At 42.5% G+C, this 288,358-nt stretch overlaps 1 protein-coding gene and 1 long non-coding RNA gene across 11 annotated transcripts; one reads left to right on the forward strand and one right to left on the reverse strand.

The window, feature by feature from the left end:
- The first annotated feature begins 40,476 nt into the window (after positions 1-40,476).
- On the forward strand, positions 40,477-72,362 carry LOC128346068 (uncharacterized). Its single transcript, XR_008316763.1, has 3 exons — positions 40,477-40,549; positions 65,294-65,546; positions 72,317-72,362. It is a non-coding gene; the product is annotated as an uncharacterized LOC128346068 (long non-coding RNA).
- On the reverse strand, positions 55,718-225,658 carry SIPA1L2 (signal induced proliferation associated 1 like 2). Of its 10 annotated transcripts, none has more exons than XM_053298828.1 (24): positions 225,400-225,658; positions 190,229-190,278; positions 156,632-158,320; positions 149,586-149,719; positions 133,634-133,822; positions 129,301-129,475; positions 125,731-125,834; positions 120,877-120,954; positions 116,751-116,908; positions 115,284-115,860; positions 109,268-109,542; positions 100,244-100,501; positions 97,047-97,130; positions 96,413-96,516; positions 94,689-94,792; positions 91,483-91,868; positions 85,580-85,804; positions 81,944-82,058; positions 80,389-80,608; positions 78,996-79,127; positions 73,058-73,111; positions 72,047-72,170; positions 60,615-60,696; positions 55,718-56,941 (listed from the first exon to the last, which is right to left on the reverse strand). In XM_053298828.1, the coding sequence occupies exons 3-24, from the start codon at positions 158,091-158,093 to the stop codon at positions 56,795-56,797; spliced, it is 5,187 nt and encodes a 1,728-aa protein (XP_053154803.1). In that variant the 5' UTR covers positions 158,094-158,320; positions 190,229-190,278; positions 225,400-225,658; the 3' UTR covers positions 55,718-56,794. The 10 variants fall into 10 exon arrangements, with proteins under 10 accessions (XP_053154803.1, XP_053154759.1, XP_053154776.1 ...); XM_053298784.1 differs by having other exon boundaries at positions 81,944-82,091; positions 225,400-225,657; XM_053298801.1 differs by lacking the exon at positions 225,400-225,658 and adding an exon at positions 224,984-225,104 and having other exon boundaries at positions 81,944-82,091.
- Between the last annotated feature and the right edge of the window lie 62,700 nt (positions 225,659-288,358).

The following is a 288,358-nucleotide window of genomic DNA, read 5'->3' on the forward strand; positions in this document are numbered from 1 at the left end:
TTTTACGTTGTTTACATAGTTTACATAGCAACATCCAAAACAGTTCTTCAACTAGTTTACTTAGTAACAATGGTTCTCTGTCCCCAAAACCGTCACATTTTGAAAAAGAAAATACCACCATCACAAAGGAGACACCAGCATCAGCCATTGGAGGGATTCTATCTTGGGCTGAATAGGCTCAGCCCAGGTTAAATATGAGAGTGCCTCTTTGCCCAGTTAGTAGAGGAATTATGCCACATCACCAAAACTGAACTGAAAATCTCTCTGTGTGTGTGTGTGTATGTGTGGTGGGCAGGGAGGTAAAGCCAGAATAAGCTATTTTCTACTATACCTGATTTGGCCTGTGATCTCCTCTCTCTCTCCCAGTCCTGGACATCCCCATTTGTGGGTTTTGCTCTAGGCCACTCCATTCCCCTGAAGCCCTCTGCCCTTGGAATGACTGCGACAGGGAAGATATGTGTGGAATCTCCAACAGTAGCTGCTGTGCCAGCACAGCCTTGCAGCTTAAAAATACTCCAGCACATGAACTGGTTTCAGATGCATGTGCGTGTGCAATTGTGCATACATCCATATGCAGATATATGTGTATATGCGTGCATAATTTCTATTTAAACCAGAGCATAAGTACATGCAGCTGTAGATAGTGATGGTTGTGTTGAGGCGATTTAAAAATGATTTCACATGCTCAACTTCAGAGTCAAAAGAATAAGGTTGGTTATGCTCAGTGTTGGGTCTTGTTTCTTATCCAGTGATGGAAGAACATGAACATTAATCCATCATCTTAGAAAAGATTGTAATTCTATTATACAAATGCACTTAAAGAATGATTAATTAGAAAGTGTGGCTTTTGGTTTATGCCCTAATTTTTGCTGCTGTCTAAAGACCTGGAAAATAAATGAAAGCCCCAATATGGAGTCTCTTGGGCAAAAAAAATGAGTTAAGTACTCTCTGTGAACTGAAACAGGATATAGTTATGATTTCATAATAATTGCAATGACATTACCATATGTGCTGCTCTCAAGCTATATCCAGAAACTGCTGGGAGAAGTTTGTAGAGTAAATGCTGGTCAACAGCAAACCACTCTAGGGGCACCCTGAAGAACTAGCACAGAAGAATGCTGAATCCCTGCACGGAGGGATAGGCTGATGCAGGTGAACTTGTGTGGATCCTGCTCAAGTAAAGCTACACCTAAGAAGTGGTTACTTTCTAATTGTGTGTACTCATTTATTATATTTGTACCCTGCTCTTTCTGCAAAGAGCTGAAGGTGGTTCACATCCCCTGCTAACTGAATCCCCTGGGAGTTATTCACTCATGGCTTCATGCTGCTGGGTAAATTTTGAGTGAAGCCACTTCGAATCACACTTGTGGCATTGAGGGAAGCAGCCCCTCCCCTCTGCTTTCAGGTTTAGTTTTGATGCAAGTTCACATGACATACCTCTGTGTTTTCCTTCTAGCCAATTGGCAGGGTGGGGGAGAGCTTTCGAAAGAGCTATATCTGCACTTCTAAAAAGAGTACCCCTCTTATCATGCTAATGATTTTATGTCAGTGCCTCTCCCTATTGGCTCCAGCATTTTCAGAAAAGGTAGCTTAAAACCAGCATTTTAAAAACCCGGAAATACACCGAGAGAAGTTAGAACTCACAAGACAAAGCCTGATTTGTGTGTGGAGTGGGTCCAAGGATCTCGAAGGGAATGCGGGGTAGGTTTGGCTGGTGTGTGAACGCACACACACTCTCTTCCGAAGGAGATCTGGGGTAACAGCCCTGTCTGTAAAGCCTCATGCTAACTGAGCAAAGAGGCACCTTTTAAAAGCAGTGATTCTATTTATTTAGCAGGGGGAGAGAAACTGGCCATATCAGTCCCCAGCACAGTATCCCTCCAGTGGCTGTCGTGGTGTCTGTCTTATGTTTCTTTTTTAGACTGTGAGCCCTTTGGAAACAGCAGGCCACTGTATGTATGTATGTACGTATGTATATAAACTGCTTTGGGTACTTTTGTTGAAAAGCGGTCTATAAATATTTGTCTTCGTCATATATGGTCCCCAGGTGGTCTCATAGGAACATAGGGAGCTGCCTTATACCAGATCAGATGATCTAATTCAGTGCTGTCTGCACTTACTGCAGTAGCACCGGGCGCCGGAGGCCAAGGCCACGCTGCCGCCCCGCACAGGATTCCGGGCAAAGCACACAGCTGCTTGAGGCAGCTTCTTGCAGGTGCTGCCCTAATGCTGGTAAGCACCTGTTGGTTGACTTTTAAAGGTGCCTCTTGCTGCCTCCTCTCCCCTGGAGCTGGAGCTTCCTTCACTGGCCGCTACTGACTGACTGGCAGCAGCTCTCCAAAATTTCATGCAAGAGCCTTTCCCAGACTGACCTGGAGATGCCAGGGATTGAACCTGGGACCTTCTGCATGCAAAGCAGATGCTCTACCACTGAGCTATGGTTCCACCCTATCCAAGCAGCCAACAGGGTCAGGCAAGCTTAATTTCAACCATGGTTCTGCATCACGTGCTTCTGCCTATTCTGTGAACCCTTTCAAGCTATCTGATCCTAGGCATTTCAAAGAAAGCCTTTGAGATCTCTTGGGCAGAGATCATCTGCTAATTTTTAAGTGGGTGTTCCATTTCCCTATCTCTTTTATTTTCTCCATCACTCTCCTCTAGCAGCCCCTACATCTGGCTTATATTATAAACAATGGCAACTATTTTGTCCTGCGCACTATGCTGTATTGTGGTAAGCTGCATGGAAAAGATGGCCCATCACTACATACACACCACTTCTTTCTCATCACCCCAAATAGCTGGGGATGGAGGCATAGCTCAGTGGTAGAGTGTCTGCTTTGCATGCAGAAAGTCCTAGGTTCAATCCCTGGCATCTCCAGATAGGGCTGGGAAAACCTGAATTACTGCTGCTAGTTAAAGGAGACAATAGTGAGCTAGAAGGACCAATGGTCTGACTCAGTATAGGTTGGCTTCTTAAGTACCTAGTTTTCAGTCTCACCACACTGGCTGACGTGGCAGCACCACACATGCATACAGCTTCTGCCCCAGTCAAGAGCCTGTCCTCATAAGGTGTGCATAATTGCCACTCTGGTTTCGCAGGCTCAGATTGGCCTTAAGAGAGCCTTGCGGGCATTAGTAGAATACTGTGAGACACAAGACCTTACTTTAAACTATGATAAAACGAAAATCATGGTATTTTCAAACAGACCTAAAATCTTTTCTTGGACTCTTAATGGCCACAAATTAGAACAGGTTATGCAATTTAAATATCTTGGTACAGTCCTTCAGGCAAATAAGACCAATAATGCCCACAGAGATGATATAACGCAAAACGCCCCAAAAGTAGCTTCGGCACTCTATTCCTTGCATCTCAGGAAACGAGCACAATCAGTACAGGTGGTTTTTGAACTGTTTAGGGTTAAGGCCCTTGTCCTGTTGCTGGTTGGGACACAGTTGGGCCCTTATGCGGACATACGGAAGGTAGAAGCGGTTCAATCTAAATTCCTTAGGGGTATGTTGAGGGTAGCTTGTTCGGCTCCCAATGCTTGTCTTAGATTAGAAGTGGGGTGGCTTCCTGTCGAAGCCAGAATCTGGAAAGCCATTTTTGGCTATTGGCTTAAATTGGTTTTTCCCCCAGCTGGCCTCGCCCCACTGGTTCTGCTGGATGATTGTAAGACTAGATGGAAAAGTGCAATTGACAAGAAATTAAGCTGGTTGGGGTACACTATAAACCAGCGTATAAGTGACACAGCCAGACAGAGCGATATTAGTAAAGTGGGGTATGGAGTACGGATAGGAACCCAAATAAATAGACAATGTTTGGCACGATACTTACGAAAGATCACTTATGTGGAGCATCATAGGGCCTTAACAGCGGCTAGGCTGAATGTGTTGCAGTCGGCTGTGATGGAAGGGCGATTTCATAAGGTTCCCTATAACCAGAGATTATGTCCATGTTTGGCAGGAGAAGTGGAATCTACCGAGCATATATTGTTGAAATGTCGTTTCTATAGGGATCTCAGAGAAGAGTTAATTACCCCTGTATTAAGTCAGTGTGGGTCAGCTTCAGAGCAAGTGAAAGTAGATTTTTTATTGGCGGATTTGAACGATTCTATTTCCTTGGGAGTAGAGTAGCAAAGTCATGATTTATAGCAGGCAAACTACGGCAGCGGAGGGTCGAAAGGAGTGATGCAGGGTTTGAGTAGCAGAAATTTGGTGACGGTTTACTGCATTAGTATTTGCTTTCTTTTTGTTTTATCGTATTATTATCTGCTTTTATTCTGTAATCTGATTGTATTATTCTGTAGTTGTTTTATTCTATTTGGCCATTGGCCGTAATAAAGTGGATGATGGTATGATAATTGCTGGTGTGCCACCACCACCACCAATATTCCCAATGGCAGTGGGGGCATAGTAACTATTATTATGCACCCCTGAGTGTGTGTGCAACAGTCCCCACCAACGCTCACAGAGAGGACAGGGTCTCACCATCTGTGAATCATGGAAAAGCCAGAGAAAGTGAAAAACAAAGAACATGATCTAGCACAGAGGTAGGCAACCTTGACTCTCCAGCTGTTGCTGAACTACAATGCCCATCATCCCCAGCCACAATAAATCACAGCTGGAGGTGATGAGAGTTGTAGTCCAGCATCAGCTGGAGCACCAAAGTTGCCTACCTCTGATCTAGCTTCCATTGCTAGATGGAAGTCATGGGACACTAAAATGCTTATGTTTGGCTGGCTGATACCGGAGGGGATCATCGTCAACAAGATTCATGAACTGTAACCTTGGGGGTGCCTCAAGATGCAGGACTGGAAGGCTGGGGATCATAAGAACCCAGCCTGTTTCCTTACTCAGTGTAATGGTGTGAATGTATCAAAGCCCACATCAATAATATATACATAGAACAACACCTTTATTGTTTTATCAGCTGCACTGAGCCATATTTGGCAACCAAGAGGAAGACGGCAGTTGTAGAACATTAGATGATTCATATTACATCTTCAACGGTCTTATTCCTTTAGGAGATGTTAAGCTGTGAATACAGAATGTCTATCACTCTGTCTCTCTCTTTGTCTAATAATAGGTTGTCAATTTTTTAAAAAATTAAAGGGGCTTCTCATTTTGTTATTTGCCATGTTATCTTTAAACACAGAATTTAAGTCTTGTATTCCTGGCAATCCAGTTTTGTCATTGTATGCATATTGCCTTGTTTCCCCCCTTCTTACATACTTTCTTGCTGGTAATCACACAATTTCTGTCCTTGCATCTCAAGAAAATCAGTTTTCCAGGTGTATTACCATGCAGCAATGGTAGCCTTCTGATCTAGAAACTGGAAGGAGATTAGCCCATCACTGAAATCTGTTTTGAGTTCTGTATTACAAAGAAAGGAAAGCAGCCAGAGGGCTTCTTTACTGTATATGATCAGTTATGAGATAACATCCCCTTGTGCAGCTGAGTTTCTGATCAAGAAGTTAATCTGAAGTTGAAGAAAATTAAAACAAAGATTCAGGATAACCAGAAGTTAATGCAGTATCATGGCCATTATCTCAGATAAAGTTCAGATTGCATTGTAAGCACATAGTACTCTCAGCAGGTGTGACTAAAAAGAGCCCCTGGTGGCGCAGTGGTAAAACTGCTGCCCTGTAACCAGAAGGTTACAAGTTCAATCCTGACCAGGGGCTCAAGGTTGACTCAGCCTTCCATCCTTCCGAGGTCGGTAAAATGAGTACCCAGAATGTTGGGGGCAATATGCTAAATCATTGTAAACCGCTTAGAGAGCTCCGGCTATAGAGCGGTATATAAATGTAAGTGCTATTGCTATTGCTAAAAGCCTGGGATTCCCTGCCCATGTAAATTAACAACCCAGGGCATTCATAAACATCTGAACACACCCATGGGAGCATCAGAATATTCAGAATATCTGAATGCAACCAAAGCCAGCTTCGGGGGTTGACATTATCAGGCAGCTACTGAAGGTCCAGAACCTCAGAAGAATCAATTGTCAATCCTCAAGGCCTCCTCTGTGCCTGTAGCCTTTGTGCAGTGGTGGTGGGGTGACCCTTTTGGCCAAGATGGTTGCTTCATTTTGCCACCTATTTGCTCTCATCGCATCCACCAAGATAACTTCCACCAAAATATGTAGGCTACTCAAGCAGGAGGAGGCCCATGAAGGGCAGTTTCCTGGGGGGTCCCCCAATATCTGAAATCAGGTCTGGATACAACAGCTTGAATGCTTCTCAATTTACCTCTGCATCATTTTTTTAAAAAGCATTTCCCCACTGTGCTCATGACAACCATAACTTGAGGATCTGAACCAATTACTGCCAGTGCAAACTTTTTACCACTTCAGTCATTAAGTCTTTCTCTGCATCGTGTTCTGCTGGGGCAGACTGGAAGTGACTCTTCAGCCATGTGTACAGGGTACCTTCACTCATGCTCTGATGCAGGGGGTGGGAGCAGGGGCAGAGAAAAGTATTAAAATTTGATCTCTTTTGTCATGTTTGGAAAAAAGACAGAGAGAGGTGTAAGCCAAGAAGAACAGTCCATATGCAAATGGCAAGCATTCAGAAAGTGGATGCAGAGGATGCTTAATAGGAATAGGAAGTGAAGAAGAATGGACTTGTAACAGACTGTTGCAGTATTATATCCCCGGTGTGCAAGTGTTACCTGAGTCTGCAAATGAAAATGGTGAAAAACTCAAACATTATAACAAAGACAGGAGCGCCTGCTCTAACATGGGTCTTCCTTCATATGCAGCTTTCCCCAACCCCCACCCCCAGTTTATGGGGGAGGGGCAGGTGCTCTGTCCCAGTTCCTTTTCAAAGCCCTTGCCTCTGGAAACACCAATGGCTGGTGAGAAAACAAGAGTTTACACACCCTTCAATATCAGAAGCAGTAGGGGGCATGACTGTCTTGAAGGAGTGTTCTTCAAACTGATAAATTTCCAACTCTTTTTGATCAAGGTCTTCCCCACACCCACTGCCTTCTCCACAGAGTTCCATTATTTCACCCACCTACTTGTCTGTTAACTCCTAAGAGTCTGAGCTCATGAACATTCTGTCACATTGACATGGGTGTAGTTTGCGGGGAGGGGGGCGGGTTTCCTCCCTTTCCCCTATTTTTGAACATTGACATATCTGCAGGTCACCCTGAGTCTGCTGATACCTTCAGCTTGCCTGTAGGCTCTCCAGTTCTCCATAGGAGTCCCAAATTTCTGGCATTTTCTGAAATAGTATATAGATACCAAGGTGATTTAAATGAATCAGGAGATGTAAGAGAAGGGGTCCCCCCTCCACGCCCATAGTTTGGTTCAGCAGTTGTTGCTTACAGCAAGCCTCTTATTTCTGGTAGCACTGGCAGTTAGCTTTTATAAGATCTCTGTCATTTCCCACCCACCACCCACCCCCATTCTGAATGCCCTATATGAACATTATACAAGGAAGTAGTAAAGCCATTTGGAAGAAAGTAGGAAGCCACCACTCCTGGCCATTAAATTCAGGAGGAAAGCCTGGATTTGTTCTGAGGAAATGAGCTGGGTTTTGTTCCAGTTTGTGGGATTTGTGAGTCTGCATTAAAATAAAATAAAAAACTTCACCATGTATTCTGTATAACAGAAACAGTTTATGTTATATTTAAAACCATCTCCTGAAATATGAACAGTATCTTATGAGACAAGTTATGGCAAGTCTTTCTTTTTTTCCTCATGAAAGTGTAATGAATGAATAGTGGTATATTCATGGAGTATTTTCCTATTCACCAGGAAGCCTAGGATGTAGTAAATCAGCTAGATATTGGTTTTAATAACTCTCAAGCATAAAGCAATTTAATAGCTGCCAATACTCTTGAAGCTTTTTGTTCAGAAGCAGCAGCTCAGCACAACAGAGACAAATGGAGTTTTACATCTTATATTCACTCATCAAGATATGATCCCTGGATTAGCCCCAAATGGGGATCAGTTACCAAAAAAAAAAAAAAAAGATAGCACCAAGCATGGATGTAGACAACAGTAGACAATGCACATAAACTTAAATGATCCAAGATAATATTCATCATAGCAAAATAAGGACTCCAGTTTTTTGATGCATGTTAACTCTGGGCAAGAGACGTTAGGTGAACAGCAAGTGATTAAAAGTAATCACTTTATTAAGTAATCATCTTATTGATTGATTGATTGATTCATTCATTCATTCCTCTGTGTATGATGCCCTGAGCCATTTTTGGAAGGGTGGTATAGAACTCAATCAATCAATCAATCAATCAACTACTCCTAAAATGTGTAGAGTATATGTAACTGATTGATGGTTGCTTAAGTGCCGTCAAGTCGGTATCAACTCTTAGCGACCACATAGATAGATTCTCTCCAAGATAATCTGTCTTCAGCTTGTTCTTTAAGGTCTCTCAGTGGTGCATTCATTGCTGTCGTAATTGAGTCCATCCACCTTGTTGCTGGTCGTCCTCTTCTTCTCTTTCCTTCAACTTTCCCCAGCATTATGGACTTCTCCGGGGAGCTGGGTCTTTGCATAATATGTCCAAAGTATGATAGTTTGAGCCTTGTCATTTGTGCCTCAAGTGAAAATTCTGGATGGACTTGTTCTATGATCCATTTGTAACTACATACGTAATATATGGGTTGCAGTAACTAAATGTGGGGTTATCAGAACATGAGAAACAGTGGCCAAGCCATCTCCAGCTAAGTAAGGTTGCAGTTGATGTATCAGCCAAAGCTGATTAAAAGTCTTCAAGCCACAGGGGCCACTTGAGTCTCTGTTGACAACACTGGTTCAATGAACACTCCCAGACTACAAACCTGATCCTTTAGGGGAGAGTAGCCTCAACATGAAAAAGCTGAATGCAAATTACCTTAAGAACCACCAATAAACAGTACTCCTGTCTTGTCTGGATTGAGTATCAGTTTGTACACCTTCATCTAGTCCATTATTGCTCCCAACATAGAAACATAGGAAGCTGGGACCTTCTGCATGCAAGCAGATGCTCTACCACTGAGCCATCTCCTATAGCAAATATCTTGCAGCAGACAGTGCTCAAAAGTAGCCATCCATTCACATCTGCCAGATTCAATTTGACCTCAAACCTGACTCCCTCAAATCAGTCCAGAGTTGAGTTGAGTCAATTCGGGTTTGATTTGAACTCAAATCGATTTGGGGGGAATTAAAACTACTCTGTGGAGAATTAAAACTACTTAAAACTACTCTGGCTTGCACTCAGCAAGCCAACGCTGGCTGGGAATGTACTCCGGAGGGCTTATGTTGCCCTTTTGTGGTTCATGGCCGGATTCTTTGAGCCCATCCGCTAAAGTGTGTCTCTGCCCCAGCTAGAACTCACTTTCAACAAAAAAGCAAAAAGATCCACCAAAAACATGTGAAAGTAGTCACAGATAATGATTTGGTAGTCAGCATTATTCAAACCATCTAATGGTGCCACGGAGAAATGACTTGCCTAGTGAGGAAGAGGTTGCTGGTTTGAATCTCCGCTGGTATGTTTCCCAGAATATGGGAAATACCTATATTGGGCAGCAGCAATACAGGAAGGTGCTGAAAGGCATCATCATCTCATACAGCGCGGGAGATGGCAATGGTAAACCCCTTCTTTATTCTACCAAAGAAAACCGCAGGGGTCTGTGGTCGCCAGGAGTCAACACCGACTTGAGGGCACAACTTTACTTTACTTTATCATTCAAAACAGACCATGGAATAAGAATGAAGACTATCTCATTCTAATAACCATTCAAATATATAAATATCCCAATTATAATATGAATACATATCTAAATTTTATCCACACATGGATAAAATGGTTCTTCAATAAATCCACATTAGGAATCCAGTGTACAACTGTTTTGAAATATAAAATATTTTTGAAGTGCATGAAATACTTATAGATTACAAAAGAATTAAAAAATCAAATGTCCAAGGAGCACATATAAGCATGTTGTGTGTGGTTTGTTTGTTTTTTAACTGAGTAGATATGGGTATTCCAATTCCAAAAAGTCAATTTGGTAGCAATGCTTCAAAATATCCTCATGGGAGCATACAATCCCTTTCATTTTTCATTTTCATTTTCATTTTTTTAGAAAATGAAAATCTCTTGGTCTTCTAAGTCAAAAGGCTTTAATTGGTGCAATGCTTCAAAGTGTCCTCACGTGCAGATTTTTAATTTGAAGCCATTGCTTCAAGGAGGGTTTTTGTGAGAGGCTGGGATGAAGTAGATAGGGGGAAGGCCATTCTATGATGCATGGGCTGGATCTTTGAAAAGTGATATAACCTGCTGCTGTGCCTTCAGAAATTTATTTATTATTATTTATTTATTAAAACATGTTTATACCACCCAAAACTTACATCTCTGGGCGGTTTACAACAAAATAAAAACAAAGTAAAACATTCGTTAAGACAAAACACACATTACAACAATTTAAAAATTTTAAAATAATATTTTAAAACAGCATTAAAACCATTAAAACAACATTAATTAAATGCCTGGGTGAAGAGATGTGTTTTTAAAGACTTTTAAAAAGCTGTCAGAGATGGGGAGGCTCTTATTTCACTAGGGAGCGCATTCCAAAGCTTCGGGGCAGCAGCGGAGAAGGCCCATCCCTGAGTGGCCACCAGATGAGCCAGTGGCAGCTGCAGATGGACCTCTCCTGATGTTCTCAGTGGGCGGTGGGGTTCATACCGAAGAAGGTGTTCTCTTAAATACCCAGGGCCCAAACTGTTTAGGGCTTTATAGGTTATAACCAGCACCTTGTATTTTGCCCGGAAACATATCGGAAATGCCTTTAGGAATGCTCAACCTGCATTTTTGTGTAGACAAACCACAGGTTACAAAGAAATTAGAAATCTGCAATGACTCTCCTTCCAAGGGAAACCAGCATCCAAGGTGTGTGACAAATCCCTGGAACATCTCCCTGAACAGGGAATTGGGGCAACTGAAGCAGCATAAAAGGACCTTTGGAGAAAACTGTAACTTGTCACTATGATCAGGCTCTGTACCAGAGGACTGGGAAGTATGTAACTCCGATTTTCAAAAAGAGATTCAGGGGGGATCTGGGAAATCACAGTTAAGCTGGTTAGCTTAATGTCTGTGCTGGGTAAATTGATGGAACACATACACAAGGAAAAAATTGTTAGACTACAGGCCCTGCTGAAGGAGAACCAGCATGGCTTCTGCAAGGGCAAGTCTTGCCTCATTAACCTTTTGGAGTTCTTTGAGAGTGCTAACAGGCATGCGGATAAAGCTGATCCAGTTGACATAGTATACTTGGACTTCAAAAAAGCTTTTGACAAAGTTCCCTACCAAAGGTCTTTACATAAGGGGAATAACAAAAACATCTTTGAATATATCAGAAGCAGAAAACCTGCCAAGGAGACAGTTGGCCCCTTAGATGATGAGGGCGCGAAAGGGATTATTAAGGAGGAGGAGGAGGAGGAAATTGAATGAGATTGAATGAAGAAACTGAATGAGTTATTTACATCTGTCTTCATGGTGGAGGATACTGACCATATACATGCTCTGGAACTGAACTTCTCAGACTTGGAGGCTGAAGAACTGGGCCAATTTGAGGTGATGAAAGAAGATGTTCTAAACTGTCTTTAAAAACTAAAAACCGCCAGGGCCAGATGGCATCCACCCAAGAATTCTGAAGGAACTCAAATGTGGAGTTGCTGATCTCCTAGCAAAAATATGCAACTTGTCCCTACAATCAGGCTCTGTACCAGAGGACTGTAAAGTAGCTAATGTAACTCCAATTCTCAAAAAGGGATCCAGGGGGGATCCAGGAAACTACAGGCTGGGGAGCTTAGCTTCTGTGCTGGGTAAACTGATGGAAAGCTTACTTAAGGACAAAATTGTTAAACATATAGATGAACAGGCCTTGCTGAAGGTAAACCAGCATGGCTTCTGCAAGCCTCACTAACCTTTTGAAATTCTTTCAGAGTTTCAACAGGCATGTGGATAAAAGTAATCGAGCTGACATAGTATATTTGGACTTCCAACCAGCTTTTGACCAAGTTCCCCACCAAAGGCTCTTGAATAAACTTAGCAGTCATGGGATAAAGGGACAGATTCATGTGTAGATTGGTAACTGGCTGAAGGACAGGAAACAGAGGGTAGGAATAAATGGACAGTCTTTACAGTGGAGGGAAATAAGAAGTGAGATCCCTCAGGAATCTGTCCTGGTCAAGGCTCTTTAACTTGTTCAAAAATGATCTAGAAGTTGGGGTAAGCAATGAAGTGGCCAAATTTGCAGATTACACCAAACTATTTAGCGTAGTGAAACCCAAAACAGATTGTGAGGACAGAGTTCCAAAAGGATCTCTGCAAACTGCGGGAGAGGGTTACCCCTGCTAACTGAGCAAAGAGGCACCTTTTTAAAAGTGGTGATTCTCTTTATTTAGCAGGGGGAGAGCAACTGGCCCTAATTCCTTTTTTGATTGTGAGCCCTTTGGGGACAGGGTGCCATCTTTATTTATTTATTTATTTATTTATTTATTTATTTATATGTAAACCGCTTTGGGAACTTTGGTTGAAGAGCAGTATATAAATATTTATAGTAGTAGTAGTAGGTGGCGGCGGCAACAAAATGGCAAATATGGTTCAATGTAAGCAAGTGTAAAGTGATGTATATTGGGGCAAAAAACCCTAACTTCACATATATACTGCTGGGGTCTAAGCTGTCAGTGACTGACCAGGAGAGAGATCTAGGGGCCGTGGTGAACAGCTCATTGAAATTATTGACCCAGTGGGTAGAAGCTGTAAAAAAGGAAGGAATCATTAGGAAGGAGATTGAAAATAAAAATGTGAATATTACAATGCCCTTATAAAAATTGATGGTGTGGCCAAATTTGAAATACTGCATACAGTTATGGTCACCGTATCTTAAGAAGGACATTTTAGAACTGAAAGGGTACAAAAGAGGGCAAACAAGATGATCAGGGGCCTGGAGCACCTTCCTTATGAGGCTAGGATACAGCATCTGGGGCTCTTTAGTCTGGAAAAGAGGCAACTATGGGGAGACAGGATAGATGTGTGTAAAATTATGCATAGAGTAGGAAGAGTGGACAGAGAGAAAATTTTCACCCTCTATCACAACACTAGAACCAGGGGTCATCCCTTGAAACTGATGGCCAGAAAATCTAGGACTTAGAAGAGGAAGTACTTTTTCACACAGCTGATAATTAATCTATGGAATTCTGTGCCGTGGGATGTGGTGATGGCCACCCGCTTGGATGGCTTTAAAAAGGGCTTAGACATATTCATAGAGGACAGGTCTATCAATGGCTACTAGTCTGGTGGCTATAGGCCACCTCCAGCCTCAGAGACAAAATGCCTCAGAATACCAGTTGCAGGGCAGCAGCAGCAAGAGAGAGGGCATGCCCTCACCTTTTGCCTGTAGACTTCTCAGAGGTAACTGAGACTGTGGATCATGGTCCACCATCATCTGGGGACCCAAGGTTGGGAACTGCTATAATTAAAGTGTTGTTCAGTTGAAGTTTCCCCCCACTCTTCACCTCCTTTAAGAATGATCTAATTTAAAAGCAAACAATCTGAGGAGCAGGTATATGCAGCATGGATAGGGCAGCAGTTGCTTTCTGCAGCATCCAAAGTTCCTGAGTAAGGTGGGGTGGAGAAGGTGACAAATGCATTAAATATGAAGGGAATCCAGCCCTTATTGCTGCTGCTTCTGTAAGCGGAAATGTTCCCTAGCTTGGGGAGGTAAGGGTGGAAGAAAGAGATGCAGTCCAGATGGGCTTCTGTTTCTTTAAGATGCCTCTGAACCAGTATATCCTATGATCCCAGCAAATGACTAGGAAAATAACAGGATCCACATCAACAATGCTCTGCTTAATTAATAGTAAATGACACCTGAAAAAAACATTTGGTAGAGCACCATCTGCTCAAAGCTGTGGCAGTTCTGGAGCATGGGGAGGATCACAGCAGAAATGTCACTGAGTAAGCTGAAACTCTCCCATTGCAGCTTCAGCCAGGTGCTCTTTAGCTTGAAAAAGGGTATCTTTGAAGGATATAAGCATTTCCTCATTAAAATGATAGTTCCACTCCATTATGCTACTGAAGCAAATTTTTATTACCGCAACCATAGTGAAAATGATGTGCAGGAGCATGGCATTTAGCAGAAGGTCGCTATTTACATTTCAGAGAGCAAAGCCCCATGGCAGCAGCGGCAGCAGCAGCAGCAATACTGCGAGTATAATGCCATGTTTCTCCCTGAAGTCTTCAATGGACAAATGTAGTCCATGGAACAATCTCGCCAATCACAACAGAAAGACCACAGCATCATTTTTGGTCATATGGCACACCAATTCCCTTGTGTCGATAGAGCCGGATTCCCCACTGGATTACAGATTAACTGCCTGAAGTCCAGTTCGAGATATGTATTCAGGACCACAGAAACAGAGACTCGGGGCTGCTTCTCAGTAATATGGATTTTCTTAAGGAATATCAGTTCTGTGCAGGAAAAATGGTGTATTCACTATCTTTTGTACCAAGAAACTCAATGAACAGGAGAAAGAAGGGGAAAGGGAAAAGGAAAGGTTGTGCCGTTGAGTCGGTGTCAACTCCTGGTGACCACAGAGCCATGTGGTTTTCTTGGTAGAATACAGGAGGGGTTTAACATTGCCATATCCCCATGCAGTTTGAGATGATGCATTTCAGCACCTTCCTATATCACTGCTGGCTGATACAGGAGTTTCCCATATTCTGGGAAACACACCAGTGGGGATTCGAACCAACAGCCTCCTGCTCTCTAGGCAAGTTACTTCCCCACTGCGCTGTTAGGTGGCTGTGAAAGAAGACGAGCAGGTATTAAACAGTTTTGAGTTGCACAAGTGATTTCCTCATTATGAGGAATGGCCATAGTCAGAGGATGCATGATACAGCACCTTTACAGAAGCCAAGCAGGTCTGGTCCTAGTTAACAATGGCTATGAACCCTATGTATGTACACCACTTTGAGTTCAGTAATGGATGAAAGGAGGGATATACATGCAAATATTGAATGGTAAAGGCCTAGGTGATTTGGAGAGTTGGTTTGGTTCACCTAGAGTTGCACTTCATAAGGCAGTGTCATAGACTAGATCAGGATTTTAGGAAATAATGACAGATCGTTTTTTGATTTTTCCTTAAGATTTCCAGCAGAATGTGAGAATGTTTGCCTCATAAGTCCAGATTTATATTCCTACCAAGAAAATTCATTTATACAGAGAGTCTAGTTTGGCAGATCCTTAAGGGAAAGTGAATGTATGGCAAACTCAAATGTGTCTATTTTGCCTCATGTACATACAGCAGTAGGTGTGATACTGATAATGAAACTTGGGAGAGCAGCCTGGCTGGAATGTGGTGCTAGAACCTTAAATGAGAAGCACAGAGGGGGAAAGGAGTGACCCAGGGGTCCCAGCAAGGTCCAGAAAGGTTATGATGTTGTAGGAATGAGAGGGTGAAAGAGAGGGTGAAAGACTGAGAGGGTGACCAAGAAGCTCATACAAAGTCAAGTATGAAGAGAAGAGCAGTGCCGTTTCCAAGATTTGTGGAGTTCCTTATGCCTGGAAGCAGTGTGTGCACAAATCAATAGTTCTTTCGCACTGTCCATGCTAAGTGAGAAATGCAGTGCTGTTGGGACAGTGGGATATGCCTGACCTCACCATTTGCCTAAGAGAATAGCACAAAACGTGTTCTTTCAAAACAAGTCTTTGTTTACTTACACCTATACTGATTCTTCCTCTCCCTTTTTCCCCAGAGCTTCAGATCACTAGAGCATGTGACCCTTTTATGTTTGTTTCCTTTCAAGCAGGATAGGTGGCCTGTTCCACAGTTGTCATGGCCTACATACACTTCCTCTTGCATGTCTGGTATTGGCCATTGCCGAAAACATCATTGTGCCAGAATGGCAATCATTCTCCCTCCATCGCCATAACATTTATTTATTTATTTGATTTGATTTATATACCACCCTTCCAAAAATGGCTCAGAGTGGTTTACATCAAAACCAAAAATAATTAAAATCAAAACTAAATTAAACAATTAACATCATTTAAACATTAAAATCATTTAAAATGTAAAACCTTAAAAATGTAAAACCATAAATCTAATTAAAAGCCTGGGTGAATAAATGTGTCTTCAGTGCCTTTTTAAAAGTTGCCAGAGATGGGTCTAATATCTGAGACAACTTACTTGTGTCCTGATATCAAGAGCCTTTTACATACATACGAAGCTGCCATACTGAGTCAGACCATTGGTCCATCTAGTTCTGTACTGTCTGTTCTGAATGGCAGCAGCTTTCCAGGGTTTCAGAAGGGCATTTCCCAGCCCTGTCTGAGGATGCCAGGGATTAAACCTGAGACCTTCTACAAGCAAAGCAGATGCTCTTCCATGGAGCCTACATCCTTCTTCGGCAATCTTCACACATCCAATGAACTTGGGTAAGACAGGGATGCAGCACCACAATGGAAGGCTCCATCCCTAAGCATGCACATTCATTTTAAGGTCTGAAAAGAGCCCCACATGTACAACTGTATGTGCACCCCCTGTGTATCCCCTGCTAACTTGGCAAAGAGGCACCTTTTAACGTGGTGATTCTCTTTATTTAGCAGGGGGAGAGTAACTGGCCCTATTCACCTCCAGTGACTGTTGCTGGTGTCTATCTTATGTTTCTTTTAGATTGTGAGCCCTTTGGGGACATGGAACCATCTTATTTATTTGTTATTTCTCTGTGTAAACTGCCCTGAGCCATTTTTGGAAGGGCGGTATAGAAATTGAATAAATACAAATACATACATACACAGGGCTGTCTCTGTACAATCAGGGTCCCAGTCATGCAGAGTGAGCCCTCTATGACTACCGACACGAATATGATGAAAATTTATTTACTGCTTTTCAACCAAAGTCCCCAAAGCAGTTTACATAGATATAAAAATAAATAGATAGATAGATAGATAGATAGATAGGCTCCCTGTCCCCCAAAGGGCTCACAATCTAAAAAGGAAATATAAGATAGACACCAGCAATCGCCACTGGAGGCGATTTATTTATTTGTTTGTTTGTTTGTTTGTTTGTTTTTGCATTTTTATACCGCCTTTCATTAAAAAATAACCCCAAGGCGGTTTACAAAAGTTAAAAACATACAATAAAAGCACAATAAAAACATCATGCTAGAAGTATAAAAACATATAAAGACAGGCATAAAACAATACAACAGATAAAAACACCCACAGCAGCAGTAAAAACGATTATGTAAAAGCCTGGGGAAAAAGCCAAGTCTTTAAAAGCTTTCTAAAAGCCGTGATGGAGTCTGAGGAACGAATGGCCACTGGGAGAGCATTCTAGAGTCTGGGGGCAGCAACAGAGAAGGCCCCGTCCCGAGTGCACGACAGCCGGGCCTCTCTCATTGTCAGCACCCAGAGCAGGGCCCCCTCAGATGTCCTCGTCAAGCAGGCAGCAACCCTTGGGAGCAGGCGGTCCCTCAAATACCCCGGGCCCAAACCGTTTAGGGCTTTAAAGGTCAAAACCAGCACCTTGAATTGGACCCGGAAACGAACCGGCAGCCAGTGCAGCTCTTTCAAAATGGGGGTGATATGTTCCCAACGGGCAGCTCCGGATAAAACCCTCGCTGCCGCGTTTTGCACTAGCTGCAGTTTCCGGATATTCTTCAAGGGCAGCCCCACGTAGAGCGCATTACAGTAATCCAGCCGCGACGTGACTAAGGCGTGGGTAACCGTGGCCAGATCTGCCTTCTCGAGAAAGGGACGCAGCTGGTGCACCAGCCGAAGCCGTGCAAAGGCACCCCTGGCCACCGCCTTCACCTGAGCTTCCAAAAGCAGAGCCGGGTCCAGTAGTACCCCCAAGATGCATTGTACTGGGGATAGATTGGGCCAGCTGTTTCCCCCCTGCTAAATGTAAGAGAATTGCCACTTTTAAAAGGTGCCTCTTTGCTCTTTTAGCAGGGGTAAAATGCAGGTCTCTAAGTTCCCTGCTAACTGAGCAAAGAGGCACCTTTTACCGTGGTGATTCTCTTTATTTAGCAGGGGGAGAGTAACTGGCCCTATCCACCCCCAGCACAGTACTCCCAGCGACGGCTGCTGCTGTCTATCTTGTGTTATTTTTTAGAATGTGAGCCCTTTGGGGACAGGGAGCCATCTTATTTATTTATTATTTCTCTGTGTAAACTGCCCTGAGCCATTTTTGGAAGGGCGGTATAGAAATTGAATGAAGAAGAAGAAGAAGAAGAAGAAGAAGAAGAAGAAGAAGAAGAAGAAGAAGAAGAAGAAGAAGAAGAAGAAGGAGGAGGTCTCTCAGGGGTAAAAAACCACTGAAAGACCTTAAAGGCCAAGTTGAAGACAGATCATCCTGGAGATAATCTATCTATGCGTTCGCTAAGAGTCGACACCAACTTGACGGCACTTAATCAATCAATCAAAATGCAGGTCCCTTTCCAAACCTTGCACTGAATATGCTGGGTGTAATGTGTTTAGGATGGAACCTGTCACCACGATGCAAGACCCCACACATGCACGCATGTTGAACACAAGAAGACTGTCTGAAAAGAGCTAATGTATTCTGTTTCCGCCCCCCCCCTCCTCAAGCAGACAGTAATGTGGGGTGAGGTGGGAAAATATGCAATGCTAAGATGTCAAATCCGAGGAAATCAGCAATAAGGATTACAAAGGAATAGGAGGGAATTAAATGCACGGTTGTCATTTTATGCAGTAGCCATATTTTTAATTGATGTCATTTGGGCCTTAGGTTATATTATTATCGTTTCATACATTTAGACTAAGTTTTTGTCTAGGAGTTACTTACTGCAGCCAGTGTTAGAAGGATCATAGACTAGCTCTGTGAACAACAAAAATGGTGGTCAGTATGAAAAAAAAGATGTTGCTCCAAGGAATTACAAATGGTATTTTATGTCAAAAGCAGAAATATAAGATGCTGAGAAGATGAAATAATGCAGGAAGGAAAAATGCTAGCCAATACGGTATCAATGTATAAAGCACACATGCAAGGAGTAAATGAAGATTTATGATGCAATAAGATGAGAAAGAATTAGAAAATACAGCAAATGGACACTGTAGAAAGAGCAGGCTGAAATAACTGAATATAGGAAATGTCGGAGATGCAGAGAGATTATAATGTGACAGAATGGGAACCTAGAAGACAGAATGATAAAATGAGTAACTAAACATTTCATATAATGTGATACAGAAATAGGAAGTAACGGTGTTATATCAAAAGCAGATGGTGGAGAAATAGACACTATTAAAGTGAAGCAAAAGCAAAGATAATGTACAACCAAACTGATGATGTATCACACAATGAGAGAGGAAAAAACATAACATACATAGGCAATTAGTATGACCTCGGACAGCACAAGGTGGAAACGCCAAAAGTCATCAGCAGCATCAGCTGAGGCATAATAACAAAGAACCATTTCCTAATAGCTATGCTTGCTTCAATTTTTGCGAAATGTGTTCCTATGTACTGGAAACCACATTTGACTAAAAGGCCTGACAACCCCTCAAGTCTGTGATGAATGGGCTCCCTCACACAGTATTCCCCCCCCCCTTACAGTCAACATTTCTTTAACAAGCCTCTGGAAAACGGCTATTTAAATAATCAGATATTCTGATATGATCTAAGATGATTAAGGGCTTTGGATATTTTTTTTTGTTTATTATCAAATTTGTATACTGCCCCATACTTTCATCTCTGGGTGGCTTATAACAACATAAAAGAAGTTAAAACACAGAAAATGAATGAATGAATAAGTGTGTTAAATATATGGAAAACATGGACAAAAAGGAAAGAAGCCTTCTTCTGCCATGAATACCTTTTTTGAAAGACAGAGGGGACTGGAAAAAGAGAGGGCACCAGAGAGCCACTGCTTTAGGTCTCACTGCTTCAGTCCCCCCCTCCCCCACCCCCACACTTTCCCTTGGTATCTTAATCTGTAGAGAGAGGATGGACCTTTGGTGGGGGGGGTGTCTAAGAGGATGTAGGAGGTTCCTAAAAATGCCCCCGATAAACAATAGTCCTTTTCAAAGTATACGTGCATTTAAACAACCATTGTCAGATTTGTTGCTTGATAAAGGGATTGATGAAAGATTTATTTCCCCCTCAGCTGTTGGCATTTACAAGAAATATGATGGGCAAACTCCCTCTAGCTTGATTTGGAATTGGCTTGGTTATGACCTGTCTTGGCAAGTATTCAGGAAAAGCTTGCATGTCTCCTGAGATTTCACTCCCTGCAGGCTTTTAATTTCACTTCTGTTATTGTGAAAAGACACCTCAAATTTTTATCTGCCCCTGGCTTGGGGGAACATATGGTTATGCTGTTTTAGAGCAAAATGTGTCAGAGACCCATGACAAGTGAACATAGATGAAAAGGATATCGATATCTATATCTATATATCTGAATAATTCCATGACAGACACCTCCTTCCTTAGTCTTGCAGAATATATATATGAGAATAATTCCATGACAGACACTTCCTTCCTTAGTCTTGCAGAATAAGAAATCAGAACTAACCAGACAGAGGTGCTGCATGTAAAGCCCCTCTGCAGCATTTAGTAGTCCAGAGTCCCATTGTGCAAGCAGTGTTCTCTTTAATTTTTTTCATCTGTATGCAGAATGAATTTTGTTCTGGGTAGCAGTATCAAGGCAGTGTGCATGCACATATATTCAGAATGGAGCCTTCGTGATTAAACCTGAGCGGGATCTAAAATTAACTGAGCAGACATCAAAAAACATGTATGCATGCGCAAATACACATGCCTTAGAGAGAACATTACACAAGAGTTGGAAGGGGCCATTTTCTCTAATCTCTCCTTCCCCTGGAAGTGCTCTTTTACACCTATACATATATATCCTGAGGATCACCATAAACGAATATGTCCTGAGGAGAGATTGGCAAAAATAGCACACCCTACACAGTGACATTCTGAATTTCTAAATGCTGTGGAGGCACTTTGCATGTGATGCCTCTGCATGCTTAGTGGGGATGTCGCCTTCTGTGTTTGTCACTTTGAGTCCACCTGCTGTGCAGCACACATTTAACAGGCCTCCGTCAAGATAACCATCCCATCAAACTCTCCTGTTCTGCCCTGCCATCTTGAAGCAGGTTGGGGGCAGCCCATCTGCTCACAAAAGTTTAGTTTTCAAGCCCCTTTCCCCCAATAAATATGCCTTCTACCATTCCAGGAATATTTATTTTCCTCTCCTTCCTGCTTGCCTTACAGTCCTTTGCCTTACCAAGTTCTCATGTTTTAAGCCTGCCTCTAAAGGTGTGATTCACACGCCAAGAAAACCATTACTCTGTGAAAAACATACCCTCTGGTCCTTGGCTCAGTTTGTCCTTCTTCAAAACATAGATTTTCTTCCAGTGTGTTGAGTACTTTCCAAGAACAAAGTTAAAAAATCCTGTTCACACCATAATAATATGAACAGTGTTCAATGCATTCTACAGTCTTAAGAAAAACAAGGAACTTCATATATATTGGGCTGGGGGGAAATGCAAGCTTAAACCTTTAAAACCCTACTTACATGCAGATAACTTTTGAACATTCAAGGGTCAGAACAGATTCTCTTATTACAAATCTACGCAGTTATCTTAAGATATGAAGTCAATTTAGAGAAATCAAAAGTAATAGGGATTAATATAAACATTGAGCAGATTAATTAAGAAGGCTTATTTTGCTCAGACTTAAATGGAGCAAACAGACAGTCTGATATAGCATATATTTAACAAAAGATAATAGACACCAATATAATAATAACTTTGAACTTTTAAATAAAGAAGATTAAGCAAGGTTTGTCTTTCTAGTCAGCCCTAAAGCTCTCATCTGTCTTATCAGTTAAGATGTCTGTTTTGCACAAACTGAACTCTTTATCAGCAATTAAGCTATATTACTTATGGAAAAGACATTGGAATGATGCCAGGAAGCTATTCATAATTTTAATCAGGATAATAAAAAAAGTGAGGGTGAATCTGAAGACAGTCCAAGATAAATGGAAGAAAGGGGTGGGGGCCTGTGGTGTTCCTAATTAATTTAGAAGTGGTGTCTTGTGACTTAGATTATCTGCCTGGATAGCTGAATGGTTGCAAGATGATGTGGGTCAAGCTGCACTTCCCAGTATTATTCCACACTCGCTCTCTGCTTGCCTGAGTGGTGAGAAGTTCCAGAAGTGTGGTGCATCTTAGGATCCAGCTTTAGAGAAGAGATCACTGGAGACGCATGGTGTCTTTGTTATATTTACAAATATATAAATTGACCATCAGATGGACTTGAAATAGTGGAGTACCCCTACAGATCAGCAGCTCTGCATCCCAAAGTGCTTTGCTCAGCAACTCCATTCCAGCCTCACAAAAACTCTCCCTGTGTCTTTCTCACCCAGAAACTGCCTGGAACTTCATTTATTTATTTACACACCGACCACTCAGACACCCCTGGTGCAAAAAGGAGAAGGGACAATGAGTCACTTCTTCCTCTCAGAATAGTCCTGCCCAGCAGGTGAAGGAAACATGGCTTCTTTTCATCTTGCAAGGTTCTTAATGATTTTCCACCTCCAAAGTGATCTCACCTGGGAGCTATGCAAACAAGGATTCATGCTGCGGGGTATCCAAAGAGTGAATCTGCTTCACAGCAGATACGCAGCTGTTTAATTTGGGTGATTAGATGGGCTGTTCACATAGGGTCGGTTCCTCTCCACATTCTTTTTCCTGTGGACGTTCCCACAGCTTGCTCCGGGTTTTTTCTCCAACCAATCATATCCTAGGAGGAGGCAAGAGTTGCCTCCCTTCATCATCGTCATAGTCATAGTCATAGTCATTATCATCGTCATCAGTTTGACAGCCAACATTCTGCCAGATTGATTAGTCAAAACAACAAAATGCTTAACCCGAACTGGCTGAATCTGACCCAAATATTTGCTGATTTTTATAATGAGTGACTGCCTTCATCACCTCATGTCCCCCACCCACCCACCCCAGACCATTTAAGAGGCCGTGGAAGTTTAAAGTTGAAATCATTGCTTTCTCTCTGTGATGAAGAAAAATGCAGCCTCATGGAATCAGCTCAGACAAAAAGGGCTCAGGTTACATCGAACCGGTAGTCTCCACCATAAACCATGAAAGTGTGAGTTTTGAAAAAGCTGCATTATTGACAATGGCCCCTCCACACATACACAAGTGTATTTTTAACCCTTTAAAAAAAGTTCCTGGAGTGGTCAATGCCAGGCTGGCACCTCCTAGGAATCAGACTGGCCGGGACAACTTGATTAGCAGGCTGTTCCAGTCAATCAGACCAAGGAAGGAAACAAAGGCAAGATGGAGGGGCTGGAGAAAGCTCTGTGTTCTGGAAGATTTGGTGACTGCTTGTTCTAGTACGTTTGAGTTTCCCTTGTAGCTTGTTTGTTTTGTTTGGTGGGTGAGAGAGCACAGCCTCTCCTGCCCTTACTGATGAGCCACTTCTGCCTTAAAGAAACATCAAATGATCTCCAGAACTATTACCCAGTGGTTTGGAGTCACCCCACCCCACCCCGGCAAGCAATTTGTGCACATACACACCAGTAACTTTAGTGTGGTAACCCAAAAAGGTGGGGGGAGACCTTGAAATGGTATTATGAAATAGCTACAGAAGTGCAACATTAATGCAACTTTCCCATTTCCTATCACTTTTAAATGCTCTTACTCATGTAGGCCGTTGCTTGCAAGTAGCCATTTACTCATTAACAGCCTAGTCTACTCCAAGCTTGGGGAGCACTTTGGGACATAGACCCAGCAGTCTCTGGCTTTACACCTCCTGGGTTGAATGCCAGAAAGAAACAGCCACCCAGTGTATCTGAGACTGGGCTGCTGCTTTTCCAGTTTGCCCATTAATGGAACCCTCCCATATCTTTCATGGTCTTCTCCTGGCATGGATCCTTCCCCAAGTGCCTAGGCCTTAGTCTCACCAGGATATTATCAATGAACATAGGGGAATGCTCAATATGAGGAGGTCAGGGCATGTTGCAACATTAAGGGGTTAATCCTTCTCTGCAGCAAGGTTTAGCAGTTACACTAAGACTAGAAGCAGGAGAAAGAAAGGTATTAACAGTTGCAGTGGGAGAGGTTTTGAGGTGAACACTTTGGAAAGGGAAAAAGACAGTAAAGTAGTGTTGGGAGGCCTCCTCTCTGAGCTCAGTTATAACAACAAAGGGTTTGTATAGCAATTGCCTGGTTAAATTTGTTTTAAAAGGCAACTGTTTTAAAGTGGGGGGGGGATACCTTCAGGTAAGTCATTCTTTTGGGACCTGAATTTGCAACAGGGTGGGAGTGGTCACAATCCCAATCCCACTCACCCCCATCACCATGCCAGAATCAAAGCATATTAATGGGGCTTAGAAGGATTTCGGATTTCTTGGAAAGGATGAAGGGCAGAACCAAACCTTAGGACATGCTTCATAATGTCATGGCCCAGATGATAAAAGCCCTGCAGCCAGTCAGGATGTTTTGCAACTCCCTCTTCTCTGTCGCCACAATCATGCAGGTGAAAGGGTGGTGAAAAATCATGAATTTTAGACATTAAAAACAAAACAAAAATGAGCCACAAAATGACTCAGATTCACAAAATGGCGGCTGGAAATGACCTCCACGGTCATTTCTGGCTGCCTCACATCCATGGATAAATGGATTTTACCCCCTTTTTGCTGGTTTTTCCTTGTGTATACTGAGGTTTGATGCCAATTACCCATTCGCAGATATGCGAAACCATAGATGCCAGATCCATGAGTAACAAGGTCCTCCTGTATCATTAAAATTGGTCATAGATAAGAATCTGTGACAGAATAAAATTGCAGCATAGGGGAACCCAGAACAGCAAACAATAGTACAGAAGCTTTTGTCATTGGTGTAATCTTTGCAAAATCCAGTTCTGTTTACATGTGATCAACAAACGTCACTATTTGACAGGTTCATTGTTCCATTTTCTTTTGTAGGTTGTTTCACCTTCTTGAAAGTGCTGGACTTGGTTATAATCCAAAAACAGGGCACTAAACTAGAGAAATTGTGGCTCTGATTTGAATTGATAATTCAAATCTGCTAATACTAGTCTCTGACAGCCTATCTATTTCTTACAGTAAGGGGTTTTCTTGCAGGAGAAGCAAACTCTTGCTCTCTAGCCTCATAGAGACTAGTGATGTATATAGAACTGGCTGGCCCGGTTCAGTTTGAGTCTGGACTGGACTCAATTACCTTATCCCATCAGGGGAGTTCCTGGAGGCAGCCGGGGGGGGGGGGGTTCTATGGAGGTTCCCCCTCCCCCTACAGCTTTCTATATGCCCCCCTCCAGCCAGTTCGACCGGCTCTTCAGCCGTTCAGCTGCTGCTCTTCGGCTGGTTTTCGGCCTTCCCTCCTCAGTGTGGTGGCCATTTTGGAGAGCGCGCGCCTGAGTGATTGGCCTCTGTGTGGCCTGGGCCACGCAGAGGCCAATTGTGCAGGCGTGTGTCCTCCAAAATGGCTGCCATGCCGAAGAGAGAAGGCCAAAAACCTGCCGAAGAGTGGCCGAAGAGCCGAAGAGGGGCATATAGAAAGCCAGTGGGGGGAGGGGAAACCTCTGTGTACCCCCTGCCTCCTCCAGGAATTCCCCCGGGCCATGTAGAGGCCAATTGCACAGGTGCACGACCTCCAAAATGGCAGCCGAGCAGGGAAGGCCGAAAACTGGCCGAAGAGCGGCCAAACAGCCGAAGAAGGGCATATAGAAAGTCAGTGGGGGGATACAGAACCTCTCCAGACCACACTCCCTGCTGCTTCCAGGAACTCCCCCAAGGGGACTAAGGTAAAAAAAAAACAAAAACAAAAAAAGGTCCGCAACTCCCCCACTCAAACACTCAGGGGGTGTTCGGTCCAGGGTCGGACTGAACAGGGGGTGGTTCGGTTCAATCCCGAGCCGTCAAACCAAACCATCTCGACATCGAACTGGCTTGACATCGAGCCGGTTTGCACATCCCTAATGGAGACCTAAGACTTGAATTTAGTCCAGCATGTTAAAGTTGCTGAGTGAGTGATATTCAGAGGCCTGGAGTCAAGCCAGGGCAACAGGTCTCAGCTACTTAACTACAGTCTCACAGAGACTTTGGAACAACCTCAAAAGGCAAAAAGAAGATGCTCCACTGACCACTTTGTTGACATGAGGCCTATTAAAAGAGGGAATTGTTCAAGCTCACTAAATCCAGTGCAACCAACCAGCATACAAGGATGCTGTGATAAAAGTTCTCAGAAAACCTTTGTCCCCATTTTATAACTAGGATATCTTCTTATCTTACAATGGGGTTTCTCCTTGACTTATTACAAATAAGTTTTTATTATGTGTTCCGGGTGGTTTCTGAGCCATGGACTGTATAGCATAATTGATACTTCAGTTCCTGGGAATTTCCAACTTAACCTTCTAATGCTATAATATGGCTGACCAGACCTTTGTTAGATTTCCAGTTATTTAACTTTTCCAGGACCAATTTTCCCCATCTGGAGGCTTTACACACAGGGTTTCCACCCCAAATCTACTTCAGAGGAGAGTGTGTGCATTCACACACTAGCCAAACTTACACCAAAGTCCCTTCAAGATTCTTGGACCCACTCTACACATGTCAGGCTTTGTCTTGCGAATCCTAGCTTATCTTGAGATATTTCCAGGTTTTAAAAATGCTAGTTTTAAGCTACTTTTTCTGAAAATGCCGGAGTAAATAGGGAGAGGCACTGATGTAGAATCATTAGCCTAATAAGGATACTCTCTTTACAAATGCAAATGTAGCTCTTCAGTACTCCCTCCCTCCCTCCCCACCATTGGCTAGAAGGAAAACACAAATGAAAACATGTGAACTTGCATCAAAAGCAACCCCCAAGAGCAGAGGGGAGGGGCTGCTTTCCTTAATGGCACAAGTGTACGTCGAAGTGGTTTCACTCAACATTTACCCCAAAGCATGAAGCCATGTGCAAATAACTCCAAGCCAGGGTTTATTTTTAAGCTGTGCCCTAGGTGAGTGGGCAACTTTTGCACTGAGATCCACCTGACCTGCCAAAATTGTGGGGCTCTACCTCCAGATCCTTCCAAAAAATGCTGGACTTGAGCCCTAAAAAAATGCTGGGTTCTACCAGGTAAGTTTGTTTTTAATTTCATTAGTTGGCAACCTTTCGCTAATTTGTACACCACTGTTCCCTGGAGAAGACTGAAATGTGAAGGAATGATGCATGTATCTAACAACACATATGATGGGCATGTGCCAGATTAACCATGCCTCCCTGATGCATGTGCACTGCAGGGTTAGACATTTGTTTCCCCCTCATACTTTTCACCTTTCACCATGACATACAAGCAGCTGCATTATACTAAGTAAGACCATTGGTCTATCTAGCCCAGATCTGTCTGTTCTGAGTGGCATAAACTCTTCAGGCTCTCAGGTGAAACCAGTTTTGCATACCTGCCATCATATATCTATATCTCACTGCCTAGATATGTATATCTATCTATCTATCTATCTATCTATCTATCTATCTATCTATCTATCTATCTATCTATCTATCTATCTCTCACCACCTAGAGATATACATATCAGGCAGTATAAAAATATGTTAAATAAATAAAATAAAATAAAATAAAATAAACATGTCCCTATTTTCCCATTCACCTGAATAGGAAACTAGGGACATGTTGGCAGGTATGTTTTTGCATATTTGGGGTAGAAACTGCCTATGCATTGAACTGATCATCTGGAGCTTATGACCTCACAAACCCACCTTTCCAGCAGCCATTTTCCAAACCTTTAAAAATTGACTGTCCTTTAAAATCCTAATAATTTTAAAAGATCCCAAACAAATGTTAAATTGGTTAAACTTGCAAATGTGCTTTAATTTGCTTAAAGGCAGACCAGCTACCCGAGGCATGGAGGGAGAGAGGAAGTACAAGACAGATTACAGAGTACTCCGCTTATGTTTGATGCACTGATCTGTAAAAAGCATTGTAAAGGTGAAGCAAAGGTGAATGCAGTGATTCTCTTCAAAGATATGTGTCTCACCCTCATACGATTTGCTGCCCCAAGCGCAGTGACTCAGCGGCACAACCAACCAACCAACCAAGAGCAGTGTTATCCCAAAGGAAATATTATTGGGCACCACATTACATCAACATCAAATTGATTTTAGTGACCCAAGATATAAGGCCGTTTTCTGCCATAAATTTTTGGGGCCCAAAAGTCAACTTGTATTAACGCTGAAGCAAACTTGTGATCTCAAAGAAGCACTTTTAATGTCTGGGGACTGTTAAGAAACAAGGTTGCCTTGAGACCTCCAGGCCTTCCTTCACCAACACCATGCATCACTGAAGAGTGAGTTCAAGGTGCTTGAGAAAAGTGCCATTCCTGCCGGAACCTATTAGTGAGGCGAGAGATTTTAACAGAAAACCCACAATTTTTCCCCTAGCAGAAATCCATACAATTTAAATGATTGTGCCACTATGCAGCTCGACTACTGCTGCACATCAGCTTCCTAGACTTAACTACTGCACATCAGCATGAATGATATAAACAGATGTGACTTGGTGCCAAGTTGATGCATTCGCCTCAAGGGGATCCACATAGGGGGTGGGGAGTAGGTTTTAAAAGCCAGAATAAAAAGCCAGTTCCCTGCAACTGAGCTCTGAATGGATGCTAGGCATGGGCATTTCACCAGAGGGAAAGTTAGGGGTGTGCATGGAACCGGCTGGTCTGGTTCAGTTTGAGTCTGGACTAGACCCGAACTGGACTGGGCCAGTTCGGTCCAACACCCCCTCGAATCCCCTCAGTTCAGTTTGGTCCAGGGCCAATTGCGCAGGTGCAGCAGCCTCCAAAATGGCCATCGCACCAGAGGGGGAAGTCCCAAACAGACCCAAGAAACAGTAGCGGCAAAAAGGGAGGCCAGCGGGGGGAGTGGGGACCTCCGTGGACCTCCCCCCCACACCATCTCCAACAACTTCCCCGAAGGGGGTCAGTAAATTAAAAAAAAACACTAAAAAAAAATTCTGCAAAACCCCCGAACAGTCGGAGGTGTGTATGTTTGGTCTGGGGTCGGAATGAACAGGGGATGGTTTGGTTCAACCCCAAACTGTCAAACTGAACAGGTTCAACATTGAACATGTTCATTGTCAAACCTGTTTGCACATCCCTAGGGAAAATGTGCAGGAGGACATGTAGTGCAGATAATGGCAGAGAGAGCTTTCCCCTTCTAAACTCAGAGGGAGGAAACAGGTATTGAGTAGTTTCAATAAGGCAGATTTGTGTGCAAGCTGTAGCCTTCATGTTTGTGAAATAATATTTGTTGATCTCATCTTGCTAGTTCAAAAGGTGGGATAGGAATGCTCAATTAAATAAATAATTCAAATACAAAGATGCAAAGATGCAAAACCGTGTTTAAGCCAGCCGTCAGAGGGCTAAAAATGAAAATAGTTCAATAAAGAATCTTAAGATAAACAGGCAATGATGTATAGTCTGCACCATACACAGAGAGAGAGGGAGGGAGGGAGGGAACGAGGAGAGAGAGAGAGAAGACTGGTGGCCTCCCTATGGGGTCCCATCAGCCTCCCAGGCTTCCTGCAGAATTCTGGGTGCCAGCAGCATCAACATTGGGTGTTTTAACAGGTATTTTGCCTTGCCTTCACTGCTTCCTCCAAATTGCCATCACTATGAGACGCCAGTCTGTTCTTATGTCTATGACATCTTATTCTTCACACTTTCCAATGGGAGAGTTTCCCCACATTTTCCAGGGCATTAATGAAGTTTTTCTGAGGTTTTGGATTTATTTATTTTTGTAGTAGTCTGGGAACCCCTTTCTTAGGTACCCACCTCCCCCCACCCCCGATTAGAGTTAGAGCTTAAATTAAAACCCCAGAGATGTCGGGGAGGGTGTGAAGAAGATCTAGGAGTAGACTGGCAGACAGAGGAAGGGGTGATGCTGGATGCGTTGAGGGTCAGCAACAGGGGCCTACTTGTGGGGGTTTGTGATTATTTAGCAAATCACCAAGGAAGCTACCACTCCAGTTACAGAGTGCAGAGTTTAGTTGTTGCAGCTATTTTAGTAACACGCATGGAGATCACTGTAGAGTCTAAACTAAATTGGGTGAAATACACCTGTAAACTAAAGGGGTAAAATACATTTGAGATAGGAAAGACTTATCCTATCTATCAGCTACATAATGAATAGGTAGGAGGAAAGGAAGAGGATTGACTCACTACAGGAAGTACCTGAGGAGTCAAGACAGGGGTTAGAGAGCAGAGGCAAGCAGGGACAGATAAGGAGACCCTCACAAGCTACTTCTGCTCCCCATGCCCCTATTGGTCATTAGGATAGTTGGTGCAAAGGCCGATGCATTGCAACTCCATCTCCAACACTACTCCCCAAGTCACCCCATACCCTGCTTTTTCGGCTGTGGCAGCAGTACAGCCAGTTTTGGTGGAGCAGGAGTTAGCGGGGAGAGCCTCCCCTGTCAGGGAAGAGCACCTTCCCATTACAGCTGTGGAGGAGGTGCAGACTGCTTCAGCTGCTAGCCGAGAGAGATTGGTCTCATCATCCTCCCCAATCCTCCTGGGCAGTGCAAACCCCCGGTCCGAGGCTGAGGAGGAACAGGATGAAGTCATCACGTTTCCCATTCCCGGACCTTCTCAGCCCCAGACCGATGGTGGTGGTGGTGACCCCCAGAAAGATCCAGCAGCCTCACCACCACCAAAGCGGCTCAGGGCCAGCAAGCATGGTGGCAGCATGGTGTGGGATCACTTTGAGTTCTATCTTGGTGACTCAACCCATGCTATCTGCACCCACTGCAGGGCATGGGTCAGCAGGGCAAAGAACCCCAAGCATTTTAGGATGACGGTGATGCTGTTGTACCTGTGATGGCGTCACATGGGGGTGCTCACTCCTGCCAACAGCAATAGGCCTAGTGTGCCCTCGACTAGCAGCAGCAAGGCAGCTGCTCCTGCTCCCAAGCAGGAAAAGGACTACAAGATCATGCATCACCTTCAGTAGCTGGGTGGTGCCCTCCCTTTACTGGGTGTGCTTGGAGGCTGTGTTGGGGCTGCTGCATTCAGAAGGGCCTGACACCAGTGTGCAATTCATTGCTGATCTGTGGACTAGCTGCAGCAGATTGCACACTGCTGTCCTGTCCCTAACTGTGAACTGGTGGGGGCAGGAGAGAGAGGGGACATCTGGCAGTGCAGGCATGGACATCGCCTTCCATGGAGTGAAGACCCATTGGGCAGTGCTGCATGTGGAGGCTATGGACACAGACTGCACCACAGATGAGTTGTCAAGGGCCATGGACCGGCAGGTGGAAGATTGGCTTTTCCAGGGAGCCAACCCTCCAGCGAGGCTTCATAGTCACTGACAATGCAGCTAACATAGCCAGGTCTGCCAAGCAGAGTCAATTTGTGCACATCCACTGTGCTGCACACACTTTGAACCTGGTTGTGCAAGATGCGCTAGGCCTCAAGGAGGTGATGGCCAGGGGCAATAGGGGGCTCCCACACACAGACCCTGCTGCTCCTATGGGTGCTCTTTTGAAGAAGTGCCACAAGATAGCTGGCCATTTCCACCAGAGTGAAATGGCAAGGTGCATGCTCAAGGAAAGGCAGCTTGTGCTGGGCCTGCCTGAACACCTGATCCCCCAGGATGTTCCTACCTGGTAAAACTCCACCTTTCTCCTGCTCTAGCACCTACAGGAGCAAGAGGTGGTCATCCACAGCCTTTCAAGGCAGCATGGCTTGGATGTGTGCAGCCTGTCCAACCAGGACTGGAAGCTCATTTCTGAGGTTGTCTTGACACTTGAGCTGTTCTTTGTTGCTACAGACCGCTTGTGTGCCGAGACAGTGACTCTGAGCCAGGCTTTGCTCGCTGCTCTTCTCCTTAAGAACATGATGGGTGAGCTCTAGTCCATGCTGACCACTGGGGAAGCAATCACCCTGGCCGGTCAGCTGAGAGGATTGGAGTGCTGGATCAACTCAGCAACCCCTTGGGTGCATTGGCAGAACATGTTATGTCATGTCTATGTGACCTAAGGATAAAGGGCAAAGCTGTCACTCATGACCAGCTGCCCAGGTGGAGGGACCTCCTGGTTGAACACGTTAGGAGAGCCGAGGAGAAGAGGCTGGGATGCAACAAGGAGGTGGGGGCTGGAGCGACTTGAAGTGTGCTGTCCACACCCAGAAGCACCATCACCACTACTACCAAGTCCAGCAGTGTGGATTCACTGGCAGCGGTGCCAGCAGAGATAGCAGTTATGCCTCTTTATTCTACCTGGTAGTTCACAGATGGCTTCCTTGGTATCTTGCCAGAGGCACAGGAGTTGCTGACCAAGCCTTGCCGCGGTGCTGAGCAGTCCATTCTGTGGTACCTGCAGGAGCCGGTGGCAGGCCAGGAGATGGAGCCAAGCCTGTTTTGGGCAACACGTCACCAAGTCTGTCTGGGTGATGGCAGCTGGATGGTTCCTCTCATGCCTGCCAACCAGTGTCCATAGTGAGAGATTGTTCTCTATGGCCGGGGATGTAGTGACACCTCACCGCTCATGGCTGGATGCTGAGTTGATCGAGCAGCTGGTCTTCCTGAAGGCCAACCTCCCCCTACTGGTCTATCCCGAGCTCACCGTGAAGAAGAGCAAGTGACTCATGGCCACCCCACCCACTGACAGCAATAACCACCACTGGTGGCTCACCCAGGCCCAATACCAGATATGTCACAGTTTGCCCATTTGTGCTGTTGACACACTCAGACACACACACACCCATCACCATCAGGCTGGGGATAATAGGCTAGTGTCTGGAGGCCCAGCACCAATCGGAGGCCATGGTGGAGCAGGCAGGAGGTTTGGATTTGTTCATTGTTGTTAATGCTTTCTTTGTTGTTGTTTGAAGTTATTATCCTAGATAGCACAGACACACATACACCCCTTCCATGACTGACCAGTGGTGAGGTGGACTTGTGCCCTGATGTGTCAGCCCATCAGGGCTGTTGGTCAAGGGCCCAGGCAATCTGAGGCCATGGTACGCTTTTATCCACTCACATGGCACACATGGATACATGCCACTGGAGTTCTTCTCCAGGAAGGTTTGGTTTGGGGGGTTTCTTTTTGCTGTGCTTGGGTGCCTCTCCTTACATCAGGACAGGCAGGGAGGTTTGATTTTGTGGTTCGTTACTGAGTGCAATGTTGTGCTATTGCTTGCAGTTGCAGCTTAAAGTATCTGGTTTTGCAGGATCTCAGATTGACAAAGGCAGAACTTGGATGCCTGCCTGGCTACCTTCCTAGGGCTGTGGTTTGGTGGTCTGTTGTTTGTGAGAAGGTGTTGTGGTGAGGAATGGACAGTGGCAGTGTCTGTGTAAGATTTCTTGGTGATTGCTGTTGAGCTCCATGCCTGGCCTTGACTTTGAGACTAACTTGTGCTTCACTCACTGCGTTCTGCTCTGCTTTGCAAGGTGTATTGACGCAGTCAGTGTGGCTGAAGATGTTCTGCAGTTGAGTTTTTTTGTCAGGGTCCTTTGAGGTCATTGACTCACTGACCCTAATAACATTAAATGTGGGGAGAGCAGGTCTACTAGTTGATTTGCTCAGAGAACTGGTCTACCCATTCAACCCAATCAGGGCTGGATTAACATAGTAGCAAATGTAGCATTTGCTATGGCCCCCGCGTTTTCTAGGGCCCCGCACGCCTGGCTTGAACGTCGGTCCCTTCTTTTGCTCTCTATTTGGTGCTCTCTGCTGACTCTCATTGCCTGCTGCTGCCCATTCTCTCGCCTCGCTGGAGGGCGTTTAAGAAAGGTCTTCATGGCACCATGGTGTTGATTGGGTTATCTATTATGTTAAGCAGCACGGGAGGGAGCAGTAAGAAGAACAATAGGAACAGATAGCTTGCAAAGGGGTCTCAAAGATAACTTAATCGCCAGAGAGTTGGTCTTTATTTGTTTAAACTGTAAGTTTTTTAAAAGATACACAGAGAGAGTAAAAGAAATAAAAGCAGTTTAGATTAAAAAACAACTAACTATTAATGCCGGGCGGAAGAAAGGAAGCTAAAGAAGATGCTAGTTGAATGTTGCCAGCGTTTTCCGACTGACTGGGAGAGGGTAAAGATAAACAATGAGAACGTGTACCTTTAAGAGGAAAAAGAAAGCCAGAAGTAACTCAGATGCACGGCAAGAGGAGTCTCAAAGTTTAGTGGATCAACTGAGGGGAGCTTATATCACGGTCTTGTTGGGTAAGGTCACTTATATCCTCCTTTAGTATCTAGTGCTGTTGGGAGGGAATTTGTGATCATTGCTTTTCAAGGAACTGCCAAATTTAAGGTGAGCTCCTTTCCTCTCCTCTAGAACTGAAATAACTACTGCTGCGTTGCCAACTTCATTAGCTTTACATTGGGATGCCCGTTGAAATTGTCCTAAACACACTTACTAGAGAGTAAGGCTCATTGAGTTCAGTGGGACTTACTTCTGAGTAAACATGCTTAGGGTTGCACTGAATGATTTGTGCATTTCCTCCTTTTAATATTAAGCATGTTAGTGTAATTTAGATTGAAAGAGCCTGTGCCTCCTGCCAAAAGATTGTCTTTTGGGTACTTCTGTTTTCATGGAAGTTGCTAATGCACCTCATCATAATATGTTGCTAATGCACCTCATCATAATCACATTCATTTGCAATGCATCAACTATTTTAAATATACATCTGCTTTCCCGTCAGGCTTGCACAAGAGGTTAAACATATATTCTTAATATTGTCAAATGGCTCTTTTAATGTGATGGCTGCTGGGATCCAACATGTTCTGCACACACTGGAATCAAACATCCACTGTTGTGTGCCAAAATTGCTAATAGGTTCAGATTTCTCAAAGTACAGAATTCCTGAGAACCTTTTAATTTAAACATTTGGAGTTTTGTTCCCCACCCCCTTTCTCTTTGTGAAAATAACTCCAAAGGAGAACCCACGGCCAGGAGTCACAAAAGTGTGTGTGTGAGGGGGGGCGGTATGTGTGTGTGTTTTGCAAAATTTGTTGACTGGCTGGCTCAGCTGAGTGGAGGCATGGGGTGGTTGGTGGGGGGGCACTAGGCAAATGAAAAAATTGAATTACTTTACTATGCAAATAAATAATTTGTGTTTTAATATTTATGTGCATTTTTTTTAATTTGGGGCCCCTTCATAACATATGCTACAGGCCCCACACTAGCTTAATCCGGCTCTGAACCCAATTGGTAGAAACAGCTTTCCCCAGAAAAACAGCCCTCAAAACTGCACTGTATTTCTGGGAAGATCTGGTCTATCAATTGGGTTGAATGGATAGACTAATCCTCTGAGAAAGCCAATTGGTAAACTTGCTCTCCACACATGCAATGTTATCTAGGTCAGTAGGTCAATGACCTGAATTGACCCTGACACAAAAAAACCTAAAACCCTTGAAAAGCACTTGATTGCCCAATCACACTGTGGGTTGGGTGATGGGGCATGGTCCTACCCAACACCCAGAGCAGTCAGGCAATCAGGAGATTTTAAAGGTATTTTTATTTCATTTCATTCATTTTATGTGTGGGGAGAGCAGGTCTACTATTAGGTTTTCTGGGAGGACTGGTCTACCCATTCAATCCAATAGGTAGACCAGCTCTCCTCAGAAAAACAGTGCAATTTGAGGACTATTTTTTCTTGGGAGAGGGTTGGTCTACCAACTGGGTTTAATGGGTAGACCAGTCGTCCCAGATAACCTATTGGTAGAACAAATATTTGCAGGGAGATCTGGTCTACCAATTGCTTTTCTCAGATGGCTGTTCTTCCCATTCAACCCAATTGGTAGACCAGCTCTCCCAAGAAAAATAGTCCTCAAATTGCAGTTTTTCTGGAGACAGCTAGTCTACCAGTTGGATTAAATGGGTAGACCTGCTCTCCACAGAAAACTCGAATCAATTCATTGATTCACGAATCAAATTGGCGAATTGGCTGGCAGGTGTCAGCTGATTCGACTTTGAATTAAATCGCAAAATCTGATTCATGCACACCCCTAATGCTTTCCAATGGGAGAATTTTTCCAAATTTTCTGGGAAAATAATTAATTTTTTCTTGGTTCTGGATAGGTATAGGTATAGGTATAGGTATAGGTATAGGTATAGATATAGATAGTACTATAGTACTATCTATAGATAGTATAGATACTGGAACCTACCTGTGAAAACAACATGCTTTTATCTTTTGTGGTTTGGTCTGGGAGTTTCATGTTAGTCATTCAGTCAGTGAAGCCCAAGCAGCTTTATATTATAGGTAAATTTTGTATTAAGGTAGTCCAAATTATTGGCTGAAAAAGCAGACTCCTGTGACCTGTATAAAATTAAGGAAGTGCTTTTTATTGCATTGCCTAATTTATTCCACTAATCACAAGGAGAGGGAAGGAGTGATTTAAGACAGCCAGTGAACACTCCTCACTGGGATTTCTGCTCAGCTCTTACCTTTTGGAATTTTCTGTGTAACTGAGCATTGTCTCTCATCTTGTCCAAGGTATACATACCTTTATATGTATGTCTGTGTTACGTCCTTGGGGCGGAGTAGGTCTTCAATTCTGTTGACTGGTTGTTTTATCAGTTCAGTTGGTTTTGTTCTCCCGTTCTTGCAGACATGACTGTAAACTAGTGTTAAGAAATAATAAATAATTAAGATGTTTCTGCAACTTAAGTTAACCTCTTGTTTAATTCCTTATAAATCAATGAATCCCTGTGCAACATTACCCTTTTTTCATAGCTTCTGCTCAGACCTTCCACCAAGCTCTATCCTATCTTTTCAGTCTTACAGGCTAAAATATTGCTTTTTTATTTTTAAGAAGAGAGCGAAGATTCCCAGGATGGAGAATTCTGCACACAGCAATAAATGTGCTATATGCAGTCAGTGTGTGACCATGAAATCACAGAATACAGAATCACAGTCCTGCCCATAGGCTGCTTAGCCAAACAATATGTCAGATATCCTGCATCAATAGCATATCCCATTTTCTTCCAGGAACCAAAGACCCCCTAGGCAGTTTGTCATATTATTGAATTACCATCTGTATGTGTAATTAATTATAATCCAACGGCTTTCCCCCAAATGTGCCGTTGGTGTGGTGGGTGTTTCCTCAAGTGTTGTTTTTATGAAGTTGTCTTCAAGGGAAACAGACCCATCTTGGCAGCTACTCTCCAAGGTTTTGCTCAGCTGTGCTTCATGTGCTTCAAACAAGAACTTTTACTTAATTAATTAATTGTACTGCCCTTCCAAAAATGGCTCAGGGCAGTTTACATCAAAACAAAAACAAAACAATTAAAATCAAAACTAATTTAAACAATTAAAATCATGTAAACAAACATTTAAACCATCATTAAAAATTTCAAACCATAAATCTAATTAAAAGCCTGGGTGAATAAATGTGTCTTCAGCGCCTTTTTAAACATTGCCAGAGATGGGGAGGTTCTTATTTCAACAGGGAGCGCATTCCGAAGTCCAGGGGCAGCAACGGAGAAGGCCCATTCCCGAGTAGCTGCCAATCGTGTTGGCGGCAACCGCAGACGAACCTCTCTGGTGATCTTAACCTCTCTAGATGATCTTAACAGGCAGTAGGGCTCATGGTGAAGATGTTTTCTTAAATACCCAGTACCTAAGCTATCTTATGCAGGTTCCCAGCATCCTGCCCCCCTTAAAATGCTCATATGAAGGCTATGGGGATATTCAGTATGGGGGAAAGGGGTGCTTAACTATATACCCCACTTACCAGTTCTTTCACACACATGCCCCCTGTCACCTTGAAAGGATTTTTGTTCCCCCTCCTCAGCTTGGCTCCAGACCCAGAAATTGACCCATCTGGGCAAAAGACAGTCTTGGGGATGCATTTGCAGGGGAGAATTAGCAGGCACAGGACAAGCCTTTGGTGCAGGGACAAAGCTATAAACAGGGAGGGAAATGTCCCTTGGGCCTGAAAGAAGAGCAGGGACTGCTGTTTGGGCAACAGCTTGCTCTTTGCTCTCCCCTTCCCGCCTTCCCAACTCACTGGCATGTGGTTGGCTACTGATCTGAGGCCTTGTCTCAGATTCAAGTGAGATGAGTCCTTTCTGAGAGGGGAGGGGAGGGGGAAGAGTGAAGAGGGGGAAGAGTCTCCCTCCTCCACTCCTGAATGGCTGACTAGTGCTTAGGTTCATTCCAACCCTCCCTTTCCTAACACTCTTCCCCCACTTCCCTCCTGAAGCTGAGAAATATCTGAAAAGATCTGCAATTAAAGGAACTTAAGGACCCATTTTGAATCCTAAAGTTGTGCCATCGAGTCGGTGATGACTCCTGGCAACCACAGAGCCATGGAGAGTTTTTTTGGTAGTATACAGGAGGGGTTTACCATTACCTCTTCCCCTGCAGTATGAGATGATGCCTTTCAGCATCTTCCTATATCGCTGCTGCCTGATATAGGTGATTCCCCTAGTCTGGGAAACATAACATACAAATTTAATAATAAATAAATAAAATAAATTCGAACCAGCAACCTCTTGCTCTCTAGGCATGTTACTTCCGTGCTGCGCCATTAGGAATCCTACTAATTTAAAAACCAACAGGGTAAACCATAATAGTCATTTGCTCTGTCCCCAACCCCAAGAAACACTGCTTACTAACTGGGTTCATTTTATCCCCAAATCCCGAAATCCAAACTATTGTGTGAACCATGCCAATGAAAGAGAGAGAACAGGTGAATAAGAAAGATAGAAGCATTGTTGATGTATGGATATAATAGATAGATAGAAAGATAGAAAGATAGATAGACTTTATTTGTTAGCCACCCCATAACTAACGGATCTGATTTTAGTAAATACATATGTTTTTTAAAAATTCTGAGCCAGAGGAATGCACATGTGCAAGTGTGTGTGTGTGTGTGTGTGTAACTGTATAGCAATAGCAATAGCAATAGCACTTACATTTATATACCGCTCTATAGCCGGAGCTCTCTAAGCGGTTTACAATGATTTTTAGCATATTGCCCCCAACATTCTGGGTACTCATTTTACCGACCTCGGAAGGATGGAAGGCTGAGTCAACCTTGAGCCCCTGGTGAGGATTGAACTTGTAACCTTCTGGTTACAGGGCGGTAGTTTTACCACTGCGCCACCAGGGGCTCAATCTGTATGCATTATTGTGTGATATTATTTGCATAGGAGAAAGGGCATGGTGAAAATTTTCCATTTGTCACCATGTCCTTACAGTTCTTCTGCAGCAATATATGTGTGGCGGGGGGAGAAGGCAGGGGTCCCAGGAGCCCATCATCACATCTTGTCCCAGAACCTACCACAACCTTGCTACACCCATGCTCTGGTGCTTGGCATGCATATACTGTGGGTTATGAAAATGGAAAGTGGGGATTCGGATAGTAAAACATTTATTATTACTGGGGTTTTTGTTGACTGTTTCTTTGCCTTAAAGCCCAATGGAGCTGTTAATGGGGGGAGGGAGGGAAGGAAGGAAAAATATTTAGATATTTACATTTGAATGACAGAAGCCCCAAAGCCAAGACCAAATATCAATGAATGATACTAAAAGAGGGTATAGATAGAATATACCATTAGTGATGGATATAAAACCTATAGAAAAAGCAAAGGTTGTAAAAGAAAAAGCACTGATTAAATGTCAAAGGCAGCACGTATCAAAAAACTTATGAATATATGTCTTTGTGTATATGATATGATCCATCTCTAATGGTATATTCTATCTATACCCTCTTTTAGTATCATTCATTGATATTTGGTCTTGGCTTTGGGGCTTCTGTCATTCAAATGTAAATATCTAAATATTTTTCCTTCCTTCCCTCCCTCCCCCCATTAACAGCTCCACTGGGTTTTAAGGCAAAGAAACAGTCAACAAAAAACCCAGTAATAATAAATGTTTTACTATCCGAATCCCCACTTTCCATTTTCATAACCCACTTTGTTTCATGTGGTAAATGAGTATAATTTTCACAGTCAACAATGGCTTTCAATTTATTTGATTTACATCTCATTGTTTCCTGGTTTCAGAGCAGATTCTCATCGTTTTTCCAAATGCAGATATTTCTGGCCCTAAGAGACTCTCAGTCTAAATAATTAAGTGGTTTAGAGAACAAGAAAGGACACATGAAATAAAAGTGGCATTTTACAGACACAAAATCTATTTTTAAAAAGGAAGAAAATGAGCCCAGCTCTGGGTATGGTGGTGATGGTGGGTTACTCCATGACTGAAAGAAGCTTTTGTTCACAGAAGGACCCCTTCCCTGAAGGTATCTCTCCTTTTATGAACAGAGTGAAGATTTATGTTGCAAGCCAGTGCATGACTAGCTCACTGATGAGCCCAGCTGAGGCAGCCAACTCGGGGTAGGCTGGTACAGGTGGTGGATTATCTCCTCTGTCTGACCCACTGCTTCTGGCCCTGAGCCCACTGCACCCCAAAACCTTTTCCAGCAGTGACAAGTAGGAATGTGAGGGCATTCAGCTACTGCTACCAGCACCATAATCACCACCAGGTAGAAATCAGTAAGTGGATGGAGTTTGGAAGAGAGTGTAGGCAAGGCGGAGAGGTTGCCAGCAACCTCCCTTCCTCACTCTGTGCTCCTTTCAAAACATGCAGTGGTCAGATTGGGAGTTCCTGGTCTGACGCAGGCTTTAAGGTGGGGGTGGATGGGAGAGAAGAATGGAAGGGAGAAGATTGCTGGCCGCTGTCAGCAGCCCTTTCTCCTCACCCCATGCCCCTTCCAAGGGGGATTGGGCTCTTCATTTGACTTTTGCAGGCTTTAATGGGAGGAGAGCTGATCTTGTGATAGCAAGCATGAATTGTCCCCTTAGCTAAGCAGGGTCCACCCTGGTTTGCATTTGAATGTGGGACTAGATGTGAGCACTGTAGATAAGGGCTGTGCACGGAAATGGCTGGTCCGGTTCAGTTTGAATTGGAACTGAACCCGGACTGGACCAGGCCAGTTTGGTCTGGCACTGCCCTGAACCCCCACCCCAGCCCAGTCTGGTCCGGGTGAGGGGGGGGGGGGTTGTTCATGATTTTTTAAATTTTGATATTTTTTTTTAACACTTACCCCCTCCGGGGAAGTTGTCCGAGGCAGTGGGGGGGGGGTCTGCAGAGGTTACCCCTCCCCCCACCATCCTCCCTTATTCCAGAAACTGCTCTTCAGCCAGTTTTCGGCCTCCCGCCTTGGTGTGGCAGCCATTTTGGAGGGCACCACACCTGTGCAATGGGCCTCTGCATGGCCTGGCATGACCTTGGTGGGGCATAATCAGCACTTGAGGCATGTTGAACTACACATTAATTATGGGGGTGGGGGTGGGGAAGCAAGCAACACTGATCATATAAAGAAAGCCAGTGCAGCATAAGGGGCAGAGTGTCCGGCTAAGAGTAGAGAGAGACTGTGTTCAAACTCCCTTGAGTGGCTTTGGGTCAATCAGTATCTCTCAACCCAACCTCCCTCACAGGAGGCGGCAAGAACCCTGTGCTCCTTCCACAGAATAAAAAAGGGGAATTACTCTAATGTAATATCAAATTATTCTGCCTCTAAACTACCTGCCTCCAATAGTGTGATCACATTTTCCATTCCGTATTGCTCGTCCCCTGCCACCTTTGTGTGGCAGCATTTCGGTTATTTGAAAACTGAGGTAGGATCTGCTGATGATCTTCTTTTCCCTTATCTTTAACCTTTAACCTTTTCCTTTCCTTAACCTTATCCACTGAATATGCCTCTTAAGTCCTCTATCATCTTTTCTGGAGATCCTCTCCCACAGCACCAGCCCCCCCCCCCCCCCGCAAACCCCCTTATTCTTTAAAAAAAGGAAAATTGAAACATACTATTTTGTGGGTGGATTTTATCAAGCCTCACATCTGCCAAAAGGAAATGAAGGGAAATGAAACCAAAGAAAGAAAAGGCAGTAGCTATTTGGAAAACAATGAATTTTTAACAACAGTTGTCATCCCATTTAGAAAGACATGGAAATGTTTGTTATCTTTTCTGTCAAAATGTCAAGATGCTGTTTTATCAATATTATCTGGATATGACAGAGAGGCATATTAATCAAGAAAATTGAGAATCTGGGGCTTTGAAAACATCAGTTGGTGCTCTCTAAGTGACTAAAAGATTGCAGTCAATTGAATTTTGTGGCTCACCCTAGCAGGGCTCTTTATAGGACTCCAAAGGCAGCCAATGTGATCCCCAAAGCTTTTCATGACAACAAACTCCATTCATTTGAACAGAGCATATTTCCCATGATATCTGACTCTGGGTGTCTCACAGGCTGTGTTCTCCCTTCAATGACTGCAGGATGTGCTGTCAGGAAAAACTCTAGTAAAGTATTTATCCTTAGAGCGATATCCTGAGGGCATATAAGCAAGAACTCATAATTGGTTGATAAGGTAGTTTGATGGTACTGCACACACTCAGGCAACAGGGAATCCTTCCCTGTTAAAAGCAAATCAAATTCCTTTCACTTGCCAGTCACCTGGATTTCACTGTTGTGACATATTTACATTCTCCTTCCCATCTCACTTGTCTAGTGAGTTCTCATTAGAGTTGCCAACCAACTGGAAAATTGGCCTGGCTACTTTGTGTAAGGGAGAGGGCCAGGTTCCTACCCACTCAGCTATTATGTGTACATCTTGAAGGACCACCTCCTTCCATATGACACGGCGCATCCTTGAAGATCAACAGGGGAGGCTATTTGCATGCTGTGCCTCTGAGGAATGTTTGACAGGTATACCTGAAAGGGCCTTCTCTCATCTAGGTCATAGAACTCTCTGCCCTGGGACATCAATCTGGCCTCCTCTCTGATGTCTGTGGCTGACATTCTGCACAACCTTCTGTCTGTATTTCAACAGACTGGGGGTGGTTCAATTCGATTGTGGACAGTCCACAATCCACAGTCCACGGTTGAACTGTTGAACGTACCTGGTTTGTGCACACCCCGTTCTATGTAATCATCCAAGATAATTTTCTGGCTAGTCTGGCTGTGATAAGTCAAGAGCATTGTGTTGCATGGACTCTGGTCCTTCCTAATGGGCAGGCTCCAAAAGCAGGTTCCATCGGATTACTACTGCTCAGTGTGGTAGACTTTGGTTTATGCTGTCCCACAGCTTTCTACCTTGTCCTCCAGGTTTTTTAACACTACATGAAACTAAAGGGAAAGGTTCTCCAGCAATTTGGGATACACTATCGACAATATGTTGATGTGCCCCTTATCTGTATTTCTTTGCTAATGCCAGCTAGGCAAATGTTTTAAATAAAATAAAGAGCAGCTGTGTTGCGTGTTTTTCTCTATGGGACAAATAGCAGCTCCAGTGCAATCTAGATTGGAAAACAATAGAGAAGGAAAATTTAACCCTCTTCCCTGATGCTGTGGCCTCAGACCAAATTAGGAATTTGTAAAACAACTTTTTCTTTTTTAAGTGAGAGATACAGTCACAGATCTTTTTCTGGCTCATCTACTTTGGCCCCAAGCTGTTGTCCCTTCCCAAATCCAACACAGGCAGACATTTCAAAAGCTAAGCAATCACATAATATAACATCAGTGCATCTGGGCAGCTATGTGTTGATCTTGGTTTTCCATCCATGACAGGATGAAGTCTCCAGGTCATGTAAATATGTGTTAGTTGGAAGTCAAGCGTGCACATCCTTGTATGTATGTGTTGTGTGATGATTGTCAGATACGTTGTAATTGGAACAAATATGTTCAGTGTACACTTGGGAAGTCTATTGCTCCAATATAATTGTTGAACAGATGGAGTTCTTCACACATTGGCTAAGGCATTTAGAGAAAATGCTTAACAATGGCATCCACGATGCAGATCGGCTTCTCATTTTTAGTTTTCACTTATGAACCTCAGAGGGAGGCGACTCAGTTTAACGTACACACAGTCTCTGAAATAAATCCTTTAGCTTCAGTTTTTTACAAAGTGAAGGGGAATGAGATGAGCAGACATGTTCTCTTTCGTGTCCCTGAACTGCTGAGAAGACCTTTTGAGCGAGAGCAGCTGCACACCCAAGTCTGTTGTAAAACAACTTATTTGCTCACTCACTGTCACTGTCTTCCCTCCAATGTAATATGCTGCTGCTACTACTATTTATATACTGCTTTTCATCACAGGTTTTCAAAGCGCTTTACATAGAAAAATAAATAAATCTGTTGAAATTATTTATTGAAGTGTGAGCACTGTAAGATATTCCCCTCAGAGGATGGAGCTGCTCTGGGAAGAGCAGAAGGTTCCATGTTCCCTCCCTGGCTTCTCCAAGATAGGGCTGAGAGAGATTCCTGCCTGTAACCTTGGAGAAACTGCTGCCAGTCTGTGAAGACAATACTGAGCTAGGTAGACCAATGGTCTGACTCAGTATATGGCAGCTTCCTATGTTCCTATGTTTATTTTTAGATTGTGAGCCTTTTGGGGACAGGGATCCATCTTTCTTACTTTTTATTTATTTTTCTATAAATCAGTTTACATAGAAAAGTAAATAAGTAAGTCAGTTGTAAAACAACTTATTTGCTCACTCACTGTCACTGTGTTCCTTCCAATGTAATATGCTGCTGCTACTACTACTATTTATATACTGCTTTTCATCAGATGTTCTCAAAGTGGTTTACATAGGTGTGGGGAAGGCACCTCTTTGCTCAGTTAGCAGGAAATATTTTGTGCGTAGATTCTGTGAAATGGAGTGTCATGAATAACTTGGCTGAACTGTGCTGAAGATATATTTTTATTTTGACATGGCAGTAAAAGGAAGGCTTCTTCTGTCCATTACTGTGCTCAGCAGCAACCCATTTTCTGGGGGGCAGCTTTGAGGTTGGGTGGGTCAGTGCCTCAGCTCCACTCCTAAAATGGATTTGCCAGCATAGGCTATCTAACAAAGCTGCACACCTAACTTCAAACCAGGCCCTAACCAGAAACAAAGGCCCAATGTCTTCTTGCTACTGCAAATGCAACACCTAATATGCTCACACTTTGCTTTTGCTCCCCTTGCAATTACAGTATGCTATTTTCACATCTTCCTCTTCAGACTGCTGAGGAACCAAGCTCTCTCTTTTCATTTTTTTTGCATCTGAGAAGTTCCCTAGCAACAATAACAAACCATGTCAATTATTAGTTCTTGAGTGCATGCCTAACATACATACATGTTGTATTACTGAATTTCCTTTAGTTTTTATTACTCCAGTGCACAAGGTCATCAATTTTGTCCTGAATAAACTAGTCTTTTTCTCTACAGCTCAGCCCATTATGCTGGCATCAGCAGATTTTATCTGCCTGCTTCTGGTTCTTACCAGATTTTATCTGCCTGCTTCTACCCAATGGATGAACATGTTTGAAACTGAATATGAGTGCTAGGAATGATTCTTAAGGAAGGCCAATGGATTCTCTATCATGCAAGCTGGCACTTGTCTCCTTCCTTTTAACTAGTTCCTTATCCATCTCATATGACTGCACTGATTTTCCTCAATTTAATAGGAAGGAAACAAAAGTGCAATGGCAGTCGACTGAAGCATAGTTCCCAACACATTTGGAGTGAAAACTCTTCTCCAGGGGAAGTGGTTTACATTTTTACATTAACATTGTGCCTTGTAAACCATTTCCCCTGAAGAAGAGTTTTCCATCAAAATACATCGGGATCTACTCTTCATACCTTTTGGCATGGTGTTTTTCCCTCCTGTGTGCTCCCCTCAATGTAAGTAGCAATTTCCTCTGAGGGAGGGAGGAATGAGTGAGTGAGTGGAAGCCAAAAGTCTCAACTGGGAAATGTAGCTGATTCGTGGGTGTAGCGTCCATTGGACAAGAGGATGCCAATGTCCCTGAGCCTGGAGGATCAAGGGGTCCACAAGGGCTCCCCCCACCCCACCCCACCCCACCCCCACCACTATTTCCCATCTATTTACCTTTGGTGGCAGCAGGGGGGGGAGGCTTCTCCCACTACCCAGCAGGGCATGGGCCTCCCCATTTCCCGGCCAGTGCACCGGCTTCTCTTGTGCCTCCGCAGTTTGAGTAGGGAGAGCGTCATGTGCTGTGACATCGTGATGTCATTTGGAAGGCAAGACACTTGCTTGGAAAGGATATTGTATTGTACAGCCCCAGTTTTGAAAGGAGATGGAAGGTCGGAGACTGCTAAACTAGGTGTGACAGTGGCAGAATGGTGTGTCAATATCAGATTTGCAACAGAATCCCTATAAAGTGTTGGGCGGGTGGGCGGGAAGTGATGAGCCTTTTTCCTGAATAAGTTGCTTCTTCCTGCTGGCCCTCACCAGGTGGAATGGGGGAAAGGACTCAGTAGACTCCTCCTGAATGCCTATGCAAATTATCCTCCTTCACTTTGTAGGAGTTTGTTATGACCTGTGTTTAGTCCTGCCATTATCACATCTAATGTGGCCTTCTTAAATCCAGTGGAAAGGGAACAGCCTGTTCATTCTGTGTGATCAGATGGAAACCAGGTGGTGTCACAGGATACCATTCTTGTTCACCATCCAGCTGGAGCAAGTGGATCCCTTTAAGGCTCTACTTCTCACTGAAGGATTTTGTTAAGTGTACAAATGTTGTTTATAAAAATATCATACACTAACTGTATGATATGACTGAGAAGCACAGTAGCTCTTCTCAACCATTCAAAGGGAGGGTACCATATATCCAGGCACAGAATGCCCCAGCTAGCCACACCCCTGGCACCCATGCACTCTGTGGCCAACCCTGCTGTTCTCCCCATGATTCGGAATGCTGGACAGCGAACAATACAAATCATAGTAAAAACCTGTGCCTGAGTACTTCTGCAAACAAGTGCTAATATGGGAAGAACAGTGAGCACAGGATACATTGGCTCTGGGGTGGGTGCGTGGGTGAGTGGGGCATGGCTAGTTAGCACAATCCCATTGTACTCCAACCCAAATATACTGTATCCACTTGCTGAATGGCTGAAAAAGGCTAGTTATTCAAACAATTGTAGAAGTGGTTGGTTCATACAGTGATCCTACTAACTTCTTTGGAATGTTGCACAATTCTTACTGCAGATGTTCTTCATACATTTGATTATGCTGTTAAATCCATTGCACCTTCTCAAATGACTTATGCCATATGGCATGAAGATCAACTTACATCTAAGCAAGATTCTATCATGATATCATATCCAATCTAAAAAGAATCCTGCCTTTGGCAACTGAAGCCAACTAACTCTCCAGACTTTAGTACATTGACCCCAAATAGGATTAATAGGATGAAGGGTTTTTTTTCATAAGGTACAAAATACAGCAGGAAAGGCGCATTCTCACAACACAGCAAACTTAAAGACACTATATTTGTGGTTGTTTTTGTTTTATTAGTTAATTTCACAGCCATCAACAACGTCTCTGCTGTTACAGTAGCATCTCTATGGCCAGTTAAAGCCATATGGAATTTTCTTAGATTTGATGAACATTGAATGACTCTTCTAATCCTACATTTTTATGCCAATGGCAACACGTTTCAGTCATCTGCTTTGAATATACAGGCACAAAGAAAGCAAATTATTCTAGTGGAGTCTGTCTTTTGCTTCTTTTAACGGTGCCTTAGGACACCTCTCGTGCTGTGAATGTGGTTTGTATCCAGTTGTCAGCACAGGGGCTACAAAGGGTTTTGTCTATACTCTGGGTGACTACCATCTTGAAACAACATGGCAGATTGGCAAGAAAAAAAAATCCCACCAGGATCCTCTAGGACTCTCCTGTTGTGCACTGTAATTTGTTTTGTATCGGACTGTAAAGACAAACATTATTAGAGGAAGACACAGACAGACATGGTGATCTCATACACCTTCTTCCCTTTGGAAAGTAGGTTAAAATGTTCTGAGGTGGGCTAAAGCCCACTTCTCAGTGGTAAAATAACCTTTTGGGGAGATTAGCAATAATGCAAAGTTTACATTCCATCTGCTCAGCATTAAGCTATGAATTATTCTGGTGACATAAAAAGTAGCAGAATGATGTCCCATTTTCAAGAGCAAAGGATTTGATCGTGTTAATCAGTTACAGCCATATTGAGTAAATTGGTGGTTTATGATCAAAGTGGACTTGAACCGCAGACTTTCTAGAACCCTGATTGGGTTAGGGGCCTTATTTGGGCTAAGCAGCTTTATGGCCCCCCCCCCACTTCTTCTATACTCTGATTGGCTTCTTCTTTCCTTCTTACTAGTAGATCTTGTGAGCTGCAGGTGGGTTGTGCTTTGGTTGTAGACAGACTGATTGCTGTTTTTCCCTTGTCTGTTCTGCCTGTGCTTTCTTGATTCTATAACCCTTTGCTTGGTTCCCTGGCTTTAGCAGTTCCACTCCCTGGTCCTCTCTTCACTCCTACCCTATCTATGCAGATTGCTCTCTGAGCTCTGATCCCAGTTTCTCTCTACTAAATGATATTGCCTCGGGTAACACTCCCAGGTCTTCCAAGAACATGCAGTGTACCGCAGGAGAAGCCCATTTTAATTTTACCATATTCAGATGGGGAGCAAGGGAGATTAAAGTGGGATATGTAGCCCATGGATTTACAGGCATGGGATGCAGTCAACAGATAGATCATGTCTGTACACAATGAGCCTTTTCTATCTCTCTCCACCCCCCCCCCCCCGCATTTTAAAATTTTATTGGTTTTTACAATATCTTAACAATCCAATCACGTTTACTTAAGTAAATGTTGACTTCCCGCTTACCAATCTGCATGGTTCATATTGGCTATACAAATCTACCATTGCTATAATAATTCACAATGAGCCTTTTCTCATGATTGGAGAAAAGGCTCAAAAGGGGTGAGAGGAGGAAGCTTTCAAAAGCTTACCTCCCTCGCAGACGATCTGCTTGATTTAGAGTGTGGAGATCGTGTGACGCAGAGAGTGTGGATGCAGTCAGTGTGGCGGGTCAGCGGGCAGAGAGCATCTCCCTGCCCCCTGGCACTCCCATAATGCCTGCGCAAGTGCACGGGGCATTATGGGGATTCCCCTGATGCCAGCTGGGAACCCCTCAGTCTCCCAGCCCTGGCTGCAAGGAACCCAGGGCTGGCAGATGACAAAAAAACAACAACACCCGACCTCCACAGGAAGGTTTGTTGTGGCAGCGGTGGTAGCCGCTTGCCTCCTGCTGCTTCTCATGAGTAGCCAAGAGCGGGCTCGGCTCCTTAGTCTGCTCGTGAGAACAGCCTCAATGTTGGATGCAGCTGCATCCTTAGTCTTGATTATCTGAGTTTCAGTCATGACATTTGAACAAATGTGATCAAGAGATTGTGATGTTTGCATAAATTTTCTTTAGAACATCAGTATATACACTCATTTCCTGCACCAATTCCACAGGACCTATCTTCCAGTTATTTGTATTTCGTGATCCTTGGGCTTACCTGCCAACCTTTTCTTCTTACAAACAGGGAGCATATCACTTAGTGCCTGGAGCACTATTATGTCACTGCAGTTAAGACACAGAGTGCAAATAGCTAGTTTTGAGTTCCTAAGATCTTTCAGCACCTTTCATGAACGGGAAACACCCCATGGCTTGCAAAAAGTTAATCAAGGCATTCAAAAATCACAGAGACGTGTTGATCCCTGTAACACCTCCTGAATATGTAGAAAATTGTGATAACATTTCTGCTACTCCACTTCACTGCCATAGTTGCCTTTCTGTATCTCATTTGGAAAGTATTCAGATTATCTGTTTCATAGGCATGCAGGAGATTGAGAGAAAGCCTTGCAGAAGGGGAAGGGTGTAAATATTGCCTAGCCTGATCTAATATCAAGGAGGTTTTCCACATTCACAAAGTTCACTAGGAGCATGCCAAACTGTCCTCTGCTGCTCTGAGGAATACGGTTGCCAGTTTCTTAAGACATTTCTGTTGGGCTTCATATATAGCTCTCAAGACATTGCAGTCTCAGAAGATCTGTGAAATTGCTTTTAACCTCTTCCAAACTTTGGACAGGTTCAGATTAAGGACTTTGTGTGAGGCAAGTTCAGCATTCATGCTCCATCTTTGTGCAGGCTATGACTTCCCTGGAGAACTGAACCCGTAACATTATACAAGCTGCATGAGGATAAACTTGGGTGGATTTTGGGATGGGGTGATCAGGGCTTAACAGCAATAATATTTATTTGGGGCTTTTTATAAGTGCTCGGAGTATGTCACATACAGCATCTCACTAATCCTTAACACAACCCTTTGAGACGGACTTAACATTTCTGGCAAGCCACTAAGGCTATCCACTGAAAGCATGATTGAGTTGACATTGAAAATTAGGGACTGCTACACAACTCAACTACCTTGCGAACTCTAAACAACTACTGATATCTGCAAATCCTCACATACACATAGGATGCCCCTTTATACTCTTGAAATGCCACTTGGCTGCATCAGGCAAATGCAGGCTGCTATTAAACACTTGGAAGTCGGACTAATCAAGCTCCCATTCTCTCTGAGCCTTTGTGTGCATGCTTGGTTTCCTGTTGCTTCTTCTATAACCTGCACATAGATAAACAAGCAAAGAATCTGTTGCCCTATTTAGAGCATTCAATGTAAAGCAAATTCATTTGTGTTTCCAACCACTTGTCCTATAACTTGATTTGCAAAACCACTCAAGTATAAATATTTTAGGATTATAGTAAAGTCATTATAAAAGAACCTCGCAGTTATTTTAAAATGGACCAGACAGCATTTGTTTTAGCATAATAAAGTGACCCAAGTATCTGGGTTCTTTTATTTTTTGCATTATGATACTTATTACTATTCTTTTATTCTTTGCATTATTATGAAACTAATTAAGCTAGTGCACAGTGTCATGGTCTATTGCTGCCACATCTCTGGCTCAAATCCTATTTTAGTGGGGTTTGCCTTCTAAACCCCACTGGTGGCCATGGAAAATTTTTTATTTTGAGCCATTAATGTTCACATTTCTTGCCTGCTTTCCTCCAAGGAGCCCAGAGCAGTGTGCTTGGTTACAGTATGTTTATCCTCATAACCAACCTGTGAGGTAGGTTAGGCGGAGAGATGCATGACTGGCCCAGAGTCACCCAATGAATTTCATGGCTGAACAGGAATTTGAACTCAAATCTCCTCAGTCCTAGTTCAACACTCTAGCCTCTACACCATGCTGGCTCTTATATTGTTATTGTGAGGAGAAGGGATAGGATGTAACCTGTCCATCAACTTTGAGAAGGAGATCTGCATAAAATAAGCCTCTAGAACATGGTGCAAACACACCCGAACACAACATACATCCAACAAAGCACTGGTAGATGCATTTTAGCCAAAACGTAGTGTTTCGGTTTCATTCTTTATATTTCATACGTTAGTCAATACAAGTATTCAAAGTTGACAACATCTTCTCAGCATCCTAATATAATTTTTCTTTACAATTCAACTGCTCAACCTTACAACCAGCATAACTTACTACATGTTAGGCTGTGGGACTCTCTAGCTTTAAAAAGAGAGGCTGACATATAATAAATACATTGTGCTGAAAGAACATTCTTTGGAGCTTAATACGAAGTTTAAGCCACATTCACTTGAAAAATCTATCAGCCAACAAACTGTGAACTGCCAAGGTCATGGTTAATAAAGACAGCCATTTTATTTTTATTTTGCTCCAATTCTGTGTTCAGTCATTTGACCTCACTTCTAAGTGAGCATCTGGATATAATTCACCACTTTGTAGATGACTGATTCTCTTCTCTATTTTCACTTCCTCATCTGAGCATTGATTTCACTGAAGTTAAAATGGCTGTTACTGAAGATACAGGACCATGTAGATACATGTTACAATACTGCACACAAATATCTAAGAACAGATACCCATGGTTATAACAGCATTGCTTCTGGAGCGCTGATAGATGGCTTATCCTAGGAGCCTTTTATTCGGAGCAGTGAGAAAGGGCTACCTGGTTTGCAGGGAGGAATTCCTAAAGAGCTTACCTCCCTGCAGATGGACAATCTGACGCCCCTGAGCAGGCAGATCACCCACCCACACAAGGTAACTCTGAGGGTCGAGATGCTAGGATGCATCACTGTGCATCACCCCAGCCCTCGTAGTTCCAATAATGCACTGCATGAGTGTGCAGTGCATTATGGAGATCCTCCCTCCCCTCCCCAATTCTGCCAGCCATGGCTGACACACAATAAAGAAAATGGGGTTAGGAGAGTGCTCACTTTCCAAACCCTATTTTGAAGGGTGGCTTTGTAGGTGGGTTTGCTGCTGGGATTGGGCCCGATCCCGGTGATTCACACGTGTGCAAAACTGGGCTGGGCTCCCTTAGCCCAGTTTTGCGTGCACGTGTGAATAGCCTCTAGATGTAGGCCAGCATTTTGTTTCCAAGAGCAGCCAGTCTAATGCTTCTGGAGGCTCACAAGCTTCTGAGAGACTCAAAAAGGTTAACAGCATTCCCGTTCATTCCAGTTCCTGGGTGCTTTCCAGTCTACCTGCTCAACAGTGGCAAAATGCTTGGGTTTGGGCAAATCACATTCAAAATGTAAATACCAACGTGCCCAGCAGGGGGAGGAATCTTGTGAAAAACAACAACCGGAAAATAAAGCAACCTTTTAATGCTGGACATACAACATTATAGCAATAAATCGCAGTGATTAAATCTAAAACAAGGCATCGGAAATGTGAGCGGCACCCTGCTGTCTGCATAGAGGCTGCGGTGTCACAACACAGGAAGTGTGGAAGCACACTTCGGAGATAGGTCATGACCCTGTTCCAGGGTCTAATCTGGAAAGTGCCCTGGTATTCAAAGGGTGAAGTATATGCCTTGGAATATGATGGTTCTGTTCACCATCATGATTAATATGGATTGATAGAGCTCTCCTTTGCAGGCTTGTCTAATCCTTTTAAAATCATCTAAATTAGTGGCCATAATTTCATTTTTGTGGCAGCAAATTCTTTACATTACATATACGCTGTGTGAAGAAGTAGTACTTCAATTGTCTTCATTAGGTGACTCAGAGCTCTGATTATGCCAAAGGGGAAAAATCTCTATTCACTCTCTCCAAACCATTCACTTGCCAAAACTATCGTGTATAGTCTCATGCTTACAGTAAAGGATACTTCTTCTGATGTTAACAGTGGCTGACATCCTAATGAAGTATGCATGCTTTAAGGGACTGTGGGGACACAATGGGAGCCAACATGCAACTATCCCTCCCACCTCCCACCATGTGCTTGTTGTTGTGCCAGATCCATTAGATTTCCAGGTGGGGCTTGTGTTCCTGAAAGGACTCTGCAAAATCGGGAACATGTCAGAGCGTGAGCAGTGCTCAGAAGTCTAATGGTTCTAGCACGAACAGCGCACGGGACAAGGTGGAGTTGCACAAGGACTCTCATTGGACCCCAGTAGTCCCTTGAAGCACACACACACTTTGTTAGTCAGGATGTCCGCCGGTATATTCAACAGCATTCAATTTTTATGGTCCCAGCCAAAATATATGTTTCCTTTTTACACTGTATTATTTGTCCGTTATATTTCAATACCATCCACTCAAAATATCTCTAGATGGTTAACAAAAAGGTACTTGCTCCTGACAAAATATTGCTTGATGTACTCAGAAAAGGATGTATAGGGAGGGTGTCTTTTCTGTCAACAACAGTCCAGGCATCTGGGGACAAGAGTTTTATAAATTTTATTTAAATTCCAGGAAGAATGTCCCTCCCCCTTTTTAAATAGAGCACAATATTGTCTGCAAGATAGTTTGGCATAGTCAGATGTCTTTCGGTGGAATTTCTTTTTAAAAAAAGTTCTCGAGCGCAAGTCTCACAACCATCTCCAGGAATCCTTGGTGGGTGGGGGTTCCCCATCTGCAAATGGAGAAGATGCAGGTAGCAAGAGCAGCAGCTTCTCCCCTCTGAAGGTATTTCATCATTACAGGGTCCTCTGAGAAGAAGTCTATTAACGGATAGGGAGGGCAGGAGAAGACAGCAGTGGTGCAAGTCTCTTAGAAGTCAGCAACAGTATGAGTCTCCCAGCTACCACCACCACTATATGCAAATAGGATCACACTTATTTGCAAATAGGGATGCTGGGAGAAGACAGCAAGGGTCAAACATAGGAAGCTTATTATAATGAGTCAGACAATTGGTCCAACTAGCTCAGTTTTGTCTACACTGACTGGCAGCAGTTCTCCAAGGTTTTAGCCAGAAGTCTTTCCCAGTCCCACATGGAAATGCCAGGGATTGAAACTGTGGCCTTCTGCATACAGAGTAGATGCTCTATCACTGAGCTACAGCCCCATCCCCGAACTCTCCCAGCCAAGGTTTTCTGCACAGCCATCACATGAAAATGGGCACTGAGCCTTCAGGGGTTGACTGGCTGGGCCCCGGGCAGTGTCCAATGTGGTTGGCCCCTGATGTTGGCCCTGGTCTCATTTGCTAAGTCCTTGTGAACAGCTAAATTATCTTTCATCTACAACTTAAACACATTATTTAAAAAGATTTGAAACCTATTTATACAAATGTTCACCATGCTAACTTGTTCAGAAAAAGCCTGCTTTTCCAAAACACTTACACTTTCCCCATCATTCTAAGAGAAATGAACATTGCCTCTTGAAGGTGCATTTAGACCGACAAGTTTATTCAAGGTGCCAAGCTTGGCATTTGGCAAAGCCTCCAGACAGATGGGCTTAAGCTAATGCCTTTTGCAAGGTATTTGAAATCCAAACCTAGTGGAACATGCAACTGCCATGTTTAATTACAGTAAGTTAATGGGACTTCTAGCAAGCATTCTGAGCAATCTCTAAAAATCAAAGCTGTTGCTAGAAAAGTACAGAGTTCAGCAACACGGTTCCTTCTGCAGTGACAACTGCAAGAGTAAACTGTGGTGCTGGGCTCTTGGCCAAGGCATTAATCTTCTTTCTGCAGATGGTTCTTCCCATATTTGACCAACTAAAAGGAAATATTTTTGCTACATCAGCTTATATAGTTTCACACACAGTGTATTCACATTTCAGTCTTTTCATGTGGTTATTACAAGTTGAGTAAATGATCTTGTCCTCATTAAATACATGTAGAGTCTTTTTTTACCCCATTTAATCTTGAGTGCTTACTTTGTTTCTGCTGCCCAATAACTTTCTTTTAAAAGGCGGCTCCATTTCAAAGTTTATCAACTGGCAATTTTACTTCTGCAATATGTGCACATAAGCAATGGGTTTTGCTTTTCAAATGGCAGAAGAACCATTAGTTCCATTGCAATTTATATTCTGAACTTTTGGTTTCACTCTATTAGATTCTCCCAGACTATGGGAAACCAATATATCATGTAGTAGCAATATAGAAAGATGCTGAAAGACACCATCTCATACTGTGCGGGAGATGGCAATGGTAAACCCCTCCTGTATTGTACCAAAGAAGACCACATGGCTCTGTGGTAGCCTGGAATCAACACTGACTCGATGGCACAACTTTACCTTTATTAAGATGTTGAGTCATTGCCATCAAAGTGTTTCAACCAGTATTCTATATCAATACATACCCAGAATCTCTGAATCAAAGATTTAATTATTAGTCTCTTTTAAAGATAGATCTCAGAGAGGTTATTGAATTCATTATGAATAAAAAGCCTGACCATAAGAACTAGATCCATGGGTAATCAACGTATGGAACATAATCACGATACAAGCAAAATGTGCCATTCCTTTTGAAGCAAGTGTTTGTCACATTGGTTATTGAAAAACCAAAGTCTCCTCTTTTTGGTTGATATTTTTCAAACATTTATTAAAAAAGCAAATTGTATATTTTTTTCAAACAAAACAGTTAAAAATGTTAAAGCATACAAACACAAATTGTGTACTAGCAGCATCCAATTGTTAGAATTTTCTAGAGCTCTGCAGTGCAGTTTTGGCAAGCTAAACAACACGTAGCTCGCAACCCACTGTCCTCACCATAGTGCAGATAAAAGAAAAGCTTTATAAAATTAACAGGTTAAATAAGCTTAAATAAAAGTGTTAAATACAAGTCACTCGCTCAAAGCTTCTGTACAAAGATAAACAAATCTGGAATTATACAAATGATTGGCTGGCTCACACCATACGTAATTAATAGTCTCTCTATAACCATCTTAACTGAACATGAACTATACATAGGTAATTGAAGCTGGAGTGAGCTGATCAAGTGAGCCATGTAGAAGGCATGTGCATCTTTAGAAAAACCAGAACACTGTTTAAATTCAGGCACAATTTTTCCTGCAAATAAATAAATCCTAATGTATCTGCATCCAATCTAGTGTTAAACTCATCAGTGCTAAATTTTATAAACACAATATTGCGGCTAATCAATTCTACTTCCATTCTTATTGCTATGACAATGTGACTGTGGAAATAATCTACTGTACATACAAAAAATAGAGCACCTTTAAACATGAAAGTATATGTCTAGGTTTTATTTTATTTTTTATCTTACAATACTGAAACCAAGCTACCATAAATTGCTTTAGCATCTTTATTGGAGCACCTGACGTACAGAAGATAAACCCCAACATAACTTCCTCTGCAGGCAAGCCCAAATCAGAGGTTTATGCTAAAATGTCTAAAATGACACCAGGAATTGTACATTCATCTTCACAAAAACAAATATCTGCTATTCATTCTCCATTTTCTTCAGATCAATATGAAGATAATTTTGAGTCGTTCACGGCCTTGTTCAAACAAATATGGCTGGACAGAGATTATAGCAGTAACATGTAAAATGGACTGTGAACACAGTGAAATTATATTAGGCTAAATTAAAATTACTGGTGTTCTGTGATTCAAACAATGATTTTTTGAGAGCTCTGATATTAGGACTTCTTGTCTATTGTATTGAAAAACCACTCCGTAAATTTTCTTAGCTGAGCAGCTGCTGTTTGTGATTCTTCCTGAAGTCTCATGTTATCTTGTCTCAAATGCTGGACTTCAGCTTGGAGAACAGCTTTGTCTTGTTTTTCCTAGATCACAATTAAAAAAAAGTAATTGAATGACACAGTCTTTTGGAGGGGAAGAGCTCAAGTTTTAGCATGAGTCAACAGACTTCTATGTACTTTAACTCCCTATCCACACTGACAGTTTTGGAACTCTGAACTAAATCCCCAAATTTGCTTGCACTGTTGTTTTAAGAAAGCAAGCCTTGCAGGCTAAACAAGTTTAATGAGATGAGATTGTATAACCAAGTTTCTGTAACAGAGCAATGGAACAACACTTCAGAGCACTCTTCATCATAATCAAGGGATCACTTCAAAGAGATGTAAAAGCTCTATTCTTGGAGCTATACATCAGTTTAAGAAAAAACTACACAGATTTAAAAGTACTTTCAAACAAAACAGAACAAAAGACAACAAGATGCCCAGCTGCATGTTTTCTACCCGCTGGCTATTCAATACCTTCTATCCAAAAGAGTGGAGGTGGGAATCGGCAACTGTGGGGAAAACACAGATATTGGAAGCTGTTTCTACATCAGACATCCAAATCAATGTTTAAAAGCTGTGTTCTAGAACCATAGTCGAGGGGGGGAAAGCTATTTCATGCTGGGGAATGGTAACAAGCAAGAGAAAAACTATCACAGTGGCCTGGTTCACATAATCATCTGAACCTAGGTTTAATGTGCATTACCGACATCAGCGTGACCGTGATCCCACACTAAAGTGGTTTATAGCCTGAGATGAATCTGAGATTCCTGCATTGGTTCACACAATCATACTAAAGTTTGTAACCCACATTAAACCTAGACTTGAATGATTGTGTCTACTAGGCCAGTATATTAAAACCATCTCTTGGAATGCTTAATTTTTTATGCTGTAAGTTGCACTATAGAGACAGCAAAAAGGACAACCACCAGACTAGCTGATCATGACTAAGCACTACTGAAATCAATGAGGCATGTTAGTCATGATGGTTAGTCTGGATGGTTGACTTTGAGCAGTTTGCAATACATTGCAATATTAGGTCAATATACATGGAAATATCTTAATGTCCATGTAGGAAGCCCAATACTACAACCATGCGATGTAAATTCTAACTATTCTCAGGAAAATGGTTTTGGGTTTTTTTTCATATTTATAATGCTTTGACTTGCCAAACGATTTACAGTACAACCACATTTTGACACATATTTCTCTTAGGTGAAAACGACAAATTAAACTACAAATATGTAATTGGGACAGACCCAGGTTTAAATAAAGTGTGTGTGTTGTGGGTGGGTGTGTCCTGATTTTAAGAGCAAAAATGAGCATATAAGCAGAGCAATAGCAAATAAGTGAAGGGCTGTCACATAGGAAAAAAGAGTTCACTTGTTCCCTGTTGCTCCTGAGAGCAGGACTGGAACCAATGGACTGAGATTACAAGGAAGAGTTTCAGGCTAGACATTAGAAGGAATTTCCTAACTGTAAGAGCTGTTTGACAATGGCACAGCCTGCTTCATGCAGTAGAGATGTGGATGAACTGAGGTTTGTGCACTGGTTTCGCAGGATCGTCAAGAAGAAGAACAGGCCCTTATCTGCTCTCCACCGCTGCATACAGATTCCTAATGTACCCCCTTTGTTCCAAGTACCCGTGTGGTGCCACCACACACATAGCATCCATGCATACACGAGCGCCATTTGCATGGTCAGCATGGTGTTGCTAACCACGCAAATGGTGCCTGTGCATGAGTGGATGCCATGTGTGTGATGGTGCCATGCAGGGGTACTTGGGACAAGCACTGCTGCATCAGGAAGCTGCACATGGTGGGTAAAGAGAAGGTAAGGATCTGCTTTCCTTTTTCTTAAAGATCTCACTCACCTTCCCCACGATGCTGAACTAGTTCGGACCTTGTCGAAATTGGTTTGGTGCCAAACCAGTGCACGAACCTCAGTTTGTGCACATCTTTATCATGCAGTCTCCTTTGCAGAAGGTCTTAAAACATATATTGGAAGGCAGTCTGTCAGGGATGTTGTAGCATTTCTTTGCACTGAGCAGGGAATTGGAGAAGATGACCCAAGTCTAAAATTCTAGTATTCTATGGTTCCTTCCTTGCATACCCATAGTTTGTATCCCCAATTGCTTTCCCTCTCAACCAGGTACTGGAAACAAGCTCAGCTGCGGGGGAAAGAGCTTGATGGAGAAACTATGGGGAACTAAAAAGTAGGTGCATGGAGAGTTTAAGCACTCCTCAATGGTGCACCTCTTTTGCTCTAAAAATCAGATATATACTCCTCACTTTATAAGATGCACACACACAGGTCTACTGCTGTCAAACATAGCTTGAGCTTAGACACAGAGGAAATGTTGTTCAACTCTTGAGGAGCAAAACTATGAAGGAGACACAATCGGCTCTAATTTTCAGAGCACTTCCATAAAAGCAGCCATGTGCCACTTTAGCAAAAGTTATAAAACACTTCTTTGCTGTTGCAAAAGTATTTTGTAAGCAGTGTTAACATAAGGCAGCAAATGCAAAAAAGAAAAAAGCACTGGACCTGTGGACTATGAAAGCAGCCTAGTTTATCATCTGTGTAGTAAGCAAGTGGATTAATGCTTTCAAACCTTACCCATGTTGAAATGTTACCTTTTCCTTAGTTTTATTTTTCTAATAGTATTAATGAGCTAAAAATGTGATGCAGTCATAGGCTTATTCCTGCTTTGTGTTTATATAATTATTTAAGTAGTCTATGATTTAAACATACTTGACACATCTATTTTCTTACAGACAATGGCTAGCAAGAATTACAGAGACATGCATTATATAAAATCTGGAAGATGCTTATGCAGTTGGCTGCAGTGAACCAACTACAGAATGCTCTTTAGTCAAAATAGTCTTAACTTTTGCTTATATAAATAGAATATATCACCTAGCATAATCTATCCAGAACACAAGGAACCAGAACTAGAGAACAGGATGCACAAAGATCACCATGTCAGAAATAGCTAAACAAAACCTTAATTTAACTCTTAATTTAGGGCAAGCAAATACAGATGGCCCAAGTAAATGACCAATGCCAGGCATTCCAGGAAAAAGTAATGAAAAATCATTCGTGTCAAATCAGCAAGTCTGAGTTAATGAGAAAAACGATCACCCTTATAGCAGAGAATGAGTGTGAGCAAGAACTTTATTCTGCTCTCAAAATGAAAAAAAATAATAATTAGTAAATTTTGTGACGATGTTGAGAATTCACAAATTAAATTGTAATAAAAATAGTTTCAATAATTACTTTTTAAAAAACCCTACTTATTAGTATGCAGAGCAAATTCTATTTTTCTGGTTTTCAGAGATGTCTCTCTCAGTGGTATGTTTAGTTCTTTCAGGAATTCACTGTTTGACCCTGGTGAAATCCAAACGTTATTTATGCCATTGCCTGATTTCTGATCCATAACTTGTTATGCAAACAGTAGGATGCAGCTTTGTATGAGAAAGACCATTGGTCTGTTTAGGCCCGTACCGTCTATTCTGAGAAGCAGTGGCTCTCTAAGTTCCTTCCCAGCCCTGCTACTTGAGATACTTTTACCAGAAGATACCAGAGACTGAACCTGGGCCCTTCGGCATGCAAAGAAACCTCTCAGTAATAGCCCATGGCTTATGGGGGTTGGAGAAAAGTTATGCACACATAAATAACTGATCAACAGTCATTTCATTCAGCTAAAAACATTTACCTTCCGAAGATCAGTTTGTAATTGTCGAAGGATCACTTCCAACTGGTTTACTTTTCCAGTCAAGGTAGTAGGGCTATCCTCTCTACAAAATTAAATTGCATTGGAGTTATTTCAGAATGTCATGTTTACTCCCAAGTCAAGTAACTTGGTACCCAATGTAGCTCATATTAACTCATACTTGTAGTTATTTAGATACAACTCCACTCAAGGGATAGCTTATGTACAACACAGTACCACAAACAAACAGACATGATAATGAAATCCTTCCAGAGTGCAAGTGATCTTTCTTGTAATATGATGAGTGTGGTATTAGTCACAAGGGATGTTAACACTGTGTGTTAAGGTACACAGTCTGGGGGTGCTTCTGGATCCAAGCCTCTCCCTGGTGTCCCAGGTTGAGGCAGTGGCCAGAGGTACCTTCTATCCGCTTCGGCTGATATGCCAGCTGCATCTGTTTCTTGAGATAAACAACCTCAGAACAGTGGTACACATGATGGTAACTTCCAAACTGGATTACTGCAGTGTGCTCTATGTGGGGCTGCCTTTGTATGGAGTCCGGAAACTACAGCTGGTTCTAAAATACGGCAGCCAGGTTGGTCTCTTGGTCATCCAGGAGAGACCATATTACTCCTGTATTGACAGAGTTACACTGGCTGCCTTGCCCGGATAAGTTTCTCGGCCTAACGGATAAGTTTCCAGGCAAGGTGCTGGTTATAACCTATAAAGCCCTAAACGGCTTGGGCTCTGGGTATTTAAGAGAAGGTCCATTTGTAGTTGCCACCAGCTTGTCTGGTGGCTACTCAGGGATAGGCCTTCTCCACTGCTGCTATGAAGCTTTGGAATGCACTCCCTGCTGAAATAAGAGCCTCCCCATCTCTGATAACTTAAAAAAAAAACTTTAAAGACTCATATGTTCACCAAGGCTTTTAATTAAATACTGTTTTACTAGTTTTAACATTGTTTTAACACATTGTTTTAAACTATTAAATTGTTGTAATATTAACCTTTTTGCTGTCATTTATTTTAACTAATGTTTTATATTTTTGTCATGTATTTGTTTTAAGTAATAAAATGTGTTGTCCTAATAAATGTAATAATATGTGTTTATTAGTTAGAATTTGTCTTAACGAATAAAATGTGTTTTTCTGTTATTTATTTTGTTTTAAACTGCCCAGAGACATAATTTTGGGGCGGTATAAAAAGATGTTAAAATAAATAAATAAATAAATAAATAAATAACAGCAACACAAAATAAGTTGCAAAAGCAATCACAATTAATCGCTGAATATCCTGAAAAGCTGATAGCTCTGGTGGTTAAACTGAGTGGGACAAGAAGAGCCGTTTTTGTCGCCGTGCCCATGATCTAGAATTCAATTCCAGAGAGGACCTATTTGGCCTATACTTTAGTCACTTTTCATTGAGCAGTAAAGTTCTTTTTATTTTGACAAGCTTTTGATCTGAAGACAGAATGCAGCACAGATCGCCTATCTTTGCAAATAAGAGGCAATATAAATAATTTCTTGTGGAGGACAAAACCTCACAAAGCAGGTTATACTATACAGTATCAACTGCTACAAATGTGAGAAATTCCAGTTCAGAAGACAAATGTAAGTTTTTCCTGCTTCTAACACATTATTTAGATTCAACACACTTTCAGCTACATTTGAACAACACGGTTTCCTTCATATGCACATATGAAAGAATACATTGTTTTATGAAGAAAGGAAATGAGCTTTAAGCACTGAGTTACCATGCATATATGTTGAGTTTTATCAGAACTTTGCTAGCTAAAAAGGGATTTCATTAAAAGTGAAAGCACTTGGGATAAAAGACCTGGTTTTAGTTGCAATGCTCCCCATACTTAAAACTGAAAATCTAAATTAAGTTTAAAAGCCCAAGTAGACACATTCTTATATTAAATCTCTTTCACTCATTGCTTCCACCCCCAACTAGGCTTTGAGGACTAGTAGTAGGGAGGCATTTCAGATATGATGGCATTGTGAAAGTTACTCCCACCCTATCCATGGATACTTGAAAACAAAGTCTCAACAGATGGTGGGGGAATGCCCCCCTCCCCCCAGGGCCTGATCTCATTTATATGATTTTCACCTCTCAAAATTGGGGGCGGAGATAGCATGAAAAAGAACACAGATAGGGCCTATGCATGCAGACCTCAAAGAAACATTGTCCAACACATGGATATGAGATAGAACAAGTGTAGCCAGGGATTAGGGCTACATGGTTTTGCTACCTCCTGCAACATGTAGATTCAAAAACACTTGCAGCTACATTTGAACAACAGGGTTTCCTTCTCCACATGCACATATGAATAACAAATGCCAGCTCAAAGCCCTGTGGGAATCATAGAACTGTGTTGTCCAATTGGTGAATAACATGAACACACCAGTTTCACGACTTGAAAGTTGGCACGTATGAGGAGTCAGCTCACCATTTGTCATACTTCAGTCTCCTCATCTCTGATGCCTCCAACGTGAAGTTAGGCATTTGCTGACACCTACATGCTTCTTAAAGTCATGTAAACTTCAAAAATCAGCCTTTTGCCCAGTTCCTTTCAAATAATTCTGATAGCTTCCTTGCCCACCTTGGGAACTACCACCCACCACACTCCTCTCTAGGACACCCCTTTCCCCTGACTTGAAGCTATACATTTGCTGCAATCCTCATTATTCGCCATGAGGAATTCAAAAATACTTTTAAAATTCACCAATAATTGGAGGAGTGTCCGATTGCCTTGGGGTTTTTTGGGTGGTAGGCACCCCTGGTGCCTACCACCCACTCCACCTTTGTGCCCCTAGGTGCTCCACAATAGGGGAAATTGGCTGGTTTGGGTCCCATTATACCCTATGAGAAAAATTAAAAATATTTCAAATATTCATAAAAAATCGTAGGAGTGTCTGATTGCTTCGGGGTTTGTGTGGTTGTTGGCACCCATGGGTGCTCCACAATAGGGAATAATGGTCTGGTTCGAGTTACATTTAACCCTATGAGAAAAAAATAAAATAAAATTCAAAAATTCATAAAAAATCGTACGAATGTCCAATTGCTTTGGGGTTTGGGTGGTAGGTACCCATGGGTGCCAGCTACCATCCCACCCACTTATGGAGATTTAAACCAGTTTGAACTGGTTCAAACCAGTTCGAATCAAACAACCCTGTTTGGTTCGAATTCAAACCTGCAGCTCGAACCTGATGGCTAGTCTGGTTTGAATTCGAACCACCCTGGTTCAAATTCGAACCGTTTTGCACATCCCTAGTTCACACATCCCTAGTGCCCCCCTTCCATCAGTTATGGTTTTCTGTTTACACACTTTTCCTTTCTCCAAAAACAGTTTAGAAAAATACTTCTTTTGACTTGTATGGAAAAAGGGAAGTATTTGTTATCAATAGTGGTAGATCCACATTTGTTTCTCACCCTCAACTCTGTTGTTCCCAGGATCCAGGGTAAGTATGTGGTGTGGCAGTGGGGTGTCCTTCAACATTGTTCTTTTTTGCTCAAACTACAGATAGGCTTGATCATTTTCTTGCTCCATACCATATTGCCTTGCCATTTCTGGTTTGCCCTCATTCTGTCAAGAGTACCTTATGGTCACAATTTTAGAAACTCAGTACTCAGCCACTCTGATGGCTTCCATCTGAGCTTCAATAGAGATCCAATACCTTACAGCCTTGTTCCTGCTTCTATAACCTTTTCAACTCTGGCCTTTCACTAGCTTCCAACTGGTCCCAATTTTCTTGTGTATGATTTTTTGATTTTGAAGACTGGTTCTGATTTTTGTATGTATGGCCACTTTTAACTCTATTGCTATTGTTTCAGTTAAGCTCCTCAGCTACAAAAGCATTTTTCCTGATTACTAACAACAGCATCTTACTTATGGATGGTTACAAAAGGATGCTAGCAGAAACCAATGAGTCCATCAAAGCAATGAAAGTGCTGAAATACCTAGGCAGTCTCTCACAAACCTGGTTTCTCTTATGACTTGCTTCATACATCTCATATGAAAGATCTCAAAAGAGAACACTGTCAGGATCACAGGAGAAATTTAGAAATATATCTAGAGTCTTACTTTGGCATGCATTTTAGAGGAAAGTAACAGACTGTCAGAGCTACTGATGATCCTTACACACTTCACTAAATTGTTAATGAACTATTTTCTAGACAGATCTTTCAATAACAAGCAGGGGAGAAAAGAGCAAGATAGTACATCTCAGTTTCATATTGCAGTTACTTTACATTTCTACCAAGATGCATTATTTTGCACATCATGATAATCAGAACTAGCAAGCTGAACATGTTCTATTTATCCTGGGTGTTTGCAATTTTCGAGGAAGACAACCAATTTCTTTCTGAAGCCATATGATATTTCGTTCTTATTAACTGCCCTATGAAAATTGGCATTTTAACTCATTTAAAAATACAAAAGGTTTAGCTCTGCTCCACCTGACTAACGTATTGATGGATCAGAAAGCTTTGAGTATCTTCTAACACTACAAAGTGCTCCTATGATCCCAATTACAAATATAGACTTATGTTGGCCAGAATGCACCCATGGGTGAGAATGCTTGTGCTGGTAAAGAATAATTTTTGTTGTTGTACATGTATGTCTACATTTTAGGTTTTATTCTTAAACACTTAATATCTCCTTTTTTCTTCCTGTTCAGATTTCTTCCAAAGCAGAAGGTTAAGCTAAACCTGAACTGAAATGAACTACTAAAAGATTTTTTTCAGTGAACTACAACTGAATCCAAGCCTAAAATCTACCATTTGCCTTGAATCAGAACCCCAGTTCAAAAGACGTTACTCAATAATCAAACACTCAGGAGATTATTTTGAGACATGGTCAGGGCTCCTATCTGTGTTTCCTTGGCACTAAAGTTCCTCCCTGTTGCCATTCTATCATTTATCCTAAACATGGTAAGTTAGTTTCTTTTTTGCTAAGTTAGTAAGGCTTCTTGAAAGGAAATATAGAGCTCAAAGGTGGTGGAGGTAGGGGAGATGTTTTCAAAAAGGGAATTAAGGTACTGAGATTGATTAGGAGAGGAAGAGAGCTCAGTTTGAAAGAGAGCGGGGGTGGGTGGGAAGGAGATGGTGTTGCCATTATAACCTGATAAAGTAATCACTTTGCCAGAGACCTCCATGGTGGCTGGATCTAAACCCGACTCCTAGATAAAAGGAGACTTTCCTTCCTGAGCAGAATCATTGCATATTGTTTACTTGACCATTTTTTAGGTTTGCAAGTTTCATGGTAAGGAAGCTAGAGAGAGAGCTGGTCTTGTGGTAGCAAGCATGACTTGTCCCCTTAGCTTAGCAGGGTCTGCCCTGGTTGCATATTAATGGCATACCTGATGTGTGAGCACAGTAAGATATTCCCCTCAGGGGATGGAGCCACTCTGGGAAGAGCAGAAGGTTTCAAGTTTTCTCCCTGGCTTCTCCAAGACAGGGCTGAGAGAGATTCCTGCCTGCAACTTGGAAAAACTGCTGCCAGTCTGTGAAGATAATACTGAGCTAGGTAAACCAATGGTCTGACTCAGTATATGGCAGTTTCCTATGTTTCTAGCTACTGAAAACAAAAAACCCAAAGCTTAGGGAACAATACAGTTCCTTAAATTTAATCCCCTTCTTCAGAACAATCACCATGGTACTCTGCTGTAGTAAAGGGGAAGGGAGCATAAAAAATAATATTAATGTCAGTTACTTTCTTACATACTTAAATCATTTAGGGTTTGATATCATTCTGCATGAAATGGGTCTAAATAAATTCAAAGTTTGAAGTGGAACTGAACCCAGGTTTTGACTCCCTGGTTCCAAGTTGTGGGGGAGACAGCATCTAATCCAATATGCAGTTTTGGTGTATTTGATCTCTGGCTGGTAAACAAAATGGTAAGTCTGTAAAGGAAGCATTTAGCCATAGCCCCAGAATTGTCTCAGGATTCAAATTTGGCATGTGACTTGAGTTGGACAGAAAAAGTCAAACCCAGCTGTCAATTTGCAAGTTCTTAGATCTGCCTCAGATATCCCAGAGCAGCATGTCTGCCACCAAATGTCAAAATTTCATAGATACCTAATTGTGGGAAGATGTGTGTGTGTGAAGTAGCAACTATGGACTTCAGGTAATTTCAATCATGCTAGTGAGCAATACAGTCCATAAAATGAAAAGTTCCTGTAGAACATTCAAGATTGCCTGAATGTGCGTAGGTGCTGCTTCAAATAAATAGCTTCCCATGCAGTTTCATGTCAATGTGGTTTGTAGTTGGGTTGGCAGCCAGACCACACCCAGCAATGTCTGAAGCAGGCCTCGGTAACCAGTACTGAAAAGAGTATTATAACTACTTTTAGCCTGCACAGGCTTCAACCAAGAAATTTAAATAGGTATTTATATATTTATATATTTAAGCGGTTATAATTGGCTACCTAATAATTCTAAAATACAGAATCTACTTGCAGCACATCTTAGGAAATACTTCTAAAAAGGATTCATGCAGCAGCCAGAGAAATGCAGTTGTCATGGCAAATTGAAAGGCAGGGAGGACTACTGAACAGTGATTTAATGAGCTAAATTAACATTGCATGCAAGCTTCCTCTGGTTTTCATTCCCCTAGGGCAACTGCAACCCAACAATCTTATTGTTTGCCATGTACTATCAAAATTGCTAGGGGCACTAAAGATGAAGCATTCAATTGGATAGTAAGCCCTCCCACCATTGGTGCCGTTAAATTTTCTCTCTTTCTTCCTACCAAGATCTGAACATAGGGTAACTGAAACATGCCTCTCCAATACCATATAATCTTTCTGCCCAAGCTATTATCTTATATTATCTCCAATAAACGTCGAGACTTTTAGGAGTGAAATGTGCTCAATGACAGAACCCCTATTAATGGAGATAATCAATCTGCAGATAGTACTCTAATTATGGGGAAGAGGGCAGGGGGACCTTAATGGAATCTTCAAAGCCTACAGGCTGATGCCCACTACTTTAGACCCTCCCACTAGCCTCCTCAACTCATACTCCGTGGTGTTCCTACCAGGCACTCTATGTTTATGCATACAGAATACAATGCATTACCAGAAAAATTAGGGCTGACTTAATGTACCAAGAGCAACAACTTCCTACGGCTGCTGAACTGCACTGAAATGGGAGAATAAGCAAGCATTTTCATGAGTTTTGTGGTTACTGGATCCAATGGGGTTCCAAGAAGTCTTGGAGGGATTTAGTGTTGGCTCTGCAGGTGATCCTGTTGATGCCCTGGTGGAAAACTGGAACAGCAAACTCACCAGGGCAGTCAGTAGACATTCTAGCTCCTAAGCATCCTCTCTGACCCGCTTCAAAATGGGTCCCTTGGTATACGGAAAAACTGTGGGGGCTGAAGCGGTGAGGTAGACGACTGGAGCGCAAGTGGAAGAAGACTTGACTCGAATCTGACAGATTACAACATAGAGCACATTTGAAGGTCTATGCTCTGGCAACACGGGCAGCAAAGAAGAGATTCTTTTCAGCCCATATTGCGTCCGCAAGTTCATGTCTAGCGGAGTTGTTCAAGGTTGTGAGAGGGCTAGTAAGTACCTCCTCTCTTGAATCAGAACTTGGAACCAACAATTACCTGCTGTGAGGTGATTAATGAGTTTTTGTGTGGATAAAATCTCTCCTATTTGGGCTGTCTTGAATTTAGACCCCACAATTACTGCAGTGTCTGAATCGGAGATGTCCAGCAACTCCTCTTTTGTGGACAGGTTTAATCACTTCCAGTTTGTGACTCATGAGGATGTGGACAAGCTGCTTGGAGCGGTGCAGCCCATCACCTCTTCTTTTGACCCTTGCCTGACATGGCTTATACTATCTGGCAGGGAAGTTGTTGTAGAAGGCCTGGTAGAGTTCATAAATGCTTCTCTGAGGGAGGGCAGGATGCCTCCTTGCCTCAAAAAGGTATTTATTAGACCTCTTTTGAAGAAGCCTGTGTTGGATCCCTCAGAGTTAAGCAACTATAGGCCTGTCTCCAACCTTCTATGGCTAGGCAAGTTAATTGAAAGGGTGGTGGCCTCCCAACCTCAGGCAGTCTTGGATGAAACTGATTATCTAGATGCATTTCAGACTGGCTTTCAAGGGGGCTATGGAGTAGAGACTGCTTTGGTCAGTCTGATGGAAGATCTCAGATTGGGAATTGACAGAGGAAGTGTGACTCTTGATCTTTTTGATCTCTCGGCGGCTTTCAATACTATCGACCATAGTATCCTTCTGGAGCGTCTGAAGGCGGTGTAAGTTGGAGGCACTGCTCTACAGTGGTTCCACTCCTACCTCTCTGGCAGATTCCAGATGGTGTCCCTTGAGGACTACTGTTCTTCAAAATCTGAAATTCAGTATGGTGTCCCTTAGGGCTCCATATTGGCTCCGATGTTGTTTAACATCTGGGAGAGATCATCAGGAGATCTGGTACTGGGTGTTATCAGTATGCTGATGACACCCAAATCGTTTTCTCCATATCAACATCATCAGGAGAAGGCATAATCTCCATAAATGCCTGTCTGGAGGTGGTGATGGGTTGGATGAGAGATAAACAGACTGAATCCAGATGAGGGAGGTACTTATTGTGTGGGTTTGGAACACATGAGACTATATTGACCTGCCAGTTCTGGACGGGGTCACACTTCCCCAGAATGAACAGGTACACAGTCTGGGGGTGCTTCTGGACACAAAGCTCTCCCTGGTGTCCCAGGTTGAGGCAGTGGCCATAGGTGCCTTTTATCAGCTTAATCTGATACGCATCAGTTTCTTGAGATAAATTACCTCAGAACAGTAGTACATCTGCTGGTCACCTCCAGACTTGACTACTGCAATGCACTCTATGTAGGGCTGCCTTTGTTCATAGTCTGGAGACTATAGTTGGTCGAGAATGTGGTAGCCAGATTGGTCTGGGGGTCATCTTGGAGGGACCATATCACTCCTGTCTATCAGATCTACACTGTGTGCCGATAGGTTTCCGGGCAAAATACAAGGTCTTGGTTATAACCTATAAAGCCCTAAACTGCTTGGGCCCTGGGTATTTAAGAGAACAGCTTCTTCGCTATGAACCACACAACCCATTGAGATAATCAGGAGAGATTCGTCTCCAGTTGCCACCGGCACGTCTCATGGCTACTCTGGGACGGGCCTTCTCCACTGCTGCCCCGAGGCTTTGGAACACGTTCCCTGCTGAAATAAAAGCCTCCACATCTCTTACAACTTTTAAAAAAGCAGTCAAGATGCATTTATTCACACAGGCTTTTAATTAGATACTGTTTTAATAGTTGATGATTTTTAATAGTTTTAATGTTTAACTAGTTGACCGGGCGCATAGCATCTGCACCCCTAGTTCTCCCTGGCTACCCCCCCTTCAGCCCCTTCTCCCTAACTCTTCCCCCAGGTTTCTCTAACCACCGCCCACCCTCTCGCTTCTCTCCCCACCCCTCCCCGCTTGTGGTTTCTGACCAGCTTGCTGGTCCGTTTGCTCCTGCTGCCGCTTCCTCACACTGGTGGTGCGCAGTGCCCGCCACGGCTGGTCCTGCCGCCGTCCGCCCACCCATCCGCCATTTCCCTGGGCAGCAGCTCAACAGTCTCATGAATCCTGCCGCGCGTGAGCTCCACTGCCCAGCCAATCTGGCGCCTCGGCTTCCCAGCCAATCCGCTGGGTTGCCGGGACGCATCCCCACAGAGGCACGTCAACGGGGATTAATAATATAGATATTTTATTTTGTTGTAATGTTTTAACCTTTTTATTTGTTGTTTTTATTATTTTGTTGTAAACTGCACAGAGACTTGAATTTTGGATGGTATACAAATATGTTTGTTTGTTTATATAACTAGCATACATACATGCATTCTGGGTTGGAACCCGTGCTCTTGCCCCATCCTTAGTAATTCTCAAAAGGATTTTTCAGTAATTTGTTCTTGGATATCATATCCCCCCATCCTAGACTTCAAAACGTAAGATACCAGCTGGGCCTAAGCATTCTTCTGCAGAAGTTGTTCTGATCTTTCCCAAGCAGTACCAAAAAGGCAGAATCTAGCCACCTCCAAGAGGTTTCTAATGGTTCATTTGAGTTCAATTCCCCTCAACGCTCTCCTAGTTTCAAGAATGTGCTCAGCTTTGGGGCAAGGGTTATTTTTGGTCCTCGGCTATAAAGATAAGCACATTTAAGGTATAGCTAGTGATGCTGTTCCACTTGGTTGAAAAATTCCCCCATGCAGGTCAGACTCTAAGGCAGCCGAGATTGTTGGAATGAAGCAGGAGACCCTGTTTAACCAAATAAAGTGCATGATGGGATAGGAGGGCAGCAATGAGCTAGCTAGACACACACCCTACCTGGCGCCATACTATAGGTGGATCCAGATAAGCAACCTAACTAAGCAAAGCAGAGCTGGAGACCAGACTTCCCTCTTCCTCCAGGCACAGAGCAGATAAACAGTGGAGGTTAAGAGGTCCGTGAAAGCAGGCCTAAAATATATAGTTAGGGGTGCCATATTATGCCCCCATAGCCTTCTAAAAACTAAGAGAGCAGTTGCAAAAAGGTAAGAAGGAAAGACTCCCTGTAATATGAGCACTGCCTGAAGATATTCTAATCCCACTCATTGCACTGAGGCAGATTTTTCTATTTCTAAAACACCAGGAGCATAACAGCATCTATGGTCACCATATCTTCTATAAGACAGTTCTGCTAGATGCATTATTATGTCATAATGAGATAGTCACCTTTAAATAACTATCCCTTGAATAAAAGAAAGAAATGCATTTAAATGTAAATATAAATTTTACAGTATTGAGAGCTACTTTAGATGTATCCAAGGCTTCTGTGCACTCAAAGCAGGAATCCAGATACTGTATCTTGGAATTGAAGGCCCCCAAACCATATCAGAAGTTGATTTTAAACACTCGCCTGAGTTTCAGACATGGTCTGAGGCTGGCTCAGATGCCATGCAGAATCAAGGCCAAACTTTGACTTTGTGTTATGTTCCTGAGCCTTGGGAACATTCACTCCCAGCTTTCCTCTCCATGCAATTTCAAACCTCGGTGTTGTGATTTATTTTTGCAACTTTGGATACAACAAGGCAGGATTGGATATCATGATCACATCAGTCAGATTGCTTCTTTCTAGCCACAGTCAGAAGTAGAATTCTTCAGAGCCTCGAGGAGGGAGTGTGTGCTTCCAAGGACTGGAGATGTCACACAGAGCCAAGGTTTAATCTAGGCTCTATATGACATTTGAACCAGCCTACTGAGGCACATGATGCTGTTTGAGAAACACATAACCCAAATCCCCTCTAGGAATGCAGAGCTAGTTGCACGATTTGCTGAATTGTGCTTTAGGTGTAAAAAGTCAGAAAGCTAACAGTAAGGACAGCACTACATTTGAGGGTTGTGGGAAGCATCATCTGACTTACATACCCAGTCGTATCAATGAAGTCTTTTCCATTTGTTGGATTTGCACCCAAAGGCAAGTTTTGATTATTCTCCAAATCTTGCACATGCTGCATGTCATTTAGGGTGCAAAAAGATGCTACCCTTTGATCTGGAAAGGCAAATAAAAATATGGATCAGAAAAGTACGTAACACTGATTAAAAAGTAGGATATGTTTTTATCTGGATTGAATTACAGTCAAGGAAGAAAGTGTCTGTATCATAGATTTTTAAAAGTTATTATTATTTCTCTCCTAGCCATCTGGATTTCCAGCAAACTGCCTGAAAGCAAATGTGCTATAGCCTCAGTTTATATCAAACTGGTATCAAGGTAAGATAGATTTGTTTCCCCTAAGTTTTGCTGAAATGTATAGAAAATCTGAGGCAGGCACTTGATGGCGAGAGAAATAATTAAAAGCCTTGGAATCCAGTATAGCAATGCACATTTATTGCACAACAATACTTGAATATATTGCATAAGCCATTGGTGACCTGCAGGCTTAAAGACCAATAGGCTAGTTCTACCAGAAGTTTGTCATAGGTTTATCAGTTTTAGGCACAGAAAATAAGAAGCTTCCTTTTAGGATTTTCAGGTAGCAACTTATTTGCCTAGGACTCACAGAATACATGCTTAACTTGTTTGAGAACCGAGATTTCTCATTGAAAGACATGCAGTGTGGCAGACAAAATATACCCAGCACTAAAGAAACAAGTATGCCACACAAATTCATGTAGAATGTGAGTACATCACATTTTGAGCTTTTTCCATGCAGAAGGTTTATTCTATAACAAGAGAGACCATTTGTTTATGTGTAGATGGAAATTAACTCGATTTCTCAAGAGCCCACAGACATCTATTGATCATGGCCATATCATGCCTTCCCCTCTCATCTCTCAAAGGCCCGAAGCTTGCATATAATCATGCAAACGTGCAAACATATAAAAGCATAAAGGTAGGCTAAAAAAATTAAGATCCAACAGTCAACCCCAGACCATCACCTAGAAACGAAGTGTGATGACAGATTGGCCCAAGTTCTTCGTCAGAGTCATAATCTGAAATAAGATTTAGAATGTTCCTATGAACAACAGAGTCCACCAAACTAACTCTGGAATAATGAAGCTGCTGTTCTTATAAGACACAAAATTTGTGGAGTATTACTCCATACCACTCATGCTAGCTCTTACTGTGGGACCTTTGTTAGCCTTCTCAAAGCAGTATTTTTCACCTTCTACCCACCACAATTAATCTCCCAACTATGTATTTTTCTTACTGAAAATGTAATGAAAAGAAAGCCACTACAATAAATTGTAAGACTTGTAAAATGAACAAGCTGAGATGCTATAAAAGACTGGATTATCGTCTTTAGCAGTAACAATTACTTTAGTTAGTGTAAAATTATGTTGGATTCCCAATGTGTTATATATAAAGAGCAGCAAGCATCTGTTATATGTATTCCTTTTTGTAGTTTGTGATCTTCCTCTGTTTTTGAGTGGCAAGTTCATATCTGCTGTTACAACAAGAAAATATTTTACACTTCAGTGGCATCACAGGACCAGAGTGAATTATGGCAGTATAGCAGTATCAAGGAAACTAAAAAATAAGTTTACTCATTCCAGGTGATAATATATTCAGAGTACAGAAAAGATCCTGCAAGCATATGCACTAAAAGAAGGAATGGGACAGTCATAACAGAGCAGATTGATACCTAGTTATCCTTTTCAGATTTATGCTTTAAGCATTGTCTACAATTTTTCATCAACCCATGATGAAAAAGAATAGGGAGAGTTAACAATAGTCCATATAATACATGTTTATTTCAATGATAGACTAATATATTCCTTGTACATCCCACACGCCCAATTTCCTAGCAAGATATGCAAGTATTAGCTTTTGGTGCATCTACTGAAGCTAAAACACAGGGTTATGCAAAAATTCAGAGGCCAAACTGGATCAAAATCTAATTGGACACTATTTGGACTTATTCGATCTGAATTGCCAACTGGCTAGGGTCGAATCAAATCAAATCAGAGCCAGATTAGATTTGGAATCAATTTGGCCTCACCACCCTCCCCATGCTCCCCAACCTCTACATTTACCAGGCAGGCAAGAGCATAGTCTCTTTAAAACATTCTTTCTTCCAGCAGAATAACTGAGACTGTGTCACATTTAAAAAGACCTCAAGGGTTTTTTTCTTCTTCCTCCCTGCATGGAAGTCCTGTGCAATGGCTACACCCAAAAGAGACTACAGAACCCAGAAGATTTTGTGCTTTTCACAGGAGTAAATGCAGGGAGGAAAAGGTGGGGGAGGGATTCTAAAGGAAGTCATTTAAAAAGTAAAGTGGCCACAGTCACTGCTTTCTTGCCACTATGAGAAAAAATTAAAGATATAATGCTTTTGCCTTGTCTGGTAAAGACAGGGACTAGGAGAGTGTGGGTTTGTGTTCCAGGCCAGGTGGTGGCAATGGTGGCTGAGACTTCCATTTCAATTCAAAGAGACCCTTCAAATCAGTCCAAACCAGACCATTCTCTGAAGTGCAGAGTTGAACTGGAGTCCCCTTAAAGCCTCAAGGTGGGCTTCGAATCAAATTGGGACTGCTTTGCACAGTTGGACAAAGTTAATGCAAGAACTAGATAAAATGTATTCTAGTTTTTACACCAGCTAACATTACAATTAAGGCCCAGAATATTTCACAAAATGTTTATACTGCCTTCCGGTATACCAAGGTAGTGTACAAAATAGAAATATTAAAATAAAAACACAAACCAGTAATGACCACAACAATAAATAGTGGCAATTCAAGCATCAAGAAAGGTAGCAGCATTTAGAAATACTAAAGTAATTCAGAGTAGCTAAAGCTAATTCGATGAATAAAAGCCGTAAGATGATATTAAAAGGCCTGGGAGACTACAAAAAGTGCTGCTTGATGCCTAAAAGAAAGTAGCAAAGGTTCCAGGAAAGCCTTTCTAGGGAAAGAATTCTGGAAACAGAATGCCACAGATTAAAAAGGTCCCTTCTCCAGTAGTCATCCATTTCAGTTCCAAACATAGGTCACACAAAAGAGGTCACTGGCCAATCAACATAGTGTAGAGATAGATTGATATGGAAGTGAGCATTCCTTTAAGTATTAGGCCCCGAGCTGTATGCGGCTTTCCAGATAAGTACCAGCACTCTGAATTGGGCTCAGAAACAGACTGGCAAACAAAGAAGTTCTTTTAACACAGTTATGACATTACCAGCGCATGGTCCCAGGAACAAGCATTAGCTGCAGCATTCTAGAGTAACCAAAGTTTCTAAACTGTTTTCAGTGGCAGCCCACATATAACACATTGTAGCAGACTGGGCAGCAGATTGCCAGAGCATGGATAACTATGACAAGACTATCCCCAGATAGTAGTGGCAAGACTATCTCTGTCCAGGAGAGAATACAGTTGGTGCACCAAAGATGCATTGTGTCACAGGACACAGTTGTGCTTCCGGTGACTATGTACCCTGCCAATCTGTGAACCTGATCCTTCAGGGGCAGTGCACCATCACCCAGAACTGGTTGAACCCCATCTCCCTGGACAGAATAACTATCCTATCTAGCCACAGTTTGAGATCCAGAAATCAAAAAGCAACACTTGCTTCCATATCAACCTGCCCATACACGGCTATCAGCTGATGCCTTACTTTGAGTATCCGCACCACCAGAATTGAGGCAGGTACTAACTGGGGAAGAAGGGGCAGGATAACAATAGAAACAAACAAACAATTACAGTTGAAACTCGGAAAATTAGAATATTGTGCAAAAGTCCATTAATTTCAGTAATGCAAATTAAAAGGTGAAACTGATATATGAGACAGACGCATTACATGCAAAGCGAGAGAAGTCAAGCCTTAATTTGTTATAATTGTGATGATCATGGCGTACAGCTCATGAAAACCCCAAATCCACAATCTCAGAAAATTAGAATATTACATGGAACCAAGAAGACAAGGATTGAAGAATAGAACAATATCGGACCTCTGAAAAGTATAAGCATGCATATGTATTCAGTACTTGTTTGGGCCCCTTTTGCAGCAATTACTGCCTCAATGCGGCGTGGCATGGATGCTATCAGCCTGTGGCACTGATGAAGTATTATGGAAGACCAGGATGCTTCATTAGCGGCCTTCAGCAATTCTGCATTGTTTGGTCTCATGTCTCTCATCCTTCTCTTGGCAATGCCCCATAGATTCTCTATGCGGTAAGGTCAGGCGAGTTTGCTGGCCAATCAAGCACAGTATACTGTATACTTTTCAGAGGTCCAATATTGTTCTTTTCTTCAATCCTTGTCTTCTTGGTTCCATGTAATATTCTAATTTTCTGAGATTGTGGATTTGGGGTTCTCATGAGCTGTATGCCATGATCATCACAATTATAACAAATTAAGGCTTGACTTATCTCGCTTTGCATGTAATGCGTCTGTCTCATATATCAGTTTCACCTTTTAATTTGCATTACTGAAATTAATGAACTTTTGCACGATATTCTAATTTTCCGAGTTTCACCTGTATGCTCCAAATGCATTAACTCTTAGAACTGGGCTTTCTGTATTTTTCAATAATATACAGCTGTTGGCTCTTCTGAAGTTTTAAAAAGCCTCTTTAGAATCTATTTCAGATGCCATGACCATTCAATACAGGGTTCAAGTCATACAATGCAACAGAATCCAGAAAATAAATATTTATTTATATTTATTTATTTATCATATTTTTATACCGCCTGATATATAAATCTCTAGGCAGTGTACAAAATTTGAAACAATATTCGTGCTGGTCAAAGAGCGAAATAAAGACTATGACCATGACTGTGACACAATATTTAAAATTCAAGACAATTAAAACAGTTAATATCCAAGCTAGAACTCAGCTTCATTATCTCCAGTGACTTTTTAGAGAAGTCTATTCATTCTTCATGTACAACTTCCTTAGACTATAATTGTAAACAGACAGTTACATTAAAACCAGTGGGACTTCAACACACACATTGTGACATGGAGTGACTGAATGTTCATTGTGTTTTAAATTCCATGGCTTTAGTTATGAAATTGTAACAATGAAAGATAACAGCTGAGGTATGTCTAAGCCTTAGACTCTAAGGTAACAGTATAGTATATCCAAGAAGAAGTACAGTACTCATGCTTGTATTGCTGTGAAACCCTCGCCCTCCAATGTTTCATATATAAAGGCATTATCTGAAATGTGTAGGATTTGCAGTTTTGCATTACCACTCACATTCTCTCCCTAATTTAATACCTATAGAAATTTGAGCATATGATGCTTTGCACCCAAGGCCAAAGCTTGGTTTGTTTTCTCTCATTTTGAAATATAATACAATACTCTATTTTTGTACCAATATTAGGCTAGTTAAGAATTTTACTATTAGCAAGGAATAATGAAAAAAGCTGATGTGTGCAATCAGGGTGGATCAAGTACAGGAAAACTTTTATATTCACGGGGGTTCTGTTCTGTGCGACAACTGCAGATACAGAATCCGCAAATATCGATGTATTGGGGCAATGGGGATTGGGGGACTGGGATCCCGGAGGCAGCAGAAGTACCTTTTAAAACTGCCACTGTGTGGCAGGGATTGCTCCGGAAGCAGCAGCGGGTGCTCAGAGAGGCCCAAAATGGGATGCAGAGTGCCCACGTGGTCAGCTGGAAGAGAGCTTGGGAGGGAGAAGGAGTCCCTGCTACTGCCTCCACCATCCCTGAAGCCATCCCTGCTATATAGGGGTGGTTTTAAAAAGTACCTCTGCCACCACCCTGACCCATGGATACACGAGTTGCACGGGGTATTGTTTGTGTGTATGCTGAGATCAGGTGCCTATTCTCCAACCGTGGATATGTGAAACCACGAGTGTTGAACCCAAAGATAATGAGGTTTGCCTGTAATTCCTCTGCAATTACCATGGGTAGTGAAACCACGAATATTGGGCCATTGAAATCTATGTAATTGTGGGGGTTAAGTTCCTGGAGGTCCAAAAAACATTCAAAAAGCTGTGAAAAAGGAGCAGAAAATGAAAAGTAAAGTGCCCTACCGTGCTCCACAGGCCTCCAGCAATGCCCCCCAGAATTTTCGGGGTTTTTTTTTTTTTTTTTAATGGAAAATGGCCCCCACACTTCAAATGGCAGCCAGAAATGACCTCCGAGGTCATTTCTGTCCACTCCCCAAACTGTGGATTTAACCCTTTCCCCACCATTTTCTCCAGCATATGCCAATGTCAGGTATCAGTTCCCCAGCCGTGGATATGTGAAACCAGCAGTGAAACTGCTGGATCTGCTGGTAATGAGGTTTTGCTGCCTGTACTCAAAAACTATTTAAAAGCTGGCTTCCAAATGAATTCCTAATGTGATTTAAAATTATGAGACTATGGCTTGGTCCAGACACAACACAAAACCAGCTAAAACATAATTCTGTATTACGTTGGAATCTGAAGCTGCCCATAAACCATAATTTGTTTGAGGCCAACAAACTGGGGTCTGAAATCATGGTTTGAAGTTGCTTTCCAAATCATAGTGTGCTAATTGTGGTTTTGCATTATGCCTGAATTCACAGACTACTGAAAAAACCACACTTAGGGCCATTGCTACATCTCAAGAAGCTGCTGTACCATGGAGACAGGAACAAAGCAAAGAATAGATGGGAAACAGAAGCAGACAAGGAGCTCTAAACCATGGTTTGCCTGCCGTATGACCAGAAGCTCAAACCATGATGATTAATTAACAGATGACCATGATATTATGTCTGAATTCATCCTATGAGCAGCTACTTATTTCATCATGCTGCTTTGGGATACTGATAATATAAAATTAATATCTTTCTTTTACTGAAAATACTATATTAATTGGCACTGAATTATAATTTGGATGAGCTATATTTAATGCAAAAGTTACACAGATTCTTTTATTACCTTCAAATGCTTGTGCAGCATCTACCAAGTTAGACCAGTCTAATCCTGTGGCTGTGTCTGGAAGGGGCATCAGGCCAGGGTCATTGAATCTTGACTTATCAGATAAGGACCCATCCGAGAACCAAAACTCATCTAAGTTTAAAAAAAAAGTTGTCTTTAAGATAGTATATTTTAATGTGTCAGAAAAGAAATAAAATTTAAAACTGTGGATGTTAAGTAACTGTCATTACTAGTTCAGATCTAGAGGCATGTACAAACTGCAGTGGACCATCAAATGCTGCTAGGTATATCTAGATGCCCAGCTGATGGTTACTGCTGACAATTTTGGGCACTTGTTTGGAAGGTTGGAGAGCCTTAATCTTAGCCCCCACCCTGGTAATCAGAGTTAATTATTGTTTTCACATTAACCTTTGGCCAGTTCAGATGGTACTTTTCCAGCCCATGTGATTACAAGGGGGACACAGGTGTGTGCCCATTATGGTATTTCGTAAACATTCTGACACCCTATCTTGGCACACCCCTTTATTTATTTAATTTTTATACTGCCCTATCCAAGGGCTGCTTACTGCATATGCATAATAGTGTGCGGATCTTCTGAACCACCCCTCTACAAATGCTCCAAATACTAGTGTGTGTAGAGCAGCAATTCAGACTATCTGCCCACCCCACAGGATAAAGGCATGCTCCAGGAGAGCATTGGGACATCCACAAAAGACATCACAATGGGGACACTCTTGGCATGTGTCTTTTTAATCACATGGGCTGGTTTGGGAGGGTGAAAGTATCTTTTGAACTGGCCCCTTCTATTTGATATTCCTAAGCTCTATGGTTATGTGTTCAAAAGGTATGTTGTGGAATTGTGTGCTCCCTCCCCTATGTACTATTTCTCTTTGCCCTTTCCCCCCGATGACATCAACCACTGATTAATGCTAAGTAGCCTAAATCATTTTTTGCAACTCAGCTGCAAATCTGGGTTTTAAATGCTATTGGATTCCGTAATGGGAATCCATTTTATTGTTAACCATGATTAAGTTCATTATCTCATCTTTTTCTTTGCATCTCATTTCTAGTTAGAAAAAGACACACCACACAATTATCATAAATAACAAAGTTGCTTTGGGCCTGGTGACACTGATATGAGAAGTTACCTCATTAATCACCTGTCCCAAAGAATGTGAACACTGATCAATAAATTACATATAAGCACAGTTCCCTGCAAGTGATTTTTTCTTTTGTTTTTCTTTATTGGGATTTTGTATAATTTTGTTTCTGTATTCTGATCAACAATTGAAATATACGATTCAGCCTTTATAACCATATGAAAAGCATCCAGTATGTCTCCTTTCGATTGCAAATTAATTGAAGATCAGAGGCTATTTAAACACACACTTACGTCGTAGGTTTCCCATACCAGTGGTTAAGCTTGTTCTAGGAGGTAAGGTACTGTGATATGGTGGTGTAGTGCTGAACAAAATATCATTTGGCAAAGCCTGGTCTAGCATTGAACTTCGCGAGCTAGCATATGATGATCCTCTCCGATTGCTACATATGCTCTCATCAGAGAGTGTGCGATAGAGTGTCCTCCTTGGAGATAGGTTGCCATAAAATGAAAACTGAAAATGTTAGAAAAAGTAAATTAGTAAGTAAATCTGAACAATTCTCATATTATGGTTACACTAATAGTTTGCATAGGGATTTGGCTATAAGGATATCCTATACTTAGGGTATAAACTTAAGCTGTAGTAGATTAGCATCAGTTTATCATCTTTGCACTTGTAACAGAAGATCAACAGTATCAATAAAGTTTACTGGCATTTTAGTAAACACAAAGGAAATTGGGAGCACCGACTAAGAGTCAAAGTGTTTTAATCATATCTGAATATGAGCTTTCATGGGCGTCAACCCACTTCATCAGATCCAAAGCAGGAACTGGTTGAAATGTAGCAGAAAGCCTGGTTAAAAGCATTCTAAAGTCCTTTAAGAGACCGCAATATACACAAAGTGGAATCCTTGTAGTGTGGCAACTATCTGTGGCAACTTGTAGTGTGGCAACTTGTAGTGTGGCAATTATCTGTGGCAACATTCATAAGCTATCAATATATTACCTTGATTTAGTTGTAACTATATTTTAATATCTTGCCATTCCAAGTAGTCAGATGTACATGGAGTACAGACTTAAAGCAAATTGATAATATGGATCAAACCAATGCAGGCTCTCTATTGACCACAGTTTGAAAGCAGGTCTGGTTTTTATTTAAGTCAAGAAAATCCAAGAATACTGCACTTATCAGTATTAAATTTTCACACAAAGCTATAGTTGATGCTCTTATTAAGCAGAGATTTCAGAATTTGAGATACTGTACTCGCACTTTAGCGAATACACCAAAAGTTCAACTTCTGTTTACAATACAGATTATCTGAACATTTCTCAGGAATTATACTGCTGTAGAGTGAAAATGCAGTATTCCTCAGTAAACTAAACAATTTGCTAAATTTCTAGAGTAGCTCAAATACACTATGCCATATTCAAGTATGGTTTTGAAGCCCAGGTTTTGGAATTAGGAAGTAATTGAAACTTTAAGCTGCTTAAAGTGCAGAACTTTCAAGATGAAATTTTTAGTTTAGTATCTTATTGAATATAATCACACTAAGCTTCATACACATTTCTGAGGATGCTTATGATTATTATTTAAAAATATTTTTACCCTGCTTTTCTCTAAAAAGAACAAAAGCAGTTACAGAATTAAAATTGCCAAGATAACAAAGAAAAACTTATAAATCAAAGCAGCATAAAGTATTACCTGAACTACTACCCAAATTCCCTTCTTCACTTATTAAGTTTTTATACTTTTTATAACTCATGTCAGCCAAACATAGCAACACCAATGAATTGTTCTGTCATAATTGCCTTTGATAAGCATACACCCACCCACACCCACACCTCTAACCTTTCTCCTGCCTTCATCCACAGAGATGCTGTCTGGCAACATCAGCTTCAGAAACTCTTCTTTTGACAAGATTCGCTGGCTTTCAGAAACTGTACTTACAGAGTCCTGAAGCCGACTGGAAGATAGGCCATGAACATCATTATAAACTCTGCAGAAACAATTGGTTGTTTAGCAATAGCTAGCATCTTTACAATACTTCATTTAAAATGTCTTTATGGATATTTATTTCCATAGCGCTGTGTTACATTCTCCTTAAACCTTAAACTTTTTGAAGTTTATAAATTTAGTTTCAGAGGCTGACATTCTGACTCCATTACTTCCATTGAGTAATATAGTCAGGATATCAGACAGGATTATTTTAAATTATTTATCTAAAATATTTATATGCCATCTTTCACTTAGAGATACCCAAGGTTATTAAATACATTATTAAAAATAATAAAACAAAAACAAACACTCAGTACTATACAGAGGCGTATCCAGGGAAAATAGCGCCTAGGGCAAACACTGATATTGCGCCCCCTGTCCAAACATCTGACACCCATCTTTCAGATAACTTTACCATAATATCAGCTGAAAAATACAAGTCAGGCTCATTAATCTTTTAATATTTCATAAACTATTTAGCAGTGGACGTAGCCAGACCAAAAAATGCTGAAAAATTACAAATTTCAGTATGCTGGGGCTCATGAAATACCCAAATACTATGTGGAGATGTACTTGGACAACTAAACAGAAGTGCCTGTCTAATTCTCTACTATGCGTTGTAGCATCACTATTACATCAGTTTTAAAAATAAATGGAGAATTTGACTTTTCCAAGATACTCTGTAAATAATTAAAGGATATGCAGAGTAAACTGTGTCACTGCTTGGAATATATTCTAGCATTTCAGAAAGACAGTTAAAATGAGAGAAAGAGAGCAAGAATCTCACAGTGGGCCTTAATACTAAGGATTTCACACTGATTCAAAGACAAACTCACCATTAATAGCCATATTTTTAAGCCATCACATTTAACTCACTTATCACAAGAAGCAAAGTAAGAGCAAATGATTACAATCCTAGCTCATAAGCTTCAACTCAGTATTCACAAGCCCTGATTCTCTATACATAGTGCCAATCTGAATATGTGTACAGTGACACACACACACACACACACACACACACACATATATATATATAAATAAATAAAAAAATTTTTACCTGTAGCCCCTTCGGGGGGGGCTTCCTAAAGGGCATGGGGGGTGTCTGCAAAAGTTCCCTCTTCCCCCGCTAGCCTCCAGGGCCTCACAGGGACCATTTAAGAATGTGCGGTGGCCATTTTCAAAAATATTTTTTTAAAAAAATGGCCGCTGAAAATAAAATGGCTGCTGTGCATGCTCAAATGGCCTCTGCAAGGCCTGGCATGGCCTAGGGCCTCACAGAGGCCGTTTGAGCATGCACAGCGGCCAGTTTGCTTTCAGTGGCCATTTAAATTTTTTTAAAAAAATTTTTAAATGGCGCCCCCTTCAAGTGGCGCCCGGGGCACGTGCCCTGCCTGCCCCACCATAGATACGCCCCTGGTACTATAAACAGTCTATAATGACCAGTAATAATTTTTAAAAGGCAATATTGCTACTAATTTATTAATAGCAACAGTATCCAACACAGAAGTCCAGGAAGACCAAAAACATCAACAACTGAAACACACTTAAAAATTGGTTTCCAATACACAGAGATAACACTTCACATGATTCTTTCATGTTCAAAACTGCATCTCCATTATCTTATTCTCAAACATATTTGTCAAGCTTACAACTTGGATTTACAATTTCATTAAATCCAAGTATCAAAATAAGTAGGGATATGCACAAACTGTTTGACGTAGAACTGCTTTGTATCAAACTGGGCTGGTTTGGTGGTGCGATCGTGTACCAAACCGGGGACAGTTTGGTCCATGATCAAACCAGACCAAGCCTGGTTTGATGCGAACCAATTCTACGTCAAGGGGGAACAGCAAGCAAGATTGTTAAAGTCTCTTACCCAGCTCCCCGCCTCCCCTATCCCCAGCCAAATCACTGGCCAGATTGCTCTTAAAACACAGGCCACCTGTGTTTTAGCATGTGCAGGAGCCACACAAATGGCCTCCACGCATCCATGGAGATGTGCGGAGGCCACAACTGCACCACTGCTGTGCGGGCAGCCTGTGTTTTAAGAGCAAACTGGCCAGTGATTCAGCTGGAGATGGGGGTGGCGAGCAGGGAGCCAGATAAGAGACTTTTCACTCTCTCTAGCTGCTCCCCTGCCCCTTTATTTGTAAAGGGGAATCCTCACTGGATCCTCCTTTACAAGTATTGCCACCTGAACCGGTTCAATTGAACGGAATGGACCAGCCAGTCAGTATCAATGATCTGGTTTAGTGCAACATGGTTCTTTTCGAATTGACTTGAATTTGAACTAAACTGCTTTTTTTTTTAATGCACACCCCTAAAAATAAGAAAAAGTACACCGATTGCCTGAATAGAGACTATGATCTTAATGTGGCCACACCTCAGGGCAGTGAGTACAGGCACCCTGCCCCAACCATGGACATCACCCCATCAGCCTGCTACCATTTTTCCGGCCCCATCTCTGCTGGCCCTACCCATTGCCAGTCCTGTCCTGCTCTTCACCCTTAACAGTCCAACGTTCCAGGGCATCTGCTGCCCTCTGGCCTGCACCGCTGTTTGCTGTTGCAGGCAAGGCAACAGGCATGCAGTGATAGTTTTGCCCACTGCCCTCTCAGCCCAGCACCAGCTTGCTCCCCAGCAGCAAACTTGTCCACTTTGTTGTATCCATTTTGAGAGGATACAAGCAGGTAAGTCTGGTGTTGGAGAGAGAGTGGGAGAAAGATAGAAAGCAAGCTGGTGCTGAAGTGGTGACAATGTGGAGATGTTAGAAGGCAAAACTGCTAATGTAGGCCTTGGCAGTGGGCATCCAGCAGCAAGCAGTGGAACAGGCCAGAAGGTGAAGCCAGTGAGATGAAAGAGGGTGGCATTGAGGCAGGGGAATGTCAGTGCACACTCTGGACCCGAGGGGGGTGCTAACAGGGCAGCAGCAGCAGCATGCTCCAGCCTAGGGCACCATGTTGCATTCACTTCAAATGATGAAAAGGCACTGAGCCATTGCCGTCAGTCAAAATCCTCAACTTGTACATATAATTGAACCCAATCCATTTAAAGAAGCTATGAAGGTCTAGGACTAACTTTTAACTAACATACTGATCTCATGCAATAAAATTTGAACTAGAAGGCCCCACATACAGTACTTGAATTAAAGGGGAGCAAAGGTGGTCTGGCCCACTTCTGTGATGGCTCCCTTAGCTGCTGTTTTCAGAAGGCTATAAAGCAACTATGATTTGGCTAAAATAGGAGAAGAGATGAGACAGTGGAGCTTGGAGATTTCATTAAAGGCCCTCCTATCTCCCCGCTATATTTAGAGCACTATCCATATGCAGTTGACCTGCTTCTTCCTACCTGCTTCTTCCCAGCTTTTCGATTTATTATCCAGCTTCCATTCCCCCACTGCCCCCAGCTTTAAAGTTCCCTCCCTCTCTAATCACAAAAACCTTATTTACCCAATATGAACAAACAAGGAACAAATAACAAACCCCTTACTCTTGGCATTCAGAAGCCTCAGATTCCTCAGGTGTAGGGCTGTCCTCTGATTTTTTCCAGCCAATGACATATTTACTTATTGCTCCTTGTCGAGGGTAGCATTTTGCTATTGAGCTGGAGATCTGTTGATTGCTGTTTTGTGACACTATATATACTTTGGAGGTATCTAAAGATCCACTGCTTTTAGGACCATGGCCAGAAGGACTGCCTGAATGATGTGACCCACTAGAAAGGGAAAGACACAAAATAAAATATGAAGTTGATACCTTAGGACAACAGGAAAACATTAGCTTCAAAAAATACCCAAGGTGTTTTCACAGGGCACAAGGGAACAATATTAATACAATTTACTTACCAAATACAGAGTGCACACACTCCAGCCAATGTCTTAAGTCTTGGCTTCAATGGAAGAGATTTATGCCAGGAAACTGAACTATTACAATTTTTAGTTCAGTTCCAGTTCAAACACTGGCCCACTTGGTCCACAGAATTAGAAGGCAGAGATCTTTGCCCTCACAGAGTGGTTGCTGTGGAGCTCAAATGCTTGCTCTACAGCCCAGTGCACACAGAGAGGGAGTGATTTTTGCTGCTCTCCCTCTCTCCAAAAGTGCTATTTGGCTGCCAGAAATATGTCCGAGGGTTGATAGCCCTCAGGAGAAAAAAATGTTAACTATTCAATTGAGAGTTGATTAATGAACCATTTATTTTGATCTTGTCACCACTTTTTCTCTTTAAGGGTTTGGTTCAGGTTAAAGGCAACCAGGAGCTTTTAGGTTTGGGTTCAAATTCTGACTCACTTTTTAAAAAGAGAGAGAGAAAACCCTCTCTTAACTGGTTTTTGGGTTTGCATCCCAGTTCTCTTTGATTTCCTGATTTAAGCAGGAAACCTGAAGTCAATGATGGAGCAAAGTCATCTGGGGATTTGAAATTAGGCGTCACCAATATACTGATGAGCCACCTAATGGCACAGTGGGGAAATGCTTGCCTAACTAGCAGAAGGTTGCCAGTTCAAATCCCCGCTGGGAAGTGATATAGGAAGATGATGAAAGGCACCGTCTCATACTGCGCAGGAGGAGGCAATGGTAAATCCCTCCTGTCTTCTACCAAAGACAACCACAGGGCTCCGTGGGCACCAGGAGTCAAAACTGACTTGACGGCACTTTTTACTTTACTTTTTTTAAAAAAGTAATTTTTATTGAGAAGTAAACCAAAGAAGACAAAGACAAATCACTATAAAGACAATACAAAACAAATCATTTTTTGTAATGAAAAACCTCATTTTTCTAATTAATTACAGAAGAAAAGAAAAAAATATCTAAAACAAGATAGAGCAAAAGAAATTCAGACTCTTAAAATTTACACTACTTTTAATATACTGATCACAACCAGCTCACTTTCTTTTTTACGTCTGATTTAGGTGAGACAGTGCTAAGCTGGAGTCTGGGTTCAGTAACAGACTGGTTGCATTCCTCCTGAAGGATCAGTTTTGCAGTCTGGAAGAGCTAGTGGTTTCAGCTTTGTCACTAGATGCCTAAATGGCATCTGTGGCATACTGTGTCTTTTACCAGTTGTTCAGAATATAGCCACTAGGCTGATAACTGGGACCGGATGCAGGGATCATCTGGTGGCACAGTGGTAAAACTGCCGCCCTGTAACCAGAAGGTTACAAGTTCAATCCTGACCAGGGGCTCAAGGTTGACTCAGCCTTCCATCCTTCCGAGGTCAGTAAAATGAGTACCCAGAATGTTGGGGGGGCAATATGCTAAAACTCATTGTAAACCGCTTAGAGAGCTCCAGCTACAGAGCGGTATATAAATGTAAGTGCTATTGCTATTGCTATATCTTGCTAGTGTTGAAACAGCTGCACTGGCTCCTGGTCAGCTATTGGTTTCATCCATTGCATTTTTTATTTGCAGTTCTCTCATGCTGTATGAGTATTTTGCTATTGTCATATGTTTTTATTGTTTTGCATTTTGATTTTAAATCTTTGTAAGCCACCCTCAGAGCACTTCATATCATAAAATCATATCATAATATTAAATACAATAAAAATGGTACTTCACAGTGCATTACTCTAGCTAGATTGTATTTAAATTTAAGCACAAATCTTGCTATAGAATGTAAAGCATATACAATATTACATATATCTTGCCTTCCTTCACAGAACTCAGTACATATGTATGGTTGTATGTGCTCTCTCTGTCCGATTTTCCATACATTTATCCATCTTTTGCCATAAGAGTATGATACATGGATAACTGAGTTGCCACTTTTCAGAAATCAACAGGCACACACTAGAGATGTTCAGAACGTTGCGATATTGGAAAACCTCAAAACCATTTCAAGTGTTCTGAACTCAGAACAGAACAACTTTTAAGAAGAGGGCCTGTTCCGAGCTCGGGATAACCCTGTTCTGAGTCAGAATGTTCCGACCATTCCAGCTGCCATTTTGTATTCCAAAGTGGCGCTCTTTCTGGCCTCTGCAGCACCACCATGCAAATGGCTATTCCACATGCATAGAGGACAGAAAGAGAAATATTTTGGAATACAAAATGGTGCTTAGTACAGTCCAGCAGAATGGGGTCATTGCATTGGAACAAGTGGCTTGGCTGGTTGTTCCGATAGAATGTTTTGCACATTATGCATTCTGTTCTGAACTCAGAATGAAATGCAAATTGCATTTTGTGCACTCCCATAGAACACCCATATGGGATTCCTTCACTTCTAAGGGATTTATTCTATTATTCATTTTGAAGAAGTTTACTTTCTCATTTCTGTGCCATCTTCTGCAGCTTGGTAAAATGAATATGATGTACAGAGACCAAATAAATCCCCTTAGCATAAACCCTAAAACAAGGGGTTTTGCTTGCCCATCTGATTTGCTTTCCAGTTTCTTATATTTTGGAAAAATTATAAATAAAGCAATTTTCCTCTTTTAAAAAATCCAAAGGCAGGCTAAAATCGCAGGCATGCTTTCTAAAGGACTGATTTTGCTCTAAACAAGGCTTGAGTTGCAATTCACTACCATCTGAAACCAGAAGTTCTCGTGCACACACAATTACGTGCAGCATTCCTTTCAGGGGCTTGGATTAAAAAAAAGATGTTCTTGCATGACTAAAAGGCAGTTCTACTCACATAGGTTATTCCCCGATTTCCATTCATTCATCCCCTTCTACTGAGGCCCCCCAACACCATTCCATGACCCACTGGAAGGTGCAGGGGGTTGCAGAAGAGAGAACCAGAAAATCTTCTTGAGAAGTTCTGCTCATATGCCTTTGGATCCAAGCAAATGATGGCAAGCCCTATTGTGTACATGGAGCATTTCGCATTGAACTGAACATGATACTCTTTAAAAAGTGTCCCATTAAGTCAATTTCTACTCCTGGCGACCACAGACCGCTGTGGTTTTCTTTGGCAGAATACAGGAGAGGTTTACCATTGCCTCCTCCCATGCAGTATGAGATGATGCTTTTCAGCATCTTCCTATATCACTGCTGCCCAATATAGGTGGTTCTCATAGTCTGGGAAACATACCAGCAGGGATTCGAAATGGCAACCTTCTGCTTGTTAGTCAAGCATTTCCCTGCTGCACCATTTACTTATGTATAATTCTGTAGAATTTTATGGATAACAGCTTGTGTAAGCAATCTTCTCATAAAAGGTCCACATAAAATAGGTCTTGCACACCCACCATATACTCTGGATTATTTTATTCATCATTTGTATCAGCTATCTTTGTGTATCTTTGTATGAGAGGAGAGCTGGTATTGTGGTAGCAAGCATGACTTGTCCACTTAGCTACGCAGGGTCTACCCTGGTTGCATATGAATGAGAGACTAGAAGTGTGAGCACAGTAAGATATTCCCCTCAGGGGATGGAGCCGCTGCTCTGAGAACAGCAGAAGGTTTCAAGTTCTCTCCCTGGCTTCTCCAAGACAGGGCTGAGAGAGACTCCTGCCTGCAACCTTGGAGAATCCACTGCCAGTCTGTGAAGACAATACCAAGCTAGACAGACCAATGGTCTCACTCAGTATATGGCAGTTTCCTATGTGTCTGCTACAAGGGCATGGGGCATAGGTGCAGTTTTGCCAGCACTTATTCATGGCCATGGCTGGAATTGGCAGCTGCCACATGAGGACACTTTAGGCTTGTCTTGTACATACTTTGTATATGTTGGGAAAGAGAAAACCACAGCATCTTTCTAGAGCTAACACTACATAATGCTGCTTCATCATATCTTCACACAATAATACAAACTTAAGTTAACACACAGAAAAGCCTGTACTCATTACTATATGACACAAGTTAAACAGTTATGCGTGAATTATTGGCAAGATGATCCAAAACATTTTTGCAGGTAACATATGCAATGTAACTTCTAACAGGTTTCACAACCCAGCAAGAAAAGTAGAAATGTTTATTTTTCAGCACTCTGCCACAAGGCAGGACTGTCTACTCATCCGTATTCACAGATTAAACCATGGCATTTTGACTGCATTGCTGAACAAGCAGAAACCAGATATACTGTAAAACAAGTCCAGAGTATTCAAGCGAAGGGGGCAGTGGTGTAGCTCTAACTGAACAAGTGGGGGACAAATGTCCCACTGAGCAGGGGGCTGGCTGGACAGACAACAGTCCTCTCTTCTCTCTCCCCCTCCCAACTCACTGGCATGCTGCTGGCTACTCTGAGCGCTCTCAGGTGGGGGTGGGGAGTGTCAGGCAGCCCTCCCGATTAATCTGTTCCTCTTGACAGGCTGACCATCATGGCTTTAAAGTTCTTCTACTATAAATATATAACGGAGAGAGGCCAAAAAGGCAGGGCCCCCATCTTTACTTTTTGTCTCAAACCGCTGCCATTTGCAGGGCAAGATCCCACGCCTCCGCCTCTCTCTGCCTGCCACTCGGGCTCTTGTGAAGTCTGCTGCTCCCTTCCCCTGCAGCTGCTATGCCTTTCCCCATCTCCTCTTCCCACCCATCCCCTCCGCCTCTCCCCACCAGCCACTCAGGTTCTTGTGAAGTAGGGAATCGTCTCCCTCTGAGTCCCGATTACTGCCACTGCCATGTGGGATAGGCAGCAGCGAATGGAACACGGAGGGAAATGATTCCCTCCTTCACCAGAGCCCAAGCGGAGAGAGGCAGAGGCATGGGCTCTTGGCAAGATCCTCTGCCTCTCCTGTCCACTTCTTGGGTTCTTGTGAATGAGGGAATCGTCACCCTCCGAATACCGCTTACTGCCACCCCCGCCATGTGGGCTTGAGCAGTGGGAGGGGACAGGCGGAGGGGGTGGGTGGAAAGAGGCAATGAGGAAAGGCGGAGAGGAGCAGCAGCCGCAGAGGAAGTGAATGGCAGTTAGGACTCATTACGCAGAAGGCCTGAGGGGGTGTATGCATGCAGCTGAACACCTTAGAGAGAACAGTGGTCCCAAGGCCCACTCCAAACTTGTTATGGCCTTGCAAGCGAGCCAAGCTACATGGTCTTAAGCAGTTACATGGAATATATAAATTAGGTCTGCAGGAAGCTTCAGAAAATTCTGAGACCCCTCCAGATCCCTTTTACCTCCATGAAGTGGGTGTGGGGGAGAGAAACATTCCTCTTATATGGTGTCAGGCCTTTCTAGGGCTCTGGCAAGTAAATCAAGTGGGGCCTTAGAAATATCCTCATTCCATGCCCCAAGGACTTCTGGGGAAATTGCAGGACTTTCTGGGAAAGTGTGTCCATCTCTGGGCTTTCTAATGGAGAAAGCCCAAGACTCAGGGAAGGCTACAGTATTGTGTCTCTTCATCTTTTATAATTTTTTGTAAGAGATGGACTAGATTTCTAAAGATTTGTATCACCTACACAAATTTGCACATCACTGATTCAGGATGAAGAATTCGGTTCCCCTTAATGAAGAAAATCACCTACCTCGAATGTGAAGATATTTCGCTGAGGTCTCCGATGCTGCCATCACCTGTATGAACGCTAGAAATGGCTGAAGCATAACTGTGAACAGCATAAATTTTGGTTTGCTCATCATCTGGTCCAGGAGTTCCAGATTCAGTCCACTGATCTGTCCGACTGTGTATTCCAGACCGAGTTCCAGCCAGGTGCAAAGGGGCCAAAATTGGGGCAGGCATACAGGGAGCAGTATCAATCCCACTGTCAGTAGAAGCCCCTTTAATATATGTTAACCCAAGCATATCACTGTCCATTAGGTCTCCGGAGCCAAAGTGCTTATCATCACTGTTGCTGGATGTGTTACTGGAGAGTGTATTACTGCTGGAATGGCTGGAACAGTTTTTGTCTCCAATCTTAAAAAGAAAGATTTTATAATATAGTTTTACTTCCTCTTAGTCACAGTTTTCACCAATGAAAGCAGAAAATATTGTCACATTGCCATTTGTTAGAATTGCCAAAAAATATAACAGATGCAAGATTACACAACAAGTTTTTTTTTCATATGGCTACAACTATTAGTATTTCTATCAGCACATGTTCAGAAAGACTGGGAAATACAGACTACCTAAGATTGAATACAGTGGGTTTATTTAGAACAGTTTTAAAATATACATCCAGCATTTCATCTTACATTATGAAATCCTCATTATTGTTATGGGAGACCCTCTAAATGCATCTAAATAATTGAATACAGGCGAATTAGACTGGATGAACCAATACTTTCATTTAGTAGCGGATCTATCTGTGTCTCCTGGGAATAGCTATATATTTTTATCGTATCTCAGGAAATTCCTCTGTTTATCTGAGGCTATACAGCTGGGATAAAAGTTAAGCCTGGATCACACTACCACCCATATGAGACGCAGGAACGAGTCTGAAGGGCTCTGCACACACGTGCAAGGTTTAAGCCGAGGACAACAGATCTTAGGTGTATATCTTGGCCACTCACAAAGTGAACTGCTGGGTACCCCAAAACTGATCTCCTGGGAGCCACTGTGTACCAGCCTAAGAATAAGTAGCCACAGTCTGCTGTGCTCATTCTATGCACAGGGCATCACATGCCTCTCTTTAACCTTCCCTCATTATGTATAGTAGAACCTATATGTTGTGCATAGAATCAGCATAACAAGTTGTAGCCATACTCTAGGATTTTATGCCCAGCAAAGATTTGGACTAGTCTCAAACAGCAGCTTCCAAATCATACAGCAAACTGGTTTTGAAACTCAATAAAGTTTTAAAACTAGTTTGCAGTATGATCGTGGAGGCTGTGGTCCATGGAAAGGGGAGAGAGTCCTGATGGATGAACTTAAAATAGGTCTCTGAACTGTTGCCAATATAATTGTATATCTATAAACAGCAGAAAACCAAATTGGATGCCCTCTTTTTTCTCTCTTTGCCTTAACATGCAGACCAAGGAAGATTCAAAATCAGAAAAGGAAACAGTGTCATTATCTCTTGCTCCAAGGAGACTCACTGCTGAAAAGGGTGCAAAAGAGTAAACAGAAAGGGAGATAAAAGGTCTTACATGCCACATTAAGAGAGCCAACACACATCCCATATACATGTGTGCACATGCAGAAGCATAGGTATAAGACACACAAGAGTCTTGTGCCAATGTTGCCCCTCAGGTGGTGTAGATGGAACCTGCCTGTGCTGGCTATTATTTCCATTGTCATGAAGACCAGCAGGGACAAGCACCGGCTGTTCTCAGGATAGACACTGGGAATCAAATCTGCTGAATGACTAGATTTCATGCGTGTTTTTCTGTCTCATTGACAAAAGCCCAGACTCATAAGTTAGTCCCTCTTCCCTTCCCTGCATTTGGTTATATACACTGGGGGAAGGCGTAGAATACAGATTGGCATAGTTCCTACATCGTTTAATTGACTACAAGTGTAATATTTGTACACAAACTGGATCTATTTTCCAATTCTCACATTATTTAATTAAGCTGGAAATAACTGTTCCTTAACATCAGGTCACTGCTACCCTCAAAGCTAATAGGAACAAACATAATAATAAGTTCTAATTACATGCATTTTTAAAAGGTGAAATTTTGCCTAAATAATAAAAATGCAATTGCTGGTAATTAAATAGATGTTTGTTCCTCATATGACATGACAAGAAATGGCAATACACAAATGTCTCTTGAATACAGTAGGACATATTCTCAGGACTAAGCAAGCCAATGTAAATCAAGCTCCAATCAGACATCAGAGTAATACTCACTTTAGTGAGGCTTTAATCCACTCAATGTCCTAGAAACCAGCACATGCCCTTTATAATGTATTTGTTTTGAGGTCATTGCCAGGAAGAGTATTTGAAACCACTCTTGAATCAAAGATACTCATTAATATTTAGTCAATGGTCACATTGCCATTTATTCCATATATATGTATAATGCTAGGGTATTTTTTTTCCACAAGACTAGAAGGCTTTTTTGGGTCTTCCACAAACTACTGTTTCTCAGGGCCAATCTAGGTTAAGCACATGCTTGGAGCAGATGTGTTTTTCACTCTAAAGAGCAGTCACAGGCCCCCAGTATGGATCACAACCTCAGTATGGAGGGTTTTAAACCTTTCCCCATGCCATGGTCCTGTTATACCCCTCCCCTATGATGGTTATTTGCCTAGGAGAGAAGCTCCCATGGACAAAGAGAGTCTCCCCTCTCAGGACAGAAATCTGAATCAGGACTGTAAGTGAGGTCGAATGGTTACCGCTCCAAACCCTCCACCTATGCCATGCTCCTGATCAGGGTCACCCCCACTGCCTACTTCTTACAGAATAAAACACAAGTACATCAGCTCCAAGAACCTGCTTAATGTATAATCTGACAAGAGTATAATCTGACAGGAGTTAGTCCACTAAGAGGGTAGCGTGTAAAATAATGTCAAACAAAGAAAGTGTAGTATACAGAAAAATACATTTGAGCTATTTGACACAATAGCTCATTCATCTTGCAGTACAACTTATCCTCCAAGTATCCTACTTCTTATTTCTGTATGTGAAAGCAGTAACAATAGACATATTTCTGAATGAAGCTGAAGATTTCAACTTGACCAGCTATTTGCAAATGTCTTCCAACCAATATCCTGCCCTTTGTAACACAGGGTGTACCTGCATACATGTGGAAAATGCTCTTATTGTGGGAAATCCTAAGTTAAAAGACTTACATGAGAAAATTTGTTTGGTGAATCCTTGCCACTGTTTTCTTTCTGCAAAGCCCGGTCTTTATAGGAACTCAAGACTTTGGTTGATGGTGCATGCCACTTGGTTTCTGCCATAAATAATTATGTGTTTTAATTTCTAAAAACACAAAACATATTGTACAAGGAAAAAGGCTCACAACTTAAATTCTATAAGCATCAGGTTTGAAACAGTGACATTCCTTGGAATTTCCAGAAATCGGAAAGTTTACACTTGCCCTTTTCGGTAATTAAACTGAGGTTATATACCTTATAAATATGAGGTTTCTGAATAAATAAAAGACAGTCTGTGTGCAGATGATTTATTAAAAACCTACTGGTGAAGGAGGTAGGTAAATAATATTGTTTTAAAGGAGGCAACCTAAGGGTTTCCAGAAACACAGTATTGGATTTGTAAGGGGAACAGAGTCCTTAAAACTCTCCCCAAACATAAGATGTGCCTACACCCATAACACAGTAAATTCTGTTCCTTGTACCTGCACCCAGATGCCATGGCTTGTTCTTGTTAAGCTAAGCATTCAATTTCCATACTGCTACAAACACAAAATGAGGGGAGGGGAGGACAAAGAAGAGGAGACACTTATTAACCTTCCAGGAGCACAATATGCATGAACCTATTCCACCAGGAGCAGGCACTGCAAAGACACGTATGCTGGAGGTTCCCAAGTCAAGCACCAGCGAAAACCTAATCACCACCCCCTCTGGATTGCTGAGTAGCAAACTGACCAGCAATCACAGGAGAAGGTGCTATAGTAGCAGGGAGGTCAGTGGTGGAAGAAGCAGCTACTGAAGCTTACACTTTCGGCCGCTGGCAGGGTAGCATTGGTCATTTGTCAGGCTTGTGTGTGGTGAGTGAGTATGTGCACGCACAAGAAAGTGTTATTGTGGGTGTGAGAAAGACTTTGCACAAAAGTTAACGTGCAAGAATGTTTGAAAATGTGGCTAACGGAAAACTCATCGGTTTATACATTACCAAAGACAAGTAGTTGGCTTCTTCCCATTATAAAGCCAGCATTTATGTGAGACTGGCAGATCACATATGATGTGACAGTGCTAGCTTTGCCAACAGCCATGGGAGGTGTGACATGGTGTGTTAACATGCCCATGCAAATTCTGGAATTAGACATAATTGGAGCAGTGTGGAAAGAAGCCACGGGGAAACAGCAGCGACATCATTCTGGTAAGGTATATGTTGGCCAAGACAGTATGCATGCAAGAGAGTTCTGATGAGAGAATGTGGAAGACTGGGACAAATGATGAAATGTGGGGGGGTGGGCAACAATGTTTGTAGACGTATGAGAAAGAGGGCGAGGTGTATAGGGACATTCAAAAACAAAAAGGAAAGAAAAAAGAGCAAAGGAGAATTACAAAGATGGGGGGGGGAAAGACCTGTGGATATCTCCTAGTTTTCATATATTTACCTCCAACTTCCTTAAAAGTGTACCACTATCTCAAGGTGCATTTTAAAAATGAACATAACTGGTATGTGCCGTTTGGAAAAAAATCTCTGCTGTTTTCTTTGTTCCTTTCTATGCGATATTTCGTTTGCACCTCCTGTTTCTGATAAGGCTGTACCATGCTGTATGCTTCATTTTTAAGGGGATTATATTTTAAGATGCAGTATTTTATACAAATGAAAAACAAGATCAGGGGAAAAAATGGCAATCCAGCTTAGATAGAATATGATTTACCACTAGGATGTCTGCTCCCTTCCAAAGATTCTTCATGTTCTCTTCCCCCTTCACCCTCCAGTGGACCTGAACCTTGGTGATCATGAAGTAAAGGAGACTGGCAACTTGTAAGAGAGAGAAATCAGCGATTAACACAGTTTTAATGTATTATGCTAAAGATATTGTTGTCAAAAATTAGCACATTTTTCATGCCATTCCCCTCTGAGGTTCACCAAGCACCGACATTGTGTACATTCAGGAGAATGGTGAAGATGCACCTCTTTACCCTGGCCTTTGACTAGAGATGTAGTGGTTTTTCCCCTCTCAGGCACTGTATTTTTGATTTTATTATGCTGAATTTTAATTATGTTTTATATTGGTTTTATTGTAACCCGCTCTGAGACCTTTGGGTACAGGGAGCGCTAGAAAAGTAAGTAAGTAAGTAAATAAATAAATAGTGCCATCCTGAAATTTTTGTACCTTCCCAAACAGCAGTTAAATGATCCTGTAAAATTTATATTAGATCTACCGCTTAAAGTTTTCCATCATTTGAACTCTGTATGTGTTGTCTGTAATGGAACGCTCTGTAACTGCCTCAGTTTGGTATTCTATACCAAACAATGAATATAGGGAGAGATGTAAAGAAAAGAAGTACCCATCGTATCCCACTTGGTGCTTCCATTGACTACTCCCACTTGGTCCTGGGTCACTGGAAGATGACTGGTTGCTTGGAGAACTTCTGAAAAATTGACTAGAATCACTAAAACTGTACCGAGATCTCTGTTGTGTTTCAATAACAACCCTATTATTTTCAATTAAATTAAAATATATACACTTTCATGATAAATCAATTTTTACAGACAACAATATGAAGACAATAGGAATATCCTTTTGGGGACCTAGACCATTGTTTAGATTACCTCCATATTTTTGCTGATGTATGTAAATTTGTTGTTATAAGACACCATTACGTGCAAGTATCTGTTTTTGTAAGGATGGTAGGTAGGTTCTCTCAACTTTCACTTTAATTCTGCTCCCACTCAATATATGCCAAGCATCTTCAAAATGAAACTGTAAGCTTCTCAAAGTGAGGAAAAGGTCTTCAGCTTCTCCACTCTCTGAAAGCCTAGCATTAGATATTACAGATACAGTGCATTTTCTAATTGAGCAACTATACTGCCACAGCATTTGTAACAGGCAACCACACCATGTGGATCAGATGGATGACATATTGTGACTGTTGTGTGGAGACTTACCACACAATCTGGCAGATCCACATGGTACCTGTTTACAAGGGTTACAGCAGTAGAGGGGTGTGTCCCATCCTGTCCCAGCCACCATCGGCTTTATTGATTTGATTTCTCTACTGCCCTTCATCAGAAATATACCATGCACATGTTTCTAGGCCCTCAGAACATAAGGATAGTCATCTTATCTGGCAGTAGCTAGAGGACAGGAAGGGGGAAAGAGACAGATTGTGAATGAACAAACATGATGCTGTAGCTCTCCACAAAGAGAGACAGCCTACAGATGTACAAACTCTCAGGTCTGGGATCAAAGCCTCCTCTCAGATAAAGGAGTCGATGCGAAAAGCCTCAACAATTGCCAGGATATTCTATTTCAAGGTTAAAACACTATCCACCTGGGTAATGCCAAGCAGAGGGTTCCAGGAAACACCACCAATAAAGTAGACTAGTTAAAAGTGCTATAAAATGAAACAGAACACTATCTACTTTTATAGCCGTTCATAAGCAACTTAAATTGAAAGAAGATCTATGGCTGTTAAGCAACTTTTTTTTAACACAATCTTTAAAAAATGATTAGCACTCCCTTATATAAAATGTAAAGCACACATTTGTGCAAATGTTCCACACATTAAAAATCCGATGAAAATTAAGTATGGCTGCAATTTGAGCAGTCAGCAAACACACATCACTATAAAACTAATGGAGAAAGACTGAACTAAACACATGAAATGAATACATTTTTGGATTTTATCAAAAAGGAAGTTATCACAGACAAATGAGGAATCTAGGCATTAACAAATGAAAAACATTTTTATAAAAATGAGACTGATTGGGATTGAGCAGCCTGTTTGTTTCCAGGAAACGATTAGTAGGTGGAGAGATTCAACTTTTAAACTAACTAACAAATTGCAGGGGAGAAAGGAAACATAGCACTTTCAAGGGCAAAATATGAATAGTACCAGTTCTGCAAACAAGATTAGGTTGGCAAATTTGAGGAAGCATTTAAAAAATAAGAAGAGGTGTTGATTATACAAAAGTGTAGCCCATTAATGAAAACTTGATCTTATAACTCCTGATAATTCAAATAATTATATATTTTTAAGCTCTGTATTATTAAAAGGGGACAGGCAAATGGATTGCAAAAGTAACACGACAAAAATCAATGGCTGACATCCAGACTAAATTATTCAAGAGTCATCTCACTAGAATTAATGGGACAAGTACAGTACATAAGAACAGCCCTGCTGGATCGAGCCCAAGACCCATCCACTCCAGCATCCTATTTCACACAGTAGCCCACCAGATGCCTCCGAGAACTCCACAGGCAAGAGGTGAGGGCATGCCCTCTCTCCTGCTGTTGCTCCTCTGCAACTGCTATTTAGAGGAATCTTGCCTTTGAGGCTAGAAGTGGCCAATAGTCAAACTAGTAGCCATTGATAGACCTGCCCTTCATGAATTTGGCCAAGACCCTTTTAAAGCCACCCACCACATCCCTGTGGATGTAGCCATCAACACATTCCATGGCAGAAAATTACATAGATTAATTATGCACTGTGTGACCACTTTTACTGGTAAAATTCCTGGCTATCAGTTTCATGGGATGACCCCTGGTTATTGTGTTGAGAGAGAAGGAGAAAAAATTATCTCTGTCCACTCTCTCTACTTTATGCATAATTTTATACACCTCTATCTTCCCTCTCTGTGTTACCTCTTTTCCAAACTAAAAAGCCCCAGATGCTGTAGCCTTGCCTCATAAGGAAGGTGCTCCAGACCCCTGATCATGTTGGTTGCTGTCTTCTGCACATTTTTCAGTTCTCCAATGTCCTCCTTAAGATATCGTGACCAGAACGGTATGCAGTACTCCAATTGTGGCTGCACCATAGATTTGTATAAGAGCATTATAATATTAGCATTTCCCCCCACAACCCCCTTCCTAAAGATCCCTAAAATGGAATTTGCCTTTTTCACAGCTGCCATGCACTGAGTTGACACTCTCAATGAGCTGTCCACCATGACTCCAAGATCTTTTTCACATAAGTTAGTCATGACTAACTTATCCACTGATTTCAATTGGATTACTCATAAGTAATTTAGTCTAGATGTCAGCCAGTAGGCATTTTCACCACTAACTTTAATGGGCATGGATTGCATGGAGTGCTTGTAATGTGATGAAATAATTTAACTGCAGGCAATGGATTTTTTAAAAAAGTACTCATTACTTACCTAAATAAATTCCTTTAGACCTTCTCTGGTCAGCCACAAGTTGGGAGACATAGCCTGGCAACCTTTATGTACCACTGCAAACTGTTGCCAAGATTTTCCATAACAAACAGAGGGCAGATGCTTTTAATGGAATCTGTTTTTCTACTATTATCATAATTAGCAATGACTGTTACAACAATTCATGCAGGCAAAGTTCACTTAGTACCGAACCTGAATCACCAATCTCTGTTAAGATCTTGCAGAGCAGTATGTGAATGACTTGAGGGAGGGGGGATACTTTCGAAAGACCACTGCATACCAATGACTAGAAAGGTTTTCTAGAAGGAAAACTGAGAAAAGTTCTGGTAGGGGAACTGAGAAAAGTGGCAGAAAGTATATTTACCTTGCACCATCTGGCAGCTTTCTGTCAAATGAAGTACTACGAGGAATGGCTGTTTGTGCCTGCTGGAGAAGTTGCTGGCACTGCAACCTATCAGAAGTCCCTAGGATTGGAGAAGCACGAGAGAGGGGCTGCCCAGCAGGGGTTGGCACCCGATGCCAAGTAGTATTCCTCCTGAAAGGGGTTTTATATTCACATGGGGTGCCTTCGCTATCAAGTTTGTACTCCACCATGGGGATTCGACACAGTTCTGAGCAACCCCTGCAGTACACACAAACATAATGCAGCTTTGAGAACTTGAAGGATACTTTCCATCATAAGAATGATATCCTATTTCCTTATAAATACTTCTAGATACATGTATAGAACATTAGGGCACACATGCAATCATGCGTGCACACACACAAAATCCCTGCCACCAAATTATTTATAATGTACAACAAACTGAGGAATGATGCAGTAAAAGTCTAGGTAATTTTACATCAAAGGTGTTAAAGGCTAGGGATGTGCAAAATGTTTCAACTCGAAATGGTCCGTTTCGAGTGTTTTGAGCTAGAAACAAAATGCCCTTTAAATAAAGGGCCTGTTTCAAGCTTGGACTGTTTTGATTCAAAGCATTTAGACTTTTTGAGTGCCATTTTGGAGACCAGTTTTACCCTTGCCGATTCGTTTTCTGGCACTAGCTTCCGATACTATGGGGGTTTGGGGGAAGATTTAAAATTTGTTATTGTCTATTTACCCAATTCTTTAGTGGGTTGAGTAGTAGGTAGCACTCATCATGCCCTACCACTCAACCCACTTTGGTGTCTGCAAGAGCAAGGTGTTCTGAGTTTCCACATTGTTCCCTATGGCCAAAACACTCAAAATCTTTCACATTTTCTTCCGTTAAAACAACTGGGTTGACCGCTGTTTTGATGAACCATTTCGGCTGTCTGCATTTTATTTATTTATCATATTTTTATACTACCTATATGTATATCTCTAGGTGGAGCACAAAATTTAACACAATATAAACAAGTAAACAGATTAAAATTCCACAATACACAAAAACAATCTTATAAAACAAAACAATTTATTAAAATTAATTCCAGTCAAAAGTCTGCAAGAACAGGTGTGCCTTGAGGGTCTTCCAGAAAACAAACAGAGAAGGAAATGCTCTTCTTTCAACAGGGAGCATATTCCAAAGCCCAGGGGCAGCCATGGAAAAAGCCCGGTCCGAGTTGCCACTAAACAAATTGGCCCCAACTGCAACCGAACCTCTCCAGAAGATCATAATAGGCGTCAGCATTCATGACAAAGAAGGCACTCTTTTAAATTATATTTTGAATTTGAAACAAAAATACAAAATCTGTTTCGTGCAAATCCCTATTCCTGGCTAGCATTACCGAAAGGTTAACTGCACTGAATGAGCCACCCAGTCTAATGCTAACACCACATGGAAGTTATGCAGTGCTTTTTGAGAGTTTAAACAGCAACAACAAATATTTATATACTGCTTCTCAGCAAAAGTTTCCAAAGCTGTTTACATACAGAAATAATAAATAAGATGGAACCCTGTCTCCAAAGGCCTCACACTCTAAAAGAAAGATAAGATTAAGAAACCTAAGATTAGTGATAACTATGGTGAGTCCAGGACCCTGAAAAATTGATAGGAAAACTCCTCTCATTCAGATAAGCAGCACGCAACCTTGTGACTCAAGGGTCTATCCAGCTCCATAACATTATGGCAGTCAGACCTGGATAAAAGGAAACATTCTCAACTACAAAGGGGAACATGGGTGCTGGGGACGCAGGGAGGAGTATCTCTGCACTTGGTCAGTTTTCACTCATTATGTGAAGCTGGGACCAGAAATAGGTGGCGTAGGCAGCCACCTCTTCACCTGGGTCTGGGACTAATTGCAGAATACAAACAAACCATATACCCTTTCCTCACCAGCATCCTGTCCCTGCCCTGATTTAATCAGAAAAATAAATCTTTATATTGTTTTAGGCTCTGGGAAAAGAGGGAAAGGCTGTGGTATTGTACAGTTTAGGAGGCCAGTTTCAGCAAGCAATTCCAGGTATAAGTCAGTAGGACCAGGACTAAAAGCACTGTACACATTCTACAGCATAGTGTTTTTGTTATGGGATACAGCTTGGATTCAAAAGAGTTATCATGGGAAAACATATTTATGATGCAAACAGTGGGCAGGCTACATCATCATATGAAGTTTAGGAATGTTTGGAACAAAGTAAGGGTTTATTTTCCAGTTGCTGAACTTTGAAGAGCACGTCCCTTGTGCTTAATATGTGTCAGTCTCTAGACGTGGAACATCAACAGAACTGCATTCTACTAAACATAACTAATCTTTTTAAATTAAAGATTTTATAACTTAGGTTTAGCAAAATATACTGGTATTGTTTTTTAAGTATGTGCTATGCATACTGATCATATTTGTACAAATCAAAGGCATATGTAATATAAAATTAAACATACACACATATACATTTGGAGTGAGACCTGTTAAGAGAAGAAAGTGTTTAAACTTGTATAGAAAATGGAGATTGCTCTCCAGCTTTTCATGAAAACAGGTGCAGAGTACATTATCTAGTTCAGTCTTACAAGCATGTCCACAGTGCAGCATTAATAACAAAACTCCTTAAAAAGCTGCACCCAAATCAATTTGTATTGAGGATATTTAAACACAAATAAGCTACTCTGCAACTCCTACATAACTATGATACTTTATTCTGATGAGATAGTTTTTCTTCATGCTCAAAGACACCATGGTTAATTTGTCATCATGCAAGAGAGACTATCAGGCCAATATAAATACAATGTTAAAAGACACAACTGTATAGTTAGGGGCTTCTTTTTTTACTCTAAAGTGTCAGCAGTGCAAGAGCCCAATTCAGATGAAGACCACAGCACAGAGGTAGGGGGTGTTTAATTCTTTAATTCTGCACCATCCCCTCCGCCCCCCAAAAAGCCAGTGTCTCAAATAGCACTTTCAGGGGCCCATAGCAGCTCTGGAGGAAATGTTTAGTGGGAAAATGCACAGAATTCAAGAGTTAAAATCCTTTACTTCCGTGTTGTGATCCCAACTCAGAACTGGGGCCCATGCAGCTGTTACTTTACAGGAAACAAAACTCTCTAACTAAGTAACGGCATGTTTAACGTCACATGTAGTTTTGCCCTAAGTTCCAATAAGTGGAACTTATTGAAGCAACACAGAAAAAGGACAGTGGTCTCATTTATAGCCTGGATCTAGACCAGAAACAGTCAATTTTATTGAGAGAGTTTCAGTTCAAGAAAAAGCATTAGTAGGAGAATGAAGTAACAGAACAGATTAAGGAATCTTGGGAAATGTGTTAGCAGTGACAGTGACTCTAGACTCCATTAATATTTTGATATGCAGCTCTTAGTTTTGGACTTACTCATACTCTGTGAAAAATGTGATTTTCTGATTCTAATGGATGTGTCCCTGATTATTTTATGAAGAGGTGCTTTTTCTCCCCCCCCCCTTTTTTTTGCACTACAAGACACTCCACGAAAGAAATCTAACAAATGGCCTCTGAGGGATTTTCAAACATGTAAAGCTTTTAATTGTGATTTAAAAAAAACTATTCAATTGCTTTGCAAATGCAGTATCCCAATACTTTCTGCTGCCTGCAACCTCAAATAACCTTTATAGTGAACAGTTTAAAATATTTAAGTCTCTTGCTTCATTTTCATCACTAGTACTGTGTTCTAATGCCATAGTCTGTTTTTTCATTCCCCTTTGGGTGCAAAATGTGATGGTTATAAAAAGTCTTCACAATTTCTAGATTGGCTCCAGAACATGTTTAGCAGTCATGAGATAAGAGGACAAGTCCACTTATGGATTGGTAATTGGTTAAATAACAGAAAGCAGAGATTAGGAGTAGAAGGATGTGGAAAGTTGAGTATCCCAAGGATCCATATTGGGACCAATAATTTTTAACTTGTTCGTAACTCATCTGAAATTTGAGATGAGCAGTCCAAGCTTGATAACACCACCATATTATTCAGGGTAGTAACAACAAAAACAAAAAGATTGTGAAGAGCTCCAAAAGGATCTCTCCTACATAAGTAAATAGGCTTTAAAATGACAAATGCAGTTCTTTGTAAAGTGATGCGTATTGGGGCAAAAAATCCAAACTTCAGTATACACTGATGGGTCTGAGTTGGCAGTGAGCAGGAAAAGGATCTTAGGGTTGTGCTGGATAGTACACTTAAAATATTTACCCAATGTGCAGTAGCTATAAAGAAGGCTAACTCCATGCTTTTTAGCTTAGAAGCGGGGGGGATGATGATAAAGGTGTATAAACTTATGCACGGTGTGAATACAGGGGAAAGAAACAACTCTCCCTCTTGCACAATATTAGAGCCTGAGGGTCATCTATTGAAGCTCAGTGTTGTGAGTTCCCAGACCAAAGGAAATACTTCTTTACACAGTGGGCCCTTTCTCATTATCAGGGATGCAGGCGGGAGGGGAGCAAGGCTACAGAAGCTTACCTCCCCTGCAGGTGATCATGTCCCAATTGCTCAGTGCGCAGATCATGCACCCAGATGATCTGCTGCTGGCCCAAGCAGTGTGGATTTGCAGGGGCTGGGATGTGTCATCATGGCCTCTGGAAATCCCACAATGCCATTGTTGGGATCCCCCTGGTGATGGTTGGGCACCCCTAAGTGTCTCAGCACCAGCTGAAAGCAGCCAGTGCTGACACTTGGTCAGTTAAACAGAATTAAGGGAGCACACCTTCTTTAACCTCTTTTGACCATCTGGGCTTCATAGCCAGGTCTGGTGCCGAGGCGCCTCCGGGATCCGTACAGCTCCAAGCAGGTAATCTCGCCCTGTGGCTGCTCATGAGAACAGTCTCAACATGTACTAAAACTACAAAATTCACTGCTGCCGGATGTGGGGATAGCCATCTTAAAATCTAGAAGATTTTAAAAGGGGATTAGACAAATTCATGGAGAATAGGGCTATCAACAGCGACAAGTTTTGTATATTTCCATTAGGATACACCGGCATGCCCCAAACACGAGGTGCTGGAGAACACCAACAGGAGGGGCCAGTTGCCCTCTTTCCCCCCTTGTGGGTTTCTCTAATTCATCAGGATTGTTCTTATGTGCCCAGTATACTTGCTTCTGCATGCTAGATCAATAATAGACCTATCCTCCTGAGAAGAACCTGTGCTTCTAACTTTAATACAGTAAAAGCTCACCCAACTACCCACCTTACACCAGAGGAATTCCATCACTGAAACACAGAGATGGAGTAAAAAAGTAGATATAATGGGGTTTGTTCAGTGAAATGCCCCTTCTCTTTTTAAGTAAACTCTGTTTACTTCAGTGATTCCACTAGAACACATTATCTCAGAAGGTGTGCCTATGGCCACCATATGTTTCTGAGAAATCTTCTTTACAATCTGAAGAAGAAGAACTAATTTACCTATTATACTTTCATTATCTCTACAACTGGACTAAATTTGGTACAAATTGAGGTCCACAAGTTACACCTCAAATGTTCATGTTCCCGCCATCTTGGATCAGGGTGGAAGACATCATCACAAACTACACCATTGGGGCATCCCTATGTGTCCTTACAGCTAGAAAATTTGGTTCAAATCAGTGAGGTGGTTCACAAGTTGGCCCACTTGCGCCTCAAATGTTTATGTATCTGCCATCTTGAATTGGGGTGGATGACATCACAAACTATGCCGAGGTGCCCCTGTGTGTCACTCACTAGAACTGTACCTAATTTGGTTCAAATCAGTTAGACAGTCCACAAGTTAGCTCACTTGCGACTCAAATGTTCACGCATCCACCATCTTTAATCAGGGTGGATGACATAATCACAAACTATGCCATTGTGGCATCCCTATGTGTCATTACAGCTGTAGAAAATTTGTTTAAATCAGTTAAGCGGTTCACAAGTTAGCCCACTTGTGCCTCAAATGTTAACGTGTCTGCCATCTTGAACTGGGGTGGATGACATCATCACAAACTATGGCGCTAAGGTGTCACTATGTGTCCCTACAACTGTACCTGGTTTGGTTCATATTGGCCTTGACACTGCAAAGTTGATAGGGGGGCGGGGACGGGACACACACACGGACACACAGAATGCCGGGTGATCTCATAAGCCTACTGCAAAGTAGGCTAAAAAGCTCTATTCTTAATTTGTAAAATGCTTGCTCAGTTCTCAGACTTGTGGAAGAAGACAGAGAAGCACACGTCAGGCTTGATTCTCCCCTCTCCCTTCCTGTAGCTGAACACTCTGTAAGGATACATACTTTCTGACTTGAGGCAGAGGGAAGAAATCCTGAGAGCAGGACTCTTGATGTTTTAAAAGATGCTTAGTACATAGTTTGAGACAATTTATGTAATTGTTTCAAACCACAGCTGCTGTGCTGAACTCTTAAGACTGCAATGCTATGTATGCTTACTAGAAAGGAAGGCCTTCAGTGAGTTGCTTTTGAGTAAACATACATAGGCCTTCTCTGTAGCTGCTCCTGGGCTGTGGAATGCACTCTCGGCAGAAATCCATAATTTAAGATCATTACTGTCCTTCAGGAGAACCCTTAAAACCTATCTGTTTGTCCTGGCCTTCCAGGTTTTTAAATGATTGAAAAATTATTTTTAAATTGTTTTTAAGTGGTTGCCCTGGTTCTCCAGGGTTTTTTAGCTGTTGGTTTAATTGGTTTTATTCTGTTTTTATAGTTTTGATTTTAACTTTTAACTGGTTTTAATTATTTTTACCTTGTTGTAAACAATTCTCCCTGAGCCATTTTGGAAGGGCGGTATATAAATCAGAAAATTAAATAGATTTACATAGATAGTTCAAAATTCATTTAGAGAAGAATGGGGGCAGGGTGTTGGTGAGCATAGGACGCTGTTGAACTTATTAGACCAAGGCATGAGTCATTAGATTGAGGCACTTTATGTCCCCTTTTCTTCCTCTGCAGAGCTAGCCATGTCTTCGCAATGATCGATCTCTGCAGCTACTAGTATGCTCTTCATTCCTATCCTGAATTTTCATGAAACAAATAGGTGTTATTAAGAAGGCCCATGCAGAGTATCTCCTCTCTGTATACAAGAGAAGATGTCCCCTCCCTTTTGCCGAGTAGGCATAGGGCTCTCAAAGAGAAGGAAATGGAAGCAGCCTACTGTCGCAACACAAGGGGATCTGTTGGAGCAGAGGCAGAGTCATTTCTTCTGTTTTTACTTCCAATTGCCCCAGTTTGTATCACCTCCTTTAGCAAGTGTACTCAACATCTGTGGGAACTACATCAAGATATCACAACTATTTTGGAGGCTGAATCCTTTTTAGAGCATCTTCATATAGAGCTATGTGTTGTTTTCTGGGTCTAATTAAACTAAGAAACCATACACTTTGCTCCATAGAAACAAATTGGTATCTTTAGTGACTGAAAACTTACAAGGCTATAGTTTTGTAGATAGGTCTATGCACCTCAAAAGGGAAAGGGAAGCAACCTATTCAACTATTAGAACTACAGTCCCATGAACTCTTATTTGAGGGATTGTTCTATTGAATGCAGTGAGACTTCTGAATAAATATGTATAGGGTTACACTGTCAGTCTTTTAATGCAGTGGCATCTATCTATCTAGTGCCTAAATACAACTAGCAGTCCATTTAAGACTAATTCTAAGCATATTAGAAGCCAGGTCCATTGAAACAGTGGAAGGACTGAACTTTGCAGCTGTCTACAAGACAATGTTGGCTAGTAAGTTCAAGCACAATTTGCAAGCCCCTGACTGCAAATCTCCCTGCCTTGGTTATGCTTGGATTTTGCTGTTACTTGCCTGTAAAAAAGCTGGGAGAATTCTTCTGAGCAGGCACAACTTGAGAAGCAAGACAGACACCTTCCCCACTCTCACATTCTCTGGTTTTCACGGGGATTGCATCTGAGGTGGAGTTTGTCATAGGGGGTAATTACTCACTGCTGGCAATCTGATGAAAGGAATTACTGGGCCCTATATTCTCTCTCTCTCTCTCTCTCTCTCTCACACACACACACACTAACCCAAAGCAGCACATGTAAGGAGTCTCTCCCCCACCCATTTCATTCAAAGAAATAATGTTTTGAAGAACTGCTACAAACTGAATACTGTACAACATACTTATGATTAATTGCATTATGCTATAATCTAAGCACATCCCAGCATTCTTCCAGGTAATTAAAGTAAATCAAAGAACAATCAAACTGAAACAATTAGTAAGTTACAAGAGTAGTTATAATTCAAATCCATAGACTGAACTATAGGATTCAAGGCATTCTTTGATTCGCTAGCTACGTTACAACTAGCATAGCAACATGTGTAGTTCACAGGCCTTTGGCAAAATGGAAGTGTGGCAGCTGAAGTGTTTTTCATCTCATCTTTATTACAATAATCTGCAGTATAACAACATTCATCTGTTTGTTAATTTGCACTTACTTTCAAAGGCAAAACTACTTAATATTAAAATGAGGTAGCTGGTATGAATGTCTTAAGTGAGACATTATCATCTTAAACAGGCATTTCCACAAAACAAGGTGGTAAGCAACGTATGATTAAATGGCATCACACACTAGGAGCACAAACAGCTTATTAGCCAATACTAATATTCAATCATTTTACAACTCATTTTGAATTATTATTTTTGCCCTAATAGATGTCAAGAACTGTTTTTATAAGAAGCCTCAGAAGCAGTGTGCTTCAGATTTTATATCTGCAACGTTAATAGATGGATTGACATTAAAACTATTTTTACATAAGCTACAGGTGTACTGATTGCTATCCTCCAAGCTCTCTATAACCCATTCCTATTAAAATAACTTATAATATACATTTCACAAAAACACACCTGTTTTAGCTATAACTATCTCATTAGCACCAAACATGAGATGCAATATGCACTTTCCAAAGAGCTCTATCAAAGCAAGCCAATGGTGAAAAGGGCAAAACAATAAATCAGCAGCAAAGCCACACATGATAGATTAGCAATTGTTACTCTTACCTTCTTGGTGATCCATCCTCATGTGGCTGGATAATCACCACCTTTACCGTCACAGAAGTGCGTAACAGGTCAATCATTTGTTCATGAGTCAGGGTTGCCACAGCCACTTTACAAATTTCCACTAGGCGACTGCCTTGACGTAGCCCTGCTTTCCATGCAAAACCAAAAGGCTCCACATCTGCTACAATCCCTTCAAAATTAACATGGAATCCAAGCTGTCCCAAGCCATTTCTCCTCAGGGTCATTTCTGTGGTTTCACATCCTCGGGTCACAATCTAAAGGAGTATCAGATTGTTATGTTGTGGTCTCACTAGACTAGATATGTAAACATTCCATACATTGTGAAACCAAAAGAAAACACAATTTTCCAGTATTTTTCCTAAATGTAAATTTTGGGAGAATAGAAATGTTTCAGTTTCTTAGGAAACCTATACTTTAAGAATATGAGACATTGGATGTGTACCCTAGCACCCAAAATTGGTATTGGTATGAAATTTAAATATTTGCTCTATTAAAAACATTGATTACAAATACTCAGTCTTTGAGACAATGCTGTAAGTCACTGCACCTTAAGCTACCCAAGTCTATCTTGGGTTTTTCACTTAGAAAAATAAGGAAAACACAAATGCTGAAAATAGATATCTCATATTTGTAGTAAACACAAAGGAGTTTTATTATTTGGGTCTAGAAATTGTCTAAAATCTTGGTATTATACATAACAAATGAAACTCATTTTTAGAACAAGCCCTCAAAAAATAAAATAAAAATAGCTAAAAGTAACTAAGAAATAACAATAAACTTGAATAATAAATTAAGTTTTAAAATAGCATCTCTTTCTACACAGTGGCTGACATACTGATTAGTGAAGCATGTGCACTTCAAGGGTATGTAAGGATGCCTCAGAAGCTCTAATAGCAAATCCCCCAGTCCCCTGGCACATGCACTGTTATGCAAGAGCCCTCAGAGTGCTGCCCAGGCTCCAGAAGCACTCTAAGACAGGAAACAATTTGCTGAGTGTCAGTGATGTGTTTTTAAACTTACAGAGGGCTTCTGGAGCACAGGTAGTGCTCCAGACTAGAAGGGATCTTATGCAACAGTGCGTGCACACAGGGGGACTGGGGGACTTGCACAAGGGCTCCCGGCACATCCCCACATTCCTTTAAAGAATATGCACTCCATAAGGATGTCAGCCACTAAACCTGTGATCCTAAGCACACCTGACTGAGAATGAACCCTAACACAGTGAGGCACTCCACACAATTACTGGCTCAGTCACAGAGCCAGTTGTGGCAGTGGGGATCAGGGGCCATCCCAGGATGCTCCATGCATTCTGGAGGGACCCTTCACACTGGGCAGCTTGCTGCAGCCTCCCAGTCAGGCATCTACTCATGAGTCACCACGCCGCAGTGTCTCACAATCTTAAAAATGGGGTTTTTGCTCCACTAACCTCATTTAAGGGGAGGGCTACTTTGGCGGGCTAGCCACTATTGAACCACCAGGCTTGCCTGCGAGCCCAGTGGGTCTCACGATGGGCTGGGCTCCATTAGCCCGAGTTCCCCCCATTGCGAGAATAGCCTCAGTGGCTGTGTTCAGACATAACCATGGTTTGTTTAGGTACATATGGTTTCATGTTACATCAGACTAAGAAGCTGTTCGTAAGCCATGGTTGGTTTGGGGCCAACAAACTAGGCTCTGAAACCATGATTTGAAGATGGTTTACACAACCACAGTTCGTGCTAGTTGTGGTTTCTCATTATCTCTGAATTCACAGACCACTCACAAGCCACAATTAGGATAATTGCTCTGCCTCAAGAGCCTGCTGCACCATGGGGACAGAGTGTTCTGGTGAAGCTGGATCCTGAGCAGATATGTAACAAAAGCAGACAAGGCGCTCTAAGTCATGGTTTATAGATTACACTTCTAGGAGCTCATGGTGTAGGTTCCTTACTATGGTTAGAACAAACCATGGCTGTATATTATGGCTGCATCCATCCAGTGAGCTTTGCTTCTAAGTAAATATGTATTAGATCTGGTTTTGTGTGTCATAATAGAGGTTTGCTACCCTGAGTCTATATTTATTTATCTCATTCCATTAAATAATAGATCCTTGAGAATACTAGCATAGTTCAAGTTTATTTTTCTAAATAAGAGTGAGGGGTCTGTTCACATGCAACACCAATCTATAGTTTGGTGTCATGTGACCATGTTTAGGCATGTTTGCTGCCTCATCTGCCTCCCCCTGTGCATTTCACTTAGTTACTTACTCTCCTGAGCTGGGTCAAACCAAAGTTTGTGGTTACACCTGAATTACAACACTAGGTTTGCACTTATTCTCATGACTAGCTCAAAACCATGGTTTGCAATACTAGTTTGGGACACAAGCACCAACAATAGTTTGCAAATTTGGATGCAAATCAGGAAGTAACTAATTAGCAGAGCACATGAGAGGAAGGGGGGACTCAAGTCTTGTTTTGGCATTCTGTGTGAATAGATCTAGTGCCTGAAAATTCTAAAGTTTCAATTATCAGTTTTCATGGACATCAGAAAATGGAAGGTTTTTATGAACAGAAACAAGCTTCCCAACAATTTCAAACATTTGTTTGTGTGTGTGTGAGAGAGAGAGTGCGTACATTCAACAATAGATTTCACTTGATGCTGAAAATGATGCTGGAATGCAAAGCAAGTAAAAAGCAAGAGGAGCCAGAGGCTGTTCTGAATAGAAAACGTGCAGAAGCAATATACTTGGCACGTTCTAAGAATGCATACATGAACGAAAATACCTGAAAATGTCTGTTCTGGAACACTTGGAAGTTTCCAAACATCAAGCTTAAAAGAATTGCTTAATTAGTAATCCAGTCAAACTTTGAAGAAATTTCATCATCAGCAACATAACTACTTTTTAATTTAGCAGCTAAAGATTGGCAGCAGTGTGGACTAGCAGTAGCAATATTGTTTATTTATTTCATTTTTAATTTATTTATTGAATTTCTATACGGCCTGATATAGAAATTTCCAGGTGGTGTACAAATTAAGACATAACATAAAAATAACATAAAACAGTTAAAATTCAGAAAACAGATAAAAATCTCAATAAACACTTTGAAATTTCAATTTCAATTGAAAGCCTGGGAGAACAGGTACATATTCAGGGTCCTCCTAAAAAACAAACATAGAAGGAGATGCTCTTATTTCAACAGGGAGAGCATTCCAAAGCCCTGGGGCAGCCACAGAGAAGGCCCAGTCCCAAGTTGCCACCAAATGAGCTGGCGGCAACTGTAACCGGACCTCTCCAGATGATCCTAATAGGCAACAGGGTGCACAACAGAGAAGGCACTCTCTTAAGTACCCTTAAAATTTTATGCATTTTAAATTACTTAAAATTAAGCAATTTTAACATTACTTTACAAAGTATTTCACTCATTCTGAAATCAAAAATATTTCATTCGAGAGGTTTTCAATTTTGCCTAAATCTCCTGTTTTTTGATGTTACGTCTCAGGAAAATGCACACCATCTCTCCCTCCCATCCTGCCATAGAAATGGTTTCCAGACACTGCAAAAGCATGCATATTATTTTATACCCCTCCTAGATTAAGAGACTGCTAATACTCATTGTCATTTATGGTGGACTAGAGATTTCTGAATTAAGAAACCCACACCAACCTCATCTGATGGACTGGAGCAATTATCTGTCATATGCCCAATTTCTGTTACAGTACATTTCTCTTACTGATTATAAGCATCAAGGGACAGTTAACTGTTTGCTGAATACTTAGCAGCTATCAGCTACCTTAGATAAAAGGCAACAAGGAAAAATAATCCTGTAGTTCTTACAGGTGCAAAGGTCCCCCCTGCCCCGCCACCATTAGCAAGAGTACTCAGTTATTGTATCCTGACACAATTGGATGGTTCTGGTTATAAGTATAAACCAGTTTCAAAATACGTAAAGAGAAGACTAATGAAAAATAATTCTGTTCTGTTTAGCAGATTACCATACTGTGATTTCCCCCCTCAAAAACGGAAGCTGTATTGAAAAAGTCCAATACAATTTAGAACCATAAAAGAAAAACTCTAGCACTGGATACATACAGAAATCTCTCTCACTATACATTTGACAATATTAAGGATTGTACATAGTTTACTTTTTCTTGAGGATAAACTATGTAAATCCTTAATACTGACAAATGAATGGTAAGATAATAAATGCATGGTCCTTTTTCTATACTGGAGCCAAAGGCTTAATTACAGAACTTAAAGCAGAGTTTGTTGATGTCATCTTTGTTCTCATATAAGCACATCATAAATCCACTGCATCAGAAGGTACAAATAGCAGCTAAAATACTGCTGTATTTTCCACACATTTTAATTTCATCTTGTGATAAATATAACCCACTGAACATTTTGCCCCACGCAATGAGTTCCCAAACACTTCTGTAATTAAATTACTCATTTATCATGGGTTGGTAAAACTGGTTAAGCTAGATATAGAGAGGAAATGGAGGAGGCAGGGAAAGAAGCAAAGAGCCTAGAGCCAAGTTATCTAGAGGTCAGGTCTACTTTGACGATTAACAACATTTGACAATTCCTCCAAAAAGCAAAATACTCCAGCGTGGAAGAATTGGGGTAGAAGAGATCCTAGACATTAGTCAGGTTTATTTAAAGAGCCAGGTAGTGGGTCTACTTACCTTACAGTCTCCATGAGAGGAAGATTGCTCATTTCATGCTTATATAACTACCAGTGGAACACAAATTCGTTTATTTTGAAATCGTGCTTCCTAGCCAATATCTCATTAGTGAAAATATATCATTACTTTTTAAAAGGTGAAAATGAAGTCAAGAACTCTTAAAACATTTTCTGTCGCCTGTATAATTCTAACACCGCCGCACTATATAGTGGAGATGACTCGCCAACAATGGGATTAAGATTTGAGAGACTGGACAGATGCTACATTTTCTACAATTTACAGATTTTCTCCATAGAGATGCTATTTTCTACCATTTAACATTTTGCAAATTATAGCACAAAATCTGAAATACTAACTCAATAGCACTGTTTGAGAAAAGTTAACACTGTACCTACTTGTAGGTATTGATAAAGGAATCAAATTCTCAAATATTCTATCTTAATGTTTTATGCTTACTGTTGATTTCCACAGCATAGAACAAGATTGCTTACATTGCAATATTAGTGTAGGATAATCAAATATATGATTTGGGGGTGTGCCACATGATTTCCATTCTCCATTACCAAGAGATAGTGTCTAGTAGGAGCCTGTTGTTTATATGTTTTGCCTCTTCTTTGGAGGTTATGATGGCAACAAATGCCTAGCAGCTTTCATAAATTCTACTTCTGACCAGAAGTGTCATACACTGTGTCCAGGGCTACTTCAAAACGTTCCCAGAGCAGCTCATAGTGCTGGTGGTGGAGAGGACACCAGGGGCTGTAGGATTCGAGAACAAGCCTGGACAGCCTCATAAATGCCCGTTTGGATCACAACCATAAACATTTGGCTTTATTGTTTAATTAGTTCAAACTGCTTTACAACTTTCTATCTATCGGCTATGCACTGTGTCTAGTGGTTTTTATTACAGAGGCAACTCTTTAACAGAAACAAAGCAGACTCCACAAAGCTTATTTATGTTAGGGCTTAAAGATAAAATCAACCTGGGATGGGACAGTGTTCCAATATCCTGCAACCACAATCCATTAAGACATTTATAGTGGTAAAAGTGCAAACTAGGTTTGTCAACTAAAATCTGACAGATGATGTCAGCTAGGTTATGCAATATTCTGTCTTCACAAAAAAGTGGGGTAGGAACAAGAGTTGTCATTTTCTGTAAGGCAACTTTTAAAACTGTATGTGTTTTTGCAATTTAATACAGACATGCCCTAGTTGGCTGAATTCTACATGTTCTTAATTCTACCATCAAGTATTATGTTCATCCATCTCCATGTATCTTGAGAACTACTGACTATAACCTTTGAAAATTGAAAGCACTAAAAAAAACCACACTTACTTCTAATCTTTGAACCATTTCTCTGATGTCGTCAGCACAGTTATCAAATGCAGACAGAAGAACGCATTCGCCTCTTTCATAAAAAACTTTAACACTCATTAACCCAGACGTCCAGCCAATAACATCTCTGCAGGAGCAGTTAAACACAACGTTTTTCGATTCCTTTTCTATCAGCACAATAAATTCATTTGAGATACCAAGGAGACATTCAATGTCAAGAGACTGACCAAAGTCTCGTGCTATCACATTCCATATCACTGCACCAACACTGAATAAATGGGCACCTTTTCTCGGTTTAACTCTCTCTTTTTTCTTCGCCCCCAGTGTAATAAAACTAAACTTGACTGAAGTGTCTATTGTGGCTGTAGTAACAAAGTTTTCTGCTAGATCTTTCAAGTACTCTTGACGTGTTCTGGTGGCCATTGCTCGAAATTTTTCTGACTTGTGTGCTGCATTTTCTCCATTAATGACTTTGGCTAATAGGAAGTCCCGGAATACAGCCGATTTGGGGAAAGTCACTCCTTTGGGAATTGGAGGGCCAAATGGTGGTACATCTTTTGATCTTGAAACTCCAACACTAGAATTAAAAATAAAAGAGGGGGAGGGAGAATAAATATTGCTGTATATCAAAACTGAAGTTTTCATTGAAAAATCACTTTTTATATACAAGTCATGCATGTGTTCATACACAGAGGGCAAAAGGAATCTTGTGTAATACACAACAGTTTCACTACTTCACTAGTAGACGGTCAGTTTCTATATGCACTAGCAGAGTGAGAAGTACTCTCCCTAGATCAAGACTTCAGCTGTTAAATTCTGAAATGTGCTGCATCAGGATATCAAGTGTTAATGATTTCTTCCTGTTGCACCAAGATATCATGAAGAGGGTCCTAACAGATACCAATACCTTGATCCTAAACATTTGGTGCTAATGCATAAAGAAGTGTGCAACAACTCTTAGTATTATATTGTATCCCTAAACTGAAGTGCTATAAGAGACTGCACTATTTTACCCAGTTATTTCCTGGCAAGTGTTCTGATGGATGGTATGACCCCACAAGCAAAGCTTTTGATTTGTGAGGGCCAAATTGGAGTTGAATCAGATTCCCCACCTCTCTCTAGTATCTGTATTAATGGCCAAAATTTCTTACTCTGAAATAAGAGTTTCCATGTGCGTATCGTGATTTTGGGTATTCAGCAGTAGGCTGGGCTTCTGTTTAATCAATGGATTTGTTTCTTAATCTTTTAATAAACTGGACCTTCAAGTAAAGAGAGATTACTGGCTTTCACTGGTTGCATAAAAGTTGATCTGGCCAAATAATTTCCCAATTTTATTAATAACATGTTTGTAAATAGGTATGATTCCCAAGAAATGCTAAAATTAAAAAAAATAAAATAACCAACAACTACTATACTTTTAAATCAAAACCAAAAAGAAAGATCAGTTAGCAACAAACCTGTACTTACCTATAACACACATTTTCAGTGCAAGGATTGTGAACTTTAACAATGACAAACACATGTTGAAAATGAGAACGGATATTTTTTGGAGTAAAAGGAAGTGCTCCAGGCTCTTGGAAGACAATAGTTACAATGTCATTTCCTATGTGCCTTTTCCTTAGGAGCTAGATGCAAAAGAAAGAAAGCATTAAGGTAGTTAATTGTGACAACAGTTTTCTTCCTTTGCATGAACTGAAAAAAATCCTTACTTATAATAATGGTAATTGCATTAAAGAATTGATGCATCATTTTTTATGCTTTTGTTAACAATTATAACTGTAGAAGACAGAGCTGAATTAGAAGGTGCTACAAAAAGCATCAGCCAAAGTGCATTTTATCGTTCTTGTCCATTCCATTTGGACACATTGTAAATTTTTACCTGTTCTTTTTTTAAACCAATCATGTCCAAGTACGCAATATGAAGCACAGACCCACGGATTTCTACCCAGTTATGTGTTGCTCTTCATTTCCTTGGTGGAACACCTTTATTTTTAACATTTAATGCACAACCTTTATTCAGTTTCCTTAAGAAGAGTTTTCTTAAGCTATACCCAACAGAAATTCTTAACATTTTAAACCACTTTTCCTCCATTAAACAAAAATAAAAAGCACACACCCACAGGCAAACAGCCTCTCAACACAATTCTCACTTCAATTAAGTTTGAAAGTGCAGTGGTGGACAAACCAAGGCCAGGATGCATGGTTCCCTGTGTGTGTCCTGAAGTGGTTCAGTGGGTGCACCAGGGCGTCCTCAGTTTTCTTTTTGACAGCAACTTTCCATGTCATTATAGAAACTCCCCCACAGGTTTTCAGTAGCACATTTTTGGGTTAAGGTGGTTGGGACAGGATAAGTGGTAGGAAAGGGATCTCAGATGCTCAGGTGCATGTGTTGAATCTCCCATGTGGTGCTTTGGATAGGGCCCAAAATATGCACATGCAAGACATTCACATTATTGATAAAGAAGCTATATGACAAATGTTCGATTAAAAGAGTATATTTTAGATTATTCTCTCAGGTAATATAACCAGTCAACAATATAAACTAAATTGCAATGACGTAAACACATATGCAGCTAAAAAGATGATAATGTTTGCTTTTTAAAAAATTATTTGAAGGCAGAAAAACTGTTGAAAATATTGCCAGAATTCAGGAGTTCCATGCGCACACGTAGACAATCATATGCACCAGTTTTTTCCTTGTATTTCCATTTTAGCATCCCACAGCACAGATTCAGAAGTTTCTTTAACTCCCCTCCATTAGATTTATAAACAAGGTTGCTGCTGAAAGCAGCTAGTGTGGTTCCAGTCTGGAAGAGGCCAGCAAGCTATGGATGGGGTTGCACACACCTTGAAGGATCAGGTTTGCAGTTTGGGAGTGCTCCTGAATCTGGCCTTGCTCCTTGATGTGCAGCAGGTGATGGCTGTGGTCAAGAGTGCTTTTGTATAGCTTCAGCTAGTACATTAACTGTGCCAGTTTTGGGCCCAGTAATACCAGACCACAGTAACCTATGTCTTGGTTGTTTTTTGACTGGGTGATGTGCTCTACGTGGAACTGCCAAGACGACCATTTAGAAACTTCAGTTGGTGCAAAATACAATTGCTAGGGCAGGGGTAGGCAACATGTGGCTCTCCAGGAACCGAAGTTGGCTTGACAAAGTTGATAAAAACTAAGGTCAAAGTGGGTAACCTGGATAGGAACTTGAAGTGGATGGGTTCAGATGTCATTCCTGTCAGAAGCGTATGTTCCCCGACACTTCTAGTTCCTCTCATGTAAGTACTCGCAGGTAGTTGTATGACACTGACCCAAGACAACATTTTTTTTTCTTGAAGTGTCTTTGCAAAATGTAGATTCAACTTTTGGAATAATAAGTTGAACAGCAAGTAGCATAGGTAAAAAGGATGGTTCTGTAGATTACTTATCAAAATATTCATTCATTTTCATAGAAAAAATCTTGAACGGAAAAGCAGCCAACACATTTTGAGCCAAAAATGTTGTCTGTGTCAAGGAGCTTTACTTCTGTTCTTATGGGAGAGTATTTCCGTGGGGGTTGGAAAGAGGGGGGGAGGTGGAAAAAGTGTGCCAGGAATATAGTTAGAACTCCCTGACAGGCACTATCCAGCAAAACCATGTTCTCTACTGCTTTTTAAATTAGCCCCTGCCTCTTCTTTTAACACCCCCTCTTGTTGGTGCACCTCTCTTTTTGTTCTCTTTTGTCCTGCCCTATAGTTAGACAACATCATGAAAAAGATCTCAAGGACCTCCAGTATATTTTATCACAGTATTGCTTGTTCTTAACATTATTTTGAGTTTTGTAATTCAACATGGTAAACATTTTTGATGTTAGTTAAATTTTAAGTTAACCAAACTAACATGGCAATTTATTCATTCTTCAAAAATCTTACCAAGCTGTATGAATTCTGAGAGACCCCTCCACATTTTTTTAAAACCAAGCATAACACTAACATTATAATTATTAGTACCAAAAGGTCAACACAATATTAGGAAAGGAAACCAGTGACAGATCCGTATATGTTCATAAATAGGGAATTAAAATGCAAGGGGTGGGGGAGGAAAGTTAAATAGTTGATGAACTTCAATATGGAAGACATTGGTCTTGAAAGGGTTGTAATGTAATACAAATTGAATGGAGAAAAAAGAAAGTATATTTCTGAGAACAGTTTCTGAGATATTGGTCTGAAAATGAAAGAAGCCAAGAAATGTATATGTGTTTGCCCCACTTCAGACCGCTTTCTAACTATAGGTCACTGATTTTCAGTTATTCCCTTTACTTTACTTTGCCCATTTCAAGTATGCTTATTCAACAGTCTAACATACCCTGAGCAGCAACGTAGTATTTAGTGCAGGTTTGCATACTATAGCCTAGTCTTGATAAAAATCGCCTGACAGCAGAACTCTAATAATCTTTCACCTCACTCCTAAATAAAATAATTTGGAAGGAAGTGCCCCCGATTATCATGTGACTTTTAAAAAAATGGTGCAAAAGATCACAGCCTTGATGAATGTGCTACATCTAAATAAATTAAATAAAATATCAGTATTCTTAAAATCAATTAATAATAATAATAATAATAATTATTATTATTATTATTATTATTATTAGAAAATTCAACTCTCCATGAAAGAACATCCAGCTAAGAAAATGTCAGAAAAGCAGAATCCATCACATTTTTGGAAGGCTGTGTTGAATCTGACATATATTGAACTACGGATTTTCAGCTTCTCTGTCCAACTCTGTCTCTACATTTCAGCTTTCGCTATAGTGCAGCACACTCGGGGCAGATTCAGATCTTAAGGATATTTTTCTACTACTAGCCATCTGAAACGAGGTACACTGGCATGAACACTCACTATAAAATATGAGCCATTCACTTGGGCAGTTCTTTGTAGCATAGGAGCATAAAGTCTATATATTTATTTTGAAAATGCCTTTCCACAATAAATGCCCAAAGTAAATTGACTCCTACTGGATTGCTAAAGCCACAGTAACTTACCTATTTCTGATAGACCTCAATCACTTGTTCAAGCTAGAGTAACAAGGCTATCTTGACTTACAGCACAAAGCATCTTTCTTCATTCAATTTAATGATGAAAAACAGACATCACAAAGAAACCTTCAAACTTATTTTAATATAACCATAAAAATAAGTGGTTTCATGAGAGGTTTAAGTTAATATTTACACATAGAAATGTCACATATTTCAAATCAGACCTGATTAAAGCTGAATTCCAAATATTGAAGCAATAACTTAGTTTTGCTATGGAAACTTGCTTTAGTATTTCATTAAGTCTGATAACATAGATTTGGAGAAGAGATCTGAATTAATCAGGTTTGACCAAAGATAACAAAAGCAAATGGCAGAGGTGTTAAGGGAAATCTTGAATGGAAATGATCTGGAAAGGGTGTTTGTAAGGGCAAAAGTTGAATAGGGAAAGCCTTTAACTATGATTTGTAAGGAAAGCCAATACAAGGTGGTGGTTCTGACCACACCAGAGTGGGTAGCTCCCTCTGTTCTGACCAGAACACTGAGTGAAGGCTCTCCACCCTAGGTTGCAGCCAAAGTGAAAAATTACCTGTGTGTTTGGATCTCCTGCTGGCTCTAAAACTAGAGGGATGTCCTGATCAGTGACCAAGCAGGGCGTGGTTATTTCCTGGAAAAAGCAACAGACAATTCTGGTGTGGCCTGTTTCTGGCTCACAGGTAATTGGATTCTAACAAATGCTCAGCCTTTGTTCAATGGAGATAGAGCTCGAAGAAACTGGCTACATGACTTGGTCAGTGACTATACAAAGCAGGACCGATGTATAAATAGGTCAATAGATTCACACCTTAACTTTACTGCAACCAGACTGGGCCCATAGATGCCACTTCAATCTAACACAAGAATTTCTGACTAATGGGTGATGAAATGAGACAGTCTTGCAGGTAAAGCAGAATTTGTATACCATAGGGCTGGTAAGACTGTCCCTTGAGACATCAGCAACTACATCTGTGATGTTGAACCTCCTATGGGTCTTAGAGGCAAAAGGTTTGTTATTTTATGTGGATTCTTCCCAGCTTGTCAAGAATCCTCCTGTGGGTACATTCTACATTATATATCTTGACAACTAGGTAGCAACAATAAGATAAATTAAAACATACATTAGCTATTCCTTCTACACATTAAGGCTGGCTAAATGCTAGTTACTTGAGTGTGCTTGTCACATTTTATGGAGGAGTGTCCATGCTGTGCAAATACTGCTGGCATCCAGCATCATAAACAACAACAAAAAATAATGTGGTGGGTCTTCATATCTAAAAATTACATGAATCTGGAAAACTGCCACATTATTTTTATCTTGAAAGCCATAGAACACAGTGTGATATTACTGCTAAATATACCAAGACTGTCCAAGTTACAAAGACTGATGAGTGTTTACTAAAACATTGTGGAAGGGTGTGATTGTTATTAGGAAAGTAATGGAATTAAGAGCTGGAATATTTTCAGGATAAATCAAGAACAGGCTTTACTTTCTCTAAAGAAGACGACACATAAGGGAATACCTGGGGCAAGATATAGGCAAGGGAAGAAAATGGAACAGTGGTATGAGTGGCTGAGCAAACACAATGGTGAGGGTGACAGCATACAATTCTGAAAAAAGTGGATCAAGGCAAAAGGTTACTTCCTAAACTTGTGGATTAGGAAAGCCAAGACAAAGACAAACAACATTCAACATCAGGACAGACCATTATTTACTGCCATTGCCTGTGATAACGAATAGAAATAATTAATTTGAAATCATTAGTAAATATATGCCTTACAGAAGCACTGTATACAGCATAAGCCATCCACAGACAGATTACTATTTTTCAAGTTACTCTGGGTTTTTTTGGTCTTAATTTTTTTTTTTAAATGATGGAAACAATATGTTTATAGATAATGCATAATTATGCAATAAGCACTGTGGCAACAACTTGCAAACAAGGTTTGATCTTTGCAGTAGATGCCAAAACAATGCGAGAAGGACTGAACACAGAAAGTCTGTCATGATTATACATTTTACTTGGGCAACCTAAAGTCAAACTACACTGGTCAAAACATGGTTCTGAATATCATTAGGTATGACCAAAACATGGGAGATGCATTTTTTCACATGCCCTGCGTGTACTCTCTCAGGCTCTTTCTTCCTACTATGAAGATCTTCTTTTGTTTCTTAATCAAAGATTGCAAGCAAATAGGGCTGGAACTGTGCTACATGGCTAGAATCCTAGGAAAGCTTACTTAGGAGTAGGGATGTGCACAAAGCATTTCGTGAATATCCAGGGCAGTGGTGAGTGGCACTTTAAATGGAGGAAGGCAGGTCATACCTGCCCCTCTGCCTCCCCAGCATGGCACTATCTATAACAAACAGCTCTGTTGTCCATTTTTACAAGCTATGCCGTTTGGGGACTTCCTGTCTGGGAACAGGAAGTTCCCTGTTCCCATCATCCCATGGGGATCATCATCATGTAAATGGTGTCTGCATGTGCACAGACACCACCTTGAGTGCTCACTCGTGTCATGTCATTTACATCATCTTGACGTAATGTAGTGTACATGATGATGCCCACAGGATGCTGGGAACAGGGAACTCCCTGTTCCCAAACAGGAAGTCCTCACACAGTGTAACTTGTAAGAATGGACAGTGGGGCTATTTGTTATGGACAGCATAGCACAGAAGCGATGGAAGAGCAGTTAATACTTGATCCCCTCCATTTAAAGTGTCTGCCCCCCTGAAATGTTTCATTCGGGGGAACTCAAATAATTTCAGTGTCTCGAATCAGAGACGCAGAAAAGATTCGTGCACATCCTTATTTGGGAGTGGGTCCTGATGAAAACCATGGGATTTATATCTGAGTAAAAATGGTTCAGATCAGGCTGGATTAATATAGAGCCCTTTATCACATGCAGTGAAAAAGAGCTAGCCATTGTGCAGGGAGAAAAGTGCTTACCTCCCTGCAGACGATCCTCACAACGTCCCTGGGTGGGCGGATTGCCTGCCCAGATGAGCACTGGCTCCTGATGGCAGCTCTGAGGGTCGGGGTGCTGGGATGCGCCACCGTGCTCCACCCCACCCCCCAGAGCTCCAATAATGCACTGCGCAAGTAAGCGGTGCATTATGGGGATCCCCCCTCCCCTCCCCGAGTCTGCCAGCTGATGCACACGATTGCTCAAGCAGGGTTATGAGAGCACCCGCTCTCATAACCCCATTTTGAGGGGAGGCTTCATAGGCCGCTGTGGTGCCACTGGGATCGGGAGTGATCCCTGCAGTTCAAACGCATTTGCAAAACTGGGCTGGGCTCCCTTAACCTGGTTTTGCATGTGCATGTGAACAGCCTCATAGAATGAGTGCTGGCAATAATAAATGTAAATTGTGAGAGTTCCAATTTGGCAAATATTGCTGACAATTAATCATCTTTTCCCACTTTGAAGTTAATTTGTTAGTAGATATAAAATCTATTTTAGTTTTAACGCATTCCTTCAATTACTACCTAAAAGGTAATGTGTGCTGTTGAGTCAGTGTCGACTCCTGGAGACCATAGAGCCCTGTGGTTTTCTTTGGGAGGAGAATACAGGAGAGGTTTACAATTGCCTCCTCCCGCGCAGTATGAGATGATGCCTTTCAGCATCTTCCTATATCGCTGCTGTCCGATATAGGTGTTTCCCATAGTCTGAGAAACATACAAGTTCTGCAACATTCTCACTTTACCGAGAAGTGTGAGCAAAATAAGATTATATACTCAAACCTAGGTACCACATTCCTAGCTATTTTTTTTTACTAGCATCTCAGCTCATCACTCTAGAAGAGAATGGCTGGCATCCTGACTAACACCGTGCACATGATTCTAACAGCACACATGTAGTGCTAACCCTGTATTTCTGAAGTGCAGGCATTCTTACACAAAAGCACAATTATTTTTGGTGCTCTCCCCATACTCCAGAAGCACTCTGTTACAGCAGAAAAAGCACACTCCTGGAGCCCAGGCAAGTGCCAAAAGTAGTGCAAGAGCACCAGTGCTTTGGAAGCACAGGGGCTAGTGCTGAGTTCATGCACTTTTTAGATAGCAATAGCAATAGCACTTACATTTATATACCACTCTATAGCCGAAGCTCTCTAAGTGGTTTACAATGATTTAGCATATTGCCCCCAACATTCTGGGTACTCATTTTACCGACCTCGGAAGGATGGAAGGCTGAGTCAACCCTGAGCCCCTGGTCAGGATCGAACTTGTAACCTTCTGGTTACAGGGCGGCAGTTTTACCACTGCGCCACCAGGGGCTCTTCCTGGTGGAAGATGTCAGCCATTCCCTTTTATGGATCCCCTTCAAGCCTCCACATAGATTTGCAAAAATCACAAAGAACCAGAGTTGTTTCTCCTTGTTGTTTCTGTGTCTTCTACTGCAGACACAGTAACATGAGGAATGTTACACTTTTATCAGTAATCTCATCTGTGAATGGCTCTTCTACTTAGACGTATGAACTAATAACACTGGGCATATATTGTTATTCAAAATATTTAAATATAGATTTAGAGATTCAATCCAATGGCTCCTTACACACAAACCTTAATAAACACTGGAGCACCCATAGAGCTTTGCACTATTTGGGCATAAATAATATATATAAGGCTTTATCTTATCAACCACTACAGGCAAAGACCAGGTTAACCTTATAAAAATGGCAAACCAATTAAGTCAATGGCAAAAAGCCCATTAACTTCAATCATTCAGGATTGCACCCCTTAAGGTTTTGTAAACTTCTGATGCTGTGTAATTTTTAGCCATCCTTAATGCTTTACAATATTCTGAACTAAAAAGCAAGTGTTATTTCCTACATAATGCAGCCATTTCTGTCTATATGGGTCATGTATCAAAACTGGGTACTAGAACAGATGAAAAAGAGAAACACGCGTGCACACAGCATTAAGCATATACAGTTATAAATTAAAGACTAGATTCAGGGGGGAAACTAGCTCCTAAAATATCTGTACTGTTGAATACTGACATTGCAGTGGAGCAATACATTTTACTTCTAATTACAGTGTTCTCTAACTTTTTTCATCTGTGTACGGAATGGATTTTGTTCTGGGCAGCAGTATCAAGGCAGTGTGTGCACACATGCATTCAGATGGGGCCTTCCTGATTGAACCTAAGCAGGATCTAAAATTAACTGAGCAGACATCAAGAACCTTGTGAGCCCACGCACGTTCACACACCTTAGAGGGAACACTGATTAAAACTCAGGATAACAAACTTGAGCCTTTGTAATTATACAGAACAATAGTAAATCACATTCTAGATGAACTATTAAGTAAAAGTTTGATTAAACCCTCTAAATATTCACCTCCCAAATCCTCAGCAAAAACAATCATACAAGATGCCAAGAAGCTGATTTAAGGAGACATACCTGTTGCCTATTACTGGGCATATATGGAAGCATAGTTGATACATGAAACATGATTTCATAGTCTTTGTAGGTAGTATAAAGAGAATGAGTTCCAGTCGAATCAGCTGAAAATAAATGTCATAACTGGGTCAATGAAAACAATATACTAGTTAAAGCATGAATAAAATACTATGCATGTTTCTTCAGTTCTAGCAAATATGAAATTTATTACATATTTTGCCCAATAAGATTATCTGGCTTTACACGAAGCTCTCCCTAGTTCCTACACCTACTCTAGTAGTTCCCAAACTGGGAGCCTCCAGATGTTGCTGAACTACAGTTATCATCCCCTATAAGAAGTTGTAGCTTGGGCTGATGGGAGTTGTAGTTTAGCAACAGCTGGAGGCTCCCAGTTTGGGAACCACTGCCCTACTCTAAATAGAATTAAGCACTCAGTTGCTCACCTCTGATAAGCCAAAAATGCCTGCAGTTCATTAAGTACAGTTCCACACTTAGATGGAACACAAACACAGCAATCATGCATAAAATCCATTATCTCCCTAGCCAAGGAAACAGCGGGCAGGATCAAACACCAACAAAACCATAGTTTAGTTTCTGTGTTCAAACCCATCCTAGTCAAATGGAGTTTTATTTGAGGCAGTCATCCAAAGATCCAAGTCGAAGGCTCAAAGTATTTTTATTTGTCCTAATCATGGTCTTGCATGATGCCTGAACACACAGACATGATTTAATCTTGGTTTGTTTCAGTAGCTCTACCCTTCATGGGCTCTCACATAGAGAGAGGCAAACCTAGATTACAGGAGATAACGAAAAGTAGCGGAACCTAAACAAACCATGATATGTTGAAACAAACCAAGATTTGATTATCTTTTGTGGTGCCAATTGGGATTTGTTAAACCTTAGTTAAAATAAACCATGGTTGCACATAATGTATGAACCCACCCAGGGACTTTCTGTAGCTGTTATATCTGGGCTTTTTCATACTATATCCTGTGGGGGATGGTGCCCAGACTAGGGGCATTCACAATGGGGAGGTGGGGGGAGAAAGGATCAGTTGTAGTTGCTGCCTCCGTGGTCTTCCTATGTAATCCCTGTCACTGAGCACACACACACAAAGTCTAGGAGCAGTCAAGTTTCCTCCATGTCCTTTGGCTTCATAACCAAAAAGGAGAACAGTGTGTGTGTGTGGGGGGGGGGCGCTCTTTCACATGACCAAATGGGGGTGGGCAAGAAGGTAGACAGAATCCTATCCTCTTACTCCCAGATGACCAGAGCCTGCTCTTGGCTCCACCATTACGGCTGCAGTGGCATTCTCTGGAGCTGAAATTGAGTGCTGGAGCCTCTAGCAATATCACAATGCAGCGTGGGAGCAGCGGAGAGGAAGCCTGCATTATTGCATTGTCTCTGCTCTGCCTGGCCCCTCTTTCCACCTGGCTCTAAGATTAAGATGGTCACTGGCAGTCCAGGAACAGCTTTAAATGGTAGTTCCACAGATGACAAAAAAAGAAGATAGCACAGGGTTGGTTGCCCCCTGCCCCTCACTTTTACCTTAGGTAGCGAATCTGGGCTACCCAGTTTTGGCATAGCAGGAGGGCTCCCACTGGCCTCCCATGCAGAAGAGCTCCCACTGCCCCAGACGAACAGAGATTCCTGGGTTAACCCTCTCCTATCTAGGAATCTCTGTCATGAGAACAGCTTCAGAGAGACATAGGGTGTGCATGCAGAGCAACAGCAGCCTATAGCAGGTGCGCATTCCATATTCTTCCTTGCCTTCAAGTTTATTTTTAATTATTTACAACATTTATATACCCTTTTTCAAAAAACAAATTTCCAAGGCATTTTACAATGAAACATACATAAATTACAATTATCAGAGCCAATCATAGCAATTCATACTGGAAGCTAAAAACTAAAACCATTAACCCTTGACCAACATGGCTCATACTATTGGGCAAAGGGGTTGTTGTAGAAGGCAGAGATTGCCTTCTCTGGTAGAGATTGTAAATGCTTCTCTGAGGGAGAGCAGGATGCCTCCTTGCCTTAAGGAGATGATTTTTAGACTTTTTTTTTTTTTTTTTTTAAGAAGCCAGCACTGGATCTCTCAGAGTAAAGCAACTAAAGGCCAGTCTCCAACCTTCCATGGTTGGGCAAGTTGACGGAGTGTGGTGGCCTCCCAGCTCCAGGAAGTCTTAGAGGAAACTGATTATTTAGACCCATTTCAAACTGGCTTTCAGGCCGGCTATGGGGTGGAGACTGCCCTGGTCGGCCTGATGGCTGATCTCCAATTGGGAATTGATAGAGGGAATGTGACTGTTGGGCCTTTTGGATGACTCAGTGGCTTTTGATACTATAGACCATAATATAGGTTGGGGGTGGGAGGAGGAATCTTGCAATGGTTCCAGTCCTACCTCTTGGGTAGTTTCCAAATTGTGTCCTTTGGAGACTGTTCTTCAAAATCTGAACTTTTGTATGGTGTCCCTCAGGGCTCCTTATCATCTCTAATGTTGCTTAACATCTAAATGAAATGGCTGAGAGAGATCATCAGGAGATTTGTTGTGGGGTGTTATCAATATGCTGATGTCACCCAAATTTATTTCTCCATGTCAGCATCATCGGGAGAAGGCATGACCTCCCTAAATGCCTGCCTGGAGGCAGTGATTGGCTGGATGAGGGAGTACTGAAAGAACTACACTGGCTGCTGTTAAGTTTCCGGGCAAAATACAAGGTGCTGTTTATAACCTATAAAGTCCCAAATGGCTTAGGCCCTGGGTATTTAAGAGAACATCTTCTTTGCCATGAACCCCACTGCTCCAGGAATGGTTCATCCACAGTTGCCACCGACTCATCTGGTGGCTATTCGGGGACAGGCCTTCTCTGTTGCTGCCCCCAAGGCTTTGGAATGCGCTCCCTGTTGAAACAACAACCTCTCCATCTCTGACAACTTTTAAAAGGACTATTAAGACACATCTGTTCACCCAGGCTTTTAAATTTTAAATTATTGTAATGTTTTTAACTTTTTTGTTTTGTTCTGTTTAATTCTAAACCACCCAGAGATATAAATGTTGGGTGGTATACAAATATGCCAAATAAATAAATAAATTAAATTAAAGCTGTAGGAGAATAAAAGCCGTGCTGAAAAGATAACAGCGTAGGCACCAGATGAGCTTCCCTGGATAGGAAATCCCATGAACAGGATGCCACAGTCAAAGAGGTCCTCTCTCCAGTCATCACCCACCACACGTCAGATAGCAGGGGCATCTAGATAGAGCATGGCTTCTGAAGATGGTCTTAGTGGTCTGACGTAATAGGAACCCGAGACTACAAGAGCTCTGATCTTTGCACTGTGCCGTTTCCATAGCTTGGCACTAATGCAGCTGTTGCCAAAGGTTTGTGGAAGAACTAAGGAGTGATTAGCACAAAGAATATGACCAGCCTTCTATTATCTGTAAGGCTAAATTTTGAGAAAATTCTTGAAGACATGTTTTTTAAAGAAAAGCTCAAACTATTATAGAAAGTACTTACTTTTACAAGATTGCCAATTCTCTCTTTTATTTTATTATTAAAACTTACTTTTATTGTCTAGTTGAGCTCTGTATTTATTGAAGCCTTTCAGTCGTACTCTCTGTCCCAGGAGATCAAGGAATTCTTCAAAAGCAGGTCCTGCTGTCTCATTGTTATACATCTCTTCCTCAGTACTTTGGCCTGCTTTGCAATATAGGATTCCAATCTTGTGCTGAAAACTCAGCTGAAGCAGGAAAAACAAATTACAGAAAGAAAGCCTACCAAAGGCAAATTGCTTTATATGAACTTTGAAACACTTTTCAATGTACAATGTTTGAACACTTTTCCAAATTGACATGAATGCCGATACTGGCACACTGGAGATTTTGATCCTCCTTTAAAATCAATCTAGCTCTTTCATTATCCAAAATCTGTATTAGCAATGTCTGCAATATACAGCAAGAAGTTAGCTGGGCATTCTTTGATCACAGCATGAATAATACAACATGTCACCCTATAGTGCTGTCACTATAATCCTACACTATAATCCACAGATCTTTTCACAGATGATTATCCCTGGCCTCTCTATGTTTTTGTTGGTCAGAGTGCATGTGCCATATTCATTGGCAACACTGAAGTCAAATAGAATCTGCATTTTTGTACCACCTTGTATTAACACCTCTACCTAATAAAAGAATAGCTTATTTTACCCCAATACAAACTCAATGGAGTTGATTTGAAATATGGCCAGTATAACCAATAAGTAACCTCAGCTACTGCTGCCATCTGTGCAAGTGAACATCCACTCTGTTCATTGTAATAAGAATAAGGTACAAACTGAAAGCACTGAATATGGCAATGCCACTACTGTAAGCTCCAGGATATTTAACTGATGATCATTATATATATTCCTAACACAGAAGGAACAAAGTTAAGTACATTTCTAATTTAAGTTTCAGCTACCTGAAGCTTGACAGACTCCTCTTTGCAGTAATATAATTCATTTGTTCTATTTTTCTAAGTATATGGAGGATCTTACGAAGGGGGGATCTTTACAGAAGTCTACCCAACCCAAAGAGTTATAATTCTTTGTTTACTGCCAAACTCATGCACCTTACTTTTAATAGCTGTCAGGGATCAAACATCAGTGACGTACATAAGCACAGCTAACTGATAGCAATTAATAGTTATTTTCTTGTCATAGCCATTGTCTGGTCTACTACCACTTCAAACCTTATTAATAACTTCAGACAATGCCAGTGTATGTACATTAGTTCTATTCACCCTTCCCCTCAGCTATTAAAGCATAATCAAGTGACAGAACACATCAGACTTGCTTTAAATGCTTACAACAATCATCCACATACAGGTACCTACTTATGCTGAAAAAACATACTTTGGCAAAATACAGCCTTTAAATCGAGACCAAAAACTATACGTCACCAATACTGAACCAGTGTAACATAATCAGTATTGGACTTTGGGCTAAAAAGACCCAAATTCAAATCCCTGTTCAAACATAAGTCAATATTACACAGCTGCCAGGATTACCGAGTCAATAAAATGGGACAGCTCCATATATTTTTGCCATTAGCTCCTTAGAGAAATAATACACACACATGTGAAAGAATAAATTACTGCACTGATTAATCACGACTTTCCATATTATTACATGTCAACCATACACACAATATTCTTCTTACTTACTATATGTCACATTAAATAATCTCAATGTAGTTTCATACTGGGGTGTCACAGAGATTTCTAAGTATTGGATTAATGGAAGAAAAACAGTAGCGGAAATCTCTAACACACTCTAGTTTTCCAAATAAAGACTGATACTGCTTGGGCACAATATAACTAAAAAGACCCACTTCTGCCTTACATCACCATCTAAGTAATCAGCTGAATGCACACATTCCTAAACAATTATCTGTATGACAGTTTGGATAAACTGGGACACACAGAGAAGTGTCCTTGATGGCTGCCTCACAGCTAAGCAACTGCCTTTCTTACAGTCTGGCAACACCCTTTCTCCCACACACACTAACTTTGAAGCAATGTGATGCCTTTTTATTCTGGCTTCTTTATGGGTGCTAGGATTAAGCCACTATCAGGTTAGATTTTTAGAACACAATTTTATTGTACATTTTAAATATGTATTCACACTTATTTTCTCCTGCCTGAAGTCAGATCAAGGAAGCAAGCTAGTAATGAACAAATGATTTATTAAAGCATTGTATCTCAAAAATCTTTTTGTTTTCATGAACACTTTGCTTGTGGTTTTTGTGTATACATGAGCCTTATGATAGACTATGAACTAAACTAAAAAAGACCCCAAATGCCTGGAGAAATAAAGCTCTTCATTAAGAGTTTGTCTATGCTAATCTTTATGCCATCATGCAAGCTAAAGCTTTGTTGGGATGTTCTCCATTTGCCTCTAAATATAGCCTGGGGTTTAACTGGGCAGCACTGGAGGTTTTTAGCAGAATTGGCTTAACTGTTCACCAACACAATCACTCATCTATATGCAGCAGAAATCCTCAAGTGTTTAAAAAAAAATCACCCCACCAAAAATACAGAGAAAGAATTTGAGTCCAGGAACCCGTTGACAATACATTCATTTATGAATTAAGCCTATCAATAGAATGACTGCCGCTTCTTTTGTGAAAATCTGTCCATATTCCAAACTGTCAGCAGGGTAAAGCCAGAATCAAATCTCTGTGACCAGGCAGAATTACAGTTAGAGAGCAGTGTGGAGTACACCCTACTTTTGACAATGAAGGGCTATGTCACCAAAGGAAGTGACTTAGGATCACAACAGTATGGCTTAAGGTGGATTGATCTTTTTCTTAGGATAAAAATCAGTAGGAAGATTCAGCCCACTTCTTTGGTGGTTGCTGAAGTTACATAGGTACATAGGAACATACTGAGTCAGACCATTGGTCTATCTAGCTCAGTATTGTCTTCACAAACTGGCAGCAGCTTCTCCAAGGTTGCAGGCAGGAATCTCTCTTAGCCCTATCTTGGAGAAGCCAGGGAGGGAACTTGAAACCTTCTGCTCTTCCCAGAGCGGCTTCATCCCGAGGGGAATATCTTGCAGTGCTCACACATCAAGTCTCCCATTAATATGCAACCAGGGCAGAGCCTGCTTAGCTAGGGGGACAAGTCATGCTTGCTACCACAAGACCAGCTCTCCTCTCCTAAAGTTATTGAACTTTAGTTTCTCATACAATTATACATCATTTCCCCCCAATTATAGTTGAACAGTGCAACATTTGACAAGGAAGGGGGTAGATGTGAACTAATTAATATTTTATTAATCATTGCCTCTGAGTGTCAAGAACAGTCCTTTAAGGACAAGGGCTATAGTATTATCATGTGTCAAAGTACTTTGCCCTTTCATTGCATTCCATTTTAACATCCCTGAGAAGAAGGTCATTAAACCCAATATAGAGTTGAGGAGATATTATTAGGGTAAAACGTAATGCATTGAACAAACCTATAACCTTGTCTTCCACCACTTCTTTCTCTTGAGTGTAATGGATGCAAGATTTTTCTTTCCCTAGCAGTGTCAAGAGAAGAACATTTCTCAATGCATACCAAGCCATACCAAAGCTTTTGATGGATTGAAATTTGTTCATTCAGTGAGTTCTAAACTATTGTGAGAAATGTAACCTCTTTAGCTTCATCATTGCAAAAGACTGAAAACCAAGGTCAAGGCTCATTTTACTTCATATATAAAGTTATATTAAAGATCGCCCTTCAGAAATTCTTTTTACAATAAATTTGAAATGAGTAAATACCTCATATGCCTTTGCTTCTCTGCAGATATTAAGATTTGCCTTATTGAGCCAGATAGTCTCACTATTATTCACTCTGAATTTAAAGTATATGTTTGTTTCATTGTCAATGCAGTGTTAATTTGTTAGATAGTCGCAATTAGAATTTCAGCTATTTGAGCCATCAAATAATCTGTATCACTAGGAAGATTACTGCTGTGAATAAGGCATGCTAATTACAAAAGAGGTGGGGGGAAGACTTTGGCATGAAAGAGTGATGAGTTGATTATCTTCTCTAGTACAATCTGCAACGCTCCAATACTTTGCTATTCTAAGAATTTACCTGAAAGTGCTGACTAAACTGCCAAGTTTTCCTATTGCAATGTAAATATAAAAGTGGTGCCTTTAAAAAAAAAATCAGCTTTGGGAAGACCATATTCTCTGTATAACTATTTTTAATTCCATTTTTGTTAACATCTCGGTCATATCATAAGTAATTGTGTCAAAAATCCTCAATTACACAACTAGACAGATCCAAGATTAATATTTATTTATGACAACGATCTATTTCAGTATGACAACACCTGGACATAAGTTCAGGGAAAGCATGCATTACCTACCCCTTGTTCATCCAATTTAAGCAGCTGCTCAGAGACTTTGGGCGAACTGGAAGCTTGCCTCAGGCACTGAATGCTTAGTTCTGGTATTACATATTCCAACACTTCTTTAAGAGGTAGGCCTCGTGCTGTGCCATGTCTCGCAGTAGATGGAATGGCATCTTCTAAAATTGCTCCTCTCAGTGTTGTAAGCTACAGTGAGAGTGGAAGTCTTACTAAATGTTTATAATTCAAAACAATCTTCAACTAACTTCTACTTAACTGTAGTGTGGTACAAAACACAACTTGGAATGACAACCTCAAATTAAACTGAAGTCAAACACATTTTAAAAGAACAAAACTAGTAGGAGGTTTCACAATCTAAATAAAGTCTATACAGAACCATGAGAAAGGCAGGTTTTTTACCTGTAACTGTAGTTCTTTTAGTGGTTCCACCCATTCACACTCATGGGTTTTGCGCTGGCACAGAACCTCGTTTCAGAACCTTCTAAAGCTTTATCTTTAAGACCTTTGGCAGGAAGCCTCAACCCCAGTAATTAGCAAGGAGTATGTTCCACCCTTACCTCAGTCTGAGTGACTGCCAAAGAGAAATATGAAGCGAAAACTGCAGTGGGGGGGGTGGGGGTGGGTCATGTGAATATACAGGAGCCACTAGAAGAACTACAGTTACAGGTAAGAAATCTGCCTTTCTTCTGTGTGGTTCCTGAGGTATTCACACTCATGGGATCATAATAAGCAAACACAGCCAGTTGGAAGGAGCAGCTTTATTGAAAAATAGACTGAAGAACAGAAGTGCCAAACTTGGCACGTGCCCTGGATTTAAGATCCAATGCATACTGTTCAGTAAAGGTGGATGGTTAAGACCAGGCAGCCACTTTTCAGATGACATCTGCAGGAACTCCTCTGCCAAAGGCTGTAGAGTCAGCCATGGCCCTGGTGGAATGGGCTTGAAGCAACTGTAGATGAGGTCTCTTAGCCAGATCATAGGTCAGACGGATAGTTTGGGAGATCCAAGAAGAGAGTCTATGCATGGAAATCAAGCAACCTCTGGTAGGCTCAGCAAAGGCTGTTAGAAACAGAGTTAGATTTGCATAAGTCCACTGTTCTCTTCAAATAAAAGTCTAGAGCCCTGTGTTCATCAAGGGTATGGCAGATGCACTCCAGGTCAGTGGCAGGGCTAGGAAAAAAATACTGGTAGACAAATTCCTTGAGAAAGTTGAGATTCAGAAACAACCTTGGGTAGAAATAAGAAATCAAGACATAGAACCACTCTGTCCTTTTTAAAAACCAAGAATGGAGGGTCTGTTCACAGAGCCCTCAGGTCACTGACTCTTCTCACAGAGGTAATTGCAATAAAAAAGATGCAGTCTTAAGAGTTAAGAACTCAAAAGAACACGTTATTAGGGGTTCAAAGGTTACACAACTGAGTCAGAACCAACTGCAGATTCCAAGAGGGACACAATTTTGGTGTTGGATAAACCTTCAAAAAAGAATTCTCTGTTTTATTCATAAACAAAGCAGAATAAATGTGAAAGGCTGAGAAAGCCACTAAATGAATACATAGGGAGGACAAGGCTAGGCCCTCCTCTTTGAGTGACAACATATAAGACAGTATAAAATACAGAGAGGCTGTCTTAGGCTTAAAAAAAAATCCTATCTGTGGCATATTGGGCGAAATGCTTCCATTTAGCCAAATAAGATTGTGTAGATGGCTTTCTAGCAGCAGAAAGGATGTTTTGTAATTCTAGGCTTAACCCTACCTCAAACCTATCTTCCAGGCTGTGAGACAAAGATAATGGATGCTGGGATGGAGCTGAGTGCCACTGTTCACCGACATAAATCTGGAATTTGAGGTAAGTGCACAAATGCATTGTTGGGCAGGTTCAAGAGGGTGGTAAACCAAGCTCGTCTGGGCCACCATGGTGCTATGAAGATGACAATTGCTTTATCTTTTAGAGTACATTGGGTATAGGGGAAAGGTTGAAATACAGGAGATTTCTCCCCCAAAACTGTAGAGAGCATCCACTAAGGAACAGGGATTGTGACCTTCTCTGCTGCAAAAGAGTTTGCACTTGATGTTTTCTGCTGCGGCAACAAGATTGATGTGAGGGTGACCCCGTAACTGAAAAACAGGAAGGATCACTTGCTGTTTCAGATTTCACTCAATCAATCATTTTATTTATGGCCATAAGCCAAACAAAATTAAAACTTTAGATAGTTACCATAGATAAATATACAGGATAAAAAAACTAAAAGATACACAATCAGCCTCATAAAACCCCATGACAAGAGGTCAGTTTCATAGCCCCATATAAAAATTTAGCAACCCATTCAGTAATATCCACATTGTCATCAGCAAGACATAAATTAAGATAAAATGAGTCAGGCCTGCCTGGGAACTGAACAAAAAATGGGGTCAATAATTCTTTCCTTGAGTCACGGAACAAAGGGCAGTACAGAAACACATGAGCAACTGTTTCTAAACAGCCCTCTCCACAAGAACATAGCCCTGAAAAAGGGGAATCCTTGAAAAACCTTCTACAGAGCAAGGCAGAGGGTAAAACATTCAGCCTGGCTCTTGCAAAGGCTGACCTCAATTTAACCAGATGGAGCATGGAGAGATATTTAGCAGGATAGTTTCGAGCAGGGAGGGAAATACCAAGATATATGGGAGAGCAGCATCTATTCGCTAAGGAGACAAGGCGCTGATATTCAATGTCTCTAAGGCGTTGGATCATAGTAGCCTCAGTGCTGGTAAAGCACAGAGACGATAAGCTGGAGGAAGAAAGCCCCAAACTCAACACTTTTTTTGCTAACCACAGATAACCAAGGGTTAGGGAAGTTGTCCCTCCACATAAGTTGAATATACAATGAACTCTGAGACCCAAGGCAAAATTTGAGCCAGTGAGTTAGTGTAAGCTCCCAAGCCCGACAGGCAATGGAATAGGAACCCAACTCCAAGCACAAAGCGCCATAGGAAACACATCTTGGCACTCTAAAAATAGCTCTGAGAAATCTGGACTGAATAGAATCCATCTCCGACTGTATCCCCTGAATCCATAGTGGAGTCCCGAAGAGCATTTGAGCTACAATTTTGGCTCGAAACACCCTGAGAGCCATAGGTATGTATTTGGCCACCCCTCGTGAAGCAAAAACGGAGAAAAGCATACAATGTGGAGCGTGCATTATGGATCACATGTAAACACTGTGATTTCCAATTAAGATTGGATTGGAAATAAATACCAAGATGTTTAAACTTAAAAACCTGGTCGGTCTTAATATGGTTGATACTCCAGCTGTATATCTTCCTGGTGTTCGAGAACACTAACACCTTAGATTTAGCAAAGTTAATGGAAAGGTGGCTATCATTACAATATTGGGCAAACGCTTTCAAAAGTCTGAGGAGACCAATTTGGGTCTGGGACAAGAGGACTGAATCATCAGCATATAGGAGCACTGGAACCCGATGGTCTGCCAGCTTAGGGGAGTGAACATCCACCTTATTCAACTCAGAGGCCAGGTCATTAACAAATAAATTAAAGAGGGCTGGGGCCAAAAGACAACCTTGCCTGACTCCTCTAGACGTAACAATGGAATCTGTCAGGGATCCTTTTGGGTCAAACCTGACTCGAATAGAGGAGTCAGCATAAAGTTGTTTTATCAGAAATAAAAGTCTTCTATCAATAGATGTTGTTGTGAGTTTGGCCCATAATAGCTCTCTAGGTATAGAATCGGAAGCAGCTTGGAGATCCATAAATGCAACAAAGAGTTTGCCCTTAAAGGTACTTGTATACTTAGTGGCCAAGTGATGCAGTAACATACAATGGTCCAGGGTGGAGTGGTTCGCCCAAAAGCCAGCCTGTTCAGGACCAAGAACATTGAAATCAAGCATCCAGCCTTCCAACTTAGCCAGTAGATAACGCGCATAAAGCTTGCCCACTATTGACAGAAGACTAATTGGTCTGTAGTTGGAGGGATCTGAGTGAGAACCATGTTTATAAATGGGTATCACAACGGCCTCCTTCCAAGAGGGTGGAATAATGCCAGTATTATTAATTGAAGAGAACAGGCCGGCCAAAATAGGAGCCCACCAGTCCAAGTTGGCCAACAGGGTCTCAGAGAGGATACGATCTGGACCAGGTGCCTTACCTCTCTTCAGAGCTGAGGCTAAGCTAACTATATCAGCAGAAGTCACAGGGGGCCATAGAGCTAGCCTTTCTGGAAAGAGGGAGTCATTGCTTGAAGAAGTACATCCGCATTAAAAAGAGACCTAAAATGGGCAACCCAGGCTTGAGTAGGCACCCTAGAACTCACACTAGGTTGATTAAACCCAGATTCGATATACCAAAAGGTGCCACTATCTCTAGCCTGAGTGGCCATAATCAGTTTTCTCCAAATAGTTTTCAATTCTTGGGACTTAGCTGATTTTATACATTTTATAGCCTCTCTTGATAGTAAAATATTTAGAGGGAAGTTCATGAAATGTACCTGATCGATAGGCATTATACAAATTCCCGAGCCTACCCAGTAACTCCCGGCACTGGGAAACAAACCACCCCTTGCAATTGTTCCTTCTACAGGGTTTAGATGACTGTGATTGATCTAACTTCCCGAATTGATAAGACACAGCTCCTTCCAGCTCCACATAAGAGGAGATTATCACCTCATCCGACTGGGCCAATAAAACTGCAGAGCGAAGAGCAATACCAGGAGAAGAGGAGTATAAGATATTCAACTTGTTCTCCACTAATAGAGACCATTTCATCCTTCCCCACACCTTAGACAGACAGGACCCCTTCTGACTAAGTAAAAAATGATCCAGCCCAGGCCAGGGCAAATCGAGGAATGTATGAAGAGGTAGATGGTCACAAAAAGCTTGCTCCCTCACCACAAATTCTGTCACCCTGGAAAAAAAGCTGGGGTGAAACCAAAATGTAATCAATCACACTACAGCCATAGGAAGACAGATACATAAATTAACCCGGGATATCAGGAAGGATGGAACCATTAAAAAAACTCAAGTTATGTGAGCGGACAAGATGTAACAAAAGAGACCCCACCTTGTTGATAACTGTATCTTTAGAGAGACGAATAGAAGCCTGGGGCCACCAGTAAAATCCCCCCCACACTATAAGGAGGAGGAATATACAGAGGGGTCATCAGGACCACATCTTGAATTAAAACCACCCGCGAGCAAAATAGCTGCACACAGGGAGCTCAGGGAAATATCCAGAATCCAGTTGCTCCCATATATGAACTCATGAACTATGCAAGGAACCAGGGGTTATGCAAACGTTAATAAACACTAGTTCCTCATGTTGGGTTTGGATAAGGACAGCCATAGCGTAATGAGAAAAATCGGGAAGCCGGGTGGAAACCACATTTGAGGAAAGAGAAATACAGCAGGCCAGACCTCTTTTAGGTCTCCTCCTAGAAGACTCAACATGGGCAGCCAGTTGATGCACCTCATAACCATTAATGGATAAGTCATCTTTAGCCCAGGTTTCCTGAAGCAATAGCACATTGCATTTGCATAAAAAGGAAATAAATGCAGGATCCGAGCTTTTCTTAGCCCACCCAGCAATATTCCAACTGGTCAAAGATCATTTGGGGTGGTTACTTGCAGGAGGGCAATCATCCAAGCTCTTAATAGGGGGAGGGACCAGAGACATTGGGGCAAACAGATACTCATGTGAGTCAAGTGGGGGACTGTTTGGGAGACAGCAATTCTATGTGAGTTTACATTAGTGAAAAAAGGGACAATAGGATCAGGGATTACACAGACACGGCCGCTACCAGCAGCCCTCCAAAATATCAAAGCTGGTTAGGAGCAGGTGGATCAGGGCACCTGACTGGCCACAGCCTACAGGGAAAAATCTACACGGAATAAATTTTGGTTTGAGTTAAATGAGAAACCGGCAAATTAAATTCTGTACTAGAACAAATCGTCCCACGAGGGAGCAAGGCCAAAGACCTTTCCAAAGCGGAGCTTGGGAAAGAAGTTGGCCTCCCAGGAGATACAGTGAGAAGATCTTTCCTAAATTTACGGTTTTCGGCCAAGATGGATTAAAGCCGGGATAATTTAGCGATATTCGGCCAAAGGCCATCCTTAAGGAGGGAGGGAGGATCGCAGGTCATATGATCCTCCACCGCAGATGGCTCTGAGATGTCAGACAAGGTAGGCGACTGGTAGGATCTCTGAAGGCCCTGGTTGGCAGCAGGTGACACTATCAAAGGCACATTCAGCAGATTTTCTATAAGATCAGACAGGTCAGGGATAAATGAATCCGAAGTCAGGCCAACTTCTGAGATACTCAATGGGATGAAATCCTTGGACTCCCATGGTGGAAGTAAGGCAGGGTCAAAAGATATAGGGGAGACAGACGCAGGGGACACCAGGAGACTATCACCCAAAGAGCAGACTGGAAGATCAGATGTTAAGTGGCACAGCCGGGCTTCTTTATGGATGGGAGAGGATCCCCTTGGGGCACTTGACCGAGAAGAATCGGCGGGCCTCTGAGAAACCCTATTCCTAGCCTCTCCAGGATTGATGAATTCTGTGAAAACTCGTCTAGGGATGATATTCCACTTTGCCAAGTGGTCCCTCATACGTAGCAAGGACAGAGGGATCAAATCTCTGGTAAACGTCAGCTGTCGGTGGACTTCTTGTAGTTCAACTAAAGGTCTAAAGAGTCTAAAAGAGAAAGGGTAGTGGATATATGGGTATAGAGAGAGGCCTTGGAGGCTGCCACAAGGAGCCAGTTGTCAACAAACAGAAATATTTTAATTCCCTTGGTACAAAGATGGGCAGCCACCACAGAAACGAGGGACATATACCAGTCCGAATGGGAAGACTGTATACTGGTATGTATCTGGACCTTAACGGAATCTCAAAAATTTGCGATGCTGAGGATGAATGGATAGGTGAAAGTACATATCTTAAATCAATGGAAGTGAAGCAGACATCTTTTGACAGCAATGTTAGGATAATCTGAATAGTGACCATCTTGAAGCAGAGGCACTGGATTAAAAGGTTCAGATTGTGAAGGTCTAAAATAGGACATAGACTGCTGTTCTTTTTTGGCATTGTGGAATACCTGGAATAAAAACCTGTGTGGAAGTTCTTGTGAACTAGTTGAATTGCTCCTTTCCTGAGAAGTGACTGGATTTCTTCCTGAAGTGGGAGAGTTGGAGCAGTTTGGTGGATTCCAGAAAAAGGTGGGGGTGTGGAGAATTCCAGAGCATCTCTTGTTCTTATGATGATTAACACCCAAGCACCTGTAGTTATCTCTTACCATGCTTCAAAGAAAAGTAGGAGCTTTGAGGTTGGGGCGCTGTGATTGGCCATTGTAAAAGGATGTTTTCAATTTGGAGACAATGTTCTTGGAAGAGGGGAGGGTCACTGGTTTATGATGCTAGTAGTGAGGTTGGGAGCAAAAGGACTCCATAGAGGGATAGGAGGAGTGTTTTGAAGTAGCATGCTTGTTCCTGAACTTCCACACAGACAAGAAGCAAGAGTCAGTCAATCCCATAGAGCGGGCAGTTGAGCAAAGCTTCTGCACTCTCTCCAGGGTGTCATCCATTTTTTGACCAAAAAGGGCTTTGCCATCAAAGGGAAGATCCTCGACGCAAAATCCTGCCTCACAGGAAAGTGTAGAAGATCATAAACAGGCATGTCTACACAAAGCAATTGCTGCAGCCATAGAAAGAGAGCCACAGTCAGCTCCAGGACGAGCTGAGAGACGTTACTTAGCTACTTTAAGGCCCTCATTAAGGAAATGTTCCCAGGCTTTTCATTGAAATCTAAATTTTAATGTGTTTTTATTTATGGAGATTTTATCCATTTTATGAATTTTAACTGTTTTATATTGTTTTATGTTTTAATTTGTACACTGCCTGGAGATTTCTATATCAGGCTGAATAGAAATACAATCAATCAAATCATAAAAATGAATACGTATGACGATGAATATTTATATACCTCTTTTCTACAAAAGTTCCCAAAGCAGTTAGAGAAAGTTTCTCTAGCAAGAAATGTTCATATCTAGCCATATAAGCTTGATGATTTGAAATTCAGAGTGGGAGGCTAGCTGTAGAGTACAACTTCTGGCCAACTGCATCAAGTTTACAACCCCCTCGGTCAACAGGGGCAGACAAAGGCTTTTCCCTAGATCTGAACTGAGCAGACTACCACCACTGAATTAGGAATTGTGTGTTTAATCACGAAAGTAGTGTCTTTTTGTTGCACTCTGTACATATGCACAACATACACCCCTGCTAACTTGGCAAAGAGGCACCTTTTAATGTGGTGATTCTCTTTATTTAGCAGGGGGAGAGTAACTGGCCCTATTCACCCCAGCACAGTACCTCCAGTGACTGTTGCTGGTATCTATCTTACGTTTCTTTTAGATTGTGAGCCCTTTGGGGACAGGGATCCATCTTATTTATTATTTCTCTGTGTAAACCACCCTGAGCCATGTTGGAAGTGAAGGACAATGCGTTGTCTTGTCTCAATAACAGTGGAGGACAGACTAGTGAGTCAGAGGGCTAGAGGGTCAAGACATTGGTCATCCCTTCTCTACTGCTCTGACACTATCCCTTTGGAATGTAGATTGCTACTCTCAGGGGACTTTCTTCCTTCCAGCTACTTCCTTCCTCTCTCCCCTCTCTCCCTGTTCCTTCTACCTTGCAACATGCAAGCTCCATTCCCTGCACTATGTGTGCAGAGATGCAGAATCCATCTGCATCCAGCTAGCTAAATAGATTCGAAATCCTAACTCTTCACTTTCATATCTAGAATGGAGTTCTTTAATAAATGCCATATATATTGCTTTGAAACGATGAACTGGCTCCAAGTTACTTTACTCTCAGCATACACGCATGCCAAACCAAATTCCGCTGTGTTGTGCCTCTGTGCACTCTGCTATAAGGAAAAAGGGATTCTCTTACCAGAGAGAATTCCCAACAGGTTATGGGAGCCCAGTATTTTGAACTGCGTGTACTGCAACTAAAGAGTTAGGTTAGTTCCAGGAGATCCAATGAGATCTAACCGTGGACACTTTGAATTGCTAATCTACAGCAGCTGCCCTTTCTTGGAGCTCAGTGAGGATGGCTACTTACCTAGAGGGAAAGCTCAGGCTGACTATCCTGAACCCAATTACTTGGAATGGAAAACACGACTGAGGCTTGCATTGAGAGCAGAAGGACTCCAGAAAGTAACTGAAGAGGAACCCTGCCCCCCACAGATGGAACTACAGCTGCTGAGAAAACTGCTAAAGAAAAATGGCTGCTCAAGGTTGCAAAAGCCCAAGCTTTGATAGCTGCTTCTGTGAGTAAAAACTATCTTATTACTATATGTGATCTTGAGATCTCAAAGGAAATGCTAAGTAAGCTAGATTCCTTGCATATGAAAAAGGGGTGGGCATACACCTTTAACTTGAGAAAGAAAATGCAGAATACAAAGACGGGGACTGTTTTGCCACGCATCTAGGATTGCTGGAAGATTTTTTCTTTCAATTTAAAGCTGCAGGGGAGGAATTTACAGAGAGTCAGAAGCTTGAAGCTTTGTTCCTAACCATGCTGCCCAGCTATAGCAGTATAATCGGCCAATTGGAAGTCCACACCGCTCTAAGCTTTGAGAAGGCAGTGGAAATGATATCTTCTGAGGCAAACAGAAGGAAAGTTTTGAATTCTTGATATGAAGGTGAATTGGCAAATAACTTTGCTCTTAAAGCAACAACTGGCCATACCAGAAGAGGAAGCCCAAGGTGGGGAGGGAATGCTGCAAGAGGAAACCGCATGGGCCCCGCACATTTGCATACAAAGAGGTCTGGTTTCGTTGTCAAGGAAACTCAGTCCAGAGAGAGCGATCACATGACCGCCAGCAGGGAGACTGCTCCTGGAATGAGGCCAACTGGGACTAATGCCTTTAGATGTTTTCTGTGTAACCAATTTGGCCACAAGGTGGCGAACTGTCCCAAGAATCAGACAAGAAGAGTTGATTTTACTGAGAGAAATTTAAATAAGGACTTTAAGCATGCTAATGATTCAAATAAGAATTTCAGTGTTTCCCTGATGCAAGGCGATGAAAAGTTTATTCTGGACACAGGTTCCACAGTTCATATCTCGAATAAGTTACGTTTCTATACTGAACTGTTTGATATTCCTGAAGAGACTGTTCATTTGGGCAATAATACTACAATTAAAGCAAAGAAGAAAGGCGAAGGAATTTTGTATTGCAAGTTATTGGATGGATCAATTAATGAGTTTTTTGTGAGAGATGTTTTGTATATCCCTGACTTCTCAAGCTCCTTGCTTTCAATATCCAAGCTAGAGAAACAAGGCTGTGAACTGTATATTAGAAATGGATAATGTGCTGTTACCCAGAATGGAGAAGTTTGCCTTGTAGGCTCTGAATGCAAAGGGCTGTACAGTGTGCAGGAGCAACCTCTATCAAAGACAGACAGAGAAAGACCAGCCTGGTCCAAACCTGAGGCATACCAGCCTAATGAAGTGAACCTTGCTCAGTCATGCCTGCATGAAAACTGCTTGCAACTGTGTCATAGATGCCTGGGACACAGGAGCTATGAGTCAATCCAGAACATGAAGGAAAAGGGATCAGCTGATGGCATTGATTTTGTACCATGTGACATTGTGACTAACTGTGTTTATTGTCTTGAGTCCAAAGCAGTTAACAAGCCATTTCCTAAGCAGAGTGAAAGGAAGACCAGAAGACCCCTGGAGCTGATCCACAGCGATATATCTGGACCACTACCAGCAACCACTGGTAATTTCAGATATTTTCTCACATTCATCGATGATTTCTCACGATACATGCTTGTATATCTACTAAAGGAGAAATCACAAATGCTCGATAAACTCCAGGACTACATGGCTATGGCAAGCAACAAATTTGGGTGGAAGCCAAAGATCCTGCGCACAGACAATGGAGCAGAGTATATGTCCAGTGCCGCAGAGCAGTTCCTGAGAGAACATGGAATCGTGCATCAAACCACGGTAGCTTACAATCCGTCCCAAAATGGAGTCTCAGAAAGAAAGAACAGAAGCCTCCTGGACATGGTAAGATGCATGCTTGCTGACGCACACCTCCCACAGAAACTCTGGGGAGAAGGCATCATGACTGCTACATACATACAAAACAGAATGCACACAAAGCCTAGAGGAACAACACCATATGAACTTTGGCATGGTCATAAGCCGTCCATGACACATTTGCGTGTCTTTGGAAGCACGGCTTACTCATACATCCCAAAGGAAAGAAGGACTAAGTTAGGGGCTAGTGCCACAAAAGGGATTTTTGTAGGATACTCAGCACAATCCAAAGGCTACAGAATTCTGGATCCTGACACCAACAAGATAACCATAAGCAGATTGATGTATTTTGATGAGAATGAAAGAGCTACATCTTCAGAGGGGGCCTACACCAAAGCAAGCAACCAGACCAAACACCCTGACGACTGGATTATGCTTCCTGATCTCAGCGGAATTGAGGAGGAGGAGACAGCAGATTCAGATCCAACCACACTCGACACAGAGACCCCCAGCGATCCACCAGATGCACCTGAGATAATGGGAGAGACCACAGAGGATGAGGTGAGGCGATCAACGGGCTCAAACAGAGGTGTTCCAGCCCCGAGATTGTCCTACCTCGCAAGAACGGCGGAACAACCAGAACCTTCATCATGGGAGGAAATATCCCAGCTACCACAACCAGAAGCCCCAAAGTGGAAACAAGCTACAATTGAAGAGCTTGAGGCTCTACAGAAAAACAAAACCTGGACTCTTATTAAGTTGCCTCAAGAAAGGAAAGTTATAGGCTACAAATGGGTTTTCAAACTCAAACATGATGCTGATGGTGAGATTCAGCGCTACAAAGCCAGATTGGTAGCGAAAGGATATTCACAGAGATATGGAGAAGGGATTCTCTTACCAGAGAGAATTCCCAACACTCTGTACATATGTACAACACCCCCGCTAACTTGGCAAAGAGGCACATGGTGATTCTCTTTATTTAGCAGGGGGAGAGTAACTGGCCCTATTCACCCCAGCACAGTACCTCCAGTGACTGTTCCTGGTGTCTATTTTATTTTATTTATTTATTAAAACATTTTTATACCGCCCAAAACTTACGTCTCTGGGCGGTTTACAACAAAATAAAAACAAAATAAAACATTCGTTAAGACAAAAATGGGTGGGTGGGGAACACACACATTACAACAATTTAAAATTTTAAAATAATATTTTAAAACAGCATTAAAACCAATTAAATTTCATTAATTAAAAGCCTGGGTGAAGAGATGTGTTTTTAAAGACTTTTTAAAAGCTGTCAGAGATGGCTGATGTTTCTTATGTTTTCTTATATGTTTCTTATGTTATGTTTCTTATGTTTCTTTTAGATTGTGAGTCTTTTGGGGCCAGGGATTCATCTTATTTATTTATTATTTATCTGTGTAAACCGCCTTGAGCCATTTTTGGAAGGGCGGTATAGAAATTGAATAATAATAATAATACAAGCCATAAACACCTGGGCTATACCTGTTATCAGATACACTGCAGGAATAATAGACTGGACCCAGGCAGAGCTAGAGACGCTAGATCGTAAGACCAGGAAAATCATGACCATCAATCATGCTCTGCACCCCCACAGTGATGTCGATAGGCTATACCTCCCTCACAGCTCAGGTGGAAGAGGAATGCTGCAAGTCCATCAAACAGTAGGAGGAGGAGGAGAAAAGAGGCCTTGAAGAATATATCAAGGACAGTGAAGAAGATGCACTTCAAATGGTCAATAATGCGAAACTATTCAACACCAATGAAACAAAGCAGGCCTACAAGAGAGAACAAATCAAGAACCAAGCAGAAAAATGGAGAAATAAGCCCCTGCATGGTCAATATTTGCACAATATACGTGGAAAATCAGACATCACCAAGACCTGGCAATGGCTTAAGAATGGCAACTTGAAGAAAGAAACACAGGGTTTCATACTGGCTGCACAAGAACAGGCACTAAGAACAAATGCAATAAGAGCAAAAGTCAAAAAATCCACCACAAACAGCAAGTGCCGCCTTTGTAAAGAAGCAGATGAAACCGTGGACCACCTAATCAGCTGTTGTAAAAAGATCGCACAGACTGACTACAAACAAAGGCATGACAAAGTAGCAGGGATGATACACTGGAACATCTGCAAAAAATACAAGCTACCTGTAGCCAAAAATTGGTGGGACTATCAAATTGAAAAAGTGGTAGAAAATGAAGATGTAAAAATATTACGGGACTTCCGACTACAAACAGACAAACATCTGCCACACACTACACCAGACATAACTGTAGTCGAGAAGAAAGAAAAACAAGTCAAAATAATTGACATAGCAATACCAGGGGATAGCAGAATAGAAGAAAAAGAAATAGAAAAAATCACCAAATACAAAGATCTACAAATTGAAATTGAAAGGCTGTGGCAGAAAAAGACCAAAATAATTCCAGTGGTCATTGGTGCCCTGGGTGCAGTTCCAAAAGACCTTGAAGAGCACCTCAACACCATAGGGGCCACAGAAATCACCATCAGCCAATTACAAAAAGCAGCTTTACTGGGAACAGCCTATATTCTGCGACAATATCTATAACAACAGCAACAACATTGACAATACAATTCTGGCATCCCAGGTCCTTGGGAAGGACTCGATGTCTGGATAAAACAAACCAGTCAATAACACCTGTCTGACTGTGTAAAATAATAATAATATGTTCAAGTCTCTTAGAAGTGGGAGGCTGGTTTCTCGCATGAATTCTAAGCCACCTCCAGCAGAGGGGCAACATAGGTAATTCAATGGGTGTTTTTAAGTATCTGGTTGAATTAAACCAAGAACTGGTCCTTTGCTGCTGTAGCAGGGTGTTGGACTTCTAAGCCCAGCACCCCAGCCATTCTGCGTAGAATTTAAAATCCTCCAGTGGCGCATGCTCCAGTAGCACATCACCCTTTTGATCTCCCACCCAAAGCTTATAGCCTAGACACTCTGTTCCTGCATGCTTGCCAGATAAAACTGAGGCAATTCATGCAGGAGTCAACCTTGTGAATCTTCGCCCAAGCAAAGCAAGCAGTTTTTATGGCTGCCAGAAGTCAGGAGTTTAGCCCCACATGCACTGCACTTTTTAAAAAAAGGTCATAGATGCCATAAGGTATGGGGCAAGGAGTGAGAGAAGAAATCTCTTCTTTAACTGAAGCAGCATAAGACAGGGTTGGGGGCAACTGAGGAAAAGACAGATGCAAAATGTAAAGCTGGAAACTAAAGAGAGATAAGGAAGGGAGGGATAAGAACTGAACTAAAGAAGGGGGAAATAGTTCTGGAGAAGTCTTGCTTCTCACTAGTTCCTATTCATTCTATTTCTATGTAAACAGAATAAATAGGAAATATTTACATAAAGTAAGCTTTATGTAAAGCTGAGGGATAGGTGAAGGCTCTCAGTGAAGTGTACTCTGCAACAGTCAGCGATAGATTGAGGTAAGGGTGGAACGCGCTCCTCTCTAATTGCTGGGGTTGAAGCTTCCCACCAAAAGGTCTTAAAGGTAAAGCTTTAGAAGATTCCAAAACGAGGTTCTACGCCAGCACAAAACCCATGAGTGTGAGTATCACAGGAACCATGCAGAAGAACTCTGTACTTAATGTTAACCCTTCTGTTACCCAGTGCCAGCTGGTATAGTTGCAGCAATAGTCTATGTTGAAATAGTCCACTGTGTGAAACAGGATGCTGGACTGGAGGGGCCTTGGGCCTGACCCAGCAGGGCTATTCTTATGTAAATTATCATAAGGCAACATATTATGCTCAGTTCCCAGCCTGTAGAGCAAGACTTATTTGAAATCAGAAACTACATCAAGCAGACTCTATATGCATTAGCCAATGCAAAATCTGAGAACTAGCATTGTTCAAACATCAATTGCAAGGACTATGGTAAGTCTGTCATTTCCTCAGCTCATTAATAAGAGCAGAAAAACTGACTCAGTTGCAATTACTAGCGGACAACCAAATTTAAATATTAAATTGATCAAATCCATCTAACAACGCTGACAAGGCTTGGTAAGCATCCCTCCTGCTATTTCAGACCCTTTTACCTTAAACAGGATGTCTATTGTTTTACATTGAAAAAGTTAAACAGCTGGAATTTCCAAAAATACTGTAGAGAAACAAACATAAAAAATCATGACATGCTCCTCCACTCCCTTACCTCTCTGAATTTTTTTTCAAACGTTCTTCCTACAAACTCCTCCCCAGCCCTATAAGCCTTTTCTGTCAAGCATCTATACACATACTTATATTCTGCCCTTTTGCTGTCTCTACTCTCTCAAGCTCATCGTCTGTTTTCTTTTGAAAAGGGCAGTTATTCCCTATAACTCTATTCCTTAGTCACTTATAAATGAGAAGGAATAAATTCCTGGGGGGAAAGAACAGCTAGGCTAGAGTTCCAGTTTGCCTTTATTACGCCAAAGGTGCATCATTCCACCTATGATCCCATCCACAAAAACATTTAAACTACTGCTAAGCAAAATATATTAAATGCATCTATCAACTCAGAAAAGTTCTAAAAAGTCTCAGACATCTTGAAAGACACAAATAGTGAAATACTTATAATACCCTTGAGAAGGCATTTGCACCCAAATGACAGAGGCAAGTATAGAAAGGCATGAGAACTCCTGAAGGTCCAAACCCAATGGTGTACAGCTATGACGACAACAACAAACAGAAGGAGTACTCACAGTGATGCTCTAGTAAGCTCCTCAAAAGGTAGACCAATGTTTAGCCACTCTTACTTCAAGCACAGAATTGGGTCAAGGAACTCAGGGTTGTACAAGGTTGAACAAAAGAAGTTAGGACAACTGTTGAGTGGATTAGTTGCAGTATGTTGGCAAGATACATGCATGGAGCAGTATGAAACTCTACCTCACTTGTTCTGAACACTACACGGTAGTTGAATTGTGAACCTTCTTTCTCCTTTACATCTTCAAACTTCTCCCTTCGGATGCTGACTGCTACTGGTCCTAAATTTTCATCTGTTCCAAAGTAATTTTGATGCTCTGTAATACATAAAGAGAAGACAATACTGGAGAGTAAGGTTGATAGATTCATGCTAATTCCTCAAATAAGTTTTATTGATGGAGTTTAGAAAGTTTATTATGCCAGATGAATCACAACTAAAGACATGACCAGCCAAATAATACACATTTAACCAACAGAAATTCAATACAAATCCCTGGTGGTCTAAAAGTCAAGATTCCGCTAGAGAATCCCCAGCTATTTAGCTGGGGGCTCGTCTGGGTTGTAGAAGCCTGCCCTTCTACATGACTGCAGTTCTGTACTCCCACATTTGATGGGGCGGACTCTTCCTCTCTTTTACAGAAATCAAAGAACAAAACATTTGTAGATGCACACTCAAAGGCTTAAACTGAGAATATTTAATTAACTTCCACGGGTTTCAATGGAAGAAAGTTGACCATGCTCTTAATTGGGCCACTAATGTCAATGGTCCTTGACTATACTTGGCTTTGGCTAGATTTTGCCTGCAATATTTAATTCAGTACTTAAACAAACCCTGTGCCAACACACTCATGCCATCTGATGCTCACTTGTGTACATACAGTTTATGTAGTCTGGTTTGTAATTAACCAAATTGTCAGTCGGTATCCTACAATTCATATGGTTATTATTGCTATTAGTTATGTATACTAAGATCCATGACCCACATGTTGAGCAGCATTAAGAGGGTGGAGGCAATCTGCCTGCACTGCTGTGGGCTCTCAGTGGATCAATCCATGCTGCTGCAGGCTCTCAGTTATGCCCTGGCGGTTTGGGCTATTTGTGCAAGAGCACAAATACCCCAAACTGCCAGGACATAACTGCGAGCCTGCAGTAATGGGTTGTGCAAGAGCACAAATACTTCAAATAACTCATTCATGCTCTAGAAGCACTAGTAAGATTGGAAAAATACGGCTGACCTGTTAAGAATGTCTGTGTTAGGTATCTCTGCATGTCAGCTACTAACTGCCATTTTATTTCAGAAGGTGTAATCTGAGACTCTACAAAAATCCCAAGAAGGCAATTTGCCAGTGATACTTACAAGACAAAAAATTAAATATGCATACCTCATATAACTAAGAAAAACTCCACATCTTCCAAAAGTTGCCATCTGGTCAAGCCTCAATACTTCACTTTCCTTTGACCGTCATTTTGCTTATATATCTATATCTATCTATGTATAAAATTCTCCTAAACATACCCGCTGCTAATCCCATGTGTGGCAGCTCTCGCGAGAGTTTGCAAGCAGCTGCCTGGGGGATAGCAACGGGGACGGGGGAGAAAATGGTGGTGACAGCTGGGCAGCCAGAGGGAAAGCGCCGGCTGGCCAGTGAGGGAAAGCACCAGGCCAGCCAGGCCAGCCGGAGAGAGAAAGCACTGCCGGTGAGTGGGGGGAAGGGAAGCGCTGGCCAGGCCAGCAAGCGAGAGAAAGTGCTTCAGGAGGGGAGGGAGAGAAAGCACCGGCCAGGCTGGTAGATGGGGAAGGGAAGGGAAAGCACTGGCCAGGCCAGCGGGGAAGGGAAGCACCGGTCAGGTTGGCTGGCGAGAGAAAAGCACTGCCGGTGGGCGAGGAGGAAGGGAAAGTACCAGCCACACCAGCCGAGCGAAGGCGCCGCTGGAGGAAAAGCAGCCTGGGAGGAGGAGAATCGACTGGGGCTGAAGCGGGAGAGGAGAATCGACTAGGGGTGCAGATGATCAGCTAGTTCTAAACTATTTCAGTCTGCTTCTTCAGTTTCTTCCTAGTTTAAACCCACTGATGGAACTAACTTATCAAAATAATTTAACTACTGCCTACAAAAGCAGTTTTACTATAGTATGAGATAATTATATTTAAGTATATATAATTAGAACTACCTTTATAACTACTTTGTATAGTTATGTAGTTTCAATTACTTTTCTAAGGACTGGAAATTAAACTTTTAAAACATTGAAAATTAAAAACATTTTTAAATAATTGTTTAACAGGTCAAATAAAACATTTTACTGGGTTTAGGAAATCTAGATATATACTTTACTCAAATAATAATAATCTTTCCTGAGCACTTGAGTCCTGTAAGTAGTCAACTTGCAAGCAGCAAACTCCATGCAGTCCCTTCCACCCCTCTGACACAACCGGGGGGGGGGGTGGGGGCAGGCTGAACAGCTAGAATATTTTGAGTGCAGCACTCTCCTTAACATTTTACTTACAGAACATTCTCTTAGTGCTAAATGTAGGAATATGGAAGGTCAGGTTGCCACAGTCTCTTCTGATAATTGCAGGCATGCCTCTGTTAGTCTTAGAGATTGATTTGGTATTCAAATGGTGTCAGTGTGATAATTAATTAAAATATTTTTCTTAATTGAGAGTAATTATTGTTTGATAGTTAATTACAGTGATTAACTATCAACAAAAGTAATTTATGTAGTTAAACTATGTAGTTTGAACTATTTTTTCATTATGCAGTTGAAATTTCCATTCAAGTTATATGAAAAGTAGTGCTTGTTGGTTTGACTGCCCATCACTGCTTAGATAAGATTTTCATATATCAATCATAAGCAGTTTTCCATTTTCTGTCCCCCCAGCTGCTTGTTTCTCTCTCCCAAGTCTGATGTACTGCAATCCTACTCTCTTTACATCCCCTATCCCTTGTTCTCTTTTCAGACAGGACTCTCTTCAAATGCAGACCAACTCCTTGCTCCTCCCCTGTCTATGGTTATGTTGCTTTAACTATCTGTCTTTCCATATTCCTTCTACTCCCTCTCCTTCTCACCAGAAGCTGCTTCCCATTTTAAACAGAGTAAGTTAAAGTGGTGCTAATTTTTCCTTTCTGCTGCTTTTTCTTCCATGGAATCTTCCTTAATTTCTTTGTTGTACCTTCAGAGATCATTCACCTCTTAAATTCTACTAAATCTTACACTTAATACACAACCCTGTTCCTGCCTGCCTATTTTCTATAGCCCTGGTAGTTATTCCCTTCCATAGCTTCCTTTTTAGTTCATATCCATCATATTTCTGGTTCATTTCCATCACCTATCAGTTTTAAATTTATTTCATAAGTGTATAGATATTTGCAGTAGTAACAGTTTATTATATTAATTCTCGTAGACGTGCCTCTGTGTGGATGCATCCCGGCAACCCAATGGATTGGCTGGGCAGCGGAGGCACCAGAATGGCTGGGCAGCGGTTGGCCGCGTAGGGAAGTGGCCGCTTAGGGAGGAAAGGAAAAGAAGGAAAGTGGGCAAGCAGAGAGGAGAACGGAATGGAGTGGGGCCGAAGGGAGGCGGGAAGCTGTTGGGAGAGAAAGCGGTGGAGCCTGGCTAGGCAGAGACAAATGGCTGGCCACTTCAGAAGATGCTCTCTAGAGGGAGGGCTCTGCAGGAAGGAGCTGGCTAAATGCTTGGCTGCCTGATGCACTAGGGACTGGAGGAAGGAGGAGGCGGCAATGGCCAGTAGGGAAAATACAAGCAGGCTAAAAGGCGGCCGGGGGGGGAGCACGAATGAGAGAAAGAGGGGGAAATGGAGGAAGGAGCAAGCTAGGGCAGAAGGCTTGGGGGGAGGGGACTGGGGCAGAAGGTGGGGGGAGTGTACTGCTGCACAGATGCTCTGTGCAGGATTAGCTAGTAATAGCATATTTCCCATATTCTTAAGCTATTACTGTGTTTTTTTGAACTGTAGTAAGTTTCTTGAAAGCCCACCTAATGGCACAGCAGGGAAGCAATCTGCCTAGAGAGCAGGAGGCTGTTGGTTCAAATCCCCACTGGTGTGTTTCCCAGAATATGGGAAACTCCTGTATTGGGCAGCAGCGATAATAAGTGCTGAAAGGCATCATATCATACTGTGTGGGAGATAGCAATGGTAAACCATTCCTGCAGGGGCATAGCTAGCTGAGAGGAGGCCCATGTTCACCCCTCTCCCTGGTGGCCCCTCAGAGTGAGGGACATAATGATGAAAATAGGGAGGGGTGGAGCGGGGGCCCCCCAGGAGCTGGGGAACCCAGGTTCTTTGAATCCATCTGCTCAATTATAGCTATACCCCTGCACTCCTGTATTCTACCAAGCAAACGACATGGCTCTGTGGTCACCAGAAGTCAACACCGACTCAACACAACCTAACCTAAATCCTCTTGAGCTTTCAGTTTATTTTGTCTTTGCTTTCCTCTGTCCTTTGCACATCTTCGTTTCACCCCTATTACACCAAGGAAATATCTTTCACTTCTCTTCACGCCACACCCCATACCCGCCCACCAACAGACATATGCCTTCCTTTGCTTTCTTCAATAAGTGCCTATTTCAAACTTTTACTCTTTGGTCAAATAATCATTTTAATAAACCAGTAACGTCTTGCTTTAGCTCCCCCCCGCCCCGCCCACTTCTTTTCTTTGTCATCTGCTTTGCTTCCTTGGACTGTAATTTGTAAATTTTCTGTCAATGAAATTTTTAAAAGCTTCTCTACAATTCCTAATTGTAGGGAAAAGATTAAGTTTGGGGTGCAACCTCCCAGAGACCTATTTTTGGGCAGTATACAAAAGTGTTAAATAATATAAATAATCCAATTCAAAACAATTATGTATTAATAAGCTTAAGCTAGTAATCTCAGTGGCCCACAAAGGCCACTTAAAAAAACCCAATACATTGCCACAGATTTAGTAATAGATCTTCTTGACTGTGAGGAAGAGAACATTCTTTCTTCCCACTCTAGCAATCAAATGCAGATACCTTTGAATTAATTTATTCATCTGTGATGGTTACCAATATTTTACAAATTTATGATATGATTCTTCCCCTTCATGCACGAAGGACATTATGTACAGAGGAGCACATATTAGGAGTTCAACAGGACTCTCTTTCATTACTAGGTAAATCCTGTGCTTATATATCACTGCAGCGTCGGCTCATTATCACACATCTGGTCATTCATGGCAAAGAGATGCCTCCAATCCCTCACCTTGCCACATCCAACAGCCTAGTTCTTTTCATGATCCCAGCACATAAGCATCTTCTAATAGGAGCCTAAGAGATATGCTGGAGAACAGGCCACTGAATACATCATGATGAGGTATAGAAGTGTGTCAGCTTGTCAAAATGCTCAGTAAACTGTAACTTGCCTAGTACAAGGATTTTAAATTTTGCTAAACTGCTCTAGGACACCTGTCTGTAGGCTGCTCATGTACAGAGTGGGAAAGGATCATGCTCTTAATGTATTTTATAAAATGGATGTGTCCTAGTAATACACACTTTCAATAAGCATGTGTAATAAAATGATCACACAGTATATGTAGCTGCTTCTACTAATGGTGCCATGCCTAAAATTCTATATGGGAATTAAAAAAACAGGGTTGTTTATTCTAAAGATAGTGAGTTCCAGTACATACTTCAGACAATTACTACTCAGGAACCAAATATCTTTCTGGTTTTCAGTGTACAAACTGCAAGTTTTCGGGGGAAGAGTTAGAATATGGCCCCTAAAACCTGAGAAAATCATTTAATAATTTTTACTAATAGTTGCAGGGAGAATCCACATGCTCACAAACACATTCTGATTTCAAAAAATTGGTATTTCACCTTGAAAAAATTTCCAAGAATTTTCCCAAATAATTTTCATTGCATGCATATGATGAAAGTAAGAGCCTGCCAGGATTCCAAGATCCTTTAAATAAGAGAATGGCTAACACAATATAAGCCTTCACAGGAATACAAGCATTGTACCACACGATAATTTGAATGGGTCAAAGACCTCCATAATACAGTTTAATCTTGGAGAAGATCAAATTAAAATGCTACATTTTTAAAATTAGCCTTGAGCAATATTAGCCCTTGTTTGTGTTACTGTAGTTTAACATCTAATCCTAAAGACTGTTCAGGGGAAAGAGAATACAGAAAGGAAAGGTTTCATCACTCTTACAAAGACTAAAAGTAAAGTGTACCGTCAAGTCGGTGTTGACTCCTGGCGACCACAGAGCTCTGTGGTTTTTCTTTGGTAGAATATAGGAGGGGTTTACCATTGCCATCTCCCGCGCAGTATGGATGGTGCCTTTCAGCATCTTCCTATAGAGCTGCTGCCTGATATAGGCATTTCCCATAGTCTGGGAAACATACCAGCAGGAATTCGAACTGACAACCTCATGCTTGCTAGGCAAGTCATTGCCCACTGTGCCATTAGGTGGTTTTAGAAAGCCTAGAGCTTATCAAATTTGTTGGCTTATTTGTATAACAAACCACTTACAAAATAAGAGCATATCTGTGGTGTTTTTAGTTAATCCATTCATTGATCCAGTCCAGCTTTTGAATGGTTCTTTAGTTACTTTTATTCCTGTCCTGGGAGTAGAGGTGGGGCTAACAAACAGCCAGCAGCAAGAGCACTGAAGACAGAGTGCACTTGCCTCTCAACTAATATCTGTCTCATTAAACCATTAATATTCCTGATTCAACTTCACTGTCTTGCCCTTGCAAACCACAACTCATTCCTCTGGATTCTACAATATCAATTATGACATTTTCACAGACAACACTTTTAAAAAAACATTTCATGCAGCTTTGCAATATGGTGTCACAACCCGTAACATTATGATTATTCCCTAAACAATATTTTTCATGCTACTAATTCTCTTATGTTTAAATTTGGGACAAAAGCCCAGTAATTATGCAAATGCACATGTACGAATATGACCCTGCAGACAGAGAAACACAACTCCAACAGCTGATTATTCAAATCAGATAACTAAATAGGTAGGGGAGTTCATTTCATTTAGAAGGGCCACCTCAATGATGTCCATAACTTCAAAAAGAACAGCTGCAATAATGAATATGTTTGAAGGTATTTTGAAAAGCAAGGTCTCCAAGCTTCAGGTATTTTTACTTCTCATATTGCTATCCAAATATTCAGTAACTGTTTTGAAACATTCAGGTATAAAAAGATTCTAGGGGAAATCTCTTACCTTTTCCATAGAAGAACTTTCTATAATAATATGCACCAAGATCAATGTGCTCAATGATATAACGTTTTACTTTCTCCCTGTGAATTGGTTGGTTCTCCCTGGGTACTTCCAGCACAGAAACACCTGCATTCGTGCAGTGAGAACTTAGTGAAGATTCAAAGGAGCAACTGTCTCCTGAAGAAAAAGACGCTGAGTTTGCCCGAGAGAGTGCAATCCGCCTATCACCTTCCCCACCAGTTTCATTCCTAAAATAAGGACAACTCAGTACTAGGTCATTACTTTTCCCATCACCTTCATCAGCATCTAGGTTCTCTTTTGAATTGAGATCCTCTTTACTTCCTAAAGGAGATTCACAGCTTCCAATCTGTCCTGCTGCCATTTGAGTTTGTGATGCAGCTGAAGCTCCAGTGGTTATATTTTTTCTTTTCCCCACATTAATTCTGGTAGCCATTGCTTCATTTATGTTAAACAGAATGCTTTGAACATCATAATGTGCAAAACACTTCTGACAATTCCAAGGATGAATATTCTTCTCAAGTCTACAATCCTCTAGTTCAGATGAGAATTTAAGAGTTTCATGTTCACTTTTAGCAGTTCTCAGTTTTCTAAAGAGAGATGTTTCTACTGCTTCAGACTTTAATCTCCATTTGACAGATTTGTCCCGATCCCTACCAATAAGTAGGGCACTATCCATGTAGTCCAGTCCAGAAATTCTTACAAACTCTCCTCTGGAAATCTGTGCTGCAGCATGGAGACTTGGAGAAATGGTGGGGTCACAGTGGAAAAATTCAGGAAATCCAAATGGCACATGTGTTTTATGTTCAAAGTTTTCCACTCTGTAACCTCGAAGCATTGCAAAAAAATTCTCACCAGACAAACCTTGTCTGTCTATTGATGACGTACTCCCATATTCCCTATGAAGAGCTGCTCCTGTATTTGGGTTGACAGCGTTCTGGTCCAGTACATCCTCAGCATCAATGTCACTGATTGTAACATCACTGTTGCTTCTTTGCCTTATAGGATGAAGTCCCCTGTGTGGAGAATGGATAAAAAGGTCTCCTAATGCATACCGGGTCTCTGCAAATTCTAAGTCAAGGTGTTCTTTTTGCTTCCCTTCATTCTGGTCACCATTTACTGATCCAACACTTTCATAACCAGGCTGAGGCCTACTTTCCCACGAAGCTTTGCTTAGTTCCTTTGTACAATCTTTCTTAGGTGGCCATTCAGATACTCTGGCTCGGACACCCATTTTAGGCATGGCTGGGGTACCATTGGCTGGATTACTATTTTCACCTTTGTTAGCTGAACTTAAAGAAGCAGGAGGACCCATGTTACCATTCAGAGCTTTAAATTTTCTTGCAAAGTAGTCATCAGACTGCATAATTCTTGCAGATTCCTTGACCTTTGAAGAGGCTCTGCTGGGTTTGTGCTTTTCTTCCTGTGAAGACTTCGGCTCACTCATATCCACACAATGGCAAGAGAACACTAAGTCTTGTCTTCAAGACCAGTGCTGTTGGTGTAACATTTCCATTATTTTTAGAATTAGGAAAGGGAGCCACAGTGTATGCATCTGAAGATCTTCCAGGTTGTGATTCCAGAAGATTTCTTGATAGGAATCATTTCTGAGTCTGCATTTTATATCTTCAGATCAAACGTAAATTAGATATCAATTCATTTTTCTCCATGTATCTGTACATCAAAACAGAAAAAAATAAACCAGTTAATACATTTTCCATGCAAAAGGACAAGCCAATAAGACAAAGTTCATACCAAATAGACACATTCAAAATTATAGAAAAGTACAGAAAGTTATTTTCTATTTCAGCTTGCTGCAATATTGTTCCTTTCTAGCTATGGTAAACTGTAATCCCAGAGATTTTCTGACATTAACTAGTCCTGAGGCAACTATGAATATCAGCTATTTTGTTGTTGTTTACACAGTCAGACAGGTGTTATTGACTGGTTTGTTTTATACAGACATCGAGTCCTTCCCAAGGACCTGGAATGCTAGAATTTTATTATCAATGTTGTTGCTGTTATTATAGATATCGTCGCAGAATATAGGCTGTTTCCAGTAATGCTGCTTTTTGTAATTGGCTCATGGTGATTTCTGTGGCCCCTATGGTGTTGAGGTGCTCTTCGTTGTTTTGGAATTGCTCCTAGGGCGCCAATTACCACTGGGATTATTTTGGTCTTCTTCTGCCACAGCCTTTCAATTCCAATTTGTAGATCTTTGTATTTGGTGATTTTTTCTATTTCTTTTTCTTCTGTTCTGCTATCCCCTGGTATTGCTATGTCAATTATTTTAACTTGTTTTTCTTTCTTCTCGACTACAGTTATATCTGGTGTACTGTGTGGCAGATGTTTGTCTGTTTGTAGTCGGAAGTCCCATAATATTTTTGGGACTTCTGACTACAAACAGACAAACATCTGCCACACAATACACCAGATATAACAGCTGCTATTATTATTATCATTATTATAACAGCTGCTATTATTATTATTATAATTAATAATAATAATAACAACATTATTATTGAATATTATTATTGAATATTATTATTGAAATAGTTGAGATGAAAGAAAAACAAGTTAAAATAATTGACATAGCAATACCCAATTTACTGGGAACAGCCTATATTCTGCGACGATATCTATAACAACAGCAACAACATTGACAATAAAATTCAGCCATCCTAGGTCCTTGGGAAGGACTCGATGTCTGGATAAAACAAACCAGTCAATAACACCTGTCTGACTGTGTAAATAAATAAATAAAACTAAATAAATTTCTATACCGCCCTTCCAAAAATGGCTCAGGGTGGTTTACACAGAGAAACAACAAATAAATAAGATGGAACCCTGTCCCCAAAGGGCTCACATTCTGAAAAGAAATATAAGATAAACACCAGGAACAGTCACTGGAGGTACTGTGCTGGGGTTGGATAGGGCCAGTTACTCTCCCCCTGCTAAATAAAGAGAATCACCATGGTAAAAGGTGCCTCTTTGCCCTGTTAGCAGGGCTATTCAAAGGAAAAGGCATTACACTTGGCTTAATGAGCTGCAATGATTAAGACATTACTATTAGGGGTCTGCGCGACTAGCGAATTGAATCACAAATAAAACTAATTGGTTCAAACTAGCCGGCCATAGCCAGTCAGTTCAATGAATTTAATCAGAAATTTGTGAAAAATCCACAAGTTGCCTTCATAGAGAACAATGGGAGACATGAATCACCCCATTGTACCTCATGGGTAGGCCCTAGGGACACCAAAGTGGGTTGGGTGATTCATGTTGCCTATTGACCTACTGACCCAGCTAAAATTCTAAAATTCATTAAAAATCACCAGTTCTCCATTGTTCTCTATGGGTGAAACAAGCAGAATGCACACAATTTGCAACCCTGCCTTGAAAAACCAACACTTCAGAACAGAAGAGCACACAGTCCCTCCCAACACATAACAGAATACCTCATTCTGCCAAACACAGACAGTACAAAGACAGCCAAAAAAGAATCACTGACCGAGAATCAGTGCGCACACTCACACATTTTTTGATGTCTGCTCAATCAATTTTAGAACCCACTCAGGTTGAAACAGGAAAGCCCACTCTGAATTCACATGCACTACCTCGATACTGCCACTCAAAACAAAACTCATTCTGCACACAGATGAAAGAAATGAGAGAATACTGCCCAGGATTCACAGCCAGCCACAGTGTGCCTGTGCTGCGGTAACGTTATAAGTTGTTATCTCACACAGAGACACGAATCCTTACAAGAACTGCCACAGCAGTACCCTTAGCAACCAGCAACTAAGCTCAACTAGAGTGTCTTCAGCCACATTTTGACTGAGTTTGCAATGAAGAATACAGATAGCAGACCAGAGCTTTGAGTTACTCTCAAGGCCAGACATGGAGATCATCTCTCTTCTTTTTTCTCTAGCATAAGCGTACATCCCTGGCTGCTTATATTTGGATAACACAGGATGGCCTCAGATTGGTGCTGAGCTCCGGTTGACAACCTGACACATGGGTCAGGGTACCAGTCAATCTCCCTTCATTGGCCATGGTGGGTGCCGGGCAGTGTCATGTCTCAGGAGCACTAACAGGCAGCCTGTGACATCTGGGGTAGGCCACAATGGCCAGAGTGGGGCGAGCTGCCAGTAGTGTTGCAGTGAGTGGGGGTGACCCTGAATTACTCACCCTCCATGGCCAGTTCTGGATAGCCCAGCAGGGGGAGGCTGGCCTTTATGAAGACCAGCTGCTATACCATCTGAGCATCCAAGCATGAGTGATGGAGTGTCACCACACCCCCCAGCCATGGAGAACATCCTCTCGCCCTGAAAGCTTCATTGCAGGCATAACAGAAACCATCCAGCAACCATCGCCAAGTCTGGCCAGACTTGACAATGCATTGCCCAAAACTGGATCATCTCCACCTAATGGCCCTGGTTCCTGCAGGTACTGTAGCACACACCGCTCAGCACTGCTGCAAGGCATGGTGGGCTCCTCCTATACTCCTGGCAAGGCAGCAAATAAGCCCTCCATGAACCACCGGGTGAAATACTGAGGTGGTGCTGCCACCAGCTCACTTTGCCCTGCCAGGGACACCGCACTATTGGACCTGGAAGCAGCAGTGATAGCAGCGTTGCTGCTAAGGATGGAATGTGCACTAGCAGTAAGCACTCCAGCACCCTTTCCTCTGCTCGCCTAACCTCTGTAACCAAGAGCTACATCCACCTGGGCAGGGCAACTGGTCAGCAGAGATCGCTTTGCCCTCATCCTTGGGTCACACAGGCAGGACAAAACTTGGGCCCCTCTTACCGTTGCCCACCACAGCCAGTAGTATCACCCCTGTGCCTACCACTTGGTTCCTAGCTCTGCTTCACACCCTCATGGACATCTTAGGGTTTTTTTTAAATTTTAAGCCCTAACCCTGACCAGGGGGGAGGGGAAAAAAGAAGTGCCTTTAAGGGGATGTGGGGTCGGGCTGGTGTGTTTATTCTCTGTATGCCACACACAGTGCTACCTGTAGCACTATAGTGCACACAGAGAAGGTTAAAAAATAAAATTCCCAGAAATAAAGCAGCAGGCTTGGGGTGGGGGCTGTTAATGGGGGCCTGGCCCAGACCACCACCACTCTGCTCAGTGCTGCTGCAGTCTATCTCTGTCTCTGATCCAACTTTGTTCCTTTCCTGAGGCACAAAAGCAATGGCTCTCTCTGCCTCCAAGCAGTCCTTTATAAACATTTCAAAACTAACTCCTTTGGCCTACCTGCTCGCTCCCTCCCCCAAGCAAATGGGGGCACAGTTGCCCATGCCAACACTTAATTTGAAAGACCACTAGCCAACCAAGAAGCACGGAAATCAAGCCAATTGGAAACCAGTGCCAAGAGACCAATCAGCAACTGAAAAAACACAGAGACAAAATGATGCCCACTAAGCAAATTGCAAGTGAATCAATTAACACATATCGGGGCAATCTGATTCATGAATACATCAGAGAATTGTCCCCAATTCATGGCAGATCAATTCGCTAGTGAATCAATTTGATTTGTCCAGCATGGCAGCATTGTTGTGGTTTGCTGCATTTGACTGCAAGTAGAGGTTACAAGATCTCTCTTGGTCTAGATTTAGAGCATGTTCCTCCACCACCTTCCTTTCTATTGTCTCCCCTAGGCAAAAGGCATTAACAACTCTTTATAAACATTGAGGAGCAGCAAGGAGCTTTGGCCTCATGGCGCAGTAGGGAAATGATCTGTCTAGCGAGCAAGAGGTTGCTGGTTTGAATCCCCGCTGGTATGTTTCCCAGAAACACCTATATGCAGCAATACAGGAAGGTGCTGAAAGGCATCATCTCATACTGCACGGGAGATGGCAATGGTAAATCCCTCCTGTATTCTACCAAAGAAAACCACATGGCTCTGTGGTCGCCAGGGGTCAACACCGACTCAAGGGCACAACTTTACTTTAGTTACTATCTATCTATCCATCCATCATATTTTTATACTGCCTTATATGTACATCTCTAAGCTGTGTGCAAAATTTAAAATATTTAAAAGTCACAAATTAAAATACATGACAAAAACAGTAGAATAAAACAAAAGTTCTTAAAATTATTAAAATTAATTCTAATTTAAAGCCTGAGGAAACAGAAGAGTCCTGAAAACAAACAGAGGAGGAGATGCTTATTTCAGCAGGGAGCATATTCCAAGGCCCCTATGCCCCAGATATTTACTCACTTCTGACCTGCAATCTATTATAACAATGATACCTGCTGCAGCTGCACAATGATACCCGCTGCATAACAGAGGATTATGGTAACCCCATACCAAATTACCAACATTTAATTCAGTTTCTGAAAATTCAGAAGCTATTACTGAGAGCTAGCTACATGTAGTATACATAACAAACCCCAACACCCTTTTAAAAAATGAAAAGCAGATTTGCAAGATGGGTATTTGGAGTGAAAAATGGCAGGGGAGAAAGGTAATCCCCCCCCCCCGCCATTTCTCCAACTCAAATTACTTTTCCAAAATATAGTGTGTCCCCCCACCTGTGACAATTTGGGGGTCAAAACACACTTGATATAGTGAGAGATGTAGTGGACATGGGGTCAGGCATGACAAAACCTTTATAGAAATACCAAATTGCTTATGTTCCTCATGGTAATCAAATGAGAAGATATGTTGGCTTTGTCCTTTGCACATGACACAGTAGACAGAAGACAACGTGGTATACGTTGCAATACTGTACAAGTATAATCAGTTCACATTTACTCTTAATGCTCAATTAATGACAATTTCTTCCTTAAATTTGGGTGTGTGTGCGTGTGTGTGTACAGTATAGTGTACTAGAGAGTATAGTGTACTAGTGTACTGAAGAGCCCCTGGTGGCGCAGTGGTAAAACTGCCGCCCTGTAACCAGAAGGTTACAAGTTCGATCTTGACCAGGGGCTCAAGGTTGACTCAGCCTTCCATCCTTCCGAGGTCGGTAAAATGAGTACCCAGAATGTTGGGGGCAATATGCTAAATCATTGTAAACCGCTTAGAGAGCTCTGGCTATAGAGCGGTATATAAATGTAAGTGCTATTGCTAAGTGCTAGAAAGCTGTACAGTAGTCAAGTCTACAAAGATTTAGAACTACGCATTAAAGCAAAATAAGACAAAGTAAATTGACCTTAGTTGAAGGAAGAGAATTAAGAAGTAGAGACCAGGGTAGTCAAATAGCAGTGACGATAATAGACCTTCAGAAGCTAACAGGCATTATGGAGATGTTTATATCCAACTCTCAAACTCCAATCATGTTTAAATGCAACAGCCTCTCCAAGAATTATATAACGTCTTATTTTTCTGTAATTACTACTAAGTTATTGATCTTTTTAGCCAGAAAAAGTTGTAGCTTACCTGAATACCATTAACGCTGATGCTTCGGTGATGTACATTTTATTTATTTATTTAACTAACTAACGTATTTTTATACAGCCCAAAACTTACATCTCTGGGCAGTTTACAACCCAGAGGTTTATTTATTCCTATGCTTTTCCTTCTATAGCCAACAGGAAGGTTAGATGAAGCTGGACTACATGCTGCCTGTTCTCAATACTATATTTGTTTGATCATGTATAGAGTATAGAATGTTATAAAAGGCTGTGCGTAGGGAAAACAAGCTAGGGTAATTTAAGAGAGCAAAGAGATTTGACTAATTAAGAACATAAGAACAGCCCTGCTGGATCAGGCCCAAGGCCCATCTAGTCCAGCATCCTGTTTCACAGAGTGGCCCACCAGATGCCACTGGAAGCCACAACCAAAAAAACGGGGATTACAAATGAAAAACCAAAAATAGCAAAAAGAAACCGTGATCAACAAGGCCAATCACAAAGGAACTGAACTAAAATATTATTGCCATCCCAGACCATTCTGGAGATGCTGTTTCTGTGCTTACTCGATGCCTGGAAGCTGTTAAGGTATGGATGAATCAAAATAAGCTCAGACTGAATCCCACCAAGACTGAACTACTCTTACTCAGCCCTCGCACCGGACAACAACTGGATGCGAACCTTGTTTTAGATGGGGTGGCGCTGCCCCCGAAGGAGCTTATACGTGACTTGGGGGTCCTTTTGGATTCACACCTCCTGCTTGAACAGCAGGTGGAGGCTGCAGCCAGAAGTGCCTTTGCCCAGCTCCATCTGATTCGTCAATTATGCCCTTACCTTGATTGGCAAGCATTAATGACAGTGACTCATGCTCTTATCTCCCACCTAGATTATTGTAACGCCCTCTATCTAGGGTTACCTTTGAGGATGATCGGAAAGCTACAATGGGTCCAGAATGCAGCGGCTCATTTACTTATGGGTGCCAGAAAATATGACAGGGCAACACCTCTCCTGCAGTCATTGCACTGGTTACTTATTCGCTACCAAGTTTAATTTAAGGTCCTGGTTTTGACCTTCAAAGCCTTGCGGGGTATGGCACCTGTTTACCTACAGATCCGCCTCTCCTATCCAGTTACATCCCATCTGGTCAGATGGCCCTTTTGTCGGTCCCTGATTTCCGAGAGGTTTGAGGAGTTAGAACCCGTGAAAGGGCCTTCTCGGTTGCTGCCCCACTGCTCTGGAATTCCCTTCCCCTGCAGATTCGTTTAGCTCCTTCTTTGTCGATTTTTAAATCTTTATTGAAGACTTTTCTTTTTCGACAGGCTTTTACCCTGTAGTTTATCTATCCCCCCGCCGCCCCTGTTAGTTACTTTAGTTTTATTTAGAATGTAATTTTAATGCTGTTTTGTTTTGCATGTTATTGTACAGCACCCAGAGTCTTCAGAGTGGGCAGTATATCAAATAAATAAACAAACAAACAAACAAACAAACAAACAAACAAACAAACAAACAGTGTGAAGTTCAAATCAATCTGAAAAGATGTGTGTAATGATCTAATATCACCGTTGAAACCTGCTGAAAAAACCTTACTGGAAATCTGACGCAACAGTAGATAATATACATGGACTCAAAAGCTATGTAAACATATAACCATTTGTTGGCAGTAGAATGCAATAACTAAACAATTCCCAACATGAGTACTTGTACTGGAAGCCACAAGCAGGAGTTGAGGGCATGCCATCTCTCCTGCTGTTAATCCCCTGCAACTGGCACTCAGCGACATCCTGCCTTTGAGGCTGGAGGTGGCCTATAGCCCTCCAACTAGTAGCCGATGATAGACCTCTCCTCCATGAAGTTATCCAAACTCTTCTTAAAGCCATCCAGGTTGTTGGCTATCACCACATCTTGTGGCAAATTGTGTAAGCACTTGCTATTATGCAGTAAAATCTGAAAGGCAATGATGATGATTGTCATTTTAAAAAGAATCAGAGCCAAGGTGACCTCATGATGAAGGAAATTGTGTCAATCACAACAGGTGTAGATTGGGGGTGTGTGTGTGTGCCCCACATGAATGGTCTGAAGTTCCCTACATGTGGAATCTGCTTTGTCTGCTTCCCAGCCAACCACAGGTTGCAGAGAGCAACAACTTTGCAGTTTTAAGCTAGGGGAAAGGAAAAGGAAAAGTACAGCAGTGAGGCAGAAAAAGGGATGGGTTTCTAGTTTGAGAGAAACACACTCATACTTGTGGATTCAAGAAATTCCCTCCCTTGCTCTCCCTGCCTGTTTTCCCTTCTGGAAAACACACACATGCTCTTGTTTTCAGAGCTGGATCATGCTGCTTGGACAAGCAGCTGCTGCTCCACTGGCTGGTTCCTTCTTGCACCAAATGATTCAAATTTTCAGCGAGGTAATGCAGCGCAGATGCTGGAAGGCATCATCTCATACTGCATGGGAGATGGCAATGGTGAACTCCTCCTGTATTCTACCAAAGAAAACCACAGGGCTCTGTGGTCGCCAGGAGTCGACACCAACTCGACCGCACAACTTTACCTTTAATGCAGCACACATATGTAAGAGCAAGAGGGGTGGGGCAGATCAGGCCCCAGAACTCAGAGAATATACCTGTCTCTCAGTCGCTCTGCACACATTCACTCCCCAAGTCAAGTGAAGTAATGGCATCTTATCTGCTAGGAATTCTTATTTTTGTAGAGTATACCTGCTGCTTAATTCTTTCATCTGCTGTAGATTATACCGGCACAGTCATGCCAGTATAGTTAAGACGGAAAGTAGTTTCAACATTCCACCATTATAAGCCCTGAACATTTTACTGATTATAAAATTAAAAATGCCTTCTACTTTTGGTGGGTAGGGAGGAATCCTGATCGTATGGTACTTTAGCTCCAGAGATATCAGGCAGATCTGTGGCATCATTTAAATTAAGGTAGGGATAAAAGCAGGGATAAGTAGGATAAAAGTAGGGATAAAAGCATCTCCCGTCAGGAAAGATTCCATCTTCCTTGGAATCCCTACTCTTTAATCCTGGGTGTAAGAAGGAGAGGGCACTCTGCAGTGGTAGAAAGAAAAAGCACTCTGCACACATGTTACACCATTGTTAGTTATTCTTGGGCTTTTTCTTTCTTCCACCATTAACTGCAGAACTGTGTTTTCTTGTATTACTGCTAACTGCAGAGTGCCCTCCCTCCAAACACCCAAGACTCCAAGGCAGATCGAATCTTTCTTGGTAGTGATGAGGTGGTGGTAGTTGTGGGGTGGTTTCTCTGTCTTAATTTAAGTGGTGCCTATTTCTTGAGCTGAAGTACCATACGATCAGAGTCCCCTCCATCAAACAAATAAAATGCCCTTTTCTCTCCACACACTTCTTAACTAGCCCCCTCCTGCTCTGCTCCTATTTTCATTTCCTTGGCCCTCCCAGCTCAGGCTGTTTTCCCTTTAGGAACATGGGAGAGACTCAGGAAACCTAACTTCCTTGGTCTTTCAATGTAATTGAGTTTTTTAAAAACTTTAAAAAAACCTTGTGAAGATGCTGCCTTTTAGGACCCATTAGTTGGCAGCAAAGAAGAAGGCAGAGACAACCCATGAGATATGGTGCAGTAGATCTGCCCCAGAGCAGAAAAAGAAAGTGATGTCATAATCACATAAGCCAATGAGATGTATTTTCAGTCTCTTTTCAGGATTGCAGTTTTCAGCTAACTTTAAAGGAAAGTTACTTTTTAAGGAAAATCAACCTATAGCACTGATTTTTCCCCCTATAGGTATTGTATGAGTATGAAGGAGACAACATAATGAATTCTGAAAGGAGTTGACAACATAATGAATTCTGAAATTTAGGAAAATACCCCATTGTGGAGTTATATAGTATATAATTGTGTCACTTTTTGCAGCTCTGTAATTAAACTTTGCAGGTAAGATAAAATCCAACACACGCATTCCTCCTCCACAAGTTTTCATTTAATAAAACAGAGATGGAAAGAATATACTGAAGATATGTACAGCAGGGATGTCAACATTCAAGATACTCTAGAACAGTGTTTCTCAACCTTTTTGGAGTCAAGGACCGGTAAATTCTTCCTGCAGAGTTTCAAGGACCGCTACATTCTTCATGTGCAGTTTCCCAGACCAGCAGTTAGTAAAGAGGTTTCAAGTTTATCTATTAGTACTATACTACAGGCATGCACAATTCAAATGACCTGGGGGACCAAAACTGACTGTGACTTGGCTTATGGGGGCCAAGGTCAATTTTTAGGGTGCTGATGATTACAGTAACACTTAATATCAATCAATTAATTAAATCAAATTAAAGTGAAATTAATTAAAATGAATTTAATCAAAATTTAACTTTTGAAGTTCTGGCCAAGATTAATTTAAATTAAAATAAAATAAATTGAATTAAAAATTCTAATAAAATAAATACAATGCAATCTGTACAAAATACATAACAATAAAATGCATTGTTCTTCCTTTCCACCTCTGCCAAATCATCACACTTAACACAGAGCACTTCTAAGGAAAAAGATTAGAGAAGTTTTTCTCTTAATTTTTGATAAGAAGATTATGCTTTGATCCTTCACCACACAGGCTTTTATAAAAACGAAAGAGAGAAGCAAGAGAGGGAAAGAATAGGGCAGGCTTGGCTTGAGAGAGAGACACAGAGGGATAGAAAAAGGAAAAGGAGATGGAGCAGGCTTGAAGGGAGAGAGGGAGAGAAAGAGAAAGAGCTAGAAAAGAAAGAGATGGAAAGAGAATAGGGAGGTTTGGCTTGAGGGAGAGAGAGAAAGTCTCTATAAGCTGCTCAGATCTTGCAGAAGGAGCTAGGTAAAGAGGCATAGAAAAAGCAAAATTAGGCAGGAGCCTGGGTAGGCAACAAGGGAACTGACAGGCCTAGGAAAGGATGTTTAGCTGAGGGAGCAGTTGAGGAAGGAGGGGTAAAGAAGGCTAGAGAGAAAATGGGTAGATAAGAGAGGTGCATGTGGCAGGGGACTGCAGAGAGACTGGAGTTAACTTATTCATTTGAAATAACAGATCTAATCTTAGGATGCAGACATCTACATTTTCTACAGACAATGCTACATTTTCCTGAAATTTAGCATTCTTGTGAGTTCACCCTCATGAGGTAAAATAAAACATTGCCACATGTAGAGATTTGTGGGTCCCCCACAAGACATATTAACTTTTGAATATGGAATGTGATTGTGGCACCACCAAATCACCTTATCATTGAAAATGACAGTTAAAAGTCATATTTTGATGACTTCACTACAGCATGTTTTCTTGATAGGACTGGGCAGGAGTGAAATCGATTTAAATGCTATTTATAAAAGCCATTTATACCTTGCCCTGACGAGTTAACACCCTCACCCCACCTGCGAACCTCTGTGTAGTTTTTTAAAAATCTTCTAATTCTAGCCGCTTGCTGCTTTACTTGCCGCTTGTCTTCCCTTGCTGCGAACCTCCGTGCATATTTTTAAATTCCGATGCTGAGGGGATGGCTGCTGGGTGGGGGATGAGCCAGTGGTCCTTCTACCCGCCCGCCCCACCCATGCCTGCTTTGAACCTCTGTGCTTAAAAAATTCCTGACATTCCAGCCGCCGCGCGGCCGAGGGGACGGCTATGGGGGGGGAGCCCATGGTCTTTCCACCCACACACACCCCGGCGGCGGCGGCGGAGGATCCCAGAGCGACGCCGTGGCCTGCCATCCCGCCCGGCGTCGCTTCCCAACTGTGAGGGACGCCTGCAGGCGTTACTGCGCAGGCGTCCCTCACAGTTGGGAAGCGACGCCGGGTGGGATGGCAGGCCACGGCGTCGCTCTGGGATCCTCTGCCGCCGCCGCCGCCGGGGTGTGTGTGGGTGGAAAGACCATGGCCCCCCCCCCATAGCCGTCCCCTCGGCCGCGCGGCGGCTGGAATGTCAGGAATTTTTTAAGCACAGAGGTTCAAAGCAGGCATGGGTGGGGCGGGCGGGTAGAAGGACCACTGGCTCATCCCCCACCCAGCAGCCATCCCCAGCCATCCCCTCAGCATCAGAATTTAAAAATATGCACGGAGATTCGCGGCAAGGGAAGACAAGCGGCAAGTAAAGCGGCAAGCGGCTGGAATTAGAAGATTTTTTAAAAACTACACAGAGGTTCGCAGGTGGGGTGAGGGTGTTAACTCGTCAGGGCAAGGACCGGCACTCAAGTCGTCGCGGACCGGCACCGGTCCGCGGACCGCCGGTTGAGAAACACTGCTCTAGAAGATATTCCTTACTTGCAAGAACATCAAGTATAGGAAGATGAAGTTAGATCAGCACTCTAGTCATTACCAAGTCAGAAGGCTACAGGAATTAATAGAATCTATTATATTAATTCTTGTAGATGTGCCTTTGTGGGGATGTGTCCCAGCAACCCAGCAGATTGGCTGGGCAGCTGAGGCGCAGGATTGGCTGGGCAGCAGTTGGCCACGTAGGGAAGTGGCCGCTTGAGGAGGAAAGGAAAGGAAGGAAAGCGGGCAAGCGGAGAGGAGAACTGAACGGACTAGGGCAGAAGGGGAGGAAGCTGTGGGGAGAGAAAGCGGCAGAGCCTGGCTGGGCAGAGACAGACGGCTGGCTGCTTCGGAAGATGCTCGCTAGAGGGAGGGCCATGCAGGAAGGAGCCAGCTGGACGCTTGGCCGCCCGATGCACCAGGGACTGGAGGAAGGAGGCGGCGGCAATGGCCAGTGGGGAAAACACAAGCAGGCTCAAAAGTGGCCGGGGGGGGGGGAAGCACGAATGAGAAAGAGAGAGAGACAGAGCGACAGACAGACAGAGCGAGAGAAAGAGGGGGAAATGGAGGAGAGAGCAAGCTGGGGCAGAAGGCTTGGGGGGAGGGGACTGAGGCAGAAAGTTGGGGGAGTGTACTGCCGCACAGATGCTCTGTGCAGGATTAGCTAGTAGCTACAGAAATATGACAAGCAACAGAAGAAGAATCAGTTAAGGCTCTAACCAAACCTATGTCAGCAAATCTGGAGAACGACACAGTGGCCAACAGATTGGAAGAGGTCAGTCTACATACCCAAACCAATGAAAGGAGACATAACAGATTGCGCAAACCATTGCACAATATCCTTAATTTCACATGCTACCAAAATAATACTCAGGATTCTCCAATGCAGATTACCCTATGTAGATAGAGAAATGCCGGATGTTCAAGCTGGTTTCAGAAAAGTCTGAGGAACACGAGCTAATCGAGAAAACCAAAAAAATACCAAGAAGTAGTCAATATGTGCTTTATTAACTACAGAAAGGCTTTCAATTCCGTTGACCATGTCAAGTTGTGGAATATCCTTAGGAAAATAGGCATTAGGGATGTGCACGGAACCACAGAAGCGTGGTCCGGCACTGGGGGGAGTGTCTCTTTAAGGGGGTGGTGGTAGTACTTACCACCCCCCCGCCGCTCTTCCCCCTCCGGCGCTGGTGCTTTTAAAAATCTTCTTGGGCGGCAGAGTTCTTCCCTGCCGCCCCTGCCCCCATCATTGTCCTTCTAAGCCTTAAATGGAGAAGATCTAGTGGTGCGCATGTGCCCTGCGCAGTGCGCGTGCTCATATTCGCCGCTGGCGCGCGCGCCGCATATATCATGCAGCGCGTGTGCCAGTGGCGAAAACAAGCGAGCACGCCGCGCAGGGCGCATGCGCACCACTAGCTCTTCTCCGTTTAAGGCTTAGAAGGACAACGATGGGGGCAGGGGCGGCAGGGAGGAACTCTGCCGCCCCAAGAATATTTTTAAAAGCACCAGCACCAGAGGGAGAAGAACGGTGGAGGGTGTGTGTGTAAGTACTACCACCACCCCTTAAAGAGACACTCCCCCGCCCTTCCAAACCTCCGGAATTCCGAACCTGTCCGGAGGACTTTTCAATTGTGCCCGAACCGAACCTTGCACACTACTAATAGGCATACCAGAATATCTCATTGTTCTCATGAGAAACCTATACACAGGACAGGAAGCCGCAGTCCAGATGGAACATGGTGAAACAGACTGGTTCCAGATCAGCATAGGAGTAAGACAAGGCTGTATACTTTCTCCTTATTTATTCAGCTTATATGCTGAACATATACTAAGAAAAGCTGGATTGGAAGAAGATGAGTGTGGTTTTTAAGCTGGGAGGAAGAAACATCAATAACCTGCGCTATGCTGATGAAACCACTCTGATAGCTGGGAATGTGGATGATCTGCAAGCTCTACTAATGAAAGTCAAGGAGCACAGCGAAAAAAATGGGACTACAACTAAATGTAAAGAAGACTAAACTAATGACAATGGGTACAGCAACCAGCCTCAGAATTGATAATGAAGACACTGAAGTGGTGGATAGCTTTTGCCTTTTAGGATCAACCATCAACAGTAAAGAATCCAGCAGTCAAGAAATATGCCACAGATTAGCACTTTGTAGGGTTGCAATGAAGGCCTTGGAAAGGATATTTAGATGCTGTGACGTGTCTACACCTACAAAGATTAGAATTGTTCAGACAATGCTTTTTCCCATGACACTCAATTGATGTGAAAGCTGTACTGAAGAAGCAATATAGAAAAAGTATTAACGCTTTTGAACTTTGGTGCTGGAGAAAACTTTTGAGGATTTGTACCATGGACAGCCAGGAAAACAAACAAATGGATCATAGAATAAATCAATCCAGAATTTTCACTCGGGGCACAAATGACCAGGCTCAAACTATCGTACTTTGGACACATAATGCGAAGATCCAGCTCCCTTGACAAGTCCATAATGCTGGGGAAAGTTGAGGAAAGAGAAGAAAAGGACAACCAGCAGCAAGGTGGATGGATTCAATTAGAGTGCTGGACTAGGACCGGGGAGACCCGGATTCAAATCCCCATTCAGCCATGAAACTAGCTGGGTGACTCTGGGCCAGTCACTTCTCTCTCAGCCCAACTGACTTCACAGGGTTGTTGTGAAAGAGAAACTCAAGTATGTAGTACACCGCTCTGGGCTCCTTGGAGGAAGAGTGGGATATAAATGTAAAAATAATAAATGTAAATGTAATTTTTAATTACATTTTTAATAAATGTAAAAATAATTATTACAGCAATGAATGCACCACTGAGAGATCTTAAAGGCCAAGTTGAAGACAGATCATCCTGGAGAGAATCTATCTATGTGTTCACTAAGAGTCGACACCGACTTGACGGCACTGAATCAATCAGAGCAGAAAAGCTTATTCTCCTTTCCTAATCACATCTATAAGATTTTAAATAAAATTCTCTTGCAGGTTGACAGAAGATGAAATGTAATTAACACTCCAGAATAAATCTGTACACTATAACCCACATTCACTCCATGCCAAATTCTGTCAGTACATAATACAGACCAAAGATTATCTTGCTAAATATAGAGTGCTATTAATTGATTGCTCATAAGATTTAGCTGGGAAGCATACAGCTGCTGTATAATCTACACTCCAATGCCTCTCCAGACAAAGCTACCAACTGCCAAGTGCAATCTAATAATTAGCATACACAAGACGAAGGACTAGACCATGACATCAGTTTATCTGCTTCACAGAAAATCAATTGTTTGGAAACAAATCTAAGCCTACTAATAACTTCAGAAATTCCAAATAAATGGTTGCTGAAAGAGAAACAGCAGGGGATATAGGACTGCATTTTGAAGTTCTAAATCCTTAAGTAAGAAGAATGCATTTCTGAGGAATGCATTTCTGAGAAATCCTAGATTTCTTCTGAAATACAAAACCTTCTTGGTGAAAGAGAAGGTTGCTGCAATGATCTTTAGTTATAACAAGTCTGCGTACTATTTCAAAAGTATCTGTTCCATAGGAATTATTTTTAAGGCAAGGAAGTATAAATTGAGATTCTGAAACTATGCTACTAAATTGGCTTTTATTTCTAACAACAGAATGACAATTCAGAAACTACCAAAGTGAATTAGCAATTAGCAACAACTCTTTTCTTTATAGAATCACAGGCAGACTTAAAAATTAGTGGCTTTTTTCCTACACAGAAAAACACACAAGAACAATCCCCTCCCCATGCTCATCTTTGGGAAAATGAGCATGGGTTGGGGAGTTCTTAAACTACTCCTGGCATACCTTCTTGGAGTTACCCCCTCAACAGCTTTCCCTCCTGCAATGTTCCAGACATACATTTGCCTCTTCAAGCATGAATTAGCAATGCAGTTTGGCAAGAGTGACTTGGAGCACAAAAGGACTAAGGAGTAAGCACATACGGCCCCTCAGAGTGAGGGAGATAATGAAGAAAATAGGAAGGGGTGGAGCTGGGGGGCCCTCACGAGTTGAGTGACCCAGGTTCTTTGAACCCATCTGCTCAATTATAGCTACACCCCTGCGCACGCACATGCACACCCCAGTGCCATGTGATGAGTATTGACAAAAGTATTTTGCAGTAGGTTCACGTTTTTTCCTCACACTTCCCCTCCATAAGAGCAGGCTATGAATAGACTGATCAACTGGGCAGTGGTAAAATCCTCAACAACTCGCCTCATCTAAAAATAATATCTTCTCACTGGATAGAGTCTACAGCAAAGTGCTTTAAGCATCTGATGGCATGAGATTTAGCCACCCAAACCTTGCTTGCTTGAGAGAAGAGAGGAAGAATATCTTATTAAACAAATAAATTACCTTTTCTTCTTTCCTGTGATAGAAGGGCAAGACAGAAAAGTCAAGCTAATTGGGAGTTATATACAAGTGTGAAGATTCTTAGATGGATTTCTAAAACTGCAAGTCATTGGAAGCGAGGAATAATCTGAACTCTAATTCAATATACTGTAGCGCAATATTTGAAACATCACGCCTTCACCTTTAGATAAACTGCTGAGCAATAGTTATGCCAAAATACAGCATACCTTATTTGCTTATCAGAACACTGATTGCTAAACAAAATTAGCCAGTGCATCTGACAACAGAATTCTAAATTCAGACAGTGTTCTGCTTGTCTGATGCTCTGAGCACAGGGAATAGTACTAGGCAAGTTATCAACTATTTTAAGCCTTTAGCATTTCTAGCTGTACCCCAACGACAGCAGACTTTCCAGGAAAAGCCCATGCAGCTAAAGCACAGTATCTTTGTCTTGGGCTACAATATGGCAAATAATGTCCACGTGCAAAAATATAATGTATCTTAGAGCCTTGGAAAGTTTGTTACATGTGGCCTAGGCTTTAAGTGATGATGAGTGGAGAGGAGCAAATAATTCTCCCTCCCTCCTCACCAGTTGCCTTTGAAAGCTTTTCCTCATATCACTGCAGGTCAGTCACTGGGACTAGGACGAGACAAGCACAGACACTTGGAATTGCAAGGCTAATCAATCAGCCTTGCACGTTAGCCTTTGCAACTAGGGTCCCTACAATTCACCCTGCCTGGATCTTTTCCAGTCAGTCAACACAAATAAGGTATAGCCACCACATATTTTCATTCAGGCAGCAATCATTTGCCAAATTTTCAATTTTCATTCACAGAATGGAGAACCAGGGCTCTGGCAATGTCAAATTAGAGGTGCTGGGTACAAGTGCAATGCTAAACTATGGTTTAAAGCAGAGCTGCACAACTTCGGTCCTCCTGCAGATGTTGAACTACAACTTCTATAATCCCCAGTTATTGGTCACTGTGGCTGGGGATGATGGGAGTTGCAGTCCATAAGAAGCTGGAGGACCAAAGTTGTGCAGCACTGGTTTACAGTTACTAGCATGAGCCTAAGGCTCATATGCCCCCCCTCTGCTTCACACAGGCATGGGGGATATTTTCTGAGAATATCATATGCTGGGTTGCTATACCAATTATCATTACTATAAACTAGTATTTCTGCTTGGTTCAAAAGCAACAGCAAATTGCAATTTGTTTTAAAACCACAGAAGTGGCACATTTCCTTCTTGCACACACTAAGGGAAAGGTGTACACAAGCTCCAGGATTGCTCTAGTAATGCTAAACCATGATTTAATCAAGGTTAAGTATTACATTTGAACCCAGCCTAAAAGTTTACATTATTAGGGTCCGGATTCTTTTTTCAGAGAACAAAAGGGAGACTAAACTTGCATTACTACTTTGGAAAGGTAGAAATGAAGAAAACAGGTATCCACTAGAAAATGTACTTTAATGATTTCCACAAGTTTCCATCTTTTCTTTCCTGATTATGTAAACCTTGTAAATAAGATAATTTTCAATTCCTTAACTTGTGCCCCTATGTCTCTATGTCATTTTCCTTCTTTCTATTTTGTTCAATATATTTTCATCTTTTTACTAAAGCCTCTTTGTAAAAACTATACTTACTGAAAACAGGTTCTGTTCAAATCACCTTTAAATACTTTTCATACCATTCTTCAGGGGGGTGGGGGTTGATGCAATCTGCAGTTATATCCTTAATTACTGGAATTATCCTTTATTATAAGCATTTCACTTGAGAGTCCAACAGGCTATGAATAGACTGATCAACTGGGCAGTGGTAAAATTTTCAACAACTTGCCTCATCTAAAAATAATATCTTCTGACTGGATAGAGTCTACAGCAAAGTGCTTTAAGCATTGGATGGTATGAGATTTACCCACACAAACTTACCTCCCACCAGTGCTCTTTCTATAACCTAGTTAAGGTAAAGTGTGCTGTCAGGTCGATTTCGACTCCTGGCGCACACAGAGCCATGTGGGGTATTTTAGTAGAATACAGGAGGGGTTTACCATTGCCTCCTCCTGTGCAGTATGAGATGATGCCTTTCAGCATCTTCCTATATTGCTGCTGCCCAATATAGTACCAGCAGGGATTCAAACTGGCAACCTTCTGTTTGTTAGTCAAGCATTTCCCTGCTGCACCACTTAAGGTGACTTATAACCTAGTTACCTAGCATTTATTATTTCTTCTACAGTCCCCCCCCCCACACACACTTTGTATGCATGAATTGAGGGACTCACTATTGCATAGCCCTATATTACTTTATAACATATAATTTCTACATAGATGTCCATTACATAGAGTGCAAATTCTTTTGAATTTATTTTATTTTATTTATTTATTTATTTATTACATTTATAAACCGCCCCATCCAGAGGCTCTGGGCAGTGTACAACAACTTTTTAAAAAGACATAAAACCCACAATTCAAACACAATGCTAAAAACAATATTAAAACAATTCAAAAAAATGATTAAAACCATTTAAAACCAATTAAAATACTTTAAAAAAAACACTTCACAAGCCTTGCAAGGCCAGGCCAAACAAATAGGTTTTTAGCGCTCTCTTAAAGGCCGACAGCGAGCCTAAACTGCAGATATCTGCCAGGAGTGCATTCCATAGACCAGGAGCAGCTACAGAAAAGGTCAGGTTCTGAGTCGCCACCAGACATACTGGTGGTAACTGGAGATGAACCTCTCCAGATGACCTCAACAAGCGATGGGGATCATACCGAAGAAGGCGCTCTCTAGGGTAACCCGGACCCAAACTGTTCAGAGCTTTAAAGGTAATAACCAGCACTCTGTATTTCTCCCAGAAACATATCGGCAGCCAGTGCAGCTGTTTTAAGACAGGCATAATATGGTCTCTCTGGGTTATCCAGAGACCAATCTGGCTGCTGCATTTTGAATTAACTGAAGTTTCCGGTCTACATACAAAGGCACCCCTACATGGAGCGCATTGCAGTAGTCGAGCCTGGAGATTACCAGCTGATGCACCACTTTTTTGAGATCATTCTCTTCAAGGAATGGACACAGCTGTCAAATCAGCCAAAGCTGATAGAAAGTACTCCTGGCCATGGCCTCCACCTGAGATACCAAGGTGAGGCCTGGATCCAAGAGCACTCCCAAGCTGAGTACCTGTTCCTTCTGGGGGAGTGTAACCCCATCCAGCACAGGAAGATCTAACTCATCCCGTAAATTCTGATTCCCCACAATGAGCACCTCCGTCTTGCTTGGATTCAGCTTCAATTTGTTATACCCCATCCAGCCCATTACTGCCTGTAGGCAGGCATTTAGAGAGTGAATGCCATTTCCTGATGATGATGATGATGATGATGATGATGATGATGATGATGATAAGGAGAAATAGATTTGGGTGTCATCAGCATACTGATAACACCCTGCACCAAATTTCCTGATGACCTCACCCAGCGGTTTCATGTAAATATTAAAAAGCATTGGTGACAGAATGGAGCCCTGAGGGACTCCATGGAATAGCTCCTGTTTTAAAGAGGAACTGTCACCAAGCTCCACCATCTGGGATCTGCCTGAGAGATAGTAGTGGAACCAGTGCAAAGCAATCCCCAATTCCCCAATTCCCCCAGGCGACCCAGAAGGATACCATGGTCAATGGTATTGAATGCCGCCGAGAGATCCAAAAGAACCAACAGAGTTACACTCTCTCTGTCGATTCCCCAGTAAAGGTCATCCATCAGGCCGACCAAGGCAGACTCAACCCCATATCCCACTCTAAAGCCAGTTTGAAATGGGTCTAGATAATCGGTTTCCTCCAAAACCGCCTGGAGCTGATTAGCCACCACTCGCTCAATCACCTTGCCCAACCATGGGAGATTGGAGACTGGCCTATAACTGTCCATCACTGAGGGATCTAGAGAAGGCTTCTTAAGAGGTGGTCTAATCATTGCCTCCTTCAAACAAGGAGGCATCCTATCCTCCCTCAGCAATGAGTTAATGATATTAACTAAGCCATCCCCAACAATCTCTCTGCTAGATAAAAGCAGCCAAGTTGGGCAAGGATCCAGAGAACAAGTGCTGGGCCGTATCGCCCCAAGCAGCTTTTCCACGTCATCAGGCATCACAGATTGAAACTGATCTAATCTAATACTGCAAGAGGGATTGCTGGACACCACCTTAATAGACTCTGTAGAAACAGTGGAGTCCAAGTTGGCCCGAATACAGGAGATTTTGTCCGCAAAAAAACCATTAAAAGCATCACAGCAGAACAAAGTCCCCGGGGATTGGTTTGTATCGGAAGGAGCCTGAATCAAGCTCCTCACAACCCGAGACAGCTCTGCCGGATGTGAATAGCACCTAGCCTTGTGCTCCAACTATGTTTTAGTACAGAAGTGAGCAGTATGCCGAAACTCTACACATTGAAGTTAAGAGCTATGTGGCCAGAATGGTTTTATCACATCTATATCCTGGTTAAATGCTGGGTAACTGAAGCGGTTTGACCAGGATTGCCCTGAAACTCTACGTTCTCACAATCAGCTCTGAGGGAGCACATGGAGCTTGGTAATCCTGATTAACTTTTGAACCAGGATCCTTGAGATTGTGAGACCATACCCATAGTGAAATAAAATAAAAATTAAAAAGGGGGAGGAAGTAGGGTGGGAACTTTAAAAGAAAGTGAAACATAGGCACCTAATTTTTCCCCCACAACTTGGTAAATTAAGTACTTTACAATGGGGATGCTATCTCATAGTAGATATTCTCCCCAGATCTCTAGCACAACAGCAGCAGCAGAGATGGCTTTCTGGCCATTCCTTTCAAGAGCTGCAACTTGAATAGTTACTTGCCTGTCATTTTTTTAAACACGTATATTCCACCCAACTGAGAAATACTGCTCCCACCATTTCATCTTTAAAGAAGGTGCTCAAGGCAGCTAACAATCTATAAAATAGTACAAAACAATCAATTCAAGAAAAAAATCACCTACAAAATGTACACTGCAAGAGTGGCCAAATTCCTGCCAATCCCCCACTCCCGAGAGAGCGAAAGCGAAAGCACACACTCTAACAATGTTCCTAAAATCCTTTAGCAAAAAGCCTAACCCATGATCTCCATAAGGTATGCTCCTTACAACTGAGAAATACAGCTCCCACCATTTCATCCTCTCCACATACAGATAAGAAGGAGGGAGGGAGCAAAAATATGGAAAGACTAAAAACTGAAGATTTTTATAATATTTATATAAATATAAATATTTATATATTTATAGCATTATAGATATAAAGCTGCTTCAGCCTTTCACTGACATGAAATTCCAAGACCAAACTACTAATGGTGTGCAAACAGGTTCGATGTCAAACGTGTTCGACGTCAAACCGGTTCGGTTCATCCATTTGGGGTCGAACCAAACCACCCCCTGTTCCATCTGACTTCGGACCAAACCCCACCGGGGGTTCACAGATTTTCTGGGGTTTTTAAAAAAGTTTTTTAATCACTTACCCCCTCCAGGGAACTTCCTCTAGGTGGTGGTGGGGACTCTTGGGGTTCCCCCTCCCCCCTCCGACCTATTTGCCACCCTAACTGGCCATTCGGCCTGCTCTTCGGCCACACAGAGGCCCATCACGCAAGTGCAGCAGCCTCCAAAAAGGCCACCGCATCGGAGGGTAAGGGCCTGAATGGGCCAAAGAACCGGCCGAACAGCCAGTTAGGGTGGCAAGGAGGCTGGCGGGGGTTCTGAGTGGTACCGGACTGAACTGGCCCAGTCTGGTTTGGGTCCAGTTCGGACTTGAACCAAGTCAGCCCAGTCGGTTCCATGCACACCCCTACTAACTACAAGAGATAGAAAAATACCACTTTTGCAGAAATACTGATTTTTTTGCCGGGAAATGCGTAAAAACCCTCCCATTGGAAAAAGCATTGGAAAAGTCTGGATTTTCACTCAGTTATGAAGCAGTGAACTAGCTAAATTCTTTTCAGTTCACTGCATTTCAATCCTTGTCCGATTACCACAAAAATTACTTACATTTAAAAAAAAACACACACACAAGAAATCTAAAGTGCTGAAGATACATACATGTTTCTGAACACATACACTCTTCTGCACATCAACTAGCAATGAGTGAATGGAGAGTGCATGATCATTTTGTGGTGAAGAAGGCATGCTGACAAACTGCAAGCCCACTGTGTGTGTGAGAGTGTGAGAGAGATTTTGAATAATTTATTTGTCCAAAATAAAGTCATACTTCCTGATGACCCATAGATACCAAATTTGCATCCTGTCACTGTAACTGAATGCACTACTTTTTACACCAGAATATATTCAGGGAATTTTTTTTTTTTAATTGTACTTCCTGATTAGCTACTGATTCCAAATAATCCCAAACCAACATAATGCCCAAGAAAAGTAGGTCTGTTTCAAGTACAATTTTACTGTGGTTCAAATTTACCATATAAGTTCATTATACAATAAAATGAATAATGTTTGAAGTTGAATGCTTTTACTTCCCTTTTGCAAGCACATTAAAAGAAAAGTTCTATGACATATATTGAACTTTCCTAGAAATGTAATCTAGTCAAAGTGACTTTGCCCAGATGGGCCTCACTTAAACATATATACATGAAGACCACCTTATCCACAGTTCCATTACTTGTGGTTTTACAAACTGGAAAATACAGGATAAGCCTTGTTAACTACAGACAAGGTCTTTGTATATCTGCAGTTTTTTGGTAAAGAGTGATAGGGGGAAAGAAAAAATGGAACACTAACCTTCCCCTCCACCCCCAAACACAATGTCCAGCGCTGACCTCTCTCCCCTACAGCAGGGGTTTCTCCTCAGCACTGGACTTTGCAAATGAGACATCCCCTCCTGTAGCGCGGGGGCCGCTGGAGGGCTGATTGCTAGCCACTGCTTGTGCACTCCTTGAGCACTGGCCTCTCTTTCCCCGTGTCACTGTCACACACTCCACTGGCCCCTCTCCCAACAGCAGGGGTAGAGAACACAACATCCACACAGACCGAAGGCCTTCCTTGGAGAACTGGCCCCCATCACTGACCATCCAGGGCTTCCTTATATACCCCTCATTGGCCTCACAAGTCTTGCGAATGCAGGATCTGGATGGAGCAGTATTCTCTCTAATTTTTTTGATCTGTGTGAGGAATGCATTTTGTTCTGGGTGGCAATATCAAGGCAGTGTGCGCACAGATGCATTCAGAGTGGGGCCTTCCTACTTCAACCTGAGCAGGATCTAAAATTAACTGAGCCGACATCAGAAAATGTGTGAGTGCACGCACATGTGCGCACCTTAGAGGGAACAGTGACCCTGGGTCTTGAGAGGCGGTGGCGGAGGGGAGGGAATATATAAGGAAGCCCTGGCCAGACAGTGATGGGGGACAGTTCTCCAACCAAGTCCTTTCTCATGCCGGCCCTGCCCTGCCTCTGGTGGTCCGCCGATCTGCAGGGATGTCACAATCTTGACTCCCGCTACAGAGAGAGAGGCCAGCGGAGCACGCAGGTGGGTGGGCAGTGGCACCAATCAAACAAGGTGTTTGCTTTTCAGGGGATGTCCATTCATAAAGACCAGCACTGAGGAGAAACCCCCGCTGTGGGGAGAGGCCAGCACTGGATGTCATGTTTGTGGGGAGAAAGACCAGCACTCCTTTTCTTCTCTTGTTCACCTTTCGGAATCTAAACCCTAGATTTTCATTGCCTAAACGTCCCAAACGCCACAGTTTCATTATCTATGGTGGAGGGCTAAGAACCTAACCCCCATGGATAACAAGGTCCTCCTGTACATGCATGCATACATACCACACACACGCAAAAAACTGAAAATTCAGTCTTGAACAAGCACACAATTCTCTACTGTACAGCTGTGAAAGTGTGATGCCAGATGGTGGTAATCAGATGTGTTTAGCCAGCATGAAATACTACTCAGCTTGGGCAATATGTTAGAGTTATAGAAGAGTTTGTTTAGCTGAATTTGGATTAAAGTAAGGTTACATAGTATGGAATCACAAAAAACAAACTGACTGCATCATCTCCTATTTCTTTCACAGTTAATATATTGCTCACTTATTGGTAACTAGTCTCATAACATTTCCCAGAAAGCAGCTCAATTAAATTCAAACTTATTTTTCACTGTAGTACACAAGTTGCTTTTGCTATGAGCCACATCAGTTTTCTTCCAATAGCAGCTATTTATAAGAGCTTAAAATCTAGTTTCCAGTATGTTAAAATAGACCCTTTTCTTCCTTAGCCATCACATCAGGAATGTAATAATTCTTGAGTATGATGAGATTTGGCATTCACACCTCATAAAGCTACTATACCAGATATTTACAGCTTTTATGAAAGGGACAGGGTGCCAAATAACAGACTTTAACAAGCATTAAGCTTTACCTAGTCCTATGGTTAAAAATCCAGTAACTGCATCTAGGGATTCTAGGGGTGTGTGTGTGTGTGTGTGTGTGTCAGTCACACACACACACACACACACACACCCCTGAACAATTAAAAGTTTTAATCTAAAAGGCACATAACAAAGAACACCTCCTTCCTCTCTTTGAAAACTGAATTCTGAATATTCATTTTTTAAACATATAAGAACAGCCCTGCTGGATCAGGCCCAAGGCCTATACAGTCCAGAATCCTGTCTCACATAGTGGCCCAACAGATGCCTCTGGGAAGTCCACAAGCAAGAGGTGAGAGCACGCCCTCTCTCTTGCTGTTGCTCCCCTGCAACTGGTATTCCAAGGCATTTTGTCTCTGAGGCTGGAGGTGGCCTATAGCCACCAGATTAGTAGCCATTGATAGACCTGTCCTCCATGAATTTGTCTAAGCCTCTTTTAAAGCCATCCAAGCTAGTGGCCATCACCACATCCCATGGCAGAGAATTCCAAAGATTTAATTGTTTCCATTTGATGGAAACAATAAGCCAAAAACCTTAAATACTTGAAAATGTTGAAAGTTATATCCATAAACATATAAAAAGGATAGAGGCCATTACTGTTAATACATAGAGGTGCTACAAACTATCTTTCTTAACAGACTGAATAATTTGAATGGTCTGACTGACGTTGTGATTAATAGACCATTGAAAATTATAAATTGATGAAACTGAAGCTTTGGATGTTATATCCCCAGGACATTCTTGCTACTGGATGAGGGATGCAAGTAAGGATACATGTGGCTGACTCCTACCAATGATTACTGCTAAGAGCTGACTACCCTTCAACACTCCACCAATGAAAATAGGGGCATGCCTGTGAAGCAACCTGGGGGAATACAATTGTGACTTGCAAGCTTAGCAAGGAGTGTGAAGAGTGGAGGGCAATCTTATTTAACATTCTTTCTTATTTAAAGAACGTTAAATTCTAATTCTGAGGAATCACTACAGGGCTTCAGTGGTTACTCTATTGCCTCTGCATGGATGTGTGGGAAATGCTTTTACAATCACAGCAGAACAGCTCCATCCTGCCCAACAGCAGAGTGAAGAATGGCATGTAGCAGTGGGGAGGAGGATTGAACCTCTCTTTTTGTGTTACAGATTTCTATACTGCATATGTAATTAATTAATCCCTATGTTAAAAAGCTGTGCTGAGGTCAAAAATTCACAGCTCCGGTTCTACAGTTGGTCTGGGAGAGGAAAAGGTTAACTTTTGGAGGGATGTGATTTGATTGGGTATGTTTAAAAATAATGGAGAGATCTGGAGTTGTCCTGATTGGTTTGATTAGAAAAGATTGGGGATGGGGGGGGGGGGGAGTGAATAAAAAGGAGTCTTGCCTGCAACAGAAGGTAGTTCAAGTTAGTGCTGGAGAGTCAGGAAAGAAAAGCTGAAAAATCACTGGGAGAAATAAGCTGAAAATTCTCTTGAGATCCGAATCACCCTCAAAGAAACTGAAGGAACAGTCTGGAATTGAACCTCCAGTACTGGAAAGGAAGAACCAGACCTGAAGCTGAGCAAGGGAAAAAGCCAGGTTCATTGAAGAAGCTGATTAGAAGTTATTATAAGACAACTCCTGGTAAGGACTCCGGGTTAATTATTATTATTTTATTATTTATTTATTTGATTTCTATACTGCCCTTCCAAAAATGGCCAGGGTGGTTTACACATTAGAAATAACAAATAAATAAAGGTTAAGGCACAGTATTAGGTGCATGGTAGATTGGATGCATTTTTGTCCCACGTTATTTGTTCCTTCATGTTCATACGGCTGCTGTTTCTTTGTCCTAAATTTTCCAAAAGAACTACCATTTTGAATTGAACTGTTTTAAAGTAAAATTTCTCTTTTTGAATGTAACAGTCAGTAGCTTCTGTCCATTTTCCCCAGCCCATGCTTAGAAGCCTTTTCACACTACCTAACTTTGAATGAAACAGAGGTTTGGAAGGCTGTTTCAGTAGACTCAGAGAAAAAATAAAAGTCTACTTGGTGGCAGGAGTGAAGCTTAAAGTCATGGGACTTCTTGAGACCAGACAATAACAGCATGTAAGGCTGAGTAGCAGATGACACTGCTGAACTAATTCACAGATACAGCAACAGCAGCCAGGAGAACGTACTGCTGAGGAGGAGAACATTGCATCTGCATGGCAATTCTGGACAGCCAGTCCAATTCACAGTTGCTCCAGGACTGAAAGTTACTCATGATTGTCTCCTGATGGGATAAGACAATCAGGTTCAAAGCAGAACAGTTGGAGAATAAGCAGCTAACTTTTAAAAAAACCACACTAAAAAAGTTATTCAGTGGAAGCATCAATGTGGGAAAGACATTTTCTCAGAAGAGGAAAGCTGCACTGAAATACAAGGCAGAAAGGTGGTTGCTGAGACCAAGAACATGTTTACCAAAGCACTCAAAACATCTTACCACTTGATCCCCGATATGATGGAGGAATGCTGGTAGTGGGAGGTGAAAATCCCAATATGACTTCCTACCACAGAGAAGGGCTGCAAAGAGTTTCATAGAGAGGCTGGCAGCAGCCTGTGTTCAGCTGCCCCCATGGCCCCCTTTCCCCCGCCCCCGCATCTGACATCAGACGCAGGGGCATGGACTCCCTCCCAAATGGGGCTGTGCGGCCCCATTTGGGAGATTGGTCTGCACTATGTTGGGCTGCACAGGCCAGAGCAACTCTCCCTGCCTTTAAAGCAGGGTGGATTTGATTTAAATCAAACTGATTTAAATCACGATTTAAATCACTAGCAGGGTGGATAAAAATAAAAAAAATCCGATTTAAATCAAAAATCCGATTTAAATCAAAAAAAGGATTTTTTTGATTTAAATCGGATTTTTTTGATTTAAATCGGATTTTTTTGATTTAAATCGGATTTTTTTTATTTTTATCCACCCTGCTAGTGATTTAAATCGTGATTTAAATCAAATCCACCCTGCTTTGAAAGCAGTTAGAACCGTTCTGCCACACTGCCAATGCAGCGCGGGCCAATCTCCCTCCCAAATGGGGCCATGTAGCCCCATTTGGAAGGGAGATTGGGCTTGCTGAGTTTGCAGCAAGGCCAGGAGTGGCTCTTCCTGCCTTTAAAAGGCAGGGAGAGTCACTCTGGTCACGCTGCCAACACAGCATGGGCTGATTTCGGTCACAAGCGGGGCCCTGTTTGTGAGTGAAATAAAGCCCCCTGTATCTGGTGTCTGACGGCAGACACAGGGGGAGTCTGGGGCCACACTTGCAGCCCCTGGGGGCAGTGGCCCAGGTTCTTTGAACCCGTTTGCCCAATGGTGGCTCTGCCCCTGGGTGCAAAAACTGTAAGCTGTACAGAAGGAACTTGTCAGAGCAGCACAGGGGCGTAGCAAGGTTGGAGTGGGCCCAGAGACAAGATTTTAAAATGGGGCCCCCCCACTCAAAGTCCAGGGCCTCCGCACACCCCAGGCCCCCAAGGATTTAAGTCTGATATTCCAAAATAAGTATGCTGCCTGCAAATACATTTCACTGAATACACACACACGCACACCTCACAATATATAGTGATATACATTGAGTACTATACATTTGTATTACTTTTAATGCCTAGAACACACTAGAAAGATGAATTATTAAAATGGGCCCCTCGCTGCAGATTAGCAAAGGAGACTTTCAACCATGCAGGGTGAGCCTATGTTTGTTTTCTCAGAGTTCTGAACAAATTCAGTCAAGTTTGATTCCAGGAGGTTTTTCACAGGAGGCTTTTAAAGCCCTTTAACACACCTCTCCTCTGGAATGGAGGTGCTGCATTCACATGTTGGCCAGATTGACCCTGAAGTCCCTGCAAGTTATTGGGGAGCAGTTCACACACAAGAAAAATAAAATAAAAGCACCACACATGCTTCACAGTTCTCACTCAGACCTTCTGGGTTGCAAAACAACTTGAACATAAGTGCATTTATAAATGAATGAATGAATGAATGAAATAAATATAATACTGTTTCTTCCAGAAGTTTTTGTAATTTTTTGCCATGAAACAAGCCACTTATAGGACTTTTTAGATAGTTTTTTTAAGTCAGCAAATTTTCCAAGCTGTTTAAAAATAAATATTCAGAGACTTCTCAGTCCCTCCCCCCCATATCAAAGCCCTATGACAAGCAGATGCCTATATATCCGGGTGGGGGGGTGGGGAAGGTAACCACAAAAAGGAGTTCACACTCTACCTGGCAGCAGGGGGTCTTCTGCTGCAGAGAACAGTGAAGGCCTCTCTGGCTGCCTCCTCCTTCCTGGCTGGCTTGGGCCCTACTTGAGTTCAGGCTTCACTGCGGCCTACACGGAGGCCTCCGTGGAAGCCCCGCCCACCCGCCGATCAGCTGAGAGGCGGGAGAAAAGGAGCTCTTTGCAGCTTGTCTGCTGCCTCGATTGCCGGCCAGGAGAACAAGCTGGAGAGACGGCGAACAGGGCAAGTGGCTGAGGAGCCTTGGGGCTGGGCAGGGGGCAATGGGGAGTCACGTGAGGTGCCTCTGGGGGGCCCCTCCAGGCAGTGGGGCCCCCAGACAACTGTCTCCCCTTGCCCGATCGTTGTTACACGCCTGGAGCAGCAGAAATAGACCACCTCTCACTGCTCCAAATCTAGCTACCAGATAGTGAAACAAGCCTCATCAATATTCACTCTCCCATTGTTTCTTCCTTGATGGGTGAAGGGGCGGGGGGAGAGGGAGAGGGAGAGAGAGAGATAACATGAACACAAATAGGTATTGAGAGGGTTGCTGATCTCCACCACAATTCTTCAAATTAGGGAGGAGTGGGCCATCCCCCCCGCCACCAGAAGGTATGACTGTCACATAAACACAATGTTTCAAACACTGCTGAGTACTGAGGATACAATAAGCAAAGATACTTTCCACTTTATAGTTTTTGCTCATAGAACTGGTTCAAGAAATCATTCACAGAATAAAATCCTAATATAAAAACATAACAAGTTGGTTGTGGTTTGTTTGGTCATGAACACAACCTGAAGCCTTCCGAGCCTAGGCACTCTCTTCATTTTATCTTCTCAGCAAGGAACTCCATTGCCAACAAACAGATTTGTTCAAACAACATTTCCACGTGTTGTCCAAACCCTGCTGTTTAACTGTGGTTTCTAGGAATGCACAAAATGCTCTTGGGAAATTTCACTTGCCTTTTAGAAATTCATTTGACCTCTCCAGAACAGTCTCAGATTTTTCTTCTTCGGATGAACCCTGACATTTGCTTCAAGTTTTACTTTTTCAAAATGTTGGTGCCAATCCTATAACAAACTAGGATGTGAAACCACTGTTAAATCTCATTTTCACATCCTGGTTTGTAAAGCACAGCTCCTGGATCCAGAATTTGAGCTGCTTAAGCAAACCTGGATTCTCACATGCTGAGGAAACAAGGACTGGAAAGAGGAGGGAGCATATGAGCTTAGAAGACTCCAGACTACACACATGACTGAACAAAACACAGTTTATTTGTTCACTTGAATTGACCTGTTAAGTAAAATGTAAGTATGCCAAGGCATTCCTGAATTAATGACAACCAAATCTGGCCCATGAATTGTACAGGTATGAATTCTTCCCATTACACAATTTTAATTATCAGAATTAGATGCAAGATTGCTCCCATTAACTAAAATAAATTTTGCACGCTTAATCACATGTGCAGAATATACAGAGGTTTATACAACCCCAGTTCTCAAGCAGATTAAGTCATCTGTTAAAAGAATTCTGAAGCCATCTTGATACATATAAGCCACATACAGCATTGCAAAAGCAAACATTTAACCAAATCTCAATAGCATCTTTGACCAAATTGCAGTTTTGTAGTCTTTATGCTTTCAAGTGTGATTATATTATATATCATAGTGACCACAAATATGCTTTTCCCAACTTAAGCACTGGTTGCTCTGACTGCTGTTAATGAAAGCTCATGTCACAAGACACCAGTCTCTGAGATGCCACAGCACTTATGTACCACTTTAAAATGTTACCAAGGGCAGTATGGCAGCTCCCGCATCCATATTACACAATGTGGTAACAAAGTTTCCACCCACATGTTTCAGACACACTCAGGGGCGTATCTAGGGTGGGGCAGGCAGGGCACATGCCCCGGGCGCCACTTGAAGGGGGGTGCCATTTCTTAAAATTAAAAAAAAAATTAAAAAATGGCCACCAAAACCAAAATGGCCACCATGTATGCTCAAATGGCCTCTGCGAGGCCCTAGGCCATGCCAGGCCTCACAGAGGCCATTTGAGCATGCATTGCAACCTCCAAAATGGCCACCACGTCGATCTTTTCAGGCCCGAATAGGCCCAAAAATCAGCCCGGGGCGGGCTGTGGCGGTGAATTAAGAGGCTAGCAGGGGGAGGGGGAATGGTGAGTTTGTCTTTGAATCAGTGTGAAATCCTGTGTGAACCAGTGTGAAATCCTGATCCTTTGAATCAGTGTGAAATCCTGATTAGTATTAAGGCCCACTGGGAGTTTCAGAAAGAAAGTTAAAATGAGAGAAAGAGAGCAAGAAATACTAGACTATATTCCAAGCAGTGACACAGTTTACTCTGCATATCCTTTAATTATTTTCAGAGTATCTGGGAAAAGTCAAATTATTCATTTATTTTTAAAACTTATGTAATAGTGATGCTACAATTCATAGTAGAGAATTAGACAGGCACTTCTGTTTAGTTTTCCAAGTACACCTCCACATAGTATATGGGTATTTCATGAGCACCAGCATACTGAAATTTGTCATTTTCCAGCATATTTTGGTCTGGCTACGTCCACTGCTAAATAATTTTTGAAATATTAAAAGATTAACGAGCTTGACTTGTATTTATGAGCTGATATTATGGTAAAATTATCTGAAAGATGGGTGTCAGATGTTTGGACAGGGGGCGCAATTTCAGTGCTTGCCCTAGGTGCTGTTTTCCCTAGATACGCCTCTGGACACACTGCATGTTTATATAATGCATCAGCAACCCCGTTACCCCTTGCAAGATTCATTGTTGACATATACATACACATGCAGTATGCCTGTCAGGTGGGCAGAATAGTGTGTACCCATCACTGCAACATTGCCTTAAATATGTAGTGTAGTAGTGAGTTACTGCCCATCCAACGAAAACAAGCTATAATGCATGCTTACCACAAAATGTTGCTTCTTCACCTCATTAACTGATGCTTTCAACAACAAACCTGAAAAACATCAAGAAACTCTTGTTCATTAAAACTATTAGATACGATACCATGCTTATCACATGCCATTGTTCTTAATCATTACTTGAACAATTATTTGTATTATGATACAATACCATTTTCACCAAGGCATACATTAGAAGATTTTCTTTTTTTCTCATCTACATGATGGTTTAATTCCCAAGAGCTCAGAGAAGGTAATTGAAGTTGAAATAAACCTATTTTGCTATTGCTTTGTGAAATACTATAAATAAAATTTGTGACTATAAATTAAGTATATTTAATGCTACAATTTATTTTAATACTACTCTGGTTAACTCATGAAACATGGCTGATTTGCTCCAATATCTAAATATTTCCTTCTAAAGCATAATCAATTTAGATTAGATTTCCAACTTACTAGCTGGAAAGGTATTCAGAATTCCTAAATAATATGTAATCAATCTTGTGTTCTTATCCTGTTTCTGCATGAGGTAAAGTGAATGCCATGAAGTGCCCATCTTCTCTCCATTATACCTAATTAGAGAAAGGTTCCCCATTTTAACATGTTGAACTTTAAAGTCACAGAAAGAACATCTGCTTCTGTACACCTTTCACTGGAGAGCTTGCAGGCAACTACCAACAGATGTGATAGTACAACATGGAAAATTTAGACTTTATTTTCAGCAATCTCTATCTCTGCTATGAACAACATTTTAGGCATAATTTTTTTTTGGGGGGGGGAGTCACAGGCCTCCATACCTCACAGAGAAGAACCAGAAGACACAGGAGTTAAACACCCTTCTTGCTCCACAACAATTGTCATCTGCAAGTATCCACCCTCACATCATCATTAGCTTGGCAAAGGTGTGCTTCGGATCACAGCTTTGCAGAGGTAACATCTAGTTAGTATGTAAACCTGATTTCATGCAAGAAAGGCTGCACAGAAGCCTGGTCCTTGTGCGTGCACTTCCCTTAATCATAATCTCAGGGAAATGTTGTATGTAGAGGTATACTGGAGCAGCCCTATCATTATGTTTCTTCAAATATATATATTTTTTTAAAGTCAGAGGGCCAATTCTTTTGATTGAGTGAGAGGGCTTGAGGGCAGCTGGCAGGGAAGGCAGCAGAAGCTTGCCTTCCCTGCAGACAAGCAATGCGGAATTGCTGGATGTACGAATCACACACACAGATGGTCTGTGGCTGCCATGGTCAGTACGGAGGTTGGGACATATCATCTTGGCTCCCAGAAATCCCACAATGCACCATGTGAGCATCCATCCTTGTTTCAGTGCAGGCTGAAAGAAGCCAGCGCTGACAATCAATTCAACAGGGTTAAACAAGCACTCACTCCCTTGACCTTGTTTAAGAGCCCAGATTCTTAGCCAGGTTTGCTGCCAAGGCTGCTTGGTTCCAGGCAGTTCCCACAGGCAGCCAAGCCCAGGCTTAGTTGCCCTAGCCCAGTCTGCTCATGAGAACAGCCTCAGATACTTAGTTTATTTAACTTTTTAAAGATGCTGATACACTACAATGGGGGAAAGTTCGAAGATTCACAAGCTTTGACTGCACAACCCATTCATGCAAAGTGTTTCTAAGAAAAGAGTTCTTATGACCCAAAACAGATGCAGCAGATTGTAGCTAATTTCCCCAAGATAGCCTAAAATCAGTTTAGCATGCACCAGATAAATACAGTGAAACACAATGAGCTGATCTCTGTAAAATAACCTTTCCTTCCTTTAATACAGCAAGCATCCTGTAAACAAACAATTTCCCATTCTGCTAACAGTTTGCTTTTGCTTACAGGCAGGAAACACAGCCACACTGACATGTGGCAATGAGAGCAGAAAAGTTATTTCATTTCCTATCAGGCTGGTATTGTACATGAAGGAGGTATTCATCAAGTCTTATTTCAGACAGAGCATATGGATTATCTGAGATGTGTATTAGGAAGCAGAATGCTACAGTGTAAAACAAACACAAAATATGGGTACATAATGTTTATTTACCCCACCATTAAAAAACTTAGGTTATTTAATTTTCAGGAAGGAAAGAGCACAATACTCCAAAAAACCTGAAATATTTTAAATATATAAGATGTCAACCTTCATCTGCACAGAGGAATTTGGAAAAGACTTGTTCAATTACAAAGGAATTATCAAATTGTTAGAGCTATAAAATAAGTAGAATTTAAAGCAAATTAGTTTGTTTTTTAATTCCGCAGTTAGGTCGGGTGTACCCAAATGCCTGATGAATTAACATGAAATCTACAAAAAGAGCTATTAGTTTAATAACTAGTTCTGGTTATTCACAAGGAAAGTTCTCAGTATGAAACACTACTACAATTCAGGTTTGTAAAGGAAGTGGTTAATCCCTGGGGTAGTATTTGCCCCCAAACCATTTCTAGAGAGATTGGTCTGCTACAAATCTAGAAAAGATCTTATGTGTACAAGCCTCTGTGCTGCTTTCTCACAAGACATGAAAGGAAAAAGGTTTGATCTAAGCATCTGTAGACAAAAAGAGTGACTTTAGGATTACAACAGCATTTTGAATCATCCATAACACAGTATCTGTAATATTAAAAACTGCAGTTTTAAACAATAATCCAAGGGGGTGGTGAATTAAACACCACAGGGCACTTAACCTCATTAAGATTGATCCTGCCCTGGAACATGCAGAATTCTGAACACAATTTGGTTTTTTTGTTTGCGTTTTTTCTTTCTCAAATGAGGTATGATCCACCCCAGTTTCTCCCAAGGGTTGAACAATACAAGTTCTTGGCCCCAAGTATTTTGCATTTATTTCCTGCCTCTCTGTCACATACTATAAACACCCAGCAACTTACAATCAACATAGTTTAATCATACAACACAGTGCGAATACACTAAAACAAGTACAAGAACACAGTAAAACAGTCAGCAGATAAACAATTTGCAGAAGACCTCAGAAATCAGGCAAGTCACACTCACTGGAATAAAACAGTATTTACCCAAGAACTAAACACCATCAGGAAGGTGGCCAACCAGGTCTCCCGTCCCAAGCCAAAGTGTTCTAGATTCTGGTTACCACTATGGAGAAAATTTTCCACGTACTCACCAACTTGAACCTCTGATAGCAGTGGGGAAAAGAAGGTGCCCCAGATGATTTAAATGGGTGAAGACTGTGTTGGAGGAGATCATTCTTTAAAGTATCTTGGTTCTAAACCAGTCAGGGCTTTAAAGGTAATGATCAACACTTTAAAGGCCAGGAACCAGAGAAACCAATATAACAGTGGAGTCACATGAACTTTAAAAAACAAAGACAAAAACCCTGACACCAGTCAAAACCCTAGTTGCAGAATTTTGTACCAGCTGAAATTTCCCAACACTCTTCAAAAACACAACCCCATATAGAGAAAGTTTCAGTAACCTCAATGTGCAATCTTGTCAGGTCCTCCTTCCCCAAAGATGGGCACAGTTGGCCCTCAAGCCTAAGCTGACCACAGCTGCCACCTGGTTCTCAGGAAAGCTTCTTCAAGGAAGGTTCAACCTCATCCAAAATTATCTATAACCTGTTTCCCAATCAGTAGTCCTACTGACAAACACTTCTGCCTTGGGTGATAAAGCCTCTACATGCACCCCCATCTCCAGTCAATCACTGATCTTAGATAGCACTCTAAGACCCTCCATAGCCTCCTTGGAATCTGTTGAAAAGAAGAGACAAAGCTCAACATCAGCAGCATTTTGATGACCCTGTGGAACAAAACTCTGGACAAGCACCCCCCACAATTTCATGTGCATGTTAATCAGGATAGGGGGCAAGATGGAGCCCTTTGAGGCAAAGGCCACTGGATCATATAGTATCTCCTCAGCAAGCTTTCTGAAATTTGCCCTCTAGGAATGATCAGAACCACAGCAAATGGAGTCCCAACACATCTCAATTTCCCCCAGACCAGCTCACTTCTGGTATCAGTATCTGAAACAACAGAGTACAGGGCAGTAAAACAGAGGAGGAAATAGTTACCCTCCTCTGTACACTTATTTCAGGGTAAAATCCCGGCACATCAGCACCATAACTAAAAGTCATTTCTAAAAACAGTTTTGGAGGCAACTCTACAAATGAATGCTGGTCTACCAATTGGGATTGATGGGTAGACCAGCCCTCCTCTCTGGCCTTGGGTGTGTCAGCCCCCCTCATAGGACAGGTTTAGACCTGTCCTCAGAGGCAGATTAATGCACCGTCCTGAGAGGAGATCTGGTCTACCCACCAATCCCAATTGGTAGACCAGCTGTCCCCCCAAAATATGGATTTTTTTTTCATACGTTTTATTTGTAGCCGTCTAATCAGCCAAGATTGTTTCCTAAAGCAGCCTACCATTAAAACCCACAAAAAGGTATAACGTGAAGAATATGGGCATGGGTGACCCAAGACCTCTGGTAGCTTGAGGCAAGGGCCAAATGTCACCTTGTTGTGGACTATCTCTTGTTAGATGACCTCACATGCCTGTATTTAGATTAGCTTTAAGCTACACCAAAACTGTAGTGGCTGTGAGGTTTCATATAAGAGTGTTGTAGAGAGACAGTAATTAATATAAGAACTTGAGAGACAAAGCTTCTATAAAAATACTAGTTTACTTATGCACAGTGTCATTGTTAGGGGGCCCCAGGAGCATGGGCCCCCAATGGGCTCCTCACCTGCTGCGCTTTGCCTTGCCACTGTTGGTGCCACTGCAAGGATGCTGCTGCCACTGCAAGGAATGGTGGAAGTGGAGTTAAACAGTGCCAGCCTGTGGAAAGCAAACAGGGAACTTCCCAACTGGCTTTTTACATGCTGGGGCAGTGGTGCACTGTTTATTTCTGTTGCTGCCATTAAGGTGGTGGCAAGTGGTGGCGTGTGGCAGAAACTGAAAAATGACCGTTTCAAGGAGAAATGTACTTAATTCAAAATCATTTCAGTTATCCTCACAACTGTCCCAAAAAGTCAAAGGTGCTAGAAGCAACCACAATCTGCTTTTGAATTTAACTCCTTTTTAAAATCCTGAAATCATAACTTAGAGAAACCCATCAGAATTCCAGTCCTCTCTTCATAGGAAACTAGTGGTCACATACAACTTTTGCTACATTTTATTTGGTCTATTGTTACTCTAACTTAAATATATAATTAATCTCTTTAATGTAGGCTTGACTTCCTTCATTAATCCTTATGTGTAAAGCATTAACTTTATCCTAAAACATTTGATTCACAAAAACAAAAAATGTACTAAATAAATAACATCTCTTGAAAAACTTTGAGTTTCAAAAGCAAAGACTGTAGACTACTACCAAGAGCCCTATGCAATCCTACAAATGTTCTGATTATCCCAGCAGCAGAGATAATTAGCAAGGTTTTGCCTTAAGATGTGTGTTGGTGCTGGGATGGTGATGGTGAGGGGTAGGGATATGCAAGAACAGGTTCTGTGCTCCTTTCCTGGAGCGCCAAACCTGTTTGAATGCTGGCGTTTGAGCTAGTTTGATGGGTTGGAGTGTGTGCCTTTAAAGAACAGGTAAGGCACTCCTTACCTGTCTGCTCCCTCCCCGTCGTCCCTCCCCCCCATCAGTGATCAAGTTTGAAAGAGACGCACGGGGCTGCAGCATTCATTCCTGCAGTCCTGATTGGTGCCGGCCATTTGCATGGTATTCTGACCCCGCAAATGGCTGACATACGTACACCCCAGCCATGTGTGTGTGCTGACGCTGATCAGGGCTACAGGAAGGAATGCTGAAGGAATGCTGCAGCATCGCATGTCTCTCAAACTTGAGCACTGGTGTGGGGGAAACAGCAGGGAGGGGGGAAAAGATAAGGATCACCTAACCTGTGTTTTTTTTCAAAGGCACACCACCCCAGGGAGTGCATGAACTGTTAATGCACATCCCTAGTGGAGGGTTTCTGTGGGAAGCAGTACTCCTAAGGGATGCAGGTTCCAGATAATACATTTCAGGTTAAAAGCAGCATCTTGAATTAGTAGAAGCCCGTGTAGCTGCCAAAGAATAGGTAAAGTGTATTCTATTTATTTATTTATTTATTTTATATCCTCTTCCTCCAAGGAGCCCAGAGTGTATACATTGTTATGTTTGTCCTCACAATAATTCTGTGATGTAGGTTAGGCAGAGAGAGATGTGACTGGCCCAGAGTCATCCAATGAGTTTCATGGCTGAATGAGGATTTGAACTCGGGTCTCCCTAGTCCTAGTCCAACACTCTAACCACTGTACCACACTGGCTCACTTTTTTCTAATCTTTTTGCCTCCACAAGTGGGAAGTTGCAATATTCTGCACCAGTCTCCAAATAATCTTCAACAACTCCCCTAGGAAATTAGTGAGAAAATGATTGTTGGGATTCTGCCCAGCCTTTATTTAGGCTGGAATTAGGAAGTGCACTTCATGATCATTCTGTGAGAGGCACAGAAGGGTCTTTCTTGAAATATGTAGTCTAGGTGTGATAGAACATGCTAGTAATTGCTGCATCTTGTAGAAGTGATCTAATACATTAGTTGTGTGTGTTGTGGAGTACTTTGGCAATATTTTCAATGATTTAACATATGAAGCTCCCCTATATTGCATCAGACTACTGATCCATCTTGCTCAGTGTTGACTACACTGATGGGCAGTATAGGGGCTTGAGATAGGGGTCTTTCCCATCCCTCACTGGAGATGCCAGGATTGGAGCTTCAGGCCTTCTGCATGCAAAGCATGTGCTTTACTACTACTACTACTACTACTACACTGCTTTTCAACAAAAGTCCCCAAAGCAGTTTACATAGAAAGATAAACAAATAATAATTTCCCTGTCCCAAAAGGGTTTGCAATCTAAAAAGAAACTCAAGGTACTCACCATTAACAACCACTGGAAGGATGCTATGTTGGGGTTGGATAGGGACAGTTGCTCTCCCCCTGCTTAACATAAGAGATCCACCACTTTAAAAAGTTCCTCTTTTTTTGGCTTGGTTAGAAGGGTTTACCACTAAGCTATAACCTCATTCCCAAACCAGTCCTACTCTGAGTGACCCCAATTTCTAATGTTTCTTTTGAGGCTTCAAGGAATGAAGAACTAGGGTTTTGTGCTTTGAGATATTTTAAGACCAAGCGATTTTTCATAAGGAAATATAGAGACTGTGGCTATTTGGAAGTATTGCCATCAATTGAAGCACTAGGAAGTTCAAGGCAGCTTCAGCAAAAGGATATATTGCCAAACGCATTTATTGAAGAATTGGACATTTATGTTCTAACGAGTAGTTTGTCCACTTGAAAAAGATATACCTTTATTTTATTGTCACATTTATATACTGCCCTATATAAATTCTCAGGGCAGTTTGCAACCCAATCAAACAACATCCAAAACCTAAAAATCATATACAGATTAAAATTACCATAAATAAAACTTGAAAACAACATAAACTAAAAGCCTGATAAAGCAGGTTTATTTTCAAAAGTCATTTAAAAACAACCAGCTACTTCATTAGAGAGTGTTTTCCAGAGCCTTGGGGCAACCCTAGAGAAGGCCTGGTTTGGGGTTGCCACCAAGCGAGCCAGTAGCAACTGCTATTGAACCTCCCCGATGATCTTAATAGGTGGCAGGGCTCATGAAGAAGGCGGCACTGAAGCTATTCCCATGATCACTAGAAACCAGGCTAAGGGAGCCCAGCCAGGTCCCGAGTGATCATCAGAACTAATGGCTGAAACACTCGGGAGGGAGTGGAGACCCCAAGAAGGAACTGCACACTTGCTCTGTGCCTTCCTGGGGCTTCAGGGGCTGGGGCGCTGCATGGCGGCACTCCCCTTCCCCTGACCCCCCCAGAGCTCCCCAGTGAGTTGTGGCCGGGCATGGGAGTGCCCGAACAATGTTGTTGCTCAACAAATGACTGCTCTTGTGAGGAGAGAGTGGGCTAAGCCCGCTCTCCCCGCCAACCCCCTTGAGGGAGTTTGATCAAGGCTCTACACCACAATTGTGTGTAGAGCCTCACTCTCTTAAATATCCTGGCCCAAGCTGTTCAGGGCTTTATAGGTAATAACCTGCACTTTGTATTTTGCCCAGAAACTAATTGGTAGCCAGTGTAGTTCTTTTAAAATAGAAGTAATATAGTCTCTGTGGCTTACCCGTAGACCAACCTGGCTGCTGCAGTATTCTTCTACTTCTACTGCTACTGTACTTGCACACGTAGTTTCAGAACTACGTACAAAGGCAGCCCAATGTAGAGCACATTGCAGTAGTCAATCCTAGATGTTACCAGCATATGCACCTTTGTTTTAAGGTTGTTTGTCTCAAGAAATGGACATAGCTGGCATATCCGCCAACACTGATAAAAAGCACTCCTGGCCACTTTCTCAACCTGAGATATCAGGGAGAGGTTTGGGTCCAGTAGCATTCCCAAGCTACATATCTGTCCTTTCAGGGGGAGTGAAACCCCATCCAGAACAGGCAAATCTAAACCACTTCCTAAGTTCTGGCCTCCCACAACAAACACCTCAATCTTGTTTGGATTCAGCTTCAGTTTGTTCTCTTATCCACTGCATTACCTATTCCAAACAAGCATTTAGAGAGGTTAAGCCATCTCCTGACAAAGTTGAAATGGAGAAATGCATCCATCAGGCTAACCAAGAGAGTCTCCACCCCATAGCCTTTCTGAAAACCAGTTTGAAATACACACGTGGACAAATTTGTTGGTACCCTTACAACTCACTGAAAAAGTGTTTTATGCCTCCTGAAAAGTGATTAAATGAAAAGCAATTGCCCCATGTATACCTGCATGCCTTTGATATGTCATCGAGTAAAGCAAAGCAAGTATAAAAAGAGATAAAGCATTGCTTATTCTACAAAGCTATTCTAAAGTGGCCTGGACAGATTTGTTAGTACCCCTAGAAAAGATAATAAATAATTGGATTAGAGTGATTTTTCATATTAGCTGTTTTCTTTAGTTAGTATCACACATGTTTCCAATCGTGCAATCAGTCATTCAGCCTATTTAAATGGAGAAAAGTAGTCACTCTGCTGTTTGGTATCATCATGTGTCCTACAATGAACATGGACCAAAGAAAGCAAAGGAGAGAGTTGTCTGAGAAGATCAGAAAGAAAATTATAGACAAGCATGTCAAAGGCAAAGGCTATAAGACCATCTCCAAGCAGTTTGATGTTCCTGTGACAACAGTTGCAAATATTATTAAGAAATTCAAGGTCCATGGGACTGTAGCCAACCTCCCTGGATGTGGCCATAAGAGGAAAATCAACCCCAGAATGGGCTGACGGATAGTGAGAATGGTAGGCAAAAAGCCAAGGACAACTTCCAAAGAGATACAAGCTGAACTCCAAGGTCAAAGTCCATCAGTGTCTGATTGCACCATCCGTCACTTTTTGAGTGACAGTGGGCTCAATGGAAGAAGACCCAGGAGGACTCCACCACTGAAAGAAAAACATAAAAAACCCAGACTGAAATTTGCTAAAATGCATATTGACAAGCCACAATACTTCTGGGAGAATGTCCTTTGGACAGATGAGACAAAACTGGAGTTTTTTGGCAAGTCACATCAGCTCTATGTCCCCAGATGAAAAAATGAAGCTTTCAAAGAAAAGAACACCATACCTACTGAGAAACATGGAGGAGGCTCGGTTATGTTTTGGGGCTGCTTTGCTGCGTCTGGCACGAGGTGCCTTGAATCTGTGCATGGAACAATGAAATCTCAAGACTATCAAGACATTCTGGAGCAAAATGTACTGCCCAATGTCAGAAAGCTCTGTCTCAGTCGCAGGTCATGGATCCTCCAACAGGATAATGACTCCAAACACACAGCTAGAAGCAACCAAGAATGGCTAAGAAGAAAACACTGGACTATTCTGAAGCGGCCTTCTATGAGCCCTGATTTGAATCCTATTAAACATCTATGGAAAGAACTGAAACATGCAGTCTGGAGAAGGCACACTTCAAACCTGACACAGCTGGAGCAGTTTGCTCAGGAAGAGTGGGCCAAACTACCTATTGACAGGTGCAGAAGTCCCATTGAGAGCTATAGGAATTGCTTGTTTGCCTCTAAAGGTTGTGCAACAAAATATTAGGTTAAGGGTCCCATCATTTTTGTCCATGCCATTTTCATTTGTGTTATTATTAGAAATATTCTGTTGCATCAAAACTCTAAAGCAAAGTCTGATTTTTGTTAAATGCGGAACAAACAATGATGGGTGTCAATTACTTTTGTCTGTTTCGAGTTATTTCAGAGACCATTGTGGGTTGTTTTCTTTTTTCATGGAGGGGTACAACACATTTGCCCACGTGTGTATTTACAGGTTGCACAAAGTGCTTCCAGGTAAAGAGAAGAGGGGTGACATTTGTCCCCTCATGAGCGAGCACTCTCTTTACTGAAGTAGGAATGCAGCTACTACACGTGTGCTGTTCTTTGGCTACATGCTTGCAATAGTCAGGATGCCAACCAAAGTTATCATTTTTGGGTCATTCCCCCAATATCTTATCTGATAAAGAGATAATGCAAAATCTTGCAAATAATCTTGCAAAAGAAATAGTTCCGTTGAGGTAGAATTTGCCGTTTAAGTTGCATTAATCCAATCTAGATTCAAGCTGACCAAGAAGGAATATTGTCACAGTCCATTATTCCTACAATGGAAGAAGTTGTTTTATAGCTCTTTACCATCTTTTGTTAAAAATCTAAATATTTAAACTGATCATTCCATCCAACTAAGCCTTGAGAAAATTCTGATTCTTTTGCTTTCTATTCATAGTAATCTGTTTTTCCAAATTGATGTTACCTGAAATAGATAGATTTAATTTAGACATAGGTCCTTTCAACATTAGAGCCTTTCAGTGCTGCCAAATCATTTTTGTTCTATAAACAGCTGGCAGTGGAATTGAAATAAGTCACTATAACATTTTATTCCTCATAACAATCCTACAATACCGATCCTCATGGGCAAGCAGAGTCCCTCTTTGGACTGGACCTCCGGGTGGTAGTCCAGTCCTCCACACCGTGGCAGGGGCAGGGGAGGAAGTCTCCTGCTGGAGGGCCATGGAGGCCGTGCCACTGGCCCACGCTGCACCAGGGCCAGACTGCAGCCAGCCTCTGGCCCACTCACTCAATCTCTTCTTGTGTGTGGAAGGGGCAGCTGACGGGCTTGGTGACTCCAGGGGCTGAAGCCACAGCCTTCAAAGCAGCAGAGGAGGTGCTCAGTCTTCCTGTCATGGCTGTTGCTGCCTGTTGCAGCCACACCACCGCAGCCGCATTCCTTCTACCCCGCCCCCATCCACTGCTACAGCCACTGCAGCCTCAGTGAGCAAGCACTGGGAATTTACTTCACTTAATCTTGCGCACAGCAGAGGCAGCCCCTGTGGAGTGTGAGCGGCACCTCCTCTCTGAGGGGGAAGAAGAATTAGTTCTCACTGAGCTTGAGTAGTAACTCAGTAGTAGCTCCCACTGAGCCCAATCCTCTGCATGCTTGAAGGTAAGTCCCACTGAGCCCAAGGGGGCAGCTAACTCCCAAGTGCCCACAGGAGTGCAGCCACCTAACCTGATTTTGTGCATATTTACTCTGTAGTACAGGTGAAACTCGAAAAATTAGAATATCGTGCAAAAGTTCATTAATTTCAGTAATGCAAATTAAAAGGTGAAACTGATATATGAGATAGACGCATTACATGCAAAGCGAGATAAGTCAAGCCTTAATTTGTTATAATTGTGACGATCATGGCATACAGCTCATGAGAACCCCATATCCACAATCCCAGAAAATTAGAATATTGTGAAAAGGTTCAACAGTCTAGGCTCCAGGTGTCCCACTCCAATCAGCTAATCAATCCATAACACCTGCAAAGGGTTCCTGAGCCTTTAAATGGTCTCTCAGTCTGGTTCATTAGGAATCACAATCATGGGAAAGACTGCTGACTTGACAGTTGTGCAGAAAACCATCATTGACACCCTCCATAAGGAGGGAAAGCCTCAAAAGGTAATTGCAAAAGAAGTTGGATGTTCCCAAAGTGCTGTATCAAAGCACATTAATAGAAAGTTATGTGGAAGGGGAAAGTGTGGAAGAAAAAGGTGAACAAGCAGCAGGGATGACCGCAGCCTGGAGAGGATTGTCAGGAAAAGGCCATTCAAAAGTGTTGGGGACTTTCACAAGGAGTGGACTGAGGCTGGAGTTAGTGCATCAAGAGCCACCACACACAGACTGATCCTGGACATGGGCTTCAAATGTCGTATTCCTCTTGTCAAGCCGCTCCTGAACAACAAACAACGTCAGAAGCGTCTTACCTGGGCTCAAGAAAAAAAGAACTGGTATGTTGCTCAGTGGTCCAAAGTCCTCTTTTCTGATGAGAGCAACTTTTGCATCTCATTTGGAAACCAAGGACCCAGAGTCTGGAGGAAGAATTGAGAGGCGCACAATGCAAGATGCTTGAAGTCCAGTGTGAAGTTTCCACAGTCTGTGTTGATTTGGGGAGCCATGTCATCTGCTGGTGTTGGTCCACTGTGCTTCATTAAGTCCAGGGTCAACGCAGCTGTCTATCAGGAGATTTGGAGCATTTCATGCTTCCTTCCGCAGATGAGCTGTATGGGGATGCTGACTTCATTTTCCAGCAGGACTTGGCACCTGCCCACACTGCCAAAAGTACCAAAACCTGGTTCAATGACCATGGGATTACTGTGCTTGATTGGCCAGCAAACTCGCCTGACCTGAACCCCATAGAGAAGCTATGGGGCATTGCCAAGAGAAGGATGAGAGACATGAGACCAAACAATGCAGAACAGCTGAAGGCTGCTATTGAAGCATCCTGGTCTTCTATAACACCTCAGCAGTGCCACAGGCTGATAGCATCCATGCCACGCCGCATTGAGGCAGTAATTGCTGCAAAAGGGGCCCAAACCAAGTACTGAATACATATGCATGCTTATACTTTTCAGAGGTCCGATATTGTTCTATTTACAATCCTTGTTTTATTGGTTTCATGTAATATTCTAATTTTCTGGGATTGTGGATTTGGGGTTTTCATGAGCTGTACACCATGATCATCACAATTATAACAAATTAAGGCTTGACTTATCTCACTTTGCATGTAATGCGTCTATCTCATATATCAGTTTCACCTTTTAATTTGCATTACTGAAATTAATGAACTTTTGCATGATATTCTAATTTTTCGAGTTTCACCTGTAAGTTTCACTGAGTTCAGTATGCACAACGTAGCACTCAGACTCACCTGCCATGCATGCACACTTCTCCTTTAAGTCTCCTGCTTCCAATCATCCACTCACTTCCCCCACCCCACCCCCTCCAGTTTAGAGGGAGCCTGGGTTGTGGGGCTGGCTCTGATCAATCCACTGCCAGGGATTGCTGGATCCCTGAGGGAGAGAGCAAGCAGGTGGCTGTTTGAGCAGCTCCTGCTCTGCATTCTTGGCCTCGGACTGGTGAGTTACCTAGGAACTGGGAATTTGCCTTTAAGGGGGCTTGCTTACTCCCAAGTAAGCATTATAGGATTGCTACCCTAAATCAATAGTCCTCTGCATGTCTCCTGTTATTTGTGTTTGGAACACGGTGGCGGTGAATGCAGTAGCAGCAGGCAGTAGCATGGGTTACTCTTCATCTCAGCTTCTTCTGACACCTTTTTCCAGAGAGGAGGTGAAACCTAGGCTTCTAGGGAGCTGGATTTGTTGAGGAGGGAGATGGGGAGTGTGAGGGGGTGTGTGGAAGCGCATAACGGGGACTTGTGTTCCTTCTTCGTGCAGCTGAGTGGGAAATCAGTGCCCCCAACCCCAGGCATAGGCAGCAGCCTCTCCTCATTCTCTTCCTACCACCCATTTCTCTGCAGCTCTGCTGACACACATGGGGGTCTGTGCTTGAGATCTCTGGGCACTTTCTTGGAGATTGGGGAGCCTTGCATAGGGGGTTGGGGGGCTTAGGCTTGAGAGGAGGGGAGAGAGAGAGAGAGAGAGAGAGAGAGAGAGAGCGCATGTATGCTCGCTCCCCCCCCCCAGTGGGCATCTGTGTAAAAGGAAAGGGTGGATGGGTGTGTGTGTGTGTGTGTGTGTGTGTGTGTGTGTGTGTGTGTGTGAGAGAGAGAGAGAGAGAGAGAGAGAGAGAGAGAGAGAGAGAGAGAGAGATTTACAGGCACATAACCATATAAAGTAGTGATGTGTGTGTTATTTATACCTTTTCATTTTCCTGAAACCTGGCTCAGATTTTTAGAAAGCTGGGGTTAAAAGGTTATGAATAAAATACATTCATTAATTATCCTGAAAGTTTTGATGGTTCTGAAAAATGCTTGTGAACATTTACTGTTTAATCATGGTTACAGCAAGATCTTGCCCAGCACCAATGCCCTGAAGTCCTTCAAGTAAACATTATAAATACCACTAGTTAAGGAACTAAGCTATAAGAATTAAACAGATGCTCTTTTACGTCTAGAAAGAAGTTAGTAAACATCTTGAGCATGCTGCATAACATTCTAACATGAACGTGGATCCTGAATGTCTGAAGGAAACATATTACCAAATTTGAAAGGGCGGGAAAAACCCTGAGATTGTGAGGATATAGTGAGAAAGTGCAAATTATTCCTGTAGATGTATCTTTCCTTTCAAAGAACAGTTACATTGTTATGCATAGCGGAAGAAAAATCTGTAGAGTGCACAGTTGGAACTGTAAGTGACCTTGATCTAGCTGTTCAAGCATCACCCTGCTTTTGTTGGATACAAAGAAGTGGAACAACTCTCCAACTGCCACAGCTTGCGATGAAAATATACAGTCTGCAGCTGCTCAGCTACCACTACCTTCCAAATCAAATGAATGCTAAAAACTTACTCCCCCCACACCCCATTCTTAATGTTATTTTTAACAACAGCTGTTATAATTAGAGAAGTTCCATTAACTCCTACAGGATTCGGGCTGTTGGTCTGGCATACACTTCGCTTTAGAAGTGCCATTTCAAGAGTCTTACTTTTTTTTAAAAAGCAAATCACTAAATTAAATCAATATATTAACATAATATACTTGAATGGTTCTTTGCAAAGCAAAACACACATATGCACATTACTTTCCTTTTCCAAAAGTTTTTCGCAAGTCCATACTTAAAAAACAGTAATGTCTGGGATATTTATCAAGACCATTTTGGTCAAACTTATAATTTTATTTTGTGTTTTACACTGTATTTTGTTTGTATTTATGTTGTAAGCTGTTTGGGGGCATGTCTGAAAAGTGGTATCAAAATTTTAAAAATTTACTTCTACATCAATAAAACAGTTGATGTAGGGGCTACAATAAAGGCTACAATCCTATATACAAGCTCCACTGAAACTGCAGTTACAGAGGGAAGACATACACTGAGATTTGATCCTGGCTTGTTTTAACAAGCTGCAGTTCCCCAAGTTCAGACATAACAGGGAACAGTGGAAGGTTCAAAAGTGAAAGCGGAAGCTTCTAATCTCCTTTCACTCATATGTGGAGGAGAGGGAAGCAAGGAGTAGACAAATCAGAGGCTTGTGTAGGCTCATTCAGAGGCATCTGAATTATTATTATTATTATTATTGAATTTATATATTGCCTAGTATAAAAGTCTCTAACCGCTGCTGTCAATATCACTGGCATGGGGCAACTGTATACCCTCTTGCCACCCTGGTAAGCATAATACCAGAAGTGGCTGATTCACATGCGCCAGTGCATGACTGCTTCAACCCCAGCACAGTGTCCCTCCAGTGGCTGTTGCTAGTGTCTCCCTACTGTTTCTTTTAGATTGTGATCCCTTTGGAACCATCTTATCTCTTTTTCTTTGTAAACCACTGTGGGGGTACCCAAGCTGAAGGTTTGCGACGGGAGTACCACCACTTGTTTAAAAACAGTTGGGAATCTCTGGTTTAGACTATAGTTCTGTTGCAATGTCAAACAGCCCGTTCATCCAGCTCTGAAATTATAGCTAAAGTACATATTAATAAAAGGCTTCAATATCAGCACCCTAGGGGAAATAGTGTAAGAACTGTTCAGACCTGTTGCACCCTGGCCAAGGAATCAAGTATTCAATAAAATCAAAATATAATCCCAATACACTGAAATTCAGAAGTAATGATTGCAAATCGAAGTTTCTACATTTTAGTGGAATAAAAATATAGTCTACATGCAATTCATTATTTAATGACCATTTTTATTGTCTGTGATTATTTTCATAACCTCATAAAGGATCTTACCTCATTAAAAAAAATGCTCACCTCCTGAACTACAGATGCAATTAGCGAACTTTAGTGTTTTTTTAAATTTAAATATGAGCTTTATGAAGAGGAAACAACATTAAAGTTTCATTGAACAATAGGACTTAAACAAGTTGTGCCCAGAGAAGCAAGTTTTGGGCAGTATAGAAATATTTTAAATAAATAAAAATAAAACAAATGAGTGCTAAAACTTGCATCCAGAATTACTCAACCCTATCTCTAGGACATGCTGTAATATAACCTGTTTTGTATGTTCAGGTGGATGGACAAAAGTTTAGAACAAACAGATGAAGAACCAATAATAATGCTTTCTAAAGTTAGATTCAAATTCATGATTGAGAGCAGACAGAAACACTGTCAATCATATTCCACTTCAAATACTGCAAGATCAGGGTCAGACAAATATTTGTTTTCCTCTGTAACATTATGATTATGTGCTCATAGCAAACAAACAGCTATTTGAAGCAGATCAAGTAATCAAGAAGTTAGGCAAGGCCTATCTAATCATGTTTGAGGTGGCACGCTTATAAAAAACAACTTTAGGCATATCATTACTCATACTCAGAACGTAGAATGAAAACCTAACAAATACAGAATAGAATATAGACAAAATATTCAGTCCTACCTTGTACAATTTTTTAAACTATCTAATTATCCCCATTTTGTTCAAGTTAAATATTTATTTGCAACAATAAGATTTCATCACAGACTTTTCACACACAAAAATATTTGTTTGTTTTATTAAAAGCTGTAATATACCACCAAATCCATAGACTCAGGTCAGTGTACACAGCAAGAACAGCATTTGAGATTAAAAACACAACCCTTAAAGGGCAAACGCCCAGCAGAAAAGAAAAGAAATGTCTTCAATAAAGATTTAAAGGCTGAAAGGGAGGAGGCAGACTGAATTGGGGGGGGGGGTGTTCCAGAGTCGGGGGGGCAGCAACAGAGAAAGCCCTTCCACGGGCCCTAGTACAATGGACCTCTCTAAGACAAGGAACCGAAAGAAGGGCAACCTGAGAAGATCTCATGGGACGGGACTGGATTGGCCAGGAGAGGCAGTCCTGAAGGTAAACAAGCATTAAGCCTTGAAGGGTTTTAAAATGTGAGAACCAGCACTTTGAATTGGACCCAGAAGCAAATAGGTAACCAGTGTAGCGACCACAAGAGGGATGCGACACTATCATATCTTCTAGCATACATAAGCAGGCAGGCCAACTGAAGCCTCCAGTTCATCTTCAAAGACAACCCCAGGTAGAGTGCATTACAGTAATCCAAACAAGAGATGATGAGGGCATGAGTTAACCTTGCCAGGGCCTGCCAGTCGAGATAGTGCCACAACTGGTAGACCAGCCAAAGCTGGGCAAAGAGACCTCTGGCCATGCCCTCTACCTGCAGCTCGAGGTGAAAATATAAGAGATGAATTCTAATTCAAGGGAAATTCTGTTCCGCTTCAAGGAAACAGATTTTTCCAAATGGTCATGTATTTCAGTCTGCCTCCTGGTACATTAATGCAAGACCTAGGATAATTCAACCACTTCAAAAAAAGGTTGAACACATATTTTCCTATGCAATAGTTTAAGATTACCAAATTAATTAGCTCTGTTATCAACACATCTCATTCACCATAAGCACCATAGGCACCAAAATTATTGCCAAAGCTAGTACTGTGAATGGAAGTAGAAAGACTGAACATCATCAGATTCATGGGACTGTTTCTAATAAAATTGTATATCTACAACTCAGAATAATCTGGTAGGTATTCAATTTCCTCTAACAAGACCAGTGGTTCCCAAACTAGGAGCCTCCATATGTTGCTGAACTACAGCTTCCATCATCCCAAGCCACAATAAATTGTAGCTGGGGCTGATGGGAGTTGTAGTTCAGTAACATCTGGAGGCTCCCAGTTTGGGAACCATTGACCTAGACCCATTTCAAACTAGCTTTCGAGTGGGCTATGGGGTGGAGACTGCCTTGGTCAGCCTGACGGATTGTCTCCAATTGGGTATTGACAGAGGAAGTATAACTCTGTTGGTCCTTTGGATCTCTCAGTGGTTTTCAATACTATCAACCACAGTATCCTTCTGGAACACCTGAGAATGCTGGTTTTGGAAGGCATTACTTTAAAGCAGGGTGGATTTGATTTAAATCAAACTGATTTAAATCACGATTTAAATCACTAGCAGGGTGGATAAAAATCAAAAAAATCTGATTTAAATCAAAAATCCGATTTAAATCAAAAATCCGATTTTTTTGATTTAAATCGGATTTTTTTTATTTTTATCCACCCTTTTTATCTAGTGATTTAAATCAGTTTGATTTAAATCAAATCCACCCTGCTTTACAGTGGTTCTGCTCCTGCCTCTCAGACAGATTCCAGATGATGTGGCTTGGAGACTGTAGTTCTTTAAAGTGTGAGCTTATGTATGGTGCTCCCCAGGGCTCCAAACTGTCTCCAATGCTTTTTAACATCTACATGAAACTGTGAGGAGAGATCATCAGGAGATTTGATGTGGGGTGTTATCAGTATACTGATGCTTCTCCATGTCAATATCATCAGAAGAAGGCATAACCTCCCTAAACGCCTGCCTGGAGGCAGTAATGGGTTGAATGTGGGATAATAAACTGAGACTTAATCCAGATAAGATTAATCCAGATAAGACTTATTGTGTGGAGTCCGAACTCCAGAAACAATTTTGATCTACTTGTTCTAGATAGGATCACACTTCCCCAAAAGGAACTGGTACACAGTATGGGAATACTTCTGGATCTACACCTCTCGCTGGTATCTCAGGTTGAATACTGGTACAGAATGCAGCAGCCAGATTGATCTCTGGGTTTACCCAAAGGAACCATAACATACCGATTCTAAAAGAACTGTACTGGCTGCTGATATGTTTCCAAACGAAATACAAAGTACTGGTTATTACATATAAGGCCCTTAATGGCTTAGGTCTTAAGAGAGTGCCTTCTCCATCATGAACACTATCACCTATTATGATCATCTGAAGAGATCTAGTTATGTTTGTTGCCAACTCATTTGGTGGCAACTTGGGACCAGGCCTTCTCTGTGGCTGCCCCAGGGCTTTCGAATGCACTCCCTGCTGAAATAAGAGCATCTCCTTCTCCATTTGCTTTTAGGAGGACCTTGAAAACATACCTGTTTTCCCAAGCTTTTAACTGAAATTTAAATTTTAAATTTTAATGTGTGTTTTTATCTATTATGATTCTTATCCATTTTTATGAATTTTAAATGATTTGTTTCATATTATGTTTTAATCCATACACCACCTAGAAATTTCTATAATAGGCAGTAAAGAAATACAATCAATCAATATATCACTTTTCAACAGAAGTTCCCAAAGCAGTTTACATAAATATAAACAAAAACCGAACAAACAAAATGGCTCCCTGTCTCCAAAGTGCTCACAATCTAAAAAAGAAATAGGAGATATACACTAGCAACAGCCACTGGAGAGATGTGCTGGGGATGGATAGGGCCAGGTAGAGGCAGTGGCTAGTGGTGCTTTCTATCAGCTTCGACCGATATACCCGCTTCGTCCATTTCTTGAGGTAAGCTACCTCAGAACAGTGATACATATGCTGGTAACCTCCAGACTTCTGCAATGTGCTCTATGTGGGGTTGCCTTTGTACGTAGTCCAGACACCGCAGATGGTACAAAATGCGGCAGCCAGGTTGGTCTCTGGGTCATCTTGAAGAGACCACATTACTCCTGTATTGAAAGAGCTACACTGGCTGCTGATAAGTTTTGGGGCAAAATACAAAGAGCTGGTAATAACCTATGAAGCCCAAGATGGCTTAGACCCTGGGTATTTAAGAGAAAGTCTTCTTCACTATGAGCCCCATCACCCATTGAGATCATCCAGAGAGGTTCATCTCCAGTTGCCACTGGCTCGTCTGGTGGCCACTCAGGGATGGGCCTTCTCTGTTGCTGCCCCAAGACTGTGAAATGTGCTCCCTACAGAAATACAAGCCTCCCCCCCACCCCATGACTACTTTTAAAAAGCACTTGAAGATTTCTCTCTTCACCCAAACTTTAAAATCTAACTGTGGTTTTAAGTTGTTTTAAGGCTTTTATTTTCTGTGTTTTAACTTATTTTATGTTGCTCTAAGCCACCCAAAGATGAAAGTTTGGGGCCATGTACAAATTTGATAAATAAAATACCAATACTAAATCAACAGCCCAATGGTAAAGAGCGGCAATATACTTTTTCTATGAAGGAGACAAAGTTAAACACTCACTTCCAGTATTTTTACACAATGTTGTTATAAAACACGTTTTTGTAATATTTTTCTCTTAACCATTGATGGAAAAACCATGAGCTTTGAGAACTGCTGCATTTCTCAATCCATGCCACTAATTTGAGAATATTGTAGTTTCAGTTTTAAAATGGAAAGTTTTAAAATGGAAAACTGCCTGATCATGGCATACATCAGTTCATTCATACATCAATACAGTTGGAGGGCTATAGGCCACCTCCAGCCTCAAAGGCAGGATGCCTCTAAGTACCAGTTGCAGAGGAGTAACAGCAGGAGAGGGGGCATGCGCTCAACTCCTGCCTGTGGCTTCCAGCAGCATCTGGTGGGCCACTGTGTGGGAACAGTATGCTGGACTAGATGGGCCTTGGACCTGATCCAGCAGGGCTGTTCTTATGACTGTCCAAAAGTATATCTATTTGCCAAGTCCCCCAAATGGGAGAGTCCTTTTCCTTACTGAAAGGTTCACTGCAGACTTCTACATACTACTCAGCCAACCAATTTTCCACACATTTCCTTTTAGTCCCCTTCCTCCAGATTTTTAGTGGCTATAGTATATACTAGTGACTAGTGTATTAGACTGAGCCATTTTGGAAGGGTGTAATATAAATCAAATAAATAAATAAAATAATTAATAAATATTAGTCCAGGTTTTTAGTAATTGTGTATTTTATATCCACTTTGTGCAAGATTTGTGAATAAGTTATCTAATCCAAGATGAAACATCAATGCCAACGCCAACCATCTGGTGATAAAAGAAATCGGCATTCAAGTAGGAAGTCAAAAGGGAAAGTGATGATTCAGAGTTTCTTATAATACTCTGTCTAGGAACTTGCTCTAAATTACATCTTACATATCAGTCTCTGAATCTTAAAGGAGGAGAAAATTTAGATCTATGCAGAAATAGGTTGGCAGAGCTATCCGATTCCTTTCTTCCTCATTTTCATTTCAGAGTCCTAATTTTGACCAATACTGGTCTCTGCTATTTTTATATATATATATATATATATATATATATATATATATATATATATATATATATATATATATATATTCTTACATTCAGAAAGGTCAACACTTTTACTTTTTTCTTTATAGGACACCATCAATATGTACTGATGCCCCACATTCTATAATGTTCTCACCAGAGCTTCCTGGTCAGAACACTGATAACCCCAATAACCCATTGTCCACTGGGTGCACAGTATTACCTTCCAAGTATCCAGATGGCTCTACCATACAGGAAACCCATTGGTTCTCCCCAACTTGGATATAAATACTTCTAGGACAGAAATGGGCAACAGGCAGATTTTTGCCTTATTTCCCTGTGGCTCAGTAGTTTCTGCTTATTATTATGCACATTTATCACCTAGTGTCCCCACCTGCTTTCTTTTCTGTCTTCCAGCTTCCTTGTTCACCTGCCTGCCTTCAGGCTTGCTTTTCTGCTACAATCCTGTTTCAGTCTTCTTCAGATATATTTATTTTTAGCTGAACTCCTCAGCTCTAGATTGACCAAAGTACCTGTATGCTTTCATGAAGAAGGTTCTAAGTTCCCTTCCTGACATCTCCAAGACAGGGCTGAAAGACTCCAGCCTGTAACCTTAGAGAAGCCACTGCCAGTCTGTGTAGACAATACTGAGCAAGATGGACCAATAGTTTGACAGTATAAGGCAGCTTCCTATGCTCCTATGACCCTACTGTGCTTTATTCATATGACTTCTACTTCTTGAGTTGCCCTTAGGACCTCCTGTGAAATCTGTTCCGTGCCAACTCCAGTCATTATCTTGCCAGGATTTCTATATCTAATATCCCCTTATGCTTTGGCTATCATTACCCAGCACTGATTTAAAGGTACAGAGGGGAGAAGGGAGCAGAAACTCTAACCTGGGCTTTTCTTCCCTGAAACGTTTTTCTCTAGCTGTTCAACTTCAATCACACAAGATAAAGCAATTCTGGAAAGAAAGAATCAGTACCTCTGCTCCCACCAGCTTCTTCTGTGCTTTTAAAGTCATAACACTTATTTCAGAGGAACTGAGGTTGACCCACATTTTGGTATATATGGATTTGCAAGTGCCTCTCCAGTTAGCCTTGGGGTGGAGGGAAGCAACATGCAGAGTAGGCACAAAAGTGCTGAAATCAGACCTTAATTTCCAGGTACCGGATGTTTAGGACCACACTGTGGCTTTGGATTACCACTGAGCAACAGCATTATTTAGTACTGTTATACTACAGTAATGAAGTGGAACTTTTCAGCCTTTTAAAACAAATAGCAGCTACCTTTTATCTGGGACTTTCACAATGCTACAGAATACGAGCAATCCTAGAGATAACACAGTAGCCCAATTTCTGTAATAAGTATTTGTCATGTTTGAAAATTCTCATTTTTTAATAACAAATCAAAAACTTTGTAAGATTTTCCCCATCAAGATAATTCCAAAAAGCGAGCACATATTTGAATTGTTTAATAAAATACCTATTTCAACTTTTTTTTTAAAAAAAAAGTAACAACAGCATAAGGCCTTGGCCAAACTTCACATTAGACTGTAGGGGAGGATCCAGTTCTGGAGAAAAAAAGATTGGCCAAAGGCAGAAGGCAAAAGGCAGGAGATAGTCTATGGTCAATGACAGGCTGATGGTCAAGATTAGGCAGGAAAAGCAGTCTATGTTGCTACTTTGTCTGACAAAGTGCGCAGATCAAAGAACCAAACTTGGAGCAACTCTTGTAGAGAGCTAGTCAGGCTCCTATTATTTATTTATTTAATTAATTTTTATATCGTCCTACCCAATTCGGCTCAGGGCGGTTCACAAAGAACACAAAAACAGTTAAAATCAATCGCCAATTAAAAAAAATAAAAATTAAATACCATAAAACAATCCGTTAAAAACAATTGTAAAACCCTAAAAAACAAAAACCCCAATACATTAAAAAAAAACCCTACAACAATTTAAAAATCGTGGAAGGCCAGGCCAATCAGATAAGTCTTAAGGGCTCTCCAGAAGGTCAATAAAGAGTTCAAATTACAAATTTCTGCCAGGAGTGCATTCCACAGCACAGGAGTGGCTAAAGAGGAGGCCCACCTCTGAGTCGCCACCAGACATACCAGTGGTAACTGGAGACAGACCTCCTCAGATGACCTTAATGTGTGGTGGGGATCATGCAGAAGAAGGCGCTCTCTGAGGTGACCTGAAATAAGCAGTTTAGGGCTTTAAAGGTAATAACCAGCACTTTGTATTTTGCCTGGAAACATATTGGCAACCAGTGCAACTGTTTCAAAACAGGCATAATATCGTCTCTCCGGGTTGCCCCGGAGACTAATCTTGCTGCCACATTTTAAACTGAAGTTTCCGAACTACGTACAAAGGCAGTCCCACGTAGAGCACATTGCAGTAGTCGAGCCTGGAGGTTACCAGCTGGTGCACCACTGTTTTGAGATCGTCCTCTTCAAGGAATGGGCACAGCTGTCGAATGAGCCAAAGCTGACAGAAAGCACTCCTGGCCATGGCCTCCACCTGAGATACCAGTGTGAAGCCTAGGTCCAGTAGTACTCCCAAGCTGCGTACCTGCTCCTTCCAGGGAAGTGTAACCCCATCCAGCACAGGGAGATCTAACTCATCCCTCAGATTCTGAGCCCTGCAATGAGCACTTCCATCTTGCTTGTATTCAGTTTCAATTTGTTATCCCTCATCCAGCCCATTACTGCCTGTAGGCAGGCATTTGGGGAATGAATGCCAATTCCTGATGAAGCAGATGTAAGAGAGAAGTAGATTTGGGTGTCATCTGCATACTGATAACACCCAGCACCAAATCTCCCGATGACCTCACCCAGCAGTTTCATGTAGATATTGAAAAGCATTGGTGACAGAATGGAGCCCTGAGGGACTCCATATAACAGCTCCCATTTTAAAGAGGAACTGTCACCAAGCTCCACCATCTGTGATCTACCCAAGAGATAGGAGCGGAACCACTGCAAAGCAGTGCCTCCTATCCCCAACTCCCCTAGGCGATCCAGAAGGATACCATGGTCGATGGTATTGAACACTGCCAAGAGATCCAAGAGAACCAATGGACTCACACTCCCTCTGTCGATTCCCCAGTAAAGGTCATCCATCAGGCCGACCAAGGCTGTCTCAACCCCATAGCCAGTTCTAAAGCCAGTTTGAAATGGGTCTAGATAATTTCCTCCAGAACCGCCTGGAGCTGGTCAGCCATCACCCTCCCCATCACCTTACCCAACCAAGGGAGATTGGCCTATAACTATCCATCGCTGAGGGATCCAAGGAAGGCTTCTTAAGAAGAGGTCTAACTATTGCCTCCTTCAAACATGGAGGCACCCTACCCTCCCTCAGCAATGCATTTATGATATTAACTAGGCTCCCTCCAACAATCTCCCTGCTAGATCGAAGCAGCCAGTTGGGGCAAAGGTCCAGAGAACAAGTGGTAGGCCGCACCCCCCAAGCAGCTTGTCCACATCCTCAGGAGCCACAGATTGAAACTGATCCAATCTAACACTGCAAGAGGAATCGCTGGACACCTCCTTTATAGACCCTGCAGAAATAGTGGAGTCCAAGTTGGCCCGAATACAGGAGATTTGGTCTGCAAAGAACCCACTAAAAGCATCACAGCAGAGCGCCTCCGGGAACTGATTTACAACAAAAGGAGCAGAAATTATACTACTCGCCACCCTGGGATAGCTCTGCAGAATGTGAACCTGCAGACGCAATGTGTGCTGACCAAAATTCCTTTTTTGCCACATACACCGCCATCACGTAAGCCTTCAAATGGGTCCTATGCTGCATCCTGTCAGATTCAAGCCGAGTTCTCCTTCACTTGCGTTCGTCGCCTACCCAGCTGCTTTAGCCCTCTCAGTTCCTTGGTATACCAGGGGACGATTTCTGAAGCAGGTCTGAGGGATGCTTAGGAGCAATCAAGTTGACTGCCCTGGTGAGTTCCTTATTCCAGGTTCCCACCAGGGCATCAAAAGAATCACCGGCCGCACCAACATCAAAACCCTCTAAGGCCTTTTGGAAACCTGCTGGGTCCAGCAGCCTTTTTGGGCGGACCATCCCAATAGGTCCATCACTCCTGTGGGTTGAGGCCATGATACCAACCTTAACCAGGTAGTGGTCCGTCCATGACAATGGGAAAACCACCGGATCCCCCACCCATGGAACACCACCGATCCGAACCGAAGACAAAATCGAGTGTGTGGCCAGCAACATGAGTTGGTTCAGAAACAAATTGGGATAGGCTCATAGTTGTCATGGCTGCTATGAACTCCTGCCCACACCAGACAAGCTAGCCCCAAAGTGGATATTGAAGTCCCCCAGCACCAAAAGCCTGGGAGACTCCAACACCAACTCCGCAACCAGCTCCGTCAGCTCAGTGAGTCAGTTGGGCAGCGGTGTGAACGGTACACCAATAGAATTCCCAATCTATCCCTAGTTCCCAGCCTCAAAAATACACACTCAATATATGGACAGTTACAGGCCAATCTCCAATCTCCCTTGGTTGGGCAAGGTGATTGAGAGCGTGGTGGCCGACCAGCTCCAGGCAGTCTTGGAGGAAACTGATTATCTAGACCCATTTCAAACTGGCTTTAGGGCTGGCTATGGGGTTGAGACAGCCTTGGTCAGCCTGATGGATGACCTTTACCGGGGAATCGACAGAGGGAGTGTGACTCTGCTGGTTCTTCTGGAACTCTCGGCGGCGTTCGATACCATCGACCATAGTATCCTTCTGGGTCGCCTGGGGGAGTTGGGGATAGGGGGCACTGCTTTGCAGTGGTTCCGCTCCTATCTCTTGGGTAGATTCCAGATGGTGGAGCTTGGTGACAGTTGCTCCTCAAAACAGGAGCTGTTATATGGAGTCCCTCAGGGCTCCATTCTGTCACCAATGCTTTTTAATATCTACATGAAACCGCTGGGTGAGGTCATCGGGAGATTTGGTGCTGGGTGTTATCAGTATGCTGATGACACCCAAATCTACTTCTCCTTTTCATCTTCAGGAAATGGCACTCATTCTCTAAATGCCTGCCTACAGGCAGTAATGGGCTGGATGAGGGATAACAAATTGAAGCTGAATCCAAGCAAGATGGAGGTGCTCATTGTGGGGGCTCAGAATCTGAGGAATGAGTTAGATCTCCCTGTGCTGGATGGGGTTACACTCCCCCAGAAGGAGCAGGTGCGCAGCTTGGGAGTACTCCTGGACCCAGGCCTCACCCTGGTATCTCAGGTGGAGGCCATGGCCAGGAGACAGCTGCATCCATTCCTCGGAGAGAATGACTTCAAAACAGTGGTGCATCAGCTGGTAACCTCCTGGCTTGACTACTGCAATGTGCTCTACGTGGGACTGCCTTTGTACGTAGTCTGGAAACTTCAGTTAGTTCAGAATGCGGCAGCCAGATTGGTCTCTGGGGCAACCTGGAGAGACCATATTATGCCTGTTTTGAAACAGTTACACTGGCTGCCAATAGGTTTCTGGGCAAAATACAAAGTGCTGGTTATTACCTTTAAAGCCCTGAACGGCTTAGGTCTGAGTTATCTAAGAGAGCGCCTTCTTTTACATGATCCCCACCTCACGTTAAGGTCATCTGAGGAGGTCCGTCTCCAGTTGCCACCAGTTCGTCTGGTGGCAACGCAGAGGCAGGCCCTCTCCGTAGCTGCTCCTGGCTATGGAATGCACTCCCGGCAGAAATTCGTAATCTGAGATCATTGCTGTGCTTCAAGAGAGCCCTTAAAACATACTTATTTGGCCTGGCCTTCCAGTGTTTTAAATGATTAATTGTTTTAAACTGTTTTAAACTGTTGCCCTGATTTTCAGGGCTTTTAGCTGTTTTATTGGTTTTATTGTGTTTTAATAGTTTGATTTTAATTGTTTATTTGTTTTAATTGTTTTTATCATGTTGTGAACCGCCCTGAGCCATTTTGGAAGGGCGGTATATAAATCTAATAAATAAATAATATAAGTCAACTGTCTCACAGGAGCCCTGGTATGAGAGATGGTGTTCTTGTGTACCACAGCCATTCCACTCCCCCCCACCGCCCACTTCCCCTAACATACTCAACAGAATAACCTGGAAGGAGAAGCTGAGCCCACATTGGACCACTCGCCTCCCCCAACCAGGTCTCAGTTATACATGCCAGATCAGCTCTCTCATCCATGATCAAATCATGGACAATTTTGTTCTTATTCTGAACTGACCTGGCATTAATGAACCCTAGTAGTTCATTAGTTAACCTGAGATGAAGGACACAGTACCGTCTCTGGCCAGGAGATAGGCGGCTCTGTAGCACAGCAGAGATCAGGCTAACAACTCCTTTGACTCTGCCTCAAAGCTGCTGTGGTGGAGCAGAGACTAATGCACCTGAGGTCTCTTACCAGGGTCCCCAGTTGCAGACCCCATCACGTTAGAAATAGCTAGTGTGGTATATTTATTATTTATTGGTTTCTTTGTTTGTTTATTATTATTATTATTAACATTTATATCTTGCTCTGCCTCCAAGGAGCCCAGAGCGGTGTACTACATACTTAAGTTTCTCCTCACAACAACCCTGTGAAGTAGGTTAGGCTGAGAGAGAAGTGACTGGCCCAGAGTCACCCAGCAAGTCTCATGGCTGAATGGGGATTTGAACTCTGGTCTCCCCGGTCCTAGTCCAGCACTCTAACCACTACACCACGATAGGCTATATTTATATACTGCCTTATGTGTGTCTCTAGGCTGTGTACACAATTTTAAACACAACAAATATTAAACAGTAAAAACAAAATGATTTCACAGAATAAAAAAATTAAAATAATTTTGTGGGATAAAAATAATTTTAAACTGTTTAATTTCAGTTAAAATCCTGATAAGAACTGGTGTATCTTGAGGGTCTCATTGGTGGACTAGGGGACCTTGGGCTGCATAGCTCAGTTCTTTAGAAGTTTCAGCCAGCACTGGGCTCTCAGCCTGGCCTGGAACGCCTCTCCCTTTACAAGCAAGAAGAAGCAATCCTAGCCAGGCTGCAAACGCAGCAGTGGCTGAATTTTACTTCCAAATGGGGGGCACTGCTCCATTTGTTAATGTGACCATACCCCATGCACCTGACATCAGGTACAGTTGGCAGGGGCCGCTGGCATCCTCGCTTTGCCACTGGTCAGAGTCCTCTTCCGCCCACCCCACTGCAGCCACACCATTTGTTACCCATCTGAGGTTCGCTGACTTGAAGCTGATGTGCCTTCAGCAATGTGTCCATGCCAAAGGTCGTGGGGGGGGGAGCAAAGGGTAAAAACCCACCTCCTCTGCTCCTGATTGGCTGGCTACATTCTGAAGCTCAGTGTGCCCCTCCCCTCAGCTTGACTAACAGGCTTCAGAATATTAGCTCTGAGTACTCCCACTGAAAGCCACCTAATGACAGGGAAATGATTTGCATAGCAAGCAAGAGGTTGGTGGTTTGAATCCCTGCTGGTACGTTTCCCAGAATATGGGAAACAGCGATATAGGAAGGTGCTGAAAGGCATCATCTCACACCGCACAGGAGGTGGCAATGGTAAATCCCTCATATATTCTACCAAAGAAAACCACATGGCTCTGTGGTCACTAGGAGTCGACACTGACTCGAGGCACAACTTTACCTTTACTTTACTTGCACTTAAATTAATAGGGCATGTAAATTGTCCATTAATTTCAATGACTACTTATGAGTAACTTAGTGTGGATGAGAGCCAGTGACACTAGTAGCCTGTCTACTTATGTGTGTGTGTGTGTGTACACACATACACACAAATGTAAGTGTTACAGTTATGAGACAGCCTATTCCAGTCATACCCACAGTAAATTAATCATAAGCAGTATTACTGAAATTAATGGGTTAAAGCAATATTAATGAAATGAAATTAAGTGAACTTGTCCCATTAATTTCAGTGGGAGCACTCAAGATATGGTAACTTAGTCTACATGCCTGGATGTCAGTCAGTGACTGGGTGTGCGCGCACACACTCGCACAATCAATCTATATGTGGTGCCTGAGCTGAAAGTTTACGACAGAAAGGGTATGATTGATTGATTGGTTGGATTGATTAAGTCAGTATCGACTCATAGGGACCACACAGATAGATCATCCTGGAGAGATTATGTCTTCAAGATCACTCAATGGTGCATTCATTGTTGTCATAATCGAGTCCATTCACCTTGCTGCTGCTCATCCTCTTCTCTTTCCTTCAACTTTTCCCAGCATTATGGACTTCTGAAAGGAGTAGGGTTTACGCATAATGTGTCCAAAGTATGATAGTTTGAGCCTGATCATTTGTGCCTTGAGAGAAAATTCTGGATTGATTTGTTCTATGATCCATTTGCTTGTTTTCCTGGCTGTCCATGGTATCCTCAAAAGTCTTCTCCAACACCAAAGTTCAAAAGCGTCAATACTTTTTCTATCTTGCTTCTTCAAAGTCCAGCATTTGCATCCATAGAGTGTCACGGGGAAAACCACTGTCTGAACAATTCTAATCCTTGTAGGTATAAACATGTCATGGTATCTAAATATCCTTTCCAAGGCCTTCATTTCAACCCTACCAAATGCTAGTCTGCAGTGTATTTCTTGTCTGCAGGATCCTTTACTGTTGATGGCCGATCCTAAAAGGCAGAAGCTATTCACTACTTCAATGTCTTCATTATCAGTTCTGAGGCTGGTTGCTGTACCCGTTCTCATTTGTTTAGTCTTCTTTACATTTAGTCATAGTCCCATTTTTTCCATAGTGCTCCTTGACTTTCATTACTATTGCTTGCAGAACAGGGGTATACCTGTTAAAAAGGGCTGAGATCTCCTGCACTAGGGTATTAAGAGTCCATATTCTTGTACTGATTCTACTGCAGGTGCAGCTGTATAAATAACACAGAAGTTAACTATGTGTAGGTATTTATCATCAAATACCAAAGTTATAAAAAAGATGATAAAAACTAGGGCTGTCACCTGATTATAGAAATCTTAGTCAATTTAATCAAATTTGAACAACAGTAAAATATATATATATATAGAGAGAGAGAGAGAGAGAGAGAGAGAGAGAGTGTGTGTGTTGTGATGCAAGAAGCATACGGTCTTTGTTTTTTCATTATGCCTGCAAAAAGAACAGGTATTATCTTAGAAAGATGTATGAGAGAGAAGAAGAAGTGTTCTTCCCATCTATAGTTATATGACAAAAAAAGATTTAAAGAAACCAACACTGTTGCCTAGATAAATCAGGAGCACCTTCTTAACCAGTCAAAAGTGCTTTATTTTTAATTATGCAGTTACAGATTTATTATAACTACAATGCTTAATCATCAAAATACAAAATTAGCTCCCACTTGACCATTTTCTTTGGTAAACAGCAAAGTCAACCTAATGGCATTTAGCTTCAGCTAAACAAGTCTCTTTCAATCATTCTGTGAAGCTAAGGACAAAGTACTACAGAAGTTTCTAAGCTGATATGAATTCAAGGCAAATTGTAAAAAATACAAGGTTTCAACACCCTTTGAAATTATGTGCAAAGCCTCGGGGGTGAACATTAATGAATTACATAAAAACATATGTGTATATTATGTTTCAAAAATCTCACAGAACTAAGACAGTGTGATCATTATAAGAAAATGTCATAAATATTGTCAAATACTTTGAGTCTCTTCTATGAAAGTTTCACTAACCTATTAGTAATATAACACTTGCCTACCAGCCACCACAAACTCAGGGAAGCTAAATGGAATGAAGCATTACTAAAATGCATGGATATAAACACAGAAAAGCAATTTTTGCCGATGACAGCAATAAAAAGCTAAAGTAGCTCTTACAGATAAAATGTAATCAACTTGACTTATTGTATTGGTATTAAGTCTATCAAATGGACAGATTGCACTATAACTCACAGGTCTAGAGATAGACATAAGAGACAGAAATCATTTAAAACCGAGACCAAATCCCACAAAAGTAACAGCCATCAAGATAATTTCACTTTGAGTTGTCAACATGTCTACCATTCAAAATTGTAACTGACTAGCATGAGAAACATGCAAAAGCAACAGTGGTCTCTACCTCTTGCATCTTTTATTTTTATAATAATCTCCAGGCAAATGCCATTGTTTTCATACTCTGGCTCCCATGTGTGAGAAGTATCAAACTACAATAAAAGCCTCTTACTGGAGAAGAGACAACTTAAGGCACAGACCAGATAGGCCAAACAATAAATATTTACTTGTCAGGTTGTAGCTCTGCTTTTGAAAGTCATGAAACTAAAACCTATGTTTATTGAGAAGTCAGTTCCAACCAGGCCAGTGGGGATTGCTTTCCAGTAAGCGTGCCTAGAATTGTAACCCAAGGGTGCAACCTTAAGCACACTTCTTGGAAATTCAATCAAAATTAAACTAGATTTGCTTCAAAGTAAATATTTTGAGGATTGGAATATTAGAAGCAATGAATAACTCAAGTGTCTGTCATTGTCTCAAGAATGAAATCTATTATCTTGGTTTAAACCATCCATAAATGGGATCAGGACATCCTCTCATTCCTTCTCCTTCATATTAACTTCGTGAATTCTAAAGTAGTACAATTCAAGTATTCCAAAAACAAACACAAGTCAATACAATCAGAGACATTGCTAGAATCTTGCTTAGTTTATATGAATATGACATGAATTATATTCCAGTTTCATAGCCTAACTGAGATTTAAATACCCACAATACTTCATGACCTTAATGATTTAATCACATTGCATAGGTGATAAGACAAGTTTCTATTAGTGGGGTCTATGTTCCATGTTATCTGCCAACTATAATTTAGAAAACAGCATATAATAGATACATCACATTACAGAGGATCCTGTAGCACTTCTGAGGCATATTGAGTCAATTACCCTTCCTAAATAGAAATACAGCACCTCTACATTTTAATGCTGCTTATTCCAAGTATAGTATTGCGATATTCTGTATTTAGAAATAAACATTTTATTATCTTCCAGGGAATAAAGACCTTTTTATTTGTTCATGCTTTTACCCCTTAGAGGCTTCCAGGTCTCTTAGGTTTCCTGCTTGTTTACCTCTGTGTGTGTGTGTGTGTGTGTGTGTGTGTGTGTGTGTGTGTGTGATGGTTTTTACTGTTTAACTGATTTCAAGGTTTAAAATGTGGTTTTTATGAAATTTTGTTTTATTTTAACTGTTGTAAACTGCCTTGGGATGCCTTATGAAAGGCGGTATAAAAACTGAAGTAAATAAAGCAAGCTAGGCAGAAGTAAAAGCATGACCACAGCACATCTTGAACAGTCCCTACTTTACATTGAGGTTCTATAAACGGAGATAACTAGGCTATACCATTTACACTAGTCACTTACTCAAGGGGGAAAGTACACATTTCAGACCCAGTCTACCCATAGAGATAAAGCTGTGCTTATTTTTTGTACCAATATACATAATACAACTTTATTAGTAGACTAGGAGGTAATGAAGCATGACATGGAGTGGAATCATTTCATCTAGCATAAACATACACCAAAGAGCTTACAGCAATAAAGCCAAATAAAATATTGATTTATCTACATCAAAAAGCGTATACCACTTCATAAAGAACATAAACCAATACCAATGTACATTTGGATTTCTCAGCATATACATTTAATTATAAAAAAGCAGTTCTCTTCTAAGAACTACACCACCACCACCCAACAGGTTAAAGTACTTTCTGAGTTTGATTATCACACAACTGCAGGAATTTCAAAAGAAATGCAAATATAATACTTCCATAAAGATAAACTTCAAGACATGGAATAGCTTAAATTAGGTTTAGCTCAACTTACTATGAAGCAGATGAAAAAAATAGTATTTCATGATAATAAGCAAATGTATGTGATAACCTGCTAAAGTCATGACTGCACAGAAATGAACTGTGCTTTCTGAATGATACAAGAAAGCCATCTAGTGTTAACATACAGAAATGAAAATTGCACACAAGTAAAAGAATTTGCAGGAGCCTTTTTTGTTAGCAAAAGTCCTTACCAAAATGAATATAAACAAACACTTTCAATGTTTTACAAACAACTATCCTGGAACAGGAAACTAAGCACTGCCAATGTGCAAAATTAGCCTCCACCATGCATTAATAATATAGCCTACTTGATATGTTAAAAAGCATTTCTGATCATTATCAACTTCAAAGTAGTCTTTTGTCAAAGCTGGGATGTGAGCTTGCTACATAACAGAGGGAAAGCCCTTCTAATAAAAGTAATATAAAAATTCAAAAAGAAACAGTAAAATTATTCTGTGAAACCACAAAACTCTCTTCTATGTTCCATTTAGCATACCAAGACATTAACAAAGAAAAGTTTTTTTAAATTAATCGGTGTTCATTCTTCAGTGTGGATAAAAACAAGAAAGGAATGGATGGGAAAAGAAGAAGCAGCAACACTTGCATTCCCCGTACATGAACAATGAACTGTTGAGAAATCACTTGTTTGGACCAGACAGTAAATCAGATTGCATTTGCAGTCTGATGCACATCAATCACAATCTCTTCTCAAATCCAGAGGAAGGGAAGGAATTCTCCCTTTTTTCCCCTTCCTAAATTATGCTCATCAGAAAAAAAATATTACAAAAACAAGTATTCTAGAAATTAACACACATACCCGGCAAGGCAGTATTATTTTAGTTAAAGAACTTGAGAAGCCACTTAGAAGACACAAGACATTTATCACAGCTCAATGCATAAACAACCCAACTAATATCTGTCATGGCCCCATTTCACCCACCCAGTCAAACCCTGACAAAATCATTTGTTCTGCGGATTTTTGATTTTTTTTTTTAAGTATCATAACGGGGACTCAGGCATAAAGCTATACACGAGAGGCAAATACTATGCGAAAGATGTGGATTCCTACCCACTCACCCACCCCTCCTCTCCCCTCTCACCCTTTGCTATGTTTCCACCCACGGAGGGAGCCCGTCCAGACTGAGACACCCCTGTGAGGCAGCCAAGATAACAACTCCTCCTCCTCCCCCGGCTCCTCACCTCTCCACCCGCCAAAATAACCTCCCCCAACTTCTCGACTCTCCAGGGACGGGGGGAGACTGACAAATGAATGTTAGGCAGCTTCTCGGTTTATAAAAGGGCTGGCGGGTGGGGAGAGTCGGGTGCCCTCTGGCCGCACGCACGGCCGGGCCAGCATCAGCGCCTCCGTCCTGCGCCGCCCACCGAGGATTCCTCCCGACTCCGGCTCTCAAGGAAGAATCCCCCCCGACAGACGCACTCTTACAAGGGGAGGGGGCGCGCCTTTTGCTTCCTCCACCAGCCCCAAGGGCGCCTGGCCAGAAGGCGCTTCTCCCCTCAGGCTGCCCGCAGAAGGAGTCCTGCCTCTCAGAGGTCCTCCTCCCTACGTGCCGAAGCTTCCCCAGCCGCTCCACAAGTCGTCCGTCTCCCCCGCCCCACAGAGAGCCCCCCGCGAGGGGAGAGCGAGGAGGTGGGCGAGGAGGCGCCCCCCCCCCCCTGCGCTCAGTTCCCGCGCGCCCCCCCCCCCGGGGCTGCCCCGCTTACGGCGGCGACCGACCCCTCCTCCGGGGACTCCTGCCTGGCGGCGGCTGCTCCGCGCTTCACCTTCCACTTTCCCGTTCCCAGCGGAAAGAGGCGCGCAGAGACGCAGAACAGCACCGGCAACAACGCGCTCCTCCTCACCTTCCTTTGCTCACACCGCAGCCGCCCAGCGGAGCTTCTTCCCGGCAAGGATCCCCATTGCCCCGCCGCTCCTCCGACACCTCCAGTCCTGTCCGGCCCTCAGAACCGAACGACCAGCTGGCGAACACTCGCTGCTGCTGCTGCTGCTGCTGCTGCTGCTCGGGGGGAGGGAAGAGGAGGAAGAGCGGAGGGCACCGAGCCAGCGACTCGCTCGCCGGCGCAGTTGCCGGCACAAGCAAGAGCTGGCTAGGTCCGTCTGCGCCGCCGGATGGGCGGGGGAGTGGAAGGAGAGAGGGAGGTTTCCTGGCTCCCTCATTGGCTCTCGCCAGCCGAGGTCGCCCCCGCTTGTGGGCTTCCGAACGCTCCATTGGACAGGAGAAGTGCCTTTCGGGAAGCAACGCCCCGCCCACCACCAGCAGATGCCACCTTCAGCCGCTCTTGTTCCCTTTTTGTAATTGTCTCCCTGGCCTGACAGAGCTCGAAGAGAGAGAAGAAGCCGCTGTCTTTCTTTTTCTTTCCTAGGCAGCGCGCTGGGGGCGGGTTATCCCAGGTCCCCCTCTTGGGAGAAGTTCCTTATCAAAGTTCCTCCTCTAGCAGTGGTGGGAGAAGTTGGACTTCCCATCGCTAGCGTCTCCCCATAGTTTCGGGCAGAAGAACGCTGGTTCGGGAAGCCTAGAGTGAAGCAGCTGGTTGCAGGTGATACCCAGTTCACACGACGCGTCCCCTGCTCCGTTGCAATCCCTTATTAAAGTGGATCTTGCGTCCCATGGGTTTGTAGTGCGAATGTAAAAGCTAAATTGGCCAGAACGCTTATTTGCATAAACAACGCCTCTTTCCTTTTTCCATATGAGCAACGACCAGGACTTGACATAAATAGCGAAGGAGAGGTACGCGAAGCTTTGTAAGCCGCCTGCGTGAAAACGGTCCACAGTACACTCTGGAAACTTTCCTGCCTCTGAAACTCTGGTCGAGACTCTAGAATCGTACAGCATCTATATAGCAACATTAGCTCTTTGTGGTCAAGTCGAGTATTCTCAGAATCTTCTTCAACAACGACGACATCTCCGTTTTCAAGACCCTGGACAACTCCAAGGCAAGGAGCTATTCAAAGAGCTTTGCTAGAGCAGATCGTGTCCTACTGCTAAGACAAGTGTCAAAACACACAAACCAGTGCAAAGACCATTTAGAGCAGTGATTCTCAAACTTGGGTCCTCAGGTGTTATTGGACTTCAGCTCCCATAATCCCCAGCCTCAGTGGCCCTGATTTAGAGCAATGGACACAAACCACTGCAAACAGTAGGAATACAAACTAATGACAAGGACGAACAGCTCCCTTGAAACGCAAGTGTCAAGGTTGTATTACAGACCAGATATTTTAGAGCATTTTGCCTATAAAGAACGAAAGCAAAGTACATTAAATGCATGAGTATAAACCCCAGCTCTGACATGAACTTGAGTTTAAAAATAAGTTTAAAATGTGCTGTATTTATCGTACTTGTGTTCCAGCTCACCAACCACTCTGAGTGCAATCTCGTCATATTATATGCTTCTTTATTCAAACATCCAAGGTATCACAGTAAGCCATCACAGAATTTGTTTGCACTGATATTGGGATGTAGAAAAACTACTAGTAAGAAATGAATAGAATACACTATAGGTTAATTCATCACCAGTTCAGGGGCATAGCAAGGTTGGAGTGGGACCTCCTGGGCCAAAAAGTGAAGATGGGCCTCACCAGTGTTCCCTCCAAGGCACGTGCATGTGTACATGCTCACAGGTTTGTTGATGTCTGCTCAGTTAATTTTAGATCCCTGCTCAGGAAGGCCCCACTCTGAATGCACATATGCACACACTGCCTTGACACTGCTGCCCAGAACAAAACTAATTCAGCACACAGATTGGGGGGGGGGAATAGAGGGAATACTGGCCAACCCTCACCCCACCTATTGCTCAGCTGATGGTCCCTCTCTCCCTCAGGGGCCCAGGAACATTTGTCCCATCAACAGCTTGTTCAGTTATAGCTGTGCCCCGAAGGAGATATCCTGAATGAAGATTGGTTCAGAATTGTAGTTGCCATACCATGATGGTCACACAAACAGAACTTCAGTTATTAAATATGCTATTGTGTTCAATAGGGTAGAGATATACTACTGGCCCTAGTCTTCATCTTAAAATTTAAAATACATTATAGTTTGGGAAAGAATGGACTGAAAGAAGATTCTTCAGATTTAATGCAGTCTCCAGAAAAGATGTGGTTCATGGCATGCCCTCTCCCTCTCCTTCTCCCTCCCTCCCTCTCTCTCTCTGGAAAATGTTAACACCATACAAACAAGTGTACTCCAGGAAAAAGGCAAAACCTGCAGTGTACCCAGAAGGATTTTATTATTATTTATTGATGATGATGATGATGATGATGATGATGATGATGATGATAGGGTGTTGATGCCTAGGCTTTGACTTCAATACTCATTTTTTTAAAAAAGACATGGATGTTTTAATGAGAGAGAGAGAAAGCAGTGATGAGATGAGGTAGGCTCCCCCCCCCCCCCGGCCGGCCTTATTTCTTCAGCTCCTTTGGACAAAAAGAATTTGAGAGGGCCCCTAGTGGCAACAATGGTGCAAATCTCTCTGAAGCCCGCTTGGGATTTATCCACCAGGAAATTATTCAGACATGGCTTCATGCCGCAGGGTATCCGAAGAGCGAAACTGCTTTGCAGCAGATTTGCAGCTGTTTAATTTTGCGGGATTAAATGGACCATTTACAAAGGGTTGGCTCCTCTCTGCATTCCCTACAGATCATTTTCTTGGGTGTGTTTGTATAGCTTGCTCCAGGTTTTTTCTCCAACCAATCACATCCTAGAGGAGGAGGTGAGAAGCAATTATACCTACATCACCAAATAGATTTCCCTGCTCCTTCTCTTTCCTGTTTCCCCTCATTTCCCCCAATCTCTCTTCTTGGGCTAGCAGATCGGGGCTGACCGCTGGGTGAATTGAATTCCTAGAATCCCTGCCCTGTCTCCCTGCCTTCCCCTTTCTCCTGTGTTCAAGAAGCTCCTTCTGGGTTAGCAATAATTGCCCCCATCACAATCATCATCACCATCATAACACAACATGGGAGCTGCCAGCCAGCCAGACACCCTGTGGGAGGAGGGGAAAGAGGTTAATGGTGGCGGGTCCCTCCTGGCAGCTGGAGGGTGGGCACAAGGAGCTGAGCCCAGCCAAGAGGTGGCACAAGCTTGAGCAAGCCAGCAGGCTGCTGTGCTGCCTTTTGATTCTGCTTGCACGGTCAGGGAGGCAGGCAGACAGGGAGGACGCTTCTGGTGCACTGGATTTAACCCCTTGAGCCCAGCCGCTGCCACTTCCCTGTGAGTGAACTAGGAGTACAGCAGCGGGCATGGGTGGGCTGCACCAGTTCACACAAACAAATTCTTCCTCCAACAAATGCATTTTCCTTAAAATCAAAAGAAAGATTGCCTCTGAGCACGAGACCTTTTTGTTGTTGTTAGTTTGACAGTTCCCATTCATGCTTACTTTAACTTCAGCATTGCGGAAGATCAGCGAGACAAATTGCCAAGCAGCACCCTCTGCTGACACTTGGCGCTCCGCAAGTTCACCTAGCAAATGTTGTCTTTTTTAAAAAAATGCCATGAATGTGTGAGTTGGGGGGGGGGAGCCGAATTATCGGCAATGGCCCCTCCACATATCACAGAGACACATTGGGGCATACAAGAAGCCTCGGGTTGTACTTTTTAAAAAGCTGCTGAAAATAGAGGATTTCTTTACCCCAGACATAATTCGGGCAGCCCTAATTTGGAGAAAACAAGAATAGTGTGAGAACTGGTCCCTGACAGCCTGCTACAGCTTTGAGGTAAATCTGGCTGAAATGTGAACTCGCGCCCTCCATTCCGGAGGAAATGCGAGCTAAAAGCCATGTATGTAAAAGCCCCAGGTGAAATATTATTTCTGTGAAAGGCAATTGCACAGGTCCTCCAGACAACAATCAGAGCAAGAGATTGTTCAAACTGAGAAATTCTCTACTGGCTTCGATGTTAGTATTTGGTGGTGCGGGGGGAGCTCTGTTAATCATAATCCCGCTTCTGACATGACAGAAACACACTCAGGGGCAAACTACATGTTATGAAGCCCCAACCTCTTTGTAATGGAAAGCAGCCTCAGGAGGCTGCAATTGTGAGTGGTGAAACGATAAAGGGGAAGGTTGGCTTAACTCTTCCTCATCTGATGTTCTTTCTGCTCAAAAGCACTTCCCAGCTGTTGTAAACACCACCACCCCAGAGTTCCAGGTGCATATTTATGATATGCTTCTGGAACACGGTGGGGAGCACCTAAGTAGATTTTGAGAGGGGGAAATTTCCATGAGAAAGGGTGAGCACAAACACCTCTGTTCCTCAACTCTAAATTGCATTGTGCAGATTCCCAATGTTTTCTGTTTTTTTCATTACAAAAACATATTAGGGCTTTATTATATACATTTGTATGTGATGTGTAATTTGCCCTTCAGAGTCTCATATTCCTTACTAGACAGGCTTGGAGACTAGCCATTTAGTAACCCCAGTTTTCACTTCTCTTGGAAGCAAGCAATAAACTGACATTTACAAGAATTCAGCTGTCTTGTAAATTTCAGTTTTACTGTTGGTAACCTTATAGAAACAGAGCAGGCAGATACAGTGAAAATGCCACATGTTCAGAGTTATTCCAAATACTCAACCAATCACATTTAAATTTTCATCTTAAGTCACATAATATCTGATTGCAGTCCTGATCTGCTTTTATTAAATTCATGAAATTGTTCATAGGGGTTATTTTAACTTGTACAATATACTGCCATGAGTACTAATGTAAATGGATTATATAATTTTAAATGAATTGATTAATCAGTTTAGAAGTTACCCTCTGTTTGGGCATTAGATTGCCATACACAAATGAGTTATGCCTGAAAGGATGCTGTCTCATAAATTCCGGGTCAAATCATATATTCATCCACATGAAATGGTTGGTGTATGTTTGAGGGCAGAAATCCACATACTGCATATGCATGCACCTGTGCATACCAGTTCTTACTGGCAAAACATACCTGTATCACAAAGATGGCACTGAACAAAAACTATGACACTGTTTTTGGTATTGTGGTGTTGGCACGCATATGATCCAAAATTATCAATGCACATCAGTGCATGGCATGCATGGTGTGAGCAACACACAAACATGGTTTTAATGAATCTGAATTAACATCCACATATTTTGTGAGCTGCAGTGAACAGAGGTGCTCTAACCCCTGGACCTTGAGGACTTGCCCCGTGGCCTCTAAGGTCCAGGGTGGCCTCCAAGGGACCAAAGCGGCCTCCGGGGGGACCTCCTACCACCACCCCGCACCCACCCCGCTGCTGTCCTGCCGAACTACCAAAAGTTACCTTATTTTTAGCCGCCAATTTGTACAACCGGGGGTGGGGGAGGGGTGAGCTGAGTGAGCCAGGCTGTCCTTGGCAATTATGTGGTGCTCCTTTCTGTGCAGGTGCGCTGGAGCACCTCACAGTTTTCAAGGACCGCTGGGCCAGACAGGCAGACCCAATGGCCACTCCATCCACCACTGCCATGGGGCAGGGGGAGACCTGCTCGGCTCACACACACACCCCCGCCCCCCCCAGCCATGCACATTGGCACCTAAAAATAAGATAATATTTGGAGGTTCCACATGTTGCGGTGGGCGTGGGGTGGCAGCAGGAGGCCCCCCAGAATGCAGGGGGACCTCGTAGTCGGGGGAGGGCTTACAGCAAGGGCAGTCCGGGCACCAGTTTTACCTAGGTGCACCACTGGCAGTAAGTACCTTACCTATGGTAGAATTCATGCTTTTAAAATAATAATTAAACAAACAACATTCATATGAAAAAGAAATGCATTTGTTTGGTAGATGAACATGTTAATTCTCCCACAGAAAAACTTATATTGCTTTCATCCTTGAAAGGCTGTCCATGCAAAATTGTTGAAAGCACACCCTCTTTTTATGCTGTGTTCAGCATTCAGAGTCCCATGTTATGCCTATTAAGCATTCTGGCTCTGCTTTGAAGCCTTTTCTGTATAGCCTGTTGTTCTGAGGAATAACTGACAAGTGTATTATGGCAACGAGTGCAAAATGTCATCCCCAGCTAATCCTGATGCTTTCTGTAGGCTGCAACAAAATCCAGCCCACAAAAACTTTCTTTTTAAAATACATTTAGAATTTTCTTATAGTTTTGTTGGCATGTTTCCTCTATAACACCTGAGCCCCAGTTTTGTATACACTTTGTAACTTGTTAGCAGTTTTATTGTGTAGTTTACAAAATGCATATTTTCTTAAAGAATAACCTTTTCCTGTGCTCTACCACCAGGTGTCCTCTATTAATAATTGCTGTTGTGGTGAACAATACTAATTTCAAATGGGAACATCTCTGGATCTTTTTCAATATGAAAAGTTACAGATACAGCCTTTTGTCCTCTTTTTCCTCTTGCCTATCACATTTCATTATAGTTGAACTATTTATTGAAATATTAGCTGTTTTTATATGTGGATAGGATCCATTGCTGTGTGGAACAGGTGGTGGTATACACTGTCAGCAATACATGGCTTGAAATCAACCTGTTGAGCTTTATTAAAGGATTTTAAGTGCTTAAGGTGTGGAGTCAATTTTCTGCATGCATACATTACTATTAGTAAACTTGTCTTTAAAAGTTGCTAATGCTAACTTGGCAAATCACCTTCTAACGTCGTGATTCTTTTTATTTAGCAGGGGGAGAGTAACTGGCCCTATCCATCCCTAGCACAGTACCTCCAGCGACTATTGCTGGTGTCTTTCTGATATTGCTTTTTTAGATTGTGAGCCTTTTGGGGACAGGGATCCCTCTTATTTATTTGTTATTTCTCTGTGTAAACCACCCTGAGCCATTTTTGGAACGGCGATATAGAAACTGAATAAAATTAATAATAATAATAATAATAATAATAATAATAATAATAATAATAAGAAGAAGCAGCAGAAGCAGCAGCAGCAGCTACCTGTTATCAGACACACTGCAGGGATAATAGACTGGACCCAGGCAGAGCTAGAGATGCTAGATTGTAACACCAGGAAAATAATGACCATCAATCATGCTCTGCACCCCCGCAGTGATGTAGATAGGCTCTACCTCCCTCGCAGCTCAGGTGGAAGAGGAATGCTGCAAGTCCATCAAACAGTAGAGGAGGAGAAAAGAGGCCTTGAAGAATATATCAAGGACAGTGAAGAAGATGCACTTCAAATGGTCAATAACGAGAAACTATTCAACACCAATGAAACAAAGCAGGCCTACAAGAAAGAACAAGTCAAGAACCAAGCAGAAAAATGGAAAAATAAGCCACTGCATGGTCAATATTTGCACCATATAAGTGGAAAATCAGACATCACCAAGACTTGGCAATGGCTTAAGAATGGCAACGGCTTAGGAATGGCAACTTGAAGAAAGAAACAGAGGGTTTAATACTGGCTGCACAAGAACAGGCACTAAGAACAAATGCAATAAGAGCAAAAGTTGAAAAGTCAACAACAATCAGCAAGTGCCGCCTTTGTAAAGAAGCAGATGAAACCGTGGACCACCTAATCAGCTGTTGTAAAAAGATCACACAGACTGACTACAAACAAAGGCATGACAAGGTAGCAGGGATGATACACTGGAACATCTGCAAAAAATACAAGCCACCTGTAGCCAAAAAATGGTGGGACCATAAAATTGAAAAAGTGGTAGAAAATGAAGATGTAAAAATATTATGGGACTTCCGACTACAAACAGACAAACATCTGCCACACAATACACCAGATATAACTGTAGTCGAGAAGAAAGAAAAACAAGTCAAAATAATCGACATAGCAGTGCCAGGGGATAGCAGAATAGAAGAAAAAGAAATAGAAAAAATCACAAAAATACAAAGATCTACAAATTGAAATTGAAAGGCTGTGGCAGAAAAAGACCCAAATAATCCCAGTGGTAATTGGCACCCTAGGTGCAATTCCAAAAGACCTTGAAGAGCACCTCAACACCATAGGGGCCACAGAAATCACCATCAGCCAATTACAAAAAGCAACTTTACTGGGAACAGCCTATATTTTGCGACAATATCTATAATAACCAACAGTATTGGTTGGTTAAATTCAGTAAAATTCAGCCATCCCAGGTCCTTGGGAAGGACTCGATGTCTGGATAAAACAAACCAGTCAATAACACCTGTCTGACTGTGTAAACAAGGAATAATAAGCTATACTATTTTGGGATTACTCTTCATAAATCCTTTATAAACATGCTAGCATATAAATCCATTTGGGGTCATTCTCATACATCTGAAACCATACTCATAATTCTTTTGTTGCATCTCTCAAAAGAGGCATTGTGAGGTAGGGGTCCTCTTAGCTGTGGGAAGGAAATAGATGTAGTTTCCCACTTGGCCACAAAATTACTGGAAGAGTCAAGAAGCTCTTGAGCCTGAATTCCACTGCACACTTTCTTCCTGACTCCATCCCTGATTGGCTGTCACCCGCCTCAGTAAAATTTCCCTTCCCTTCTCCATCTTGGTGCTGTGGACCTGATTTTCAGTTGTAGTTCTTAGGCAGCAATCCTGTACTCACTTGGAGTAAGTCTCATTGAACTCATTTGATCTTATTTCTGAGTAAACATGCATAGGTTGCATAGGTTTCCAGGGCTGCACTGAATCCCTTTGGACTTCTCTATTCTCCAAGGTATGGCCTTCTCATGCTGTTCATCTACTTAATTCTCTAGGAATATCAACATCCAGATGTGTGCTTATATCCATCTGGGCGAGTTTATCCTGCAGCCAAACAGTTATTTTCAATTCAGAACAGAACACAAAGGTATATTTACATGCTTTTTAACTAATCAGATATACGGCTTGATCTTAAACATGTTTATTTAGAAGTTAGTTTCAGTTAAATGGAAGAATGCATAGATCTCCTCTAAAGAAAAGATCCAACACAGTGACAGCAATGGATTGTGCATGTATTGTGTGTGTGTGTGGGGGGGGGCTGTACCCACAATTAGAATGAACAGAATTAATAGTGCTGCCCCCGGACTCTGGAATGCTCTCCTGGTGGCTATTCACTCCTCAGTCTCCATCACAGTTTTTAGAAAGTATGTGAAATCTTGGCTTTTTACCCAGGCTTTTATATGATTGTCTCTACTGCTGCTGCTTTGTTTTTTGTATGGTTATATTGTGCTTGTATTTTAAATCTTTTTAGTCAGATCTATGTTTTTATATTCTAGCTTAATATTTTAATTGTGTAATTCTTATAGTCTTGTTTTAATTTTTCTGTGGTATACAAATTTAACAATAAATAAAAAATAAACAAATAAAATATTAGCTGCACTATATACAAGAAACAAAAAAGTGCTAGAGACAGCATTAATAAAATAGCACATTTCTTGCAACTTCATAAATTCCACTTTTCTGCACGTATCAGAAAGCAGAGAATGCAGTGCTGGAACAAACTAGATTTTTACAGGCCTTTCAGTGATTGTTCTGGGTCAATCTATTTGCTTTCCTACTTGAAATAGAATCCCTCCTAGCCAGCAGTTCTGGATCTAATAAATGGCTGCAGCAAATGTGTTAGCTGGGAAGGGCTTCATTTCAACAGATGCCATCCCAACAAATATATCTATGCCAAAGCAAATACCCAAAGGTGATGTTGTTTACTGTTGAGTGAGTGGGTCTGCTAGGAGGTGCCCTACCCAGTAATAATTTTGGTTGCCCCTTTTCTGTACTTTCCCCAACTCTATAATAAATATCCATTTTGAGATTAGGCAGCTAGAATGGTGCACAGTATTCCAAATATGGATGTTCCAAAGATGCATGACAATACATTTATTTTATTTATTCGATTTCTATACTGCCCTTCCAAAATGGCTCAGGGCGGTTTAAAGAAATAGCATTCTGATACTTTTTAAAAATTTCATCCCCTTTCCTAATAATTTGACTTTGCATTTTTCACTGCTGCAGTACAATGAGTATGAATGTTGAGATAACAGGCGATTAAATGTGGAATGATGAACACATATACAGAAATCAGCCTTTAGTATCTTGCCAGCAAAGGATCTGAAGAAAGGGAGACATCTCTGTGACATGCTTCTTTCTCATGACCCAAAGCCTCCCTCACTGATGCCATCATGTTCATGTGTCTCTTTCTTCCTTGTTTAGGAAGTAAAAGATTAGTTGCTGGATCAAATTATCTGTATTTAATACAGAGTTGCTGAGTCTCAGAGCTGCTTCCGAGTATGAATTTGATAATATACACTTTTATTGCAAACTGAGGCCATTCTCCCCCTGAACACTCCCATAGTTCTTATGTGTCTTGGATTACAATCTGAACCAGTTAAGAATAAGAAGTGGTGGGGTGAATTTCTCCACCCTCCCATCCTACAGCACCCACTTTACTAGTTGACTCCCATCTCTAACAGCAGTTCTGACAGCAACAGCAGGGAGACAGGCCTCCCTCTTCTCTCCCCATCCCCACACTTTCCTTTTTTCTCCCTCTTCTTCTGCTCTCCCTCTCTAGTGTTTGTAATGCTGCCAGGAAGGAGAAAGAGGGAGGGAGGGAGAACGAAAGGGGAAGGAGGAGGAAGGCCTCCCTCCCTCCCTGCCACCATTGCTGCCGGAGCTGCTGTCAATGGAGTCCAGCTGCTGCTACCACATCAGCGGGCTTTGGGGTTCATGGGGGGAGTTTATTGGTGGTAAATAAAAGCAGATTTTGAGTTCTCAGGGGGGAAAAACTCTTTTTCTGAGCATCTTCCAACGTCTGTCATAATTGCTGGTCCAAATCTGAATCAAGCTCAGCAGGATTTGCCCACCAATACTCTAAACTTAGCACGACATTTCTTATATTTTGTTTATATTATTATTATTCCCCCTAAATGGTCAATTCATTTTCTGTGTGGTGCACAGTTCGCTCACCCACACAATCTGCACTACTCTGGAGGCTGAGAAAATGAAGCCTGGCCTCCACATATCCCTAAATCTAGCATGTGAGGACTAGCCACCTCAGGGCGCAGCGGGGAAGTAATTTGCCTATGGAACAACTGGTTGCTCATTCGAATCCCCACTGGAGACTATGAGAAACACCTATGAGAAACCCCTGCTAACTGGGCAAAGAGGCAACTTTTACTGTGGTGATTCTCTTTATTTAGCAGGGGGAGAGTAACTGGCCTTCTCCACCCCCAGCACAGTACTTCCAGTGACTGTTGCTGGTGTCTATGTTGTGTTTCTTTTTAGAATGTGAGCCCTTGGGGGACAGGGAGCCATCTTATTTGTTTTATTTCTCTTTGTAAACCGCCCTGAGCCATTTTTGGAAGGGCGGTATAGAAATCAAATTAATAATAATAATAATAATAATAATAATAATAATAATAATAATATCAGGCACCAGAGATATAGGAAGATGCTGAAAGGCATCATCTCATATTGCGTGGGAGGAGGCAGGCAATAGTAAACCCCTCCTGTATTCTACCAAAGGCAAACACAGGGTTCTGTGGTCACCAGGAGTTGACACCGACTCGATGGCACAACTTTTACTTATCGTGTGAGGATCCCGGTGCATTGAGGAATTTCCCCTCAAACCGGTCACTCTAGGCACCCAGCTCTGTGTGTGCTCCGGCTGCCTGCAGCCCTTGACATGACCACAGACTGAGGGAAAGGGCAGGCTCATGCTCTCTTACCCAGGTAAAGCCTGGGGGGAATCCCTGGGCTACCTAGGGAGGCAGTGCCAGGATCACCCTCAATCCCAGCACTTCACACAAGCAGCCCTACCTAGGTAGGACTGCTCAAGCCTGGGTAGGGCTGCTCGTGTGAACAGCCTCAGAGCGTAGGACTACCGGATTAGGGAAGTGTGTTTTAAACAAAAAACAGAGAGAAGCCACATGCATTTGCATTGCCTAAAAGCTATTCAGTTCTACTTGAATATCTGAAGGTAAAGATAAGAAGTCTTCATCTGAATACATATAGTGCCTGCCATATAATGTATTATGAGAGGGCAAATGTAGTTTGCCAGTGCTAATATTATATCACAGTGGTTTGCCTCAGTCACCACTAACCCTATGTAGCAGATTTTACTGTACATCCCCTGTAACCCATTTTCAGAACCCACATGATGGAAAAAATACCACTTCTTTTAATTAGCAATATCCTCTAAATCAGTATGCTCTTATATTGATTACAGAAGCAATGTTTCATCTCATTTCTGTGGGTTTACTAACCACTGCCTCCCTGTTCTGTGGTTTACCAGCAGGAAACCACAAGAGGGGACATATACAGATATGATTAGACAACATACAATTATCATCTGGGCACCAGCCATGCGGATGTTTTCCAGTATTTCTGAATTTGCAGCAATGAGATGCACAGCTATACCAAACTTAATTATCTCTGAAAAGAAAAATATTGTAAAGTTTGATCCTCACTCCCTCCTAACCCAGCTGTGGCACAAGGGAGAGTTTCCAAATGCAGTAGCACAAATAATTGCCTCCCCCTGCCCCCACCAATACTTATTTCAGCAAATGTGTTGGAGAATCCCAGTTTATAATTCTTCCATGAACCAATATTAAGAGTGTCCAGCCAGAAAGACCCTAAGGTTGTGCACACTACTGTTTCTGGGGTGGGGAGGGTGTGTTTGTGTGGGGTGGGGAGTGGAAAGACAGGATGGATTCCTTCCCCCAGTCATGTGTGTGACACCTGTTCAGGTGCCCACATGATCTGTGCTGCTCCTGGCAGCACGGATCTCTGGAGGCTAGGACAATGCATCCCAGCCTCCGGACATCCCACAATGCATTGCATGATGAGCTAGTCTTGTGGTAGCAAGCATGACTTGTCCCCATAGCTAAGCAGGGTCCACCCTGGTTGCATATGTATGGGAGACCAGAAGTGTGAGCACTGTACGATATTCCCCTCAGAGGATGGAGCCGCTCTGGGAAGAGCAGAAGGTTTCCAGTTCCCCTTCTGGCTTTCAAAATAGGGCTGTGAGAGACTCCTGCCTGCAACCTTGGAGAAGCTGCTGCCAGTCTGTGAAGACAATACTGAGCTAGATAGACCAATGGTCTGACTCAGTATATGGCAGCTTCCTATGTTCCTACTGTATGTTCCTATGAGCACAGTGCATAGGGGCAATTGCCCATGAGTAGGATGCTCTAGGCACCCGAGTCTGTGTTGCACATGCAACCCCGGCACTGGGGTTAAGGCCACACACACACCCTAAAGGCAGGGGTAAAAAGTTGAGCTACTCCTGAGGGCAGGGCCAGTATCAGGCTCACTCCTGGTGCTCCACACGAGCAGCCCAACCCAGGTTGGACTGCCCTAGCCTGGGTTGGGCTGCTCATGAAAACAGCCTTCCTTTCAACAACAACAACAAAGCAGTAACATTGCAAGGTACTTAGGGTGCCAATCAGCCCTTGTGTGCACCAGAGCAGGCCCTACCCAGAGGTGCACCTAGGTAATTTTTTAGCCTGGACCTAAAGACCTTTGGTGGTCTCCAATCACCCCCACCCAGAGTATTTTTAACACATTTTAATATGACCACACCACCCGGAAGAGACTAAAAAAGATTTGGGGGCCTTCACAGGGTGTGGAGACCCTGGACTTTGACCCAGAAGTCTAGGGGTAAGAGCGCCTCTGGCCCTACCTGTAAGACAAGCTGAAGTGGCTGACTCACTGGTGGTAGACTTGAAATCTCATCAAGGGCTTTAGAATGAGAGACAAGCTGATCTGATCTAAAGGGCACAATCTACAGGAAAGTTCTCTTGCACAAGGTCCATTGAAGTGCATGGGAGTTGTGCAATAACTGTACTCTTAGTCAGTCAGTCAGTCTTTATTATGGTCTTTGACCAATAACACAACATCTAAAATAATACAAAATTTTAAACATAGCCATATTAATAACATAACTGTACATTGGATCTAACCATTAGCAAGCAGAGTGCGACAAACTCGTGTTGCAGAACAGAATTTTGCCACTGTGTGTGTGATGGATGAATCCACATCTATTAGCAGATATTTGGTGTAGAATTCATCCAATCGACCTGGCAGATTATGGAAAAGAGGGTCAATTAACTTTCACCTAAAGTCTACGTAAAAGACACACCACAGGAGCACATGTGCAACTGATTCAATCTCATCAGAGTTACAGGGGCAATATCGCTGTTCAGTTGGGATTCTATTGTATCTATCAGCCAAGAATTCTGAAGGGAGGGCCTGTACTCTTAGGTATCACATACACAGGACTCTTAAGTACCACATATGGAGACTGGATTCTAGGCAAGCTGGCCCTAGAGAAAGATACGTATGGAAGAAAGAGAACTGCTTAATGTGTCATGTGCTGAGTTTGCATCATTTTCTGAATCTGTGAAGAGACTCTTAAATATCATTGAACATAAGGCTATTCTCCTCTGCCTTACATCTCTATGTTGGAGACAATTCACACATGGTTTTTATTCCCTTTTGAGTGAATGCTGTCGGAGCACCTTGGAACTGTCTTATCAAAATTCTCCACTTATGGCAGTGATCATTTTCCACAGCTCAAGGGTAACTCTGCATAGCACCAAGGAGAATCAGACTTAAGGTTTTTATTTGAAGCTCACACCCATTGCATACATCATGCCTCTTTTTATGAGAATGAAAGCAATAAAGCTGGCCTCCTGGCCACTTTCTTGCACAGGCAAAGCGTGTTAAGAGTTTCCTAAGATCCTTCTGTATTTTCAACAAGATTCACACTGTGTCAATGTGCACTCAGCTGGCTGCATTTCAGCAAATATGAAATAATACTGCCAATCCATTGTTTGCTTTGCTGAGAATGAAACTTAAGTCTTTAAGGAGGCATTATTCTCTCTCTCTCTCTAAATTCTTTGGTATAAACCATTGGCATTGTATTCCCAGATAGTAGTTTCCTGAGAGGGGTAACCAAAGCAATGCAAGTGATGTGCAGTACATATTCTATGCTGGAGGATCTCATTGAGTGTACTTATAATATTTTATTTCATTTCATTTCATTCCATTTATTTTATTGATTTCTATACTGTCTTTCCAAAACGACTCAGGGTGGTTTAGATTAAAACAAAACAATGAAAATCAATTAGCAGTTAAAAACAGAGGTTGTAAAACACGGTAAAACAATAACAGTTAAAACATTCAAAACAGTTTAAAAACCCTGAAACACCAGGTTACAACGTTAAAACCATTTACAACAATTTAAAAACCCTTGAAGTCCAGGCCAAACAGATAGGTTTTGAGGGCTCTCCCTTCAGCCAATAAAGAATTCCGACTACAGATATCTGCTGGGAGTGCATTCCACACCCCAGGGAAGGCCTGCCTCTGAGTCGCCACCAGACGCACTGGTGGTAGCTGGAGATGGACCTCCTCAGATGACCTTAACGTGCAGTGAGGATCATGCAGAAGAAGGCGCTCTCTAAGGCGCTCTCTAAGGCGCTCTCTAATATGCACTGAATACGCAGTGCATGTGCCATGCACAACTGGTAACCACCAAGTTGAAGGCAGCCCACCAGCCATGGATGGTGGCTAACTAAAGGCTCAATAAACCTGTTGTTTTTGCTACCTGCTTAGGAAGGCAAAAAGGATTGTCACTTCACAGGCTACAATGTGTGGCTGGTTCACTTCTTGGACTTGTTTGTGCAGCCCTGACTGAAGTTGTGGAATACAAGTGGTTGAACCTTGAAGGCACATCACTTGTAAATGGCATTCTAGGAATTTGAAATCCTAGGAGGCAAGGTGTTACAGGACAAGTCCCCGTTTCCATGAATGTGGTGGTATTTCAAGACCCTTTATGCTCCCTTTCTCTAGTTCCATGTGATGGAAATATTGTAAGCTGACGTTAGCATTTCAGCCATCTAGATTGTCCAGATGCGAACCATGTTTCTGCCACATGTTTATTTATTTATTTGTTTGTTTGTTTATTTAAAATGTTTACAACCCGTCCCTCCAGTATGCTACTGCTCGGGGCAACTCACAACATTCATAAAATAGATACAATGTAAAATAAGACTAATAGAATTAACCAAATTAATTTAAACCAATTAAAAATCCAAGCTAAAATCACAATCAGAATGACAGTTTCTAAAGTTTCAAATTAAAAGTTATTTTAAAAGCTAAAAACTGAGAATTATAAAAACTAAAAAACCTACCAGATATAAGCAACAGGTGAAACATTAAAAAGCCTCTTTAAAAAGATGTGTTTAGTTAAAAACAACCACCACCACCACCACTGAGGGAGGGAGAATGGCGAAGCTCTGCAGGGAGAGCTCTTCAAGCCTATTTCTGTAGGCTTACCATTTGAAAATCAAGGTCAATCTGAAGAAAACTGCTTCTGACATTATAAAGATCTGGAAGTTTAGAGCTGCAATTTCTTATATTTACTTTTCCTATCCATGCTTGGAGAGCACTCTTCTGAACTGCAATCAAACTAAAGGAAGCAGAACTTTTTGTAATGAAGAATGGGAAAGATCAGGGCTGGTGCTAGGGGAATCGGCACTGCCAGGCAGCCAACTACCTTGAAAGGTCCCACCAGCACTGCCCCCAACCCATAGCTGCAACCACTGCCCCCTGCCATTTACCTCTGGGTGCCAGCAGGATTGGGGCCACTTTTTCCTGGCATACCTCTCATGAGTGGCATGGGTAGCCAAAACAGCAGCAACACACCTCTCAGCTGAAAGGCACCATCATTTTAATTCCTCCACAATGCAGCACAGCAGGGGAGTAGCTAGGGGAGAGGGGGCCCGTTTTCACCCCTCTCCCCAGCGGCCACTCGGAGTGAGGGAGATAATGAAGAAAATAGGGAGGGCTGGAGCTGGGGGTACCCTCAGGAGCTGGGGGGCCCGGGTTCTTTCAACCCATCCCCTCATTTATAGCTACACCCCTGAAGCGCAGTGCACCTGGTATAGCATTGCTTTGGTGGGGGGTATTGCACTGTGAGGAAATTAAGATGGTGGCCCCTCTCACTGCCACTCATCATCTGGTAATCCCACCAGTGCCCACCAACATGTGTGGGGTAAGAGAGCCTTCCAACATGGGTAGGTCACCACAGGGCATCTTGCTTAGCTAACAATGGAGAAGACTGCCTTGCTGCTTTCATCTAATAAGCCCGCCAGGGCCGACCCACATGAGGTAGGCAGTGAGAAGGCCCACCAACATGGGAGGACCACAAAAGGCACCTTACCCCAGGCCTGGGCCTAAGACTTTCTGCACCAGCATTTAGGGGTGACGTGTTCTTGCAGTTGGATCAGCACAGTATCACAAAATATGATGTCTCTTGTCAGTGTTACAGGCAGGTGTGGCATGCCAAAAATCCTGGGTGCAGTTATGAAACAGATCCGTTATAATACATAATTTGTGGGCCATTTCATATGACATTTTCCTGCCACCATTATTAACACCTGTGTCAGAAACATTTTACAATATGTAGTGCATGAATGGCCACAGGAATGTCTATTTGCTCCAGAACAACTCAACAGTTTGGTAACATGAATTCATTGGTCACATAAACATATTCACAGTACATCTCATACATTGTTTCTGACAAGTATATTAATCTTTGTCTCAGAAAAAACTAAAGTGTGAAATAACACAATGCCCTATGATCACTGGTGTATTTAACCTCACAGTTACAGTACACATGTGTGTGCACACACACCATGCAATCTCTAAATTGTTAGAGTAAGCAGGACAGTCTCTCACAACACCAGAACCAGGGATCATCCCATGAAACTGATTGCCATGACATTAAAGACGGACAAAAGAAGTACTTATTCACACAGTGCATAATTAATCTATGGAATTCTTTGCCATGAGATGTGGTGATGGCCACCAGCTAGGATGGCTTTAAAGTGGGCTTAGACAAATTAATGGTCAAGTCTATCAATAGCTATTAGTTTGGATGGCTACAGGCTACCTCCAGGTTCAGAAGCAGGATGCCTCCGAATACCAGCTGCAGAGGAGCAACAGCAGGAGAGGGATCATGCCTCCATCTCCTCCTTGTGGGCTTACCAGAGGCAGGAAGGATAGATCAGAGACATCACGGGGGATGTGACAGAATCTGAATAGATTTAGAAATGGGGGCAAAAACAATTAACTGTCTTCTGAGTTGATTGCCCTGGAAATGGTTCGTTCTTTCTTACTTGATTTTCAAATTTTACTGGGTGAGGTTCATTCATCAATACTATGGCTGGGTTAAAACATAACATGGAACTGCGGGTCCAATCGACCTGTGTTTCCATGCTCGCCTCTCCCGTTCTCCCATCTGCGTTTGGATGTTGGGGAGAGGCAGGGAAGCTAGGTGTGCAAGCTTCCTTCTTTCCTGAAGGACAGCCCACACTGCCAATAGGAGCCAGAGTGAGGGAGGACCTTCCTCCCTTAACTCTGGTTTCAAAGTGGAGAAAATGCATGCCAGTGTTCATATGTAATGCTGGCACAGGCAAACCAGAGGCTGGGACAACAAAACTTTAAGATAACCAAAGGTGACAAATGCAGTTTGGAGAGGGAAATGGCAGATCCCTTTTCCCATTTAACTCTTTCCCTGGGTTTGGGTGTTCGGTTTGCGAAACTGGAGGTGAAAGGACCTCCCATTTTATATTATGTATGAACCCAGCCTATGTCTGTCACTTTTCTGAGCAATACTGTTGCCTCCAGGCATCAATTTATAAACCTTAAGAAACCAAGTTGTGCAACTGATCCTGTTATCCCTTTCCTGTCACTCATCCCAGCCCCAAACTGGCTACTATTGCTTGAGCAAAGCACAGATGTGGAACCCATCACAATAGTACCTTCTGCCCAAGTGTATAGAACACCAGATTCTCAGACTGACCTCAATATACTATAATTCATTCCAGCAAAATCCACAGAGTCATGTGCTAGAAATGAATGCTCTAGTTCTCACATGAGGATCACTTCACCAACTCAATTTTTTTCTGATGAGTGGGTTGGACGTATACATATAATGTATGAATGGCAGCATAAGCATCTTTTGCAGGTACACATGCAGAAAATGTGATGGATGGATATCCAGTTCAAAAAACATACTCTTGGTTTGTCACTCATATATTGCATGTCACTCATATATTGGGAGTTGCAGGAGGAAATCAGGGAGGCGTCAAGGAGAGGCAGGGCTGTAATTATGGGTAATTTCAATTACCCACACATAGACTGGGTAAATTCACATTCAAGTCAGGACAAAAAGGTCAAATTTCTAGATACGCTAAATGACTATGCCCTAGAACAGTTGGTCATGGAACTAACCAGAGAGAAGGCAACCTTGGATCTAATTCTGAGTGACACCCAGGACCTGGTGCATGATGTCAGTGTCATTGACCCCTTAGGGAACAGTGACCACAGTGCCATCAAATTCAGCATACATGTGGGGAGAGAATCACCAAGGACGTCTAACACAGACATTTTGAATTTCAGAAGAGGAAACTTCTCCAAAATGAGGAGTATGGTGAAAAGAAAGCTGAAAGAGAAATCCAGGAGAGTCACTTCGCTCCAGAGTGCATGGAGTTTACTCAAAACCACAATACTAGAAGCCCAGTTAGATTGTATACCCAAAAGGAGGAAAGGTACCACTAAGTCCAGGAGGATGCCAGCATGGCTAACAGGTACCGTCAAGGAAGCCATAAAAGGGAAGAAGACTTCCTTCCGAAATTGGAAGACCTGTCCAAATGAAGAGAACAGAAAGGAACACAAACTCTAGCAAAAGAAATGCAAGGTGACAATAAGGGAGGCAAAAAGAGAGTTTGAGGAACATTTAGCCAAAAGTATCAAGGGGAATAACAAAAACTTCTTTAAGTACATCAGAAGCAGGAAACCTGCCAGGGAGGCAGTTGGACCATTAGACAATGAGGGAGTGAAAGGGATTATTAAGGAGGATATGGAGGTTGCAGAGAAGCTGAATGAGTTATTTGCGTCTGTATTCACGGCAGAGGATACTGAGCATATACCTGTTCCTGAACCAGGCTTTTTAGGGATGGAGGCTAGAGAGCTGAGTCTGATAGAAGTGACAAGGGATGATGTTCTAAACTGTCTGGAAAAACTGAAAGCTAACAAATCACCAGGCCCGGATGGCATCCATCCAAGAGTCCTCAAGGAACTCAAATGTGAAATTGCCAACCTCCTTGCTAAAATATTTAACTTATCCCTGAAATCGGGCTCTGTACCAGAGGACTGGAGAGTAGCAAATGTAACACCGATTTTCAAAAAGGGATCCAGGGGCGATCCGGGAAATTACAGGCCGGTTAGCCTAACGTCCGTTCCAGGCAAATTGATGGAAAGCATCCTCAAGGATAAAATTGTAAAGCACCTAGAAGAACAGGCCCTGCTGGGAGTGAGCCAGCATGGCTTCCACAAAGGTAAATCTTGCCTCACCAACCTTTTGGACTTCCTTGAGACTGTCAACGAGTGTGTGGATCAACGTGATCCAGTTGACTTAGTCTATCTGGACTTCCAAAAAGCTTTTGACAAAGTTCCTCATCAAAGACTCCTGAGGAAACTTAGCGGTCATGGGATAAGGGGACAAGAACATGTGTAGATTGCTAACTGGTTGAAAGACAGGAAACAGAGGGTAGGTATACAGGTGAAACTCGGAAAATTAGAATATCGTGCAAAAGTCCATTAATTTCAGTAATGCAAATTAAAAGGTGAAACTGATATATGAGACAGACGCATTACATGCAAAATGAGATAAGTCAAGCCTTAATTTGTTATAATTGTGATGATCGTACAGCTCATGAAAACCCCAAATCCACAATCCCAGAAAATTAGAATATTACATGGAACCAAGAAGACAAGGATTGTAGAATAGAACAATATCGGACCTCTGAAAAGTATACAGTGTACTGTGCTTGATTGGCCAGCAAACTCGCCTGACCTGACCCCATAGAGAATCTATGGGGCATTGCCAAGAGAAGGATGAGAGACATGAGACCAAACAATGCAGAAGAGCTGAAGGCCGCTTATGAAGCATCCTGGTCTTCCATAACACCTCATCAGTGCCACAGGGTGATAGCATCCATGCCACGCCGCATTGAGGCAGTAATTGCTGCAAAGGGGCCCAAACCAAGTACTGAATACATATGCATGCTTATACTTTTCAGAGGTCCGATATTGTTCTATTTACAATCTTTGTCTTCTTGGTTCCATGTAATATTCTAATTTTCTGGGATTGTGGATTTGGGGTTTTCATGAGCTGTACGCCATGATCATCACAATTATAACAAATTAAGGCTTGACTTATCTCGCTTTGCATGTAATGCGTCTGTCTCATATATCAGTTTCACCTTTTAATTTGCATTACTGAAATTAATGGACTTTTGCACGATATTCTAATTTTCCGAGTTTAACCTGTAAATGGAGAGTTTTCACAATGGAGGGAAGTAAGAAGTGGGGTCCCCCAGGGATCTGTACTGAGACCGGTGCTTTTTAATTTATTCAGAAATGATCTAGAAGCAGGGGTAAGCAGCGATGTGGCCAAATCTGCAGATGATACCAAACTCTTCTAGGTAGTGAAATCCAAAACGGATTGTGAGCAGCTCCAAAAGGATCTCTCCAAACTGGGGGAGTGGGCGACAAAATGGCAAATGCGGTTCAGTGTTAGCAAGTGTAAAGTGATGCACATTGGGACGAAAAACCCCAACTTCAAGTATATGCTGATGGGATCCGAGCTGTCGGTGACGGACCAGGAGAGGGATCTTGGGGTTGTGGTGGACAGCTCGTTGAAACTGTCGACTCAATGTGCGGCAGCTGTGAAAAAGGCCAATTCCATGCTAGGGATCATTAGAAAGGGGATTGAAAATAAAACGGCTAACATTATAATGCCCTTATACAAAACTATGGTGCGACCACACTCGGAGTACTGCGTACAATTCTGGTCACCACATCTTAAAAAGGACATTGTAGAACTGGAGAAGGTACAGAAGAGGGCAATCAAGATGATCAGGGGCCTAGAGCACCTTTCTTATGAGGCAAGACTACAACACCTGGGGCTTTTTAGTTTAGAAAAAAGACAACTGCGGGGAGACATGGTAGAGGTCTATAAAATCATGCATGATGTGGAGAAAGTGGAGAGAGAGAAATTCTTTTCCTTCTCACACAACACTAGAACCAGGGGTCACTCCATGAAATTGATTGCCAGGAGGTCTAGGACCAACAAACGGAAGTACTTTTTCACACAACACGTGATCCACTTGTGGAACTCTCTGCCACAGGATGTGGTGACAGCGAACAACCTGGATGGCTTTAAGAGGGGTTTGGATGACTTCATGGAGGAGAGGTCTATCAATGGCTACTAGTCGGAGGGTTGTGGGCCACCTCCAGCCTCAAAGGCAGGATACAGGGGAGTACCAGTTGCAGGGGAGTTGCAGATGCAGGGTTGCAGATGCAGTTGCAGATGCAAGGGAGTACCAGTTGCAGGGGAGTAATGGCAGGAGAGAGGGCATGCCCTCAACTCCTGTCTGTGGCTTCCAGCGGCATCTGGTGGGCCACTGTGCGAAACAGGATGCTGAACTAGATGGGCCTTGGGCCTGATCCAGCAGGGCTGTTCTTATGTTCTTATGTTCTTACAAGGTACACATTTTTGCTGATAAGATTCTGTTTTCTCCACAGAATCAAAAGAGTACAATCCTGTCTCCAGACATTGTTTAGGAATATATTATTATTATTATTATTATTATTATTATTATTATTATTATTATTAATAATTCGATTTCTATACCGCCCTTCCAAAAATGGCTCAGGGCAGTTTACACAGAGAAATAATACATAAATAAGATGGATCCCTGTTGCCAAAGGGCTCACAATCTAAAAAGAAACATAAGATAGACACCAGCAACAGTTACTGGAAGTTCTGTGCTGGGGGCGGATAGGGCCAGTTACTCTACCCCTGCGAAATAAAGAGAATCACCACGGTAAAAGGTGCCTCCTTGCCAAGTTAGCTTGGGGATTAATGTCAGAATTTTCATTTTTCCAATTAGTGCCCAAACCAGCAACATATTAAGGCTGTTCTCACGGCTGCTCATGTAGAGCACTGGGATTGCTCCCAATCCCGGCACTCCCACCCAAGCTAATCCTGGTGCTGGGATCATATATTTGTTTGGCTGCTTGTGGCCTGAGCAGATGCACAGATGAGCACCTAGAGCACCCATCTGACAGGGAAATCCCACAAGGCACTGAGCTTGTCACGCAGTGCCTTGTGGGCTATCCAGAGGCTGAGGAAACAAGTCCCAGCCTCTTTTGAGCCACGCTGCTGGATGTAGTACTGGGCACGCAGTAGCGTGCCTAAGACATCACCACCAATTGTCGGGTGTGTGTGAGTGAGATGAGCTGGATTGTGCCTTCCTCCCACCCACCCCTCTATTCACACATGCCCATGTGAATAGCCTTATTTTGAAGGAAGCATCCATTTCCATTGAGCTTAGAAATGAAAATTCAGATATCTGGACTCTCAGATATTTCTGAAGTCTGGAAAAAATCTTTCATCTGCTTGTTTTGTTCCCAGGCATAACTATATCTTGTCATCCCTGCCACACACACACACCCAAGTCCCATTTGTGGATCTCATCTCATCTCCATCTCCCCTGTGTTTTTATCCATCCCAGCAGCTTACCTTTTTGCATGGCATACTGACCAAAGGCTCCTGACTCATCAATCACATGAGACAACTTCCAGGAAAGCTGGTTTTATCTTTTGTCTCATACTGTTTACCCAGTGTTGGAATGACACAGACTTTATGTAATCTTTCACCCTCCAGGCAAGGGCAGGAAAAAAAGATGTATTCGTTCAGGGCTGAGTTTGAGAAAATTGTCAGACCACACAACACACTGCAAACAGTATCTGCTTTGCCTCTGTTTTGCAACATTGACAGTGAAAATACTTTGAACTGATTCCTGAATAAACTGGCCCTGCTTCTTACCTACAGAAGACCTGCTTCATACCACCTTGGAAGTAAACAGGCCCATTCATGTATATGAATCACAGAATGCTCTCTGCCTAGGATCAAAAATATGGTAAATTTAGGGTTTTTTTTAAAAAAGGTTTTAAAAAAATAAGGTTTGGGCCATTTAAAAGCTGGATTTTGTTTTTCTTGGATTTGTCTGTCAAACTTTCAGTGCCAAATTTCCCCTCAGCTGTGATCCACCTATGCGATGCTAACTATAAACTGAATTTGTTTTACAGTTATTTCCACCTCTTTCACCAACTGCAACTTTCTATGGCATAGATATCACACACAAGTGCTGTATGCAGGCTTCAGAACCACCCCAAGAAGCTTGCCATCTTATCAGAACTATGGAGAGAGACCAACTGATAGGTGTTAGCAGCTGTCCCTGCTCTTGGAGATGCACTGATAAATTGTGATCAGCCCCAACAAGGTACTGAACCTCCAAAATAAAAATAAAAAAACCAACCCCAGAGCCTCTGCCTTCATCACAAGTTGCTTCCATTGATGTCCACAGAAGGCATTGCTCATGCATAGCCAGTGACATTCAAAATGCCACTGTGAATTATATAGTGTACACTGCTATCTTCAAAGGAAGCATGTGAAGATTCATCTCAGCTAATATGGGATGTCAACAAGACTAGTGGCAAACCAGTGATTTATTCACTGAAATTATTAACCTGTGTGGGTCACCCTCTTCAGACTGCAGGTGGAATGCTCCTAGAAAACTAGCACAACAGAGCTAAAGCTAGGATCAAACCATGCCCTTGATGTGGTAGTTTTGAACATGTAGGGAATTGTTTGTGTGGAGGAGCACTCAGTTATATGAGTCTGACCTGAAGTCCAAAGAAGTACAGTCCAGCCACAGGCTTATCACCTCAATGAGAACTAGGCCTTGGAGATATTCAGGATATGTCAGGACAGCCATCTCAAAAATTGAGTCATTACTGTGGGAGCTCTGGAGCCATGGAACAATAACTGATATCCTAACAAACTGTTCTTATTAGGCTTTGTGGGGACGTGATGGAGGTCAACACACAACTTCCCCTGACCTCCTACATGTTGGAGATTCAGCTCCAGATGGCATTTACCTTTTTGCACCAGTAACCCTAATGACCACTTGGGGCATTGGGAGTAGAGATAGATAGTTAGGGTATCCTTCTCTTTCCTGTTATTATTAATTAATATTTATTATTATCATTTCTTGTTTACACAGTCAGACAGGTGTTATTGACTGGTTTGTTTTATCCAGACATCAAGTCCTCCCCAATGACCTGGGATGGCTGGATTTTATTATCAATATTGTTGTTATTATTATTATAGATATCATCACAAAATATAGGCTGTTCCCAGTAAAGTTGCTTTTTGTAACTGGCTGATGGTGATTTCTGTGGCCCCTATGGTGTTGAGGTGCCCTTCAAGGTCTTTTGGAACTGCACCCAGGGTGCCAATTACCACTGGGATTATTTTGGTCTTTTTCTGCCACAGCCTTTCAATTTCAATTTGTAGATCTTTGTATTTTGTTATTTCTTCTATTTCTTTTTCTTCTATTCTGCTATCCCCTGAATAAAGTAGATCGATTTAACCTTCCATGGATCTCCATGCTTATCATTTACAAGCTGTTGCCCCTGAGACCCTGTTAACTTCTGCTGTAATGGGAGTGAATTAACTCCTGAAATACTCTGCTATACAAGTAATTACCTCCAAGAATACACAAAAGTTATTGTGCCAGCAGGCAAAACTTCCCAGCTCAGCCCTTGCTCCAGAGCACTCTGTAAGAAGAAATATATCAGTGACCCTCAGTAAAGTGTTTCCTCTCTTACAGAGTGCTACCAAAGCATGAGCAGAGGTGGGAAGTTTCACCTGCTTATGCAATAACATATATGGAGGAGGACTGGGGGAGTTGCACCGCACGTGGGTCCCTGTTGCATCTCCACAAGGCCTCCTAATGCAGGCAGTCTGTAAGTTAGGGGTGTGCACAAACCGTTTGGACCAAACAAGTTTGTATTTGGACCAACCTCACCAAAGTGAACTGGTTCGGATCCGGTCGAACTGATCAGCTGGGCCAGTTGGTTTGACAGACCAACTCAAACTGGTCCGAAGCTGTTCACAAACAAACCACTTGATCCGGCCCAGTTCATGGTGGTCCGATTCATGAGTGAACCAGTTCCGCACAACCCTGGTTAGGATGTCAGTCACTGACCCAAAGGCGGTCTACCAAAGCACTTCTCTTGTGTCCTCGGGGAAGCATACAAGACTCAAATGTTTCCAAAGGCATTTGGTCTTTGATGTAGAGACAAAGAGGAAGGTATTTATTTAATTAATTAATTTAAAATATTTATACCCCACCCCTCCAGTACATTACTGCTGGTAGGTTATAGTATACTGGTTTTAGTATACTGTCACTGTTTATGTTCTCCAGTGATATTGTATGTGTTGTGCTTTTTAGAGATGGTGAACCACCTTGACGTTGGGAGAGGCAACATAACACTTGCTAAGAAGGAAGGAGTAGGGTAGTGAGGAGATCATTGCCCTATTCTCCGTTCCTTTATGTATTTTGTATGCAAAGCTCCTTAAAGGGATGGTGCCTTGCACTCATAAAACCCATAAGCTAAAGAAAGAAAATGGTTGGGTTTTAGAGGCTAATGGTGTGATAGTGGCATCATTGGCCATGACGTGTTCCACTATTGCCTCTGGTAAATGAGGTTCATAGCACTTCAAAAAGCATGAAAAGACTATTTGACCAGAGACAAAGAAATAAGTAAATGACATCTGATGCCCTGGTGGATACTGGGAATAGGGAACTTACCTGGGCACAGGGGGTGTAGCTATAATTGAGCGGATGGGTTCAAAGAACCTGTGGCCCCCAGCTCCTGAGGACCCTCCAGCTCCATCCCTCCCTATTTTCATCATCATCTCCCTCACTCCAAGGGGCTGCCAGGGAGAGGGGCAACACAGGCCCCCTCTCCCCCTCTCCCCTAGCGCACCTGCCTAGGCAGTAGACACAATCGCCCCTAAGCGTCCTCGCCATTCTGCATCAAAATTGGCCCCATGGTATACAGAACAGCTATGGGAGCTGAAGCGGCAAAGGAGAAGACTGGAGTGCAAGTGAAGGACTCAACTTGAATCTGACACAAAGCCCATTTAAGGTTAAAGGTTTATTAAAGTATATTAAAGGTTTATACTGTGGCAATACGTGTAGCAAAGAAGCAATTCTGTTCTGCATGTATTGCATCTGCAAGTTCTCGTCCAGCTGAATTGTTCAAAATTGTGAGGGGATTGACTCAGGTCCCCACTCTCTGAACTTGAATTTGGAGTCTTCATCATCCTGCTGTGATGCCTTTAACATGTTTGTGGATAAAATCTCTTGGATGCGGGCTGATTTGGACTCTACCATTACTGCAGAGTAAATGGTAGAGGTGTCCTGTAACTCCTCTTGTTTCATTAGAATGGATCAGTTTCATTCTGTGATTCCTGATGATGTGGACAAGCTTATTGGAGGTGTTCAGCCTACCACCTGTTCTCTGGATCCTAGGGATGTGTGAACCGGCTCAAGGTCGAGCCGGTTCATCATTGAACCAGACCAGCTCATGGGCTTGCCCTTGAGCTGGACCATGCCCAGTTTGGCTCAACCTCAAGCTGGACCCCTCGCTTGAGCCAGTGTGGGCGTTCTAAGGTTTTTTAAAATAATTAGGATACCCTACTGGGTCTGAGGGGGTCTCTACCATCTCCCCTTCCTTCCACCAGCCTTCCCCCAGTCTTCAAAGGGCTGTTTTGGCCCTTCCTCCGGTGGCAGAGGCCATTTTGGAGGCTGCTGCACATGTACCCTGGCCATTTGTGTTTTCTAAGGTTTTTTTTTTAAAAATTTAGAATCTCTCTGTGGCTTTCGATACCATTAACCATGGTATGCTTTTTAATCATCTGAGGGATTTGGGAAAGGGGGTACTGCTTTGCAGTGGTTCTGTTCCTATCTCTCAGGCAGATTCCGCTTGGGGATAGTTGCTCTGTAAAACTAGCACTATTGTATGATGTCCCTCAGGGCTCTATCCTATCCCTGATGTTTTTAAACATCTGCATGAAACTGCTGGGTCAGATCCTCAAGGGTTTTGGAGGAATCAATATGCTGATGACACCCAAATCTATTTATCCATGACGTCATCATCAGAAAATGGCATAGCTCCCCCCAAATGCCTGCTTCAGGCAGTAATGGGATGGATGAAGGATAATAAACTGAAGCTGAATCCAAACAAGACAGAGCTACTAATGGTAAGGGTTATAATTTGAGGGATGTGATAGAACTTCCTGTTCTGGATGAGGTTGCACTCCTCCTAAAGGAACAGGTATGTAGCTTAGGAGTGCTTCTGGACCCCAGGCCTCACCCTGGTGTCTCAGGTGGAAGCTATGGCCAGAAGTGCTTTCTGCCTACTTCTGTTGATATGATAGCTGCATCTGTTCCTTGAAAATAATGATCTCGAAATTGTGGTGCAATCACTGGTAACTTCTCAGCTTGACTTACTGCAATGCACTGTATGTGGGGCTGCCTTTCTATGTCATTTGGAAACTTCAGTTAGTTCAAAATGTAGCACCCAGATTGGTCTCCGAGGTTTCTTGAAGAGACCATATTATGCCTGTTTTAAAACAGCTGCACTTGCTTCCAATATGTTTCTGGGCAGAATACAAAGTGCTGGTTCTGATTTCATACATTCATTACCTTTAAAGCCCTAAACGGCTTAGGACCAGGTTACCTGGGAGTACACCTTCTTCAGTATGATCCCCACCACACTTTAAAGTCATCAGGAGAGGTCTGTCTTCAGCTGCCTCCAGCTTACCTGACAGCGACTTGGAATCAGGTCTTCTCTGTAGCTGTTCCTGGGCTCTGGAATGTGCTCCCTATGGATATTAGAGGCTTAAGAGCTTTAGCAGCCTTTAAAAGAGCCCTAAAAACCTATCTTTTTAGCCTGGCCTTTCATGAGTACTGACATGATGTTAAACTAGTTTTAATTTTGTTTTAGTGAGTTATTTGTTCTCTATCTGTTTTTATATTTGTGAACTGCCTAGCAGCATCTGGGTGAGGCAGTATAAAAATCTAATACAATACATACATACATACATACATACATACTATAATAAGTTTGCTGAATTATAAAGTCTTTCCCTATGGCACTGTTGCCAGGTCTAATGCCCTCTTTTACTCCAGATTCCCCCTGCCCCAGTTTAATTAATTAATTTCCCACCAATGTCAATGGGAACAGGATGAAACCTGTAACAGAGGTTAAACATGGGAAATGGCACCAAAACATGTTTGAACAGCCATTCCCCTTTTCAAGGCTGCCTGCAAATTTTGCCTTAGGTCATCGCACAAGAGATAAGGTAACCAGCATAATTTATACCCGAGCTGTCCAAATATTCTAGCTAGGCTCAAATGAGTTTGCTTTGCAGTGGAAGGGGAATGCCTAAATGAGTTCATTTCTTAATCCTGTACTTTTGAAAATCAGGAACTGCTGTACATACATATACAAGCACATGTATGCACACAAGCAACATAATCCTAGAATTGTAACTCAAGGCTATGATGCTGATGCTGATGCTGAAGAATCTTTATATGTTGCTTTATACATTATACATTGCCCAAAAGGCTCACAATCTAAAAAGAAACACAAGGGACACACCAGCAGCAGCCATTGGGAGGGGCAGGAAGCTGGGATGAAAAGGGACAGTTGCTCTCCCCTCTGTTAAATATAAAGATACCATCAGTTTGAAAGATGCCTCTTGGCCCCATTAGCAGGGTTTAGTACTGCTAATGCCACTTGTGTCACTTTCTTAGGTGAGGTTTGAACAGTGATGGGGAAACTGCCACATTGATCAGTTTTCCAAGCTATGAAACTGTAGCAAAGACAGCTGCTGTAGCAAAGACAGAAAGGGTTTATTTTAAAAGTTCAAAGCTTTAATATTTCACATACTTCTTGGAACATGGAAGTTAGACTTTAGCTCTATTCACAAGTTATGTTCAACACTCATATGAGTGTACAATGTACCTAGGTACAGATGTGTACACAGGTACAGTTATTTATTTATTTAGCATATTTATTTACCACTCTGTGTGTGTGTTTGTGTATCCATTCCTAGGCAGTGTACATTGACCAGATTACAATATAAAAATCAAATAAAAACAATTTGAACACTTTCACAGGAAAAAAAATTAAAACAATTTCAGAGTAAAACAATTAAATAGTTTAAAATGAGTTTAATTAAAAGCCTGAGAAAACAGGTGTATCAAGCGCCATTTAGAAAGCAATCAGATGGAGAAGATCTTATTTTGAAAGGGAGTGGCCTGGGGCAGCCACAGAGAAGGCCCGATCCCAAGTCGCCACCAGACAAGCTGGCGCAACCATAACTGGACCTTCCCAGATTATCTTAATAGGTGGCCAGGTTCATAACAAAGGATGTAGTTTCTTAAGTACCCTGGACCTAAGCCATTCAGGGCTTTATAGGTAATAACAAGCACTTTGTATTTCACTTGGAAACATATCGGCAGCCAGTGCTATTATTTTAAAATCGGTGTTATATGGTCCCTTCAGGTTCCCCCAGAGACCAATCTGATGACTGTATTCTGTACTGGTTGTAGTTTCTGGGCTATGTACAAAGGCAGTCCCATGTAGAGTGAATTACAGTAGTCAAGCCTGGAGGTTAGCAGCATATGTACCACTATTTAAAGTCATTTGCCTCTAGAAATGCATGTAGCTGACTTCCAAGCCATGTAGTTCTTTTGCGGGGAGTGTAACCCTATATAGGCAGATCTAAACCATATCTCGGCTTTTGATCCCCCCACAGTAAGTACTTCCATCTGATTTGGATTCAACCTCAGTTTGCTATCCCTCATCCAGCCCATTACCACCTCCAGGCAGGTATTTATGGAAGTTATGCCATTGCCTGATGAAGCTGATATGGAGAAATAGATGTGGGTGCCATCAACATATTGATAACACCCTGCATCAAATCACTTGATGATCTATCCCAGCAGTTTCATGTAGATGTTAAAGCACTGGAGACAGTATGGAACTTTTTTGAACTCCATATGGTAACTCTTGGTTTGCAGAGCAGGTCTTCGTGACACCATCTGAAATCTACCCAAGAAGTAGGAATGGAATAGAAAACAGTGCCACCCAATCTCACCTCCATCAGGTGGCCCAGAAGGATACCATGGTCAATGGTATCAAAAACCACCACGATATCCAAAAGGATCAGCAGAGTCACACTCCCTCTGTCAGTACCTGGTTGGAGATCATCCATCAGACTGACCAAGGCAGTCTCACCCCCATAGCCCTCTTGAAAGCCAATTTGCAATGGGTCTAGATAATCTCTTTCCTCCAAGGCTGTCTGAAGCTGAGTAACCACCATTCTCTCAATCACCTTGCCCAACTGTGGAAGATTAGAGACTGTCCTAGTTGCCTGAGGGATCCAATGAAGGTTTTTTCAAGTATGGTCTAATGATAGCCTCCTTAAGGCAGGGAAGCATCCTACCCTGCCTCAGAGCAGCATTTATGATGTTTACCAGACTGTTTCTGAAAATCGCCAATAAACAACAATTTTATGGTGGGGTGTTGTTTTTTGAGTGTGTGTGTGTGTGTGTGTGTGTGTGCGCGCGCTATGGTTTTACTGTTTAGCCTATTTCAAGGTTTTAAATATGATTTTTATGGAGTTTTATTGCAGGAGCAGGAGCTCCAGTGGGGCGGAGAAGAAGATGGCAGCAGGTGGGTGGCAGAGAGGGTGGCTCAGCCTCCCTCTCCAGCCCGTCTGCTGGCCACAAGGCAAACAAACACACACACACACACACACACACACACACACACACACCAAATATTTATATATCGCTTTTCAACAAGAGTTTCCAAAGCGGTTTATATAAAGAATAAATAAATAGAGATGGCTTCCTGTCCCCCGAGGGCTCACAATCCAAAAAGAAACATAAAATAGACACCAGCAACAGTCACTGGAGGTACTGTGCTGGGGCTGCATAGGGCCAGTTACTCTCCGCCTGCTAAATAAAGAGAACCACCATGTTACAAAGGTGCCTCTTTGCCCAGTTAGCAAGGCAGGGGCGCCAAGGGTAGGAGCACTGGTGTGTGTGTGTGGGGGGGGGACACCGGGGGGGAGGGCAATGGGGGAGAACTAGAGGTGCAGATGCTCTGCACCCAGCCCAGCTAGTATGTCTTATTCACAGTCTTAGTAAGCTGTGAAAGGAAAAGACAACCACCACCCCTACACATTATCTCCCCAAACTGAAAATAGCATCTATATATATAATTCTCCTGGGTGTGCCCAGGAAAAATGCGTCCCGGCAGCCCAGCTGATTGGCTGGGCTGCAGGGGCGCCTGATTGGTCCTGGCGGCACACGCAGGAGAACAGCGGCGGTGGCGGCCATGGCTGCTGGTGGGCCCAGCCTGGCAGCAACGGGGACAGGCCGAGGAGCCGAGGTGCTGGGCCTGGCCGGGCGAGGCGAGGAGGCGGCGGGGGAAGCCGGGCGAGGCAGCGGCGGGCCCGGCCAGAGGAGGCAGCGCCAGCGGGCCCGGCCGGGAGGAGGCGGCGGGGGAAGCCGGGAGGAGGCGGCGGGGGAAGCCGGGAGGAGGCGGCGGGCCCGGGGGAAGCTGGAGCCCGGGGGAAGCGGGAGGAGGCGGCGGGCCCGGCTGGAGGAGGCAGCAGGGGAAGCCGGGCGAGGTGGCGGCGGGCCCGGCTGGAGCTGCGGGCGGCGGTGGTGGGCCCGGGCAGAGCCCAACTAGAGGCACAGATGCTCTGTGCCCGGGCCCACTAGTATAGTTTATCTTGCAAGAGAATGTATGATTAGGCTTATTGCTAAGGATTTAATCCAAGGGTTTACTGAGAATTAATGTTTCCATTTCCCCCTCAATACTGTGCAATCAAATCCTTCAGATAAATGCAATGGAGGCAAGGGTAGAAACAGTCAGCTTGCTAGGATCAGAATAAAAAGAACAACACTTGAATGAAATTTGCATCTCTCTGAAAACCCAAATTATATTTGTGAGCAATCAGTGTATTAATTCAGGGACTTTTCTATGGTACTAATCACTGTCATTATGTTTCTGAACACTTCATATGCATTAATGGATTTATTCTTGTAACAAGCTTGTACAAAAGGTCCCAGCACTGTCCCGATTTCATAAGTGGAGTTTTGAAGCATAGTGAGAATGAATAGCTCATGTACAATTGGTCAAGGTTTCTGACCCATTGTTTGAATCACCTCTTAAATTCTGGTCTAGATCAGATGGAATGCATTAATCTAGATCAGACGGAATGTGTTAACCACTAGCATGAAGATTAAATCAGCTGCTGTAGCCTAGGTGAATATTTGTCAAATGTGAAGTATGTAACAAAAGAAGAGCTCTTGTGGCTTCTTTTGTCTTTAGATCATCGGTTTAAAATGATTCTGTGAACTAAAACCAAGTGGACATTGGTGAATAATGTGAACAAAATAGAGCTTTGGTCTATTAGAAGCAGTAATTTTTGCCATTAGAGGCTAATCAATTAGTAGATTCTAATTCTTATCTAACGCAAACAAACACTCTATAAATTCAGAAACTCTCCAGCCTTCATTATGTAAAAAATACAATGTCTATAACCAGTGAGCTAAATTGTCCTCAGGATAACTTGTTTGTGGAGTCAGACCTGAAACACCACCCCCATGACTCAGCAGCCTATCAAAATCTGTTCCCTTTTTGCAGCAGCATAATGAAAAGCAACAGGAAGAAACCAAAGGAAATGTATTACCCACCTGACTGCAAGGCTGAACGGCCTGTAAAGTACAGCAGAATGAATGACAGTAGATACATGAGCTGCAGCACTGTAAAGGCAAAATGGCAGCAGTTGTGGCACTGGCTCATGTAAAACTCCAGTTCCTAGCTTTCACGCCAGACCCCTGACCCATTGCTTGCCAGATTCCACACTTGCATAAACTATGGTTGACCGTATTCCTGAGATTCTGCTTAACCCCTGCCCTGTTGGGTTCCCTGTTAGGTTCCTTTCCTGGATCTTGTCCATCCCTCCAACATCTCTTCAACTGAAAACTGATGAGTTTCACCTTTTGAAACTACTACTACTACTAGTAGTAGTAGTAATAGTACTTCTTCCTCTTCCTCTTCTTCTTGCTCCTCTTCCTCTTCCTCCTCTTCTACACCATGTCTTTGCCTGGCAGACATTGGTTATTATTTTCTTCTTAGCTTATATAGTTTAGCATCATGTAATGATTGGCTACACAGTCAGGCAAAATAAATAGTAGCATATCAACGTGCACTAACACAGAAACAAACTTTTGCATGTGAAGGACTCAGAAGGTCAGTTATGGACATGGGAATTTCCTCCACATCTATATTAAGGGTACCAATGATAGGAAACCATATATGGTGATTTTTAGGCTGTATTGTGTGCTGCCATGTGAAAAGTCAGGAAATATCATGTCACTTGTGCTGACTCTGAGCTCCCTAAATTAATGTAGCTTTGATGAACGTGTCTCTCATGCATGACCATAGATATACCCAGAAGCACTAAACATGGAATTGGGCTGGCCCGTAAGATTCCAATGACCTTTCACAGTTTCAATCTTAGATCCTGCTAAGACAGGACAACATTTCACAAATGCTGACCACCCAGGATAGGAGAAGAGACATTCCCAGGTATTATGACATAGGAAGGTTTACATGTGTGTGGAGAAGACTGTCAGAAGTGATGGGGATTTTGACCGTCTCCATGTTGGGAGAATCTTGGACTCATCCATGAGGTGGTCCTCCTATGCTTTTGTGCCTACATAGAATCGACTTCTATGTTAGGAAATGTGAAGTTTGATGTAAATGTCTGTTACAGCAGGAAACCCCAAAGGGTGCAAAACAGTTAAACTGTTCAGACATGCCAGTTAAGATGTGACCTCCTTTGAAGAAGCTTATTAAAATGTTATCCCACTACAAAAGAGCATGATAGCCCCCCCTCCCTCAAATAACACAGTAAGACCTCCCTAGTTTCAAGACTGTCACTGGGAAAGTTGTTTCTGACTCAGTCACTGGTAACTGTATGCTCTGCAGGTGTGAGGTTTCTCTTATCTGATGGCTGGAATGAGTTGGAATGTTATTTGAGCATTCCCACTGACTCATCTGGGGGGTAGTAGCACTAATATTTGCTCAGTGTAAATCCCTCCTGTATTCTACCAAAGAAAACCACATGGCTCTGTGGTTGCCAAGAGTCAACACCGACAGCACAACTGTACTTTACTTTATTTGCTCCGCATCCAAAAGGGTGAGGGAGAAATCCTGTTCCATGGGAAAGACATTAGAATGATATAATTTGCTGTTACAGTTCTCCTTTCTGGGTAAAAATCCCCTGCAAAGAAAACTATGGTGAGTAATCAGTTTCCACTGCAGGGCAGGCATGATATCACTTCAGTGAGAAAGCCACACAGTAGAGTTGTTAGGCCTTCCCACTGGCTGTGGGCGGGCCTGGGTACTCACCCAGGCAAGGGGGGGGGGGAGAAGACGGAGACAATACAGTCCCTGGGTACAGGCAAAGTCAGCTGTGGCCCTACGCAGTTGCCAGGGAGAACCAAGACACACAGGAACCCACAGACCGTGGATGGGCCAGCATGGCCCAACTGGTTGCCTCCTGGTGGCAAAGAGGAGAAGGCAGGGCCTCAACAGCTGGCAAGACAGGCAGCAGCTGAAGGAAGAAGGATGCAGGCAGCTACATTGGAGAGGGCGGAGTCAGGAGAGGGTGGTTGGGATTGCCCTGATTGCTGGACTTTATTTAAGGCTTGGATGGCCAGGGATGAGCAGGTCTGTAGAGATGGGAATGAATTGGACCTAGAGTCACCTGGTGAGGAGCAGTCTTAATCCTTTCCCTGACAGTTGGTAGAGGGAAAGGGTGACAATTAACCCCTCTCACCAGCACCTCTGAGGCCACTACCACAGACTAAGAACAGGATCAGAGGAAGGCAGGTGGTTGGATACAGTGATCCCAAGCCAGTGTGTGACAAGAGTAAAGAAGACACTGAGGCTGTTCTCACAGGCAACCTAACCCAGGCTAGGGAAGCCCAGCCTGGGGTAGGTTGTGTGAGAAGACTGCCAGGATTGGGCCTGATCCCAGTGGGGCAGCGCCACCTAGCTTTTAAACCCATCTTTTAGCCAGGATTAAAGGCTCAAGTGAGCCCTCAACCCAAGCTCTGGGACTGTGTGTTCGTTGAGGCTACGTTCAGCCACAGCAGACACAGAGATGGGTGCCTAGAGTGCCCGTCTCCTGGGGGAATCCCCCTAGGCACTGCACATGTTGCACAGTGCATTGTGTGATATCTGGAGGCTGGGACACCTCATGACGGCCTCTGGAACTCCGCACTGTGTAGTTTAGGCTGTGCATGAAAACTGCTAGGATTGGGCCCAATCCCAGCAGGGCAGTACCACCTAGGCCAGCTTTTAAAACTGGCTTTTAGCTGGGGTTATAGGATCAAGCAAGCCCTTAACCCAGGCTCCTGGATTATATGTTCACTAACGCTGCATTCAGCCCCAGTGGACACAAAGATGAGCACCTGTCTCCTCGGAGAATCCCCCAATGCACTAAAAATTTTATTTGTTTATTTATTTGTTTATTTGTTGTTAAATTTATATACCGCCTTTCATTAAAACAATCCCAAGGCGGTTTACAGCAAAATTTAAAACAAGATTATAAAAATGATATTGTTAAATGTCACGTAGTGCATTGTGAGACATCTGGAGGCCAGGATGTATTGTCCTGGCCTCCAGAACTGAATCATCTAGAAGTGTGGTTTGCGCTCCCAGCAGTATTTCCTTGCTCATCTGGAGGGAAGATGAGTTGGAGCAGCCCCTCCCCCCAGCCCCCACCGTCGTGTGAATGGCCTCTCAGTCTGAATGCACAGAGATAAGGTCATATGTAGTATGTATGCAGAGGATACATTTGTGAACATACTTCTTGGATGAAAAATGTCACCCGTGTGCCTAGCTTTCAGTTCAGTGAATACAACAGTAGCATTTGCTTCTTCATCTGTCACATAAAAAGCAATGTAAATGGGCAGACCAGAAAGACGCACTAGAAGTTTTGAGAAGTTTCTTTTGACTAGATAGGAAGGCATTCCTGAAAATGACATTACTGTAGACACACCGAAACCCAGTCATCCTGGGCTACTGAATATACAATCTAGGCAGTTTTATCAAGAACAAGTGAATTTTAGCCCGTTGAAAAATGGGCGCTAGTAATGCTTTCGGCCCCCGCCGCCAAACTGCCCTCCCAGCTGCCCGATCCCACCATTTGTACAGGAAATAGGAGCTCGCTAGCAGAGCTTCTCTCTCTGCAAAGGCTCTTTTCAAACTGGCGCTTTGAGCGGAAAGGGCGTCCTTTCCGCTCAAATCGCCAGTTTGAGAAGAGCCTTTTCAGAAAGAGGAGCTCTGCTAGCGAGCTCCTCTTTCCTGTACAAATGGTGGGATCGGGCAGCTGGGAGGGCGGTTCGGCGGCAGCGTCCGTGGCAGCATTTTTCAGGGCCCATTTGGCCCTTAGTAATTGGGGGGGGGATGGGAATGGTGGGATCGGGCCCCAAGGTTTCCCCTCCCGCCCGGCTCTACTGGCGGCGCCAGGCCTCGGCGGCGGCTCCGCCGCCACCTTGGCCGGCTTCCCCGGCGCCTCTTCCCCTGGCGCCTCTCTCCTTTATTTGCGGCGGCCGCTTCTGGCCCCGCCGCCGCCTCACCCGCACTCCCACCGCCAGTTGCCCCGCCGCGGCCACTGCCACCTCTGGCCGTGGCCGCGGCTGCGCCGCCGCCGCCTCGCCCGCACTCTCCTCCCGGCATGGGCGGCGGCCACTTCTCCTTCTCCTGGCCCCAACATGGCCGCCGGGTCCTGCTGTTCGTGCCTCTCTTGCTCTGTTCTGGGCATGCGCTGCGCGCATGCCCAGAACAGGCCAGGCACGAACGCACGCTTGGTGTCCGTCCACGGACGGACACCAAGCATTTTATTAGAGAGGATACACCCCACAGGTCTGTTTGTGTCATCAGCGCTTCCCACGCAACACTACTGTGCTTTACTAACACGAAGTAAGACCCTTACTTTACTAAGGGTTTGCTACCCTTCCTGGCTGTTACTTTTGACTAGGACATGCCTATTTCTACATAAAGGTTAATTAGACTAATTGTAAGGAAAATAAGGGATATTAACTATTTAGGTCTCTGTTCATCACTGATTTTTGTTTTATTTTGGTCCATTAACTTGGCATCCACACAAGTATCCATTTGGCTGCAAGTGGGAGAGTGAGGAAAGCTCTCTGTTGCACCAATGGCATATCTTTCCTAGACTGAACCACCCTAAGGAACTCAATAGCCTTTGTAACAAATGTCATGTCTTAGCATTTGCTTGCTTGTAATCATGCCAGAGCCAATAAATATTTAGATCTGTGTTCTCTTGATGTGGCAGCCCAGGTGGTTGCTATTAGGCAGAAATGGGACATGGGATCAGGGAAGGAAGGGGCTACTTCTGCCAGAATATTTGTATTGATTTTTCTGTTGTCAAATAATATCACTGTTAACTGTTCAGCGCAAATGTCTCTGCTTTACATCGCAAGAGGGAGCAGATACATTTATTGCTATAACAGGACTTGGGAGTTGCCCTTAAATTTTGCAGGGTTAAAACTTTTCTGGCACCTTAAAAAAAATCAATGAAGTTTACAGAACTAAATAATAATTCAGCTATATACTTTGGATGGCTTCCAACATCACCAGGAAGGATCATAAAGCTTCACAGCTTTCTTTGCCAAAAACAGGAGTGAGATAAGCTGCGGACTAAATTGAAAGCTCCATTTAGACAGCTTGAAGGCTCAGTATAAACGCTTTTGACATTCCCACACATATGTTGAATTACTCCCAGTTAGTCCTTGGCTTTCACATTTTGGCGCACAAATAGTCAGACATCATGTTCCATTTGGGCCCCTAAAAAACTTTAAAGATAGGTAAACAAAGCATGTAAATTATGAGACCCTGTATATTTTCAATTAGGAGGGTTTAGTGGAGTCATACAAGTCCTTCTAACAATAAGTAAGATACGGTACACATTGGCAGATTTTTGCACATCCCTAGATCTTTTAGCATGTAATGACTAAGGCAGCAATCCTGCTTAAATCCCATTGACTTCAATGTGATAGAAGCAACCTAAATGTGTGTAGGATTGCAGCCAATATGCTGGATGAAACCTGAACATTAAGATATTTATAAGGAATAGAGCAGGAAGCTTGTACACATGATTTAATATGCAAAACATTTCCTAAAGCCCACTGTGACTAACTACAGTTGCCTTCAAAAGAAACTTATCCTCTCGTTATTTGCAAGGCATCATGTACATGGATAGTGCTATATAAACAATAAATAAGAATATTTTCTTAAATTTTGTTTAAAGGACTGCTGCTTTGGGACAATTGTCTCAAACTGTTGAGATATTAATATTATTATTATTATTATTATTTTACATTTTATATCCCGCTCTACCTCCAAGGAGCCCAGAGCGCCGTACTACTTACTTAAGTTTCTCCTCACAACAACCCTGTGAAGTAGGTTAGGCTGAGAGAGAAGTGACTGGCCCAGAGTCACCCAGCTAGTATCATGGCTGAATGGGGATTTGAACTCTGGTCTCCCTGGTCCTAGTCCAGCACTCTAACCACTACACCACGCTGGCTCATCAATGTGAATGATCAAAAAGCAGGGTATCTACCTATCTATCCATCATATTTATATACTGCCTGATATATGTATCTATAGGTGGTGGTAGACATTTAGAAATAATCAATATAAATAATAGCTTCAGCATGTAAGTGGCCTGAAGGCTGTAGCACCCTCACTTGGGAATGCTGTCCCCAGGAGGGTTCACTGGGCACCGAGAGTGATTTCTTTTCAATACCAGGTCTTTTTATTTGTCTGGGCATTTTAGATGCTGAACAATTTTAACCTGGTTTCTGATAACCTATCTGCTGCCTCTGTTTTATATTTTTGTTTTTGTTTTAGATATATGGACATTAGTCACCCTGAAAGATTTTTTTACATGAAGGGCATGATATACATTTTATTTGCATAAATATATAACAAATAAATATTTGTATAAATATAAATAAAGGCCAGGAGAGCTGGTCTTGTGGTGGGAGGAGAGCTGCTGCTTGTGGCAGCAAGCATGACTTGTCCCCTTAACTAAGGAGGGTCCACCCTGGTTGCATATGAATGGGAGACTTGATGTGTGAGCACTGTAAGATATTCCCCTTAGGGGATGGAGCCATTCTGGGAAGAGCACCTGCATGTGTGCATGCAGAAGGTTCCCTCCCTGGCATCTCCAAGACAGAGCTGAATGAGACTCCGGCCTGCAACCTTGGAGAAGCCACTGCCAGTCTGTGTAGACAAGACTGAGCTCGATGGACCAATGGTCTGACTCAATATATGGCAGCCTCCTATGTTCCTATGAACAAAACTTTCAGAGGGTGGGTTCAGATGTAGGAGGCACCTGAGCTTGCTGCTACCCTGGAAGTGTGCACTCCCCCATGATTTACTGTATGAGCCTCTACATTGTAGCCTCTGATGGGCTGAGATGGATTGGTTCAGAAGACATGACCCGTCTTAGCATATCTTGCCCTACTTCGCTTATGGAACCCTACATTTTTCACTTACTTGAAATTTCAGTTACAGATGTCAGGTTCCCTGAGGGAAATAAGGCAGGACATGTCAAGACTGGTGGGTTCAGATGTCATGACCAGTCTTGGCATATTGGAATCTACAAGGGAATCAGAAACTCATGCAGGGATGGGGGGGGGGAGCATGCGCTCCTGGGGCAGGCAGTGGCAACCTCAGGGGCCTCCATTACATCTGAACCCACCCAGATTGACTAACATGTTTATATCTAAAACAACAACACACACACACACACTACTACTATTACTACTAGTACTACTACTACTACTACTATTTCTATACCACTTTTCAACAAGAAAAGTTTTCAAAGTGGTTTACGTAGAAGAAGAAGAAGGAGCAGATTATTTCCTGTCCCCAAACGACTTACAGTCGAAAAGGAAATACAAGGTAGACACCAGCAACAGGCACCGGAGGGATGCTGTGCTGGCATTGGACAGCGCCAGTTTCTCTCCCCGTGCTTAATACAGAGAATCACCACTTTGAAAGGTGTCGCTTTGGCAAGGCCCACACACATACATATATATATATATATATATACACACACACACACACACACACACATAAGTTTTGTGGGCTAATCACATTTCTGGCTCTGCCTCCTGAATTTCCGTTAAATCATGCTCAAGCGCTGCTTTAGCTCGTGCACTGAGATAAACAAGTGTAGCATGTGGCTGTTTTCTATATGCTGGACTGGTGCATACTGTATATTGACAAACCTGGGCTAGAGGAGAAGTCTTTTGCCTTGTTATGCTTCCTTCCCAGCTCTGAAATGGGGCAGTTAAGGGCGAATCTGACCTTTCTGCTCTGTTGCAGAAAGGATTTGGCCATTATATATATTAACATTTTTCTGTAACAAGGGTCCAATTATTGTTGTTGGTAAAATGATTATGTCCTAGCTTTTAATGTAGGAAAAAGGAAGGAATGTACCTCAGAAAAATCCGAAGGGAGAGAGAAAAAACTCTAAAGGTGTACAGAAAAGTGATGTCAGGGGTGCTGTAAATGCATGTATTGTTAATAGACTCAGTAGAGAGCAGAATGCTGTTATTTAACATGCCCCTGACAAAGATTTTTGAAATGCATTGGGCAAAATAATGCCTTTCTATGCACTTCAGAAAGTGTCTTCTTCTCTGTCTTCTGGCCTTTAATGTGACAACTGTTCTACAGCCCCCCCCCTTTTTTTAAATAGTCATATGAATTTGGTAACTATAACAGACTTGATATACTTAAAAACCAAAAATGAACAATGGACACAATTCCAGCCAAAGCCAAGCATTTCCACGTCCAATTGGAGATAGTACACATCAATTCTCTTAAATGCAACTGGACTTGCAGCTGCTTAACTTTGTCTGAATTGTTCACTACATTTGCTTCCAGCAAGTTTGCTGTCTATACGATTTACATGAAGGCTGTATGCAATTTTGTAGCAGGAAATTGTACAAAATAATGTACTGGTGTATTATTATAGCCATGTACCCATGTCTGGATTTCTCAGAAAGATATTTATTTGTCTCCAGGTATAGCTTTGTATGGGGTCCAAAGTCATTGATGTTTGTTTGTTTGTTTGTTTATATCTATGTAAACCGCTTCAGGAACTTTTAAAGCAGTATATAAATATTCAGTGTATTCGTATTCATTCTAAAAAATATTTCAGCCAGTTTTGTAGTGCTGACTTGCTGCCGGAGAAGCACTTATATGACTAAGTAAAGAGCTTGTTAGAAGCCATTTAAATGTCTGTTTTGTTGAGAGACTGGATAGACATTGCTTGTTCCAGGCATTAAAAACCACTTCATGGTCAATACAACAGGGACCAATGAAGCAGGGAAAAGGCTGTAAAAAAACCCTCACTGTGACATGGAAAAGGTTCACTGATATTGACAGCTCAAAGGAATACACAACATTCGTATATGCTACTGTTTGCCACAGAGATCAAAGGGCTTCTTGAACTATTGACCTGGGAGAATGTGGGCCAAGAACTCCCTTATCCCATGATGTTCAGCCAGACTGAAATTACATGAGAGTTATGTATGCTATTTCTCTCTTCTGGAGAAAAACTGCCTTTGCTGTCTAGGATCCCCCCCCCCCCCGCGCCCCGCTTTTCCTTTTTTCATTTAACAACAGCAGCAATAAGTTGCTGTATTAATCTGTCCCAGAGTGAGTGACTACAGAAAAACAGCAGACACCACTGTGCTCTTTGCTTTCTGTTTTCATGTAGTTATATATATGAGGACCTGAAACATTTGCCACATAAAAAATAGTTACCAAATGGATACAATCACACTCGGGCACAACAACCCATGACTCACTCTCTCTCTCTCTCTCTCTCTCTTTAGCAAATTTATTTATTGACCACCTGACTTCCATAGACTCAAGGTGGTTTACATAATTAAAACAACAACAATGAAAACAAGAGGAAAAAGGGGAAAACACACACACACAACTAAAAGCCTGGCAAAAGAGATAAGTTTTCAGAAGCTTCTTCAAGGACAGAAGGGAGGTGGCATTACCAATCTCAGGAGGCAGAGTGTTGCATAAGGAAGGGGCTGCAACAGAGAAGGCCCTCCCATGAACCCGGGCCCCATGTACCTCCTCTGGGCCCAGAACTCTGAGAAGGCCCACCTGAGATGACCTCACAGGGTGGGTCTAAGTTGGACGGGAGAGGCAGTCCTGAAGGTACACAGGCGCCAAACCCTGACGAGTTTTATAGGTGATAACCAGCACTTTGAATTGGACCCAGAAGCGAACTGGCAACCAATGCAGTGATTGCAACAAAGGCGAAATATGGTCATATTTTCTGCTGCCCATAAGCAGCCAAGCCATGGCATTTTGGACCAGCGGAAGCTTCCAAATCATCTTCAAAGGCAACCCCAGGTTGAGGGCATTGCAATAGTCCAACTGAGAGGTGACGAGGGCATGAGTCATGGTTGCCAGGGCCTGCCGGTTGAGGTAAGGCTGCAGTTTGTGCACCAGACGAAGCTGGGCAAAGGCTCCCCTGGCCATGGGTTCCACCTGCTGTTCCAGCAGGAGCCGTGAGTCCAGGATGACCCCCAAATCACAAGCCAGGGGAACACGACTCCATCAAGAGAGACACTCAAAACTGAAACCTGGCCAGATCAAGAACTAAACAAGAGCAACTCTGTCTTGGAGGGATTAAGTCTGAGCTTGTTTTGGCCCATCCAAACCCTTACAGCCTCCAGACATTGGGTCAACACATTCACGGCATCCCCGGATTGGCCTGGGGTGGTGATGTACAACTGTGTATCATCAGCATACTGATGATACTTCACCCCAAACCAATGTATGACCTCACCCAGCAGCTTCATATAGATGTTAAAAGCATGGGAGCGAGGACTGAGCCCTGCGGCACTCCTCAAGAAAGAGGCCATGGGCTACAGCACTCACTTCTAATGCAAACTGTCTGAAACCATCCACTAAAGTAGGAACAGAATCAGCACAAAACTATGCCCCCGATTCCCAACCCCCACAGATGATCCAGAAGAATACCATGGCTGATGGCAGCAAAAGCCGCTGAGAGATCTAATAGAACCAAGAGAGGCATGCTCCCCTCATCAAGGCTCTGGTAGAGGCCATCTACCAGAGCGACCAATGCAATTTGCGTGCTGTTCCATGGCCTAAACCCCGAATGAAAAGGGTCAAGGAAATCCACTTCATCCAGGATTCATTAACAAGTGTTACTAGTATATTTTAGGTTGAAACTAGTTTAAGTCTAGTCCAGTAGTGGTAGGGACGGTGGATCTGGCTGCTAGTCAATCAGCAGACAGGAACTCCTACCAAAGCCATGAAAGAGTCAACAGCTGCATTCAAATCACTGATGATGGTTCCAGCTGTTTGCCTAGCTAGCCAGCCAGGCATTTTCTTCTGCTCACATAGCCACAGCATGCCTCAGCAGTGGATGGATTCATACAACCAAATTTTCCCAATGAATGTTGATTTTTGCAGTCTCTCATGAAAGGCTGAAATACATGAAAATCAGCTGAACTACAATGGTGAGGATGGAGGATAGGGATTCCCAACCTTTTTTAACGTGTACCATGTCAGCTGCAGACCTTCAGCTCAGGTACCCCATGGAAATTTTGTATGTGCATGCACACATACACCCAAATTTAAATGTTACCGTTAAAGTGACAGTCATTCCCACCACCCCCACTTCCACCCAGATATTAGAACACAGCCACAATCAATATAATTATCTGCTCATAACATGGTTCCCCCAACCAAGATTACCCTCCACCCACCCATAACCGAAGACAAATTTTATGAATATTTGCATACCACTTTTCAACAAAAGCAGAGGGAGAGGAGAACAAGGAGGAGGTTGGCAGAGGAGGGCGCAGAGAGGATGCAGGAATAAGAAAGACTTGAAGAGGCAAGGAACCTTGAAAAGGAGTGGTGGCAGCAGCAAGCAGGCATGCACGTGCAAGAGAGGAAATGAGAAGAAAGGAGGTTGGCAGAAGATGGCACAGGACAAGGAAGAGCAAGGCACCTTGGTGAGGAAGAGGAGCCTTGAAGACAAGTGGCAGCAGCAAACAGACACACAAACACACAAAGCACACTTCAGGCCGCTCTGCCTCTGAGTCAGCCAGCCCACCCACCTACTGCCAGCCAAATGATAGCAAGCTGGTTGTGCGCACCACTGACAGAGCACCACTGATTGCAATTGGCCAAACTCTGTCAATATGACTCAAGGGCAGAAGTGGAGGCAGAGGACAACTCTGGGTGAGACATGGGGGCAGCGGAGGACTCTGGAGGAGACACGGGGCAGTGGACAGGAGCAGGGAATGCAATCCAATATATAGCTAAACCCCTGCTGAATACCAACTGGGACTTTCCAAGTACCACTAGTGGTATGTGTACCACCAGATGGGAACCCCTGAGTTAGGGAACACTCAGCCATATGGTCAGATTTGGTGATGGAATGTCGCACAGGGCAAATGAAGCCAGTGCTTTGCCCTCCATTTAAACTGATGTGAAAAGCAAAAGGAACATCCCTTTAACCAAAGCAACTTATCTTGTGTGTTGACTAGGGATGTGCAGACTGATCCAGCAGTCCAGTCCAGGGGTTCGGGGGTTCAGGGTCGAACCAAACCACCACCACCCCGGTTCCATTGGACCGGAACTGGACCGCTGGGTCCAGTTCGGCCGGTCCGTGAATTTTTTGTTTTGTTTTTGTTTTTAAATTAAATTATTTTTAAGTACCTTTAGCCCCTTCGGGGGGGCTTGCTGAGGCCGCGGGGGGGGGGGGTTCCACATGGGTTCCCTCTCCCCCTGCTGGCCTTCTTCATCACCGCCGCGGTGATGAACATTTTTGGCCCTTTTGGGCCTCCGTAGGAGCGCGCGGCTGCCATTTTGGCGGCCGCCATGCATGCACCAATGCTCTATGCATGGCAGCTGTCAAAATGGCGGCCGCGTGCTCCTACGGAGTCCCAAAAGGGCCGAAAATGTTCATTTACCCGGCCATGGCAGACTGCGGCAGTGATGAAGAAGGCTGGCAGGGGGAGAGGGAACCTGCACAGACCCCCCCACCCCCCCTCCCCCCCGCCGCGGCCTCAGCAAACCCCCTGAAGGGGCTAAAGGTACTTAAAAAATAATTTAATTTTTAAAAACAAAAACCAAAAAATTCACGGACTGGTCCAGGAAACGGGGGGGGGGGGTTTCAATGGGGGGCTGCACCGAACTGGTCTGGTTCAGTTCGAGGCTGGTCCAGGCCAGATGGTTCCATGCACACCCCTAGTGTTGATCTCTCTGTCTTGGCATTACAGGGATGCCGCGCCTTCAGCTCATCTGCACTCTCTATTGCAGGAATGCTTTGCCACGCATAATAAATAACAGGTTGTGTTTCTGCACTTGTTACCTTCATCACACCTATACTGGTTGTTATTTTAGGCCAACTGACCATTCTGGCCCCACTCAGATCTCAGAAATTGCATTTTGTATTTTTATTTTAGAGTAGAAGGATGGCTCTTATAGTCTTGTTGCACAAGAAATCCATAAGGGTACTTTACAGCACTATTCATAAGGGATATAGCACTTCTCAGTTAACAGCTATTTTTAAAAGTAGTGTTTCATGGTTATAAGTTCATCATAAAGCCATAGTTTATTGTTGTGACATATTATCTGTGGAACAACAGCCTCTCTGAAGTATGAAAAAAAACCCCAAAGCACTCTTTAAAGGTGAGAGAGAGAGAGGAGGTTTTAGTTGAAGTGTAAGGAACTCTTTTAGATGGAACTCCAGCCTAAGAAAATGGGTCAAATCTCTGCATTAGCCCTGAAACTCTTTCGGTCTACAAGAGTTCTGTGGTGCAGTTTGAATTGTGAGCGTACACATAACATTTAAAAGTATTTTGAAGCTGGTCCACTTCATGTCAACTGCACAGCTGCTACCTGGAGTCCTAGATGATATGAAAGAAAAAACCAGAAAATTAGATAACTAAGAAGATACAAGAGCAACTTAACTTGCACCATTGGAGATTGCCAGACTCGTACTCTCTCTGTTGTATAGCAGCTGCTCCATTGTTTTGCAAGCCGCTGCATGTTGGCGGGTCAATTCTCATGCATTAGAAACCATGGTTTGGCATTACATAAATGAGCCCTTGGACAAGTCCCTTCTACTCCTCTGTCTATTGCTTCCCTTCACACACATGCACACTTTCATGAGTTATTTCTGCTTGCTTGTTTACTTGCTTGCTTATTTATATGTAAACCACTTTGGGAACTTCTGTTGAAAAGCGGTATCTAAATATTTGTCGTGTTTGTATTTCACAGAAACCAAAGTTGCTACTTGCGAGTTTGCAATCCTGGATTGGAGGACTGGCACAAACTATAGTGATGTATGTTATAGAGCCCTTTCTCACGATTACATGAGAGGGCTTAAGGGAAGGTGGCGGGGAAGGCTGCAGGAGCTTACCTTCCTTGCAGATGGTCCTCCTGCTGTCTCTGGGCACGGGGATTGCACACCCAGATGTTCTGCTACTGCCTATGGCAGCACGGAGGTTGAGATGCATCGTCCCGGCCCCCATAAATCCCACAATGCACCATGTGAGAGGAGAGCTGCTCCTTGTGGCAGCAAGCATGACTTGTCCCCTTAACTAAGCAGGGTCTGCTCTGGTTGCATATGAATGGGAGACTAGAAGTGTGAGCACTGTAAGATATTCCCCTCGAGGGATGGTGCCAGTCTGGGAAGAGCAGAAGGTTCCATGTTCGCTCCCTGGCATCTCCAAGATAGAGCTGGGAGAGATTCCTGCCCAAAACCTTGGAGAAGCCGCTGCCAGTCTGGGTAGACAATACTGAACTAGATGAACCTATGGTCTGACTCAGTATATGGCAGCTTCCTATGTTCCTATGTTCCCCAATGATGGGCACGAACCTGTCAGTGTTGCAGCACCAGCTGAAAGGAGCCAAGGCTGCAACACGATCAGGGAAACAGGGCTAAGGGAGCACTTGCTCCCTCGTTTAGGAGGTGGTTTTCACAATGGTGTTAGGTGGAGCTGGCCTGCTGGGTTTAGGCCTAATCCTGGTGGTTCTCACACACAGCCTAACTCAGGCTGGGCGTCCCTAGCCCAGTTTAGGCTGTACATTAGAACAGCCTCATAGTTTGTCCATGTTCTTGGTACTATGGTTGGTCAAACTATTAGACCACTATGAATTTGGATAATAGAACATAAAAGTAAAATCAGGACAGCCAGTATGGAAGCACCATTAACACCACATTTTTGCAATATAATCACTCTCCTTATTATTTAAAGTTAAAAAAAAAAAAAAATAGGAAAAGCAAATGTTTCCATTAAGAAAACAAGTGATCCCTTAACAAAGTTACTTCAGTGGGAAATGTTTTGGATTTTTAATTTGAAATCTGTTACACCTAACGGACTTAATGAAAAACTGGATTTTTTATAATTTTAATAAGTGTTCTGGCACGGTTAGCTAACTGATATGTAAATGGTTAGGGATGTGCACAGAATGGATTTTGCATTTTGTTTCATGCTTGAAACAAAACACAAAATGGCTGAAACGTTTTGTCAAAACAGTGGTTGAGCCGCTGTTTCAACTAAACAACTTGCAATGTTTCAAGTCTTTCAGCCATAGGGAACAATAGGCAAACTCGAAACACCCCACTGTTCCCCATGGGTAGCTCCCAGGGATAACAAAGTGGGTTGGGTGGTAAGGTATGATGGGTGCTACCTACAACCCGAATGAAATGGGCAAGCAGGTGATTCTAAACACATTTTTAACCTTTTCCCCACCACCACCCCAGGATCCTACAGAGATTGAGAGAGCTGCCAGTGTCCATTTCTCACCACAACACTCTCACAAACAAAACAAACCACAACTCAAGGAAGGAAGGCACCCAAGTTCTGCCTTTGTCAATCTGAGATCCAGAAAAACCAGATAGTTATAGCAGCAGTAGCACAGCATATTATACTCAGTGCTGAGAAAATAAAACCACAAAATCAAACCGACCTTCCTCCTCTCCTGATGTATCCTCTTCAAGAGATGCATAAGGGCTCCCTCTGCCTCTCAGTCCTTTTGAATACATTTTGAAATTCCCTCCTTTTGTGTTATCCCCTCCCTCCTCCCTCCCCCCAGACAATGGAGGCACAGTTGACCATGACAACATTTGATTTCTATGATAACAAGCCAACCATGAAGCAACGAGATCACAAGCCAATCAGAAGCCAGTGCCAGAAAACCAATCAGCAAGGGAAAAACAGGCATCCAAAATGGTGCTCGAAACTCTAAACATTAGAAACTATTTGGCATCAAATGCAATAGTTCTTGTGATAATGTAAGTGCTTTATAAGTTTTACATGTATGATTATGGCCTTCCACAGGTCAAATCTATGGTATTAGAAGTTTATGGTTTATTAGTATTGGTTGTATAAAAACTGTATTTTTATTATCATGCATGTAGCAGCATGTACATTAGGTGCTCTGTACTGAAGCATTTGCATAAAATCATATGTGAAAGAACTACATTAGTAGATAAGTTCTTGTTCTACATATATATTTTAGGATATTTCATTTTCCAAATCTTGTTTGGAAGCTTCTATATTCAGAAGGATTTTTCAGCACATCTTTGTTTCTACTTGATAATGAATAATATTCAAAATGGAGGTCACTGTGTCACTGTTGTAATGAATTTGTTGTGGATTTTATAGTATGTGTATGGACTTGGTATACATGTGAATCTACCATTACCATCTATTAATAGGAGTTATAACAATGGTACAAATTCAGTTGTGCCTAATACAATGTTGCATTAAATATGGTATATGTGTATAGTTGGGATCTGTTTGTTTTGTACAAACTATAGTTTGCCAGTACATATGTGGGCAACAGCATCTCATTAAAATCAATTTGTGCAAAGTGGGGAGGAGGCATGTGCAGGGGCGTATCTAGGGTGGGGCGGGCAGGGCACGTGCCCCGGGTGCCACTTGAAGGGGGGGCGCCATTTCTTAAAATTATTTTTTTTTAAAGGCTGCCGAAAACAAAATGGCCACCACGCATGCTCAAATGGCCTCTGAGAGGCCCTAGGCCATACCAGGCCTCACAGAGGCCATTTGAGCATTCGTGGTGGCCATTTTGTTTTCAGCTGCAATTTTTTGAAAAAAAATTATTTTAAAAAATGGCCACTGCACATGCTTAAATGGTCCCTGTGAGGCCCTAGAGGCCAGCAGGGGGGAGGAGGAACCTTTGCAGACCCCCACAGCCTTTAGGAAGCCCCCCAAAGTGGCTACAGGTAATTTTTTTTAAAAAATAATATAGGTTACTGTACACATATTCAAATATGTGACTTGTATGTGACCGTCAGACTTGTATTTTTCTGCTGACATTATGGTAAAGTTATCTGAAAGATGGGTGTCAGATGTTTGGACAGGGGGCGCAATTTCAATGCTTGCCCTAGGTGCTATTTTCCCTAGATACGCCTCTGGGCGTGTGCAGAATCCATGAGTATGTAGACTAAACTATATGATACATTAAGCTCTTCACATTAGGCTCTGAAGGGACCCATGTGCAGGAATTGAACATGGGCCCCATCAGATAATTTCCCCATAGAAAGCAATAGGAAATTCAAAAAGACTAGTAACTCTGACAATTATCAGCACTCTCTTCAAACTAGCACTCCCAGGATAGGACTGGTATACAACACGTATATGTCTATAGTGTACATAGGTGTTCACCAGCTTCATCTTTCCCCAGTGCTGAAGGAGGACACTTTGCCCCCATCTCTGCAGGTGGCCATTATGACATCACCTGTTGTTTCTCTATTATGATGCCCATTGTTTCCTTGGAGATGGCTAAAACTCAGTAGTTTAAAGGATACAGGAGGAGGAGAAGCATCTCACAGGGACAGCTTGATTCTCTTCCTCCTGTCCCAAGAATAGACTGGATAATCATTGCAAAGCAGTTGTTCTCCTTTTAAATATACAAATGAATAGTAAGGCTGCCAGGTAAGAAGTATCTTTCTGTTCTAGAACAGGAATTTGTAACGGCTGGAGGAGGTTTGAAACCAAGCAATCCAGCAGATAAGGCCAGTATTTCAGCATATCTAAATTCCAAATTATTTTGCTTCCTTTCTTTGTTTGGCTCTGTAAAAAACCTTTGCCAAGGCTTAATTATAGAGATGGTAGGGGGAACGATACTGCGTTGCCTGTGTTGGGATGGCAAGGGTAGCTAATTTCTAGCCAGAAAGTAAAGAGTTAGTCTTACCTTTTAGAGGTGAAGTGATGTGGGGGTAACTAGGTTTTCTTCCTACCTTGCTTCCACACAACTGAAAATTGGGAACACACACAGCTCCCAAACCTGGGTAGAACACAGTGTTTGATTGTGTGAATGACCTCACAAACGTCTCTCTCCACTCAGAACAGACATGTAACCCAGCTAAGGCTTTTCTTGTTTTAAGTAAAGTTCCTTATAATTATGAACTATGGTTCCAAGTCGTTTCTTCAGAACCCAACTCTGCTGACAGGTTATGAGTCCAATCACTCAGACACTACCGTGATTTGATCAGTAACTTCTGAAAAAATTAAGGAAGCTGATTACCTGGAGACAGTTGGCAGCCAGCATGGATTTTAAGACAAGCATGGCCAAGCTGAATCACTGCAACTACCAGCTGTGGGAGTTTAAGATGGAAATGCTCCTTTCCAAAAAATGACCTGTGGGATGTGGCCAATACAAAAAGACTGGCACAAAACCCAGAAAGATGAGACAAAAGAGACAGAAAAGTCAGAGATGTAATAAGCCTACTTGTGATCAAATGATCTACTTCAGAAAAGAAATGACTACCCAGGGTATGTGGCTGGCACTCCAGAAAGTGCATGTGCAGGCAGAGTTAAGCAGTAGGCTGTACCTAGCATGTAAGATTTATGAAATGAAACTGCAGAAATCCCAAGAGATGCAGGAGCATGTGAATCCAATGCTGGAGATTGTAGAGCAGCTGAGGGGGATGGGAATGGAAATTAAAAACAAGAGGGTTACAGAAATATTGTTGTGCAGTCCTCCAGAATATTATGGGAATCTGATCAATTCTATTAAAGTCAGACCTGAGTGGGAACTCACGCTGGACTTTGTTAAAGGGAAGCTGATCTTGACGAATGCAATCACAGAAAGGAGGCCGGGGCAGGCAAAGACTGGGAGACTGGATACAGCCCTCCAGGCAGGAGAAGATGCAGGACAGCAGAGACCATATTGTGTTCTTGCTGTAAGAAGCCCAGGCACCCAAGGAGAAACTACTCAATTTGGAAGCTGAGCAATGCAAGTGAGTGCAGGGATGAGAAGGCTAAGTCAGCCACAAGTGAAATCACAAGCCAGGACACTGATGAATCATGGAGCGGGTGTTTTAAAGTTATCCAGAGGCAGCTCACAAGGCTGATGCATTGATTCAGGGACTACATGACCAGTGACAGAGGATTTTTCACTGAAATTGACTACAGTGCAGAAGGCAAAGTCTTCTTTGCAAATGGGAAGGAAATAAAAGTAGAGGAGACCGGGCAAGGGTTCCTGAATTGTGCTATCTTCTCTGAAAGGGGATTTAAGATCCTCGTGAATGATGTTTTGTTTGTGCCAGACCAAGAGGAATGCCTACTCTCAGTGATGTGTCTAATCAGTAAAGGTTTCGTGTGCTTCCATGGAAAAGTGTGCAGGATTCGGAGGGGGAGGAGACCTAGCCTAGATAATTGCAGATGGTCACGTGTACAGGGTCCTCAGAAGACACAAGGAAGCCAAGGAAGCTGCTCAACCCACCTAGAAGAAGTGAACCCAGACACACAACAAATGCCTAAGACACAGAAACAAAGAGATCAATTCAGTGATGGGCCAGGAGGAATTTTCTCCTCAGATTCTGAAGGATTAGGGAGCAGAGGGAATCGTTGCAGCCAGATAAGAGCCTGCACAAAAGATGAGTGCCTAGAGCAACCATCTCCTGGAGATATCCCCCAATGCACCATGCATGTTGCGCAGTGCGTTGTGGGATATCCGGGATGCATCATCTGAGAGAGCAGTCCATGCTCCCAGCAATATTTCAGCAATCATCTGGGGGGAAGGTGAGTTGGACCAGTCTTCCCCACCCCCTGCCCACCCACCTCCCACCTGATCATGCAAATGCCTCACTGTTCTACCCAGGTTTGGGAGCTGTGCTCCCAATTTCCAGTTGTGTGAAAGTAAATTAAGAGGAAAACATGGGTAGAAGTGATTGTGTGGAAGCAAGGTAGGAGGAAAATCTATCCAGGTTTTCCTCCTACCTTGCTTCTACACGATCACTTCTACCCAGGTTTTCCTCTTAACTTGCTTCTATGCAATTGAAAATTGGGAGCATACACAGCTCCCAAACCTGGATAAGACACAGTTTTTGATTGCGTGAATGACCTCATTGTCTCCAAATTTGCCTTGTGCTTGAGAAAGATTCACAGAGGTCATTCCCACAACCAAAAACTGTGTTCTACCCGGGTTTGGGAGCTGTGTGTGCTCCCAATTTTCGGTCGCATGGAAGCAACATAAGAGGAAAACCTGAGTAGAGGTGACTGTGTGGAAGCAAAGTAGGAGGAAAACCTAGAAGTGACTGTGTGGAAGCAAGGTAGGAGGAAAAGCTACCCAGGTTTTCCTCGCTTCCACACAACTGAAGATTGGAAGCACACAGAGCTCCCAAACTTGGGTAGAACACAGTTTTTGCTTGTGTGAATGACCTCGGGCTATTGGAATGGCAATGGATTATTCCTAGCCAGAAAGTAAAAGTGTTAATCTTACTGTAAGAGGTGAAGGGATGGGGGGGGGATTAACACATGAATGAATTCTCTGTATACCTGCTTAGTATTATGTAGGCACATAGAAAAAGAACAAATTGTTCTAATAAGAACTAATCAACCTACTTTCCTTTCATTGTCTCTACAACTGGATTAAATTTGGTTCAAATCGAGATCCACAAGTTAGATCTCTTGCGCCGCAAATGTTCATGTGTCCACCATCTTGGATCAGGGCAGATGACATCATTACAAACTACACCATTGAAGTGTCCCTGTGTGTCACTCACTACAACTGTACCAAATTTGGTTCAAATCAGTTAAACAATCCTCAAGTTAGTGCACTTGTGCCTCAAAAGATCACATGTGCACCATCTTGGTGGATGACATCATTACAAACTACACCACTGGATCATCCCTATGTGTTCATACTGCTGTAGCAAATTTGGTTCAAATCGGTTAGACTGTCCACAAGTTAGTGCCCTTGGGCCTCAAATGTTTACGTGTCTGCCATCTTGAATTGGGTTGAACGACATTGTTGCAATCTATGCAGTTGAGGTGTCCCTATGTGTCCCTAAAGCTGTAGCAAATTTGGTTCAAATTGGTTAAGTGGTTCACAAGTTAGCCCACTTATGCTTCCAAAGCTTACGCGTCTGCCATCTTGAATCGGTGTGGATTACATCATCACAAACTATGCCATTGAGGTGTCCCTGTGTGTCACAACTCCCATAATCCTCAAGGGACATTGTAGCTGGGGGTGATGGAAGTTGTCGTCCAGCAACATCTGGAGACACGGCTTTGAGAACCATTGCTATAAAGAGACATTATTTCTTTAATATTCAAGTTTCAACAAATCCTCTATAATAAAAGCCTTGGGTGTGCACCCGTGTCTCTGCGCCCGTGTCTTCCTCAGCCATTCTGGGCATGCGCGGAGCGCATGCCCAGAACGTCCGAGGAAGATACGGCCGCAGGCACCAGGCGGCCAAATTGGCCGGATGGCTGGCCCGGCTGCGGGAAGGCCAGAGGCGACGGCTGGGCCGCGGAGATGAGGCGGCGGCCCGGGCCGGGCCGCGGAGGCGAGACAGCAGCAGAGGAAAGCCGGCGGCCGCAGCGGCGGCAGAGGCGAGCCAGCGGCCGCGGCCGCAGCAAGGAAAGCTAGCCAGCGGCCGCAGCAGCAGCGGAGGCAAGCCAGTGGCCACGGACGCAGTGGGGAAGGTGAGCCGGCGGGTAGTCTCCGTGGTGGTGCGGCAGCGGTGGGGCAGGGGCGGCCCAGCAGCATGGAGTGGCCATGGCCAGGTAAGTAGAACTTTCAAAATGGAGGAGGGGGAAGGGCAAGAGGGAGTGGGGCAGGGGGAGGGGGAGGGGCAAGAGGGAGTGGGGGAGGGGGCAAGAGGGAGTGGGGGATGGGGGCAAGAGGGAGTGGGGCAGGGGGGAGGGGGAGGGCAGGAGGGAGTGGGGGAGGGGAGGGCAAGGGGGAGGGGGACGGCAAGAGGGAGTGGGGTGGGGGGAGGGCAAGAGGGACTGGGGCAGGAGGCTGAGAGGGAGGGGAGGGTGAGAGAGGGGTGGGAGGGGGAGGGGGAGGGAGGGCAAGAAAGCGGGGTGGGAGGGAGGGGAAGAGAGGCAAGAGTGTGGGGCAGAAGGGAGAGAGGGAGAGAGGGGCAGGAGAGAGAAGGGAACAGCCAGCAGCGGCGGAGGAAGTATGGAGGAGGAGGAGGCTGGCCCCAAAGGTCTACTAGCGCCCGTTAATTTAACGGGCTTAAAGATACTAGTAGTAAAATAAATCTATTGGTTTTTGTCTCCTTTGCCTTTTTCACTGATTGAATACAAATTCTGAGCTTGTCCACACCAGAGATTTAACTCTCATCCTGAATCATGAATTTTTACTCACAGGTAGGACTTTTTACTTCTAAGTAGTTTTATTGGTTACACTGGATGCTCCCCAACCCTTTCAAAACCCACAATTATATGATTTTCTTCAGGGGAGTGTAGTGGTGACCCCCACCCCAAGCATGGCATTTTGTGCAACTGCACCAGTAGTATAATGAGCTCTGAAAAGGCCTGTGTGCAAGACTTGAACATGGAGCTCATCCAATAATTTCCCCATAGGGATCAATGGGAAACTCAAAAATATTAATAGTCCCAAACAGCTAGGCAGAAAGCTCTGAAATTTCACATGGTGTAAATTAAATTAAACAATATCACATAATGATAGTATTAAGTGTTTGTACCTTTAAGAATATTTATTCATTTATTTTAATGATCTTTAAAGGTTCCAACACTATTTAAAAGTGTCATAACTGCTTTTTTCCATGGCAGAAAGTTACAAAAAGTTCTGGAATTTAATCCTCCACTCTGTGCATCATTCATGCCTCATTTGTAGAAAAAAGCTCCTTGCCTTCCTATAAAAACAGCGGTACCCCCATTTTTTGCACCCCATGTTTTAACTACAGAATGGCTGGGCAGAAAGTTCTCAAAATTTATATGTTGGAAGGACTTGATGGTAGCATTAATGTGTGGATGTTCAGGAAAATCAGTACACCTGTTGATTCTAATGATGTTTTTTTTTTTTTTTTTAAAACATTTTTAATTATTTAAAAGAAAAGAATTAAAAACCAATGGTCTCCTTGGATCGCCACACATTTAATGCTAGAATCATGTATGAATTATTATGAATAATATTAATATTTTTGAATTTCCCATTGAGCCCTATGGGGAAATTATTATTAAAGTCAGAAATTTGGGCACAGCTCCCACGGATGGCAGCCCAATGAGCCCTAATTTGAAGTCACCGCACACATTTGCTCAATTGTAGATCCACCCCTGGTCTGTCATTAGCAAGTATCCCTCCTTTATCAAAAAACAACTGCAGGGGCCCCAGTCTGGCTTGAGACCAGCCATGTATGTGTGGTGAGGGAGAAAAAGGTTAATACTTTCATCTTGTGCCTTTTTCACCTCCACCATCCCAAAAGTAAAGGGCAGCAGCTGGCTGGCAATGTCATTTTAAACTCCCCCATAATGCCCTCAGTGTAGCATTGCTCTGGAGCAATGCTATACTGGAGCATTTGTGAGGAAATTAAAATGGCAGATCCAACTGTGCCAGCCCTGAGAGGAGTGTAGAGACTGGGAGACACATTTTAAAGGGAAGGATTCAGTAGCTTTGGACTATCCTGCAGCGCTGAAGTCCCATCATTTGTTGGAATTGATTGCTTGTTGGTACTGGGCCTGAATGCTGATTTGAGAACATGCCCTTGCTGAGGTATGATCTACTCTAAGACCACGGGGGTGGGGGATGCAGTTTCACAAATGCTGACTTTGTGATGCATTTCTTGTAACTGGCTGTATTTCGTGTAGCTGTAGTGAAACCAAGGTAAATAAAGCAGTTCCTAAGGAAAGGAGTGGTGTGTTTACATCACAATATTCCTGTAACTCCTGCCTTTGCTTATTGTATTTCCCACACAAATCACTTGATCTCTTGTGTGTAACTCTCCCAGGGACACGTGTTTATAATACAGATGAGCGCAAGCAGCTCATGATTCTACGTTGATTCAACAGAGGAAAGGAATGAACTGCGTCAGTCTTGTTCACTTATTAAAACAATTCTGTTTTATTTTCTGCTTGTTGAAACTGTGTAAGAAGGCTGATTATTTCAAATATGCATTTGAAAAGACTAGCCTCTTAACAAACTCACTGATTCTTTTTTTCCACAGATGCCAAATGTACTACAGGAGGAACTGTATTTGCAATTAAAGTTGCCTAATTATTATGTAGATATACAGCAGAATGATACGTGCTCAGAATGCACAGCAGAAGAAATAAAATAGGAATATAGCTGGATATATTTTATCATTGGAAAATGTATACCCTGCCAGACTAGCCAAATGCAGGATCTAATGGGAACTTTATACTTCACATCGGGGAGCTGTCAAGAGCTCTGTTCAGCATTATGTATTGTGTGCAAGTCATAACTCTTTTGTTATTTAGATAAAGCCATTATTTTACAGTGCTCTACACACACACACACACACACACACACACACACACACACACACACACGACAGGTCCCTGCCCCAAGGCATTTACAAGTGGGTGAGGCAACTGCAGGAGGATATCTAGGATCACACCAGGCATTGCCTTACTTTAAGCACATGATTAGGGCTAACATGTTTTTCTATTCAGCAGTAGCAGCCAGATTGGGTCCTCTGTGGATCAGGACAATGACACTGGGGGAGGGATTCATTCATTCATTCATGCATGCATGCATTCATTACATTTATATACCAACCCATCGAAATGGCTCTGGGCGGTGCACAACAAAAATAAAACCCACAAATCAGTCCTTTAAAAATAATAACAATTTAAAAATAGCATAAAACCATTAAAAATTAAAACATTTAAAACAGTTTAAAAACCCTGGAAGGCCAAACAGATAGGTTTTAAGGTTTTCTCCTGAAAGCCAACAAGGAACTCAAACTATGGATTTCTGCTGGGAGTGCATTCCACAGCACAGGAGCAGCTACAGATAAGGCCCTGCCTTTGAGTCACTACCAGACCTACTGGTGGTAACTGGAGACAGATCTCCTGAGATGACCTTAATGTGCAGTGGGGATCATGCAGAAGAAGGCGCTCTCTAAGGTAACCTGGGCCTAAGTTGTTCACAGGGCTTTAAAGATATTAACTAGCACTTTGTATTATGCCTGGAAACATATCAGCCGCCAGTGCAACTGTTTTAAAACAGGCATAATACAGTCTCTCCCGGTTACTCCAGAGACCAGTCTGGCTGCCGCATTTTGAAGCTTCTGAACTATGTACGAAGGCAGCCCCATGTATAACGCATTGCAATAGTCAAGCCTAGAGGTTACCAGCTGATGCACCACTGTTTTGAGGTCATCCTCTTCAAGGAATGGACGCAGCTGTCAGATCAGCCAAAGCTGGTAGAAAACACTCCTGGCCATAGCCTCCACCTGAGATACCAGGGTGAGGCCTGTGTCCAGGAGTACCCCCAAGCTGCATACCTGTTCCTTCCGGGGGAGTGTACCCTGTCCAGCACAGGAAGATCTAACTCATCCCTCAGATTCTGATCCACCACAATGAGCACTTCCGTCTTGCTTGGATTCAGTTTCAATTTTCTATCCTTCATCCAGCCCATTACTGCCTGTAGGCAGGCATTTAGGGAATGAATGCCATCCTGATGATGAAGATGACAAGGAGAAGTAGATTTGGGTGACATCAGCATACTGATAACACCCAGCACCATATCTCCTGATGACCTCACCCAGCGGTTTCATGTAGATATTAAAAAGCATTGGTGATAGAATCCTCCTCCCCCACCATAATCCCAATCCACATTGCCCCACACCCCAGTTGATATTTGTCCTGGGAAAGTGGGAATGGTGGTTTCCATACTGGCACCAAGACGTTTTTCACATCCAGCTTTTAGATCACATCTTGTCCGGAATGGAGGTGTGCATTCATGTATCGGCCAAATTTACCCCCAAATCCTGGCGAGCCATTTGGGAGCACTTTACACACAATTTGGATTTTTCATCAGGCGTTAGAGTGTAGCCAAATTTATATCCAGGGTAAAAATTCCACTTTTTGTGTTAGTTTTTTTTGGGCACCTTCGAACTTGCAGTGAAGCCTCGCAGAAAATCCATGGTAAAGCCTGCTGTTTGGGAAAGTTCCAATGGGAGTCCCCCACTCCCAACCTGGGTGAATAATAGTCCCCTGATCCAACATGGGACCATGGTTAAGGCAGAGTGTTTTTTTTAAAACCCAAAACCTTCTCCATGTCACAGTCACAGCCCAGCTGCTATTTACTGGACAAATACACTAGCCCCAAACACGTGCTTAATAATGTTGCACTTAGTTTGACCCTTAGATCGACCATTTCAGTTGGGATGAGAACAGTGGGGTTAAGCCAAAGGCATCATGGAAAGATGGGTTTTGAAGATGATGAGGCTATTCCCGTGATCACTGGAAAGCGGGCTAAGGGAGCTTAGCCCGCTTTTCAGGGATTGTGGGAACCACCAGGTGAGCCCAGTGCTCCCAAGGTGGTTAGCCCACCTAATTCCCCCTCCCCTTAAATGAGGTTAATGGAGCGAACGCTCCACTAACCTCATTTTTTTGCTCGTGTGTCACCGCAGTGTGTGGCGACTCATGAGTAGACTCCTGACCGAGAGGCTACAAGCAGCCTCCCAGGCTCGGGGGTCTCTCCAGGATACCCCACGTGCTTGCACGGGGCATCCTGGAACTTCTGGGGGTCGTGCGGCCCCCGATCCCCACAGCCCCCACCAGCTCCATGATGGAACCAGCAGTCATGTGGGCAGCCGATGCGGCCTCCCAGGGCTGCCTTTTGATCATCTACGAGGAGAGTGGGCTAAGCCAGCTCTCCCCACAGACCTGGAAGAAGCTCTTCTCACCAATCATGAGAAGAGCTTCAATTAGTGATTTGAAGGAAAGGAGAGAGATAGAACTGCATGGGTGTTCTTCAGGAAGTACCAGGCATAAGGGACAGCAGAGGAAAGAAGATGGGTAGAGTTGTTTATTGGATGGCAGAGTTAGAAGATTGAAGATCATGGCAGAAATATATAGGGAAATGAAACATATAGATACATACAGAAATATATACAGAAATACATAGAGTTAAGCCTATGGATAGCTTCAAGAGTGAGGAGCTTGTACTGGATGGGAAAGAGGGTGAGAAGGATATACATCAGGCTCGTTTCATATTCTATTTTTGCTTCATTCTACAACTATTGCAAGTAATGTTTTCTACTGTCTCTCATTTGTTGGTTTTGTAAATGAATGGACATTTTAAGTGAACTGACATCTTAAGAAAACACTATCATCCCTTAGAGCCTATTTCCCTTGCAGGAAAAGAAATGCCCAAGGGTCAATATCCCATTCCATTTAGTCAAAAGAATCCAACACTCCGCATAAAAGCAACAACAATGACTGGTGGGTGTAGAACTGAGGATATAATATGTATGTCAAGAAACCAGCAACATGCCTAGGCAGCAGAACCAGATGCTACAACTTGTCAACATTTTTTCCTCTTGAAAACTATGCCTGTACGCTAGTGCATCTGAAAATCCAGTCTCAGACCTTTTGCTATAGATTACACATTTTCCCTTACTGCTCTGCCCAGAACCAAGGATGTATAATGTCCCTGCACCCCTCCCCAGCCTATTCATGGCCAATGAAAGCTTTGAATCCACACCTCAGCTAGAATGCAGAATAGAGCCTCGGGCAAGCCTGGTGATCAATTAATATGTTTGTCTGCAGGAGGTCAGTTTTACACACCAGCCTTAAAGTGTCCCACACCTTCTGTGCATCATTTGTGCATCACCAGCTGGCATAAATACATACATACATACATACATTTCCACATGTACGTACACTTGGAGATTGGCATGCCTGCCAGAGCAGACACCTACATTGTGTCAGGAGCAGCCCTGGTGACAGTGTGAATTGTGCTGCTCCCACAAGAACACAGCATGTAGACATTTCAGCACCTGAAGGCTGCCCTCCAAGCTCATCTTCCAGCTGTATTAATCTTACCCGATTCTTAACAGCTTAGGCTCTATAATTAGAAGGCTGAGTTCTCACTTCCTACATCTGTGCATTGTGTAAGCAGCTCTGGCTCCAGAAGGAATTCACCTTTGAGGGCTGCCTCAGCATCATTACTGCAAGGTTGAAAATGCACTGCTTTTACTCGTATTTCTAACTTCAGCTCTCATGCTGTGTCAATACTGGCACACCTTCATTGCCAAAATACTGAGGATAGCAATAAAGGTGTGCCAGTACTGGCACAATACGAGAGCTGATTATAGCAAAATATATCAACAATATTGGACAACAGCATCCAGACTAAGTCCCCCTGAACTTAATAGGACTCTAGTTTTAAAGTTTTATTCATGGTTATTTTAATTTATTTTTACATGGTTTTTAGGTTTTAGTTGATGTTTGGTAAAATTGTAAACCTCTATTCTATATAGGGCAGTATATAAAGACTATTAAAAAGATAGATGGATAGATAGATAGATAGATAGATAGATAGATAGACAGAAAGATATGGCTAACTTGTCTAATTAATTTGAAATAATGCTAAGTCCTGACTGACAAGTCTGGATATTGCCCACCATTCTCTAAGGCATCGTTCCTTCGTGTTTTCACTCAGTGATTGACATCCAAATTAACAAAGCATGCATGCAGTGGGCATTCAGTACACACTTCAGGGCAGAGGTGATATCTACCAACCTCCCACTCCCTCTGAAGTTGACTGTGACTCCCAAAAATATGTCCCTGAGGGCTGCTCGACCCTCAGGTGCATATTTTCAGAAATCACAATTGGCTTCAGATGGAAGGGAAGGTGGGTGAAAATCGCCCCTCTCCAGAAGTGCACGGGCAGTTTCTCTGCACACATGCTTAGTTAGTCTGGATGGCTTCTTGTTAGTGGGGTGCATGGTTCAGGAGCAGAGCAGTCCAGCACTTGGGGGGGTGTCTCTTTAAGGGGGGGTAGTACTCCCCCCCGCCGCTCTTCCCCCTCCAGCGCTGGTTCTTTTAAAAATTTTCTTGGGGCGGCAGAGTTCCTCCCTGCTGCCCCTGCCCCCGGCGTTGCCCGTCTATGCCTTCTATGAAGAAGAGCTGGCGGAGCGCATGCGCCTTTCACAGCGTGCACGATCGTCTCCACCGCGCGTGTGCCGCATACATCATGCTGCGTGCACACGCACAGCGGAGACAAGCGCATGCACCACAAAGGGCGCATGTGCTCTGCCAGCTCTTCTTCGTTGAAGGCATAGATGGACAACGATGGGGGCAGGGGCGGCAGGGAGGAACTCTGCCGCCCCAAGAAGATTTTTAAAAGCACCAGCGCCGGAGGGGGAAGAGCAGCGGGGGGTGTAAGTACTACCACCCCCCCTTAAAGAGACACCCCCTGCCCTTCCGAACCTCTGGACTGCCGGAATTCCAGACCGGTCCGGCGGCTTTC

This window comes from Hemicordylus capensis, chromosome 1 (genome assembly GCF_027244095.1).
Source record: "Hemicordylus capensis ecotype Gifberg chromosome 1, rHemCap1.1.pri, whole genome shotgun sequence".
In the NCBI taxonomy this organism is placed as follows: domain Eukaryota; kingdom Metazoa; phylum Chordata; class Lepidosauria; order Squamata; family Cordylidae; genus Hemicordylus; species Hemicordylus capensis.

What these genes read in the sequence shown, in the direction of transcription:
- SIPA1L2 (XM_053298822.1), bottom strand. Translation starts at nt 158,093, where the DNA reads ATGAGTGAGCCGAAGTCTTCACAGGAAGAAAAGCACAAACCCAGCAGA. An exon ending in CACCAAGTGGGATACGATGG is followed by an intron (nt 96,517 to 97,046) that starts GTACTTCTTTTC and finishes CTCTCTTACAAG; the next exon opens with TTGCCAGTCTCCTTTACTTC. An exon ending in GACTTCATTGATACGACTGG is followed by an intron (nt 60,697 to 72,046) that starts GTATGTAAGTCA and finishes TTAATTTTGTAG; the next exon opens with AGAGGATAGCCCTACTACCT.